The following is a 288,358-nucleotide window of genomic DNA, read 5'->3' on the forward strand; positions in this document are numbered from 1 at the left end:
TAACAACTTAATGAAATGTAATTTTAAGGTGGTAGTTGATGAACTAGCTAGCACAAATTCTCTAATCTCCAGCGTAATTATTTGAAGCCTGTACATTTCTGTATTTGTAGATGATGTTCTTCTTCTTCTTTCATTTTGGCCACAACATGGTTTTGAGAACCGTGATTTCGCGAATGTCACGTAAACAGCTTTGACAAAGTTACAGGGTTTATAAAATTTAAAAATTTATACATTTTAAGCCGTGTGGTGACGGCAGAGCAGAATACATTTGTCACCAACCCCTACTCTTCCCGCGGGTGTCGTAAGAGGCGACTTAGGGACTACACATTAAACAGAGAATGGGCAGCAGCGCTCTCTGAAAAACATCAATCTTTTAAACTGCAATCTCCAACCCGCCTGCCTAGCGTGGAGATTATGGCAAAACCCTCCACTATAGTGGAGGAGGCTCATAGTCCAGCAGTGGACTGTAAAGGGCTGTTGATGATGATACATTTTAAAACATTAAGCAAAATTATTTGTGTGAGTACCTAAAACAAAAATGACATCACAAATTAATGTTTTCCGTTGTGTTTCAGTTGACAGCATGTCTCGCAACAAAGATAAGCATGAGGGCGCTAGCGGGCGCACATACCACATTATGTCGGAGGCGGAACGAGCGTCTGGCCGGCGCGGAGGCTGGACCACGCTTGAGGTATGCATCTTCGGACCAATTTAGGCTTTAAATGTATATTCTCAGCTTTCATCGTTGTGCAGTAGATAAACAATGTTTATATCAGCCTTTAACACTCTCAAACTACCTATATTTTTCATCAATAATGTTATAACAACCTGTGTTCTCTCATCGGAAAAGAGTTTCTTATAATATACACTCGACAGCAAATAAATCGAACCACCCGCGATGCGAACTTTAAAGANAGTGAAGATTTGTGGCAACACGAGTAAAAGGACCGTCAACTGGAGTAGAATTTTTAGATTTTTTTTAAATCACTATTATTTTCAAAATATGCCACATAGATTTTTTTTTATATTTTTCTGATAACCAGCACAACTTGCCTCAACACCCAGTTTCGGCTTGACGTTACATTACGGGACACCCTGTATATCCCAACTATCCCAACTAATATTATAAATGCGAAAGTAACTCTGTCTGTCTGTCTGTCTGTCTGTCTGTCTGTCTGTTACGCTTTCCCGCTTAAACCTCGCAACCGATTTTGATGAAATTTGGCATAGAGATAGTTTGAGTCCCGGGAAAGAACATAGGATAGTTTTTATCCCGGTTTTTGAAACAGGGACGCGCGCGATAAAGTTTTTCTGTGACAGACAAAATTCCACGCGGGCGAAGCCGCGGGCGGAAAGCTAGTTTAGAATAAAACAGAAAGTTTATGTCATTTTTAAAAACGCCCACCATTTATGCCCTTGCCAGGCGCAAAAATATTATTGTCTATGGTCGCCACAACACAAGAGGAAAGTTCTAGAATTCGCCGCTAACGCAGATTGGCGCTGCAGTCGGTAAATGGACGTTTGATGTGGTGTTTGTCAAGATTGTGCTATAGTGTGTTTACAGTGATTTATTTCCCGTTACTATAATCATAATTTAAGTAAAACCATTTAAGGAGTAGATGAAGGTATATATTAAAAGAATTAGTATTGATTTTCAGTGTTTCTTACATGTAAGTAGCGATTGCGATTTGGCGCTTTGGATCTGTGCGTCGAGTCGACCCATCTTTTTGATGTCAGCTGTACACAAAGATGCTACGCATTTACCTTCTAATCGTTAAAACAATGAATTAAATCGCTCATTTTTCTTTGAAATAAGCCATTTATAGTTGTTGTACACATAAAATGACTGTAACTTGTCACTCTTCTGTAGGTTTACCTCCCTCTTGGCGGAGGTTATGGAACTCTCCTGTTGTACTTACTTTTCAAAAGAAGATAATAGTTTAACGAACCAAGCCTCTATATCTCCCCTAATGACCCCTCGCGGTGCTACCAAGGTACATCTTTTGCTTTCAATTGACGTAGAACCAGTAAAGTAGTTCTACAACAACAAATATCACTATCAATGTTTATATAGATAAAGTAAGAAATACTGATTAAATTGTTATAAGTATTATCAATTATTCAGTTGCAAACGCATTATAGCTTTATGTATTTGTTAGTTTTTGTTTCGATTGCCATCTATTTTATACATCGAAAGTAATGTATCTGTAACATTAAACATTAATTTTTTGTGGTTACTTTGTATTCCCAAGTTTCATCCTCATAGTTACTACGTAGGCACTATGAATAGATTTGTTATATTTACTTTATTACTTAATGTATACTTCAAAATCTATAAACAAGACAATAATACAAGAAGTAGACTAGTATACAATGCTAGTTTTAGTTGTTTTCCTACAGCGAAACTATTTCACTTTCTAAATTTATATTGAAAACCAACTAGTTTATATGTATAATTTAGGTTGGTATATTCTAAGACCTACATAAACCAGATTTTTGCAACTTATTCAGTGTGAGTAGAATAGAGAAGTTGACCTACTTACATAAAGTAGAATCAACATGTAAAACTGTAAATTAACTTGTTGGCTGTTACAAATTTATTCAGCATAAAACCTCAAATTATGTGAAATGTATTTGTTAAAGGCATATTGTAGATACAGTATTTTTAAATTAGAGTCTGCTAGATAAATGAGGTATTATCTAGTAATCTAAAAAATATTTATCTTGGGGTGATGTGTTGTTCTAAGCAAAGCACCTGCCTCTCATATAAATCGTAGTACCTAGTAGCTATTTAAATTATGTTCAACTAATCAATCTGAGTCTATTATCTAGGTATATCAATCAATAGCCATAAAGAAGTACGTAACAACTTAATGAAATGTAATTTTAAGGTAGTAGTTGATCATAATATTGGGACGTGTAAAAGCGCTTTTTTAAAGCCTATTTGCAAAAATAAATGAATTTTATGAATTTTATTTTATTTTTAATTTTAACTAGCTAGCACAAATTCTCTAATCTCCAGCGTAATTATTTGAAGACTGTACATTTCTGTATTTGTAGATGATGTTCTTCTTCTTCTTTCATTTTGGCCACGACTTGGTTTTGAGAACTGTGATTTCGCTAATGTCACGTAAACAGCTTTGACAAAGTTACAGGGTTTATAAAATTCAAAATATACATTTTTGTCAAATATTTCTATTATATAAAAGAAAGTCGTGTTAGTTACTCCACTTATAACTCAAGAACGGCTGAACCGATTTAGCTGTAAATTGTCAGGGAGATAGTTCAGAGCCTGGAGAAGGACATAGGATACTTTTTATCCCGTTATTTATTGCCATTAAAGTTCGCCGGGTCAGCTAGTTTTAAAATATTAAGCAAAATTATTTGTGTGAGTACCTAAAACAAAAATGACATCACAAATTAATATTTTCCGTTGTGTTTCAGTTGACAGCATGTCTCGCAACAAAGATAAGCATGAGGGCGCTAGCGGGCGCACATACCACATTATGTCGGAGGCGGAACGAGCGTCTGGCCGGCGCGGAGGCTGGACCACGCTTGAGGTATGCATCTTCGGAGCAATTTAGACTTTAAATGTAAATACTCAGCTTTCATCTTTCTGAAGACATAATCAATGTTCTTGCCAGCCGTTAACACTCTCGACCTATATTTTTAATTTTTCATCAATCTTCTTATTTCTGGTGTTATAACAATCTGTGTTCTCTCATCAGAAAGTGGGAAAAGTTTGTCAATTATTATAACTGTAACAATCCAATCATAATTTTGACGAATCATAGAATTTTTAATTCGGTTAACATTGTTTTGTTTTTATTTATTTTGCAATTTTTGATGAATCTCAGAATTTCATAACAACATCAAATGACCTTGTTCTACTACTTCTACTAGTGTTTTGATGCCTAGACAAAAAATGTAGCCAAACTGGAAATTTATACAATTTGTTTACCATGCTCAATCCTATTTGACCTACAGTCAAAAGTAGACTATCAACCAGACAAGAAAAGCAAAAAATACACAAAGGAGATGGTACACTTACCTACCTCTCTAGTTATTTCAAATTCTAATTCTTTACTCAAGTAACCAGGACTCGATTATTATCTAAGGGCCTTGCCATACTGGCGAATTCAAAGCGGCGCAGACGCCGCGGCTCCGAGTCGAAAACTCTAGGCGGAAAGGTTGCGCATCTGCGGCGTCTGCGGAGGGAAGTCGAACCTTAATTTCGAACTCCTATGTTCTTCTGATTAATTTCGTTGCGGGTCCAATGACAGTTTAACTTTCCCCCGGGACAAACTTGACCTTCATTGGTTGGGTTTTTGTGGCGGTCAAGCTGTAGGTCCTGGCTACACAGGAGTTGCAGTGGTGGAAACGAGAGGTGGGAATAGTCCCGTTTAACTGGTTAACAGAAGATCAAATGACGTTCTACTCCCATTTCCAGGTAACAGGAGGTGTGCGCGCCCTGGCGCCCCAGCTGTTCCAACTGACTCACCTGACCGCGCTGTATCTGAACGACAACTCCCTGCAACGAATCCCGTCTGACATCAGCCAGCTGGTCAACCTGCACACCTTGGATGTGTCCAACAACAAGCTGCGCTCTTTGCCGGCTGAGTTAGGGGACTTGATACAGCTCAGGTAAATTAACATTAATTTTATGATAATTATTAATATAAAGTCTGCTGGACAGACGATGGACGGACCACAATATAATCCTATAAGGGTTCCGTTTATTACCTTTTGAGGTACAGAATCTAAAAAAAAGTGAATTATGGCAAATAGCATGCTGACCATAGTAACAGGTGGAGGTATAACATAAATAAAAACATTAAAAACTATGTTGAGATGTTTAAAAGTGCCCTGAAAAGGGCAAGACTAATAAAAAAGAATTTTATTATTCACTTCATTTTATTATTTCTGAATCGAAAGAGCGACGTATTATTACTCTCAAAGAAATTGGTTTTAGCTGATATTTAGTAAGGCTAGTGACATTTCGTTGATTTAGAAACTTGGAGATAACAGAAGCTATTAATTAACAAATAAATGTCACTGCGTGCAGGACCTTCACTATCTGTCGCCATTTTCCTCTATTTTAGTTTTCCTCTAGTCAACCGAGGTTCTCTTAAAGTCTATGCTGTTATGTTGGTATTGACAAACATTTATCCAACCTGTTTTATTGTAGTACTTACTTACCTAAGCACTTAACGGAATAAATGGAGGCAGTAGACGCCATGTGTCGTAAAAACATGCCAGTGACCTTTTCGCCCGCGTTAATATTGCAAGTAGGTATTTGTCATAGGGGGTAGAGTCACCCGTACTGTATGAGCTAGTAATATGTCGATATTTGTGGTAATTGTGGTCTCCCAATTTATCAGTAAATCGATTCTGTAAACTCAAAAACATTGCCTTAGTTGAGAGTATGTCACTTTTCTGATGCCAATCTGGTAAAAACAGTCGCGATTATCGAAAATTATAGCCGATAGATAGGTAATTGATTCTTTGCTTTCAGAAATTGCAAACAGTTAAGGAATGACGTTTTTAATAAATATTTCTAGATATTTTGTTATTTATGCAGGCTAGCTAGTAGTAACTTCTACGCGTATGTCAGTCATGTCATTCTTTCTTGTTGTGTGAATAAATTATAAGAACCACTTGAGTAAACTAAAACAACACGATACGACCGTTTTCTGACTGACATGCTACGGTACACGAGTGTCAATAAACTTGCAGTGTGCCTGCAAATTACGTGAATAAAAAAATCAGCTCATACATTATCTGCATGCTACTTCAGACTGGGTTTTCCATGTAAGATAGTCTTATAGAGTCTATAAGTCTATAATATTATAGACTAGTAATTCACTTCAAGACTGTCAATATCTTTAGTAGGTACAACCTAAATGCACAGTACCTGAGGTGGATCTTCTGATTAATTTCGTTGCGGGTCCAATGACAGAACTTTCCTCCGCGGCCACGGGACAAACTTACCTTCACTTATTGGGTTTTATTGGCGGACAAGCGGTAGATCCTGGCTACACAAGAGTTGCAGCGGTGGGAACGACAGGTGGGATTAGTCCCGTAGTCGCTAAGGTTGATATTCCCAAGAGTGTATCAATAAAACATCTACAGGAGGTTTAGTACTACCCTAAGCCGATAACTATGGATGGTGCTACACTAGTACACTACGAAAGATGTTTAGTATGATCTACAGGACACATAGTGGAACTACTAAGTTTGTTCCTGTGGTGACAAATCACGATGTAGCACAGCCGCCACTTGTCACGTTACAAGTCTAAAGTTTCACGGCATTTAATGTATTAAACACCCCTCCCGCACCCCCCGCTACCGCGGAAATCTACTCAGTTTATACCTGTAGTCTATTTAATGCAATACATAGGCGCCTGCGGCACCAGATTAAACCCAATTTCTCCGTCAACGCTATCGTACGCTTTCCATTTCCAATGCTAATTACACTTCATTGGCATTGATCAATCTGAATACCAAGTTAGCGTATCTATTAAGAGCGCGTAAAACTAGTTGCACCAATTACAGTATTAAGAGCAAATTACTAGGCCACTGTGTCGTGTTACGTGTTCTTAATTGTCATTCTTCAGGCATTGTATTCAAAACGTTCAAACATTTGATTGCAATTAATTGAGCTAGTTACTTTGTATACTGTCAATGAATAGTTGGATAGATGAGTAGAAAAGTGAATTAAGTTTTATCGTCCGTACAGAGGTTTATTATGTCGACCGACGATGATAACACTAAGGCTGGGTTGCACCATCTTACTGTAACTTTGACAAACGTCAAAAATCTGTCAAACTCCATACAAAAAGCACCGGTTATCGTCATAATTACCGTTAAGTTAGGTGGTGCAACTCAGCCTAAGTAAGTTAACTATCAATAAAGCTGATAGTATACCCATATTCATCACATTTGAATTAAAAACTAAATGCATAGGTTTATAAGGTTATTCAACAAGATTCTTTCCATGCATAGGTTCAGACTGACTACATGCATAAATAAACATTATTTTGTCCTACAGTGGACCTTAGGTTGTAAATAGACGATTTAATTCTGATCGGCGCTCGGACCGACCTCGATTGTATCTTCAAACGTTAAAACTGTTTGCTCGTTTACTTGCAATCTGTCGACCTTCGCTATAAATTCAATTCAACATTGTTTATCGAACTGAAGGTGCCAAAGAGGTGTCGCCAACCATTGTGATTTAATGCCTCTGGTTTGCGTTACGCTTTTTGGGCGAATGGGCTGCGCCTACGCAACCCGATTTGACCTCTATAACTTTGACAGTATTAATGGATTTCGTGTGACACAGTTTTTCGGGTAAAGGTTGTATTTTGGGTAATTGGATCAATGTAAGTTCTTTTTTGTAAATCGGTTTTGCGGTACTGATTACTAACTTAAATATAAGCTACAGACTTTTGATTTATAATTCAAAGATAAACAAAATATTTTTAATGATAAATGTGTCTAATTTAAAATGCTTCTGCCAAAACCAAGGGAAAGTTACATGCAATGGTAATACAGATTTTAGAATAGAATAGAATAGAATATTGTTTATTTGGCACAATACACAGTACAACATTTCACAGTTTAGATGACGTCTCTACATATCGATAGCAAATGTTATATCGCATATTATTATAGTGACTTCTTTCAAAATAAAACCTTTAAAATATAATGCAAATATTTTGAAACACGCGTAGCATAAAAACGCGTTGATATTAGAATAACAATAAACCAGTCGTTTAGCATGCGAGGTCTTTGAACCGGGCTCACGTTATGATAACTATGTAAATTGATGGATATTTGTAAACAACGCGGTGAACTTGCTATGGAACTCGAGCCGATCATTATAGTTCACGGAATAAGTAAACTTAATTAACAAAACCTGTATCGTTGACAGCCATAAATAACTACAAGGCTGTTTTTTATCAAACATTAAAATGGTACATAATGCGATTATAGTAAACCTTTTTTGTGGACCATGATGTTACAGTTTTGTTCAATAAAGGATGTAATTATTTAAATTAACGGATTAATAACGAATAATAAGGATTACCAGGCCGACTACCCACTAACAAGACCTACATCAATGAAATTTGTAACCTGGGCGAACGTTTTATAGGTGTGGGAATAAGTTTCCATAAGAAACAAGAAGAACAAAAAAGTTTTCTTCTCAAGTTGACTCAGTCGTCTTCTAGTTTTAGAATGGTTGTGGTGATTCCACTCCTAACATAACGGTATTATAATTAGGTTAGCCGGGTGATTAGGGAAAATGTAATCTAACTGATAAGACAGGTGGATGTGCTACAAATTATTTAAGAGTTCCACCAACTGATCACTCATGGAGTCACAAGCATGAAGTCCTTAGCTAGGCTAGGACTAACGCGCGTATTTACAAACTATGAGGTCTCACGTGGATGCACAGGGTGACATACGATGATACGAATCAATCACAGAGCTCTATTCAACGCTGTGCGTTCGATTTGCTGCTTCACTTAAGCAAACATCGTTTGTGAATACGGGCGTGAGTCTGGTGAGAGCGTGGGGGGAGTACACTCCTATACTACAGGTCAAATTCACTATTTGTCTCTGGTGAACTAGATAGAATCAGGAAGAGCTGATGGCCGCTGGGGCAGGAAAGTTCTTGAGTGGCGACCACGAGCCGGAAGACGTAGCGTGGGCAGGCCTCCCACTGGGTGGACCGACGATCTGGTGAAGGTCGCGGGAGGTGCCTGGATGCGAGCGGCGCAGGACTGGTCTTTGTGGAAATCCTTGGGGGAGGCCTTTGTCCAGCAATGGACGTCTTTCGGCTGAAACGAACTAGATAGGGTGGTGCTTCTGCAATATCAACTAATAAATAAATATCATTGGACATTTTACACTGCGCTGCTAGCCCCAAACTAAGCAAAGTTTGTACTATGGGTACTTGACAACGGATATAAACTAAATGACCAACAATGAGTGTCTACTCACGGACATTGCCCGCGGGCGGCGTGACCGGAGGGAGCGGCGAGCGTTCGGCGAACGCACGAGCAATGTTCGGTTCGCGAGCGAACATAGAAGAAGACGATCCTGACGCACTCTCTTCAACGACTTTGCACTAAACAGTCTCAATATCATTGTAAATTTATACCGAATAGACAATTAATTTTATACAGTCCACTCTTTTCATTTAATAACTTCCACTACACTCACTATCGAAGTAACAATGAGTTTTATTGTTCCAGAGAACTCCACCTGCACAACAACTACCTGAGAGTCTTGCCCTACGAGTTGGGCAAGTTGTTTCACCTGCAAATGCTCGGCTTGCAGGGAAACCCGCTCAGCAAGGAGATGCTGTCCATTTATAACGACAACAACGGCACCGCGAAGCTGCTCACCTATATGCTAGACAATTTACAAGGTATGTGGAATAGGCTAGTTTCCTAAAAAAAATTTTTTAGTCCGTCAATGTTAATATAAAAAAAATATTGGACACGTATATTTTGAATTGTCAATCAAACATAATTACAAAGCTATAGTGCGTTGAAGTTCCGCGCGACGTCTCCAAGTGCTGCACTATTACGCACTTACTGACGTCACGGGCCTTTTCTTTAGAACTTTGGCACGCTTTATCTCTTTACATTTTCATTAGTTTTAAAAAGTTAAAAATACGTGTCCAATAGTTTTTGATAGGCTAACTGACGGACTAATTAAAACTCTTGCTTTTTTACCCAGGAAACATCCCTATTGGTTTTTGGTCTACCACTGGTACCGTGGTATACCACTTTGATCACCCTAGTGACTCCAAGTGACACTTTGGTGTCCTGTGATCACCCATGGATAAGAAGTCGACCTTGATCGCCTAGGCGATCTTATCCATGGATGATCAGAGCACACCAAAGTGTCGCTTGGAGTTCACTTTGATCACCTGGCTGATCAAATTCAGGTGATCAAAGTGGAATAGGCCGGTTTTTAATGCCTACGAACATTGGATAGCTTGTGGAAAGCCATTGGGCGGCTAAGCAGAAGACTGCTGTGGTTTTAGGCCATTAAATAGTGGAGTTCCACATAATGACTGAATGCCCGCAGTCTTAAAAAGGTGTTTTTTTTACCTTAGAAAAAAGTATAGCAACGACGACTTACGATTATGAATCTTCGCGGTTTTTGCTGGTATAACATAAAAAATAGAACAGTCATTTAAATAGACTTCCAAGGTATGGAAGATTTTAGTAATCATGTCAGTAATCAATCTCAATCCCAACTTTCCCAATGCACAAACTAGGACACGGTTTCAGATTTGATAACACCAACGCCATCTATCGCCTCCCGGTGCAAGTTTACTTTGATCCTTGAACCGGCAGATGTCGCTACGAGTTTCTTAGGCGACATTCAAAACTTTGGTAAAAACTTTAAACCTTACTCAATCATGAGCAAGAATTTTAGAATTGACCGAGTTGCTTACACGGGTTTGTCCCGTCTGTCACATCGTGACCCAACTGCACTCTTTGTTTCGATGCCCCCGCGAATGGTATCGGCCGCCATCGAAATTGTCACGCGAAATATTTGTGACCCAGTTCTAAAAACTTAATTTTGTGGAACGTCACTCTTTTTCGTGACGTTTGTGCGGTTGAGATGATGAGAAAGTATATTAAACCGAAAGTGGTTAAGTACAGATTCATGCAAAACTAGCTTCCGCCCGCGAGTTTATCTGCGTAGATTTATTATTATTTAGCTTTAAGATATTGTAAAATTCACAAAAATCGTTTATGACGTTACTTTACGTTCAAGGTAATCAACACGTAGTACTAATATGAATATATCTTATGAAAACTACAACCAACGAGCTTTTATTTAGAGAACTTTATTAGATTAGATTTAGCTAATGTCTTGCAAAAAACAACTTTTTTTTGTAATATTCGTTCCAGTCCGAGGAAGGGTCATAAGAAAACCATTAAAACACCATTCTTCTTTTTCCCATCCAACTGTCTGACTTGTCAGCTAGTCTTTTGTAATGTTGTAATGTTTAGAATGGGTTGCACCTAGGGTTGCCAGGCGTCCGGCTTTAGCCGGACATGTTTGGCTTTTTACGGTCTTGTCCGGCCTGTCCGGCTTTTGTTAGGCTTTTTATTTGGCCTGGGCGAAAGTCGAGTCACACAATGATATAAAGCACACGCATCAGGATGTTATGTTGGGCAACCGATAATACGATGAAGTACTCACTCGTGAGCTATGACACTTAATTTCACCCCCCCCCCGTCACATGTCCGGCTTTTAGGGTAAAATGTCCGGCCAAACGAAGCACAGAGTCCGGCTTTTGTGTTTTTGGACCTGGCAACCTAGTTGCACCATCTTACTTTAACTTTGACAAACATCAAAATCTGTCAAATTCCATACAAAAAACACCGGTTATCGTTATAGCGTTATAGTTACGGTCAAAGTTAGATGGTGCAACTGGAAAAAAGTAACATCTTGCTATCATTTGAAGCATTCCCTTTCATTTTACTCTGACTCTAATGAGATATGGCGGCACGTGGCGTTATGAAACCGAGTTAAAATTTGACATCTCAATCATTTTAAAGAGGAAACTGCACAGTAATAAAATTCATCGCATGCACAGCTCTGGTGAAAGTATAGTTCTGTCGGGACATTAACCTTACGTAACTTCTTGCCATCATTTCATGACGTCACTTCCTCCATTTAATCATAACGCCTATCCAGGCCAAAATTAAAACAAAGTTTGCTTGCGTAATCCTTAAGCGGTGTGCTTAATGAGTTACGTCACACATTTAGTTTTTTGTTAGTGGTAAAGAAATGCTAATTGGACAAAAATTAAATTCGTTGGGATTTTGAAAATTCTTTAAAAATCACGTTCATTACGTGTCTCAAAACAATATCCATCTTACATGCAATTTTCGGTTTTCGTTAGGCCGTCATCGTCATTGCTTAGTATTCAGCTTTAACCACGTAATGCATGCAAGGAAGTGGATGATTCATAATGGCTTTACTTTTCTTTGGAAACACTCGGCCTGAATTCGTTGCAACTAGTTTGAGAACGCATAACAATGTTACTTATTTCTTCGCTCCTTGGTGAGACTCGCTCCCTCATTCCGCCACCGAACCACGTAAATGCAACTTTGTCGTTCTTACTAGTGATGTCCCTATTATCGACTGTTAAGTTACCCCAACTCATACTTACCTATTTGGCTTTCTGACTCGGCTCTCTTTTGACTCAATAGAGAAAACGTATTTCATTTTACCACTAAGACAAAAGAACGAATGAGCAAGACAAGTTAAATAGGTAGCTACTTATTCTTTTATAATTAGAGGCGCGGAAGTAGCGCCCTTCATATTACTTGACCGGATATTATGTTAAAATTATCTTATAATAAAATCTTAGAGCACTAAATTGATTTGTGATATTTTGTTAGAATAGAATACGTAATAATGTTTTATTTGGGTCCAAATAAAACAAACACCAATTTAATATATGGGTAGGTAGGTAGGTACAGTTAAACTTAAATGTAAATAGAACAAAAATTATAAGAGTACTAAGCGGCCTGCCGCGATTTCGCCTTAGGGATGGAGTTTCGTAAAATCCGTTCTTAGCCTACCTGCCAAAGTTCAAGTTTGTAGGTGTTATAGTTTCTGAGATTTGGTGATGAGTCGGTGACCTTTCGCTTTTAGATTTGCTTATCGATAAAATACAATGCACCTGAGTGACGACACGACACGTCACTATACCAAAACTCAAGGAAGAAACTTGCGAGATGACGCGAATACACAAAAAGGCGAATAAACATTCGCCCGCATTGTGGCAGCGGGCGTAATGTCGCAATTTTCCCGGTATTCAATACATATCGCGTTATGCCGTTTAACGGCGGGTAAACATTCATGTATGCATATTCGCACGTTGAAAGTTTAAAACATATTTCGACTTTCTGCGAACGCGGTGGCTTATAAAGTATTCGGGATTGTGGCGATAGCGAAGCATATTGAAATCGCCCTAATGCGTAAAATACGCACAAGGGACAATAAATACTTGTATGAAAAGGACACTTGCGATTGTCACGCATGCGGGACAATGCCGCGTCCGTGATAAAATCCGCACGATATTAAAATACCCTAAATTATGATTTCGACCGCGTATCTGTCCCCTTATTGCTTATTTTCTCATGATGGATTAAGATGATTCTTTACAGTTAAAACTGTACATTTTACTTCTTTATTTTGATTAAAGTCAGCTTGATTATTCTGTGTACTCAGCGGGCAGCGAGAGTTGCTTTGCATATTGAATATTAACGTTGTATTTTTAATACTTTACTTTCAACATGATTGCCGTGGTTATGGTGAAGTCAAATAGTAAGTAAATTAAACTCCAGTCGAATAATAATGACTCGCCCTGATTTCTGCACGACTAAATTGCATTTTTATTGCTACTTGTTTATTACTTTAAATCTTATTATAAATTGATTTTATAAATGCTAAAATTAATACGAAGCCAAAGTCGTGCTTTCTGACTGAAAACGTAGATTGGTCGCTACAGAAAAATAAAAGTAGGCACAGTCTTCCTAGGTCCAGTAAATCCAGACAATACAAAACTATTGTTGTTTATCTCTAATTAGTTCAATTGGCCACCGACACATTAAATCCTATGGCTATGTGAGGGTCAACGAATGGTCACGGCGCATCAACTTCATTGCCTGACTGACCTTCGCGAAGGATGATCTGAATAAGGCCGTCACACTGTGTGGCGAGATCATCCCACCTACGTAGGGCCGTTGTTTTGATTACATATTAGTTAATATGTGAATAATATTAAATAGTTCCAACTAGAATACTGTTTACTTAACCAAACTAAGCAAAGCGTGTAATTTCATGACTAGATAATGCAATAATATAAATAATATGAATAGGTACTATACAATACATATGGCATAAAGGTCTGATTTGAATAAGAGAATAATAAATATACATAATTTATAATGTTCATTACATGTCAAATTTTCAATACATTTTCTTATTAATAATATTCAATTGCAGTATCAATAGGAAAGAAACTCCAATTTGCGTGTCCAACACTGGTCTCATTAATTTATAACATCTACATGATTGAGTATTGACTAATGAAAGGTACAGGCAGAGGTGTTAATGTTCATGTTAAACATGAATGTTTATTGTTACATTTGATTGACATTTGACCCCAACAAGATTCAAACTAGCGAACATGGCTCGTAGTATTGCGGTTTGCAAATCAAATCAGGCGGATGTATAGATTCTCACATAGAAAATTAAATAATTCCATATTCTTCGTACGCGGCACATTATAAAGGTGTTATTGTCGTGCTGTTGCATTAAGAATATAATGCATAGAATATTAAATTTATACGATACTAAACGGGGCCTGGGTTTTTTCATAATGGAAAGTTCCGATTACGTAATTTAATTTTGTACAACGACAATTTTAATTTTCTAAAACGTACTATCTTTTTTCTGCGGCTTCGTCTACGTTAGAAAAATATTATATTACAGTTGTGATGCAAGAATTTTCAGAATCGGTTCAGTAGTTGCTCTCTGCAACTAAACACTCAAACTTTACCTCTTTCTACTATTTGTGTAGATATTTTGGGAAAAATAACAATACATATTTGGATACATTAGACTGAGTAACATGACTGAGCATCAGAGAACGGAGATCTCTGTATGTGGATGCCTAACCGGCTGGAAAAAGGTTACGTTCTTACGTAACCTGTGAAAGTGAAAGTTGATTCCATCGTGTTACACAGACGACAGGAGCCAAAGTTTTCGAAAAAGGATGTCTACTTGACGAATTACAACGAATAAGATGTTAGAAACTTCGCCTATTTAGGAATTGACGAATTTTTTAACTCACTAGATGCGGAAACAGTCGGAACCGAACCGAAGATTCGCCACATGATTTTTGTTTCATCGTAAATCATAACTTCTTTACCTAAATTTAATCTACCTAATCAAAAATGTTCTTGAAGCAAGTTACAAATGCTAGTTTCTCTTTTTGATTTGATAACTGCATATTTGCAAATTACAATTTCGTGCAATAAAAGAAAGTCAAAATGGAAACGTTCCTATTTTTATTCAAAAACATCGTGATCTTTGTCGGGGCCTGTATGACAATAAATAGGAGATAATAATATGATTGTCTCACTCCAATACAATAGCGTTAGAAAGTGTGGGAAGACGGTCGTGCCGGTAAATTAATTGTTTTAGACGTTTCTTGGATCGAGACCGTTACCGTGGCCAATCGGTAGAGATATTTATGGAAATGTCATTTGCAAATACTTGATCGTGTTTATGGAAAATGTGCACGTTTAGTGACACATAAACGGTAAATAGGTGCGCACGAGTTATTATTTTCTATATTTTAATTCATTTTCATTTAAACTTAAGCGCAATTAGTTCCAGTAATGGTTGTTGGCATGATTTTGCACAGTATAATAAAACACAAACATTAAAAATATGCTTTTCCATGCAATCCAGATCCTGTTGGGAAAGGGAAATCCGTTTAATGTAATTACTTACAATGCCTTTATCTTCTTTATCTACCCTGACTAAAAATAACTTTTTGTTATATTAAAATTCCAAAAGAGTCACAGTCAGGTTTTGCCTCATCATTCATATAGTTAAAGGTAGTAGAATGCTGGAATGGCATCCGGGAAGCCCACTGAGAAAATTACGAATATGCTCCTGCCAAGATGACAAGGATGAATAAGCATTATCCAGCCCAACAGACACACGTACTTGATGCAAAATCGCACCTCTTATAACTAAATAAGATGTCACTATGTTTAGCTCTTGTCAAGTCCGAACAAAAGTGGTCCATTTTCCTTAAGTTAACTACTGATACTTCAGGTTTCGTTGGATCCGTACCTACAGTAACTCCTTTGTTATTTTAGCACGGTGACCGGAGGAGAAGATTAAAAACTAATTAAGGTCATAAGCACAGTAGCAACTAAAAATAGAGACATCGTACTTAGTCGGCGTAGGTCATGTAAGGTTGAATTTTTGAAGACATTACAAGTTACCCACTTTTCCCAGTATAGAGCTATCAGCTTTTTACGTCTGAGTAGATAAGAATCATTCAAACTAAGTACCCACTTGACTTTTGAACTATTGTTGTGTTTAGTAAAGAGATATTCTTTGTTTTCACAAAATGCAAAACAAGGAAAGTAAAAAGTCGATTACAATCATAACATGTGTTACAAAACTCGCGTGATCGGAGCATTTATGTTCGCTGCGCTACGCACCAATTTGGCTGCCATTAAATTACGTAAGCAACCTTTTATAATTACGGACGACGGCACGCGAACGTCCGGAGAAATTCGCGGTGCTTTCGCATTCCCGGCGAACTCCGTCTGACTGATAGTTCTCGGCTATTGTTCGGAGTCGTAATGAGAGCCGCGAAAACGGACAAAACGGCTGTGGTTTTCAAGTTGAACTAAAAGCACAATTTCTAGTCAGAAACTTAGAGATTTTATTGTTCGTCTCTGGCAGATGTAGGTAGGTCAGTTATCAGTATTTCACGTTTTGGTCACGATGGATTAGCATAGCTGTTACTGTATTAAGCTGAGACTATTGAAATTGTTATGATTCACCAAAATTAAAAAGTAGAGGTACCTAAATGGCATACAATACTTCTTGTAACCTCGGTTCTATGAGGCTATTCAAATATCTGAGAATTTACATTGCAACTTAGGTGATAGTATCTCCTTCGCAGAACTCATAGTCCACAAAAAGAATCTTTCGTCTTAATCTGGTTCAGTTTGTGGACTTTGTGGTAACATCCGCATGTCCGCAACACAATAGTGTTGTCCGAATAAATTATCGACTCGGTTTTAACTGGTTAGTAGATCTCGCGTTGAATGACAATCCCATCTATGATGACCACAAAGACTTTTTGGGTTATCGTTAGAAAACAAGCCTTATTATTGAGGGATTAGAGTGTGGATGGATCTGCGTGTGTTGGAGCGTGGTATCGGCGCGTCCCGTCGCCGGCCGGCGGCGCCCGCGCACTGGTCGAACGGGTGAAAGTGTTCGCGAAAGTGAAGCCGGAACCAAATGCGATGACGTCACAACGATTTGCGCAAGACCAACTCCTATACAGACGCGTTGCGAAATGTTATCTCGCTCTCTTGAGGATATAACTTGTGATGTTATTTTTAGATTGCGCTCAGACTGGCCACTAATTAGGGTGGATAAAAATCACGATTTTTTTATTTTAATCAAAAAATCAGATTTTTTTAAAAAAAATCACGATTGTTTTGATTAATTTGATTTTTTTTATTTTTATTAGGTTCTGCGATCATTTCTTTAGTTTTTCTTACGGAATAATTTTTTATTTACGTGGAATTGATGTATGGAGCATGCAACACTGCCAAAAAAAATTATTTTTGTGGTTATCTGAAAAATCGCAAATGTGATTGTATGGAAAAATTAAATTTTTCAGATTCTCCATACAAAACGACAATTTCATACATTAACACCTAATATTAACATTGTTTTCGAACATTACAGTTGATTAATATTAACTCCTAGCCTTTCATTAATTACATTTTAGGTCATTGATTTAAATCAATGATTTTTATTAAAAAAATCGTGATTTAAATCAACTTGATTTAAATCATGCAACCCTGCCACTAATTTTGCCTCTGGTTTCAATAGTATTATTTGCACATTATGACGCTTGTTCTGACTCGTAATGGCTACTTCTGATGGAATCCCCCTGTAGTAATGCGGTATGATTACGGTTAAGATATCACTTTTAGTAGAGTCGAAGGGATTACTCTGTAATTTTAAGTTTATTACAACGATAATCCGAAATGGTTCTACTAGATTCATTTTAGTCAGCAGTGAAACAAGTTTCTCAAAATATAAACTGGCACTCAAGAGTTTACAAAATAACTACTTAATTTTACAAGACTTTAAAACAAAGACAGTCTCGAGTATTCTGTAATTTTCGTTATAAATAAACTAAAATGCTTGAATCGATTTGAATACAGCTGAAATTCTTAAAATCTCGTAGTAAGTAAATAGATACAATGTCAAGTATTACTTTTATGCACGTAAAAAGACTTATTTCTAACATAAATATGAAAACAATCCAAAGCAGTTCGCCCCCAAACAAAGAGGACTAAAAAGTCAGCCGTGCACTTGCTCGGAGGGCCTGAAGGGCGGACGCTAGGCGGACGAGTGCAAGGGCAGCGGGCGCCCTTGTCCCGGGGGCGCAGTCTGGAGGTCGCGGATGTACCCTTACTTTGTCCCTAGAAATGCGAGGATACCGGTTTCATTTTCCAACCGGTTCAAACACTAATGCCCGTTTTCACCACCAATCCCTAAATTAAGTGATGGTAACACAACAAGAATTTTGTTTTCAAAGGGGTTACTTTAAAATTAGGGATTGATGGTGAAAACGGGCATAAGTATACCGGTTCCTAAATGACAGTTTCGATAGCTTTTTGAAAGAAAATGTCGTTAATACATGTAGGTTAAATAAAAGTTTTGGTTGTTACCGGGTAGAGAATCCGAATCTACCGATGCCACATTAATGTTTTTACCGGTTTGGAACTTTGGATGTTCACTTACCTACCAATTGAGCCACACAAATTTATTTTGACTAAAGAAGTCGCATGATTGATTTTCTTTTCTCAGGAAAATGGTACGCGAAATGTTTATTTAATTCAAACACATACCGATACATACCGGTAACAAATACCGATTCCCAGCGTAACCTTAGTTACAGCGTCTGTCATTGATGTTGACCGATAACTAGCGGTCTAATTTCAATGACTATCGAGGTAGATGCCGTAATTAACGCATAATGAAACCGTTCTGCCAACTTTTCCAAGGGCGTGCTCGCGAGTGCAAGGACGGTACGCCCTTGTCGGGGTCGAATATTGAAGGTCGCATTATCTTTTTCAGTCAACCTCTGTTGGTCTTTCGTTTCGCTGACTTTCATTTATTATTATTGTAGCCATTTTTCCAGTGGTAGCTTTAGTAGGACGAAGTTTTACTAGTATTTATTTACGTGTACTTTCTGTTGTCTATTTTTAACATTTCATTTTTATTGATCTTACTCAACATCAATTTAGCTTTATTACAGCTTTTTGTATCAATAAAGATACCTGCTTTAATCCCAGCTTTGGTGTTTTGTGCAAGAACTTTTCCAATGAGTCATTTGTCTTCAAGGTGAACAAGTATTTGTTCATTTGATATTGGTAAAACACTATCTATGTTGATACGGATTGCAAACAAAGAATTTGTTTCCGTTCGTACCAGGAAAATAATACGATAGCAAAAACGATAATCCATGTTAATATGTATGACCGTTACGATTAAGTACAAGATAACAGTTATCGCCTGTTATATCGGAATGTACAATTTGTCCTTTTCGTTCAATTACACGAATACCTCTACTTTTTGTGCGCGGGCAAAACTTTTTCATCCCTATTTGAAATGACTTTGAGTTGACATTTAAAGCGGTTTATTAATATTCATGAGGTGGTTCGGACTATGTTGATCGTATTCCACGATTTGCTTACTTAATTCCAACTCCGCCACAGATCTGTTTTTAATGACATCTCTAAAGGTGCTTTCGTATACAACAGTCTAGCGATTTATCGCTGAATGGAATACAAATGAGCGTGAGCCAAGTGGATAGCTCTTAATATTGCTAAGTCATAGAGGCCCGACACACTATGGTTTATTACCTCGTAAAATAAGCTCGTGCCGCGAAAACGCATAACTTTGTATTAAGTTACAATTTCTTTGTCGATAATATTTATTGCATATGAAACTTCAATACTCGATTACAAGTTAACAGGATTCCTGAAGGACATAAAGATTTTGACGCTGCTCATTTTCGGGGAGACGTTTGCCACTTTTGTTTGGCGCCGCTGGAGACTTAGCCATTTCCCGGTACGAGGTATTTACAATAAGCTAAACGGTCATCGTGAATCATGCTATTCATGCTGATGAGACAGGAAACTTGCAACGAGCTGTATGCTAAATTCAGTATTAAAATGGAAATTAGCTAGAGATGTCACTAACTCACAATACCTAGCTAGGTACTAAGGAATAGGACAATGTTATGTAAAGTGGAATGTAAAATTTTGACGAACAATAAATATTTGTGTTGATGACGGGGCTACTCCCACCTCTTGTTATCATCTCTGCAACTAGGTACATGTAGTTAGGACCAATAAAATAAGAACGGGCTTATGTTGATAGAGTCACACTTCTAGAACATTTTAGATTCAACGTAACGAATGTAAAATATAAGCAGCCCGTGCCTCGTTTCATGTTTGGAATAAATTATTCATGACCTATTTACTTAAATCAGTCAACTGGAAATCGTGGAAAATTGGTTTCCCACGTTTCAAATGCCATATTGCGACCTTTTGAAAACGCGCTGAGAGAAATCGATGCCCACGTCATGGTTTCTAATAAATCTTCCGAGCAATAAATAAGAGATCTGCGTTAAACGACGGAGGCGTGACAAACATCGTTTAGTGAACGTTGCAGACCAAAGAAACCATAACGCGAGCCGCGCGCTAGTGAAAGTGTAGGCTTGAGCGGCGCCAATCAAAACCGCATTAACCCGCGCGGCGCGGGCGCATCTCTTTAGTGATGTTTTTTGCACGTTGTTATCGATACTTTGCATAATTATGTTTGAGCTGTATTCTTCGAGACTTACATCATCGCCATCAACCTATTCTGGTTCCCATGCCACAATTTTCTCCCGAACAATCATCTCTTTTTTTCGACGTTCGAACATTTACGCCTTTTCTGTTTGTGTTTTATTCCGAATTCGCATTTTGCCACACATTTATGTAATAATGACCATTGTTCGCCCCGAGCAAATTGCTGGTAAATGTTTGTTTGATGTTTTTTGACTTTTTGTCCGTAACTCTCACTACCATTAGGGCGGCTTGTCATGTTTTTGGGTCGTTATGTGTGAGTGCTTGTTGCTTCCAAAACGCTCTCGGTTAGTTTCATGACTGTGTTTTTGGATTGGTTAATTGAATGTAGGCAATTTCATTAAGTAAACATAGCGCGTGTGTTACTAATTGCTCAATTCCGTTAACAGTTTAAATTGCTCCAAAAAGCTTGTTGAATTTAATTGTAAAGAAAAAGTACTTTTATGTAGATAGAGTAGGTATATGTTTGAGGTAAACAATCGATGAAACTACTATTAGGTTGCAAAAAAAGTATTACTTACACCAATTAAAGACACCTGATACAAAGTTAACTTAAATAAACACGGCGTGTTATCATGACTTTGAAAAACATTCACTAATCGATAGTTCTTTATCAATAAGTAGACAGTTACTATTAAGTTAACCACCTAACACCGCGCGGCGCCGCTCGCCAACGGAAACGCAGTTACGCGCCTGTTCACCGGAAGCTCACAGTAACAGTAAATGCAAATAAGGCAATTTTTATTAAAATGCTTGCATTTAGCTCTCGTATTCGCTGAGTTTTGCAAAATGAACCGCCATTGTTCACGTCTTAACCCTTGTCGACCCACTGACCGAACATCCACGACCTTCCCAGAATGTGTGTCACACACTCAGCACTATGGTTGTTTACACAAAAACGCGTTAGACAGTCGGGTTTATTGAAAAACGATGGAGAAATCGGGCCTTCGGGCTCTTAAAGAGGGCCGAGAAAATGAAATGCTTTGTTGCGCGGCACATAAAAAGAAAATCGTGGGCTTCAAATCGAGTTAAAATTCCACTGTTCATTTCATTGCTCACAACTGACAAATCATTTAATTAAAAGACAGAAAAGGGAAACATAAAAATCAATAACATTTACTGTTGGCGAAAAGTTTTACTTATTTGCATATAAAGCGTCGCGAATTAACGAAAGTGAAATTCAAGATAAGCAGATCAACAACGTTATAACTTACATATGAAATCATACATTTTAAATGCGAAATCGAATGGAAAAGGAAAGTGAAATGTCGCGTAAAATGTGATAATATGTTTTGCAAATAAATTTATTTGACCACTTTCGAATGTAATGGTAGGTAATGTTTTTGGCATATAAATGTGACAAACAACGCTTACTGGTTTCCGGGTGAAAATGATAGGCCTATCTGTAACTCGTCGAGTCAATATTTTCTATATCCATTCAGATACAAGGAGTATCTGCTATGCCTACTAGTTTTTATATGGCAATAAAATCTTTCCAATAGAATATGAGTAAAGCAGTCTACGATAAAGATTTGAACATCTTAAATCCAATCCTTTTAGAACCTCATCTTATAGTCATATTTCTTTATTGCTTCATGCTGCTTACATTATTGCACGGCTCCTAAGATTATTCTTATTGCAATTTTACTGGCTATACCTATGCAAAATAGAACAAAGAATAACTATTTTCAACGCACAAAACACGTTCTGAATTTTTTAAGAAGATTTCAAAGTAGGAAAACTTGCTTGTACCTTCTCGAGTTTATTTTTCTTCTTAACATTATAATTTAACAGGTAGCACAGTGTAAATTATTTTTCTACTAAGCGTAAAAATGCAAACACAATGTTTTTACACAAATAACGTCACTTGAATCTTATTCCAAGNATTCCAAGTGTTCAAATACCGCGCACGTTACATGCAAATTATCAGCCAGATCTTGGTACGGTTCAGCGCCACGTTAGCAAACATCTCGAACCTCTCATTAATAACTTTCCACATTTCGAAACTATAATGAGCCGACTGTCGTAATAACTGGCATAACTCGTAACAGGCGCAGAGACGGGTAACGCATCCATTCGAGAGCGAGAGTTGATAGAAAATTGATTTTGTCTTAGAATCTTAGCACGCGATTCGACGGGGTCAACGAATCGCCTGATCACTTTCTCTGCTCGCGAGCTGTACACAACACTGGCTTGACGCTTATTCTGTCTATCAAACGTGTCCGTATTATCTCATTCGACGCTGTGAACCCCGTGCCGAACAATGAGCTGAGTTATAACTCGTGTAATAGCGTCTTATCGCCCCCATCTGTGCCTACAAGATCTCCGCTTAATTGGTTTCTGATAACCTTTTGCTCGCAGACTAAATCCTATTGAGATTTAACTTGCTTAATAGTCAAGGTTGGCGGAGACTATCTTCATCTTTCACTTAACCTCTATTTACATTCCATTCAGGAATATTTTCTGCCTCTTCGAAAACATATTCATAATAGCTTTTATGTAAATGCTTACGACCTGTTAGGCTCTTTAGTATCAACATCTTTCTCCCTATCTTCACAACGCACTTCGTCTGCCGTTCAATTCTGAATGAATGAATTTACTATAATAAATAATAAACCTTATATTCATAATTTTGTGAAGCTGAATGCTGAGCATATTAAAAATCGCAATATTTAAGAGCACTTGTTGATGCAATAAATACGTCAAACACTGCAGTTTACATCTCGTTACTATTAGTAATGAGTTAATAGTGAAATATGTAATATGTAAATGTTTTCCAGACGAACGTTGCGTTTTGATAGCGTGTTTACAAACTCTTTAAATTTATACATGCGCAATAACAATAAAAAATTACGATGTCTACGAGTCATCGGCCCGGCAGTTTCGATGCTCCCGAGATGAAAGTTTCGCCATATTTCACTTTCTGGCGTGCATATGCTAAATGCGCATACGCTCATGTTTAATTGTTTAGTCAAATACGTTGGAACGCAGTGTATGGTCATAGCCATGTTTTATTTATTTGACTACGAATTGATCCAATTCAAATTGATTAAAGCGAAAGTTTCGTTCTGCCACCGTAATACAATGGTGAATGTAAATTGAAACAAATTCCCTTAGCAATTTAAAATCGAAAACTATAACAAAACCTAATAGAGAATTCAATGTTAAAGCTCTCAACTGAGACTAAAGTGTTTTCTTTATGATAGCTGTCATCATAATATCTCGCCAAGCTATTCTTAATATAAATACAAAGCTGTATTTCTTTGGATTTCTTCGAATGCTCGTAAAATATATCATTCGCGCACACATTCGTTGAAATCTGCTGGTCATAAATCCTTTACATGCAGATGTATAAAAAGTTTTCCAGAATTTTGCTAGCGCTGCGAAACATGTATAGATTATAAACAAAACGATAATGATATATCTATAGTAGCTTTNTGTAGCTTCGGCTCAGCATGTTAAGTATGTATTATTTGAGTGTCTTTTTGAGCCATTATTTGGGCTTATCCAGTGATTCCTTTTACGGAATTGGCTTATCGTAAGTATAGGATCAGTTGCGTCAAAGGTTGTTAATTTGAGAGCTGTTACGTAGGCTGTACAAGTAATCGCTGAGCTGGCGATTATCGAGAGAGCTGCCGTGAATCACAAGTTCACTTTCACCCGCCCCCAGTGGCGCGGGCCGCAGACAGAGGTCGCCAATACGTAACCATAATATACATGGGTTTAGGAGGCCCGCAAAAACATGCATGTTAAATAAACACTAACAAACGGATTCCCAACCCGTCTGACCAGCGCTGCAGCGTGGAGAGTGTAGGCCAAATCCTCCCTTAGCAGCGGCAATTCACCAGTGGGTGAATTAGGGAATTTCGTACTACTGCAGTGGATCCTAACAACACACGAATTAATATTTACAGCTCTACTAAGAAACTAGCAAGATCTGTGGTATTACCTGTAGTATCTGTCGCCCTATAGAGGTAGAGGTTTTTTAGGATACACGGATGTTGAGGTACAAAGGGCAACTAGAGAATGAGCGCCTTACCATAGTTTATAAATCGACTCTACATTAATTTGCATCGGTTTTGTAGCTTGGCGTCTTACGGGTTCCAGTGTAATACCACAGTAATACTACTGCATCAAAGTTTCACTACAGGGTGGGGGCTGAGATTACTGTTCTTTACTGGCGCTATAAAGAAACAACTTTTCTTAATGCCTAGACTTCATTCGTAAAGTTTATTACATTTGACGAGATAATATCAGATAAACACGAAGCGAAATGCCTAGCTCCGCTAATCTTGGATGAAAGTAGTAAACCACTCTATGTATACTGCAAAAATACGAACACTTTACCTCAAAGTTGGTTGGGCCCGCTTTAAATCAGTGGAGCAGAGCCCTAAGGGCTCCGTTTTACGGCCTGGCCACGATCTAGTACCTTCTATCTATCACTGGTTTGTGTGCTAGACTTTATTTACAATGCACAATACAAGATTAATTACGATTATATTCAGTGATTTTAATCGGAATTTCTGTTCTGAGAAGGTGTTGGGAATAAACATCTCTAAATTATCGGGGTTTGTTTATTTTCAAATTTCAAATGAAAACTGGGGGGTGTTTACATAAAGTTTCAGATTATTCGTCTGTTAACTAAAGTAGTAAGAGTAGAATGTACCCATGTTTGATGTCTTGAAAGGTTTCAAAATGATTCCGTTATGTTCCAATTATTTTCATAAAAGGAAAGCGTCCGAAATCAATGTTGATTTTGATTAATCTTTGACCTCCCACGCAAATAAAAAAGCTTCTATCAGCTTAACGGTTTATAAAATGAATTCATATTTTAAGCAGTATGCATTTATTAGATTATAGGCACCTTCATCTGTATTGCACAAAAGGAAATCATAAATAATGTAACGTACAATAGGCAATTTAGAGGATTTTACTCAATTAATTAAAAGCTCAGAGAAAGCTCTCACTATAATTCATTTTCACAGCTTTTCGCCAGGGTATTTTGTCAAAAAATTTGACTTTCGGCAACCCGACTTTTAAAGAGCTTACTAATAATGTCTTACTCGAAGAAAGCAATAAATTACTGTGATAAATGCACACTAAAGACTTGGCAAGCTTTTCACAGTATGGAAGTCTGTAGTAATTTTGTGATGATAAATGTTTTACTACCTACATTAACGGACGAATTTGGTGGAAATTACTCTCCCATAATTACGTAATGAAGACTTAAAATCAGTCAATTTGTTGTATAACATACGCGTGTTCGAATAAGTTGAGCAACAACTATGCTTTGAAAACAATTTACGACCCAATAAAAGTTTTATTAACACTGCTTCAAGGAATTGCGCTATAATTTAAGGGCGATAGGACTTTTAGATCGCATTTACATTTCCGTACTCGTTTAGATTCACGATATTTGTATTTAATGATCCCGATTTTATTGTTTCAGGTAAGTTTCACCATTTAACAAATCGTCGAATAAACTTGGTAAGTAAACTTTAACTTTTATGGGTCGTTTAATGACACTTAACTGAGAATACTTGTAGAAGAAATGTAAACAACTTTGATTACGATGCGATAAACTTTCATGTAGCTTATCTGTATAGCGGAACATAAGTAGAGACGGCAAGAAATGCGTCTGACATTGAATGTAGAGCACACAAAATATTTGCACTTCTTTTAACACCTCTAGGAAAGTAAACAACGACCGGTTTAATTGTAAAGCAATTAGGGCTGCAAAGCTTTCCGGTGCATCGACGCCGCGCCGGCGATAGTCGCGTGGCGGCGGAGGCACTCCCACTCGCCACTCGCGGAGCGGCCCGCGCTCATTCACTCAGTCCTCTGCCGACTGCTTCGGCGACTACACGCGCGCTCCGTCCGCCACGACTCAGATGTTAGTGTACGATTACGACATCGCGCCGCAACTCGCACTTTTACCGTGACAGTGAACTCAACATTTTCGAATATGGGTTAAACGGCCCTTTAGGCGTGATGAGTCCGGGCGAGCGTGCCGCCCTCGGGCGCCGCGAACCCGCTCGCCCTCAGTATGCCACCAACGCACCGGGATTCCCGCCGCCCTACTACCACCCGCCCTATGGTGTGCCGCACCCGAATGCATGGCTTGGCGCGCCCCTCATATCCATGGCAGGACGTGCACCGCAGAACCCGAGGAACACGCCTGTATCTAAGCTGGCCATGCACGCTCAAGGCGCGCCGCTCATCATCCAAAACCGGCACGATCGGCGAAAGTACACCACGGCACCGGAGCAGCGCAACCAACGACCTCATCCTGGACATTCCGAGCACGTCGCCAGGGACAGGTGCGAAGCTCCCGAGGGAAATAGGCCTCGTAACCAACAACAACAATCGCGCTCCACGCGAGGCGGACGTAACAACAACACGGATGCGGTCAGTGTCGCAAGCGACGAGAGTTCCGGCTCGACAAACTCAGAAACAATGTTGCCCAGGATTATCAAACCGCGAAAGCGCCGCAAAAAGGATAGAAAACCTAACAATATCGCACACGACTTATCAGCTGCGACTTTAGATGTTGGCGATGTCGATCATTGTAATGTTTCTGGGATTTCGGGAACACCGCATAATATGTACGAGGAGTCGTATGGTCGTGAAATTTCTTTGCCGTATCGATTGGATGTGAAAGTGATTGAATATCCAGAACCGGTACCAGAGACATATCGAGTATCCGCTCTCGGCGAAGCATTAGAGGCAACGCGTTTTGGCTTAGCGGAAGCCGTTTCCCCAGTGGAGTCTGCTGTTACGTCGTGCCAATGTCGCTATTGTGATCCTGTGGGACAAATATGGGATGCTGATTCGATTGCTGATCTTTTAGATGAGAACTCCAGTGTCGACTTTGCTCCTACAAAGCTTGAAGATTCTATGAAAGTGGTCGGGCCATTAGGGAGAAGAGGGGCTGATACTACTTTGCGACGTAGTTGGAGTGATCCTTCATCACGTGTGCCTGAGCGGCGTGAAGTGAGCGGCACGGATGCGTATTCCGCTCCAAACTTGTACTCTTTGTTCCCACCCGCAAGACGAGCCAGTTCCCCGGAGCCGCGTTCCCCACTTGCATTGGAAATTTCTTCAGAGATTGTCACCTCGATGAATGGTCATCGTGACCTGGAAATCAAGTTGTTTTCGACCTCGCCTTCGGCTACGAACTCCGACCGCCGCTCCTTCTTTGCAGATAAAAGTGAAAGTGCCGTGAACAGATGTATAACCGCGAGCTACGAAAATAAAGTGAACAGTGCGGTGAACAGTGACAAAGTTAAATCAGTTGCTAAAATGGATGAAAAAAAGAGTGATGAAGTGCCCGAATCGGGATGTTCTTCGGCATTTGTAGTCGGCGAGTCTTCACGCAACATTTGTGATTTAGCTTTAGTTACTGCCTGAGATCTTTGTGATTGAGTTACGCGAATAGAGCATTGAGTCATCAATCTGTCCAAGGGTCTCTGCGCTCGCCATTTGAGCTGGACTCAAATTGTCTCAGCGAGGCATTTATGGAGCGTCTCCCGACGGCCCATTTAAATTCAATAAAAGATCTCCGAATCGGTTTCCTGTAGATTCTATAATTAATTTATTGTTTAACAATAGCATAGGAAACTGACGGGGAGCTTTATCTGGAAACCTAGACATTCGCCATTTATCAAACTTGAGAAAATGCGAAAGCATTACGCTAGACGTGAATGTAGGTAGAAGTACGAGGCAAACTGAATAATAGTTGTAAACTTAGTTTCGAAGTTGGAAACTGAAATATTTATGTAGGAGTGGTGGAGAAGTTTCGAGACTTGAAGACTAGCGAGAATTCTTAGTTATCTGTAGATCTGGTATACAACTGGCTGTGCAATTAGCGTTTCACACTACTGACACGGTTCTCGCGGCTGCGGCGGCGCGCTCGCTGTTGCGGTTTCCCGCGGTTTTCTCCGCGCGCTCCGTTCCGGGTGGCGCCTCCTGCGCACGCGCTACTTTTTATAACATCATTAGTAATCACTTTAACAAAAGTAATTTTGCGACATCGAAATACGTCATTGTCTGACATCGATAAAAAACAGATTCAGATTATCTTTACATTTTCATGTTAATCTTGCCACACTCTAAATTAGTTTCATTGCATACGCATTATCATAATGTTTCAAAATGTTAAGCAGTTGAATAAAATACTTCGTTGTTAAAAGAACAAACATTGATTTATTTATGTACTTTCATAATTAGACGGTCGTAATCAATCAATTTCACTGGTTATAAATCATTGTTGTTATTTGCAGTTACATGAGCTAACCGTGTCGCAAGCGCCTGCATAGACAGCCGCTTATGCAACAGGCATTGTAGATAAAGAGTTACGATAAGTGTAATCGTCTACACTCCTTCCTATCTTGCTTATCAAATAAGCTAGAGATTCATCGGTCATTCACTCGTTAGTATACGAGTACAAAGAATTCATTTAAAGTAAGATATTCGGTTAGTTCTTTACCACATTCACGCAGCCAGTACGACTTTTAAATGGACTTAAAATTAAATCCAAGCATAGCTTTTAGTTTACAAACGAAACATCACACGAATATTAGGGTTGAACGGGGCGATACCGTTTTAAAAGTATCGTAAAATTCATTGATAAATGGCGAATTCTTTTCATGTTCTTTTCTCTTTCTTATTTTATGTTTTGTTTAAGCAAGGGTCCAACAGCTTAAGTGATACCAGATAAAGTTCCATAATGTAGATAATGTGAATATAACTAAGTTATTCATGGACCGTACAGTCGTACTGTCTCTATCGTTGGGTTTTACACTCTACGAGCTGTTTCGATATTTTCCTTTTTTATTTTTGTGTTGTTTGCTTATATTGCTCGGCGCGTGCGTGGGACGACATGATAAATTGTTTCTTGCTTCACTTTTTTTCTCTCTACGACAGGCTCAGCGTAGACGAGGAGTTATTACAGAGTCCTATCTAGTTTAACTTCAGATTTTAATGCATATCGATGGGACCCTGTCAAATGGTTTATTTATCGGTGTTGAAATTATTATGCTTTGATGGCTATTTGCAAGGAGCTGAGCCTTCTTCATTAAATGTTTACTTTTTAGATAAAAGTAAGGGGGCGGTAGCTTCTTCATTGCATCGATAAAGTAGTAACATTACGATAAGCCAAAGCATTTCTTGGATTACCTGTAAAAGCGATATGGGTGTTGGTATAAAATATCTAACTATTTATACATAAATATGAATATTCTCGACGGTGCTGAGCCTGAGTCGAGTTGGGATTGAAGGGCGTGGTGCCAGACGTTGTTGTAAAACTCAACGATAACCTCACTGTAATGTAAACAAAGTAGGCTATGTCTAACATACTGAGTGAATGCATTTTATACATAAAAATGTAGGTTTAATATTTGTTTGTGTATGTCGTGAGGCATGAGTTACACGCTCGCACACTATTTTTGTACAATAAATACCGTGTCCTGACATTGGTGTTGTTTTATTTTACTGTGCTCGTATTTTTTGCTCCATTCTAATGTGGGGAATGAGTCTTTATTTTAATATTCATAATCGTTGCGGTCACGTAGAGGATCGCGGTAAGAAGTGTATGACGTAGTAGCTGAAAATCCAGAAACGTGTTTTGTAAACACTCCCAAGGCGTTTACGTAAGAGTAAACGCGACTTTCTATTGTAGTCACCAGCTGTTGGTTAGTTACGCATATGCCATTGTGCTCTTGTTTGCGGCTGACCGCTGCAAGGCACCGGAGGAGAGCGGACGAATGTAAATCAACTGGTTTACGCAACAAATTGTTCTTGGTTAACCGAAGAGTTACGTATCAATTCTGCCTTTCATAAGTGCTCTCGTTTTCCGTTTTGCTATATAATTCTGGAAATGGTTATGTGCCATAATTAATAAAACGCGACTACTTAACTTTACATAACACAACAAGTACTCGAAATCATAAGATATTGAGGTATTTATGATTCACTAGCAGGTTGTTGGTAGTCATTTATAAATTGACAACTTCCTCAATTATGTATTTATGTTCTAGGTGTATGGTTAAAATTTAAAGGCTTTATTATCGCCAAGTTCTCAACAATTATGCCGCTTTGTTCGCACCAAGCGCGTCTATATAGACCGTTCAAGTGACTACGAGTTATTCTTTACATTGGCAAGGACGTCGTCTTGGTCAATGTCATGACTAATGTTTGCCAGCCATTTTATGGCTCTTTCATGAAACTGCGCAGCTATCCCTTTTTGTGTTTCACTAAACCATTTTACGAGCCTGTTTATGAATTTCAGTCAGCATTGCCAATCTCTAACTTTACGACCGTATCGAGTTTATCACCATCTAGTATCAAAAGTTCCTGAGGGTTAATTTAATAACCTTACATTATTTTTTCCTCATTTTAAACATCTCTTCGCTTGTTCTTTTAATATTCATAACTTGATAATTGCGAAAGTGTTGATGGTTGTACTATCAACTTAATAGTAGCAACTTCATCGTAGATGTAAATTAGTCTTGAGAATCCTGATCAATTTTTATTTCAGTAAATATTCCGAGTTCTGGTACACTTTGTGCACGGGCACACGTTTTATTTTTGCCTGCAATCGTGACACGTTACAATTCCTTCGGGTCGTTGTAACAATTTTATCGTTAGCGTTCATTGCACACACTGTAACACTAATGTATGTTGTTGCATAATAATCACATTAACATGACCAGGTTAAGTGCTGTGTAGCAACACGTTTTCTTATTTGACCACTTTTACGATGAGTTGTGATGAATTTCCGTTTCCAAATATTCGTTTTATAAATCTGACATAACCCTGATTTGTATAAATTATGTAAGCATTTTTATTATCAGATCTGAACTGCGGCATATAAACTCGTATAGGTAATATAGAAAGAAGTAACTAGCCCTTTAATAGTTTAGTGACCTGAAAAAGGAAATCTTGACTCAAAGGGATTTGAATCCCAGAATACTAAGCTTAGGTAGACACGAGGTTTTCACTTTGGGTAGAGATTAGAGAACTTTGGGCAAATTAACGAGTTCTTATTAGATAACTGCTTTTCTTTATGTACCTTACAGTTCACATGAGAACAGAGATCTTTTTGTAATTCCTTATATGAACCCTATTCAGTAGTCCCTCCTATAAAAGACACACATGTGATGCAAATGCATCAAAGCGGATAAAAGGCAGATGGACTAGCGTTGTATATTTGTCTTCGGCGCGCGCGCACGTGGCGAGTGACCTTTCATACGGCTGGCTATAGAAATCGTGTTATGTTCGGGCCACGGCGTAAATACATAACACCGCGAACAATGTTGTATCTAACTACCATGAAATACGGACACGCTGTAAACTGTTTTACGATATTTCCTTCCTAGTGAAGAATGAGGATTATCCTCCGTCTAATTTAAAGCGCTATTACTGTATTTACTTGCCCATGAATCTCGGTTTGATGTTGAAGGACCCGGCTCGCCTCGTGCAATAACATGATATAAAGTTTTAAATGCCAACGACATTGTCACGCAAGACTTTTATGTTTCGTAAGAAGTAAATTATTTATTGGATTTTACTATCTGAACTACGCATATGCATATGGCATGCTACGCACAGAATCGAACATAGACTATAATACTAAACATTTTACAGATCGTGTATTTGATATGGTATAAGTATCTATCGGAACAACGGAGGTTAGAGTAAAAAACGCAAATACATGTATCTTATTTCGTTATTGTTATTATTGATTCCGCTGCCCTATCAAAAAACCCAATTTTAACGTTAGTTAGTTATCTTCAAAGAGTTTACGATACCAAATGTTCTCCAAGCCTTTGTTCTTCTCTCGGGTCGTAAAGTTGCCGGACAGTTCAGAATTCCATTGCTGGCGGCCGGCGGTCGGCGGCAGGCCGCTCGCAGCCAGTATTTCTAAAAGCAGCCAGGGTTAGTTTTCTTCGCAAGGCGGGGTAGAAAGCCGGCTGGTTTCCGTTCGGAAGTTTCTCCCGGCTTTCTCTCGCCCGCACCCGAGATAGAACGCCGCCGATGCCGATTAATGTTATACAACCACTTCCAGCCCTCAATAGAGCGTTCAATTAAAACCACTTTCAAAACTGTTAAAATTTTCCCTCAAGACAATTATGTTGTGATTCATTTGACTGGCTTAACCTCCCCAATTTTGTAAGTCACAGCCAAAAATAAATGATCATGAAAAATGTACATCGCTCATGTTTCAAAAAACAATATGAGAAGATAATTTGTCACGCTGAAAGGCATATTTTTGTTTGCCTGAAGACAAACAGTCACTTAATATTCTAATTTAAAACAGTTTATCCTCTGAATGCAACACTTAGGTCATTGCACGGGAGATGAACATGCAAAACATCGTGTAGGTTCGGACGAAGAAAAAACTGATTCGTTATTTACATCGGGCAGTGTTAAATCTCTCGACTTAAAACGATTAATGTTTGATGTCTGAATGATTTATTTGGTAGTCTGACTTTTTACAACAAACATCCAAATCTCAAAATAAGGTCGAGTCAGGTTATGAAAGCTTTTTGTGAATTGACTCCATTTAACCGTTTTGCACTCGAGTCCATAAACTCTTCAGAGCATTTTACACGCTCTCCAAGAGCTGCTGTAGAACATAAACTCTCGCAGTGGTTATTATGGTTATCCCGATGATGTGCAAATTGCATTGTATGCGATTATTGCACTTCTTCGCCGTTTATTAACACTTCTGTCAAGTCATCTAATGAAGTATTCAGAGCTGTTCGTCGTGAGGACTCGTCGCATCCAATCTGATCCGGTCTTAATAAAATCATCGCCTTGTGCGGTAATTATAAATAATTATTTTCTTTATTGGTAGTCCTTTCATGGAGTAAGGCTGATGGCACACTGCCACGCGCTTGATCGTAAGTTAAGTGTATGTACTTTTGTTTATTAATAAAGTCTGCGCACTTGGCTTTATCTGATGCGGCGGCGAGAGAGATTCGCCTTATCCGTAACGAAGTACTTTTTATTTTACGTTTAACTGACTTCTTATTGTTCAAACTTAATAAGTAAGTTATTATTTTTTCTTACGACACTTTTTACTTACTATTGAATTAATTTACATCAGAGTCAAGTTAGCATATGGCCCGACACAAGGTCTTACATTCTCACAAATAAACCAGAGGCTCTACTTTTTATCTTAAATAATATCGAATATTGACATTGAATTACCCACGCGAAACATGCTAACCTATACATATGAAATGTAAATTGCATCACTTAAAGTTGTCGCGCTGTTTCTTTTTGCTTAGGGCAGATAAAAAAGTATGTTCAATCTAAGTATTTGATTAGTGCTACTTTTGTAGATCGATGTACTGTGTTTCCTTTTTTTAAATTTAAAAGTAATTATGAGAAAACATCAAAGCTAATCCTTCTAACCGATCGCGGCGTCTTATCTTGATTTCTATCGACGAACAAGATTTGTCGCTTCTCTCCTATTTCACGCTATCACTTCGGAATCATAATTTACGATGTCTCTATAAATATCATTAGCTTGACGTATTTGTGTTTGTGGTTGTAAATTAAACGGTACGCTTTGAGGTCGAACTTGTCTGTATTTCTCCAGCATCCTGTTTGATTTTGCTGGCATTATCATGTGTCTGTCCCAAAATTTGGGTTACTACGTTATTTTTCGACGAATATGTACTAACTCCGTATGTATATTCACTTATCTCTTCATGGACACGTTTTTATTAGGGTCAATAACTTGACACTTAGCCTATTTAACTAAAAATTGATGAAATTATCAAGAGGCCAAGAGAAATTGAAGGTTATATTTTAAATATCATTGAATGCATAATTAAATATAGCCGAATTTTAATTTTAGTTTTGCTGCATGTGCAAAAAGGATAAGATATCGTAAATGCTCGTGGAGAATTCCTGAAATTCCTATTAGAAAGTTTCTCGAGACTGGTGGTGGAGGGTGTTGCGATTTCATAATTTTCTTTTGCCGAGCGATTTTCTATAGACGCGAGCCGATAAAGCGAAGAGCAGGAGAAAGCCGATATAGTATTGCGTTTCCCGATGTTCTTGCACCTAGCTCGTGCTATGCCACAAGTCACGAGTATATGCGGGGCTTTACTACTTAGGCTGGGCTTTTCAATTGAGATTTTTCGCTTGAGTTTATTTCGACATAAGTATAAACTTGATATGAAAAGTTCATGCTTAATAGAAGATGAGCATGATTAATTCGGTGGTTGGCCTCCGTTGTCTAGTGGTTGGTAAGATGACTTGTCACTTGAAGGGCGTGGCGACGAAAAAAATAGTCAACAATAAAATCTAACAGATTCAAATGGATTTGATTATTCGATAAGAATCAGTAAGGTCTTTGACGGCTTATAAAGTTTAACTGCAGAATTCTGTAAGTAGTTAACGATTTTATTTCCCACTAAAACATTTTGGCTCGTGTTATCTTTTCTACACAGTTAAAGACTGCCCCGAAAACTGGCGTTGACTACTTTAGTATTACTAACATGAACGAAAACAGGAAATTGTTGCATTGTTTTTGTCGCTAAATATAGAATACCTACGTATAAAATTATGTAGATACAGTTACTTCAATGTTTTTAAAAATCTTTTATAAGCGGTTTAATCGATTTTTGTTTGAAAAAATTTTAAACAAAGTTCGTCGAACCACACATTCAAGATAAAAATCNTATTATAAAAATCAGTGAAACTATCATTTATTTTTTAATCATAATCGTTCTTCGGGCTTTACGATTGATCGATAATTATTTTATCATTAATGGATTTTTTATTAATGTCAATCAATGTGTTGATCATTTAGTTAATGGTTTATTCATCTTAAGAATGTCAATCAGTCATGTCTTAAGTCGCCTCTTGCTAAGGCAACGCAGCAGCATCACTGGTCAGGAACAAGAACTGAACGAGTAGTAATTTTATGCGACATGTAGGTGCAAAATAAATTTCCTTTATGTGTCATAATCAGAAAAAGCAATATTGAGTGTGTTAGATAATGATCGAGGGTTCGAGACCCAAGAAAAAAGAGAAGAAATTTATAGATTTTGCTAACCAAGATTTAACAAATCAAAACCGATCAAATGAAGTCGCGTGTATAAGAAAGATAGCTACTCTGCTACATCACTTTTAGGTACTTTCCAAAATTCGTTTCAAGGTACTTTCCAAAATTAATTTCAATGTAGGTAAGCTTATGGTAGGGCGCAAAAGACAATGAGACATAAAGAGTACTTTTTTGTCGTCCAAAAGTGCCAAATCTTGGCCAAAATTGAGTACAAACAATTAAATTAATTTCATATGATGTAATTTACTAGAGTGACTTCACCATACTTGAATATGCTTAGTAAATCTATCTTTATTGTACAAAGGATTTCAATTACTCGTCCAGTTAATATTTTACACCACCAGCCGCACTTGTACGCAGGCACACCGGTTGCGCCGATACGAGAGCGGTGGGAAAGTTGCTCGGCTGCTCTCTCGCGCGATTGATTCGGCTCCAGCTCCTGCGATGACACTTGGCTGGGTTAAAAGTTAATACGACACATGTGTTAAGCGTCAATTTACTATACAGTGTGGCCAGGCAGTCAGCTCCCTGGCCACCCTGTATACACGAACTGTGAAATTAATCTTATTTCACCAGGGGTGGTGGAGCTCTGATACTCTACTCGAAAATTAACAGTTTCAAGTATGCTGTGTCGTCGCGAGTGATTCAGGCCCAGCTCCTGCGATGACACTTGGCTGAGTTAAAAGTTAATACGTCACATGTCGTGTTAAGTAAGCTACATTAGCCACATGTTTCGGGCAGAACAAACTAGGAACATCCCCACTTTTCCCGTGTATATCGTAAGAAGTGACTGAGAGACAAATGTATCAGGCCTCCCCAACCCTTCTTTGTGGGAAGTATAGATCAAATCCTCCTATAGGGTCGTCCTGCAGTGGAGACAATGACCTTGATGACCGATGATGAAGATGTTAAGTTCCTAATTTAGAGAAATTATTTCATTAAAGCTATTGTGGAACTATTATGCTGTTATGGCAGCCTAGTCGCCTACAGAATGGTTTCAATAACGATTTTTCAAGTGAGTACGTATTTGAGTGTGAAAAAAATCTGTATTCTTAGTAAGTTCCTAACCCCGAGACGTCAATAGAGAAATCAACTAATCTATGCATATTTATTTTATTGTCAGCCAAAGTTGTCAAATTGACACTTGAAAAAAACAACCAACCAGAAACCAAAGTCTATCGATGACTGCAGTGCTGTAAAATGCAAAACTTATCGCATCGCCTATTTGAACTCGCCCTGGTTTTTAGCCAACTCTGATCGAGTATTTTTTATTGGTTTCAAACTAGATCTAAAACATTTTATTCATCATTTTTATGTCATTGTGAAATAAGACAATCACTATGTTCTCCTGCTTGAAATATATTAGGTACGTACATTTTTTAATATTAATAACTGAAAATTGTAACTTATTATCTGACGAAAAAAATAACAAGCAGTGAACTGAAAACCATTACTTTATCAAACGTTATTTTTGAAGTAATAAAAATAGTGAAGCCATTATTTTTTTCAGCGTAGTTTTTCAGTGAGCAAAATCGCGAGTTAAGGATATAACTGTACCACGATCTCGTCCATTAGTTGATTGCGCCCAGCTCTCTCTATGCCAAAATGTTCGCACTCCCACAAACATGTAGGCAACTAGGATTTATAATCTACGCAAAGTTAACACGCCATGCGATGTAATAATTCTCAGAGAGCACGAAAAAACAACCATTAAAACTTTCGTCTCTGATTTATAAACGTGGGCGATCAAAATCATCGGCTTACATTTTTTAGATCAATTCAATTTTGAAATTACTCAATGTCACCAAACAAGTCAGGTTTTTTATGTAGCAATAAAATATTCCTATTACTCGTTACTCACTTAATCAAAGAATAACTTAATCGCAGAAATGGCAAAGGTTATCCGTTATCAACTTCCTAATTTATTGTTTAAATTTTGGGCCTCCACGTTTCCGCGTAAATATTTTCTTAGTTTCAGCTGATAAGACGATATCAAAGTTGTGTGTTGTTTTCGTTCGCCTCCACACGACGGTTGGCTGTCAAAGGTCAAATGTGTAAGATGTGTACGAAATAGCTAACGATGAAGCATTTGGGGTCATTGAAATCAAGAAAATGATTAGTAATAATATTGTAGTATAAAAGGATCTAAAAGAACTCGCTAGAGTTATAACATGCGATTGTTGAGCTTGATGTGCTCCTTCGTGCAAGTTAGACACACATTACAGCCAGACAAACAGAAACATGAATAGAGACGTCACAATGTAAACGTATTTTTCGCCTCCAAAATAAGTCCGTGCACCGTGGGGGATGCTCGGAATTTATTTCGTGTTACATGTAGGCACATCATTCTGGAAGAGTGAGCTTGTAGTCCGGCGATGTGGAGCGTATAAGCGAAGGCACGCTGACAAGATACATGGTACGCGGTGTAATACACATTTTGTTAACGAACATAAAAAAACAAAAAACATAATAAGTTGTGTACGAGAAATTTGTGATTCGCGCTATAACATCGTATGAAATAGGAAAAAGTGTGCAATTTGTAAGACGTTTCGACGATTGTATTTTAGATTGTATACAGAAAAGACATAGTAGAGCATAGTGTTTTGATCAGAACAAAACGCGCGCGCGATATAAAGTCTTGCCATCACATATTAACGAATCGAATTAAAAAGAGTCACCTACTCGATAAAATTTTGTAAAACTGATTTCCTTATTATTTGCAGAAAAATAGATCTTATATCATACGAGTACATAGGTCTGCCTTGATTCTTTGTATTAACGTAGAACGTATCAGTACTGAAAAAGCTGCCGCGTGTATCCTAAACCCCTATAATATTTATCAGCATTACCTGGCTGTGCGCGGGAGATAGCTGCGTCATATGGCCCGCTGGCCGACCTGCCGGGAAGGAGGGTCAATTCAGAAATAAACGACGCGGGAGCTCGTGACCGCGTGCTTATTTGACGCGTGAGGGATCCGTATTCGACGCACGTGGAATCTTTTTTTGTCACAGCTTTATAAAGTTTTATAGGCTTCATCACGTTGGTTACAGTTTTTTTAATAGAACGCTCGGTCTCCCCGCGGACGTTTCGACATCCAGTCGCTTGCGAATGAAAGTTTTTGAGTTTCACCACTTTGGTAAAACACTTTTTATGGTATTCTTGCATTTTTTCTGGAAATAATGGACGCTTTTGAATTTCCACATCTTTGTTTCACTTCAGAACAAAATTTTGAGGAACACTTACAAAATATCAAGATGGTGAAAAATAATTGAAAAGTTTCTAACAAAAGTTTTTTCGGTATCGTTGCGAAAGTGCAAAATGGTTGTTTTAATAAGCTAATGTAATTTATAAGTAAGACTATCCGTAAGCAAACATGTCTGCTATAAACATAAGTAGTTTAGTTGCGGGAAAGACCGACCAAGCGTGTAGAAGGTCGGATCGTTTACCCCGTAACATGATATCGAATGTGTTATGTAACAGTTCAATGTCTACAGTTAGATAACGGAAATCCAGACCCTACCTCCAACGAAATGTGAATCAATTTCGGCTGTTGAAAGCCCTACAGCGAATGCACATACGATAGATTCAACCACGCGTTCGGATAACATGCGTAATGAAAGCTTTTCGTAGTACCAATAAAGTGTGTACACAATCTTATCGCTATCTGTCAATGACTGGAATATTAAATAGATAATCTTTTTACGGCACAGTTGTCATATACATAATAATAACGGAACTGTTGTCTGCAAATGTTGAGGATTTTTAGACGAGGAGTGTCTGAGTGAGGTCGTAAACGTCATCATTGCGAAGTTATGTGGTGATAAACGTCGCGAAGGCCGCCGCTTAGGGTTGACACGCCAGCTTCTGGATGTGTAAATCTGCCCAATTTGGTCTTTATTGTATTCTCCAGCTGTAAATTTACATTTCCGGTACGCCAGATTTGCGAGATATTTGGACAAAATACAGTTTTAAACTTTATTTCTTAATTTGTAAGCTTTATTGCTCATAAAAGTTCCGTCATTTGAATACAGAAATAACTCAACATTTTTCTCATGTATGTCATAATTAAGTCGTTATGTAAAATAGATTTGGCGAATACTTAATTAAAAAATATTACAAGTCACGTTAACATTTCAGCCTATCTGTAATTTAATTTAACTTTATTTAGCAGTTCGGGTAATCATTTCTTCCTGAAAGTCTATATTCACCTGAAAGATGGAATCTACGTTGTTTTTATGACATGAAATATCACGTAACGACTTTTCAGTTATAAGTAGGCTGAGATATTCAGGATGTGAACGCTGGACAACCCTAGACGTCTGAGCTGTGGTTCACGAGCCGGTAGCGATTCGGGCCTGATCGACCTCGCGCTAAAACTAGATTTATCGCTGCCAGTGTACGCGCTCGACTAATTGTTACATACGCCACACGTTCACTTTGCCCTTAAATTTGTACATTCCTTCGATTAATATACCAAATAACATTCGACATTGATCTATTTTTCGAATACACGAAAGAGAGGGATATCCGTTTTAAGATCACGGCTTTGATCGTGATTTGAGTTTCATGAACGGGCGTTCCATCCACGCATTTAAATTGATTTGAAGCAGGTGCACCAGAGGGCTTATCTTTTTTATAAAAAGTTATCCCACCAGGTAGACGGTTAAACTAATGATAATGTTGCTGCCCGCGAACAAGCTTACACGTCCACTCCCACTCTAAAAACAAACTTGACTTCTATCCTCTTTTTATTTTTGTAATATAATTTAATGATTTAGTGTTATCGTTATAACTCCAAACATGCACTATAAATTAATACTCGTATGCTATTGACCGAGTTAATGATGTTACGGTGGCCAAGCCGAATATTGATGTCCTACTGAGCTTAACATTAGGTTGACCAAGTTAATTAATACCTACTAATTATTATTTATAACACTAGCTTACGAAATTCTCAACTTCGTAAATCTTTCTTTGCGGTTAACGTGCGATTATTATTACTGGTATTTTATATTCGAATGTAACCCACGATTTCTTATCGGAAAAAATATTAATATTGGTAAAACCACATAGCCAATCGATTGGTTATGTTTTGTATTTTAGTAGTGTCATAAAGTTATATTAACTACAAATCTATCAATGTCATGTGATAAGGAATAATAGGATTTATAATTTCTTTTCCGTATTATAAGAAAATGTATAATATTTTATATCGCCATAAGCTAATATTTTGTACTACGTTCGTGACATTGCCTTCCAGCCATATTCGTAGATCATTAGCCAATTTTTTAATAAATTGAGTATCGCATTCTAGAAATAATTACCTTTTTAAAAAAATAAAACCGACTTCAAATGCGTGAACACAAAAAAAACTAAAAATTAAAAATATTGCGTATAAAAAAGTTCATCCCCAATTTTCCACCCTTAGGGGTGAAATATTTTCTTCAAATTCGCATGAAACCACCCTTTTGATAATACCTATTCAACAAAAAAATAATCGTTCAAATTGATTTATAATCGGCGGAGATATTGCGTATAAAAAAGTTCATCCCCAATTTTCCACCCTTGGGGGTTGTTTTTTCTATTATTAAATTTAAATGGGACCACCCTTGAGGTATTACCTATACGCCGAAAAAAGATTTGTTCAAATCGGTTCATAATTGGCGGAGTTATCGCGTAACAAACATAGAAAAAAAAACATACGGGTCGAATTGAGAACCTCCTCCTTTTTTGAAGTCGGTTGATAAATATACTCGAAATGTATATTGGCAGATTTACGCATCGGATTATGCTAATTTCACTACTTAATTAAAAGTAATGATACCAACTGTTGTATATCAATTTACAACATTTTTTTCTCTAGCTTCGAAAAAATATTCTCCAATGACAAATACGGACTGTTTTGAATAGAATGTGCCATTTATTTATGTAATCCAAGTTGTTCGTTCTCGTTTCAACCTAATGTCGTCCACTGCGGGACAAAGGCCTCCCTCATGGATTTCCACACTTTTCATCAAATTAATCCCAGTTGACTTTTACGCTATATGAAACTTTAAAGTAGATCGCCACACGTCATCCCCAAAATGACAGTGGGTGAATCGGTGGCGTGACTCACAGCAATTCCGCGCGCGAGGGACTTCGGCGATATCGCCACGCGCACACGCGCTCCGTGTCATGTAAGTGCTCCTCGCTCAATCCATTCCACAGCTTTATCGCCCTTTTTGTGTACCTACACTCCAATTCAACCTCAAATGAACCCTTAACCCCCTTGAAAATCCTGCATTTTATGCACTTTTTCGGATTCGGACTGCATATCTGCATGGTCAGAACGTAATAATAGTTGGCAACAAGTCCAAAAGAATACGTGAAACCGGACTTTGTGGTAGAGATACTTAGTGAACTACAATGATGGTGGCAATGAGGATATCTTATTGTGTTAGACGTATCAAGTTATAGAATCGTAAATTACATTAAGAATTTATTATTTATAAATCAATAAACATTCATCAAAATGAACTAGATCTCCTTCAGAGTGAAACCAACGTACAAAAACCACTTATTGCAGATATTAAATAGAAAGGTGCTATCTTTCTGAGTAAATCAACTGAACATCTTAATAATACCCCGAACAGTTACAAGTTTCCGGTGCGAATCTCCTGTAAACGTATCGAAGCTGTTGTCGCCGCGACCGTACTCTGAACTAGATCGAATAATTGCTGGAAAATTGACAATTTACATCAGCCTCGCCTGTCCAAGGGAAACTCATTTAATTTCTCTTTGAGCAAGCTGAAAGTAATCACAGCAATATAGCCATACGTTCGGAAAATTAGAAAAAATATACCGGCTAATACGTTTAATAGGAGTAGAAATTTATTCAAGCAGCTTTTCTTTTTCTATTACCTTTAATTGCTTTTAGCAAACTGGTGATTAGTGTTGTGCTTAATTGGACTTGATAGATTTAATAACATGTCTTAGTATCATATTTGTGTAAGTTTTTATTTGCCGCAGGAAATTCTAGGTTGCATTTCGTTTCAACGTTTGATACGAGTTTTTATGGGCTTACGATAGCGTACACGTGTAAAAGTAATATTGTAAAATTAATCATTGTTACTGCATTGACCCGTTTGTTACCTATACCTAGCATGTGCAAACAATAGTTTTTACCTGGATAGGTAAGCACGTAAGATTGTGGCAATACAAAAAAACTAAAATATGTCACCAGACAAAGTGCCTAAGCCTTACGTAATGTAGCGTCTTATAAAATTAACATAATAAACCGGTATAAAGTAATCGACATGATTTATTACAAAAAACGCCCTACAAAGCTCCGGATCTGAGACACCGTAACAAATAAAGAAGTCACATTACCCACTCCATCAGATAAAGCGGCTATAATGTGACCATCCGAAATCGACAGGTAATCCTTTGAATTCGGTAATGCGTGAGCGTCCGCCAAGGGACATTTTTTTCTCCGAAGATATTCAAGCCATGACATCGATTAAAATTCCACGTCGCGATCGTCCATTTTCGGCAAGCTAACAAACCACTTCTTATGCGTACGCGGAGTACATTTTTACAGTAAATACATGCAAGTACCTAAATTAAAATACATACACGGTATCGTGTCGCAATCGCAACTTCCCGTAAACCTCTATACGCAACGCGTGACCGCCGGACGCATGTAATGAACGCTTTGGGTTAATAACCGTCAGAGATATTTCTAACACAATAAAGTTAATATCAAGGTACCGTGTCCTCTTTACGCATCCGTTGACACCGTGTCCTTGATAGCTAGCGTCGAGCTAGGGTCCATTTTTCTTAGCTACAATATAGTGGGAAGTCGGTGTCCTGTCGAGGTTATCGATACGTCGTATCAGGGCCTGGAGGCGGCGAGAGGCGTGACGCGCGAAGCGACNATTATTTTTTTGTTGAATAGGTATTATCAAAAGGGTGGTTTCATACGAATTTGAAGAAAATATTTCACCCCCAAGGGTGGAAAATTGGGGATGAACTTTTTTATACGCAATATTTTCAATTTTTAGTTTTTTTTTATGTTCACGCATTTGAAGTCGGTTTTATTTTTTTTTAAAGTTAATTATTCTTAGCTACAATATAGTGGGAAGTCGGTGTCCTGTCGAGGTTATCGATACGTCGTATCAGGGCCTGGAGGCGGCGAGAGGCGTGACGCGCGAAGCGACACCGTCGGCGGCGTCGTTATCTCGGCGCATTGTGTGGCTTGCCCGGCAGCAGTGTTGCCAACAGCTACCAAAGGCTCGTAGCTAGGAATTTAACAGAAAGTAGCTAGATTGAGTATTTTTTTCTCCCTAAAAAGTAGCTAGAAGTAGCTGAATTCAGAAGTAAATAAAATACTAAAGAAATAAACACTGCAGTTAATAAATCAGCTATAAACTTTAATCAACTTAACTCTAATACTGTGACTACTTAATTAACAAATAAAAGAAGACAATATTTTGATTATCTACCGAATATTATAATTATCTAATATCCCATTTTGTCAACTAGGTACGGCTTTAGGAAAAACGTAATTGTGACAGCACTGGCCGCTTTTCCTGTGCGAATCTGTTATGCATAAAATAGAATTCAGAGTTATTAAACTCATTCTATTCCTCTGTTTATTTTTTATTAATTCATTTGGGAGAACAATCTTTCTACCTCAGCATTTGAATGCGGAAGTGAAAGACATGCTATAGCGAGTTACAAATACTTTGTAAAAATTTATCATAATCAATAGTTGCTAGAAAAAGTAGCTAAAAAATTTAGCTACAAGTAAAAAAAAATTGTAGCTGCCTGACATCAAAAAGTTGCTAAATCTAGCTATAAAGTAGCTAAGTTGGCAACACTGCCCGGCAGCAGACCGCGATCCCCCGCATTTTCCGCAAGAACTCGCGCTCTTTTCAATTGCCCGTACGTGTCCCGGCCGCGCGTGCCGCCGACCGCGGGCGTCGACGTAACCTCCGCCCACAATTTCGATAAAACACCGTCCTCATCCCATTGTCCCATCTAACCGTGACACAATAATTTCATTCCCGGTAAAGGTGAAAAGTCAAACGCGATACTAAACCCTGCATACGGCTCGTTTTCAATATAAACCGCTCCAAGTATTTTATTAGAGCCTATAACTTGAATAAAATAATAGCGTTATATTATCGCTCGCGATATTCCCCATGTTGACCGCAAGGGCCAATTTTAAAAGCAGCGTTTCCAAAGCCACCCACCGGAGTACACTTGATTGATTGCTAATGACTATTGTTACTCTGTTACGCAACCCCCGCGGCTGTCCGGCCGAACTGACACCGAACATGACGGCCGGCATTACTTCCATATTTCAGCGTTTCATAGATAAACTAACCCGNTGAGAAAATCATTGGTATTTGCCAATTATGTACTTTGAGCTTTGTAGCAGGTTCTGGCGCGTTTAAACGCTTTGTTTAAAGTCTCAATTAAAACCTTTATCTGATTCCGATATTACGATATTGGGTCGCTCAATATCGGAATTGTAATATCGGATCTCACCTTCCGAGATTCCGATATTACGAGATTCCGAGATTCCGATATTCATGCCCTAATTGTTACGCTGTTACGCAACCCCCGCGGCTGTCCGGCCCAACTGACACCGAACATGACGGCCGGCATTACTTCCATATTTCAGCGTTTCATAGATAAACTAACCCGTCTATTTGCGAACAATAAACGGATGTATACGGCCGCCGGGATACAATGTATCAATGATACCAGTCACACACGCCGCTGTCGTTGCAGGCGAGCCTATAATATTCATCGATACCACACGAGCTATTTCGAAATGACATCGACCCATGATTGCCCCATATTTTCAGCCCGCCCGTGTAATCTGCCGTAAAGGATGATTATAAAGCGAGGCGCGTCCTGTCATGGCATCTCTACGTGGATGATTGATTGTTAGCAAGTCTTACGTATCGGATATCTGATCAAATAAATTGATCCGTTTAATGCGTGCTTACTTTTTTCTTTCTTTTCATGCATATTTCTTCATTCAATTGATATTAAACATGATTAATTGACGAAGCATGTACCTATGTAACAATTTTGAATTACATACATTTTATTGAACACATTAAAAGCATCTTTTTATATCTATCACAAAAACCCTAAAACAAAACGAGCACTTAAAACTTTGCTAACTATACGACCTATTTTCTATTATATTAAACGTTCAGTTGTTAAGTTATTGCTAATGAAAAGCCCCAATACTTATTGTTATTGTGGGGCCTCGAGCGTTTCTATTTGATCCTACTTATTGAGTTATTTAAGTAATAACTTTGTGCGAAACGTAATCTTATTAAAGTAAACATTTGAGGTATGATTGAATTACACTTATATTAATAGCGGTGGACGACATTGCGTGTGGCGTATCGTAGTCTGATTCGCTAGCAATTCGTGACGCGCGATAATCGATCCGCGAGCATCGCAACCCGCTCCGCCTGCGACCCGGCAGACCTCGATCTGAATCAGCACGCGGCCGATTCAGCGAACGCTACAATCTGACCAAGTTTGAAACGCACAGCGCCAGCGGAGCCGGTGCAGCATCGACCGCGCGCTGCCCGCGCCCGCAGCCGATTACGATCACAACGCTGCATCGCCGCGTTCCCATTATGGCCTTTTACGTGGCGATTGTATCGATTGTGACGTCGATTATCCAAACCGCGCCGAGGTCAGATCTAACAAAAAGGCCTTTTGACTCCATTCATGTGTTAAAAGGGAATTTGGTTTTTTGTCTGCCGCTAATGCGATCAACGCAATAAATATTCAACGGGATATCATTTAAATTGTGTGTTATACAGTCGATTATCTGAAGGTGATCGCTAAAATATCATGATGGGTAAACAAAGGCGGTAGGGTCAGGACGAACGGCCGGGGGCGTTGTGCCGGTTGATTTATTGTCTCGATACCGGAGCTCTTCCGCGGTGTCCGTTGACGGTTGCCGCACGGATCTGGCAGACCCTTTAAACCACCGGTAAGGTCCTGCCTCGCTCCTGTTGCACCATAATTTGATATATGACCATAACTTTGTAAGACCCACCAAACGCTATATTAGATAACTTCATAATAAAATTTATTGATCGATTTATCCTTTGTTCGAAGAAGATACAGCTTAGAACACAAATATGTTTGATATCTTGTTTAATTTTAATCATGAAAATGTCTTAATAAAATTACAAATAGAAAACTTCGCTTTCAACCTCAATTTTTTGCGGTAGAAGTTGATGACAGGCTTGCATACAACAAACTAATGATACTACTGCTTGCAGCGATAAAGCAAGCGATGTTATTACACCCTTTACTTTCAAGCCATTAATACCGATCATATCTGTACTGCAGTACAGTGCGGTCTTAGAAAATAACAGACGGTGAAATTAGAGCAAAGTTAAACGACAGATACGAGTGCGACCGAACATGTTCTTTAACCACTACAGGGCGCTGCGGTTTCCTCTAGATCGGTAACGTAAGTAGCCCAGGACTGAATTAATTACCGGCGAGCCCGAGTGGAAGTATACAACGGTATCTTGTGTAAAACGAGACGAGACGCACGATGGGAAAAAGGTTAACTGCGCATAAAATATAGCATCTGTGTGCGAGTGACACAGTGAAACTCTCGAAAGCGTTCCACGTGGAAAAATTGTGCCTTACAGATTCAAACGCCTTTAGAAATGCAGCAAAATCGCTGCACGCGCTGATGAACTGGTGGTTTTTTCTCCCAAGACCAACAATGGCAATATTGTTATGACAAGAAAGTTAACTTAATTATTTTTTAATAAGGAACAAGTGTATTATTCTTTTTATATTAACTACACATAAAAATTCTACTCTACTGAAGTTGTATTTTATGAGGTCAAGAAATAGTTTGGAAAATAGTGCTGCAAAGCGCTGAATATCCCCATACCGGTGCTACGCTATTTGTTTCCTCGTTTATCCTGCAAACTCGAATGACCTTATTACTTTGTTAAGTTAATCTAGACGATGTGCATAATAAATACAACGAGACCAATTGTAAATCACGCCTCCCGGTGCGCATAAATTCAATAACAGACAGAGAAATAATAAAGATTCTGCAACATCATACAATGTAGTTGGCGTAATAGATTATTTTTATCGTAATATTTCATGGTGTGCTGTGATGTCTGTGATGCATTACGGTGTACCAGTCCAGTGCAGGGCATCGTAGTAATTGGATACACTTATATCGTGGCGGCCGCGGGCGGGCTGTCCCCGTCTGCCGGCTGGATTTATCGCCGCCGCAAATCATTGCACTCATCTCACTATTATTTGACTTCTCTCTACTCTCAGAAACTTACTTTGACCGCCCGTAAGAACCGGACAATCATGCCTGATTCACGTGTAACCATTTGTTCTGGACATCTAATCACACGTCTCCTTTTGATACAAATTGTAACCTTTTTGCTCAGCCACAAAACTGAGGATTAATTGAAAAAGTCCAGTTTTTACATCAGTGATTCCATTTTTGATTGCATCATGATTCCACGAACTCGTTGATTAACGAAGACAAGTTTATTTATATAGGTCCTGACTGATTGCAACGTCTGCTTTAAATATTCGCATTCACCGCAAAAAAAGAATTGAAAACGCTTCGGTTATCTTTATAAAAACGATATTCATTGTTAGCAATGAGATGACAGAGCTTTATTTCTTTCATCTTTATTTTTCAAATAAGATTTACCTACATTTATTTTGTTCAGTAAAATACTTTTGTGTATTTTCCAAAACTCTATCAAAGAATTCGTCAATGTCATTTCGATAAACGTTTGTCCCAAATCTACTATGCATTATCCTTTGTGTGACTTAGCCTCTAACTAAAACTCTTCGTGATAAATGAGACACGTCTAACGTGAGACAATAAATCAGCGTCTCCGCTGGGCTCGAGTTCTTACGATTTGTTTTCTGCCCGAAACGTCTAATACGGATTGATGGATTCCATCGATGCCAGTGCTATTATGACAGCTGTACCTAAAGGTATCCGACGAGCATGGAGACGTAACAAAAAGACGCAGTCTTCAGGGCCTTCACATTAGCGACGACTCCACGCTGCATTGATTTGATAGAGCGTCGCTAAGGTTGTGAAGGTTAACGTGTTTGAGACCATTAGTAAGCCGCTTGACCCCTGATAGACAATAGTCCTTTTCATTAGTAATTTCGTTGATGAATATCTGTCCGAACAAACGTACTTGTTGTTTTCGAAACTGGTTATGATGGATGTTCATACCTGCACCTTTCTATTTTGGTAATCGAACAAGGTTTTCAGGGTCGTTGAGGTCATGGTATTTGTTCATTGTATTTTTATTAGATGAAACAACATGTGTCATAAAAATGATTAAAGCAAAAGTTTATACTTCAGTATAATGTATCTACAAAATATCTGGTACGTTTACCTATTGTCTCATCTTCTATGCCTCTAGATGACAACAAGCAAAATAGTATGTTAAATCGCTTCAGTTTGATGCAATCCCTCATTCATTCGCCCCTCCTTTTCGTGCCTACGGTTACGTAATATCCTTTCATAGTATTTCAAAGCTTACCGAGGTGACCGCAAGTATAAGGCTTCGGACAGCGGTTCCTGCTGCATACTGGTCCGTGGCGTGTTCGTAACGTAGCACCTTGTTTCTCACGGATCGGGTTACGATAATACGATTTAGTACTAAGAAAGTACCGAGTGAGCAGTAATTGCATGCGGACAAATACTTTATGGTGACTCGATGATTTATCGAAGTAACCTCTGCATGTCCTACTGTTATAACCTTAATTAATTTTGTGATTAATGCTACTCACGAAAACGGTGAGTGTTATAAATTTTATATCGACTAATTGGGTGGTTGTGTAGTTTGGTAGGCAGGCCGATAGAAAAACTATTATTATGGTATCATATTTCATTTATAGAGCTGGGGAAATGTTCAGATGGACATAACTGCAATTAGCCGAATGCAGCAGAAACAAAAACAGATTTATTTCAGGTTATGTCGGGTAAGATCACGAGCTGTCTCTCCGCTCTATGCTCCGCTTATGTTATTGATGTGTTGTTTAAAGGCTATTCTCTTTTGTCTTCCCACCAATTTAAAATGGGACTTTTATTTATAAAAGTCCCATTTTAACTGCCTATAACTAAATTTAGATTAATTAAGTACAGCACTTACGTAGTTGCGTACTTAGCCTGGTCCCTCTACCGGACGCAGTCCCATATTTAAATGAGAGTTCTTGTTTGATTGGTCTTGATAATCATGTAAAATACAAATGAATTACAAACGACCTACTCAGGAAAACGATAGATATTAATAACGAAGGTACCTACACACATCATACGTGATAGGTACCATAAACGAATATTAGCACAGAGAATAATATTATACTTTTAATACCTGTGGCGGACAGCCGCTCGGGCGTGCGGAAATAGAAAAACCTTCGGTTAAAATGAAGATATATTTCAGCAAATATGTGCCCACAACGGCTATCAAAAACATAAACTTCAGAAGTTCAAAACTAAACAAAACGTATCAAAAATAATTAAAAAAAGTATAAAATACTCTTAAATTCTCTGTTTTGTTTAATTTTCTGGTTAGCTGGAAGAGAATGCCACATGTCATTAAGCTCGCCTGTTGTACCACTGTATTTTTATGTGTGCAATAAAGATTTTAAATAAATAAATAAATAAAAACATAGATAATATCAAAAAGAGGTTGGTCACCTATCGGTTCCCAACAATACATCTACCGTTTGTTTAGTCCCAGCTTAGCATCCAATAAGTATTTGCAACGGTCACGCGGGCCGTGACGAGAGCGCATCGTTTACGTGCACCGAACGCTCGCTTTTGTGTCAATGCGCAAATACGTGCACTGCAGCTCTTAATTGTCGTGCGGGTTGGGAATACTCTCCTGATCGACACGGTCATTGTCAATAATAATGTTGCTATGTTCTGTTCTGTTCTGTTTGGTTATGTATTAATTATTATTACATTTGTTTACTTTTGCATCTACTTAGGTATGTTCAGGAGACAGGATGTCAAGTTAAATATTGTTTCAAATAATGTAAAAAATGATACGCTGCACTGACGACTATACATACTCAATTATATTGCATGCAGTGTGCGACATTTAATACTTCCTCTAAATATTTTATCTGAAACTTAGTAAATCAATTACAATGGTATATTAACTGCTGGCGTATCAAATGAAATAGGTAATTAAATGTAGAGCGAAAGAAACACGACAGAAATGAGAAATGAAATGAAAATACTCAAATTTTCATATTTCTCCTGAAATGTCTTTATTTTTATTTAATTTTATGGTTTAGGTATAAATGTGTGTTTATAGAGATTTATAGAGATTAAGTTGTCACTCAGGTAAACTTGCTCCTACAGAAACTACACTACTTATTTACATAATATTTAGGTCAGATTATGATCAAGAATACAAGAATAAATATGACCATAAAATGCATTGAATATTTATAGCTTGGTCTTTAGATATTATACTTACACAAAATTGGTAACAATTGCTTAATTACGTAATATATTTGCCACATATGCGCTAAAGTTACGCTATATGACTTTAATATGCCTTGCTGCGCGTTGCTTAAGCCTTATAAACCTTTTATAAATTAAAGTTTTGATTCCAATAATTTCATGCATTACTTGGCCACATTTGCGCGAAATATCAAAAACATGATGCAATTTCTTACCTTATGGCGCCTATGCGACAGTCGTATGAAACAGATTTATGATCTAAACCCTCAAAGGGCCATACAGTAGTAGTGTAAGAGACAGCGGACAGTTGTTTCGCCCGAGCGTACTGTTTGCTCCATTTCTCTAATTTTACGACGATAGTTGGCGCTGTACCGTTTGCGCATTGCACATGCCCGCTTTTATGAGCATAAATCATACGTGCATCTGTGGTGGTACTAACTTCTATGCTCCAAGTATAAAAGCATCAGATGCGCTACATAAATTATACTCGCGAGCGTAACAAGAGATCGGCACCAGTGCTTTTGGCAAACTATCTGGATATAGTTGGAAACTATTTTACGGGTCTCCGACCAGATCTAGTTCTAAAGCGTCTGTATATTGGCTATCCCTCTTCATGATTTAAACAAGTCGTGTCGTGTGCAATTGAATCTATAGTTGAAGTCTATAGAGATAACGTTTTAGCTATGGCCAGGCCTGTTCATCTCCGCGAGTTTACATCGAAAACAAAACACGCACGATTGCCCCCTACAAGAGTACTATTCGACAAGGCCTCACATACGAGCGAACATTGACTCACGCACGCGTATTCTTGTGTATGATGGAAAAAAATAAAGAAAATGGTGTACTAAATACTGTGCAGTATTTAACTGCCTAAATAATAATAAAAACACAGAATGTACTTTTTTAAGTTGCCTCAAGACACTGAGAGGTAAATAAGTAGTTAATATTATTCATGATAATTCATGCTAAATCATGTATTTCCTTTGCTGTCATAAAATTGATTAAAGCAAAAGTTTATACTTCAGTATAATGTATCTACAAAATATCTGGTACGTTTACCTATTGTCTCATCTTCTATGCCTAGACGACGACAATCAAAATAGAATGTTAAATCGCTTCAGTTTGACGCAATCCCTCATTCATACGCCCCTCCTTTTCATGCCTACGGTTACGTAATATCCTTTCATAGTATTTCAAAGCTTACCGAGGTGACCGCAAGTGTAAGGCTTCGGACAGCGGTTCCTGCTGCATACTGGTCCGTGGCGTGTTCGTAACGTAGCACCTTGTTTCTCACGGATCGGGTTACGATAATACGATTTAGTACTAAGTAAGAAAGTACCGAGTGAGCAGTAATTGCATGCGGACAAATACTTTATGGTGACTCGATGATTTATCGAAGTAACCTCTGCGTGTCCTACTGTTATAACCTTAATTAATTTTGTGATTAATGCTACTCACGAAAACGGTGAGTGTTATAAATTTTATATCGAACAGACTAATTGGGTGGTTGTGTAGTTTGGTAGGCAGGCCGATAGAAAAACTATTATTATGGTATCATATTTCATTTATAGAGCTGGGAAAATGTTCAGATGGACATAACTGCAATTAGCCGAATGCAGCAGAAACAAAAACAGATTTGTTTCAGGTTATGTCGGGTAAGATCACGAGCTATCTCTCCGCTCTATGCTCCGCTTATGTTAGTGATGTGTTGTTTAAAAAGTATTCTCATTTCTTCCTACCCTCTGTTGGCTCTGTTATTTATAAAATTCCCATTAATAACGAAGGTACATACATCATACGTGATAGGTACCATAAACGAATATAAGCACAGAGAATAATATTATACTTTTAATACCTGTGGCGGACAGCCGCTCGGGCGTGCGGAAATAAGAAAAACCTTCGGTTAAAATGAAGATATATTTCAGCAAATATGTGCCCACAACGGCTATCAAAAACATAAACTTCAGAAGTTCAGAACTAAACAAAACGTATCAAAAATAATTAAAAAAAGTATAAAAACAGATAATATCAAAAAGAGGTTGGTCCACCTATCGGTTCCCAACAATACCTCTACCGTTTGTTTAGTCCCAGCTTAGCATCCAATAAGTATTTGCAACGGTCACGCTGGCCGTGACGAGAGCGCATCGTTTACGTGCACCGAACGCTCGCTTTTGTGTCAATGCGCAAATACGTGCAGTGCAGCTCTTAATTGTCGTGCGGGTTGGGAATACTCGCCTGATCGACACGGCTATTGTCAATAATAATGTTGCTATGTTCTGGTGTTTTTGTTTGCTTTTTTGTAAAAAGTTTATTAATTATTATTTATTTATTTTTGTATCTTACCTTTGCATCTGCTTAATATGTCCAGGATACAGGTGTCAAGCTAAATATTGTTTCAAATAATGTTAAAAGTGATATGCTGCACTGTCGACTGTAGATACTCAATTATACTGCATGCAGTGCGACATTTAATAATTACTTTATCTCTAAATATTTTATCTGAAACTTTATAAATCAATTACAATGGTATGTATATTAACTGCTGGCGTATCAAATGAAATAATTAAATGTAGAGCGAAAGAAACACGACAGAAATGAGAAATGAAATGAAAATACTGAAATTTTCATATTTCTCCTGAAATGTCTTTTATTTTAATGGTTTAGGTATAAAAGTGTGTTTATATAGATTAAGTTGTCATTCAGGAAAACTTGCTCCATCAGAAACTACACTACTTATTTACATATTTAGGTCAGATTATGATCAATCAAGAATAAATATGACCATAAAATGCATTGAATATTTATAGCTTGGTCTTTAGATATTATACTTACTTACACAAAATTGGTAACAATTGCTTAATTACGTAATATATTTGTCACATATGCGCTAAAGCTACGCTATATGACTTTAATATGCCTTTTATAAATTAAAGTTTTGATTCCAATAATTTCATGCATTACTTGGCCACATTTGCGCGAAATATCAAAAACATGATGCAATTTCTTACCTTATGGCGCCTATGCGACAGTCGTATGAAACAGATTTATGATATAAACCCTCAAAGGGCCATACAGTAGTAGTGTAAGAGACAGCGGACAGTTGTTTCGCCCGAGCGTACTGTTTGCTCCATTTCTCTAATTTTACGACGATAGTTGGCGCTGTACCGTTTGCGCATTGCACCGCTGGATGGAAATTGAATCTATGGTTGAAGTCTATAGAGATAACGTTTTAGCTATGGCTACGAGATTTAGCCCGATTTATGGATTGCTTTATGTCTTATGTTTTACATCTATACAATTTCTTTGAGAATGACGAAAATTTTTATTGAATCTATTCTACGAAATTACTTCTTGCTAAGAAGGCCTGCTTACAAGCTATTTCCCAAACGTGAATCATCATTATAAATAGAGCTTTCTAGAGCTGTCACGTGACCAGACCTGGGCGGTTTCGGGGTAACCAGCTCCTTCAGCTTCCTCGTGCGTCACCGCTCACGTGGCCCGCCGCAAAACGTGATACAGACCGCGATATTACACCACCCACCCCTGTGGGACGTGCTAAATGTGATATAGGATTAAATGCCTACTTTTTACGTTACACTTACGCAACACGTCCCACAAACTTAACTTTCCGAATTGAATCTACACTAAAAGATATCCCGTAAAAGTCTATCGCTACAAAATACATTACTTGCATTGATTAAGTATGTATAAAAGCTTACTCATTATCATTATAATAAAAAAAATTCTGTTTTCTCGTTCAATTTCAATAACAACTTTGAAAAATGATATGAGATCTACACCACCACACGACTACATACAATGAACCTTTTTTCCATGAACATGAAATGTTGTGTAGACACCTTGTTGCAATCAACGAACCGTGCAGCGACCCACTTTATCTCGGGATAAAAAACTGATTCCTTTTTTTTCCGCTACATTGAACAAAATAGCTATTTTCTGGATAAGTTTTATGTGAGGGCGATGGCACATCGAGCTGAAAACTGTATCTGATGTTATCTTGTGTAGTCGTAAAAGATGCGATTTTGCCACTAAAATGTTTCAGCCTGGTGTGGACGACTGTTTCTCGTCGGTCTAATGGATATAGCGAGGATATCGCCTTAGCCATCTATTAATTTGTTTTTTCTGCTTCGTTCCTTTGACCAATCTCATGGTAAGAATATCTAAGTTTATAGTGAATTAACTGCTACAGCTATTAAGGGATGATTTTTTCAGCTGAAACATACTTATCTTTTTATCAATCAGTTTATAAGTCTCTAAGTTTAATATTCGATTAGGTATTCGCAAAAGTTACTTCAAAATTAATTTAAAAAAAAAAACAATAAAATGGGGATTTTGTTTTGTTCTATGGCTGCGTTTCGTTCTGTTGAAAAGCACAGGTAATGTATAGTTTATTGAAGTTTCGTGTTTTCTTTGGTTGATAAACCGAAACATGAATCTGATGATACACATCATCAGATTCGTGTTCAAGTTTTTTCTTTGCAGTCCAAGCAAGGCTAGTGCTCTTGTACGATGTAATTAAGACTACTTCAAATATTCTCAATTACAAAACAGAATTGGTTCGGAGCTTATGTTACATGCGGCCCGAGGCGAAGCGGGCGAGTTGTGAAATTGAAAATATAATTAACAGAGACCGCCAACTACTTCATTATAAAATTGAACTGTCTTTTAAACGCCTACTGCGTGCATTTTATTAATACAACATGTATGTAGGTACTCGCTCTACAAGTTTTCGCTACTCCATAAGCAAATTATAATGTCGATCGTGATAATTTAGTTAGTTCTTATTCCATTTTCATAACAACCGTTGTAATGATGATCAATCGCAATTAGTCACACCGAAATGCAAATGTCACCGTTTAGACACGCGATGGGATCGTTTGCGATCCCCGAGAAATGCTGACGGTCGACTCGATTGCTGTAATTCAAGTTTTTGCACCAAGATCCTGCACAAATATTACCGCTAATCTTTGTATCGCTGATATTTATACAGATAAAAGACTACGACCGGACTAAAGAGGAGTAACAGTATAATGACAATGACCTTGTTCACGCGCATATTATGTATGTATTAACGCTAAATTGGAGTAACCTTCCATTGAAACCAAATGTTTGTAACATGTGTCGAAATATAAAAAGTTATTAAATTAAAACTTGCGAATTCTTATACTGTGCATTTTCTTTGTTTTGCGTTGGTTATTCTCTTAACGAATACTTAAATGATTTATGAATTCTTGACGTGCTTTGTTTGAAAATTATGAGCAAAACAAGCGTTACTAATTAAGGAAAATAAAAGAATTGCTGATAGGCGTGAAAGGCATTTTAAGACTTTAATAATATTTATGTAACAGCTGGTGATGATTAACAATTCATTTCGTTGTGGGCTTTCAGTTTAATATTCGTCAGAAATGTAACTCGTCGGCGGCAAGTGCGCTCGCAAGTCACTGTGTGATATAGTTTGTAACATTGCCTTCGGCGACACCCGTCCCGTATTTCACGCAGTTGATTCCGTTCACATTGTTTTCTTTTTGTATCAGCCGAGGTGCGTTAACAGCGCACTAACGACCTGCTCTTATAATAACGCCGCAACGGCAATTTGCGGCCGCCACTACATATCGTAAAAAATCTATTGGAGTCGTTTCTCATACTTCGATGGCATCTGAATTGACAACATCATTAAATTGCTTTTTTTCTCTTCATCCTAAACGTAATCGAGTTAATCGAATTAATTCGAAACATCGTGTATTAGTGACTGGCGAGGCACGCGAACTGCATTTTAATTAGCCAGCTAAACATTGTCATCGTTGCATCAAGCATTCGTCCGATGCAATGAGATCAATGCGCCAGCCATGGTAATGTCTATGTAGGTCAGGTATAATGGGCGACGGCGTAGCTCCATCAACGGGGTTGTTACCAGCCTTGTCCAAGATTGAACTAGTTTTTCTATCAATCGAGACGAGAGCGAGGTGATCGTTAAGATTTGCCTTGTCAAAACACAAGCCACGAGCGACTGCGTTCCAATGATGATTGTCTACTTTGTATTTAGCACAAAGATATCGTGACATTTTATATTTAATTTGCTTACTAAACTGCTTCACGGTTTACGTAATCGACTTAATTTGATTTTACCGATTATTACACAGCATTAATATTATTTAATTACACTCCCAAGCTTTTTCGTTGATTAAGTGATAAGAATTTAGTAACTTGCGTTCCGAAATGCAATCGTACCAAATCTGACTGGCTTAAATTAAAGCAACAAATTATGCAGGCACGCGGTCTGGAACAAATTGCCGGACTGTTATTAGCAATAATTTGTTTATTTTTAGCCCTTTATTTTTCTGGGTGTGAAAAAATAATGGGTTTCTTCTCTTGCAAGTTTTTTATTTACTTGCACCACAGTTGAATTAAAAGGTCACGCTGGGCGTATTCAAATCACTCCTTTTATTGAGGTAATGAACTTTATAGATGTGGCTTTGAACTAATAGAATTTTATAGACGTGCGACCGTTGTCGCTGGTATCGCCCGCCCAAGGCCGCAGCATTCCCACTTGTTCTAGCACTCCGCGGCGCGCCGGGTAGGGTGTCCTCAATTCACTCAACGAATCGATTCTCGCCACCAAATAAACCGACGCAAATCGATTTTAAATGTACGCGTGAGATGCATAAACCTGTTAACTTATTATTTTTCTTTAACTACACATTCAAGATTGTCTCCGCAGTAAGTTCATTGAGGTTATGAGGTTTACGATACTGCTGCGATATACCTCCAAATACTCGTTCGTGACTACCTTTTGTTGATTTTGGAAACAACTCCATGCGACCGTAAAATTTCACCGCCAATATTATCCAGTTTAGAATTTAAATTCAATGCATTGCCAATAACGAGTATTATCCCCGAGTGTCACTCGATTTACGATTAGTAAATATTTATCGGTAGTAAATATAGAATTACATTTCTCGAAAGATCTTTCCAATATCCTTAGAATATTAACAACGTCGTCGTCGCCCGAATAATCGTAACTAAAATGACCAGTCGAGTAAAAGTTATCTTACAAAACATGTATAAAATTATGCAAACAAGCTTTATTGCAGTGACAACGACGCTTAAAATTACTTTATCAGCAAGAAACTTTGTTGAATATTTTAAAAAACTTTATGCTTGAGTCGCTTTGAATAAACTATGTAGTCGGGTGTCTTCTCCCTGCACATATAGCGTCGCGAACTGTACAGTGATTGTCATTGGTTGATATTTAATAAGTCCATCGACATTGGTGCCAGACCTGACGGAGAATGGAAGGTTGTCGATCGCCACTCCTTGTCGGGCGCTGATCCGACGTGCAATTTGCACCGCCTCGGCATTCCAGCTCTTAACTATCGCGGCGTACGGCATAATTAGGCCTGCACTAGCCAAATGACGTAAACCAAGCACAAACCTGCCGTAATGGCTCAAATACAGCTGCAAACGTTTTGCATGCCGAACTATTTGATTACACCTGCCAATCGTTCGAGGAATTTTGGCAATTCCAAGTTCCACCTTTCAAAATGGCAAATGGCTCTAGGACATGTCTTGCATAAATTCGACTTCCTTTGGTTATTACAAAGTCGCCTTGACGAATTATTTAAAATAATTAGATATAATAAAATAATGACTCCTCAAGTCCTCATGTAGCAATGTCTAACAGCCATAATATGATTTGTTTTTATTAGTTTGTATTGTTTAAAATTATACGCGTAGATTTACGGTGAGGTGTTATTATAATTTATAACAATATAAAAAGTAGCCTCGCATTCTCGCCATCGCGCTACTCACGAAACTATTCAGATGTAATGTAAATCTTAAAGGGCAAAGGCGTGGCAGCATGTACTTTGAGATCGTAAATACATCTGTACGCGCAGCAGGTGACCTCTTAGGTGTTTTGTTCGTGAGCCGAGTTGCATATTTATTACATTAGAGCTCTATTGCACCTAGCGACTAATTTATCCCAATCTAAATCACGCGGTGCATTGGGAAACCGCCTGGTTATGGTTACCATATGTAACTGTTTAACGCCGACCACTGAGCATGTCGGCTGCTGCATGCTCTCGCTGCTGTAGTGTAACACAAAGGAGTTCTGTTGGCCAACATTCGCCTAGTATAATTGGCTTTGAACGGCACCTGTTTATACGAAATCCGCGTGGGAATCGCTAAGAGCCTGAGGCGGGTGTGTTGCGCAAGCGCCGCGGTGGCTGCAGGCGCACCGTTGCTTCGCGCCAACTGGAATTTCGAAAACTGTTGCGCGCCATGCTTGGCTGCCAGGCGCGCCGTTACAATACGGACATTCGCGAAAAATCGTATTCTAATTAATATGTAGAACGAATTCCTCGGCAAAAACTGCATTGAATAGAACTTGTTTTATTTGGCACAAAATACCATACGTTCATATTAGCGTCAGCAACATCCACACAAATTAATATTATGCCAATCCGTGTGTCATATCTAGACTAGAAAATTTATTAAACCTTTATTGCATTATAAGAATTAACAGCTCATTTAATAGGAAAACAGTTACGATATTGCAGTAATTTACATTATAATTTTATACACCGTGAACATGGGTTATTTATTTATATTGTCCACCTTGTATCAAGGTCATGCACTGAAATAATTTTCCTTGTGTTGTTAACGTATTTGTAATTAAATTTTTCTGCTTTAGAGATTAACTCAGTTAAAATATTTTTCCTTCCTTTTTTAATCAAAATGTTCTTCATGATTTCGTTAATTAATTTTATTTAGTTTTATAATGAGAATTCATGTTCAAATCAACTCTATGCTGAAATCTAATTAGGTTGGTATGCATGATCAATCAACAAATAACATAGCAAAAAGTACAACAATGAGAGTATCCAGCGACCGTATGAATTTCCAACCAATTTACAGGCTTACACTACGAATCATAACTATCGCCATGGGCACAAAATTCAGAATATATTGCAGTACTAGCTGACCCGGCGAACTTCGTACCGCCTTAGCGTAGAGATTTTCTTTATATTTTTTTCCGTAAAAACCTTGTACAGAGTATTAAAAAAACCTTGTACAGAGTATTTATTTTACATCAAACATTCCCTCACATGTGGCAGTGGGCGGGGCACATGCACATAGCTCGTAGAGACGATGGCCGTTGGGGCAGAAAAGTTCTCGACCACGGGCTGGAAGACGTAGCGTGGGCAGGCCTCCTACTAGGTGGACCGACGATCTGGCAAAGGTCGCGGGAAGAGCCTGGATGCGGGCAGCGCAGGACCGTGCATTGTGGAAAACCTTGGAGGAGGCCTTTGTCCAGCAGTGGACGTCATTTGGCTGAAACGAACGAACGAACGAACGATTCCCTCACATGTCGGCGCTAAACTCACTAAATTGGCGATACAATTTTAAACAAGTTGTTTCAAACAAATTATGCAGGCAATGTTAAGCCGCTGACTGTCGACAACTTTAGCTTCAATAGACATATACGATTTATATCAGTGATATCATATTCTACTTCTAAAGAACGGATTGGAGGACAACTTTTTTATATTTTAATATGATAGAGATTAACATAGAGTTCCAACGTGGAAAACAATACGGTGTCTACAATTAATGATATGTATTACATATTGAATTGTAGCTCTGATAGTTTATTGAAATGTTTTTCTAGCCGTGGGAAAATGTGGAAACGTTATTCTAATTGCTATCTAGGCATCGTACAGAAAATATAGCGTTGTATTTACTTTGAATTGTTCCGGGAACTGGTTTTAATCTTTGTACATTGTTAACATATGCAAGTGAGGATATATGCGTCTCAGTTGCACTATTGGCATAGTATGATAGTGCGAAAGAGACGGAGACTGTGTCAGTAGGTGCAGGTGAACGGCCGGCATACATTCTGTTATCAGCCGCCGAGCCGACCGGTAGTGACGTCCGACGGCACCTGTCGATTTCTATATCAATTTACTGCGTGGAAGCGAACGGCTTCCACGTGAAAGCTTAATTTATGCTAATGAACAAACATGTTAGAATACACATTATTCAAATATTCATGAGAACTACTTTGCTATGAGAACTATACTGCTCCGCGTTTACTCTAAATCAACGAACACCGCAAGAGTAATGGATACTGACGCACTGAATAATGGAAGTTTTGTCATCTCGAGGCGATTAAACGTAATTGAATCCACGGAGCTCAACGTTCGAGCCGATCCAACCTCTCACGAAGCCGAACACGATTCTGTGCCGCAACACCAACGAGTATCATTCCAGTTATGATTTTGCAACTATTATTACGATTTAGCGTCTCGATTATAAATCGATTGCCCAATTCGGTACTCGTCTTCGTGCATTCGAAACTTTGTCGCGTTAACTTTCAACTTTCTACAGAGCAACCCGCAAACCACACACCGATTAATATTCCGAAGCCATATTACACGATACTTCTTTTTGCTTCCTGTAATTGCCAAGTAATCGAGGCGTTCTAATTGCTACTATGGTCACTACTAGGAATTAATGATTATTAAACTGGTTCTTTTTCGTTTCAGGTATGTATCTTCTGGTGATTAATTACGGCTAGTCGGTAAGTGGCTGAACACTCAAGTAAGGAAATTTGACCTTCAGTTCTCCATCATCAATGCTGTTTATGAGAAAATTCCTTGATGTCGCTCAAAAGTCTGCCATGTATACTCGTTGGCAATGACGTGAATGGTTATTATATTTTCGTCAACCTTGAGCGGCCTTATTTATACAGGTGGCCGTCTTTTGTGCGATGTGTTTTGGAGTGTCTTTAAAGTACCCCATCTTGAATGGGAGCCGTTCGTACCTTAATTTGACGGGTATACAGACAATGATGCCCGCTGACGACTGGCTCCTTGCAATTCCTGCGTTATTTCCACAAGAGGAATCCTCCTCAAACTGGTTATGGACATCATTAAATCAGCGATCGATTATATTCACGCACGAGTTACGAGCATTTCGAAAAACAATTGTACTACTGCATTGCAATTGGCTTTTCCCTGCCAATTATCGATAGCTAAAAAACTGTTTATTGTATCTAACTAGCTCGAAGCGATCATAACGAGATGTGTCTGAGCAAGAGCTGCCAATATAAGAGTGAAATCACTCTAATATTACGAAACAATATGAGGCGCTATTTAGTTCCAAAGAGTAATAAAGATCAATATTGCTTGATGTTGAAAACCTCTTCAGTGCTCTTGTTTTCGCTGCTTCATACTTATAGTATCGTAATGCGACGCGAGCAGCAAGAATTCCTTTGAGTGCAAAAGTTCTAACGCTAGATTTATAACTTTGTGTCAGTAGCTGGTTCAGCTACGAGGGTGTCGTAATTCATATCGAAACTAGCCAAGGGCGCTTGTAGTGTTTGTTGACATTGTTTATTGTGCGGCTCGCTCGTTACCCAAGACATGTCGCGGGGTGTCGCAAAAAGCTTCTGGCTTGGGAACCCCGGGGTAATTGTCGATTGTCTCGCATCAATGAAACGTTGCCGGTACTAGAGTTCGATTATCTTTTCCACTGTTTGATATTGAATGGGATTATTATATTGCCTGTGAGCACGAAACACTAATAAAAGGATAAAACTATAAATTAGTCGCGATAAAACAGGAGATATCGAGCCGATATTTAAATCACCAGCATAAATAACAACGCCCAATCAACGAATCACGTGCTTACTAATAATGCTATATTTTCAATTTAATTTAATTCTTTTCGTGCTCCACTGGCATAATAAAACAATTCATTGCGGATTGCTTCACTTACGTTTATTAGCCGTAAATCGAATAAATATTACTTAGACTAATTATTCTACGACGAAGACGTGATAAATGTTGGCATTTTTAATAGCATTGGATCTCATACCAAAGGAAAACTTGTTGCTAATGGTTTCATATACGTCAGCAATTACCTATAGAATTTATTTCAAATTGAAATTGAACTGGATAAATTCAATTATGATTTGTATCCCTTTCATTTAAGAATTATGCGTTTGTGTATCGGGAGCGCGTTATAACTAAATTGAATTTAAATTGCACGGGCACATCCTAATTGAAATGGTTTAATAAATTAAAATGTCCAGTGTGAAAAAAATGCTGCATGCGGTGTGGTGAGTCAATAGGGGCAGGTGACCCGCTATTGGCTGGCCTATTTGTGTCCTGTAGGGCACGGAACTGACCCGTTTGTGTCATTGACCACTGCCATAATGCGGGCAGTTAGACAACTTAATTGTATGCCGGTTGCACACGACAAAGGGTTGCCATTTTATGTCCATTAAATTGATTCTATTAAGCTGGATATAAGTATAAATAGCTAACTATCCTTATCTGTTGTCAGTNCTTGTTCGATTTCTTCAAGTGGTATTTACTTATTTTTAATCGAATCGAAAGTCTTGCTCATTAGGTATGTCAGTATCGTAATTAGTAGATACTTTCGTCGTTTTTCGGAAAAGAAAATGCATTGTTTTCACTAAAAAAATCACTTGGAAAAATCTCATTCTATAGAAACCATTCAGTTGTCTCTCGGAAGTGAACACAATTGAAATTAATTGTCACATGGTCATAATAAGACTATGACAGCTTGTCTCATCAATAAACGATACATACATACANTTGTCAGTTTAGAAGATTTTGCCGATCTTATTTTTAATCGAATCGAAAGTCTTGCTCATTAGGTATGTCGGTATCGTAATTAGTAGATACTTTTCATAATGGAAAAGAAAATGCATTGTTTTCATTAAAAAATCACTTGGAAAAATCTCATTCTATAGAAACTATTCATTCTCTCGGAAGTGAACACAATTGAAATTAATTGTCACATGGTCATACATAATAAGACTATGACAGCTTGTCTCATCAATAAGCGATACATACACGAGTGATAAATACTCGTGTCTACACGAGCAACTATGTCCTAGCCGCTGGTGCCGGCCACCTGCTCTACATAAACGGCATTAAAACGTTTTTCCCTCATTAAACGTTACTTAGTGACCTGTCTCGCGCAGGTGACGTAAGTATTTTCACTGTTCGCCCCTCCGACTGCATAATGAACAGCTCAACAGCCAACAAAACGACTCCAATAAAATTCTACAACATTCTGTTGAAATGTATTTCAAAGACGACTAGAGAATCTGGTTTTGCGCAATGAATGACTGCGCAGCTCAATGCGTATTTTGATTTTCTACGCGAATAATGAGAGCAATGAAGCAAGTTTGTAGATTCCACAGTTATAATGGTTATTTCGAAGAGCGTGAGATTATGCGTGTGGTATGTTTTTTGTTGCTTATGGTGCAACGGATGGACTCTTTCGTTCAACTTTTTTAAAAATCAATATTGTTAAAAAAGCTAAAAACAATATAAAAACTTTTTTTGACATTAATTGGCATTTTCTTCTTTTTCCATTTAGTAATGGCTACCATTTTTGTTTCAAGATCGGTAACATCAAAGCACTAATTAACACCAATAACTCATCTTTTGTCGGTATATCATGCCTAATTGCCTATATGCAATGCACGCCCCTTCATGGTTCTCATTCTAACAAAGTAGCTCTAGTTTTAGCGACGTGACTGGCCCAGTCCCACCTTATTACTTCGATAAACGATAAGTAGCAACAATCTAACATTTGTTAAATGCCACTTATAAATACATATAAAACATACTTTGAGGAAAACATTGATAATACACCATAGCATTGTTTCCTCTTATAGTGCTCGTAATGTGCAGTGATGTTACTTATCATACGTTATTCAAACGACCTCACGTTGGGTTCTGCGAAATTAATACGTACCTGCCATCTACGTGATACGCGTGTACCGAAATTATACCTAGAAGTTTCGGTTCGTAGCTATTGTAGTCTACTCGTAGCTATTGTACGCTAACTACATCCATAGACCGCGCCGTTTGACCTGTCAAAGACAAAACTTTTTGTACCTATCTATGTGAAGTATCTGGCTTGTGGAACAAAAACATAATTTGAGTGTTTAAAAGGAAAAAAACATTGCGCACATAATCGATTTGCAATATAAGGATAGCGATATTTGAATTGTATTTAAACAGTTGAGGGAACATCTACCTCATTTTGCTCTTGCCTGTCACCTTAACACTTGGTGTTCGTTGATGCACATTTAATTTTATCAGCTTTTACTTTGAAGCTGATATAAATCATGCGGTCGGGGTTTTTTGTACCGGAAAATTAGCTAACGTCATTCGTGGAGGTAACAACAGCATAATAAAAAAGTAGCCAAATTACGTTGGCGCCTATTTTTTTAGTTATTGCTGAATGGGTTTAGCCGGTGATACGTGATTGAGTAACAGGCACATAATACCACTTATATTCATAGTTATGGTTCGAAATTAACGAATAATTATTTTTTTGTCCTCAAACATGCTGGTGGATTTTATAGCCGTTAATAGACTGAAATTATTATAATCAAAATCGTAAATTTAAAACTTGTATACAGGCTTAAATTAAAATACATTCTGCGGTGCATTTGGTACAATTCGGTATTTTGTTATTGCTTACCGGCGGGGAACAAGGATATCATTGTAAAGGTCAGCGGTTGAGGAGAGACCGGTCAACCTTGGAGGCGCAGGCGCAGCGCTTTCGAGCACCGTTCGGGCCCTTCGTGCCCCCATTTCCCAACACTCAACAGTGTTTGCTTTGTCTTACAACCTGCAAGATTTCGCATAAGGCCTCAATTTTGTTTTGCTTAGTTTTTTCTTAATCGAAACACTGATCATAAGAACAAGATATGATTTGATTATGACTAACATTGCATTTTGGTAACTAGTTTTGCCCATTGAGGAGAATAAATTCGTCTGTTAAAAGTATCAATTTTTAAGAACAAGCAAAAAGTTTCACCTCAACAAAAACGATGGAACGTCTTTATCAAATCAAATCAAATTATCACCTGCCAAGTATCGTAATTGTAAGCTTGTGTCCGTTCAAAAATAATTATTTGTTACCGATGACATTGTAATTATAATGCGATATACTTATTAAAATAAACTTTGTAAAATATTAAGCACGATATCGTTTTAATGATCTAATGCGCTATAACTTGTTCCTAAATAGAACGGCGCAGGAATGCGAACGGAATCTCAAGTTATTCAAAGCACAATTTAATTCCGAACCATGTTTACTTTATGCAACGCTTAATATATTATTTGCGTGTATTTATTTACATTTCACATTCCACAAGCATTATACAGTCGCCATCTCGACCTATCTGATCTCTTTGTGCCAAACAAGTCACGAGCACTGGACACAGTAGCTGCTGTTACTGAGCTTATTTGTTTGTGAATACGTTACGAACATTGTCAGTCTAAACTCAACCCCCGTTTGAAGTTCGCAATAAAATGTAAATACTGATAAATTGACATTGACATTTGAGTAGAAACGTGCTATAAGTTTGGCCCGAGGTAGAGACAGTAGGCAATTCTAGCTACTTTTCAACAATAAATCACCGTATACTTCGGTAAAGTAATTTGGTAAGACAAGCACTGCTTGATTGATTGCCTATCAAACACCGCATGCACATNAATCCGCATGCACATTTTATTGCACATGCACGGCGCACGTGTCAACAAAAATATCAACTCATATATCGTAGCGTAATTCAATTTTATTTAGCATATAAATTTTGCGTATCTGCCAATAATTATTTTATTTGACCGACCCAAACTAGAAACCTTTGCGTAAAAGCGCCCATAAAAGCTATAAACAGAATATCTTCAATCGTCTCCGGACATCAAATCACAGAGATTGCCTTGGGCACTCAAGCACAGACGTAATAAACCCATGAATTTTATATGTCTCCGGTGTGATGAAGGCGGACGAAAATTGATTCTCGGCGGAATCGATTCCTCTATTAAACTACTTCGATTTAAAATTACGATTACAAGGAACCATTGCTACACATTTAGCAATCCATTTATACGAGCGTTAAACTTTAACTTTTCCTGGTGCCAGGTTAATAGAAAGCATTAAATTCGCTATAGCTTTATAACTCTGGTTTCCATTGGCTCTGCGGAATCCTGTGCGGTATACGACTTATAAAACATTCTTCGAATCGGATGCAGAATCGATTCCATATCAAGGCCAGTCATTCTAGTTTTTATGTGAGTAAACACGGCTAGATAAATAATTATGATAATATAATACTATGTTATTATTGTGTCATAAATAAAGCATAATTTCTAGTTCTCTGCGATTAATAAGCCTGATTAATAAATGCAAATTACCACCTTTAATTTGGTATTTTATAATCTTAATAAGAGGATGAATATAAGTTCACAACAGACAGATGAGTGTAAAAATGTCAATCATCTAACAACCTATTAGATGAACACTGCGCTGGGATAAAAAGCACATATCATATCTTACGCGAACGGTCACCGTGATAATTGCTATAATTAAGTATCCGTAAGCTGCGCAGACGGATCACCAACATGATCCGTTATGTCACCTCACTATGTCTGGCATTCGTGGCCATTTAGCACGAGCCCGCCATGGTATTGCAATCTCTGCTAATCGGGAAGACAACCTTTTTGGCCTAAAGTGACGACGGAAGTTGACATAAATGGCCATTATACTATTTCTACTGCCATAAAAGTTGCACTGTTCTAGTTCTTTATTTTTCATACTCTTTGATAGGTATATTTTTTTTATTATTTCAAGCTTCTGCATACTCTTAATATATTTTTTTATTTAATACAGAACTACCAGTTTCATTTTAAAAATATTTTCGAGCAAGTCCATGAGTGTTATTCAAACTTTATCCAATAACAGCGGGCACGAGCACATATGCATTCGTAATAAGCTTCAAAATAGGAATTTTCAACGAGCCAAAATTTCAATTAGGTCTATAGATGTTTTATAATCCCCAATATAATATGATATGGAAACCTTGTAACTTGTCTGTTTTTAACTGCAATTGGAAAATTGCTACATGGCATTTGAAAATAGCGTTCGCTTTTGTTTTGCAACAAAATCTATTAATAACTTAGATTTACTAATTTTTTCCATTAAACTAATAATTTAACTTCATTTATTCATCATCTTCATCAGTTGACTATTTATATAGCAGTCCACTGCCAGAAGTACGCCAATTTGCATCACTTTGTCTTCGGCTTCATCATCATCATCTCAGCCATAGGACGTCCACTGCTGAACATAGGCCTCCCCCAATGTCTTCGGCTTATTGCATCTAGTTTTAATTTTTAAAACATGCAATTCATCTTATTTATTAATTTTTTTTTGTTTTTCGTATCATTGAATAAACATTTCATTCTTATGTCAAGTTTAAAACTTACTCTTGTATACCTGCATAAAGGCTGGTACGCATTCCACAGAAGCGCATAGGTTGTACCTAACCTACGCAGATTCACGGCCCGGGTCGCGCGGCCAAGGCGGCTAGGAGAAGGGACCCCGTTGAGCAACGCCATTAATATTTTCGTGGGTTTGGAATTACGCTTTACAATCAAATGCGAATGTTATTTTGAAATGGTTAAGCAAGCTTTTGTATTATTTCACCAACTCCCTTAGAAGCGCGAGTCGCGTAACTTTTGCTGTGTTATTTTTAGATAATTAACAAAATACGGATATTCTTGTTGTGGGTACCACTCCTAAGGTTCTTTTTTACGCAAGCGAATCTTATGTAACGAAACTCTTCTACATAGAGTTCTAAGACGAGTTTTGCTAAAACTCTATTTATGGGCATATAATATTCTCTTATGATAGAAAGTTTTGTAATATCTAATCGTTTCTAATAGCTTTCCTGCTATTGAGAGTTAAGAATATTAATAAAGCCCGAGTGTGTCGTAAAGGTCTAGTTTTAACGACCATTACGTAACGTTTTACTGAAGACATAAACTCTTTAACGCGCTAAGTGGTAATGTAAGATTCATGAGTAACAAGCTTTTTCTATGATTCTTTTTTTTTTCAGAATTAGCTCTCGTAAAATGAAATTATGTTTATTCAATTTTGACCAAGATATGATAACTTATAACTAAAATACCTATTGTTAAGCATTTGTCATGTTTTATGATATTATAGTCCAGTCATTTAAGCTTAAATTAGGTAAGAATCTCGGAATTAGAGATACCCAGCTGTAAGTCTGTAAATACTTGTATATTGACACCCTAAAAGTTGTCTCAANATTCCGAGGTGAACTTACTATAATGACTGGACTATTAAAAAATAATAATGTCAATTTTCCATTACTCGAAATTGTCGGAGTACACTTAGATTATCTCTATTTTATTCCAAATTTGGTTCACAAACCATAGTGTCAGCTGATGTATCACAGCACGGTCACGTTCTAAATAACCCACTTGTATTATATTTCATAGTGTTTGTGTCGCGATTCGTGACAGCGCTTCTGAGTCTGTATCATCTGCGTTGTGCAACTAGATGTGCTGAGCAGGCCGTGTGCCTGTTCACAGAGGATTACCCAACCAGTTTCAGACGCGGCCGATTTCCTAAGCACCCGATGCGCCATAACGTTTTTGCCTATCTGTTCAACTTGCTGGATTTATAAAGCCGAGTAGTGAAAGTGTTGGCGCTTGCGAAACGTCTTCCAGAACGCATGGGAAACACTGAATAAACTAACGCTGTAATCAAATGATTCACGATAGGATCGAGGCAATCATAGGATACCGACACACTCGCATGTTAAATACAGTGAAATTGTTGTCCGTTTGGATGCACTTTCAAAGGGGACATCTGATGTGCCGAACTCACCGGACCGCGATTCCTGTGACATGCCCTCGCTCGTCTACACGCATTCACGTTATGCTCTCCCCCTGTTTTACATTTAAGCTCTAAAGCGGAGGTGGTCTTTGATGAGCCGATCCTTTTGGCTTTATGGTAATTTATTTATCGCTCCTGTTTGCAACACATCTATGGCTACAGCGCCAGGGCCACCAAGTCTGGACGTATTTACAGTGTACGTATTCCGCCCGAATCGCAGATTGATTAATTTCCGCTCATGTTCCGGCGTCAGACAAATTTGCTCGCCGTCTCTACGTGTTTTCGACATCTAAATGAAAATCGTTTTCCATTACTGACGTAATCGTTCAATTGACATACTTTTTTCCGTAAACAGAATAAGGTCAACGGCAATGCTTTTATCAAACGTTTCAATTTGTATCTTTGTTACACCCCTTGATCGTGGCAATTTTCTTGGACGCTAATAATATTGTTGATGTTGCTAAATACATTATGATTGGGTCGATCCAGCAAGTCTTGCATAATATCGTTATAATTGCGCCCATTATACGCCCGGCTTCAACTCTCTTGGTGGTATGTCCATTTTCATGTTCAAATGTTTTATGATGAAATATTTCCCGACGTGGCTCCGTAGTCCGTGCTATTATCATCATCTCATTTATTGTTAACTTTATGATCCTTATGTATTATCTGCCGTGATTTATTAAAAGCATTTAGTGCAAAATGTTTTGGAGTGATTTCACGTCCCGCTGGCGGTTGAATAAAATGCATTTTTGGCCGAACTCATGTGCAATTATAATAAATTGCCAGTGACATACAGTTGCGTAGGGAAAGCTTAACGAGCCTTTGTGTAAGATAAAAATGCCTGCTTAAACTGGGCGAAATGCCAAATGTGAATGGTCACGGGAACTAATTACTGTCTTATTTGGTTTTTGTTTGTTTAGAAACACAGTTTCTTTAAAATGTTTTAACTTCATTGCAAAGCTTTCTTCATTTTCAAAACTTTTCAAAATTAAAAAAAAATACAAGCTTACTGTCCTGATCTGATAATTCACTACTATTCTAGCTAAGCCAATTGAACTCAGTTCGGCTATTTCCTATTTACATAATTCATACATTTTATATGCCCCACAGTCTGTCGATTTACTTCCCCTAGCATGTGTTAGGGCTGTTAAACAAGTATTTTACTTTATTTCTGGAATTGATATAAAATGTTATACTTATCATATTTTATTACTGTGTTATCTTATTTCTGTACGTAGCAAAGCTTACGTCTATTAAGAGGGAACACTTTTACATAACCGTATTTGACTGCAGGCTTTTAACGTGACGTTGTTGTGACAACCCTAGCAGTAGGCTTTATCCCGTTAATTGCAGAGCACTGTCTCCGCCTGTTATACTTGTGCCTATTGTCTCTAAACACGACACTTTCTAACGCAATCTTTGCCCCTATCTCCGTAATAATGACGTACGGAATGGTAGCTTTTAACGTCAGAATACTTGATAAGGTTTATAGGTCTGCATTCAATTGGAGAAAACTTCACAAGATATACCTAATTGTAATGTAAAAAATTGATTGTTATTTCTATCCTCATTTACTGGTTGGTTAGTCTCATGAATCTCTATGACTGACAGCTCTCTATGATGAATTTGGCACATGCATTGTTTTTGTTTTGTCTGCAGCCATTGCGACTATGGCTTTTTTAACTGATATGACTTTCAAGTAGTTACAACCAGGAAATCCAACGAGCGATGTTGATCTGTTGACTCTTTATATGTCATATAATTTTATTGCATCACAGGTCTAATGATGCTTTTCAAACTGAACGATATTATCACAACGATTACCACTTTACTATATGACGCTGTTTAGATCTCCACGATAGCATCATAGGCATGTAATTTTCATAACTTGAGCAGTTATCGCGTTTACGGCTGACGCAATTGCCAGTGGTACTCGAACATTGAGCTTTAAAGTTCATTCGTTATTGATACGCACAGTTATACGATAATGGAAACATCATGGATCTAAGCAACATACAGGAATAGGAAAACTAATATCTTTGACATGTACAATAATGTTTAGCATTATTATCGAAGATTAATGTGACGTAGTTACATTCGCGCTCTAGCCAGACATTTAAATTAGCGTGAAGAACATCAGCGTTGATGAAAGCAAATCTAGGAAATAGGGAATCTGGTCTCTTAANTGCCCTAGTAACTACTGCTAATTTAAAGAATGTAGTCACCGAGCTATAGTTTTCTGAGTGAGCTTCGCTAACTCTAGCACAATTTGTCACTGCCTGCGAAATAATCTGCTCACAAACGCTCGCACTACAACGAACGCTCGTAAACTAAAATTCCAATGCGAATGCTCCTTTACGCGAATTCGATCTTACATGGTTAACGCTCACCTATCGCGTAAATTTGGATTATTACTGTACACGGCCGTAATTTGAGCTGTAATTAAATTAGCAAGTTTTATAATGCGTTCAGTTCGTACCGCTGCTGCGTCTGGGCGAGTGGGTGCATGCGCACGAAATATCTCTCGTATAATTACGATCTCGACGAGCTCTAATTCGTGAGTCACGGCCGAGTGAAATGGCACGCGGTCCATGAACGCGCCGGTTCATTCAATTACCCCGCGTGATGTGAATCGTAAATTATTGTATACAACAAAAATTGTCATCGTCACAACCGTGCCTGCTTTCACCTTCGCAGTATCATATTCACATGGCTTTTCCAATATTGCCACTTTCGATCCCGAGTCACGACCGAGATAATCATTCCTATTACTGCCTTCATTACTCTGATGGATCGTCAGATAGCTTTTGACAGAAGACGCTGGCAGCGTAGTATGTGGCGTACCGATAAATACACAATCATTATATTGTCACAGCCCGACGGGTGTGGGTTGGTGTAACGGTCCGCCTCGAAACTGGGACGCATCGACATCGACGTACGTAATCCTATTATGAGCTCGTTAACGTAATCCTGCCGGGACCTCGATTCTGCATAGCTCTTTACGAAATTTTCAAGTGAACGTTCGTGACTTTGTTTCTCTATCTTTCGATTCAATCCCATTAGCCGGTAAAGTGACAGTCGCAAAGCTGTTTCAGCAGCAGAAGAGGTGTGGATATTGAAACCTAAATCATTTCTACAGTTAGTGACCCAGTATACAAACTTGACAATGATATTATGGCATGATTGATGTGTGTATGGAACCAATAAATTGTAATACATAGTATACGAAGGCCACGAGGAGTGGCACACGTTGGCCTTGGACTGGGTTAGATTGATCTGGGATACTGAAATAAAGAACAATAAGTCTACATGTTGTAGATTGTAGATTTTATTCAAGCACATCGATGTCAAAAATATTGATAAAAGCAATCTCAAATTAATGTCACATGTTGTAAACGAGTTCATTGATTAGCCAAAATATCACCACTGAAATAGTTCAAGCCGGTTGTTTTGTTCATGTTCTACTACTCTAGTTTGTTCAGTATCAGTAATAAAACAAAATTAAGCGCCGTTGTCCTAGAAATCTTTCTTTCCACGTTGATGACAAGAGACCTAATTAATGTAATAAATGATCGTAATAAATATTATAGGCCAGACCGGTCAAGAGCCATGTCCCTATTCTATGGGAAATTCGTCCTAGGGCTAAAAGTATAATGCTGTGTCAAGTCCCGCTGACTCATCAGCTCATCACCGATGACTGATCGACTCGGATTCGCTTCGATAAAATTCAATGTGTCATCAGCGCGTCCAAGCAATTCCTGCTGTTGCGAGGTAAACTCACGGCGCTAGAATAAATGATCTATCATTGTTCTGCTGACTCATAAATTATGATAAATCACCCGCGAAGCTCCCGCCCTTGATTGTTCGTCATAAAATAATAAGGACAAATTATCCCATTAAGAGCCAACGCCTCATTTGTACAAACAAATGACAGAAACGTGAGCTAATGATGCCCGTATTTTAAAACGACGCTGAAAATTCGATTCAAATTCCAGCATCAAATCAAGTCGATTGGTGGAATTCCAATATTTAGTCTAATGCATAAATGGTAGAGTCTAATTAGACTATGTGTTTTGGAATTAAAATTTTATAATTGTGTGTCGCACTGCCTCGCTAATCTGCATTCTTTGTTATCTAGAGCTTAGTGGGCTTGGCAACATTCTCCACATTCATTATTCATGGATTAGTATGAATGCTGTGTGGCGGAGATAAAGCCACTCAAATTGCTTCCAAGTAAAATACGTGGATGTTAAGGCCCAATTTCTTGCGCCCATTGTTGACAAGGCGACGACGCGATGGCATCGTGCGTGTAGGGTTACCAGATCAATCATATGGAAGTCCAGACTTAGCGACGCCCCGGCGATATTCTAGACTGCCATTAGGTATTATTTGTGTCTATTGGCTAAGGACGATAATAACAGTAATAGTTGTAGACTACCATTAATCAATCATTATAAATAGAGATTATTTTTTCTGTCGCCCAAGCTCTATCATCATTAAAAAGTTCCATCAAATACCTGAAATTACGAAATTAGTCAAAAATTCCTGAAGTTTGTCAACCCTATTTACGTGGGCGTAGCGTTGTCCCGATAAACTACATCACCTAGCTGATAAGGTTGTTTTTTCATCGTGCGTCTTACATTGCTTGTTTACATCGTGACTCCCACAAGTAATGGTGATTTGTACGTGTAATGAAGATCGTGCTCGTTGACAAATCATGCTCGAATCTGGGTGTGTCCTGTTGACAACCAAACATTTGTGGAACAATGTGGAAAAATCTCCAGGCGATATGTCTTACACTGTTATTTCTGCTGTACTATTTTCTTGTCTAGATCTTAACTCATACTTAAATTGACCTAATAATAAATAAATTATGATGATATCAAAATATCCTCTAGCTATGATCACGAGCAATGCGTTTTTTCAAGAATATAATGTTGCTTGATCGTTTTTTACGACACAATTTATAAGGCCAATATCATTATGTATGTATATCCAAAGAGTCACGAAGCAAAAATAACCGCAACCTCGTTTCTGTATAAGCTCACGACAGCCGTCCATATGCCGCGTCGCGCTAAAGGCGTAAACCTATCATCGTTGCCGTGTCCCGAGGACGCACTGTAGGGATGTATAGCAGACTTGCTGCAAACGTGAAAACAATTTACAGCTACTCTATTTAGTAAATACGCAGATAAAAGTTGTTAGTCGTTCAAGAATGACAGATACCGTTTTCAGAAACAGGTTCATTCACCTTGTGCTAAAATGTATGTTGCAAAAACACAATATGTTGCATAATCCCCATTTTCTAAGGGCTTGATGAATTCTAAACTTGTTCTTAACTTTTCTCTGTTCACAAATCATATTTAAGTGGCTTAAAAATGCAAGTAAAATATACCATTCTGTTCAATAGCACGTACTCCTGCCGTCTGGAGTATTTTTCAAGCTGTTAGAGCCATCTCTGTCTAACTAAAGTGTCTCGTCAACTTATTGTGGCGAGAGAGTCTACTCAATCTATATGCATTAGGGTGCCGAGTACTCCTGAGCCAGTCTGGAGCCGGATTAAAGCGTTCCGCACCAGGATCAGCGGCGTCCGATAGCGCTGGAAGTGGAGGCGGTTACCGCCTGTTGGATCGCACACGCATTCAATCGACTGTTAACTCCTCCTCCTTACAATGTTGAACGTATTGTATTGCGATTCGACACGTCATAAAAGCGTAAAGTAAACTTAGTACGAGAAATGGTAGAACGAATATAATTTTGACAATCGAGTTCATCACGTTATCGTTGAGTTTGAAGGCTGGGTATCGAATTTTGTAGAATATGCAAACGATTCGAAGACGAAAGTTATTCGAGCTTGAGGTAGGTACTGGTACTGAAGAATACCTTTCGGACTTTAGTATTTTGTATTTTGTAGCAATTTATTTTAACTAGATGTTATTAATATTATACACACTACTTGTGTCTTCGCTCGTATGTTTAGACTTAATATACGAGTAAACCATACGAAGGTGATCAATGACAGTAAAAACCTTATCAAAACACGTAGCTATGCGCATACAGATAATGTTTATGGGTAGTTTAGATTTCACAAGTGCTATAACAGCCCGCATGCTAGAAAATCTAATATAGATATTCCATCAATACAAACGAGCTGTAAACTCTTGATATAGATATCACACCCACTTAGTGCCTGCTTAAAGTTACAATAAGGTACCGTTGTTTTATGTGCATTACTTGCAGTAGTGCAGTCGAGGATACATCAAAATATTTTTTTTGTTGCAAAATAGTAACTATTTCAACTACATAAGATGCAAAGTGCGGAGCTTGATGTGCCGTGTGTACAAACTACATGCATGGTGCATGCTCACAACACCCACATTCGGCGCATCGCGCTCGTAAAGCCGGGCTATCAACCAGACTGAACCGTTTTTATCAACATTTTAGTGTTCATATAACGGAATAATTCCCTGTACAATGCGTTGTTATTGTTGCCACTTTGTACAAGGATATTTTTTGATGTAAGAGTTACCTTAAATCCTGTAAGTGCAAGCGTACCTGTCTTCATAATTTTTCTCAAAAATAACTCGATTAATTTTCAATTTGCGAATCTACTCAATTTATACCTTGTCATAATATATTAAAATGTGTTTGAACGCTAGTTTTCAATGCATTGATCGTTAACATTTTTCTATGAATACAACATTCACGAAAAAATTTACCATTCCAGAGCTATCTCAAAACATTTTTCTTCAAAAACTCTTCACGCCCACAGTCGTAACATAAGAGAATTTTGCTATATAAAACAATTTGCCGCCTGACTTTTATTTATCATTCTCTCCAACTACTTTTGCAGTACGTATTACACTGAAAAATAGTCGGATAGTAAGCCAATGCAATATACATTAGTTTACATTGCCATTTTAACTTATTTAATGAACTTCTTTGAACATAGCAATGCCGACAACAGCGCATTTGAATATTTAAATAGTTGTATAAATATTATTACTAAGCCAATGGCTCCGTTAAACCTCATTAAAGACTTAGTGGGACGAAGAAAATAGGTTTCCGTTACGTTTCTTGTTTATAATTAAAATATGTAATGCAATGCAATAAATAAATGATATGTAATGCGTTGAAAAATAAAAAAGTTGAAGTAAAACCTTGTTGAGAGGGGCTATGTGTGGTCGATTAAAGGCTGACTCCAAATTACAATGAACATTTATTTCAAAAACGGACGGTCTTTATATAGGAAAATATTTACAAAATGAGACAAGGACAAAACATATACCTATTTCACAGAGAATAATTACAAACATTTTAGGGTGAGACAATAAAACGATTACCTACACACATTATAATAAACGGTCAGAGCGAGACAGAAGGAGAACAGTATATGTATTTCACACTACACAAATATAAATAAGATGGAGGGTACACAAATTATTGATACTGAATTTAGAATGAGATAGCCTGAACTTACAAATACATCTGTTTCATACAACATGGAAATAACACTTAAAAGACGGTACACGAATATTAATTAATAAGCAAGATAGATAAGGACAGCAAGAAGTTAGTAAGGTTTGTTTCACACAACATAAATATTACACAAAAACAAGGGTACTTCAATAAATAAATAAAAACAGATTACCGACATATTAAAATAAAAAGTCTAGTGGTAGTCTAGGGCAAAGCAGCTCTCATCGTCCAGTGCGGCGGTGCTGCCGGTATGATGCGGACGTATGTCATGTGGTGTCGCCACACCTGATGTAGTATAGACATTACGAGGTTAACTTCTGGTGTATCGCGGTAGCAATTATGTCCCGCGGCTGAAATCCAAAGCAAACAGTTCAACATCGATGGGAACACGCCGTTAGAGCCCGCCCACCGCTCTGCCTCCTGATTCACGCCTTCTCGGTATTTCAGATGGCTCATCGAATATTTAATAGCGAGTATTTAATAACATACTAACACACTTCCTGTATAGCAACATACATATTCCTTCTTTCCCTCTTCTCTTGGAGAAGTCCAAGGGTATAAGGCCACCCAGAATCTCTTCTATGCAAGCTCTATGAAGATATGAAAAACAGGGTTTTGTTAACACTTTATTAAAAGGATCTAACTGACAAGTGGCGTGACGTCTGATTCCATATTCCAACCTCAGATTTTTAAGTCCATGAGGATTCCAGCCGTTTAGTATCTGTATATACTTTAAGGCATTGTTTCAAAACTCCCTTGACATTGGTGGGAAAGCCGCCGTCACCGTCACCACCAGCACGCTTGCTGATCCTGATTCACGCCACCGGCGCGGTCCAGCTCGCCGTATGCATGCTAAAATGGCAGATTACTCATGCGATGCACTCCTATGCCTCGTTCACACGCGTCCAGCCAGATCCACGCCTGATAACCACAATAGACGTTCCGACAACGACGTTCTCGCAACGTTTATCGATATACTAGTGTTTGCCCGCGACGTAGTGCTCTCATGCTGATAACGGCGATGTTCACCTAAGTGCTGCAGACAACTTATCAAACGTACCAGTATCTTGTGTCGGAACATACAGGAGTCCATTATAACCAGTAAATCAAGCTCTTTTTTGAGTTCATGCACATAGAATGCTAACGTAGCTAACATAAATATAAAATAAGAGCTGTGTCCCAAATTAATAAATTCGTAATACTAGTTTTATGTGCGAATTGAACCATAAACAATGTTTCGTAAGTTCTGAAATGAAAATGATAAAGGAAAGAAAGGAAAATACAATTAGATAACAATTAATTCTTCCTTTGTTGGCAGTAAATAACTTGTTAAAAGGATACATTGTTGTCCATTTTCCTTAGGTTAATGCATTGCCGGCCTTCCGTTCTCGTATAATATATTTAAACAACATTCAAACAAAGAATCGACTATTGATGGCTCACGGGAATTAATAGCTTCATAAATTATTCCATTTAGCGCCAAGAGTGTATTTAATGTATTCGCCGTAGAAGATAATGTCGTCCCGTTCAATTAACCTATCACTGTAACGTTTTATTTCTATCAATTACTCATGCAAATTCCTCGAGTTTCATGAATATATTCATGAAAACAAGTTTTTAATTGATTTTTGTTAGCAATCCCCGTTGTTGAATTCATGTTCCTACAGGCGCAGGTTTGTAGGACACGTTACCACCATGTGTGTCAATCTGCATAGTGATTAAATGGGGATGTTGCCTGGGTCAAAAAGCAAGAGTTTTAATTAGTCCGTCAGTTAACTTATCAAAAAATACTCTACACGTATTTTTCACTTTTTCAAACTAATGAAAATTTAAAGAGATAAAGCGCCCCAAAGTTCATAAGAAGAGGCCCGTGACGTCAACGCTTGCTTAAAAATGCCGCATGTTGTGACGTCGTGCGCAACTTCAACGCACCATAACTATGTAATTATTTGTTAGATTGACAAATAAAAATATATGTGTCCAATATTTTTTGATATTAAACATTACGGACTAAAAAAATTTTTTTAGGCAACTAGCCTATTGTAGCCCGTTGGAGTAATTTCACGTTTTATGCCTTTCATACTTCAGTGTTAAATAATCACCGCAACTCTTTTGTCTCGGGTACTCGAAACAGGTTTTGGAATATGTCGACCATTGTCTTCCTAAAACCGGGTTTATTGAATTGAATATTTCATCTCTTTGTCTTGCCGCGAAAGTTAATGATCGTTAATTATTCTTTGTAATAAGTAGGCGGTGATATTGTTTTTGTCTCTTCTTCGAATTTCAAGTTTCTAAAAAAGTGTCAGCTTCATTCATGGAGTATTTTAAAGGTCTGTGACTCGCTGCGTCGACAACATAATACCGGCTCAGGGACAATTCATTGAATAGGTACTGAGTGGAACATGAAGTATTTGTATGTAACAATTTGCGAATTATGCACGGTAATATTAATCCATTAGATATCAAGCATCACAACAATGTGTCATGCGTACACTAATTATAACAATTGTTCTCTGTTCTCGCGTGACGAATGATGATGACCGTCTCTTGCGCATGACTAAGATCAATAAAAACAAACGTACTTATTAATTATGAAAAATATGTAATGTAATCTAATATTTTCTTAGCAGGTAAATATGCCGTGTGTTGCAGCTTTCAGTAAGTTATTTATAACATATTACATGGGTTGATCGGACAAAAACTAGCTGACTTTATAATGACAGTTACGTGTTCTATAAAATCATTTCATTAATTAGTCAATGTGTCTTTTTTCTTGACGACTCTACAAGTAGTTAAAAAAAATTGTTCATTAATTTACGCTTAATCATTAAAAAATAAGATTTGATTGGGTTTCATTAATTTCATTATGCATCATTATCGCGACAAATGCCATATTATAGCATGTTATTAAAAAAACCAAATAGTCTCAGCGACCTTTCTAAGATACGCATGCCGCGAGAGCGCAGCCGCAGGCGAAATCCAATATTATTCATAAAATTGCTTTCAATAATTAATTTCTAATCAATGGAAATTGCAATGAACCCAGTTGGTTTCAATGCAATAGTACGCTTTCTAATTCTGCTATAGACGTAAGTTATTATTTTAACTTTCCAACAATTGTCTCTGACTGAGCGAAGCGAACAATTTTCGTTCGTTCTATGTAAATTACAACTCCGTGGCTGAGGCTCTTTTTTTTCTCATTATATCACACACAAACAACTCTTTGTTATTTACTTTTAACGTTTATTTAAATTATGTGTACAAATTAATACGAATTCAAGTTACTATTTATGGGGTCAACGAGCAATATAGTAAGTACTCCTCGAGGCACGAACTTGCTTCCTTATAGACATTTTATGGACCATTGAGTCGTCAATATGCAGACATAACATATCGACTGTAATATAATGAAGTGTCTATTGAACAAATAATCAACGGCTTTATGACAACAGCCCACACATAATTGATAGGTCAAATGAAGCGTTCAGAATACGAAGACAAAGAAGGCCGCTGGCTGGTGTGAATATTCATGTTATCAACAACGGCTTTGCTTTAAAAATAGTAAAGTATAAACCTTAAAACCGTTCAAATATTAGTAACCTCATTAGTGCTGGAGGTTGTTAGTTAAGTTGAACAATTTTGTTGCACTCCATAATGTCAAATCATACGTTCGTTATCCATAAACAGTTGCTGGTTACAGCCTATTAATGTTAAAAGTTTGCTGCCTCTAAAAGTTCTTACTAGCAGACATTTAAATGACCACCGGAATTTGCTGCATTTACAACGCAGACACTACTTACTGTTGCTATCTATTTTATGTGTGGATCATCTTCCTCTTCCGCGTGTGAATAGTACCTATATGTATTTCATGACCTCGATGTACAAAACCAATATACAAATCAGCGTTACTTCCACACCGAATGAATTCCGACGCTTTATTGCCATAAATAATGTGCTCGTTAACTTCAACCTACATCCGATTGTCGTCAGATTAATCGAGCACCTACCAATCAAGATCTAAACAATCGGCGCACGCACGAATGCTCTTGAAATCCTTTCTATCCTCCGTTAAAGTGATTTATCTCCATCGCATACCTGCTTCGTCTCAACAGCCATCGGATATTTACGATTTTCTGAAACATTAAACAGAACGGAATAAAGACAAAATCAAAGCGGTTTACCATAAAGTGCTGTCTTCGTGGAGTGTCCTTGAAACGCCTCTTTCACGTCTCGTTCGTTCACCAAAGGGGTCAAAGGATGGAAAAACCTCGTAAAGAACTTTCTCTTATGGGATCGTGGGAGGTGAAAGTCTGACGGTCTGTCCTTGAGACCTTGGCGCAAATGAAGACGGGAAGCGTAATATTTTTATCACTATGAGTTTTATGTCGTTGCCATACGGTCGTGAATCACCCTCTTGGCGGCAGCGATATAATCTAATTAAATGCGGAATTACAAAAACGTTCCGGAGGGTGGGCACTTGAGCCGGAATAATGAAAAGGACATCATCCATTTTGGTCCAAAATCAAAAGTGCCGGCCAAAAAATAAAAGTGCTGTAATCTGATAGAATACGTCCGCCTTAGCATTTATTACTATGGGACCAAAGCTGTAGCACCACTGTGCATCGTAGTATTTGAGTTCTAAAAATATATGAAACGACTGACTTTGATCTCAAATACTACGACGCACAGTGGTGCTACAGCTTTGGTGTCATAGTAACAAATGCTAAGGCGGACGTATTCTGTCAGAATACAGCACTTTTTTTTTATTGGCCGACATTTTTGATTTTAAACAAAAAATGTATGAATCGTCGATGAATTTTAGATCTCAAATACTCGACGCACAGTGGTGCTACAGCTTTGGTGCCATAGTAACAAATGCTAAGGCGGACGTATTCTGTCAGAAGACAGCACTTTTTTTTATTGGCCGACACTTTTGATTTTGTACAAAAAATGTATGAATCGTCGATGAATTTTAGATCTCAAATACTCGACGCATAGTAGTGCTACAGCTTTGGTGCCATAGTAACAAATGCTAAGGCGGACGTATTCTGTCTGAATACAGCACTTTTTTTTTTATTGGCCGACACTTTTGATTTTGAACAAAAAATGTATGAATAGTCGATGACTTTTAGATCTCAAATACTCGACGCACAGTGGAGCTACGGCTTTGGTGCCATAGTAACAAATGCTAAGGCAGACGTATTCTGTCAGAATACAGCACTTTTTTTTGTTGGCCGGCACTTTTGATTTTGGACCAAAAATATATGAAACGTGGATGATGTCCTTTATTTAATTGGACCTAAAACTATCAAAAGCAATCAAATTCATTGGAAAGAGTAAGGTAACGTGAAGACATATCTACCTAGTAACAAGAATAGGATTTGACTTGTACCACAACCATTCCATTACGGAGAGCGGAGATAAAAGAAATCTATCAATCAATGTGACGTCATCCGTTAACGTTCAGCTGAAGCCGCTTAGGGCCATTGTACAATGGAGTGATGCATTCCGTTGAACTCGATTTCAATCCTAAATTAATTCCGAGGCGATTAATAAATGAAACATTACTCTAAGGTTCGTTGACTGGACGTTATCAATTTAGAAACGGCTGGCCAGTCCGTTATCGGTGCATAATAACGCCCCTGGAGCGCACGCAAACAAACACATTGTTAAAACAGGACGACTCTGCTTAATATATCATATCGAATCGAACCATTATAAAACCAAAACAATGGTAATTAACCGCCATTCACGTCACGTACGGACCTAAAACCCTCCCCGGTGTGCTCTTTAAAGCTATATTATAGTATTTAATAACGGCAGAATAATACGTGACATTGCTACAACCATTACGCGTTATAGCTTAGACATGGCCATTAACTTAATTAAACGCTCTACCCTTACTGACATACATTTCTTTCATATTTGATTACCAGAGACTAGTTCACGTGTAGTCGTTAGCATTTTTATAGCATCAAAAATAATTTGCAACCGTTATTATTACCGATATCCGTCTGGCGTGTCATGTATTGCTGGTAAATGATTCCTAAAGTTGACACCGTTTCAAAGTTAGGTTTGTATTTATAGAGACAACAGAGGCGCGACTGCGGCGGCTACCTGAGGGTAAATGACCACCTGACCCATATACACGTCCCGACTTTCACCGGCGGACGTTCACCCGGGAACCGACGCGTAAACAGCCGTTCCAATTTCAAAATTGGAACTGCTCGGACAGAGCAGAGTCCATTAATTGAGGGCGCATTCCAATTAAGACCTCGTTGTGCTCGCTCTTACGCAATTAGCATCGTCCGGTCCAACTATGGTAACAACTGCTACCGCCTGCAAAACTTTAACTTGTGCTGTAGATGTAGTGAGCTTCTCACGTGATAATACCAATCACATCTGGTCTGGTCCTAAGATCCTGGCTTCATAGGAGTCCGTTGGAATTCGAACGACAGGTGTAATTGGACTTTGTAGTCTTTCAGGTGATCCAACCTCAATAAAGGAGACATACTGACTAAGTCATTTTAGTACGCATTACTGATGACAATTTTAGCATGATTGTCAATGGTTATTGATAGATAGACATTGACAGACACGCTTACACAATTGAATAAATAGTTAGTTATTCCATTAGTAATGTAATACAAACAAAGTAAATAATCATATAATTCATTCCGTAACCTACACTGTTATTGTAATTCACTAAGCTCGGCAAATTCTCGAGTTTCCCACAAGAACCGATTGATTTCAAAACAGTTTAGTTTGTGTGCTATGTTTTAACTGGATGTTGATACTAAATCCTCTTCCATCCGAAATCTGATCAAAGGAATGACTATAAATTCTGTCATTGGAACTATTGTGCGACTAATAGAGATCTATTTATTATTCATGCGGACTAGAACAGAGAAGTGTTATTGTATTCATTGTACAAAGAAATCCTTTGATGTGTTATCCGCTGGTGTGATCTGTATGAAACCAATTGAGAGTAGGACTATTGTTCCAGAATACATGGGACTGGACTACAAAGGAAATCTTATCGCAGATCATTCAATTACTAAAATTGGTTCAAGCTTTATTCTTACCTTTCAAGATTTATTTAAAGCTTACGGATTGAAATAAGTTTGCGTTATTGTTTTACAAATACTATAACACTGTTTCATAACAACATCGTTGATGCTTCATTTTATGGTGTTATGGTGACTAATAAATCTGATTGTATCCGTATGTCCAGAAGCGAAAGCTTAACAGCCTGATCGGCTGCCGTCAATTTACGTAGTAATTGAAAGTCGATTTCGTTTCGGGTGCAACGAAAGCGTTTACACCGCGTAACACGAGTTTAGATAATATAATACCCATTACACTTTCTAATTCATTTCGCGTTTTCAATAAAAAGTCCCCTTTGTGTTTGGATTAACTTCACGATCAATACTTTCATGGTCGCAGTCGTGCGGTGAATGTTTTCTAACGTATTGCCGTGTGCATAAAAGTTAGAGATTTCATTTAAATTTTAAATTAGCTTCGTATGAAACTACTTTGTAAAGTAAAGGTTTTGCCAACTTATTCTTCGAGCACATTAATATCCAAATTGTTTTTGGCATGTCTTCCAAAGAAAATGAAAGTAAAACCTCTAGATTTATCGATAAACTTATTTTATTTTGTTCTTCGTTTTTATCTGCTTTGAAACAAAGCTTTCCTTTTGTTGGCATAGCTCTTTCAATTCTGTTTATGAATTAATGAAAGTCGGCTGTAGCAAGACCACACATTAGCACGCGGATTGTAAATGCTCTTTCGCCATAAAGTTGGTTATTGATAACTTACCGTGTCAAGTATTTTATTCCCTTAATCAATATTCGAGGTAGCTACTGCTGTGCATGGTAAAACTGGCATGTATAAAGGTGAACCGGGTCCGTATTCAGAATTGAAGGGACAAGTGGGCCTTGAGGTGACGCTGCGTCGGTCGACCGCAGCGGGCGAGATGCGGTAAATACTTGCATCTAGGTACACAGCACAGCCTTCGAACAAACAAGGTTAGCGAACGCACACCGGGCCGCGGCGTGATTCGACGTTCGCTCCAAACATCAGCATTATCTTTTATATCTCCCTCCACCATATAAACCCACGCTTTTTGTTTGGATTTTTGTGATGATGACTTATATAAATGTCATTTTTAATTGGACCAAGATACGACCCTCTATAAAACATAATTACGCCACTCGCATACACAAGGATAATACTATTGTGATTCGTGACTGTTACGAGTCTGTTATCAACCTTCTCAATTTGCCCAATTACATCTCTCGTTTTATTTTTACCGTTGATTGGATGATGTTACCGTTCTCTAAAAACCCTATTGTCTAGTCACCGCTTATAACTTTTATCGTCATCGTTGTTTTTGAGAAATTTTCAATGATACCTATCTCGGTCATCACGAGCGTGTACTGTTATGAGCATGAGGCTTCCGGCGACTGGGACCGCAATTATCTGGGACCGCGGTCCCAGTCGCCGGATGCGTAAAAATTAAATAATTTTCTTCCGGCGACTGGGACCACTCATAGATAACTTTAAAGAAAATATTATTCAATCTAAAATCGGTACAGTACTAAAATCCATGAGTGGTCCCAGTCGCCGGAAGAAAATTATTTAATTTTTACGCATCCGACTGGGACCGCGGTCCCAGTTAATTGCGGTCCCAGTTGACGGAATCCTCATGAGCATCAACTCGCAACAATTCAGTTGCAATATTTAGCAACGATGCTCTGAAATAATCCAAGGAATTGCTTTGCGATTTTTGATATTGGACTACTTATTGGTTTATTTGTTTGATTCTGCTCATGACTCGGCTTCTAAATAACAGTTGGCCGGTTCGTTATTGAAATTGTTGTGTGGATTCTTAATTGGGCTGAGTTGAAATTGGGTTATTTATGAATCAATTTGATAGCAATTAATATTGCATCAATTGTAGTATGCGTTGAATAAATCAGTTTTGCAACGTCTGTTGTATTGTATTGTTGCAGCGGCGCGCGTGCGTCTCGCGGGGGCGTCGCCCCAGTGAAAGTATGAAAGTGAGGCGAATGCGCGAGCGCACCAACTAGGAATACTATCAATAAAACCTCCTCGTATAGTGCGTTTTACAGATTTATAGCGGCGATATTCATTTACTGGTGAACAAATTCATTTCAAGTAGTTCTTATAATCGACTACGCCGATCATATTGTTGTTATTTCGTAAGTTGTAAAATGCAATTTGTATTTTATGGCGTTCATCAAATTTAATTTTGTAACCCAAGTTTATGGTATGGCCTTACACAATTACACTTGACCGTGCCGTGAGGATTTCTACTTTATTTTAAGTGAAGATAATAAATAAACTTAACTTTATTGCATTTGCTGGAAAAGCGTGCATATTCACTATTCAAACAATGCTTCCTTTAGTAGATAAAACAGTCACGTCCAACATCACTAACAAGAGATGGTAAAAAATTAACGAGCTTCGCAAATAATGTATCTGGAGCGTGCTGGCTAACAGTCGGTTGTTTCCGCGTGTGCCCGGTGCCGTGTGGACTAGATGAGACGACGTGAAATATATTTCCTACGTGCACTGCATTTTTTAACAAATGAACTCTATATCTTTATACTACTAATCAGGAATAAAAATGGGACCGCTCGTTCATGTATGTCTCATTTCAGTTTGCGCAATTATCGGATCAGAATCGCAAACGGTTTCAAAGCAATATAAAATTCCTTTCATACTTCGTTTCCTACAATCATTAATTAATCGCAATTACCTATGCTTAGATTAAATTATAGCATAAAGATTAAACTGTTAAGCGTTTAAAACTTCCTACAATTAGTATTTATTCCCTTTGCATAGATATCAGATGTTTACAGATTAATGTGTTCAAACACAGGCCTTGCGAAATGCACATGCGACATAAATTTCTATGCGCGAGAATAATGATGGTAAATTATCACTACGCCGAGTCACGTAATTGTACCGCAATCGTTGTCGATGCATTCAGATGCGGCCTCTATAATAGTAAAACATCCTTCGTCACAATGGAGTGTGGCGAAAGATGACATAAATGTACACACAGTGATCAAAGCCACGACGCTAAACACCAATAGTTACGCAACTCGGCTCGAAACTTCCACGGGCCTTATGAGGTTTAACTAAAACGCTGTTCAATGAACCACAAACATCGTAACAATACATATGCGTCCAAGCGTAAACTGTAATGGCCCCGTATACCTAAATAAGTAACTTAACGATTGGATGCCACAAAATAAAACCTCCATACTACGTAACCATTTGAAAAAGTAACATTAAGTACATTACTGGCCCATATTTCAAAAAGCCTGAAATCACTACCTTTTACATCAAGATTTGCCGAACTCGTAATTTTGTAGCACATGCAATGTTTTAGTCTATTAAAGTTATTTACAGAAATGGAAACTTTGTTGTTGCCAAGAAAATGCTATTTTGTAAACAGTAACAATGTCGATGTCCTATTTTGTTGGGACTGCGAATTAATTTAGGTTTTCTGTGCTGATCTTGTTTTTGGTAACAATGTAGTTCAGCGTCCTATAAATATTCAAAATCCATTAGAAACTGCAACCTTATTGTTTACACGCATGCGTATGTTGTAAAATAGTTTCAGATCTTAGATTACCATAGAACTAATAGTCCAGTAGAATTAGCTTTTAAATCGGAAATAATTCCTACAAAAGATTTGATTATTTTAATGGCTTCATTGGTTGCCCATTAAGACTCTCCTAAGTTTTCGACTTCGACGGAGTTGTGCTTAAGTGGTGGGGGCCCCCGAAAGAGGCATTTTTTCGGTTTTCCAGTTATACCGCGTAAAGGACTTACCCTATCAAAAAGTGGTCTTCATGACGGTTGAAGGGCACTTAATTTTGCATTTAATAAGACTTAATAATGCAGGATTAAGTGCCCTTTAACCGTCATGAAGACCACTTTTCGATAGGGTAAGTCCTTTACGCGGTATNATTAACTTTTTACCAGTTTAGCAAATACGGTTCGTGTACCGTTGCTGTTGCCATGCTATAGGAGACCCCCGGGCGTCTACTGATTTCGCTCGGATCCATGTCTCGTTGCGTGCCTACATCCAAAAAAACAATAGACACTAGTTTTTTACACGGCTTTGTTGATACACTTGTGTAGGTAAATTGAATACGAGGTCTATACAAACAGATAATTTACGCATAAACGAGTAACTCATCGTTTCTCTGGTTTTTACTGCGAACTCAATTAAGATCAACACATACGAGTAATAAGTGGGTACTAGAAAGTATAGTAAGGGTAGACCGCATGCTCGATAGAGAGATTAAGGTTACAAAAAGACATTGGATGCAGGCTGCCCTTGTATGAACCGCTCTTTGAAATCTAATGCTGCGGGTTTGTCTGTTCTGATTTGGTCGACTATACTGTGATGAAGACATTAGTTGCCATTCAATACAACCTCGCCTATCATTTTCTGAAAACTCGGTGACGTCTTGTAGAAGGGTAGCGGTTTATAACACCTGACGTCAACGGTCCTGTAGACGTTATACAGTGTGTCCGGGCATGTAGTGATCAAACTTTAAGGGCGTAATCTATGGACAATTTTATCGGTGAAAATACTTTAAATTTGGGGCTTGACCCATTTCTCGCATATTTACAAGGATTTAANTTACAATGCCAAAATAACTCATTCCATGTCTTTTCGGAAGACTTGAAGATCCTAAATCTCTAAAACGATCTGTTACAGATAGCCCTCGCACCCTATATTGCCTACTCGACATTTAGCCTTTTGCTGACTCATCCTTTTCGATCCATAGCCTGCGATCCCTCACATCTCCACGCCAGTCTCATTCCACCATCCGAACTAGACGGCTGTCTTATCCTNTAGGAATTATTTCCGATTTAATCAATTTTTGTGTTTAATTCTACTGGCCTATAAGTACTGCCACGATTAGTAATGCATGATGCTCACGCTTCGTATCGCTCTCTCTATTGTGCATTTGTGCACCGTATGACATTTCACAACCTTTTGTGCTACCGCAGAACTCATCGTTCTTTCATTGTGGACCGCGGCTGAACTTTTTGTATAGCACGTCTTATCTGTCCGCTTTGTGGTGCTTCGCGAGCATTAACTAATGTCCCCTGTCTGTCAGATGATATCGGGCCCTCGTTAGTGGCATTGTAGCGCCCACGCACAGTCCAGCGCCGAGTTCTAATGGACCCTTGACAGGATTACCTATAAACTGCCAGATCGCGTCCTCTGAATCCATTTCGCTTTTATGCGAAATCTACTTTTACTTATATTTCTTGAATAATAATATGATCAGTGATCACAAATGACAGCAGTCTCAAATTTTCGTAGGCGTCTACTTTATAGGTGTGACAAATACATATTCCCAAGAGCGTGTGAACAGAAGCGCTATGAATGTATAAAATACATATCAGTCCTACGCACCGCAGATCCTATCTGTCGCCACTTTTCGACCTCGTTAATCACTCGATCTCTACGTGTCGAAAAACACAACAAATATTGTAGAGCTTACAATACGGTTCGGTATAGTTTTAGAGATCATCAAACCGCTCTCACTTTAAACGCAAATGCAAAATGGTTGTCATTGTTTTGTATGCGCTCTCGCGAGCACGTTATCTAATACACTTCCCACAAAGGTTCTGCTCGCGAAGCGCTCGAACACAATGCTTCCGTCGGCATCGGTTCCGCTCTCTTGAATTGGGTAAGTAGTGCATTTTGTCGAAACTTCACTTTTCGCCGGCCCACTTTACCCCTCGCTCGAGTTTACGAATCGACGATCGTTTGTTTGCCGTCGATTATCAACGCGTTCAGCCATAAAAGTAAATTTTCACGCTGTCTCGGAGGTATTAAAGAGTCGACAACAGCTCTGGGGACTCTCGCGGTCTTTTCACACGACAATCGGGAGCGAAACGCTGCAACTGGAGCGAATAATATTCAAATGGACCGTTTTTAGACCGTCAGAGATTAAGACCTAAGACATTTTTTCTGCACGTACTTAATTTCCTAGTTGCTGTCGAAGGCAACCTTGACGTGTTTGTTTCCATGCTAATATTGAATAAGTTATGAGTAATTTGCATAATTATGCATTACAATTACATTTCAGATTTCCCTAGTAACAGTACATAAATGGTTCGAATAAGTTAACTACCTAGGCTACAATAATGTCTGATGCGTCTTGCGATGTGGGCCGAAGTAAGTTGCAGTTACACTTTCGTTGCCGTATGCAAATCAGAGCGTGAGCTACCGGCGCCTGGTCTGCTGTAAAATTGTTTGAAAACGTACATCAATGGCCCAATTTTTCGAATGGCTGCAGATTTATAGCTGCGTCATTATTGACGTTATTACAAGTACTATTATCCAGTAATTGTCTCATCCACCGCAGGCGCTTTCACCTCGATTCGAACAATTTCCCTCGTCTTGACTGAATCGAGTCCTGAGCCCCGATTACGGTAACTTTTAACGTCAACAATCCAGACACGCTTCTCGATTCTGCGATACGATTGGTCAAAACAGCTGACGTACGCTGTTGAACGACCAATCGTATCGCAGAATCGAGAAGCGTGTCTGGATTGTTGACGTTAAAAGTTACCGTAATCGGGGCTCTGCTGTATGTACAATATTAAGTACTTATATTGCAATACAGTCGCAACGTTCACCCAGTAATGTGTGGGAAACGGGCGTTCCAACTCTTTTAATTGCGTTGTGTCGGTTGTATGGTGTGTTATTATTGCGGGGCGTAATGCAACGCGGGCCACAGAAGTAAGGCGTCTAGCTGTCTCCGGCCAATTTCGTTGTTAATTATCTTCCATCGGGTGGCTGCCTACTCGACGGCACGTCTGGCCCGGTAACTTTAGCTCGAAAGTAGGCAGTGCGTGTGCCAGAGCTGATGCACGCCGCCTATTCTTGGATGGTATTTTCGATGCACAGCTGTTGAGGGTTAACGAACTCCCAACGTTAGCGATCTATTTTCGTTGGCGTTCATTAGAAATTAACTAGTACACTTTTTTAATATTTGATCTTTCAACGTTGACACAGAAGTTAACCATGGCCGTGATCTCTTCATCAGCCTCATTTACTCAACTGTAGTTCGCTTGCGCATCGAATCCGGTATCATCGCATTTGACACAGTCACTAATTACCTCCTCGAGGTCACCTGAACGAACTCGTTTTCGTGCAATTCTTTTCCTTATTAAACGGAGAGAGGTCGCGGTCGGCATAAAAAGTTTTGTAACCACCAAAAGTGGAATTCAATGTTAATTCGCTAAACATGTTCGGGGCATATTAAAACTGTGAAATTCTTAATGAAAGATAGTTACTTGGTTGTTCACGGCTACGTTAGTGCATTAGAGCGGCATTAATTTGAGCGTATTAACAAATTCAGCACTTCAACCGTTACGCGAGGCCTAGATGGTAATGCGGTTGGAAAAGTTTATATTACATTACATTCACTGACATATCGCTCAGCATAATGTATAAAACAAATTAAATGAACACTTATACAATTATACTTAGTATTTAGCGCTCTAGAGAATCAGTGAATCATACAAAGCAACACGGACCAGTTAGCGTTTACACTAACACAGTATTAATTGCAATTAAAATCGCGTACAAGTTTCAACGAACCCAATGAAAGGTACATACTAGATAATTTCATAATGGTATATTTATGTATATTATGTGTCTATCTCCCATTGCTGTACCAGCGCGGTGAGTCATTGTTAATAACGAGGCAATCTTGACATGCAACGTGTAATTTCGCCAAAAGATTTATTAGATAGATTCCGGCGGTAAATGATTACAGTAATTTTGTGCGTGTTGCCAAATGAAGAGGTTATAGTGCGAAGTGATAAGTATATTCCGAGTTAAGATGTATTATGAGGTGAGGTGAGTGACCGATTGGCGTATTTGGGGTTACGTCTTAATTCTCAATACCACCCGCAAATCCGCAAGCTGCTCGCTTTGGCAGCGATAACTTTTGAAGTTAGTTGCGTTCGAGTCGATCAAACAACATCTTCCACAAAACTGTGTATAATATCTATTTGCGTATTCCTCTATATGTATACCAACTATTACTTCAAAGGCGGCCTCATGTAAAGTTTGCTCAAACAGTTGTAATATTTAGTCAGCTCAGTTTTTTGTTCTAATGTTGACGGAACCGCGTCGCTCTTGGCAAGTGTGAATATCGCCCAATTTTTTATCGCCTTTGTGGATTGAAGCCGTCCGATTTTTTGCTCTACACCGTGTAATAATAAAAACACACACCGTTCACGAGCACTCGCTTCGAAATTATTTAATGATAAGCTTTCAAATCGCCTTTCAATCTGAATTGCCAACGATTTGAATGTTTAATTTTTTGCCAAGAACTATTATCGTCGGTTTTCTTTCAGTCACGAACTGCAGCGGGAGGAACTTAATGTTTTTTGAAGCGATTGACGTCTCCGTAAAAGGCATTATGTCCCTGCTACACCTTGCGCCGCGGCCGTTCTTCACCGGCAGGCATTATTGCAAGGTCGGCAAAAAATATACAGAGCTTCCGCTGTTGTACATTTTTTGTCAGATTTTATTGCTAATCTCCTCATATTTATTTGATTTATGAACAAACAAGTCAGCAAAAAGCAAACTAATAAATTCCCAATCCCGTCTAAAATAAATACAATAGTTTTTATAAAACTAAATGATCTATGACCTCTACTTTCATCATCATAATAATATAATGCCAAGGCATTTTTTTTTTACAAAGTAAAACATTTTATTGTAATCCCTTCATGACACGAGGACTTTCACCCGAGCGCTCACAAATAAATGTTATCTCTATCCACCTCATTCGATCAGCTCATTCATGACACAGGTATTATGTCACATACGTCGCAAGTTTGCAACCAATCCCCGAAATTACCTCGAAAAATATTTGAATTCGAGCAAAAACGCATTGAACGCTAAAAGAAATGGAGCCATTTACGTCGAATAACTTTGGCGGTGTTTCAAAGCGGAGTCCCTATTTGAGGCGAGACAATGTAACAAGAATGGCAAGAAGTACAAGCAGCCAGTCAACGCACTGCGATATTTTGCCCTGATGTCAGCGTGGCTATCGACTGCCAACGACCCTCGTCACATCTCGATGGCGGCAATACCGACGTCTTTACTACCAGGCGACATTCGCAGACATTTTCGTACTCATTACTAACGTGGTGTTTCCATTAGTTGACGAGTGCAAGCAGGGCTGAGTGCGATACTTTAATCGTTTAGATTACTTGATTCGATTGCGCTAAAGGTGAGCATGTTCGATTAAGCTCACTAGAACTAGGTTTCCTTAGTAATTTCAGTTTACTACCTACATAGACATTCACGTTTCTATGAAATGTCTAAGTACCCAGGTTTCTTGTACTAAAAGTACATGTAATTAAGCTCCATTGTTTAACTGTTGTATCTGCGTCGTGAACAGCTATTAGGTTAACTGACTTTGAGAACTAATCCTGTAAGACAAAATCGTTAGATCAAACGTAATTTCCGTATTCACACTAAGTTTAACTGCAATTCAATTTAATAAACATACTTAACCTAAGGTGTGATTGCAGCCACATTATTAACTGCATTAAAAGGTTTGGTTAATATGATCGTAAATGTATGGTAGAAGCCTAATACGATTTAGAAACTGAACTATCGCATTCTACGTATCTGCTTGGATCACATTTTCATCTGTACCTACTTATATTTTAAAATTCAGACTACTGTGCTGAATTTAAAACCGTGTTTATGTAAAGCGAATGTATGTACTCGTATCACGAAAGGAATGTTCCATTGACGCTGATAAAAGGCTATAAAACAGGATAGATGTTTATAACGCTGGCACAATAATGATGTCACACGTCTAATATACAGTGTCTACTCACGAAGATAACGACGCCAGGTTATTCACCCCCCACTGGTCTGTAGGTATAGCATGACAGAACACAATGTGACTAGCTGTGCCTATTTTGAAGCCAAAGTACACAGTGGCTTCATGAAGAGCGCGCGCGGGTTCACGGCCTTCCGTTTTGTAGTCTTGCGACGGATTTATGTGGCACCGTGATAGGTCGGCTCTAAACCGATCGGCGAATGTTTACGCATAGGTCGGACTAGGTAAATATTTATTTTACAGTAACTAGATGCTAATTGACCCTGCTCCCGCAGGCAGAAGAAAAACATAGGCTTCTGATTCCCTTATTTNCCTTATTTAAATATGCAAGGCTTATCTCTCTCATGATTAAAATTACGTTAATATATTTTTATTAATTCAACTTTATTGCTCAATATCTATTTAATTCTGTAAGCGTACTTTTCATAGATTGTTATTTCTTATTCAAAAAATACCTATCCTGAAAACATGTGCAGTTTAGAAACCGCGTAGAGTCGGTCGACGTCATTTCGTTTAGCGCAGATAGAGACTGTCCACTCTTCACAGCTTTCTCACGCAGATTGGATATAGGAGGATGTTTTCTAAAATCTTAAGTCGGCGCCGCGTCGGTGTAATTAATGATTGATAATTAACGAGTGTTTGAGGCCGAGAGTTGGAAATGTAAACTTGAAATATCATCGCGTACACGAGTGTGACCTTCTTATGGCGCGCGCTATGAATCACCCTCTCGCATACGAGAACTACGGGAACGTTTCAACCGACAAGGATTATCGTTGGCAGAAATCTGTTTTTACCAAGAAATTTCGTTGCTAAATTTATAGACTCTGAAACCTAGTTTGCGGAAAATTAGTATGAAATTATCGTTTCGAAGTTGCATGGCATGCATGCATAATAATTTACTTCAATCACATGTTTCAACATTAAAATGCAGCTTACGTACTGCACCGAAAAGAGCAGTGTTTTTGCAATAGAAAACTTGCAATTTAAAAAATCGTAGGTAAGCTTTCTAAAGTTCGTCGACTTTGGTCGCTGTGTTTTCAGTAAAGCATTTATACGCTCTGCGCAAGCAGATGCCTTCACATTGCAGCTAGCGGCGCTGCACAGTGAATGTTTCCTTGGCCTAGTGGTTTGGAAGTTGGATTTTCTCATTCCCTGCTTCGATCCTCAGGTGAAGTAGTGGAAAAATATCACTATTTTCTTTTTGAAATATGTACTGTGCATTGATTTAATCGCATCTTGCATAAAAACAAGGAATCTACGTACAGTTTCAATGTATCCTAGAGGATCTTGTTTAACGCCTCTACCCCTTGCAACTGCGACCCTTTTCGAAAATATGGACGTTGCGCGTACGCAGCCGCTCGATGTTCACTTTCACTCGTGGCTGATCAATCTTACCTGTCACGCTTTAGAAAAACTGCATTATGATACTATTACAATATACAATCTTTGCTGCAACAACGTTTCTCTCTGTTACATAACTTGCAAAGCTTAATGGCTCTCAATTACCTACTAAAAGTAGGTAGGTATTCTTTCTTTCTTTTGATTAATAGGATATCACGTCATTATTATTATTTAACTTCATCTACCACAACAATATAAGAAAGTGAAATATTCGTAGTACGTTTCCGCTTAAGATCCCCATCTACAACCCGGCTTAACGTTTATGGCGAGAACTTCAGGCTACACAATCTTCGTTCCATTAAATTATAGTGTAATATTGTAGATTAATTGTTGGCATTAAAAGGCTCTTTGCATGTCATCTATTATCCAGACTATCGGCCGATCTCGCCGGCGTTAATTGAATTCAGCGTAGGCGATCTGGCGTAGGTATGGGCGATACAACACGTGTGTTGGACAGGGCCGGGGCGCTACCAGCGAGGTTATTATGGCCCCGTGACCTGGGGCCCGTGAGCGTAATGACATTAAATGTATGATACATGTCACAAAGTAACAGTTAGCATAATGGTTCCCCTCTAGTAATAATTTAATGCACGGCGTGGTAATAGAAAAAATAATCTAGTTTACATCTAATAACTTCAAATAAAGTCGCTCAATGTTTAAGGGTTTTATTTTATTTAACAACTAGCAACAAAACATAATATTTAATTTGCCGTGTGGTGTTGAGAGCCAGAGCAGAACATAATCCTTGTTCTATCCGGACTCCGGACCCCAAAATAAAACCACTAACTACGGCCCTGTTTTTAACACGCTGTTTACCTTTGCCTCTTAAACTTTTTCTTAGTTTAATTAATTAACAATTAAAAAACATTGCTAGCCTAGAATGTTTATTTACCGTCACTCGTCAATGTTCAGTTAACGAGATTGGACGCTCATTTATTAAAATTACCGCACAGGCTGAGTTAAACAAAAAACCCCATATAAAAACCTTTTTAAAATAGGAGCGTGCAGAGCAGCACTTAACACAGAATATCTTAATTTATAAGCAGGCACAAAAAGTACAGAACGATATTACGAGTCAAGTTATTAAACATGCAAGCGATACCTTTCCATTGGATCGTGCACAAAAGTAACCCGTTAAGTCTTACTTTATACGGACTCAAAAAAAAATCTACTTCCCCTCGTGTAAATATTTATTAAACATTAATAGTAATTGTAGTTTAGAGCGAGTTGACACTTCGATATCGGGTCGTGGAGTTAATAGCGTCCTTCGCGTCGCATTTCGCTGAACCACGTGCCTGATTGGAAACTTGTAAGTTTTCGATTAACAGTCTCAATAAGATCGTAAACTAACCTATGTTTATGCATATTACGGCCTTATAAGCCTCCCTTGTCGCCGATACTTTCAATATTTATATTAACGGCAAATGGGCACCAATTTGGCATCTATATTCCATAGTTTGACATCTACAACCGGTTACTTCGGGCCTTTCTTTTCTATTAATTAAAGCATTTTTCTAACTACCGGAAAAATCAACTCTCTCTGTACATGATGATTTATAGAAGGATTGATTACTTCATACAAGATGTCTAAGCAATCACATTTTACATCGCTTTCTTCCAATACATTCCATATTACGCACCATAAAATCTGATTTCACTACGTACCTATTTACGTTAAGTGACTGTAATTTCGATGTTTCAAACGATTTCACGATTCAGACTACGATTGTTCACTGTGCTTTCTATTCATTCATCATTATAATTCATGTCATCATTACTAGTGCGCACCTTTTTATCTTAATGCACCGACATAATATATCTTGTAAAGTCAGTTTTGGTAAAGTAAAAGTTGCAAATGCATGTTAATGTTCTATTGTTATTATAATGTGGAATGATTCTAATGTGTCGACATTAAATGCGTTTAGAGGCCGTATGCGGCGAGTGGAAAATGACTCTGATTGTTCTGCTGTTTACTTTCAATGTGCGATTTACTTTATTGTACTTAGAAAGTGAACATATTGTATTATAACATTTATGAGTATAATGATTAGACTTCCTACAGAATATAAGAATTTTCGTCACAGATAGCTGGAGCAGGTTCCATTGTAGAGCATATTTCCTTGAATCACAAGCTTTTCCACGTAGATCGCAATAACTCGTTGCTGGTGAGGACTAATGCAGTGACGAGTCACCAGTTTGTTCTGCTACCACCCAATCATCATTTGTGTCGCACCGAATAAATGTAGCATCAATAAAGCACGTGATCAGTTTGACCTGGACATATTGGTGGGTCGGTGTCACGTGAGGTACGCTCGGTGATGCCGCCCGCTGCCATAGCGTGCCCGATTGCGATCTGAGCCCGAGCAATTGCCTTGTTTGTCTTGCCCGACGCGCGCACCACACGATCCCACCTGCTAATTGGAGGAGGCATATTGTCAATTATGTCAACAAACACTCGCTAAAAAACCAAAAGGCAGAAAGAAAATAAGGGTATTTAGTGAGCCCTTAACGGACTGTTTATTTTTTGTACCAAGTGCCGTCGCAAACTCTACCATTTTACCTCGGCAAATAATTTTTTTCTTAGCGGGCTTTGCTCATGATCCAAAATAGGCTAGAGAATGCAAGAAGCCAGCCGTCAGCCATAAGTATGGTTCAACTTTATATCTCTACTATTTTTATGAAAAAATTGAACTTTCAGCATAGTCTGAAAAGAATTTAATATAAACAAATATGTACATAGGTACTACAATACATAGAAAACATTTCAGACACACGGTATTGGGTAATAATAAATAAGTGAAAAATATCATCACTTCCCAATTTTATTTACTTAAGTACAACAAAATAATGCGCATGATTTTCGTAGCTCCATACCACATCGGTAGGTGTGCGAGCGTACAGATCGTAATGCATAGGCGGGTGTACCATTGCGTTTGGAGCGACATGACTGAGCCGTTTCGAGCTACCCTGCGCCGGACATACCGACATCGCCATTTGTGACGTTTGATGGAAGATTGCGCCTTTGCATGCGTTCTCTTTGGCCCTTCTCGTAACCTGCCCGTATTTATGCGTCTTATCCCCTGCGTACATCTCCACGAGTACCCAGTTTAGCTTCATGATTCAATGTTGTTGTTTCTGCAAAAAGAAGTTTGGATCTCTTGAGTGAGAAAAAAATCAGCGTTTTGCTCAATCAAAAGGCAGATGAACACTTGACTATTAGCAACATCACCTCTCACTTCGTGGAGATCGTTAGCCGTTGAATCGGGTAATCAATCAGCGGCGAAGTGTTTACCTACCGTCGGTTCGTTCACCCCGCCATTCAAGGTTCTGCGGCATTATTTTCGCCTCCGAGGCGACCCACACATGCACCATGATGCACGTTTCCAAGAACGATGCACTAGCTTGGTGGAATCAGAACGCGTGATACGAATACGAAAGCCTACACAGAGTGTAGATTTTATCTGAACGTAAAAACCTTCATAAATTCCAGCCACTCCCTAGAGAAACGGAGCGGACAAATTGAATTCTCTCATAACATGGCAGTGTAATCATTTTTGTAACAAGTATCAACTTCAAGCCGAATTACTGTAATAAGGAGATGATTTTAGGTCGGGGACTTAAAATTATCGGAAGTATTAACTTCATCAGAAAATCGAACGGTAATGTAGGTATTACCTAACAAGACTACAACTTGAGTTCAATTGTTCACTGATCAGCTTATTTTAATCTTCATCGGTTTGTACATTTAGAACTTTGCTATGTAGNCCATGTAGGTGAAACCCGAAATGTTTTCCTATGAAGTTTTCTTTTTCTCCGCACTTACTTTAACTAAAACTAGTCATGTCTAGTTGACGAAGTCCATTAGCGACAAAGAGGTATCGCGCAGAGCGGTGATTTACGACGGGCATCGCTCCGTCTGATGGCGTCTTGTACCATTTAATGAAACATCGGACAGAAGCTGCTCGCCTCTTACGACCAGCATTTATCTGATGGCTGTGTGAATACGCAAACAGATGACATACTCGTTTGAACAATTCGCTCGTTCTTTTATCACGATCGACCCTACAAAGTACGAGCATTGGAGTCACGCGATAGGTTTGTTGGTAGCTCTGTAATTTTCCGAATCATTAAATCCTGTCAGAGGATCATAAAGACTCCCCACGTGGGTATGCGCGCGCGCTTGTTTTTTGCTCGATAGCACATCGTTCATCATTACGCGTTTATTTATCTTTGTGGCCTTGGCCGTGAACGGTCGCGCTGAGGACACACTAGCGCGTGGGCAAAGGCTCCAGCTACGTGGACCGTGATATGAATTTCGGATCGAAACTACAAAAAACTGCATTGTACTCGACGTATCCAAAATATTTTAACTGCACAAAAAGTGATGCAAAAAATGTAATTTTGAATGCTTACTAATAATTTTGCTTCAACGCTATCTACCTTGGTTTGCTCATGGAATTGGAAGCGTGATCATGACGTTTGAAATCAAATAGGGCCTTGATCAATGTCTCGAGAGAGCAGTAGGTACGTGCGTAGAGAATCTAACACTGCAGAATATGCAAAAACGGCCCCCCGCTGCGACCAGCGGAGCGAGGCGAGTGGACACCATCAAAACTCACAATACTGGCGGCTTAACAATGATGTCATCCTGCCAGTGTTTATAGTAAAAGTTCGTGACTGTCGTACACTTCCTTAAGCAATGTACGGCTTGGAATACAGAAATTACCGCCCACAGTTAACAGTTCTCAAAATACATTTTGTTTGGCATATTGAACGCGCTTGAATATCACTACATTTTAGAGCAGCATGTCGCAATTTATTGGATGGTCTTATCCTAGTCCATTTAGGTCAATTGTATCAATCGGCAAGTCGTTATTTGCGCCTGCCGCCGGCCAGCGTCCACGTGTACGGATGACAAACATCCATCCGCCCGACAAAAAACGCGCCGTTACTACGCAATTACGCAAGAAATAGTAGTGTTTTCGGCGTATAAATGTATTTAGTGACTACAAGACCTGGTTTTGGCGAAATAACGACTCAAAGACGTGTAGTCAAATCGTCAACATTGTAGAGAGAATATAAAGTCTTATCTAAAAATAGCACTTGTCAAATGCAAGTCGGAGAGAACATAAATTCTTTGATGTCTTATTAAAAGATTATAGCACTGTCATGATATCTTCATTAAATGTAATTTCACGAGGTACGACGCTAAAACGATTTTAATATTACGTTACGCGTCTTGCGAAAATACGAATTTTATGATGTCGTCCACTTAAAGATATAATCGCCGCTGGAGGTCATCGCACTGATCTCCGAAAGATATAGCATTCCCGGGAGAATTTATTGCGTGCTGTGTGTTTCAGGTAGTTGCTCATAATCCTTAGCAATAGCATCTTCTGTCAGCGGGCATACATTCCTAGAACGCATTTAATATTACTGGTATACCAGATGAATATCGCTCGCTACGGCAAAGGTGGAAAAATTTTGCCCACAATTTAATTCACTTAGTCTTGATAAAAAATGTATTGTCATTTACTGCGACATGTTATTTGGTTTGTTATTCTTGGATCACACGGGACCTTAAAATAAACGAAATATTTGTATCAAGAATACTTGATTCACTCTGTTCTCACGAATTTAGAATTAATAAGACAATAAATAACATTTATTGCCACATTCTTGTTTCGTAAAAATGGGTATTTACTGAATGAATGGCCACATTATGTTTACAATCGAGTATCACTGCATTTTCAATACCCAGCTCACGCAGATGAAATGACAACATCGTATATTCACTTATAAACATATAAGAATAAAGCCGATGAGTTGTAAACGCGGCCGATCACGTACGTGCACCCGGGATCATGTATTCGATGCACGGAAAAATATAGACATCAACGAGAAACTAACAAAAATACTCGTGAGACATTCCTTTGGAACACTACTCTCTATTTCACCGGCTTCAACTGCGTCCAGCAATATTTCACAATTAGTGTTAACGTAGATTTGTTGAGGCATCAAAATCATTTATTTTACTTTAGGGAGAGCTCGGATTCGAAGTTCTTGATTTATAATAAACACTTTTCTTAATCTACTCAACCATATTTAGCTGTCTTATAAAGAAATGAGATGCTGGCATAGGCAAATGGCTGTGCTCTAGAAGTGTAGTGATGCAACAGGCTCGATACCGGTTTGGCCGCGGCTCCCCACTGTCTGGCGACTGCGGATGCTAGTCAATGGACTGAAAATGTTTGCATGGAATTGATTAACCTTATGACCTAAGATTTGGGTCCAATTGCAATCACACCTATTAATCATGCACCGACTTATTGCTCTACATTTTCTTCGTTGACCTTTGTTGATGAATAAGTCTTGTGTTCACTATTATCTATGTCTATCGTTCACAATCTTTGTGTCATAAAGCATTTAATCATTTACATGCAATCATCACGTCATTCATCTTTCAGTCAAATATGAATTTTAACATAACATTTTATATTCCAGTGATGTTCTGGATTCGCGTTAGTAAAGGATTCTTGACTGACGGCACTCGTGTCCTCAAAATATTAAAGAGAATTCTTATGTCGATGGTATCTTAGATAAAAGTAGCTCCTGTTTTGCAAATGTCAACTCGCACACACAAGGGGGCGTTCTCACGGTAGCTCTCCGAGATGAGCGGAGAAAGCCTTATCTCATGTATCGGAGCGCTAACAATGAAGAGCGTGTCGATGCTTATCACCTGCTCCAGTGTGCACCGCTTCCAGTGCTTGGACTTTCACTCACCGCCTGTTGTTTCTAACACCACCATGTTTGCGCTCGTCGCGTCTTGTTAGCGGTGACGGAAGTTGGGGCAAACAAGTGATTTGTGAAAGTTACTGCTTCTCGCCAAATGAACCACCAAAGCACTATCCTCGTTTGCATGTTGCACCGCTGTGGCTACATTCGAGTCAATCAACGAAACAAGATTTAAAGGTCAAATCCTTTGTTGTACTCGTAGTTTGAATGAAGAGAGAGTATAGTAATGTCTATGAACAATCGAGTGAATGACCTCAAGGTTTTTTCGATGTTTACTTCAAATGTATGTAAAGGAAGTCGCTCCCAAAGACACGGAGTGGCGTTTTTCGTTTAATATTCAAAATAACAGATGTTTAACGTTTTGTTAGGCTATTCGAGGAGTCGGGCCCAAGGATGTGCGACATTTGACTCAGAATTAAGGATGTTTAATGCACTAACTAAATATTCCTGTCTTGTACTGCTTGAATACAACATAATTACGTAGTAAAGTAGTTCGGTTTGGTTGATGGTAGGGCTTGTTCTAAGTCCGCCTGGCTAGCTACCACCATCTTACCTAAAGTCTGTCGCCATAACAACAATGTTAACAGCATTGTTGTTTTCCGGCAGTTAGGGGTAAGATAGCCAGTTCCTCTGTGGTTGAGGATTCCGGGTGAAGCTCGCTTCCACTTTTGGCGTGATCATCACTTACCATCAGGTGAGATACAGGCCAAAGAGCTTCCTCGTTGTGGATAAAAAAAAAACATACAATTTTCTATACTGCTTCCCGCGCCACATGTGTCTACGTTCCATCTTTCAGAATGACTATCGGGTTTTTGACATTGGTGATCGTCATATTTTCAATTAATTGCTGTTGAAACTTACAAGTAGTTTATCGTTATGACAGTTTAAAAGGCAAGGGTGATCCATTATTCTTATCTCGATACAAAATTGATATATTCGTTCGGGTATCAATGTAGCCCTACGGCGCGTATGCTAAGCCAGGCGTCGTGATTTAGTGCAGGGCCGCAGCGCGCGCGCAGCCCACGGCCCTAATTACAAAGTGTAATGAGGTGACGGCTCGACGCCCGCGCCTTAGATTCTACTCGGCAAAACGATCTCGATACTTTCGGCTCTATCTGTTTCTCTCACGCGCCTTGAGTTCGCGAGAGATACATAGAGTCGATAAACCAAAATCGATCTGCAGAGTATACCCGCGGCACTCACCTCACGCCTCTGCTCCGCGACGGGTCACTATAATATCACTCAGCACACCATACACTGCTATCGAATTTCTTGCATGTATAAAAAATGGTTACATCACTTGAGCTATGAGGTCGTTCCACTCTAATCTTTCTTTCGTCAGGGCTTAATTGATATTGAGTAATCTATCGCTATTATTATTTAATAGTTTTTGTTATATTTGGCAATAAAGCCTATTTTTACCAAATTTTCACAATTTGATAGAGGTGACACCAATATGACGCATATCGAAATGAATTCCAACCAAATGAGTTACAACCTAACTGGACTGTTTGTCCCAGGTATACATAATTGTCAACAACTTCGAGCAGGAAATTTCTCGAGTGGCGACACGGGCTGGAAGACGTAGCGTGGGCAGGCCTCCTACTAGGTGGACCGACGATCTGGTAAAGGTCGCGGGAAGAGCCTGGATGCGGGCAGCGCAGGACCGTTCATTGTGGAAAACCTTGGGGGAGGCCTTTGTCCAGCAGTGGACGTCATTTGGCTGAAAAGAAAGAAAGAAGAAAGAGTTACAACCGTTACAAAGCTGATCTTGTAAATCATTAATTATTTAAAATTAAAACATAACAGTCATTTAAACATCACCCAGATTGATAAGATACTGATCCTAATATCTAAGATCTGTAATGTTCAAGTTGAAATTTTTATTTCACAGTCATAATTGTAGATCATCTATAGGTAGGTATCTGTCTGATATCTAATCTTAGCCGCGGTTTATTAAATCACAATCTATTGAAATTAATTTTTTGCTGCCTGTCTCTCGATAGATTCGCATCTCTACCCTAATAGACACTATTGAATATCAGCACGCATACAGTGATGTGCACTTTGTGATTACTAATTGTGGTTTATATCTTAGTTGATGCTTTGGTTGGTTCTACTGTGGAATTTTCTTTCAATAAATTACTTATTTTTCGACAAACTTATAACTATACACTCGAAAGCGAATCAGACTACATTTTCATTGCAAAATAGCACCAATCATAACCACAGAAGAAGTCACAGTGTTGATTTTGAGCTGCTGCTGTTTGTACTGTACTTGAAATTCTAATATGAACCTTATGTACTCCTATGGTAAATAACATTATCTTTTTGATCTTCATGATCAATTTCACGATGACATTTTGAAAGATTAAATAAATAAATATCCTCGGACATTTTACACTGCGCTTCTAGTCCCAAACTAAGCAAAGCTTGTACTATGGGTACTAGAGAACGGATATAAACATACTTAAATACTTTTTTTGTAAATACATACTTATTATACATAGATAACACCCAGTCCAATACAAACAAATACAGGGTGTCCCAAAAACAATGGATAACCCTGTAACCATCGATAGGCCTCGCCATGGTCTCCCTAACATCCAATTTTGACCCCAGTAAAAATATCACCGTTTTCAAGATTTTCAAGTTTTTGTGCATTTTTAGAAAATTGCCACCTGCAATTACTTTTTCTCATGCCATTTCTACAAATGAGGATACTTTTCAATCTAGTTTTTTTCCTTATCACAAGGGATAGTTGGGCTATCAAAAGAAAAGATTAAAGTTCAACAAACTAGTTTAAAAGTATGAAAATTTTAAGAAATTGCAGAGAAGAAGGAAAAATTAATTCATTGTCTTGCACTTTTGATCAGCCATCGTGTAAAAAAAATGTAGGAAGACCATCGTGCCCATTACCTTAAAAACTTCCTCGGTTAATTGAGATTCTAAAAAGGTATCACAAGCCTATGTATTCTGTATTATTTTTATCTTATGGCTACTTGAATAGCAACTGGTATGAAAACTGCAAAAGTGAGTTTTTCTCGTAATAGTTAAAGTAGGACTGCATAGTGGCATTAAATACAAATGGATAATTTTTAGCGTAGGAATTTTAATAAAGCAACATTTAATCATCATCATCATCATCATTTCAGCCATAGAACGTCCACTGCTGAACATAGGCCTGTACCCCAATGATTTTCATAATGACCGCTTGGTAGCGGCCTGCATCCAGCACCTTCCTGCTTACCTTTATGATGTCGTCGGTCCACTTTGTAGGTGGACGTCCTACGATGCGCTTTCGGGTACGTAGCCTCCACTTTAACCCTGCTGCCTCAGTTCTGCAAACTACTGTGCCCTGCCCATTGCCACTTCAGCTTGCTGATCCGTCGAGGTATGTCAGCGACTTTAGATCGTTTACGGATCTCCTAATTTCTGATACGATTTCGTAAAGAAATCCGAGCATAGCCCCTTCCATAGCACGCNAAGCAAATATTTTATATCATGCGATAGCCAATAAAATTATCTACTAGTAAAAGTAGAAAACAGACACAAGTTTCATACATTTTAAGGGAGTAAGAATGGATTTAATTAGAAATAAACATGATTTTTTTCACATCTTTTTCAGTTATTTCCCAACACAAGAAAAATCAGGTCGTTAAGGTATGTTTTATTTGCATTGTATTATTAGTATTTGAGCTATTCTACAAAACGAATGTAAATTTATTAGTCTACGTTTATTAGTTTCGACGTAATTGTTGAACAGAGATACCCATTCCCAGCGGTTTCCATAGTAATCGGAATAGGTTGTGTGATTCTTTCAGGCAGTGCATTTTCGCATGTCGCGTGCGCTATGGAAACCGCTGGGAAGGGGTATCTTTGTTCAACAATTACGTCGAAACTAATAGACGTAGACTAATAAAGGATGATGGGCACAAATGTATGGAAAGTGGTACCCGCTCCAATAGCCATAACCAATATATATTTTAAAAGGCCTTTAGATGTAGGAAAATGTCTGCTATGGGGCCAGTTCTAGTTCACGTTTTGAAAGCAGTAATTCCACTAAGTATTATAATGAAAGTATAACACAATCATCCATGTATACGAGTATGTATTATGACTACAATCTATTAATATAACTAAAAGAAGCATTGAAAAGGAAAGGATTATACCTACGATGAACTACCCAAACTATTAGCCCTTTATTCGCTTTCATCATCATCGTCATGATCATTTTAGCCATAGGACGTCCAGTTGAACATAGGCCTCCCCCAATGATTTCCACAATGGCCGGTTGGTGGCGGCCTGCATCCAGCGCCTTCCCNACCTTTTTAGAATCTCAATTAACAAAGGAAGTTTTTAAGGTAATGGGCACGATAGTCTTCCTACATTTTTTTCACACGATGGTTGATCAAAAGTGCAAGACAATGAATTAATTTTTCCTTCTTCTCTGCAATTTCTTAAAATTTTCATACTTTTAAACTAGTTTGTTGAACTTTAATCTTTTATTTTGATAGCCCAACTATCCCTTGTGATAAGGAAAAAAACTAGATTGAAAAGTATCCTCATTTGTAGAAATGGCATGAGAAAAAGTAATCGCAGGTGGCAATTTTCTAAAAATGCACAAAAACTTAAAAATCTTGAAAACGGTGATATTTTTACTGGGGTCAAAATTGGACGTTAGGGAGACCATGGCGAGGCCTATCGATGGTTACAGGGTTATCCATTGTTTTTGGGACACCCTGTATGTTCATGCACACAAATGTTTGTACTGTGCGGAAATCGAACCCGCAACCTCCGGAATAGTAGTCCGTTTCGAACCACTACACCAAACGGCCGATTGATTATAACAACGCAGATATTTTTTCTTTAGGAGCAATATTAAGTAACGAGGGTCAAAGTCATCACCATGATAACAATCTCACCTGATGGGTCCACGTGGAAGGATTGACACTGCTTTATGATTTATTTATTGACTGATGTACATTGAAACGAATATCCAGTTTCTTAATTGCAAATAAATGGTCGTTTTAATTATTGGCCATTTGGCAACTTCAACCGTAATTCCACTTGCCTAAGGCAGTTCTCTCTCATAGTAAAGAGAAGCAAAACTTGCCATTTTTACCTTAAGTATATGCAACTAGATTTTATCAATCGCGATTATATTGGAGACTATTATTAAGCCTTCATTTCAAGAGTTTTTGCCGTCACAGTTAAGCTAAGTATATAAATAACCTCAGGGTATTTGTAAATGCAATGATTATTTGATGTAGGTAATCAGCATATTCTATCCTAAGTCAATCTCCACGGTTTTTGGGTCAATTTCTTGACTAAAACATGCTCCGCGATCTGGTCCGCTGGACGCTCAAAATTACAAAATTCAAACGAGCATTTTATTGATTACTTCACGTGCCATGAAAGCTATTACGTATTTCTAACAAAAGAAGAAATATCAGTTTCTTCACAAAATATTGCCGTAACACTAATTTCCTTCTCTTTTAAACCTTGATGTCATCAGGTTTGTTCAACGTGGTGTTTTTTGTTCGCACATCATTAACTTTTTACCAGTTTAGCAAATACGGTTCGTGTACCGTTGCTGTTGCCATGCTANCTAGGCTATGGGAGACCCCCGGGCGTCTACTGATTTCGCTCGGATCCATGTCTCGTTGCGTGCCTACATCCAAAAGAACAATAGACACTAGTTTTTTACACGGCTTTGTTGATACACCAGTGTAGGTAAATTGAATACGAGGTCTATACAAACATAATTTACGCATAAACGAGTAGCTCATAGTTTCTCTGGTTTTTACTTCGAACACAATTAAAATCAACACATACGAGTAGTAAGTGGGTACTAGAAAGTATAGTAAGGGTAGACCACATGCTCGATAGACAGATTAAGGTTACAAAAAGACATTGGATGCAGGCTGCCCTTGTATGAACCGCTCTTTGAAATGTAACGTGCGGGTTTGTCTGTTCTGATTTGATCGACTATACATACTGTGATGAAGTCATTATTAGTTGCCATTCAATACAACCTCGCCTAGTATTTTCTGAAAACTCGGTGACAGTACTCTTTCTTTAAGCCGAAATTTACGATACGATACAAATGTGGTTAGAACTTGTAAATAAGTAAACATGCACGAGTCGCGATTAGGTTTAGTTAACGGTAACGCTTTGCAACTGTGCGGAAACTGATGAATTTTTTGTCGCTCTATATCAGTTGTTTCGCTATTTGCAATAGTAGTAAACAGTTAACCTCTATTGAAAAAAAAAGCCAAGCCTACTTTTTACTGACGACGTATTGTTTTTTGTTTGTTTCAGTTACTGCCACTCTACCACCACAGAGGCCTTGGATACCTTTGACACGACCAAACAGGACTCGTCCAACATGTAAGTGAAATATTAACCAGTAACCAGCTCGAATTTGCATTTATGAATGCTGTCATATAAAATTTAATAACAAATGCCCTTGCTGCGCGAGTCGGTCACCTTGCACCGACCAAAACGTATCTAATAACTCATGTTTGCGTTCAAATTAAAAGGCTGTTAAGATAATCGGTGCAGCTCTGGGCGTGTAACTCGATCATCCGTAACGTGTTATCCAATATTGATAACAAAAAGCTGGCAAAGAGTCGATCATTAATAAAGTGTCGTAGAGGCGCGTATGGGCGCGGCGCACGCGGTCCGTCTCATAAATAACGAAGCGGAGACCGCCCTACCATCGTAACGGTAACGCCGCGGACACATCGGATTCGAATTTGCATCCACAATTAAATTGGCGGTTGCGAATGCACCAGGCCATTGCACTGGCAATGTTCCCATAGCTCGCTTGCCTGTCATGCTCGAATAATTAATCTTGTCTCAATTATCAATATTGTTAAAAACGACATCCTAACATAATGTAACTCAATGCATGCTAATAATATGCCAAAACAACTCTAGGTTTGTCCCAAAGTTTTGGTATAGAGGAAGTCCAAAAGGCCTGCCCTACGGCCCTACGTCTAGGACTTTTTAGACGCGAAAATAAATCTTAGTACTTAGTCCATCATTATTAAGCTTGCAAATCGTAAAATGTAAGAGATCAGCAAATTCACACTCCCGTGACAAATCGAACCCTCATAGCTGAAATCGAACCGTACACAGTCCCCCACTGTAAATGCTGATTATCGGCGTATATCCATCGGCTATTGCAAAAACATATTTGGTGTAATGCGGTGTATTTGTGTGAGCGCAGCGTAATGTTTTCATTCGTGGGAGACCTGGTGTTTAATACCATAAAGAAATAAAAAAGAAGAAAATGTCATGTCATCAACAGTGTCACGGGAGAATTGTTTTTTTGTGAAACTAAATCAAAATAAAGGATATTTTATCATCAAATACATTGTTGGACTTTATTCATGGTCCTATTCGAGCCGAAAACATGAAGAAACTAGTAAGAAGTCAAAACGAAATCTTCAACCGAATTAACAAATCCAAAATAAATTTTGCCAAGTCTCCAAGTGTCAGAATAACAACTAGTTACATCGAAACAAAATTAGAAAATTTATCGGAATTGTGGCAAAATTTCAACAAAACTCACGATACAATTATTTGCGAAGTAAGCGATGCAGAGTACCAAGAATCGGAATATTTCACTGAAGACTTTTTCAGCAAGACCGAGGAATTATACACCGAATATAAGACCGAACTAAAAGAAAAGTTGAAAAGGTGCATTCAGGTAGAGGTCAGATCTCAAGAAACATCACAAAGTGAGGGGGAGCAAGTCAGAGTGCAGTTGCCCAAGATCTCCATACCCTGCTTTTCTGGAAAATATGCCGAATGGATCACATTTCGAGATCTTTTTTTGTCACTTGTCCACAACAACAACTCGTTACAAAAGGTACAGAAACTTCATTACCTGAAAAGCTACCTAACTGGTGAAGCGGAGCAGTTGGTGCGTCATCTACCAATTACAAGTGATAATTATTCGGTGTGTTGGAGCCTTTTGGAAAGTAGATTTAACAATAAGAAGTATGTAACTAATTGTATTTTAAAAAGGTTTTTCAGTCAAAAGAATATTGCTCATGAAAATTCAACTGCGCTTAAAGATCTGTTTGATACTACAAATGAATGTCTAAATGCATTAGCTAACACAGGTGTAAAATCTGAAAATTGGGACATCATTCTTATTTATATTTTGTCTTCAAAATTAGATAATGAATCTCGCAAACTGTGGGAAGCAAAAATTTGTGACCTTACTAATGATTTGCCAACATTAAAGCAATTTTTAGATTTCATAGAACATCGCTTTAGGTCTCTCGAATTTTTGGATCCCAAAGTTATGAAAAGTACCCAGTCCCATCATGTAGTAGAGAACAGCCCTAGCAAAATATCGGTTTCTTGTTCTTATTGTTTTGACAACAACCATAAACTTGGCAATTGTAAGAAATTCGCAAATGAAACACTATCAGCTCGCCGTAACTTTGTCCAAACCAACAATTTTTGTTTTAACTGCTTAGGCGCGAATCATTCGGTTATGACTTGTCGTTTGCCTACTAGATGTAGAATCTGCAATAAGAAGCATCACTCTTTATTGCATTCAACCAATAACNCTAATACCAACGTACCATCCAACAATGTTCAAACAACACAATCAATTAACCCATCAAGAACCAATCATGTCGTTGCGACAACAGCAACAACATCTGATGACATTGACCAGCAAACCAACATTACCACTTGTTTCTCTAACAACAAGAGTCAAGTTCTTTTAGCAACCGCGTTGGTAAAAGCTGAAACAAACAATGGATCGTTCGTAACACTTAGGTCTTTATTGGACCAGGGATCACAGGCCTCGTTCGTGACGGAGTCTGCAGTCCAATTACTTGGGCTGAAGAAAGTAGCAAATAAAAGTGTTATAACCGGGGTAGGGAGTGATTGTAGCTCATCAGTCAACTCTAAACATGTGGTTAACATCAAACTGCAATCTATCTACGATCCGAACTTCACAATTAGGGTGAAAGCTCACGTTCTTACCAAACTTACCACATTTCTTCCTGAACGACAGGTTGATTTGAAACTTTGGTCACACATGCCTGAAATGAAGTTGGCTGATCCAAAGTTTAATGTTCCAAACAAAATAGACTTGCTGTTAGGTGCAGAGGTGTATTGTCAGATATTATCTGAGGGACTAGTTAAGGGTCCAATAGGGTGTCCTATAGCTCAAAACACCAAACTCGGCTGGATATTATCTGGTCAAGTATCTGAAGACAGGAAAACTGAACCAAGCTGTAGAAACATCATAACAACATTACACACTCAAGTTGTTGACGAAGAGTTCGAACTTAAACGCTTTTGGGAAATAGAATCTGATGAGACCCTTCTGGACGGTGCATCGTGAAACTGCCATTTAAAGAAGAAAACCCGAACTGTAAATCAGGCAACTCGCAAGAAATAGCTGTAAGCAGATTTTTAATGCAAGAAAGACGTCTATCAAAATCACCAAATCTCAAGGATCTCTATTCCGATGTTATTGCAGAGTCTGGAGCTGGGTCACATGGAAAAGGTACCAAACGACGAGATCGACAAATCAGAAAGTGTGCTCTTACCTCATCACGCAGTAGTGAAGCTCAACAGAACAACGACCAAACTAAGAGTGGTTTTTGACGCTTCACGTCGAGACAAGAATGGTGTATCGCTCAACAGCGAATTGTTGGTAGGCCCAAGGCTTCAATCGGATCTTCGTCATTTGGCGATGAGGTGGAGACTGCATCCTAGTTGCTTGGTGGCTGATATAGTCAAAATGTATCACCAAATAATATCAACGCTGTTATACCAAATTGAAGCGTGTCTCAACTCAAGGCCGTTATCACAGATCAGTACCAATTCACAAGATCCAACACCTCTCACACCAGGTCATTTTATCATCGGTGAACCTTTAGTACTTGTGCCCGATAACAATTATGAAACGTCAACAATATCATCTTTGAAACGCTGGCAGCTAACCCAACAAATGCTCCAGGTCTTTTGGCGTAGGTGGTCAAACGAATATTTAACTCAGTTTTTGCAGCGGTACAAATGGGCAAATAAAACACCAGAGCCTAGAATTGGGGATGTAGTCTTAGTTAAGGAAGACGATCTTCCTCCTGCGAAGTGGTTAATGGGCATAATTACCGAAAAGCACAAAGGTTTGGACAACCTTACGAGAGTTGTTAGTATAAAATGTAGAGATACCATTATTAAAAGGCCTGTTGTAAAATTGTGTGTTTTGCCAGTGGCTGAATAGAGCTATTTTATTTTTTATATCATGTTTAAGTGATGAGTTTTGTGGTTTTCGTTTTGGTTAACCACTTTGTGAACAAGTAAGTTAAGTTGTGAAATTATCTTTGAATAATATTATTGTATATCTATCTATACCTACATTTATGAGGTTAAACTCTAACTATTGTTTTGTTATCTAGTCACCATGATTTAACCAATTTAAATTTCTTATAATGTTTTGTTTTTTTTACCTAACTATACAGTCCACTCTTTCGTTGGTGGTTAATCATGGTGGGCGGAATTATGACCATTCCGGTCATGGTGGGCGGAATGTTTAATACCATAAAGAAATAAAAAAGAAGAAAATGTCATGTCATCAACAGTGTCACGGGAGAATTGTTTTTTGTGAAACTAAATCAAAATAAAGGATATTTTATCATCAAATACATTGTTGGACTTTATTCACCTGGGATGCGATGCCAGTTCGTTCCCGGCCCGGCCAACCTGCAATGTTTCACGCAGTCCCGTTATGCACTTAACAGGCTATGACATTTGAATAATTTGATAAGGTGGAGCTTCCTCATAGCTGAACTACGCATGTTTAATAATACAGCCGCTTTAAATTGCTGCATCTAACTAGAGATATTGACCCTATAACTTGTGCACCGTTTGCTTTTTTTGAGAACGATATCATATATCTTTTACTATCCCAATAGGAAGGTATTAATTAAAAGTTTAACACCTGCAAGAATCATTAAACATTAATCATTCCGGATTCCGTTCATATTTTATTGGAATCCGATGTCCAGTTTCTGTTCCCGTCACGCTTTTCCAGCTAGAATTATACCGCAGCTGGACCCACGATGCGACCAATTTACATAAATCAAACCAGACGCTCGGTACGGGACCTTGCACTTATAGCTTAATAATTAATTCTGATTCTAAATGTAGTACATGATACGCTGCAACAACAGGTTAAAATGTAAGCGTACCTCGTAACTAATCGATTGAACCGTTCAAGTGTAGGTACTCTTAGAATTTCATTACGCACACTCAATATTCAATGTAGCTAAAAGTTGTATAACTTTATTCATCGTATTAGTATTTTATTTAGATTTTGATCAGACTTTCAGATTGCTATCTATTTGTTCTATTCCAAGGCAATATAATTTAAACTTGTATGACTCTAACTAATGAAAATTGAGCCCTAAAAAGATTGAACAGCTTGCCCTGAGCCAATAAGGAAGCATTTGTATGGTTGCGACCGATCCAGCCGATCGCACTTATCCGTGCTCAGGGTCGCGACACAGGAAGAGAGGAAATGCCCTTCGTCTGCGCGCGGCCGCACAATGCACAATGAAAGACATTGGCGGCGACCTCTTGTATCCGTGAACTAAAGGCGCCGAAACTGTACTTTTTTATACCGATTTTCGGTTGTACTAATGAGATTAGTGCGAGGTTAAAAGAAAAAGTATACTGTGCAACAATTAATTTGAAACTTTGTTACAAATAATGAGATACAAAGGCGAACTTAATTCCATAATCATCTCCCATGGCATTCTCCCCCAGTCAACCTTTGGGTCAAACAAAAAATAAAGTAGGTGATTCCTGAAAGTATATTCAGGTAGGTCTCACTAATCTCTCCCTTCAACTTTGAGAAGTTTTTACCTACTTAGTATTTCATCATCCAACAGAAAGGGCTGAAATATTAGGACATGCCGCATGAATTTTGAAATAATAAATCACACCAAAAGTTGATACTCTAGGTGGAAAAGGACTTAAGCCAAGTTACGTGCTGTGTGTTGTGGGACGACACAAAACATTAATCGTTCCGCGCCGCAGTCGCGCTGGTTCCCTATTGTCGACCCGGTGAGTTATGAACGCGTGGAGTTTGAGGTTTCGAGACTTATGTGAGTTTGGAAATTCTCTTTGGTACGTATCATACGCGGTTAGTAAGTCTTGCAGTGGTGGTTTTAAAGACAAACTTTAAAATCTAAATTGTTCTCACGATGCAATGAAATAGCGATTTTTAGTCACTTGGTATACAAGGTGGAATTTTGTAATGCCACCTAAAGGGAAATTACTCTTAATACTGTAGATAGAAAATTTTACTCAAAGAAAACATTCCTTTATTTTTGAAAAGAAATAAAACTGCATTCAAAGATTTCCAAAAATTTGCTTGCTACACACGGGAATCGAACCAACTAAAATATGTTAAAAATTACACCCTGTATTTTTATTGCATCGATCGTTAGGGTTAAGTATAAGGATAAAATCTCTCAAACAAACTTGATAAATGAAATGAAAGGATAACCATGAAATCTTAAATTATTGTAATTATTTACAGAAAATTTTATGGTATGGTGGTAAAATTTCATTTCTTTTCGAAAATCTTTGAATGCAGTTCTCTTTAAAAAAATAAAGGAATGTTTTCTTTAAGTTAAACTGTCTATCTACAGTATTAAGGATACTTTCTCTCCAGGTGGCATTAGAAAATTCCACCCTGTATAGACCTACATAAAGCAATAAAAGGACTATTCCTACCTCTGCAACTCCTGTGTAGCCAGCCAGGATCCACAGTTTGACTGCCAAAAACCCAGCCAGTGAAGGCCAAGTCTGACCAAAGCCAATAAAATAATGCTAAACATAAAGCGCAAGCACAGTTTAAGTCCTTAAGATATTATCAAATAACTAGTTGAAACACAATCTTTTAATCTTTCCCCGTATGAGTAATCTGAGCAAACACTTTACGCCAACAGAAATGTCAAGGTGCAACAGTGTTCCATAGGTCGTGGACGCGAATTATGTGTAACAACACATAAATTGACGGCAAATAACACTAAGTGGCTGAAATTGTTTCATGACTTGAAGTATTTTGATGTTGGTTAATTCAAATTGCATTAAGTTTACTTAATTTACTTGCTTCGATATGTAGAACGAAAAAACCTGATAAGTGACCAATATTAATTCGGTTAAGAACTAATACAAGGTAAAAATGTGAGTTAAGTAGGTCCTCAGAATGTTGTATCGGAATCCAAAATTTACTGCAACATTGCTCTCATCTGATTTTAGTGATAACATAATGACAATCTTGCCTTATGCTTGCATTTTTCTCGATCAAAAATTGCAAAAATATTCATAGAAAGGTATAAACGTACTGGACAATGTAATGTCTCGATGATGATGCTTTTGACAAAACACGCGAAATGACTTGAACATTCATGCTCTCAGTAATGCAAACCCGTGTAAGGACCTAATGCATGTTAAACAGGGTTCATCCCCTCATTTCCTTATTAAATCACACAAACTGCGTATTAGCATGCGAAAGACAGTGATTTGTCTGCACGTGTCACATTTGTGACTAGGGGTGAGGTAAAACTAGATCAGAAATGCTTAGTTATTGCTTTGTGCTTAAGCACTATTCTCACGAATTTATCTGACCGTAGTAGTGACTCATTCTTCTAATGTTCTTGAAGTAGGTAGCTTCATTCATTTTATTTTATCATAACGTGATTAACTATTCATAAAAAAATCCCAATTTACTGCTGTAATAATGCATGAACTTAATACGAATCAAACTACATATTGTTATGGATCTTGTTGCTTGGAATCTTGATGTTGATTGTTATCTAAGTACGTATTTGATGCGGGTTCGTCATGGTTTCGTTGTAAACAATTCTAACCGCAAACATACAAGTATACTAATTCCAAAACAACAATACACGTATAAGTACTAGGCGACCACAGGTGTGTGATCGGATATCTTATTTTTATGCGATGTAGAATAGAATGTAGCGAGCACTAAAGCCGAGTCGATCTCTAGTCGTAACGAACGCGGGCCCACGTAATGGCACCGCCAATAAACACCGCAGCGCCTCCCCCCATTATATTCAGATGAGACACGATACCCACTGTTGTGCTCTTTTTGTCCACACAAAACCTGCCACGAGAGTGAGATGTTCTAATATACGCGCACGTTTTGCAACTTTGCTAAAGATAACTACTGAATATTTATCAGATATGGACGTAAAATGTTCAGACAAAATGTCTGTTTTATGCCTTTAGTTGTAGTCAGTTCTTTTATTTACTTTGTACTAAAGCAGCATTACACGACTTTTATGTAAATCACTTCATCCATGATATTTCAACGTGCGTGTAAGCAGACATAATAGAAAATCAATTGTCTGGGGCAACTCGCGCGACCGTCAGGTATTATTACAAACCCATGTACGGCTATTGATTATTACCCCTTTTGCTGGCATGTTATTAGTTTGTACAGTAAATAAATGACAATCATTGTTAGCAAACGTCATCATTTATTATATTTACGAGTAATTGACACCACATTAGGTATTCAGTACAATACGGAATGACAATACTGTCGTTCAATACAGTATAATAGATTAATTACAATACCTAAAGCTAAACAATGAATCATTTTGTTTACAGCACTCTATTGTCTTCTTTATTGGGGTTAAAATATGTATTTGGTGATTTATGTTGCAAGATACTGTACTTCGATAATGTGCCGTTAAGCTCAAGTTACGAATATGCAGCAGACCACGTTTCCATAAAAGTCCGGGAGAACAGATGCGTGCTCTCACACGGCTGACGCCATGTGCGAGGCTCTTGTACCACGTAATGACTCCATTCACTGCAATTATAGACTTTCCTATGCAAATTATTGTGAACTCAACTGCCTGCTTTCTAGGGCCTTACATTATAGCCGCGGACGTTGATGGCTGCCAGGCTAACCTTCCCGTTTCTAGAAATCTGACGAACTGCCGCGCGGTGCTCAGGTGTTGCTTACATAACGTGAATAAAAACTATAAACTTGCAAAAAATTGTGATATGTAAGACGCCAGATCTCATATCAGTTACACTTGAAGATAAGATCTCATGTGATTTGGTTTCTTAATTTGCCGAAAAGTAACACGCTCTATAATTGTTAGATCAAATTAGTGCGCACTTAAATGACCTTACAGTCTGCATCTGCGCTAACAAAAATGCATGCAACAATTCTATTTAACTGAAGGTGAAATCTATATTGAGCTGTCTCCAGGCAGGCTGATATTACGTTTCAACTACCTCTAACAACATCTTGTTAGCACCTATTGAGACTTCTTACGTCATATTGTCGATTAAACCCCACCGGTCTCTGACCGAGCATGATCTAATGAGCTCTTTACGACGCCAATCCCGATGAAATCTTCATACATTTAAATAGATTTGAATGAGTTAAGATTCGCTCGCAAAAACACCTGTCCGTGGCGATCACGAACTGTATTGATACTAGAAATCATTACGAAAACGTGACCGAGAACCACCCTAACGGGATCGCTATTAATTGCCTGTTTCAAAGAACCCATGGCTATTTCTGTGCAGCGAATTCGTTTTTTGATCTAAGGCTCACGTGTCGTCAGCGGGAAGTTATAATGCTAGGACATTACGTAGGATAGGACGCGGCGAACGCAGATAAAAACCAGTGCGTTGCGGTGCCGCCCGATCGCAGCAGATACATGCAGCCGTCGTGACATGCCTCGCTGCCCAACATCCGTCGACACGCCTTTTCCGATTGCTCCTTTTTGCCGCCACGCAACGTCAGCCTTTTAACCGTACATTGTGCGAGCGACGTATCTGATGCACCCACGTACATTTGTTCTTTAAAGTGCATAACATTCAAAACAATGCTCATGTCTATCAAATAAAATGTAAGTGTCACCTTCACCATTGTTCGCGACTCGGACACGTACAATTTCATCATCGCCATAGAATTATTTGTAACGAAGACACGCGCCCGCAGCCCACATGTTGAACAACATTACCTATAGTTTGTTATTATGTCGCAGCGCAGCTTTCGTTTAACTTCGTAGTTCCTTAAACAACAGCCGATTATCGATGCGCGTATTGTTTCACGTCGCTTGGCATGTACGCCGCGTCGCGGTGCGTCGTATCGGGCATACAATAGACGTATTTGAAGCACGTGCTGCGGTCGCATTGATGCCGCGAGCCCGCCGCTGTCGCCAGGTGAGCGCTCGCGGAGAGATTAGCGTGAGCGCCCGCGCATCCGCGATCGCTATCAATTTGTCTGCAGGACAGCGCCGCGTCCGAGCTCACAGCATTGTCTTGTCCTTTCAGACGTCATTCGCCCGTCAACGTTACTTTGTCTCAACCTCCACTATGCCTCTTTGTCTGTTGATAGGTTGAGATTCAGGCCGATTAAATCTAGATAATTGCATCGCCAAGGTCTTCCACGAAGTCGACATTTAGACAACCAGCTCTCATCCTTAGGCGTACCTTTTGATCAGCATAATGAGACTGGTACGCGTTCGCATAAATTCAAGATAATGGTTATACAGCGTGAGAGAGCACAGTCGTGCCACGTTAGTTTACGTAATAAGTGGATACGTGGAAGTGACTGCGTCGCGATTCTAACTCGGCACCCTGGAAACGCCCAATTTCCCCACTTAAGCCTTCTGAACGAGAACTAGTACGCCTATACCCATTATTTCAATTGCATATTTGACCCGGCTGTTGTATGACTTTATTTAGGTGCACGCTCGGCAATGAGCCCGAGCTGTCGATGCGTTATCGTAAACGCTTGCGCGGTTCACGTGTCGACAACGATTCTAAACCCTAATACACACATCACGACCAGCTCGAGGGGTGACTTGACTGGCGCAGAGGTTGCCAAACGGATAATTTTCGACTCGATACAAAAGAATATATGTGGAAAGCCGGCTCGACGTCACTGCAGTGTAGAAACGAGACTGGCTACATCCGTGCTGAACAGATATGATTAGAAAAACAAAAGCTATTGTGTCGCGTGCCCGACGCATGTGGAGCGTAATACGAGTCTCATTTTAATTGGAACATTTTTTATCTGACACGAGACGGGTCCCGAGCGGCTGTAACAAAACGTTAGCGTCAACTAATTGGCGTATACTCACGCTTGACATGGCGCTGTGAGATAAATTAGACAATCGTATAGAAACTTGGTTTAATCCGAGCATCGTATTGACGGGAGGTTTCTCTTTCAGGTATCTTCACGGTTATGTGCTACAACGTCCTCTGCGACAAATACGCCACGCGACAGATGTACGGCTACTGCCCCAGCTGGGCGCTGGAATGGGACTACCGAAAGAAGGGTATATTGGACGAAATTAGACATTACTCTGCAGACATCATTAGTTTACAGGCTAGTATTCCTATAGTATTTATTTATACATGCTTTGTAACTACAATTTCTAATGCTTCAAGTATTTGATTTAATAGATGTTCTCGCATTTGCATTTTCTCATAATTTTTATTCACTGTATGTTTTATTATGTTACGTAGTCCTTGAGTTCCAGTAGATGAAAATCTGATATTTAAATGAGATTTTCGAAAGATGTATAAAATTTTATCTTCTTATTTCAGGAAGTAGAGACGGATCAATTTTACAATTTCTTCCTGCCAGAGCTTAAAGGGGACGGCTACGACGGCATATTCTCGCCAAAATCTCGCGCCAAGACCATGTCGGAGTCGGAGAGGAAATACGTCGATGGATGCGCAATATTTTTCAGATCTGCCAAGTAAGTGAATACAGTAGAATCTCGATTATCCGGATATCCGATTATCCGGACTCATCCTTCATGGTTTCTAATTAGCGATTTAGGATCTGGACCCATAAAAACGGAAGGCACCGCCACCGTAACATGGTACGGACGTCATCTTAGTTCATTGTTAAACGAAATGGATGACCAATGGTCTAAAATTTAGATTTTTAGACTCTAAAATGATGTATTGAAAACCTTTTCTATTGTAAAAAGTTAATTATTGTTTGATTTTACTTTGAAATCGATTATCCGGATTTTCGATTATCCGGAACACCTCTGGTTTTAATTGATCCGGATAATCGGGATTCTACTGTATAAGTTTTACAAGCTTCGTAACTTAGCACGAGTCTGGCTGCTACGCCGTAGCACTCGACTACGAGAAAAAATCAGAGTACATTTGCTTGTAAAAATCCGGTGTCCTTAGTTCAACCAAACATTGTACATAATCGTTTAAGGACAAAAAGCGTTGGATGTAGTTATTGTATAATTATTATGATTTATATTTTCAAGACTATTTTGACATTATTGTTGTATTATTAAAAAGACATCAACGAGCTCGTAAACACTTAAGTTTATATTTTTTCTTTCATACATTTTAATTTAAAACATTGAGAATTTATTTCATAACATATTTATTTAAATCTTTACAGGTTCGCGCTTGTAAAAGAGCACCTTATAGAGTTCAACCAATTAGCCATGGCCAACAGTGAAGGGTCCGACAACATGTTAAATCGTGTTATGCCGAAGGACAATATAGGTTTAGCCGCTCTGCTGAAAACGAAAGAAGCTGCATGGGAGAACGGTTAGTTCAATTCCAACAGTTTATTAACCCTATTAATTACATTTAACCTCTATGGCAGCTAATATTAAACTAAACTATTTAATAATACACACCTCGATGATAGATTTTTTTTTCACTAATAACTAAGTATACTTTTCTATTAATTTGACTTAGGGCTAGAATGCGCTAATATTATTAACTTGTGACTAATACGAACCCACTAATATAAATTCATGTCTAATAGAAAAACCGGCCAAGTGCGAGTCGGGCTCGCGCACAAAGGGTTCCGTAGCAGCAAATATAATAAACTTATTATGTCAATTTAATCAACCTATCTCAAAAACTATAAGAGATACTTTGATCAAACCAAAAATCGTTGAAAGAGTTAATTAGCATGCATCACCTCTATTTTTTTTAGAATTTTATNCCCCGTTCGCATCAAAAAAAAAAAGGAGAACAACCAAAAAAATAAAGAGTTGTACATTGGTAGGTTTTTGATATATTATATTACGCATAAATAGGAATATTATAATGTATAAAATGAGAAACGAAACTAGCAGGATAAGTCTTAAATAGTGATTAAAAATAATAATAAATAAATCGATGATACCGTAAAAGAAACGCTAAAAGTGATTTTTTTCAAATTGTTTTAATTAAATAAGGTTTACATTTTATTTAAAAAATTGAATTTATCAATAATTCGTATAAAAGTTGTCCAAAACTGAGCCATCCCAGCTATGGCATTGTCAGGAAGGCGCTACTATCAATACTGAACTATTAGTTCCCATTTTTGCCTCGTTGGACAGCCATATAATTATGAAATTTACAGGAAGGTGCTACTAACAACTGGGTTATTAATCCAATTTTTGCGACTTGACGTTTTAGGAATTGTTTGACTTTATTTTGAATTTTTCATCCATCACTGTAATGTCACTTTCGATCGGTTCTTTTTTTCAAAACAATATTGAATTGTCAGTATATCTACAAATAATATTTAAAAATATACTTAAAATTAAAAATAATTATAATGACATAGCTGATTTAACATGCCAATAATTTGACCTACATGAATAATAAAAAAAAGTTCTAGAATAGAGTATCGATAAGAGAAAAAATGATTTTTCATACATTAAACAAATCTATTTTTCTCGACAATCCTGCTAGATGTAAGCATCTTATAAGTACAATAATTTATGCCACTAATAAGGTTTTAAATGGCATAAGTTTTGTAGCTGTACAAAGAACTTAGTACCTGTACCAACCCTTCATACAAAGTGGTTGTTCAACAATGAAAGTGATTTTTTTTTTATTGTCCTGCATATTATAAATTATATAAAATAAGTAAACGATATGTTTCAATTAATAAACCGTTATTATCTTGCTAAAAAGTTGATAAATTTGCAAAAATGCATTGTATAATTACCATTTTTCATTGCGCTACCGTTATCCACATTTTTTTTTCTAAGTCCGAGCTTTACCTGAGAACCAAGTGACGTACACTAATCTTGGGAGCCGCGCGGGTCAGCTTATGTGAGAATTATTGAAGAAATGCTGTCCATCGGCTCAATACCGAGGTTTAAACATAGGTCTGACTCGCGGTCATCATTGTCCGACGCGGCCCGAACGGAAAGTTAAAGTGTCGCCCATCATTGTCCCCCATGGCCCGAACGGAACAGTGCCATTTTTAGGCTGGCAGCGAAGGTGTTAAATGAGATTTTCGAAAGATGTATAAAATGTTATCTCCTTATTTCAGGAAGTAGAGACGGATCAATTTTACAATTTCTTCCTGCCAGAGCTTAAAGGGGACGGCTACGACGGCATATTCTCGCCAAAATCTCGCGCCAAGACCATGTCGGAGTCGGAGAGGAAATACGTCGATGGATGCGCAATATTCTTCAGATCTGCCAAGTAAGTGAATATAAGTTTTTACAAGCTTCGTAACTTAGCACGAGTCTGGCTGCTACGGCGTAGCACTCGACTACGAGAAAAAATCAGAGTACATTTGCTTGTAAAAATCCGGTGTCCTTAGTTCAACCAAACATTGTACATAATCGTTTAAGGACAAAAAGCGTTATTTGGATGTAGTTATTGTATAATTATTATGATTTATATTTTCGAGACTATTTTGACATTATTGTTGTATTATTAAAAAGACATCAGAGAGCTCGTAAACACTAAGTTTATATTTTTCTTTGATACATTTTAATTTAACATAAATATTGAGAATTTATTTCATGACATATTTATTTAAATCTTTCCAGGTTCGCGCTTGTAAAAGAGCACCTTATAGAGTTCAACCAATTAGCCATGGCCAACAGTGAAGGGTCCGACAACATGTTAAATCGTGTTATGCCGAAGGACAATATAGGTTTAGCCGCTCTGCTGAAAACGAAAGAAGCTGCATGGGAGAACGGTTAGTTCAATTCCATCAGTTTATTAACCCTATTAATTACATTTAACCTCTTATCTATACTGCTGTGGTAGCTAATATTAAACTAAATTTAAAGATCCACACCTCGGTAATATAATGATTCTAATCTTTTCACTTATAATAAGTACTTACATACTACTTACTTTTCTATTAATTTGTCTTAGGGTTACACTATGCCAGAATTATTAATTTGTGACTAATACGAGCCCACTAATATAATTCATGTATAATAGAAAAAAGATAGCATATCTAGACCAAGGCCTGATTACCTCCTACGCTGACATCTGTCGCGTACGTTAGTCGAGTATACGAAAAAGTCTACGTTATATGAGGCGCCGCATTGTGATGCCGACGCGCTTTTGCTGCGTAGGTATTCATATAGATATCAGGCAAGCCTCTAGCAAGTTTTCGTTCAAAAAATCTGTCCATAACCACTTTCTCCAAATGTTATCATCTTCATGAATGGTTTCTGTTTTAAATTATCGTCATCCATCATTATATCTATCATCTTAGTATGTATTTATTTATTATATTATTTTATATATTATTTATGTATGTGTATATGTAGCTTATTTGTTTTGCCGTCGCTNTGCGCTGGTTCCGATTTTAGCCATGTTGAAAACTACATAGTTGAGCGATGGTGGCCCCCCTGTCAATGAGTTTGGTGGAACAGTTTAGTGTATGTAGGTCATCTATATGTATTGAGAAAATATTGTGCAACTTGACTCTTCATTAACTGCAGTAGTGATCACACTGACTTTTGAGGAGTTTAAAAATCAGATTGTATTTCTTTTGGCTCATTCGGAAGGCAGATATGAATCAGCATGGCACTTTCTTAGTATTTTTTTAATGTATTTTCTTTTAATTTCTGGAATAATATAAATCTGGAAATCATTTTAATCTGCAAGAGGGATATGAAAATCTGTCTGTTTTATCTTGAGATTATCTTAAAGGAGAGAACTTCGAGTCTTTTTTTTATTAACAACATTTTTTTTATCTATAACATTTTAGTAAGGCCCAGAACACACGGTGAAAACGGTTCTGAGTCTAAGGATTAGCTTACCCTAAAACTTATTGCGCGGTTCCACTTCAATATCAATATGACTCCTGTTAGAGGCAGCTTCACCTGCCTCTACTTGCGCGCGACCCTTGTTACGCTTTTTCTGACGTCACTCATGTTGTTTCCACAACACACGCTGGTAGGGTAAAAAGATTATGAGACATGTCGAGGCTCCTTAAGAGCAAAATGACGATTTGTAAGAACTATTTATTAGTCTAAACAAATAAAGAAATTTTGACTTTGACTTTGACACGCCGTCACTGGTATACTTTTCTGACGTCACTCCAACCATTTCCAGACCACTTCCCGCTGCTGGTCGAGCTGGAGATGTGTCCGGGCGCGAGCGGCAGCTCCAACGGTCTCATCGGGCGCAGGTAGCACGCGNTTAATAATTTAAAATAAGAATACAATTTACGAATTTATTTAAAGTATTTATTATTAAATTAAAAAAAATTACACTTCTAATATTATGTGTCTGGCATACATTTAGTATGGAAGCTGGAAACATTGAATTTTCAGATAGATCCAGTTTATTCTGTAACTTATTATTGGTACCGACAGCTCATTAAGCACTTTCAGGATCAGTAACCAGTTTTTTAATATCTTGTATAGTTAAGAAATAATCGAGTGAGATCACTTAACGTTTCCACCCTGTATGTACACGATAGACGTCAGCGTAAAGCGCAATACACACTGAGCCCGCCGGGCCGCCGACAAAGCCCGGCGACACAACCCGGCGGCCTGTATGAAAAGACTCATGCCGGCAACATGCGCCCGCGCGTGTTACCCGCCGACATGTTGGCGGCTTGGGTACGCCTGCGCTCAATTGCCCATTCAATTGCTCAGTGCTTGTATACTGACTGCCAAATAAATTTCTCATCTCAAGCCGCCGACCAAATTTTCCGACTTGTAATAATAAGTGAATCCGCCAACTAGACCGCCGACAAGTTGCCAACATATGTCGGCGGCCCGGTGGGCTCAATGTGTATTGCGCTTAAGAGTAAATTAAGATCAAAAATAACGATATTAACAAAAATTATAAACAAGTATTAACCAATTGAATGTGTATATTTACGTAATAAAAGATATTTCAGGTCTACCGACCGACACGGCGATGCTCGGTCAGCCTATCCTCGTGTGCACCGCACACATACACTGGGACCCCGAGTTCTGCGACGTCAAGCTCATCCAGACCATGATGCTCAGCAACGAGCTCCGGTCCATCCACGAGGACTCTGCGAGAACGCTGCGTCTGGCGGGGCAGAGGGACAACGTCCAACTGCTGCTATGCGGGGACTTCAACTCCTTACCTGACAGTGGTGAGTATGGGTGTATTTTTTTTTATCCACTACTGAGGAAGCTCTTGGCCTGTATCTCACCTGATGGTAAGTGATGATCAGGCCGAAGGTGGAAGCGAGCTTCGCCCTTAATCCTCAACCACAGAGGAACGGACGTCTGACGTCACTCGTCAGACCATGATGCTCAACGAGCTTCGGTCCATCCACGAAGACTGCGAGAACGCTGCGTCTGGCGGGGCAGAGGGACAACGTCCAACTGCTGCTATGCGGGGACTTCAACTCCTTACCTGACAGTGGTGAGTATGGGTGTAGTATGTGACGTTACACTCATCTTTGTGCTCCCGTCCATCCACGAGTGCTGAGAGAACGCTGCGCAAAAGCCGTTTAAAAAAACGTTCGAAACGTTGTTTGAGCGTCAACAATCTTCAGCAATCTTAAATTCGGACAATGTTAAGAAGGTGTATCGCCCTAACATTGTCCAAAGCTTTAGATCTCACTCATTTGAATGTTGGGTAATTGTTCCTTTTGATTCGTTACTAATTACAATCTTCACAATGTCCCCAGGCGTGGTAGAGTTCCTGTCTTCAGGCCGCGTGTCGTCCGAGCACCGCGACTTCAAGGAGCTGGGCTACGCGACCACGCTGCGCCGCATGCCCGGCTCCGAGCACGAGTTCACGCACAACTTCAAGCTCGCCTCCGCCTACAGCGAGGACATCATGCCCTACACCAACTACACGTGAGTCCAAGAGTCCCGTCTCAGGCACGTGTCGTCCGAGCACCGCGACTTCAAGGAGCTGGGCTACGCGACCACGCTGCGCCGCATGCCCGGCTCCGAGCACGAGTTCACGCACAACTTCAAGCTGGCCTCCGCCTACAGCTCGACATCATGCCCTACACCAACTACACGTGAGTCCAAGAGTCCCGTCTCCGGCACGTGTCGTCCGAGCACCGCGACTTCAAGGAGCTGGGCTACGCGACCACGCTGCGCCGCATGCCCGGCTCCGAGCACGAGTTCACGCACAACTTCAAGCTGGCCTCCGCCTACAGCGAGGACATCATGCCCTACACCAACTACACGTGAGTCCAAGAGTCCCGTCTCAGGCACGTGTCGTCCGAGCACCGCGACTTCAAGGAGCTGGGCTACGCGACCACGCTGCGCCGCATGCCCGGCTCCGAGCACGAGTTCACGCACAACTTCAAGCTGGCCTCCGCCTTTAGCGAGGACATCATGCCCTACACTAACTACACGTGAGTGCAAGATTAATGTCCCCCCATTAAATCGGTACCTCGTGACTGGGGGGCGTTCCCTTATCTGCAACCCGGGGACGCAGAAGCAGAACTGCACAAAGAGAGGACATCATGCCCTGCACAAACTACACGTGAGTGCAAGAGTCCTTTCCTCCTGGCCCACACAATAGTGGGTTACAGGTTGCCCGACAGGCTCAAATTGACGAGATCTATCGCGAGCTGGGTTTTTGTCAGTGTCGCTAAACTAATACCCACTATGGCTGAGGGACGTTCCACTATCCTCAACCTGGGGACGTGTCCGATGGCAGGCCCAAAACTGCACACAGAAAGGATGTGAAACACATGCCCAATCAATAACTACACGTGAGTTTAAAGGCTTCTTTACAACTGACATAATGATGTGACTGGCTGACTGACATAATTATGCTCTACTAAGACGAGAACTATCGTAGTTCAACTACGTATAGATCAGGAATGGGAAGAATCGTTTGTAAATCTACTTTCACTATGGGAAGGTAAAACTGAGCTTTGAAAGTAGTGAAGATTCTTTTACCTTCAGAGACTTTAGCAAGTAATTTGAAGTATCGTATGTCATTTCTGAAAAAGGGTATTAGTCACCTACGGCATAAGGCTTAATTGTCGTTGACAGGCAAATAAGATGTATTCGCATGCTGACCTGAAGCTATCCTCCAATGTTCATTTATCTCAACCGTTACCAACATTCTAGACTAGACCTTATAGTTCTGTCTCAAATAATTCCAAACCCAACTTTATCATTCCAGATTTGACTTCAAGGGCATCATAGACTACATATTCTACAGCAAGCAGACGATGACGCCGCTCGGGCTGCTGGGCCCGCTCTCACAGGAGTGGTTCCGCGAGCACAAGGTCGTCGGCTGTCCGCATCCTCACATACCTTCAGGTACATAACCTCTCAAAAAACATATACAGTAGAATTTCGATTATCCGGACTTCGATTATCCGGACTCATTCTTCACGGTTTCTAATTACCGATTTAGGGTCTGGACCTATAAAAACGGAAGGCGCCGCCACCGTAATACGGTACAGACTTCGTCTTAGTTCATTGTTAAAAGAAATGATCCATCCAATGGTCTAAAATTTAGATTTTAACCCCCTTACTAATAAAAAGTTACACAGTTGTTGATCACTGTTTTAAAATGACATTTCCATACTAAACGTCACTTTAAAACACTGATCACCGAGCGTGTAAGTTTTATTAGTAAGGGGGTTAGAGTCTAAATGATGAATTGAAAACCCTTTCTATTGTAAAAAGTTAATTATTGTTTGATTTTACTTTGAAATCGATTATCCGGATTTTCGATTATCCGGAATACCCCTGGTTTTAATTGATCCGGATAATCGGGATTCTACTGTAAACCCAATATACTGAACTGTCCCACCCGTAACATTGACAGGGAGGCGACACCGTCAACACCGGATCGCTGCACACAGGTGAAATTTGCTCAAAAGTTGGCCAAAATTGCGTTAAGTGTGTTTATGCCTATACAGGGTGTTAGGTAAATGGGTATATGAGCCGAGACCAGCCCATGTTAACATACTCATATAAATACTATAGTGGTGTCAGAAAGTCTGGGAAAGGTACCATTATTGAGTAATCAGCTNACGAGTATGTGACGTCACATTCATTAGATCATGATGTTGAACGAGCTCCGATCCATCCACGAGGACGCTGCGTCTGGTGGGGCAGAGGGACAACGTCCAACTGCTGCTATGCGGGGACTTCAACTCCCTACCTTATAGTGGTGAGTATGAGTCTAGTATGTGACGTCACACTCATCAGACCATTGTGCTCCGGTCCATCCACGAGTGCTGAGAGGACGCTGGGCAAAAGCCTTTTAAAAACACGTTCGAAACGTTGTTTGAGCGTCAACAATCTTCAGCAATCTTAAATTCGGACAACGTTAATAAGAAGGTGTGTCGCCCTAACATTGTCCGAAGATTTCGATATCACTCATTTGAATTTTGCATTGTCCCTTTTGATACGTTACTAATCACAATCTTCACAATGTCCCCAGGCGTGGTAGAGTTCCTGTCTTCGGGCCGCGTGTCGTCCGAGCACCGCGACTTCAAGGAGCTGGGCTACGCGACCACGCTGCGCCGCATGCCCGGCTCCGAGCACGAGTTCACGCACAACTTCAAGCTCGCCTCCGCCTACAGCGAGGACATCATGCCCTACACCAACTACACGTGAGTCCAAGAGTCCCGTCTCAGGCACGTGTCGTCCGAGCACCGCGACTTCAAGGAGCTGGGCTACGCGACCACGCTGCGCCGCATGCCCGGCTCCGAGCACGAGTTCACGCACAACTTCAAGCTGTCCTCCGCCTACAGCGAGGACATCATGCCCTACACCAACTACACGTGAGTGCAAGATTAATGTCCCCCCATTAAATCGGTACCTCCATCATGAGTGAGGGGCGTTCCCTTATCCGCAACCCGCGGACGCAGAAGCAGAACTGCACAAAGAGAGGACATCATGCCCTGCACAAACTACACGTGAGTCCAAGAGTCCTGGCCGAGGGGCCCCACTCGAATGTGGGTTACGGGTTGCTTGATAGGCTCGCCGAGTTGACGAGACCTGTCGAGCGCTGGGTTTTTGTTCGTGTTGCTAAACTGATACCCACCATGAATGGGGGGCATTCTCTTATCCGCAACGTGGGGAGACGTCTGATTGCAGACAAAACTGAACACGCGAATTCTAAGGCTTCTCTGTAAAATAATATGACGTATGTTCTTAGACACTAGTTCTGAAATGTAAATATCGAAGGTTACCGAGAAAGCGATTTACTGAGCGTGGTGCCTACTTAAGCTGACTACACTATTAGCCAGAGCAATTTTACACGAATAAAGAGCCGCCTTTGAGTGCTCATGCGCATAAATTCCAAGCAAATGATAATTTCAAATGCAACTTTATTTTTCCAGATTTGACTTCAAGGGCATCATAGACTACATATTCTACAGCAAGCAGACGATGACGCCGCTCGGGCTGCTGGGCCCGCTCTCACAGGAATGGTTCCGCGAGCACAAGGTCGTCGGCTGTCCGCATCCTCACATACCTTCAGGTACATAATCTGTCAAAATACATGTTGCTGGCAGTTTGGCCAGCAATCCTCTTTTGGTAATTGTTTATGGTTTTTTACTTTTTTTTATTATTGTTTTTAGGTTTTTGAAGTTGTTTTTTGTACGCTCTGGTGTTCTAATGTTTTGAGCAATATACCTACTGTTTTGGCCCTTTTTTGGAGTTTCCTTGCTTCTTGCATATTAATATCACCACCGGCAGGCCTATCTATCTATACAGTCCACTCCATCGTTTTTAACAATACATATAAACCCAATATACTGAACTGTCCCACCCGTGACATTGACAGGGAGGCGACACCGTCAATACCGGATCGCTGGTTCCGATTTTAGCCAAGTTGAAAACTACATAGTTGAACGATGGTGGCGCCCTCTTGTCAATGAGTTTGGTGGGACAGTTCAGTGTAGGTCATCTATATGTGTTGAGAATATATCGTGCAACTTGACTCTTCATTAACTGCAGTAGTGATCACACTGACTTTTGAGGAGTTTGAAAATCAGGTTGCATTTCTTTTGGTTCATTTGGAATTGGAAGGTAGATATGAATCAGCATGGCACATCCTTAGTATTTTTTTTATTGTATTTTCTTTTAATTTCTGGAATAATACAAATCTGGAAATCATTTTAATCTGCAAGAGGGTTATGAAAATCTGTTTGTTTTCTCTGGAGATTATCTTCAAGGAGAGAACTTCGAGTCTTTTTTATCAACAACAAACATTTTTCTTGTATCTATAACATTTTAGTAAGGCCCAGAACACACGGTGAAAACGGTTCTGGGTCTAAGGATTAGCTTACCCTAAAACTTATTGCGCGGTTCCACTTCAATATCAATATATGACTCCTGTTAGAGGCAGCTTCGCCTGCTTCTACTTGCGCGCGACCCTTGTTACGCTTTTTCTGACGTCACTCATGTTGTTTCCACAACACACGCCGCCACTGTTATTCCTTTCTGACGTCACTCTAACCATTTCCAGACCACTTCCCGCTGCTGGTCGAGCTGGAGATGTGTCCGGGCGCGAGCGGCAGCTCCAACGGTCTCATCGGGCGCAGGTAGCACGCGTCCCCGCGCGCCCGCCGCCGCCCCGCGCGCCGCGCCGCCTCGCCCCGCACGCCCGGGGGGGCCGCTGCTACCGCGCGCACGTGACGCCTGCGCCGGCGCCGCGACACGCCGCCGAGACTGACGGAACACGACGCACCCGTCTAAAGGTCTGTGAGCACGTACGATTGCGGCCAATGACCCCGAGATACCCATCCTTATGCCGGTTGCAGACCAAGAGCTAAGCTAAGTTAGTTTCGTTTAGTTCGCATAGCTGACGCAGTTTCCCATAGAATTGGCATAGTTTTCAGTCTACACACGACTATGGGAAACTGCGTCAACTATGCGAGCTAAACGAAACTAACTTAACTTAGCTCTTGGTCTGCAACCGGTATTAGGCAGGGTACTCGCCTGCCATGTAGCGTGTATCGTAACTAACCTTCAAGTGAGTCAACCTTCATCGCGTATCTGGCTGCGAGCTTCTGAATCCTACTGCGAGCCGCCTCTGTGCTCGCAGTGATACCGCCACTCGGCGGGTCGCTGCGATCTCCCTGCAAACCACGCGCGTGCCTATGTACTCACTTGATACAGTATCTGATACATTACATGCATACATTACACGGCTAGATGAGTACCCTGCTTTATCGCTGTTAATCATGTTGCTGTCGCGCTCGCACACTCACTGCGGGCGTCGCACAGTTGCGACAGCAATATAATTACGCGCGAGCGATGAGGATGTGTTTGGGGTCATTAGACGAAATTCTACGTGCTCAGCGACCAGACTATAGTCCCGGTCGTCGTTCGTTATCGATTCACTGCGGCGAATAGGGATGTCATGCGATTGGAAATTGGAAGTCTGATGCTACAAGTTGTTTGGGTATGTTGTTTTGGATTTTGAAGTAGTCAGATTTTTAATTTAATACTTAAGTTACGCTTACGTAGTAAATAATTTGAGTTTTGATTGAAAATTTTGTTTCCGATTGTATGACATCAATATTCCGGTTTTCGTAATCAGAAAACGCTGCCGAAATCAGTTTACCGATTCGAATGAAAATGTGACTCGATGGACGGGTGCTCGCGGCTCAAAGTGATACCCACTGATCTTCGCGGGAGCGCGGACCGCGGCACCAGCGGACCCTCCGACGCCTATCATGTTACGAGTGAATGCTTGTGTGACTTGTGTCTGCTTGACGATTAGAATATTCAATTAACGAAACAATAGTGTCAGTAAAGTGAACCCACGAACGATACAAGATTAGCGGTGTACAACATGCCTAGCAATAATAGAGATGATAAAGCTAACTGGAATAAGTGTAATAGGAGTCCAGTCTTCTTCGTTGTTATAGTAAATTGTGAAATATTAAATGTATATGTGCAAACAACACTCAAGATTAAAATACATCGATATGTTTACGCATATCAAAGTTTTTTGCCGATAATACATTTCTCATAACGGTTACTCTCAATAATGTAACGTTACCGACGTTGTATATCCGCATAACAGTTTGTTTAGTGTACCTAATCTAATGTCTATTTCTTTTTACGCTCTTTTTACTAGCTTGCGTCGTCTATTAAATTGTCCAACACCTGTTTAGGAAAATTTTTATGAAGCGAATAGTCAATTTTATAGGAGATGTTATCGAGTATCAACGTGATAGGTTGAAGGAAACGGTCGTGACTTTGGTTATGTCGCAGGGGCTGTGATAGGGTTCACTTCAGGCATGCACAATGACTGCGTTCCTTATAAGTTTCGAAAGTTACATACCGCGGAAGATCAAAAGTACCAGTCGACATTATGCCTGTGCCTCTGATCAGTGCTGCTACGTAGTGAGCATATCACTTGCGAAAGTGTGTGGGTTTCCATCAGAGGGCGTGGTCTCGTCGTGTGCGAGCGAGAAGGCGAGCGAATGTTCCGAACGTCGTTGTCTCTTCACTGGATGTTAGTACGGTAGTAGTGCGTGTGCTGTTTATTGTTGACTTGTTACACCCGGACTTTTGTTTTGCTCAACTGTAGTCTTTAGGGACGCGAAGTTCGCGCTTCGAACCATGCTATGTTCGTTTACAGCAGGCGCTGTAAAGTTTGACTCGTTTTATCGCATGACACGGTTGTCCAGTGAACAGAGAACGGTTTATTGGCGATCGAGTGGAACGTAGAGTAAGTTCAAGATTCAATTCGGGTTAGATAGAGTGGTTTCAACGATGATACGTGTACTTGTTAGTATAGATGTGATGTATGTCTGTGCAATCATAGTTTTCATTCACACTATTCGTAGTGTTTTAAAGTGAATCTTTATATAAAATAAGTAATTGACGATCGATTCTACAAATTAATGTGAATAAATAAAGTATATTTGGACTTACGCTTATTGTGTCAATAAATTATAAATCGGAGATATAAATATTTTTTCAGTCTAGTTTGTCGGCAGATTTACGCTTAGTTTCAATGTATACTATACAGTTGAGGAATACTTCGAAAATCTTTGAAGTCCGACGGTGAATTTAAAATTGACTCAGTGGTTCCGTAGTTCTTATCTATTTATTATAGCAATAGAAGTAGCTTATTACACGTGCCTACGGATTCCGCTGGCAACTTTTATACTTCCCCGTCGGCAGCGTGTTTCGTACAGTTGTGGTTGAGAAAATATCGTTAACGTCCTAGCGTGATGAAGTGAAAGTATGTCAAACGTCCATTTACCAATTTAGTGTTAAAATTCCTCCACTGTATATTATTTAGGTGATAATTTGTCTGGGATTATGATGCAATGTGGATTGCCGCGAGCCGGCCAGCCGCCACGCTGTTAGAGCCGACTGGCTCGGTCGCTCGCTGTGTGCAGGGATCAGTGAGACGATCACTGTACCTACAATTTTAATATATTATGACTAACGACCCTCCCATTGACCTTTCGATTACAATTTTAATTTTCGCGTTACTTTCTTGACTCCTAAACTAATAGTTTTCAATACTGTGCCAAGTCTTTTTAACTACTCGTTACTCAAAGTTTTTCTGCCGATTTAACACGTTTTATCTTTGCACTTCGATTGAGATCTATCATCTTTTATTTTATTATTCTTGAAATCCATGTTTTCTTCTATTCGCACCGTTTGAGCAATATTGTATTATTTCTCAATATCGATATATCCGAGGCGCAATTTATAGGTACTACTCGGGGCCGGGTATGTAAGATATAGCTGTCGAAAACATTATATATAGATATTGGAGTTATTTTTGATACTTAATTAACTATTTAAAGTTTATAGAAGTACCAACACTGCCTAGGAAGTGACATCACTTGCGTGCAATATCCCAAGTGATATGTTAGATGTTAATATCTTTAGAGCATTGTTACATTTTAGTAAATACTCGTGCGATCGTCTGTTATTGTACACAGGAGCACAAGGTGGTGTGTAGTTTAATATTCACTTGTTTCTTCGTTCAGTCGTCGTTGTGATGGTTGTTCTGTGTCAGGAGGCGAGCGACCGCGGGTTGTAGGCAGGATCGCGCTCACTGGTCGGCGGTAGGGTAGTGGCCATGTTCCGTGGTGTAGTAGACTCGATGACGTTCGGTTCGATTCGATTGCGCGTTCTACCGCGTATAGAACAAATGTACGGCGGGCGGACGGTTTTAGGTTAATATCGCATCGTGTGTCCAACAAACTTCTCAGCGAGACATGATTTCACTGATTAACAATCTACCCCCTTCCAATTCTTCCTTGTTAGTGAACGTCTGCGTACGTAAGTGGAGAGTTAGTTTAGTGTAAGTCTTGATTTTTTTTACAAACGGTACCCTTCGGCGGCCGTCGCGGCCGGGCATCACCTCTAGTTGTAAGTAGGATTATAATGTGACGGTCGAGACCCTCCCATTCGCTAAAACCATTTCGGATTCACAAATTTATCATTAGCTAGTTAGAGTTCGTAAAAGTCAGTATTCGCCTCCTATCGTGTCGTCCGATCAAAAATTACGATACGACGTTAGTTGCATTTTATTTTTAGTTTTAGTAAGTTTTTTATTGATGTTTCGGTGGTGCCCGACCGCGAGCCGTCTTCCCTTAGAAATAGCGGGTAGCATACTGGCGTAGTACAAATGAAAGTGTGAGTGTCGGTATTATACTAGTGCGCTCCGGCGTCGGCCAATGTCAGCGGCGCCGTCGCTCCAGGGGCGCCCGGGTGGACCGTGGCGTTTCACGTTCTTATGAAATTTGTGTAGACTAACAATAATAGCTTTTATAGTATGTATGTGTTGTTATGAAAATAGTAAAATGAATTATATATGAATAGTTCCCGTTTTAATAAATATATTAGGAATTTATTAAGTGTAACTTTATAAATATTATCTCACATTGTCGTTGTCACTTTTTGCTGTCATGGAAAGCGACCCGTCACGGTCCACCATCGGTCGCGCCCGCGCGGCGCCCAGCGTTAGACTAGTCGGGCCGAGTGAGCCCTCGTTGTGAAGCGTTAGTTGTCTCATCGGAATCTAGTGATATTTACGAAAAGCATATAACTATATTATTCTTACAAAATATTTGGACCATTGCATAGTTGTATCTACGCTTATTTTGTCTATTTTGTCCTCTCCATTGGAATTCCTTATATCGAATAATTTTGAATATTTTTTATTCCGTGTATTATATTATTATTATGTATATCAAACGATAGGTGCTGTTGTATTTAATTTTTAATGTTACTAACGCGATTGTGATAGGGATACGTCTCTCTTGTAATCTATCAGATGAATTGTGAAAAAATTAAGCCAAATCATGAAAAAGGGTATATTGAATTATTACTTTTAGGATAAATGGAGTTAAAATGAAGTTTTATACTAATCAAATTTTACTACTGACGCTGTATAATTTTTCTAAGTACAGATAGATTTTAAAGTCATATCATGATGGTCTTGTTCTAGTAATTGTGTAAATTAATGTAGGTTTTTAAGACTGTTGCGAGCTCCGCGGCTGAAGCGCGTCCGCGGCGAAGCAAAGCACAAACTAGCACGCGTAGGGTTGACACTGTTTCCACGCGTGGACACGTTTCAGCTGCGGTTTTCCAATTTGCCTTCATTGTGCTCTACGATTTATTGTTAAATTATAATTTGGTACGTCTTTTTAATAAAACATTGTCTTCGAACTCTTAAGCACTTACATAGTGATTTATTGCATTTACGATATGAAAGCATAATAATGTTTAAGGCTCCTACAGCTGCCTCAGAACAACCGCAATAGCAATGCTATAGAAGAGAAACAATTAAGTGGTAAGATTTGGCTTCACCGGACCTGATTACATTCTGAGTTATACTTACGCTTTAATTCAGTTGACAGACGGACAAGTACACACCGGTGTTATATAGTTGACTAGAATCAGCAGTATTGAGTAACCAATAGAACACAGTACGATGCGTAAGTATCGCTTATGAATAATGAGAGCTTTATTGTAACAAGTTTATCTTATTTGTAGTAGAACATATATGATCTCTTTATTTTTAATAGAATTTTGATGGACATTTTTACTTAATAGTTATAGCTGTGTGTAGTTTTGAAATAGGATTTTATATTATCGCACATTACGTTTGTTATACGCTCGTTGACAAAGGAACTACAGACAAACATCTGTGTCTCAAATTATAAAAAGCACTGAACATTTCAACCTTAAGTGCAATTATTAACGTAAAAAAATATCTGTGTAGTTTCTTTCGTCGCGGGTTTTCACTTAACAGTTTAATTATATCAGTTAATTCACGTGTAAAACTGATGCCATCCAAAATTGTTAAATTTCACTTTCATTCTGCATAGTTGAAACTTCTCTCGAGCACAATTTTAAGGTCCACTTCAGTACATCCACTTGTTATTCCGCTTGCGATTTCTTTTATTATTGTACATAATGTATTATATTTCATTTCCACATGTAAATATGTGACTATCGAAAAAATAATTCGTTTCATTTCCAATGTTTGGCAGTCACGCGAGAAGTTTCATCCATGCCCGTGTGCGTTATTTCGGATAGTGATTTGATGAATTTACCACGAGAAGCCTTCATGTTGTCTGTACATTTAATTTGTAAATATGTAATTTCGATAACAATTAATGCTAAACAACGAGCGAGCCGTCGCATTCTGTCAGCCATTTGGACTTCTGCGCACACTTAACATCGATAGCAATGGAACCGCTTCGCGTAAGGTGTATCACAACAGACATTCCACAGGCCCAATCGAATTAGCTCAATGCAAAAGACTGTTTGAGACTTTAAAAAAATAATAATGATATCATGATATTTTCTGAAGCACCTTAACGACTTTACAAAATGTGTTTTATGGTGATTTATTGATAAGATCCAATGTATAACTCACTAGTATGTAAGGACAAATGCTTTACGTCACTGTGATAGACAATACAAATTTACCTGAGAGACACCATAGGCATTTATGAGAAATTTAGAAAAACGTCTATTAAATGGGAATGATACAAACTCTCAGCAGGAGGGTGCGGCGGTTGATTATGTTGCGATTCAAAACATCCTAAACCGCCAGGAGGCACAATTTTTTTATTAAATAAATGTTTTATCAAACATTTATTCATTTATAAGTAATTTTCCAAACAGGGATCAATACAATTTAAATAAAATCAAGAATTTAGATTATCTTTATAAAACTTTAACTATAAGAAAAAATATACATTTAGCAAAATTTCATACAACCATTTCATTACGAGGCTAAATCTTTAATGCTAGGAATTTTAAAATTAAACTGTATGCAGCTCATTTTCGTACTTGTTACTGGAAATTATTCAGGACATAAGTAAATTAAATTATTGTATAAATAAACTTTTGTTGTTTTTTGTTTCTCATGGAGGTTTTATGAGAATATTTGAGTCGCAACAAAATCGATCGTCGCACAGTTGAAATATGTTTCAAAGTACAAAGCGTATGTGCAGAAGTTCGGTGTCGGCTCGCAAGTCGAGCGCGCGTGTGTGCGTGAGGGGCGGCAGTTGTAGTGCGGCCGCGGCCCGCGTCTCGCTGTTCTGTTTGTTGACACATTATGTATAATTGAATGAATCAAATTATAAAAGAATATGAATTTTAACCTGAGTTTTATTCGTAACACAACTTTCTAATGAGGGTTTCCTTTTGCGCTCACCAGTTAGCGGCCCTAGCGCATCATAGGACCTTACTTCACAGTGGCGCCAACCTGGTGATAGATTGCAAATGCGGTAGTGCTACCACTTGAACGGCTCACCAATGAGGGTTTTCGCGAATGAAAGATCCGCTAGCTGGCGGGACGTGGATGTGGGGTCTGACTGCTGCGTGATTGGTGGATTTTGACATACCTGTCAATATGTCAAAAATAACCAATCATGCAGCATTTGGACCTCGCGTCTACGTATTGCCATCTGGCGGATTTTTCATTCGCGAAAACCCTCAATTCACCACAAGCGAGAACCAAGACCTTATTTGCCAGTGGCGCCAACTGGCGAGTGCAATAAGGAATTCAAAGTTTCAGCCAAAATAAAAAACAGTTGAAGATAATATTTACAACAATTTATTCTAAACAATCCTAAACTCTACAATCTATTACTAAATTAGATATATTTGAACACAACATCTTGGAAGCTGTCTACAGTCTGCAACTCCAGGGTGACTGGGCATTGCAGCCAGTTGGCCAGGAGTTCCTCGGTGTAGCCCAGAAGGAAGTACATTTTGGTGGGGGACACTACCCTCCTCACAATGGCTGCTACTCTGATGTGGTTGAACTGGCGTTTTATTATTACCTGGGGACAATTGACATTGCCATTTTATTTGTAATAAGTATTGCAGTTTTAAATTTTATTTTTATGTACAAAGGAATGGTTCTCAAAAGAATGAAGCAAAATATTGAAGAAGTAACAGACTGCAAACACCACTGTATTTTTTGCTGGCTACAGCTTAAATCTCCAATATCCTTCTAGTGATGGTTGGGTCCGCAACAAAATAATTTGTAAACCAACTAAAAGTGAATTTAAAAGTTTGAAGACATTATTTTATTTAACATACCTCACTACACATGAGTCCGTGCCATGTACCAGTCATGAATCTGCGGATGAACTCATCCTCCACAGCTGTCTCAGATCGACGGAGGCCATCCTTAAGGTTTGCTGTAACAAATAATGTAAATAAGTCTCGAGTATGTAGACTAGAATGGAAAATTGTTTGTTCTGTTTCATTTTAATTAGTAGCAAGTTAAAATAATGCATACATGTGTTCCAAGAGTTCCAGGTTTTTCTGTGAGCGATGTAATGAGGTGGGTTGGCCATTTCATAAGTCAGAGGTCGATCGCGCTTCTTCGTAATGCGGTATTTGCCAGAAACCACTCGGCATAGAGCAGCCGACGTATGGATTTGAGAAGACACTGCAGACCATGATGCTAACTGTCCTTTAGCACTTAGAAGTGGCTGGAACACAGGTAATAAACAAAAGTAATATTCGTAGAGGTTAGAGACGAATACCTAGAATAAGTGGTATCTCAGGATACATTTTACATTTACCTGTGCAATTTTTATTACAGAACTATTCATTTTTATGTGAAGTACAATAATAAATCACTGCTAACAAATTGTACTCAACTTTACTAAAAATAAATATCACTTTTTAGGTTATGTTATTTTTGACATTGACAGTTGCGTTCAGAAATTACTGACGGCCGATTGACAGTGGTAATGTTTTAAACGTTCGAAAATTCGAAAACAGTTTTTATGTTAGTCCGATTCTGAAAATATTTAAAGGCACTGGGTCTCTATCAGAAGGAACTCTAGGGGTGGAATCTCCATAGGCGTGGGTTAACGGGCAAGGAGATAATATCTTGGATGATGGTCGACAATCACTTTTCCTACAATTTAACGTTCCACCAAACTCAACACGCTTTCAAAGATAATCTCGCAGCCGCCTGCTCACACTTGACATGACACAACTGATTGACAGTTATCTTTTTCTGCGCATTAGTCAGGTGTTACGTTTAGGAATCACAAACCTTCTGCTCTACAGATTTCTACAGATAACATAATATTCAGATTGGTANAAATACTCAGATACGTCTTAATAATCAGATATAATATTCTAGTTTGACTTGATAGCTTTACGTAACTTTGGTTGATAATATTATTTGTATGTATTTCTTTTCAAAATATCAAGCCGACAACATGATCATTTTATGGTTTTGTTATGAATAGGTATATACCTACATCAATGTTAGGGGAGACGAGGTGAGTTGTAACAGAGGATAATTGTGACATTGTCGACTGCCGACCTGCCGAGCTCATAACAGTGCGTGTTTTTAGTTCAAGTCGCGAGTTAAATTTATACGCGCTGTTGTGAGCTCGCTGATTGTTTATAGTTTACCAAAAATCGAAAATGTAACAACTCTCCTCGGTCTCCCCTAAGTAGCTACAAAGTTTATAGAACTCACGGTCTGTGTGTGTATAGTCTACGTAGCTACATTGCAAGGTAATTAGATTCCCACCTAACAATACAAAAAAAAATTACCAAATTAATCTACCATTTTATTGTGTTTTTATTAGCCATTTGAATTCTATCGATTCTACGTAGCCTACGCACAAACTTCACGTCGAGATTAATATGAAGAAAAACAAAACATACACTATGTCGATATGCGACGTAAAAAATGTTTTATTCATTTTCATTTTAATACCGTTATGTAAAGGTAAGTTTCATATTAGTAATTAAAATAATATTTATCAACATAATTAATTTATGACAACACTTTTAAGCTCAACTTATCAATAAAAAGGAAAAGAGCATGGCTGTTAATGAAATCATCCAGAAAATTTATAATTTAACATCGACATCTTTACAAACTGGTACCCCTAATGAAAAGAATGAAATTCTAAAAAGCATTGAAACCAAACTGAAAAAATCGTCAGAAGCATTAGGTTCTAAAGCTAGCAAATATGTGGCACTAATTATGAAAGGTTTACAAGTAATGTCGTCCAACAATACAACTTCTAGTCCAAAACCAAATGGCGAAGTTATTGCTAATCTAAGAAACGACCATAAAAGTGAACCGATAGAACAAGCTACAAACAGTGACCTTGTGAAGAAAATTGCTTCAAAAATATTTAAACTGGCAGAGAAACATTTCAGACGTGCCAAAACAGATGAAGATAAACAAAAAATCATAGAAAATATCAGGCAAAAAGTTATGGAAACCGCAAAACAAAAACATAACTTAATTCATACTAAACATGATGAAATTAAAACATACACCGACCTTATCACGCGTGGCATGGAGCTAATGATGGATAAAATCAATCAGAAGAAAAGGAGGATGATCATGGAGTTTGTCAATAGTAAAGTGCCTACTGATCAAGACAATGAAAAAAATATTGAGCGAGAATATAATCAATTGGATGATCCCTCCAATAATATTGATTATGGACCCTTAGAAAATGAAAAACTCGATTTAAGCAAGAATAATGGTTTTAAACCCACTGCAGTGCCGTACTTGATTAACCCGGCATTAACGACTACGTTTTCATGTGAACATATCTTCAGTCAAACTTGTATAGAAATTAAATCACTAAATGGATTTACGTGTGCTGATAATGGCATAACGCTTCCTCTAGATAAATTATGTAATGGAGTCTCTGACTGTTCTGATGGATCCGATGAACGAAATTGCGTTAATGAAGGTGGCGAATATTTTCGTTACTTAGTTTAATTTCTTTAAATGTATCTTGGCGATAACAATATATTTCAATTTCAGCTATCGACCGTGTACACCGTGCCAGCACAATCATGTCGCACATTGAGAATTATCTTTCACGGAAGTGTGTAATGGACGAGGATAATGCATTACTAATGAAACAAAACGGAGTTTTATACGAAGTTCTACAAAGAGAAGTCGGTTTCATAAAGAAATATAAAGACATGAATCACCAGGATAACGTTTCTGGAGATGTGTTTACTTTCAAAAAAACTTTAAATGAAGTCGCTATTGTTATTAAAACATTAGCTGTTGCTCTCGATACGTCTATATGTGAACGGTATTCAAATAGAAGAAGAGTCGGAATCATGGGCAATATTTATAGTCCTGATACAGCAGGTTTAGATGAATCCTCTCATAAACCTAAAATTTATCTGAAGAGCTGCAAATGTCGCGGCTCTTTTTGTGCCAACGTAACCTGTCCTGAAGTGTGCAAACGCGTCTGCTGGCATAAGCATACATTGGGTAAATGGAGTTGCCATGCAGTGGACGAGTCCACTGCCATACCATTAGATATGGTTTGCGACGGTAAACTTGACTGTTACGATGAATCTGATGAAAGTGGTTGCAACCCCGGTATGTAATGCGACTTAACTTGCTCTATAATGTTTTCAGAAAGTGTCTCCTTACTAAAGCTATCGAACATGTTGCATTCTAGGTATCGGTCCAGCCAAATTTGAAGCTAATCAGTTATTCCAAAAGGTTCTAAAATTAGTGGAAGCGAAGACTAATGCAAAAGAGTATTTGGATGTTAAAAACAAATTGCTATCATTACGAAATTCCATAAAAAAATTGCAGATGGAGGCGGTTAAACCTAAACTCGATTTGATTAATGTTAAAAATGCAAGGGACATTTGTTTTGCTTCGTTATCTTCCATTTACGATCATATGGTGGAGAAAGCGTATGGTATTGAGGATTTGGAAGACACACACTTGTTTTTCCTAACTGTGAATGAAGACTTGATGTCAGCTTTGAAACTATTGCACACCGGCAATGAGAAAATTATAACACCTAGTGGGTGTTACTGTAGAAACGGGACCTGTGCCCAGACTAAGTGCACAAAAGCCTGCATTCGATCGTGTTCGGTAGAGCATAAGCTTACCAGATACAAATGTAAAGGGAATGTTAACAATAACATATCCGTATCTATTGATAAACTTTGCAATGGAAAGGCTGAGTGCCCTCTTGAAGATGATGAAGCTGAGTGCAGTTCTGGTGAGATAATGGTTGCAATTTAAAATTATCTGTTGTAGGTTGTTTTCAAAACCGATTTTATTCGATTACAGAGGTATGTAGAAAACACCATTTAGTGCTGCTGCGACATAGCATTCGCGATGTGGGGGAAGCTCACAAAGGGACCTCTTTAGGAGAAGCACTTCGCACTTGGAAAACTAAGGTATGTAAATAAGTTGGTTATGTTCATCAAACTCTACATAGTAGGTATTACTTACGAAGAACCTAATAAGTTAATAGTTGCAATAATTAAAGTTAGGAAGCGACATCTGAAATATAAAAGACGCTTATTCTGATCTGATTATGTCATTTATTTTTTATCAGGTACTTTCAACATTGAAGATAGCAGAAAACAATTATCGACCTACGAGAATTATCTTGCGGGACATCATTAATGACGTTCTTCGTGATCTGGCTCTAACCTACGCCACTGTTGAGGAGACTCGGAGGAACCAAGGATACTTGTTCAAGGAGTTCTTCAAAGTATCTCAACTCGTTATGGGAGCAGTAAAATCTTGTGGGCAATAATATTAATTTATCATAATCATTTCACTACCGGTATCTGTATTTCTACAGCTGAAACCTATTTAGTAGGTTAAAACGAGGAATCAAATTCAAGAAAACTAATATCGCTTTTCATCCGGAATAGCATATCAGTATTCAGTACATCTATGTGCAAATTATTTTCATGTCCTTGCTTTCAAATCTTTAGTCCTTGATACTTATGAGGCTACTCTACATTGTCCAAGAAATACTTAGTACCAGAATCATAATCACACATAAGGTATTTTACAAACCTATTTAAATTGTACATTACAAAGAAATAAATACTATATTTGGGTGAATTTCAACAAGTGCATATTTTTGCCTANGTTCTGTTTTGATCTTCAGCTAAAAAAATACATATTGTAAGAAATCAAGGATGTGGACACTGCACCAAAATTAGAAACGCTTAGTTCAATTATTTTTTGTCGAATTTGTAAAAGAAAATACTCATTAATAATGTTGTCCTCAAAATGGAACCTCTGTGTATTTTCGTGTAAAAAAAAATCAAAGTTCTATGTCATAAAAAACATATGATTTTCAGCTACGCCGCTCAAAAAATGTGTTTGGGAAATTGACCCATTTACAAAAACTGTTTAAAATTTTATTTCACTAGATTTTCCGTCATAATGTTAATTCCAGAGCAAATAATCATTATTTTACATAGTGATCAACTAGGAAAGGTGTGACAAAATTTACCAAAAACTTCTTCAGCAATTGATAATGAGTTCCAATTAGCTTGAGTCATTTGGTACTAACGTAATGCTGATTATTAACTCTTGATTTCTTTCGTTTAACAAATTAAAGTAGACACTTGGAGGATGGCGCCACTTCCATATAAAATTCAACGTTTACAGTCAAAATGTATTAACATTATCGTAGCTCCAAACTTCACCGAGTGTCAAGTCACGTTTGCGAATGGCTAACATAAAATTGTAGTGAGGTGTGTCTGTGTGTCAGTTTGTTTGCAGATCACAGCGAGACAACATGGCAGGTGAGTTGATAACGTTGATAAGAGTGCATGATAACCTGAAAGTGCTAGAAAATGTACGTGGCCACAGCGACGTGTGATGTAGTTTCGCAAGAATGTTAATTGTTTCAGTATTTGCATGATTTCAGTAACTTATTTATAATGAAAACACTGAATTTCCATCTTTCGACGTGTCTTGCTCATTAATTAACCAAATTCTTTGTTTTACGTAGCAGAATAAATGCATGCACCATACCGCTGTACTAACTAATTAATCGTTGTTTAAAATAGTAGGAATCATAAAAGTTTTTAATTGATATTGTGTGTGCTTAAAACCTTTGAATCTGTTGGCTTCTTTTCTAAACTACTTTTCTACTTACAGTGTTTTTGTAGGTACTTAGTAGTTCTCAAAAGATAGGATTTTTCTCTCTACACAAGACAGATGTAGAGCATTTTCATGTAAATTATTAGACACGAGCAACTAAGTAGTTAGGTAGGTACTTACATGAATTCTGCATTAGTAATATATTGCCTTGGTCTACTCCTTTTCAATTCTCACAATAACCAAGTAGAATAACAGAGATTTTCAATCTTGAAATCGTAAAATCATGATTTTTTAAAATTTGTTTTGGCCACTCTATTTAACGTAGTGTTTTGCCTAGAAAATCAATTTCTTACCCCGAACAATATACAAATACAGAGCATTTATTTCGCATTTTAGAAACAATTAAAATTGGAAATAATATGCCTAAAACTTAATTATGTTAGATTTTTTAGATATCAAGTGATGTTTATCAATTTTCAGGATATCTATTTTAGTCTGAAATTCGATAGTGTAATCAATCGTAGGAACCATTTCACGACAAAATGTTTTCCACTTTTTCGACTCTATCTGTACGATTACGACTATCGTCTTGTGCATATCAAATTATATGAGCGAGGTAATCATCGCAATGATAATGTTTACCTATCTATTTTTACACACCTAATAAGTAGATACGTTTATCCAATCGCCATGAAAAATTCGTGGAAAACAAAATCAACTAATCGCATTTTTGTAGATAGGTACGAGTATGTTTATCAGCTAAGTAACAAATACCTAAACTGTGACAAATGACAGCAGTTAATAATGATTAATCCATAAAGATTACTGTAACACATTATGAAGGTGAATAAAATGTTATAGTTAATATGTTATAATAAGCGTGAAAAGTTCGAATACCTTTTTAATCTTGCTCAATCGCATTCTTACAATTTTAGATGTCTACATCTATTTTATAGTCTATGAAACCAGGCTATTTGTTTACGTTTTAAAAGAACACTACCTTAATTATTAGCCTTGCTATAACATCTGAAGACCTGAATGCTGAAGCCTTGTTACTTTACCTACTTTATGTGCATTTTGTATCTTGGTGAGTATCTCTACATTAACGTGCTAGGCAGCTTTAACTCTTAAGAGGACAATCGTCGCAATAAACAATGAGCTGTTAAACAAACATTCAAGCCAAGTATTGTCACAAGTGCAACGAACGTCATTAAGTACTTATTACAGGTAGGACTTCTATTTACAGAGACACTCAAGTCTTAATTTACCCCAGTCACCGAATTTTAACTGAGTGCCTGGTTAATACGCGATTTATCAGACTTTTTAATTCCTTATAGAAGGTACGAAAGGAATTTATTATTTTTAACGGAAAAAAGTGGTCTAAAACTCAAGTAGAAAAAGAAACATCATATTTTACTGTCTTGAATCAAATAAGTATACTTTCTGTACTCAGCCACTGCTCTCAGTTTTTAATGTTTCTCCTTAAACTCCCTGCATATTATGAATATTCTAAAACTGTATAAAATACACAGGACGTCCGTATTATGGGTTTGGGCAGCCTCCGCCGCCAGGCTACCCCGGTGGACCGCCCGGCCCGCCAGGTCACCCCCCACACATGTATCCGGCCCCTGGGGTCGTATTCTACCCCATGCACCCGGCCTACTTCTACCCCTACCCTGTCCCTCCCCCCTCCGACGTCCAAGTCGTGGAGCAACCCACCGAGGTGGTCCCAGAATTGCCAGGGGAAACTGTCGAGCTGCCATATAGTAAGTCTGGATGGTGAATAAGAGATAACACCTTCTAGAGACGCATATGTGTTCATTCAGTCATCTATTGGTTCTATAAATTATGGAATACCCATACATTATTTAAAAAATATATATTTTAGGGTATAAAACAACATTTCAGGACACCTTCTTCGTAAAGTTTCATTCTTATGAAACTCGTTTTTTCTATATTTGTCTTGATTACAATTATTTTGTATTTATTTGCGATACAGCTTAGGGCAGGCCCTGATAAAATTAATCAATTTTAAAATGCCATTAGTTTGACCCGGATAATACGAAAATTAATCACTTTTCGATAAAATGTTTTGTGTGTGGCAAATAGTGGAAAAATAGTTTATAAGTTTTACAAGTTTTGTGTAATAACTAAGTAGGTTTACATAAAGTCTCTATTCTTTGTTCATCGCTTTTAGAAAGGTGTTATCTCTAACATGTAGCTTCCCTAACATCGTTTGCCAAAGTTGAGCCAAATCTCTTTAAGGTTAGCTATCCAGACTTACTTTTAGGCAATAAGATCTTAACTTAATCTTAAGTCATCAATAAATAACTTTAAAATAAAATTTTCAGGACTGTAACCTCTGAATTAAATTAAACGAAGAGCTCTACAATTTCTACCGGTTTTAAAATAATATTAACTGACTAATAAATAGCTATGGAATTTATTTGTGTAAGTTATAGCAAACTAACACCCTAAAGAGTTTTGGCCAAAGCTTGTTGTGTTGTCTTATAAAAGTTAAGTTACAACTTAAAGTCTAGGCCGCATTGTAGGAATCTTAATCAAATTCAAAAATTTAAATTACCCTTTTACTCCCCCTACATTTATTAGCTCCCATTTTCATAAGTTTATTAACTCATTTCATTATGAGTATTCTTTATTTAACCCTGCAAACGGTCATACAGAGTGTCCCAAAAAGTGTCAAGCTGAAGCCCAAGGTAGAGCCTTGGGCTTCAGCTTGACACCCTGTATATCGCGAGGTAGTGATGAAAGAGAAGAAAAGAAAAAGCATTTTTTAATAAAAACAAAGCCGTCCCAGAAATTTTCATAAACTTCTTTTTCGTTCATATTGCTCGTTATTGTTTACAGACAAAAAGACCAATTTACTAATTTAAAATCCTAATTTCCAGGTACATACAAGTGGGTCCCGGCTTGCTTGAGCCAGAACAGCATCCCTCCAGGTGCGCTGCGCGTGGGCACCGACGTCGATGGAGACGCCATCTTTGCTGGGCGTGCGCACCACGAGGGCTGGGTGATGCCAGCTAAGGTCATCCCCAGCAAGAACGCGTGCTACATCGGCCACGCTGGTGAAGAGATTCTGGTTGACCAGTTCGAGGTGAGAGGCACAAGAAATTTTGACATACAGGAAAACTGGGCTTGGGGATTTATTTTTTTATAACATAGGTAGTTAATGAAAATAATAATCCAGTCAAGGCACATTATTTAAAAAAAAAGAGTCGTATTGCTTTTTAACGGCCGGTTCACACATGTCTCCGTTTTAGTGTTCCATTTTATCGTGTACGTTTTTTGTCATCGATGGCGTATGTAGTTGTATGAGCGACTTCACACATGACATAGTATTCTGTATAATGGAGTAAACACGTACACGATAAAACGGAACAGTAAAACGGAGACATGGTGTGAGTCGGCTGTTGAATGCAGTTTCTTTTTATCCGTACTTTTGTCAATCGATCAATTATGATGCCAGACAGGTCGGATTTAGGTACGGTCTAAGTACATACTTATTTTCCACATAAATAACAATGATTTTCTCACGTGATAAGAGCACATAATTTATTAATAAGCAATGATAGAATAAGTAATCACTTTAGGAAATTTAGGGAATTATATTTTGGGAACCTGAGTCCCGTTTTCACCATCAATCCCTAATTTTTAAGTGACCCCTTTGAAATCAAAATTCCTGTTATTTGTTACCACCAGGGGTGACTTAAAAATTGGAGATTGATGGTGAAAACGGGCATGAAACTCGTAGCATTCACCTTAAGGAAACTTCAGTCTTTGGTTAGCAGGTCCCGCACTTCTAGCAGTGAAAAGCCCCTATAAAAGAACTCAGAATTAGTTTACTATCTCTTAGCCGCATAACTGTGAAACTCGTAGCATTCACCTCAAGAACACTTCAAACTTTAGCAAGAAGATCTTGTGCTTCTGGAGGGAGAGCCTCGGAAATCCCACATCAACCAATAAATGTTATGTTCAGGAGCTGGTCAGTGGTCATATATCGGGAGAAAGTCTCTAAGATCTCATCGATCCCTCTTTAACCCAATTGTCCGTGTCCAGGTGCTGGTCCCGTCGATGTTCTCGTGGCAGTTCAGCACCAACGGCGAGGTGCCGCCCGGCGCCGTGCCCGCCGGCTCCACCGACTCCGGAGAGAAGCTCTACTACGGCAGGGTCACCCACGACGGGTGCACCACTCCCGGAAAGGTATACCACTTCAAATATAGAGAATAATTTCCATCACTCCATTTAACCACTGCGAGACTGTGACTCTCTGTGATTAGATGCAGAAGAGGTATTTAAAGCATTCGAATTCTAAATCAGATAGCACCCATAACACAAGCATATTAATTGCTTACTTTGGGGCTAGTTAGCACTGCGTGAAATTGTCTAAAGATATTTATTTATTTAACTATAGGCATACGAATCTGCGCCAATTTTAGGATTAGTGCTTAGTGATTATGCTATTTTTGAAACGGGATGTGCGATCTAACTTCGATAGGTTACATTGTTACGATTTTGTCAGTCAATTTGTACCATGAATAGGTGATCAGTTAATTAAACAGATAATACGTTTACTAAATGATGACATTCAATTTAATTTATGATGTCATATTGCTCTCTATTTATTTGTACAGAGTTGTAGCAAGACAGTAGGTAACTTTGATTAGTGATCCAAAAAAATTGTAGAGTCTATCTTAATTCCATATTTCGTCTTTCCAGATCCACCCCAGCCACGGCGTCTGCTACTACCCCTTCGACGGCGAAGACAGAAGCTCCGCGGAATACGAGGCCCTTGTTCTTTTGTAATTTAAGTTATTTTTACCCCACAATTACTACAATGTCGTGATCAAATTACTACATACTTGACTTTAACTTCTAGAGCATAATCGCCATGGCTAGGTTAGCTATTTCGTTATTTTGCAGATATTGACATTATAAATGATTGATATTTCGCAAATATTAAAGCTATAACCAAAAATGTATTTATTTAGATATATTTTACTAGCATAGAAAGGTTTGATTGCAGTTTGGAAGCAAAAAAAGATATTTCATACTAAATTGTGTGTTTATTTATATTTTTACCAGCTTACTCAGTTTTGATTTAACGCTCTAATTAACTTTATCGCATTGTAATCCATAACAAATGTTAGGCTATTGTCATCACATAGCCATTAAAACCATATTATAATCTAATACTGATAATACAATATTATAGAATCACCGTGAAAATCGGCTCTAAATCATCTTTTTTATTTTATTTTCCAATTATAATTTACATTTATTAATTAATATTACAATATTTCTAATTATCGCTTCGCTTTCGATCATTCTACGAAAGTTCAACGTGATGTCATAACATAAACAAAAACAAACAACAGAAATAATCATTAGTACGCAAGCAAGGTGCGCGTACGCCTTAAGATTTTAACCGTGGCCATTCAGGTGCGAACAGTGGTAGCTAGCGCACGGCTGATAAAACAAACCCCGTGTTTTAAAACATTTAATTTAATTTAAAACCCTCGGTTAAACAGTGCGGTGAAGTGTCAGTTAGAATTCGGATGGACAGTGTTCAAACCCGTTCAACCATGAAGGCTGTGGTCTATTTTGTGGCGCTAAGTAAGTTTTTTGAACGGAAATGCATTTTAGTTTAGGAAAACTTAGTTTTTCACAGCTTAAGCTTTTTACGTGGATTGATGCACTAATGAAGGTTTACAGGCACAATAGATAGTTAACTTTAAATAACTACACATTGAAGATACAAGTTCGCAAAAAGGCTGTCATTATTTTACATTATTATCTATAGCAAAGAGTTGTACAAGCGGAAACTTATTAACAACCAGTTGAACTGCTGAGTATGCCCTATTAATTGCCCTATTTATTTATAGGTACCTTTAACATGATTACATGACTGTAACTTTCCCCCAAGTACCTGTTCCTTATCTTACCCACTAAAAAGGCCTACTAATTGTCAGCAAAAGGTTTAAAAGACAATAAATTAATACGAATAGGTATGCAACTAGACTAAAAGTAGACCATGACCAAGTATGACAACACAATAGGTAGGTCTACATCGATAAGCTCTATTTTACGGTTCAGTTTGAGTGTCTAAACATACAACTTAGCTAAGTTTAAGTAGCTACTTACCAAGTTAAACTGAGTAGAAAACTAACGTCCGTATTCACAAACATTACTATGAGGTCTCACAGTGCGCGTGGACGCACAGGGTGATACACGAACCAGAGCAGACAGAAGCTCTATAACAAGCTAGCAGAGCTTTATTCAACGCTGTGCGTTCGATTTGCTGCTTCACTTAAGCAAGCATCGTTTGTGAATACGGGCGTTAAAGAAATTGAGCGTAATTTTATCAATTAGAGAAAATTAATGGATCTTTTTTCAGTGAAAATAAAAGCTCTTTATAACAGCTTTATGTATAATATCTAAATAAACATTCCCCTTAATCATATTTACATTGAAACTTAAATAAAGCCTGCAGTTATAACACAAGACTTACCACAATGATGTTGACACGCATTGTTTGATTTCAACACTGCCTGTGGTTTTGATTACAGTACTTAATTTATAGATATGAGTTGGTGAAGTAGGTAGTGAGCAAGACGTTAATATATACCACTACTTTTGATTCACCGAAAAAAAATGCCCGATTATGGAATCTTCTATTCCAAGATTTAAGAAATCTTAGATCCTATCCTACTGTAGTTTCGTCTTCTATCTGCTTCCCAATACTGTGTCTCAAAAGCCGAAATCGTTTTTCTGCTCGGGTAGACCAGCACAACACTCGTGATAATGATTTATCTGCAACCATGTGCAAGACATAGATACCTATTTTACAAGAGGTTTGTCTCATAACTTCATTTATCAAGATCAAGTGCCTAACTACTACTCTACTAATCTTAAGAATATCTGTACCTATCTACAGATAGATAAGAGTACTGATTCTTCTGACTCAATATATTTATTGAGTTGCATTTATATAATTTAGTTTTACAAGAAATAAAGGTACTTAGCTCTACCTACTGTAAGTATTACTAACCATGCTAACCTATCGTAAAGCTCTACCTACTGTAATTCACCATGCTAACCTATCGTAAGTAAGATCGTAGGTATAGATAGTGTAGCTAGGTTATGTAAGAAGTATTCTACAACATACGCTAGCTAGAAGTTCAAATGAGATTTTCTCATTTCGGATAAAAAGTTGTTATCGTACTCGTATCAAGGTGCATTGACTGTTATTATCTACGCTAGTTCATAATCGAGTTCTAGGTCAATCAAAGAAAATTATACTATGGTAACATATCGCATGCAAATTATGAGACCTTTGAAATGTTCTTGAACACTTCTAGCAAACAGGAAACGATAGGTAGATCTAGTTTATATGAAAATCTTTCTACCTACCATATCAATAGGTAGATCAAGTATACTTTCTTGATTTATGAATACAAATATGTGTTTTAATACTAAAATTGCTATACAGGTAGGTGTGGTATCTATAAAAGCAATTACTTACCCGTCCTCGAAAAACCTTCGTGGTTGGCGTCATTCATGTATCTTGGGTGAAACTAAGGTTATCTTGTAATTTTACGCAAGTCAGCCCGCATGCAATTTTGTTAAAAAATAACGTTTTAGAAATACGGACGGAAATAAAATATATAGGTAGCTACCAAATATAACCTCTTAGCGCATGCATATGTATTAAGCAAGACTACCTATTTATTGAGTACCTTCATAGTTATTATACAGCCAGCTAGGTGGCTAAAAGCCATTTCTTTTGCCAACTTCTGAAAATTGGATGCGACAAGCGAAAGGCAGGATAAAATAGAGCGTAAAAGGCCTATCTATGTAGAGCATTGGCCCGCTATAGGTTAATGATGATGATTCTTATAAAGAGAGTCGTGAAAGAGTTGCGTTAGAGACGAAACAAATCACAATGAAATCAATAGGGATTTTTCATTTTTTTAACAGTCACTTGACCCATAAAAATGTGTAAAATTAGTATGAATGTTCTCACACACATATAAAATACTAACGGCCGCACGCTTGGATCCCGTTTTACCCCCTTAGGGGTGGAGAGTTCTAAAAGGAACCCCCATGCAAAATTTGAGACTCCTAGCACATGCAGTTTCAGAGATTTCGTGATGAGTGAGTAAGTCAATCAGTGACCTTTCGCTTTTATAGATTGTTTATTTTTATTTATTTATTGTTCCAGCGTTAGGCAGCGCGTGGAGTGACATGGCCGGCGAGTGTGACATGGCGGGCTTCTACATGGAGTTGGGCTGCACCCCGCTGCCGCGACCTGACAACTCCACCGCGTGCCCTGACGCCTTCCAGTGCCCTGACCTACATCCTGACCCCTCCATGTGCTATTACAGGTAAAGTAGCTTAAAATAATAAGCCACAATAATTTCCAGTCCCATACTGGAAAGCTTACTGGTAAATCCACCACTGAACAAATCAAAACTTATAGGACCTTCTGGGAAGTAAAACAATTGGTCCTACTCTATACATTGATTGGTATTAAAGTCCTAGTTCTTCTTTGCTAGATGCATGCCTTTACCTTTTTGCTTAAAAGTCTAAGAAGCTTTAAATAATTAAGCTGACAATAAATTATTATGAAGAAGATTTAGCTTATGTTAGTTATAGGTTGGTGTACGTATATCCTTGCTACACCTTTAATCAAGTAACCCAAGCTTAATTTGGTCATGTAGGTAGGTATAGGTGTTAATACAGTAACAAAGTTTGTTCATTAAAGTGTGAAGGATTAATTAAGTTCTCTCCAAACAACTTTGGAAAGTTAGATTCAATATTGGTTCTCGCGCTTTCGTCTCTACAAAGATTTATGTAACTTTGTTTAGATTTATGAAAACTTTCTACTCAGCCAATAACTCATTAATTACAAAATCCAGACTTGTCGTCTAACTTGTGACCCCGCCCAGCTTAGCACGGTTGATTTCTCTACTTTTTGAATAATGTGACATTTATAAAAATATGTCCGGAGGTCTCTCTGAATAAAATGCATTTTTTTTTCAAAGTTACTAAGCATTATTGGCATTATGTGCAAACCATAAACTATTCATATCTGTTTATAAAATCAAAGTTTATTTACGCAACTCCACCAGACTGACCGGTTAGCGATTTCTAGGTATTTTTGTTGCCAAATAATAAGGTAATATGTGTCATCTCAAGTACCTGAAGGTCGTGGCATTTGGTCATGGCTGGAGGTCGCCTCTTTTTGTGAACTGTTCGCGTTCCGGTGCAAAATCTCGGACATTTCTCGGAACACGAGGTCAGGGTCAGCACACAGACAGACGACTTTGGGAAAAGGAAGTTTTTGTTATTAAAGATGTTTTACTCAATAGTAACGAAAACATATTATACACACTAACACACACCCACTCACACATGCACACACACATACACACACACACACACACACACACACACACACACACACACACACACACACACACACACACACACACACACACACACACACACACACACACACACACACACACACACACACACACACACACACACACACACACACACACACACACACACACACACACACACACACACACACACACACACACACACACACACACACACACACACACACACACACACACACACACACACACACACACACACACACACACACACACACACACACACACACACACACACACACACACACACACACACACACACACACACACACACACACACACACACACACACACACACACACACACACACACACACACACACACACACACACACACACACACACACACACACACACACACACACACACACACACACACACACACACACACACACACACACACACACACACACACACACACACACACACACACACACACACACACACACACACACACACACACACACACACACACACACACACACACACACACACACACACACACACACACACACACACACACACACACACACACACACACACACACACACACACACACACACACACACACACACAAAAAATAGGATAATAGACCTGTTAGCTGATGTGTTAATTCTTTAAATTTATAATTTAGCTTCTTTTTATATTAGAGTAACTGCTTATGATTCTTATAGTGTAACTTTAAAATTAAACTTAAAAAAACTTAAAAAAAAACAAGTTAATATGTTCAGAATAATATTATTTTATAACTGTACATCCTCTACTATAGTATGAATAAATTAATGGAAGAGCGTTTGCTCCCTGATACAGGCTCATTAGCTTAAAAGGGAGCTACGGTCACTAACATTGTAATGTACCCATTGTTATGAAATAAATTGTTTATTATTGTTTATTATTATTATTACTACGATTTTTAACGTATGTCTAATAGGTAGTGTCTTTATATTCTACCTGACGATATTGTAATTCGGACACCTTTTGCAACTGAGTTAAATTATATTGTAACTGTATGTTTTCCAAAAATAAATAACAGTAGCATTAAACTCATGGAAATGAGATTCTTTTTTCTTTTTTTCAGTGTCACCTGGCCCGCATATAAAATGTATGACGCTATCATTCAAGCTACTCAAAAAACTAAACTATCACGTGGTTTATTCCTGAAGTAACTTCGTAATTTCACTACAAAACCGTTATGATACAAAATCTGCTTACAATACAAGGCTGAGTAGGAAGGATCACAAATTGGATCCTCATTGACCGTTGAACTATTATGGCACCCTCTCCTAATACAAGTAAAATTCAGCCTTGCTGGAATGAGGTTATCGGGTAGTAATTTGTGCACTTCAAACTACTATAAGTTCTTATAGCTCTCCCTCTGTTGCGTCACGTTTCACTTAATTTTACCGTCTGATTCCAGGGGCGTTCCCTACGGCGACCGGTCGACCATCCCCCAGGCGCTGATCAATAACCCCTGCTCCCAGGCCTGCCGCTGCACAGTGGCCGGGGAGCCTCGCTTCGAGTGCGCGGCGCTGGACTGCGTGGAAGTCTTCAACGGGGACCTGCAGCAGTGCGTCAGGACATACGAGCTGGAGTCTTGCTGCAGCACCGGCAATGTTTGTGGTAAGACTGACCGAGGTGTGTCCCATGATCTCAAGCCTGCTGGTGCACCGTGGCCGCGATTCTCGTTTTGAGTGCGCAGGGCTGCACTGCGTTGAGGCGTTCTATAGAGACCTGCAGCAGTGCATCAGCACATACGAGCTGGAGTCTTGCTGCAGCACCGGCAATGTTTGTGGTAAGACTGAGGTGTTCGTCTAGAGAAAGTTTAGTGCACTGGTACTGACTATAACTATAAGGTGTTATTTGGTTGCACCAGATAATGTTCAGTGGGTTGTGAGCAGGTAAATGTTATAGAGTTTATATTGCTACAAAGGAGGCATCTGTAATATGCAAATTAATACATATATTGGGAAGGAGACTTCGAATATAATGTAATCCAGGACATGTAAAGAAGTTGTAACCGTAGAGGTCTTATTTTACTAGGTCTTAGGTTTACAGCAACCTTTAAAACTGAGAGTAAAGGGTCTCAAACGCAACATTTTATTACTTACGCATGGACCTATAAAAAAAGTCGGACGGATTCTCATCAACAAAATACTGTGACATTAGGATACACCAGCTTGCCTGTACGTACAGGCCGGCACGCACACATTCACACCCTGTTACACCACTTCGAGTGAAAACTTCACACAGTTGACACATTTATGCAGCGAAAAAACAACACGAATACGACATGTCTTGTGTGATGAAATTGTGTAAAAACCGTTCTGTTCGAACAAACAAAAATTAAGGAATCACATTTCACAGGCAAAATAATAATCCAATCACTTATTTCCCGACATTAAAATATTGAAATTAATTGAAATCAAACGTCATTCACTCGAAAAAATAATACGTCAAAGACCAGTGTTCTCAGTTATTTACGTGGGAAAATTACCCGAAATATGGGAAATTAATAATGATTTTAGGACTTTTTAGTTATGTATTACGCATACTATAGCAATAAAATAATTTATCATAATAATTGTGTTTTGATGGGATATATTTTCATGGGTAAATTTGATCCTTCCCAAAAATGTGGAACTGCGAAATTCAAATTTTCTTACATTGATTGCAAGTCAGTGTCAGGTTGTATGTTAAAAAAAATCTATCAGAGATAATAATAATATATTGATGATGCATAAGATTATGATTATAATGTACACAAGATTCGTAATTTGTAACTGCGTGAATCATTTTTGATCAACATTATGTACATACCCTGACACACTGACTTGCAAACAATGTAAGAAAATTTGAACATTGAAAATTTCGCGCCTACCTCAACGCATACACCTTTCATCCTTTTAAAATGGCACGGAATAATTCTGTCTACATTTCCAAGTAACATCTGCCGATCTATGTTTTTCTTAAAATAAATGGGTAAAATGTTTTGGCTAACATGGCATCCCTAAATTCACTCACACAATAGACAAACGCCAAAATTTTGCGTCACAGTTTTGTTGTAGCTCGAGTTCCGTCCGCCTTTTTTTATAGGTCCATGCTTACGTAGTAAATGAGAACTTACAGCTTGACGTTTCAGCTGTGTAGAATTTAGGTTGTAGGTATTTTAGAATCGCGAAAGTTTGAAACCTTTAACAGCTTTTCGTCATTTCATTATATTGTCTTAGAAGATACCTACTCATGATTTATTATATGTGATGAGTAAGTTTGATCTGATATTGACTAGACTAATAATCGCTGTTTGATTCCTTTTACGCCAGATGCGGCAGTAACCGTTTTATTGCAGGATACTCCAATGATCTATTGTCTCATTGTGCTCGTTAATGTCATCATAAAAATATATATCAAGCTATTAATCATTGTTTTTCTAATCGAATAACACGTAGGTGGTTTGACATCATTTTGTAGACATCGGTAGTCCTAGATAGATAAGTGATATAACAAAATCTTAACATCATTTATTATCCTGTACTATACGCCCACAGGGGCTTACAATTAATTAATTAAAACCTGCCTGACACAGAGATGTGTTCCCAATAGATGTAGAGACATGTAAGTAAATTATGTGGGCTAGTTAGATTGATTGTTCCAAGTTGCGAACATAAGAATGAAAATGAATTATGTGAAACGCTACGCTGTCTACACGATCATATTAATCACGACCTTAATACTGGGTGACTCAGAAGCCTTTAGTAAAAGAAATTTCCTGAAATGTCTTATTATGAATCTACACTTAAGATTTGATTCATGGACAGGACCATGTGTTGATAAGTGCCCTGAAAACTGAAAAAGAATTTGTATTTGTCTGTAACTGTTTGCTACTTATTGAAATTTAATCAATTTCAAGAATAAAATAATAGATAGTACGAGCAGGATACACACTACATGAAGTCATCCTTAGGTATTAGAATAAAAAAACCAAATCTAAGTTCTACTAACTAAGCCCTATCTATCATATTCTAGGCAAAGACGCAATAGCCAGCCTGAAGACTTGCGAAGTGGATGGCAAGACGTACATGGAGGGAGAGTCTTTCGAGCCCAAGAACAGTCACAAGACCTGCATCTGCACAGGCGAGTGGAACGGCACCACCGACAATGCTGCCTACTGCCGGGATATCAACTGCGGGATCGAGATCCACTACCAGGAGAAGCTCTTGGATAACTGTGCTCCAGTATTCGTTGGGGACAGGAGAAGGTGCCCCATTGGTTTCACCTGCCGTAAGTTTGAGTTTTGGTCTCTTTAAACTTCGTTTAACTAGCAGGTGTGTCAGCAAACTTTCTACTCGATAAATATTACGTTTCTGTCAGGGATTCTTGTAAATACCGACCGATTGACTCTCAAAAGAAGCCGACGTGTCGTCGTAGACATTGACATACCTACGAGTAAGATACCCGTAATTGGGTAATGACAATTGACAAAGGTCCTTTATTATGAGCTGTCAAGACGTCCTGATTCCTCATAGATTTATTAAAGAAATCGGTGACGTCACTGTTTGCACACATATCATTGACTGAACTTATTGATTTCAGAAATAAAATATTTTACATTTAGCTGAAATGCTACAGGGCCGGAATGAAATGTCTTTTTCAGTATCCCTTGTCAATTTTGCGGGCATTTTTGCAATATTTTCTGCAGGCAGGGTAGAACTGTTTGTTGTAGAAATTTTTGGGGAGGTAATTCAGCAGTGGCTGAAACATGACGATCTAATATGCTCTCTTCTTTGTTTTTAGCATCGGCCACCACCCGCGTGGTCCGTGGTCTCAACGTGCGCGGAGTAAACTCGGAGTGCGTGTTCGGCAACCGGACCCTAAGCGTGGGAGACGAGGTCACCGCCGACGCGTGCACGACCTGCGCCTGCGACGTGCCGCCCTTCGTCTCTTGCATGATGAAGAACCCTTGTCCGAACTCCACGTAAACTGTTAATTTGTATTTGTATACCTTTGGAACCTTTGTGAACTCCGTCAGCTTAAAACGCATGAAAATTAATTAAGTACCAGGTTCAACCCAATAGAGCTAACTGCGCACCTCGCTGGAATGCAACTCTCCCTCTCACTCACCCCCACACTTCCCCGCGTCCGCCCCGTCCGCACCAGAGCGTTGATGTGACGTCACGGCTGCCCGGTGCGCAGTTAACTGGACCGCGTTGTAAGGCAAAGCCTATACTTTGAATTTGGGAAGTTTCTCTTCTAAAGAATATCCTAAGTTACTTGTTGATTTCGTTTTGAATTCGTTGCTGAATGCTAGTCTATAAGTAAAACTGGATTGCGCTCTTATTTAATTTTCGTTTTGGTTAAAAAGTGTGATTGTTGCCAAAGTTGAAAGGTCTTGGCTATTTATTGGGCGTATTTGGAAGCGGCATTGATGATTCTTTTTGTAGCCATGTGACATTGTATTTTATTACTTGGAGTAGCTACATTAAATATCACCATGTCGATTAATCGGATAAAGCCGAATCAAAATCGACGTTGAATTAAACACAAAAAACGTCGACAAATAGTTAAATTGTGATACTTTTGACATACAATTCGTAGCTAAATTGTAGTTTGGTGAGTTATTCTGATCTTATTTGTGTTTCAAGTGATTGTCGTTGTAATTTATGTGATTTTATGTGAAATCATTTAGGTAATATTTAATTACGTACTTACTTATTCATAGAGCTTAAAATTTTTACTGTTTTGAACTTAATAGTGTTTTTAAATAAAAATAAAAAATGCTATTACAATACTATCAATTTTATTATAATATTTCTTAAATCAATATTACTGTATATTTATCATTATAATTTAGGTACTTAATCTTACACATTACGCAGGTAAATTACAATATAAATAAGGAAAGCTATTTACATTACTTATGTACAGTGCCAACACAGCCTTAATGGACCCTTGTAACTTATGTACTAATTAATACTAAAATGTTGCGACGACTTCTTACAGCTAAGAGTAAATTAAGTAAATTGGTTAAAATTAATGCTTTACAATTTGTTAAAAAGTAAGTTTAAGTAACAATATTATTTTCCTTAATTAAACTTTATCACATTACGTAGGAATAATTACTTAAGTTTTTTTAATTATAAGTCCTTAAATCAACGAGACCTACAGCTACTACGTAATTTTTAAGATAATATTGATATGCATACACATTTGTAACAAATCCTAGTACTTAATTAAATGTTAATTAAACAATATAAAATCTTAAGAATACTTAGTTTTTTTATTTAGTTAAAATATAAATGCATTTTTATGGCAAATAAGTTTTATGAAGTAAAGGTTAAAGTCGTATTAAATCATTTCGTACATTCATTATCCGAATGTAGACTAATACGTATTGTAAAAAAAATCTTTGGTAGAGTTAAACTAACGAAATAATATACGTCATTCATTGGTATTGATTAAAGCAAAAAAATACGTTGATATGGAAAACTTAATAATAACTCTGGCACCTTAAAAGAATTTAAACGCAGATCTTGATAGAATTCGTTTCGTTTTATTTTCGCCCCTATGTACGACTATAAGGTCTCAAGTTACTAATTAATTAAGTTACTAATTGAGTAACTCAACATTTATCACGACCACTTTTAACAAACATAATAAAAATGTTTTTTGAAACAGCTGAAAAAACTAGTAGCAGTGATTCACTCATGGGTTTATCTCAGTAATACATGAACAACATCATACTGAAATTAAACAACTGCGAATAGCGATAGATGCTAAGTTACACGATTAGGAAATTAATATCGCAATTATCACGATCTCCGTTCATTGGAACACCCGCAATCCGCATGTTAAGATTATTTTATCACACACAATGTGAGGTAAACTCGAGGTAGATCTATTTGTGTCATTTACTACCTCGACTCTCTGTTGAGTTTATTATGTGTCGACGTGATAATCCTGTCGTGGGTGATCTCCTTTGGTCCTAGCTGAAGCAAGCAAGGCCCAGCTCCACGCGGAACTCCTGGTTAGCTCTTCCCAAGTCCCTGACTCCCACATCCAGGAGTGGCAGCCGTCCTGACTTGTCCGTATCGAAGTGCACTACTGTCTTCGCCCAGGTGTTTTTCTTGAACTGGTAAGACATCAAAATTAAGTAAGTAAATAGTAGTTTAGTTATTATACTTATTATTATTCTGTGGTAGAACTAAAGACTGGAGACTGGGGATGAAATGCTAAACATAGTCAATTTCAGCAATTTTGGCTATGTTATTAAATAAATGTCAGCAATATTTTTATGCTTTTACTCGTATAGTATAGCAGTTTTTAAGGATGGGCGATTAAAATGGAAAGAGGCAGTAAACCAACATTTACGATTCGTGTACAGAATAAGAAAACTAAGTAAACCCGTAAAATCCCCTTCCCAATAAATTATTTATAAAAGCTGACTTACTTGGCATTCATCCAGTAGCGCCTTGTACCTCAACCTGTTGTTGGCCTTAGGCAAGATCTCAGCGTCGTTATAAGCCAACAACTTGATTCCGTGGCGGTGGTTCCTTGTGGCGGGGTCATAGAATCCCACAGTGTTGCGGCAGTGGAAGGTCACATTCTGAGTGGCGTGAGCTGACATCAGCTGCAGGTATGTCAGTTGGGAGTGGTCCGCTTTGTATGTGATCTGATAAAGAGACATAAAATATGTTATTATTACACCAAGAAACCTAAGTGGTGTTAATGGTTTGCTCAAGAAGCTACTCGCTAGAACTTACCGTGAACCCTTCTTCCATCTCGCTTAGCCAGACTTCTTTATCTTTGCCCTTATAAGTAATGTCCTTAGACTGCATGGGTTTGGGATAAACGCAGCTGCTGCCAGTGTCCATGTCGCAGTGCACCATGATAGCATCGTTCAGGTCCCCACCATTCGGGTCGATCCAGTATTGCCCTGAAATAAAAGAAAATCTCTTGAAATACTTATCTCTACCACGTACTTATAATTTACTTCCGCAAACCATAGGAAAGAAAGATGAAGCTATGAGAGTTTTTTTCTTACATACCACTTTCAAATCCTGGATGGTGATACTTGATGTCCGCGCATGTTTTAGCTGGTGCTTCCTTTGATCCATCAGGTTTCAGGAACTTATTGAGGGACACCTTTAGTCGTTCATACGCCTTCATCACGATTTCTTTCCTCTCAGCAGCTGACATGTCTTCGCTGAAGAATCGAGGTGGCATCGAGTTAGGATCATCGCCCAGTGGGTCTGGCCCCTTGACTGAGCCCTGTTGAAGCATAGCAGCAATAGCAGCAGCGTCGTAAGCCAAGCCTTCTCCAGGAGGGCCAGGGGGGCCGGGAGGACCAGCCGGTCCAGGTGGTCCGTGCCGCCCTGCGTCTCCCGGGGCCCCGCGACCTCCGGCAGGGCCAGCTGGTCCTTGAAGTCCAGGATTGCCATCACGACCAGCGGGTCCTATAAAAATGCAACAAAGATTTAATGCACCTGAAATGTGTACTTTGCCCAAGTGACTCTTCTATGAACAAAGATTGCGTTATAATCATTTACCTCTATGTCCTGGTTCGCCATCTTTTCCGGGCGGTCCACCCGGCCCAGGCAACCCTCGTTCACCTTGCCTCCCGGGAGCTCCAACCATACCAGGTAGACCTGGCAAGCCCGCATGTCCTTTAGCGCCATTTAATCCCGCTTCACCGCGTTCGCCCTTTGTGCCGTCTAAACCAGGTGCTCCTTGTTTGCCCGCTGGACCTTGTGGTCCATCGACACCAGGAGGACCAGATTCACCACGCGGCCCACGTTCGCCGGCAGGCCCTGACTGTCCAGTTGGGCCTGGTGGACCCTGAGTAAAGTAATAATAATGATTAAAAATGTATGCGAAATATTTCACTCCAATTCTTCGTTCTTCACAAGAAGAATAGTAGATCAAACTTCCGAAAACAATTTTTGAAATAGAAATATTATTTAGTGTGCGTAGTCTAAAAAACTAATGTTAATTACCTGCAGACCAGGTGGTCCCTGGGGTCCAGAAGGACCTGGCTGTCCAATCGGTCCCTTATCTCCTGGTCGTCCCGATATTCCAGGTTGTCCTTGTTTGCCTGGTCGTCCTTCAGGTCCTGGTTCTCCCATTTGCCCGGGCGGGCCTTGTAAGCCTGGTGGTCCAACGGGTCCTGGAGCTCCATCTGCACCGGGTTTTCCAGGGATTCCGCTTTCACCCTAAAATTATGGAATGGTAACAGGTGTTAACAAAATTATATTAATTACAAAAAACATGATTTAAATATTCCTCAGTATACCTGTGACCCACGAAGCCCTGGTGACCCTGGAGGTCCTAACATTCCTGGAAGCCCAGCCGGTCCTCTCTCTCCTGCAGGACCCGGAGGTCCAGTTAATCCTTGGGGTCCCGATTCGCCTTCGCTACCTCTTTCGCCTTTAGGTCCCTCAAGACCTGCGGGTCCTGTTAATCCTTGAGGTCCCGAAGGGCCTGGTCTTCCAGAATCTCCAGTTGCTCCTTTAGCGCCGGGTATGCCTGGTGTTCCCGCAGGGCCAGTGCTGCCTTGAGGACCCTGTAACAGAAAAAAGACGCTTTTATATGTTATCACTTTTCATATTACGACTCTGAGTAGCTGTTGCATGTCGTCTCATTAGATATGCATGCAAATTGCGTAAGTTTCAATATCTAATCAGTTCTAGTATAAAATCTTACTGGAGGTCCTAGATCTCCAGGCCTGCCGGGCAGACCCGCGTGTCCTGCCTCTCCTTTATGTCCCTGTTCACCACGAGCTCCCTTCGCGCCGGCTTGCCCTGGGAGCCCACGAAGCCCAGGTTCTCCAGGTACACCTGATTGAAACAGTTTTATTAGATTTCAATTCACATGTTGCAATTTATTTAAAAAAACACAATATTCTTTACGTTATTCAGCTATTGACCCATCACTGATGCATTAGTCTCAACATAAAGTTAATTTTCATTGCAAAGAGTGAAAATGTGTGGCCACTGGCCATTCTTACTTTCTCGCTTAAATGCATTTATCTTTTATCATTGCGACTTACCTGGGCTACCCGGTGACCCTTGTTGTCCTTTCGCTCCAGAGTATCCGCGGTCACCCTTTAGCCCTGGCATGCCAGTGAGACCCGGAGGTCCTGAGAGGCCAGGAGCGCCCTGCATTCCCGGCTGGCCCCTTTCACCAGGAGAGCCAGGGGCGCCAGATTCACCGGGGACGCCAGCCACACCAGGTTCACCCCGCTCTGCTGGTTCACCCGGAGGACCGGCTGGGCCAGTAGGTCCTTGTGGTCCTTGTTCACCTTGACGACCTACACATAAAAACGAAGAGTTAATAGAAGCCGTACACATTGATCAAGTGAATAATTTATAATTTTCTTTATTAAATAAGAATTTACCTGGTGGCCCATCATTGCCTGGGGGTCCAGCCGATCCTCGTTCGCCCTTCTCTCCCGGTGAGCCAGTCATACCTCGCAATCCCGGCATTCCCATCGCGCCTACTGGACCTGGGTGTCCCTTGCTGCCTCTTGGACCTTCTGGGCCCTAAAAGGTCAAAATAAGAATAATCCGTCCGAAATAATTTCGCACCATAAACAAAAAAGTGTGGAAAGAGATGGTTGGATGTAAGATAGGTGAAAGATAGTATGAGCTACTTAAAAATGTAGTTATCAAGATAAATATAAGGCGTACCGGTGGTCCATCAGGGCCCTGGGCTCCTGACTCTCCCTTTTCTCCCGTCGCTCCAGCTTGTCCCGGCAATCCACGTTCCCCTGGGAACCCTCTTTCTCCCCGTGGACCCGAAGGTCCTGGAGGCCCTGCTGGTCCTGCTACACCCATTTCACCTTCTTTACCCGGTGACCCTGGTAACCCAGCTGATCCAGGCATACCCTACAAAAATAGGAGGTAAGTAAGTAGGTCTTAAAACTCAAAATTAAATTCTAAGAATGGCTTTTATAGATAAAGAAATCATAAGGAATACCGGAAAACCAGTCTGTCCAGCTGGCCCAGGTGGACCTCTCTCGCCAGAAGGACCAGAAGCTCCTTGCGGTCCCTGTATTCCAGGATTTCCATCTCGTCCAGCATCGCCTTTAGGTCCTTGTGGTCCTGCCTGACCGGGTTCACCATCTTTCCCTGGTTCTCCCTTAAAAATCATACATAATTTTTAAAATTATTCATAAAACGACTCAAAAATTCAATTAATTATTTGATTTTCAAAATCGAAGATACCTGCAAGCCTCTTTCTCCAGGGCTGCCCATAAGTCCAGGTGGTCCTTGTAATCCTTGGGATCCTTGTTCACCAGGACGACCATCAGCACCAGGAATACCCCTTTCTCCTTGCGGGCCAGTCTTGCCTGTAATACCGGGTCTGCCAACAGGTCCTCTAGCACCTTGTATTCCCTGTGGTCCAGGTCTTCCAGGATCACCAGAGCTACCTTTTGTTCCAGGTAGACCAACTCCTCCACGTTCCCCTGGCTGACCTTTTGGACCCATTTGACCATCAGGACCAGGCAAACCTCTTAATCCATTCAAACCTCTCTCTCCTGGAGGGCCTACATTGCCAGCAGGGCCTCTCAAGCCTCGTTTGCCTCTTTTGCCTTCAGGACCGATAATGCCGGGTAATCCCCTAGGACCAGGAGATCCTGATTCACCTCGAGGACCCGAATCTCCTTTGATACCTCTTTCCCCTGGTTGTCCCTGAAATTTTAAATAAATATACGAGTTAGATTGATTGATTTGATCAAAATGTGAACTCAGATTTGATTACTGTTGTTACTTACCGGCATGCCTTTTGATCCAGGGATTCCTGGGTCTCCAGCTACTCCAGGTGTACCACGTGGTCCAGGGAACCCTTGAGGGCCAGTGGCTCCAGGTTGTCCTTGTACACCCTTTTCGCCAGGTATTCCATCACGTCCAGCAATCCCAGGGGGTCCAGCGTCACCTGATTGTCCTGGTCGGCCAGATTCACCACGTAGGCCCTGTAAGCCCTGACTTCCTTTGGGTCCGAAAGCTCCTTGTTCGCCTTTCATTCCCGGAGTTCCAGGGAAGCCAGGAGCACCAGGTTTTCCGATGTTACCCTGAATTTTACAAGCAATACCATAAATTACATAATTTCTATCCAGTACGAAAATAATATTATTACATTAGTAAAGAATTAACATTACCATTGGTCCAGGTGCTCCAATAGCACCGTCAGCTCCACGCATTCCTGGTGGCCCGGGAGGACCTTCTCGGCCACGTTCACCCCTTGGTCCTACAGGACCCTGTTTAAATAAATTACAGATTATTATTATTCAATAAATACTCGCAATTTTAGAGGCAGTATTTTTTAAGGATTTTACAATCTTATGACCATTTTGACTAATTGACTAACTATCTATAGATGAAAAACCAAAAGGTGTTAACACTCACAAGTGGTCCAGCCGGTCCCATTTGACCCGGTAGCCCAGTAGGTCCCTTTTCTCCAGGCAGTCCCTGTTCACCTTTAGCGCCATCCTTGCCGTCAAACCCGCGGTGACCCTTAAGACCTTGAATACCGGGCACTCCAGGGGCGCCACGGGGTCCCGTCTGTCCTGCTGTTCCGGCTGGCCCGGGTTCTCCATCCTCTCCGGGTGATCCCTGAGCAACAAAAATGTTTTATATTTGCGATTACCTACACCAGTCATGCGATAAATACTCGTATTTATTCACTTGAAGAAAAAAATGAAAATTGCTTCATTGCTTGAACCCTTGAGAAAGTATAAAAATTTAGTTACATCTTTTCCAGGTGGTCCTTGAGGTCCCCTTTCTCCGGGTGTTCCTTGTAATCCAGGTAAACCCGGTTCACCGGGTTCTCCTCTCGGACCTTGAAAGCCTTGCGGGCCGGGCGGGCCTTGTGGTCCTGGGAAAATGTACAAAATATATTTTTTTATTGTTCCTTACCAGATTTAATTCCATTACTATAGTTACAATAGTTTTACCTGGTATTCCTCTAATGCCGGGTTGTCCAACAGAAGCTTGCATGTACGCATATGGGTCGAAGGCAGGCCCTTTATCGCCTCCTGATGCCGCCGCCAGTTGCGCTAGGTACGCGTTCACCTGGTAAAAGACAAATTAGAGATAGAAAACGAAGCTTTAAAGTTTGACTCACCAGCATTGTTCATTGCCTAGGAGTCCTACATTATAGTGCTTATTTTTTAAGTTATTCATTTACACATTTAACGATCTCATTTCTAATTGAGATACATTCTACTTGATAATTCACGGGGTCCCGGCCTGGATTGTTTATTTTTTTAAATATACGAGTGAAATCTTGCAACTCACATCAGGCATTGGTCCGATAGGCCCCGGCATGCCCGGAGACCCAGGGACTCCGTTGACACCTGGTGCTCCTGGAGGTCCTGACGGGCCCTCTTCACCAGGGAGTCCGGCCACGCCTCTTACTGGTACTAAAGGCCTTTCTGGTCTGCTTGAGGGTACTGGATCTGATAAAAGGACATTTTTTATGAAGAAATCAAGTTGTTTCTAGTACCTAGTCAACAATAGTCGATAACGCTACTATTGTATAAATTGGTAGGCTAATATCAATAATATAAATATTGAAGAAAAGATACGCAAACATAAACATAACAATTATCTTTAACTAATTTGCGACAGCTCTATAATTTAGGAGGATGCGACGATATTTATTTTACTCCGTAGCTCTTAGTGCCTGTATTATTAGCGTTGAGGTAAGTAAGAACTAGTTGTTCATTCTTACTGGTGAGACAAGCGGCAAGCTGAGTGCAGTTGATGCGGCCACCGAAGCACTGGCAGAGGGTGCAGTTGTCTCGCTTCCAGTGCTCGCCCTCGGCCCAGGCGCGCCCGATGTCGATGCAACGCTGCGCTGGTGGTGGAGCTGGTAATATGAATTTTACAAGTTGATTTTCCATTTATTTTTTTGCAACTAAAACTGATATAACAGTACATTTTCATAAATTACTCTGCTCTATCAAAAGCTCTATCAAAAGTTCAATTATGTTTCTCTCAGATATGGAAAATGTAGCCAGAAGATCTCTGGAAAAGTGGGATGCTTTGCCTATGTATGCTCAAAATGCTTTTTTCGGAATGATTTGAAATACAGATTCCAAATTACTATAAAAATCTACTTACTTCGTGTAGAAGGGCGAATTGGGGGAAGGTCTGAAAAACAAAAAGAAAATTATTATCTCAGTAACTAACTACCTACTATTATTGATATGGAGTTAATGGTTGGTGATATTCTGTGATATTCAACTTACTTGTCGACATTCTGAAGTCTCGTTCAGCGAGGATAGCTGTAAAATATTAAATCATGTCAATAAAACATCTTCAATGCAAAAGTATGATGAAGGAAAGGATCAGTAAAATGCTTTCTCTACAACCATTAGAACCACTAAAATCACCATACATAATGTAGATTATAGTAGATCTTCGCTGGACAGGAGTGGAGCTGTGATAACGAGAGGTGGGAATAGTCCAGTTTAATTACACAATCAACATAATAGGCTGGTACTGAGAAGGTACTAAAGAGTGAAGGTACCGTTGTCGTCTTCGTCGAGAGGCGAGTACTCGTCATAGCTTTCGAGGTCGGCCTCCTGCGCCTGCGACTCCACGGCATCAAGAACTCCTTGTGCCAGCTATAGAGATCCTAAAGGTAAGCCAGCATGCCCAAGTGTACTAGCAAAGTCGCACGTACCGTTGTCGTCTTCGTCGAGAGGCGAGTACTCGTCGTAGCTCTCGAGGTCGGGCTCCTGCACCTGCGGCTCCACGGCGTCGTGAGCTCCTTGTGCCAGCTATGAGATGCTAAAGGTAAGCCAGCATGCCCAAGTGTACTAGCAAAGTCGCTCGTACCGTTGTCGTCTTCGTCGAGAAGCGAGTACTCGTCTTAGCTCTCGAGGTCGGGCTCCTGCGCTACGGCTCCACGGCATTATGAGCTCCTTGTGCCAGTTATAGAGATGCTAAAGACAAGCAATAAATCATGCACTAGTGTACTAGCAAAGTCGCTCGTACCGTTGTCGTCTTCGTCGAGAGGCGAGTACTCGTCGTAGCTCTCGAGGTCGGGCTCCTGCGCCTGCGGCTCCACGGCGTCGTGCGCCAGCTCCTTGCACGCCGCCGGCAGCGCCAGCGCCGCTAGCACCAGCCAACTCCACCACATGCTGACTACAAGAGGTGCGAATGAGTCAGAACCACCATATTATGCTGACTAACAAAGGTGGAAAAAGTGTTCTATTATGTATTAATTTATTCTTTTAAACAATCGCCTTTTACACAATTAACCCCTCCAAGTAAGCTACGAGATAGGGTTGTGTTAGGATTGCGTTTTCATCTCAATAGTCCAGCGGCCGACAGGGCAAACCCTGAACTAGCATCAGGCTTGTATTCTGGAACGAACGCTTAACTCTTTACATAGAGTAAAAAAAGCGTATATTAAATGGTGCATTTAGCCGATTTCCACGATAGCCGAACGGTGAAGGGGTCGGACTGGCCGACTCGTGGTCCGGGGAACGCGGGTTCGGTCCCTGCCGCCGCTCGACTATTGTGGTGAGCTCACTCGTGACACAAGCATATTTAGCTTAGTACGAGGGGCTAACGGGAGTATTAGTAATTTGTAAAATAACAAATTACTAATAATCTTTAAAAAAAAAAATGTAACACGAATGCATTTGCTTTTTGTTTTGTTTTACCTTAATTTCAATCCTAAACTACATCCAGATCGACAAAAATGAATGGCATGTGGTGTGGCGCGTGCGCCGATGCGTAATCAAATAAATGACTATGCCTCGCGCATGCGTGATGCGTGATGCGCTTTCAGGATGACTCCACATTTTCACATGTATGTTTTCTTAGTTTATTACTGAGACTTTTCAAACTCCTTAAATGTTGGATATCGCGTATTAATGACTTTCTTGTGATTAATAAAAACGTTTTGTTGATTTTTCAGAAAATGATAGCCAAGAAGAAATAATTACTTACAATAATATTACGTCAGTCAAAAGGAGCAAAAACTGTAGGTATCTATGTACAGTCACGGAATGAAAAGGTTCGTCAGTTTTCAAATTGATTCCTTCAACGAATCGCGAGCACATATTACCTTTTGAAACTATGTTACAGAATAATCTCGAGTTAGAGAAAATAATCTTTAACTGTTCGTCAGTAAAGTTTAAAATTATTCAGATCAAAGTTGTTTGACGATTTATCTTGTCAAGAAGATTAATATGATTTATAAACTAAAACCTTCTTGTTGCCTAAAACCTGCCATTATTATTTCTTTTAAATAAAAAAAACTATTGTCAATTGGTCAATGTCATCATTGCATTGCACTGATGGGATAGAAAAATAAACAAGCAAAACCTTATTCGTTAGCAAACGTCATATTTATTTAAATGTTAGCAGCACTGTTTCTTGCACTGTTATGTTGGCAGGTTTGACTCTTACAGTACCTAGTGCAAGCGAAAACCGACACTAAGGTGACGAACCTTTTCATTCCGCGACTGTACATACATAAAACAATTAACTAAATCTAGTTGACAGTTATAATTAATCCTGTCGTTACTCCTCTTTTTCTCTCATTAATAGTGACTTGTGTGAGCTCAATATCACGATCGTAACTTTTATCCTAGGCACGGTATACTGTTGTCGCATCCTTACTACACTTTTCTTCAAGTTTATACGAAAAGTAAGATCATTACCTAACACCAACCATTTGTGTTCAAATGGTTTCTGTACGATTGATTTGATCTAACGACGTAATCCTCTTTGAGCACCCGCCCAAATAGCACCTGGCCTATTCCACTTAGAGCACCTATCGATATAAAAATTCCACGAAAAGCACCTGCCCATAATATTGATAGGTGGTCTGAGTGGAATAGGCAAGGTGCTACTCGTGCGAGTGCTATTTGGGCGGGTGCTCAAAGTGGAATACGTCGCTCTAACATATCACTGAAGTTCGTGAAAGCCCTATAACTTCGAACTACTAACCTCCCATTTTCGATGTGCTCCGACATCTATCTGCGTATAGTTGACAGAATCAATTGGTGCTATAATAATTAATTTTAGCAACCGATGCAATGCTGAATGAACCAATTTGCTTATTGGACAATTGCGTCTATGAGGCCGGTGCCCACTTTCGATGGGACGTAGCGCAAATGAAACAGCAACCTCATACACGGATTTAACAGCTGACTTTCCATTAACGTTTCATTAATAAACGCTACAGTATTTATTTCGATCTTTGTACGAGTTTCCCTAAACAATACGCTAAATACAAAACAATAATTATTATCACACAGCAATAAAATAGTAGAACAATGTATTCTCCAATATTTTAGGAAATCATAGCGCAAAAATTAGTGAAAAGCTTGAAAATTGAAAAAAATGCGAATATTGACAGGCGGGAAAAATATGAGATCCTTTGCTATGATTCCCATAAATCACCGTTCTTTGCTTAGGAAATAAGCTGTTTGTTCTTGCGTATGCTGTGGTTAAGATTTAGGCAATAATGTCCGTTCGAAATTGGGTTGTTATGAGCCGCTGGAATGCCACTATATTGATAATTATTATGGCGCTTGGCGACAACGGTTGTCGAGCAATCGTTTGACGAATTTCATTCTGATTGTGCCCGACTTAAAACAGAGCAACGACGAATACCTACAGCAATACACTTTAGGTTATTGTACTCTAGTTAATTGGGGAATTGAAAACGATAAGCAAAACGTTTTCAATTTGTCTTTAAAATTAATTATCGCAATTGTTTGTTCAGCTGGGAGGATTAAAAAATGCAAAAGAAGAAGGATTGTTGGAAGAATCAGGTGCGATTGTGGTCAAATACCTGCCTTGTTATGCATAAAAAAAAATAAAAAAAAAAATAAAAAAAAAATAAAAAAAAAGTATTTTTTAATGTAAAAAGTTATTACTGAAGATTTTTTGTTTGAGTAATAATTCGGGGGAACGCTAACTAAATTGTAGCCCAACAGATTTTAGCTTTACATTTTTTAAACTCTATCAAACAAGCATTTACAATTCTAAAACCTAAAACAGACACAACCTAAATTATTTTTCACGGTAAGTCTATTTTAAAACCTTTACCACATAGGTAAAAGTCGAGATTTTTTTATTCGCATGTTTTCAAATATATTTGACGTGTGAAAGTGATGAAAACATACGGTGTGCATTCGTAGATAAGCGCTCACATTGAGCTTTTCGCACCCCATTTGGCAGGACATTCCACTATCGTTACACTGAGAAACCGATGCTATTCGATTGAAAAAGCTTCCGTAAGCTTTCGAATCGGCGCGGAAATCGGAAATGGGCGGATGGAATCACAAATAATACTTAGTTGCCCACTAGCTTGGAAAAATCTCTGAGACAATCAATCGTAGATATGTAATTATATGAATGGGTTTGTTTGTTAGGGTTCCGTACCTCATAAGGAAAAAACGGAACCCTTATAGGATCACTTTGTTGTCCGTCCGTCCGTCTGTCAAGACCCTTTATCTCAAGAACGCGTGAACGTATCAAGCTGAAATTCACATGAAACACTCAGGTCTATTGTCCCTTTAAGCTGTGAAAATATCAAACTTCTAAGCCAAGCCAATCAAAAGATACAGCCGATTATGTCGATATTTTCAACAAATTTTCGACACTCGCAAAGGAATCAAAACCTACAGGATACTTCCCGTAAACTCAGAATCTTGAAATTTGGCATAAAGCATTGTCATATAATGCAAATATAGGAAAAATTGCGAAAATTTCATTTTTTTTTTGTTATACAGGGTGTTTGGCGCATCGTGTGCCAAAATGATTTGGCGGATAGAATGGGTCATTTCCTATATTTTCAGCCCCCATAACATGTTCCATGTCAGGCGGCTACTTTTATATTAAGTTTTTTAGTAATTTCACCAAAATACCCAAATCGCATCATTTAATTTCGATTTAAAAAAAAACTACTAAGCGTAGCCTCAAAGTAAATATTTTGTTTTAACGTGCATTGACATAGGGTTGNTTTTCTGCTAACATCTCTCGTACACTGTATAGATACTTGTTTGTATTATGCTTTAGAGTTAGTCAGTCATAAAAATATTAATTGTTCTTCTTCGTGCAGTTTTTTCGTCTAGCCTTCTTTCCTATAGGCACTAACACTGACTACAAGCACAAGCATTCTAAATAATTATAATTAAAAACATTTAAAAAATAGGTAGGTACGTGATAACGATTATAATTTTATGAAACGTTGACACTTTGCTTATTTTTTTTTATTCAAACCACATTTAAAATCACAATAAGCTCTTCCTAATTTGTATTTATATTTCACATTATTTTTATAGAAAATGATTCACCACAAAATAGTTGAACTCACCTGCGGTCTATGCGTCGGATAGGGGTTGCGCGGCCCGCCCACGCCGCGACAATGCGCAGCCTCCCGCGCCGGAACCAATAAATATGCGCGCGCGGCGCCCGAGCGCTGCGCCGCCCGCCAGGGGCGCCCAACTGGGATCTAGGAGCTCCTAGATAACATCCCAGTCTGGTAAATAATATTTATTCATCATCATCATCATCATCTCAGCCATAGGACGTCCACTGCTGAACATAGGCTTCCCCCAATGCTTTCCATGTTGATCGATTGGAATCTTTATTATTACGAGGAAATCATCAGAGGAAGCATCGCTGATGGTAAGAGTTGAAATGTGTTATTGTCGATTTGACACAAAGTTGATTCGCCACACTTTATACAAAATTCCTGATAATATTGAAAATAATAAAGACGATATAAATGTGTGCAGCAAATCGACAATAACCGGTTGAGATCAACGAATAATTTATTACGAATGCCAAGTTCTTTGCGATTCATAAAGCTAATTCTGAATTAATTCCGTAATGATATGAAGCGGTACTTAAATCTACAACTGTAAGAGCTTTTTAGTTCTTTTTACTTCAGAAGAGTTCCATTATAAAAATAAATCGGATATCCAGTACTCAGTATTCTATCCTACTCGTCTAAGCAACGACTCTATAAAACACAGCCTCTACGATCTTTGATGCGCAGCATTTGCTACTTACTTAATGTCTTCATGTGAGAACTCAGTCGGTCTCATCAGCCATATTTTCTTAGCGCTACGTGACTAACCTAACTAAGTACTTCCAAATCCAATTCTGTTCCATAATTCTTGAGCTAAGTCAAAAAACTTTTTCACTACAAAAATATTTTTTTCAGGTGGGATACGAAATACAAGTACTTTTTAACTATCTAGCGTAGGTTATATCAAGTTTATAACTTTATTCCAATCATCTCTATCAACATGAACCTAATTAGAAAAAAAGTCACGCAGCCCATACTCATAAAAGGTTGAGCGTCCCTTTTTCAGCCAATATCTAGGCCGATCTAATGTGTGTTTAGTGCGGTATAGCGATCGCGATCACAGCGCACCAATTCTTAAAGTAAACGGGCAATTTTTAATGGCCGCCGCGGGTCAAACGGCGCGTGCGCCTATTTTGACGCTCATTGGTAACAATTTCACGTTTCAAAATTAGATGTGACAAGTCAAGTGGATTGTTTGACAAGATACCGTTGCAGTTGGTCGGTTTTGAAATAGGTATTTTTTTTTTCCAAAAGAAACACTTGGTGACTCTACATTTTACCAAATTAAATGTTCATATTATTCTACTCGTAATTGATCGTGTATCTGAAAGTGTTAGTTAACATTATTTCAATAGAATTTAGAGATCATGCTTATTACGTAGCAGGTGTAATCAAACTAAGCAGAAAAATCGGTGATAAATCAAGCAAATGGAAATTCAAGTTCATTTATTTTGCAAGTAGGCGTTTAAAAAGCTCTTTTACACGTCCCAGTAACCACGATGAAGTAACTTATGTCTATCTATTACATAAGGCCATACAATGTCTCAAACAGAACTCAGAACAAGCAAGAATTCCTATCCACTTGAAAGAATAAGAAAAGTAATGCGGACCTACATAAGTCTGTGTTATGAGATCTCTAGGGTCGCATATTTCTAGTAGAGTGTTCGCAAAATTTCCATTCTGTGCGTATAATTATATAAAGAACGTGTTCTTATCCCATAACTTTAACCCTTTGGGGCAATAATGTGGGCCAGTGCTAAGAAGAAACATTGTATAGTTTGTACTGCGTTGTACTTGTAGAGGTCAATAATGTATGGCAGTAATCTGAGCCCGGTGTCCCAATTGTGTGATGGCGTGCATTGTCATTGGCGCCTAAGGTAAACGGCTACTAGTTCGTGATAGTACGTAAGTTCGTAAGTTTTTTTTCTAGCTCAAATAATAAGCAAATGGAATATTATTTATAAAAATTCTTTATTACTACAAAAACTCTATTATTTAAGCTATCTAAAAAACCAAGTACCAACATTGTGGCGCCAAAAATGAGAGCAATACGAAGCTTCAAACTCTCAGAGAGCCAAAAACAGCCGTGCGGCGTGAAAATGTTGCTCTCACCGTAAGGTTAGCGCTCCAACTTCTTAAGCTTATAGAAAGGCGAAGAAACGTCCATTTGCATAAAACTTGTAATAGTGGTTTCATGTGTTCCTTGACAATTGATTTGGCTTAGAAAAAAGTTATATGAAAACGTAGAATTCCTTTAAAATTGCGATTAATTGACTCACGAAATAGCGTACATATTATTTTTCGGGTGTCCCCTGTTTCGTGATACTACCGAATCAAGGATATTATGGATAATATTTTGATGCTTGGTTTTTAAATAATTATTTATGATAATTGAAATGTAAGTTATGAAACAAATAATACATTTATTTAAGTTTCTCATGATCTAAATTCGTTATATGTTTCGTTCACTAGAATTTATATGACACGAGTTTGAAGTTCACATAAATGACCAATTTTAAGATAAATTAGCATAAGTACTACCAGCGTAATTTTGGTTTTAATTCGATTCGTCTTATTTATCTTGGTTTATTTGTATTTTATATGGGATAGATAATAGTTAATTGACACAATTTGACAATAATCCATGAATTTTACTTGGGGAATTTGGAATAATCAGTATCACGAAACAAGGAACCGTAATTATTGTTACTTTTTCCCAAGTTCGTGATATATAAATGTATAGTGTTAGGTACTTGTATGACACATAACATCAAAGAAATCGACATATTTTTTAGTTTTTAATACTTACCTACCTAAGTAATAAATTAATTAATTTTTATTATGAGTCATTGGCGTATATGGGGTTATTTTCAGGGGGGGCTACCCTCACTTGAAGCAGCTCCAGGGGTGGGGGGTAATAATACCCCCCCCCCCTCATTTTTTAAACTTAGACTTGTATGAATATTTTCACATAAATCGTTAGAAATAAAAAATCTAAATCTTATGGGTACGAAGGGGGGGGGGGTTAAAGGCCCCCTACATTTCTGATGGTTATATAAATATTTTCACATATTGTTAGAATAATAAATCAAAACTTTATACGAAGGTACGTACCTACCTAGCTAGACAGACTCACATTATTTCTCATGAATATTTCAGGTAAGTAATATCGTCAATTTCATAGAATTATTTTATTCTAAAATTATACTATCGTTTTTAAATTTATTAAACCCTTAATCATTATTAAAATATCCTAACTCGATGCGTAAAACTTTATCCCGAAATAGGGGACATGAGTTCACGAACTTAGAAACAGAGCAAAATTTTATCACGAAACAGGATCCAAACAAGAGGTCCGCAGAACAATTAATATTAAAAAAAGTTCAAACAATATAACTATAATTTATGTATTAAGTTACTGTCAAAAGACCAAAGTTTAGCATACAAAAGCTTTCATACCGATATCATGCTTGGTTATTTTTAAATAAATTGTTAAAGTCGTAAGAGCCTTAATATACCGAAGTAGGGGGCACTTACCTTATATGCAACATTTAAATGAGAGGACCCGTTGCTAGTAACAGTCTAAAAATAACCATCTTGGTAATGAAAAGGCAGCTAAACTCTTCAATAAAAGACTATAAAAGTAGCCAGTTTTTTCTTGTCTAGTTAAACCCATTGTCACTGTTTAACTAATTAAATTACTTCAAACTTACGTTATTTATTTTAAAAGCATACCGACAGCAACAAATTACATAATCAGAAAAGTTTTAGGAGACTGTTTTTATCCTGTTCTCTTATTCAAAATCAAAATCAAAATCAAAATTATCTTTATTTGTTTAGACTAATTAAATTAGTTCTTGCAAATCGTCAAATGCTCTTAAGGAGCCTATACATGTCTCATTCTTTTTTTGCCCTACCAGCGCTTCGAGACAAACATTTGGCAAGTGCTGAGAAGAAGCGCCGCAACAAACTCAGTCACCACTGTCTGCCGGTTTAAAAATATAAAAAAGTAGGAAGTTACATACATTCAGAAGCAAGTTACTTACCACGCGCTCCCGTTGATAGAAGGTGGCCTTTAAGACGCCCATCTAGCACGAGACCGCGTGGCAGTTTTGAATATATTTCTTTAGTGCCGTGCTAATTTCTAGGTTAATTGTTGCGTTTTGATACATATATTTTATGTCAGGTATATCTTTCCTTGACCAGTCCCCGAAGGCAGCGCCTGTTCACAGACATGACGTGTGAACCAGCCATCGCTTCACTCGACCATATTATATGTTAGCAACGAAAGGATTAACGCTGATTTGGCTATCAAATTACACCTGAGGAACGCGGGGAGTCGTACGGGATAACAAAAAGATATTCCTTGTGGCATTCGAACGTGGGCCGCGAGCGAGTAAAGCCGAGAGCTTTCGGAAGTGTGTTGTGTACCTATGATTGATGGCTTGATTTAGCAAATTATGGTATTGGTGAATAAGTTGGTTTCAGACTATTTGTATTTAATATCCAATTTGTGAGTGAGTATGTGTACGAATCTAACAAAATGATAATAATTGTACTTAAAGTGTACCTTCGGCCTGATCATCACTTACCGTCAGGTGAGATATAGGCCAAGAGCTTCCTCGTTCTGGATAAAAAAAATCTGTTACAGGAAATGTATGAATTGTATACAATTCCTAAGCTATTTAGTAAATGTATAAAATATGCTATTCCTTAAGCTATACAACAGGGTGGAATTTTGTAATGCCACCTGGAGGGAAAGTACCCTTAATAATGGAGATAGAAAATGTTACTCAAAGAAAACATTCTTTTAGTTTTGAAAAGAAAGAGAACTGCATTCAAAGATTTTTGAAAATTTTTCGAAAATTTACCACCATCCATACCCTACAATTTTCTGTAAATAATTACAATAATTTAAGATTTCATAGTTTTCCTTTCATTTGATTTATCAAGTTTGCTTGAGAGATTTCATCCTTATACTTAACCCTAACGATCGATTAAATAAAAATACAGGGTGTAATTTTTAACATACTTTAGTCGGTTCGATTCCCGGGTGTAGCAAGCAAATTTTTGGAAATCTTTGAATGCAGTTCTATTTCTTTTCAAAAATAAAGGAATGTTTTGTTTGAGTAAAATTTTCTATCTACAGTATTAAGAGTACTTTTCCTTCAGGTGGCATTACGAAATTCCGCCCTGTATAGGAAACTAGCTTTATTTTCGTGGATAACGGTGCTGGTGGTGCATTTATTTAAGATATATCTGTAAGATTTTTTGTAAAACCGTTTGTACAATTGTTTGTTATCCCTAATAAAATAAATTAAAATAAAATAAAATAGCTTTCCGCCCGCGGCTTCGCCCGCGTGGAAATTTGTCTGTGACAGAAAAACTTTATGGCGCGCGTCCCTGTTTCAAAAACCAGGATAAAAACTATCCTATGTCCTTTCTCGGGACTGTAGCTATTCCTATGCCAAATTTCATCAAAATCGATTCCAGTGGTTTAGGCGTGAAAGCAAGACAGACAGAGTTGTGTTGTGAATATAGATGTCACATTTCCTAGGAATTTTATAGAATTCCAATATCGTATTAGGAAATGTATAATACGAATGCAGTGTGTAAATAAAATAAATAAAACAAATGAAAAATCACAGTTTTTATTGACGGTCTCATTGAGTCAATAATTATGCAATAATCATACTTAGTATGATAATCTTTACTTCTTACTAATTCAAGGATCAGAATTTTTATTAAGAGCGTTGTCACATTTTTCATGCAGAAATCGAGAATTTGGCAGATTTCGAAATGATTTTAGTCATATAATTTATTGTTATAGCTTCTTTTNAGGTCGTACGCCAGTCCAAGAGAAGCACACAGCCTGATGAGGCTGGCGGTGGGGTTGAGCGGCATCCCGATCTCGGCCGCCTTGTAGTCCCAGGGGTACGCGTGGTGGTAGTTGTGCCAGCCCTCGCCCAGGCTCAGTAGAGATACGAACCAGGTCTCGACCGGTTGGATTGTTCTGGAAGATGATGGAAAGAAGCATTCAAACGACCAAGTGTCAAAAGATTAGATTTAATTTTCAAGAAAAAAAATATTGATGAATATTCATTAGATGTCAAGATGGTTGTCAATAATGCTAATATTGACAACCATCTTGACATCTAATGAATATGCATCAATATTTTTTTTCTTGAAAATTAACTAAAGTGTTAATAAAATTATGAAATAGAAACAAGCCCGTCAATAATATTTGCGTAAAGTACGGCCAACTAGCAGCTATACAAAAGGTCGATTCGACTGTCGAACTGACAATCTATTCTGTCTCTTCCTAGTGTATAGTTCCAAAATAACGTAGGTCATCTTTAAGTATTTGTCGTAAATGTCGTAATGTCTCGTTCTTCCGCCAAAATATGTCAAAGCCAAACCCCTGCTATTCCAAATGACCATGACATTGGGTTTGTTTACATTTGGTATCGCTTCTCGTTGGCCGTACTTTACGTAGTTAAATGATTTTAATGCTAAAATTTTTTTATGCTGTTAAGTACATTATTCGGTACAAATCTATCAATATTTTAACCCGACTGCGCCAGACTGAAGGAGGGTTATGTTTTTCGAGTGTATGTATGTGGGTATGTTGAAGGGATGTTATGGATATCTGTAACCGTAACCGATTCAAAATTTTCGGATAGTTTCGGATGTAGGCAGCTTAAATTGTTTTTTTGTAAGTTAGCATTATTATGTAAAGGCATAACAGCCTGATTTACCTTTAGAATGCCATCTAGTATCAATTTTTATTTCTTCATTACTTTTTAGGGTTCCGTACCTCAAAAGGAAAAAACGGAACCCTTATAGGATCACTTTGTTGTCCGTCCGTCCGTCTGTCAAGACCCTTTATCTCAAGAACGCGTGAACGTATCAAGCTGAAATTCACATGAAATACTCAAGTCTATTGTCCCTTTAAGCTGTGAAAATATCAAACTTCTAAGCCAAGCCAATCAAAAGATACAGCCGGTTATGTCGATATTTTCAACAAATTTTCGACACTCGCAAAGGAATCAAAACCTACAGGATACTTCCCGTAAACTCAGAATCTTGAAATTAGGCATAAAGCATTGTCATATAATGCAAATATAGGAAAAATTGCGAAAATTAAAAATATTTTTTTAATAATTATAAACTTACTACCTACCCTTTATCACATGAACGCGTAGAGACATTAAAGTTGAAATTCATATCAAACAATTCTTAAATCTAATTGCCTCTAAACTGTGAGAAATTCTAAATCAACGCAAAAATTCAAAACGCTGAGGTAGGTACCTACCTATAATGCAAATATAGGAAAAATAAATAAATAAAAAATAATCATACCGCATATTTTGAAATTCGCCACTACTCGCAACGGAATCAAGTAAGTAATTTGATTTAATACGTCATAAATTGTAAACCGCTACGTTTGTACGGCGGAACCCTCGGTGTGCGAGCCCGACTCGCACTTGGCCGGTTTTTTATTCGATGTAAAGTGTTCGGCCATGAATGAACCGTGTTGAACAACTATTGCAAATTGCATTCTAAAGCACAGATTATATCCGTAACCGTAATCAAAACTTTCGGATATCCGAAATAAAAAAATATCCGTAACCGTAACCGAAACCGGTATAATATTATTCCTGTATCCGTAACCGTATCCATAACCGAAACTACATACCCAATTAGGTACCCATAACATCCCTAGTATGTGGGTATGTAAATATGTATGTAGGTATGTATATTTCTTTTTATTATGTGACGTTAGATTCGTCTTAATCGTGAGAGTTACACTGGCTATATTAAAATTGAAAAAAAAAAATGGCGGATTTAAGGCGCCATAATGTCGTCAAATAAAATTTTTTTTTCGAAACCTATCGAGTGGGGTATCAAAATAAAGGGCTTTTTAAGTAAGTTTACAAAAAATGAATGATACTTAACTAAAAAGATTAAAATCAAATTATTATCGAACAACCCAACTGCGTAAAAATTAACTAAAAATCTGCATTTTATGTATATGCATCAAATACATATCACCAACAAAAGAATTAGACATGCCTCCGACTGCATTTGTGAACACTAAGGCTTGTTTTTATCTTTTTACTTTTTAGTTCATTTTTTTACGTTATTTCGATCATTTTTTTACGATATAGGATCTGTATTCCATGTTTTCCATGCGCCTATGCGCACTTGCCCCGTTCCAGGGGATTCACATATGAAACCATCTAGCTCAATATTAGGTACAGAGTAACACGGGACTATTCCCACGGCACCTCTCGTTCCCACCACTGCAACTCCTGTGTAGCCAGGATGTACAGCTTGACCGCCATAAAAACCCAACCAATGAAGGTCAAGTTTGTCCCGGGGAAAAGTTAAACTGTAATTGGACCCGCAACGAAATTAATCAGAAGAACATAGGAGGAGTTCGAAATTAAGGTTCGACTTCCCTCCATTGCAAAGCGGATGACAGGTGACAAACAGGTAGGTACATAGTAAGTAGGTAGGTATACTTACTTATCATAGGGCCTAATACCAAACTTGTGAGCCAAGCTATTGATACAGGCCGTAACGTGCATTGTGTACACGTAGCGCAGGAAGAAACACACAAACACTGCATTCGTTAACGTCTCTTGAAAAAAATGCATCGGCAGCCAGACGGGTAGGAGAAAACCCAAGAAAAAGTATAGCGGTCGGAAGTGTCTGAAAAAAAAAGACATACATATTTTGACTTAAAATACAAATCCTTCTGGCGCAGTCGGGTAAAAGGGAGAAGATTCTCCATTAGCTTTTTTTCCATTCTGTATTGGTCCCATATAAATTGTTAGCAACGAAAGGATTAACGCTGATTTGGCTATCAAATTACACCTGAGGAACGCGGGGAGTCGTACGGGATAACAAAAAGATATTCCTTGTGGCATTCGAACGTGGGCCGCGAGCGAGTAAAGCCGAGAGCTTTCGGAAGTGTGTTGTGTACCTATGATTGATGGCTTGATTTAGCAAATTATGGTATTGGTGAATAAGTTGGTTTCAGACTATTTGTATTTAATATCCAATTTGTGAGTGAGTATGTGTACGAATCTAACATATCAGAAGTGAGTCCGACGCCCATTGGTATGTAAATTATTTTTATTATTATTGATGCAGTTGCATGAAACAACAAGTGAGTTTTCTGGAAGTGACCGCTCAATCAATAGTTGACTGGCAGAAAATAACATTGAGTCCTTATTTTATGCGCTTTTATTTTGCGCGATAAAGTTCACGACAAAAGAATGGAAAATACAGTGAGAAAAAGGAAACTGATATTGTTTTGGATACTGTTACTTACGTTATTATTTGAGAAGATCTGCTTCGATGGTTTAAAATTTTAATTTAATTAAAATAAAAAATAAAAACGCGAAGTGAGTAATTTTTGGTATGAGGATGTNTGCCTTCGCGAGTTACCTGGAAATCGGGCTTTCGAAATTCGCTGTTTTCGTAGGCAAAAATCCAATTTGAACGAGATTTTGTCAATAGACATTCCGGAAAAACGTATGATAATTACGATGATATAAGTCAAAAGAAGCTATAACAATAAATTATATGACTAAAATCATTTCGAAATCTGCCAAATTCTCGATTTCTGCATGAAAAATGTGACAACGCTCTTAAGGCTCTCATTGAGACAATCAAGTAACAATAATACTTAATATGGTTTATCTTCATAGGTACTTCTTGTAATTTAAGAAATAAGAGTTTTTATTTTGGTTCTCATTGAGACTAACAAGTTACAATCATAAGTATAATAATAAATACTGACAGTTTGTAATAAATCAAAACGCAAGCGCGGTCGCGTGAGCGGGTGTCCTTCGGTATGTACCTAAAATTGTTGTCAGTAGATACCTACTATTTAAGCACTAGAACGGTTTGTCCAAAACATATGAATTTAGTCTTATTCAATGAACACCACTTTTCGATAGGGTCAGTCCTTTACGTGGTATAACCGGAAAACCGAAAAAACGCCCCCACCACTTAAGCACAACTCCGTCGAAGTCGAAAACCTAGGAGAGTTTTAATGGGCAACCAATGAAGACATTAAACCAATAAAATAGATAGATAGATAGACAAAATCTTTTGTAGGAATTATTTTCGATTTAAAATCTAATTCTACTGGCCTAATTAACGCTCAATTATTGTTTAACCTAGCAGTTGTATTCGCTGCGTTTTCCGGTACGCGGCCTCCACTCCAAAACCTTACTGCCTTGCTTTCTATTAAAACAGTACAAATAGTTTCCCTCACTCTATACTGGAACATCACCAATTGATCCTGCTGCAAGTCCCTCATGTCGATGGTATTCCTCAGCTTCTTACAGAGCGGGTGTCTGCTGGTCATCAACCAGCCGAAGTGGGAATAGAACATGCCTCTTTTTGAGTTGTGAGGGTCTCCGTCGGTGTCTGAGTACCGGTGGTGCAAGCGGTGGTCCCGGCACCAGATGTACATTGAGTGCTAGAATATAAATAAAATAAAACGAAACAGATGTCAATTTATGAACTCCGTATCGTGTGAGATTATAAACTAACAATGGTTCCAATGGTTTAGGTTAGATGTTAATCTAACTACGTCAGATGGTAATTTGACGGAATTCACAATTTTATGATGACAGACAAGGCTCAGAAGTGAGAGGAGTTACTTAAACGGCGCTTAGCGCGTTTAACCAAGCAAACTTTTCAGCTTTATAATATTAAAATCTAACTATACTAAGACTAGGCGCAGACCACCGATTTTTAGTTGGCCGATAGTTGCGCCCGATTTATATTTGTATGAAGAATCAGCCAAATCAAATCGGTGTAATGTGCGCACTTCCATACATGCCCATACTGAGCCCCGATTACGGTAATGTTTAACGTCTACAATCCAGACGCGTTTCTGATTCTGCAATACGATTGGTCAAAAGAGCTGACGTACGCTGTTGAACGACCAATCGTATCGCAGAATCGAGAAGCGTGTCTGGATTGGAAACGTTAAAAGTTACCGTAATCGGGGCTCTGATCAACTGCCCGACTAAACTATCGGCCGACAAAAATCGATGGTCTGCGCCTAGGCTAAACCTAAGTAAGTAGATTGCTTGTGCGCATTTTGCTTAGTAGGTAGGTAGTTACTTGTGTTGTGACGCAAATATTTTGAACAGCTTGTCTAGGCAGTAGTTTATCAATATAACTGAGGTAGGTAGGTACCTGTCCTGAAATGGTTTGCATGATCAGCAATATGACTATCAGCAACGGCTTTGCTTTGAAGGCTCTGTGGCTGAAGCAACGGTGGGCCCCCCCATGTGCGCCCCTTCAGTCGCCACCCAAGACAAGAAAACAGCTGAAAATAATACACTAATTATTAATCCGTCATAAAGATAGCAGCAAGCAGCAGCAGCAGGAAGGCACTGGATGTAGGCCGCTACCAACCGACTAGGGCAATTAAAAAAATGAGGCCCCACTGCAATCTAAACTGGTAGGGAATTTAGTGCTAGAACCCCTCCACTTTGGTATAGAAGGCTCATTTTTGGAACAGTGATTCTTTGGGTGCTCCTAAATGGATTTCCGTCGGTAGACATCGAAAGCCCCCCTTGTGGTGGTAAAACGCATATTGATGAATGATCATCATCATCATCAACAGCCCTTAACTGATGAATGATAAAACGCACATATCCCAATCCGTCACAACCTCAGATCATAGAAGGGAATAGATGTGAAACGGGGGCGTGGCGCGTGTCTCCGCGATATGCCCAGAAACGAACATCGCCCGCGACGCCAGGTTAGTCGCGATTCAGTCGTGCTGAGGAAATGTTCTCCGATATTNTTTTATCTTTCTTCTCTCTAATTGCTTTTTTCAAAGTGTGCGTCACGTCACGCGGCCATTGATTGGCCATAAGGCACGCCTTCTGGCCAATCACAGCACTTTTAAGCCGGTTGCACATGTTGTCGTAGACTCTCAGTCGCTTTGTTTTTACACAGTTGAATGTGTGTGTGGGAGCTGTGGTGGGGGAAATGTGGGGACACTGGTTCTCGTTGTAGTTACGCGCAACTTCATATCTATTCTCTTTCTATGATCTGAGGTCACAACACTGCGAACCCACATAAAGAATTTATCTCTATTTAATTTAATTTCTGTCGGCCGTTTGGTGTAGTGGTTCAGAACGGACTACTATGCCGAGAGGTCCCGGGTTCGATTCCCGGCCGGGCAGAAATTGAAATTTTGAATTTTAATTTCTGTGACGGGTCTGGGTGTTTTCTATGTATAATATGTATGTATTTACAAAAAAAAAAGTATTTAAGTATGTTTATATCCGTTGTCTAGCTCCCATAGTACAAGCTTTGCTTAGTTTGGGGCTAGTGGCGGAGTGTAAAATGTCCAAGGATATTTATTTGTTATTATTATTTATTTTCAAAATCTGAGATTTTTTTCTAAAGTTCAGTTAAATTAAGATTGTCTGGTAAGGATTCGGGGGCCCCCTAAGCTTGGGGCACTGCCCCGCCTTGCCCCTTAGTAGTTACGCCCCTGTGTGAAAATAATTGGGGGAGGCCTATGCTCAGCAGTGGATGTCCTATGGCTGAAATGATGATGATGATGACTTGCTTCTGGCCGCAGCTTCGCTCTTATAGGTTTTACCCATATATGCCAGAGGCCAGGGCCGGATTAACCATCTCGGGGCCCCTAGGCACAGCTCGTTTCGGGCCCCCCTTTTTTTGTCGCGGAGGAAATGCTTTGCGCACCGTCACCACTGCCGGGAACAGGGTGGAGTGTGGGTCTCCCGGCGCCCTATAAAAGGGCGCTGCTCCGTCCTGAAAAGGACGGGGTATACCCACTAAAACCTCCGCGGCGGTCCGTCATAGCCCAAGTGGGGGTGTCGCGAGTATCCGGCCGTAGCCTTAGACTTCCGCGACACCACCGGCGACAGCTCGCCTACACGGCGGACCCTACACGCCCTCCTTGTAAGGGGCCGACGTCAATGGCCCGAAACGCCAAGCCGTTCCCGTCAGACGGAGGTGACAAGGATGCCCCCGCACCCCCGGCCTGCTGGCCGCCACCTGGGGCCTGAGTACAACCGCCTTCTCCACCCCCTTCTCCGCCTGCGGAGCGATGGGGCGAGAGGATCGTCCTCTCGCTCGCGCTCCGCTGACTCCTTCTGAAGGATGACCTCTTCGCAAAAGAAGGCGACCGCCATCCAGCATCCTTCACTTCCCAGCATGGCGTTGACAAGGCTAGGAAGCGAAAGATTCCGGCCCACGACCGCAGTGAGGACACGGCGCTGCTCCTCCCAGCCTGTGCAGAGCGCGAGGATGTGCTGCACCGTGTCATCCGCCGCGCCGCATTTGTGGTACAGCGGGGATTCCTCTCGCCCAATCCTATGCAGGTACGAACCGAAGCAGCCATGCCCGGACAGCACCTGCACCAGACGGAACGTGAGGAACCCGTGCGGTCGTTCCAACCAGTGGTCCAGAACAGGACCAATGGCGTCCAGAGTGCGGCGGCCAAACTGCGCGCGAGTCATGTCTTCCTTCCAGCAGTCGATCATGATCTCGCGCTCTTCCTGCCTGACGGCACCGCGCCGTTCCGAGGCCGGGCGTTTTCCACGCGCCTTCTGGTCTGCCATCCAGTGATAGTGACAGACAAGACCCCAGTTTCTAGCTCCCAAGGAGGAGTACCAGCGAGGACGCACGCCACAGCGTGCCCTACCGTGCGGTAGGTCCTTGCGACTTTCTGCGCTATGGCCCGCTGGGGCCTGCGCAAAAGGACAGCATTATCTCTCTTGTTGAGTGCGTCCGCCCAGATTGGGGCGCCATACAGCACCATGCTCCTCAGAACGCCGGCATAAAGTCGACGAAACCTCGTTTGTGGCCCTCCCAAATTCGGGAGGGGCCAACTCAGTGCGCAGCTGCCTTGAGGAGGCGTGGTGCTAGCCCGTTGAAGTGCGGGCTAAAATGCCACCTCCCGTCAAGGGTGAGGCCCAGATATTTTATCTAGCCTTTGACGTTAATCCTAACGTCCTCAACCACAATGTGGGCGTCGGGAGGGGCGCGCTGCCCCGGAAAGAAGAGGGCCTCAGTCTTCTCTAGCGCGACTTTCAGGCCGAGGCGTCGTATTCTGCGACCGACTAATGTGCCGCCCGCCGACGCCAGCCGTGCCGCGGCCCCAAATGTTTTCCCCCGGGCAATGACCAGAGTGTCATCCGCATAGCATAATTATGACACTCATGCCCGCGAGAAGGAGCTGGCCGTCTTTGTTAACATACAGGACTTCGCGGTCCCTTAAGTAATCGGCCAGCAGCGCTCGGAGGTATTGAGGCACTCTATGATGTTTAAGTGCCTAGCGTATGGTGGAATGAGGGATGGTATTCAAAGCGATAGCTATATCGAATGATACAGCCAACACACCCTCTCCCCTCTCCCTAGCCTCCGCAGTGAGGCTTTTTAGCCTCTGAAGGGCGTCCTTACGGTCGACCTGTCATGTAAACCAAAGCAGTAATGCCAAAGTTACGAAAATGAATTAGGTTCCACAATATCGAAATATGACGATTGAATGTGTAAACAAACCAAAATAAGGCGAAGTTTTGAGGTGGTTTGAGTTTTGTTGCATAAAAAATAATCTTTAACTTTTTTTTTTCATTTTTTAATCGGGAGTGCTGGGCCCCTGTTCATGGTGGGCCCCTAGGCACTGGCCTAAAGTGCCTTATGGATAATACGGCACTGCCAGAGGCACGAAAACGACCAAATGTTTAAATAATTATGGGTTAAGTTATCCGTAATTTTCTTTTTGAAACTAAAGTAGACAATTTGATTTAATTCCTATAGTAGACAAGCTATAGATGACCCACGCTGAACTGTCCCACCAAACTCAATGACAGGGGGGCGCTACCATCGTTCAACTATATGGTTTCCAACATGGCAAAAATCTGAACCAGCGATCCGGTATTGACGGTGGCGCCCCACTGTCAATGTCATCGACAGGACAGTCCAGTATTTTGGAACTATATCAAATGAAAGTAACACGTTGTTTTTTTTTGGAAATAGGTATTACGCTGTTCTTCAAGGTCATAAAACCTCCTTTTTGACTTCAAAAATGGACTCATTTTACTAATTTATCTTAATATTAATAATATTAATTAATATTTATTTAAGATAAACACTTACCCCATAGTATCGAAGCGACCTTCACATGTCCTCCAAGGACCAGCCCTAACCCAGTAATCGCTCCGATGTGTAACACAGCCATGGATGGCTAGCACAATCGGCCATATTATCCTGTGGGTGTACGTGTAGTCCGTTCCTATAATTTTCAACTCTCCATCTAAATCTTCCTTGTCGATTTCGGATTTGTCTTGAAGAACATAATATGGGTCTATGTCTATGTCTGCCATGGTGTCGATTAAGTTTTAAAAATAATGACGGAGGTACACGTCCAATGATGCCTTTGTACCTACTACCCGTTTACGCTAAGTTTGCCGGTCCGTGGAATGCGCGTCCCCTCCCTCAACCGCGATTAAACGCAATTAGTTAGTGATTAAGGGCAATTAATGTGTCTTATTTTACGCAAATACACAATTTTTATCAATAATAATAAATAAAAAATATTTTTAATTATAGTTTGAAGTTATGCTTCCCTTGGTGACGTCATATCGCCAGCGGCAAACTTAAAGCGAACGGATAGTAGGTACCTACATAAATGTGGTACACATACGTACCTCATTACAAATAAGTAGATTAGGTACCTAATTTTTTTTTCACTAGACAGCAACCCTAACAGCGTAAGAAGAGTTCAGAGGCACGCGATAGAAAGAGACAAAACTTGTAGCTAAATATAACGTATGTAGTGCTGTGCGAACTGAATGAAGGGCTATCGTTTTTATACTTAACAGTTGGCACCCCTGGCGATTTACAGGACCTTACTCTACAGTGGCGCCTTCTTGATGAGTGCAAATGCGATAGTCCTCCTACCACTTTAGCACTCACAAGTTGGCGCCACTGTCTTCGCGACTAGCAAGTGACAGGACCTTACTCTACAGTGGCGCCAACTGGTGAACGCTAAAACGATAGCCCTCATTCCACTTCGCGTCGTAATTCTTCTGTACCTTGGTACTATTACTTATTCTGTGGCCAGACTGCAAGATAACCTAATGCTGGATGGGTCAACTCTAAGCCTAGAAATAAAACACTCAAATACAACGTCTTATTTATTATTTAGCCCTGCTTCTGCGCAATTTCCCGCGCCTTTGCCTTCTCAAGCTTGGCGATACGCGCGTTACTCTTGTTTCCGAGTACACCACCGCCCCAGTGTTTCCTCAGCTCTTCGTATCTCTCATTGAAGTTGGTGCGGATGGCTTCCACAACCTTCGTGAAGGCAGCACGGTCGCCAGACTCCACCTGGTGGATAAACGAAGATTTAGAAGTGGTCGGGGTGTGTGGAGTTGATACGTGCGGTGTGGACACTCAGATAAGTTCTATTGGTGGTAGATGAGTTGTCAGCACAGCTCTTCTGATAGCAAATAAATCATCATTGACATGGGAGGACCTAACTGCAGATTTTCTGCTGTATTCCTAAATTTTTCTTGGATCTGATGTCAATTTTTGATAGAGAAATCACATGATTTGTAAAAAATCTCACTGATATTGAGAATTAGCAAAATTACAATCTTTCGTTAGGTCTGGTTTCCACCAAAGTGGAAAGCAGAGGAGATGCGAGATTTGAGTAACCAATCAGATATCGGATCCAAGGGGCTACTCCGAAAGGCTGTTTACGTAGTTTCGGGTCTATCTGTCACCGTCGCTCATGGTAGCATCTCGCTTTGTGCAAAAGAGATGGCAACATCTGAAACTTTGAATGACGTTTTTCGGAGTAACCCCGCAAAGCCGAGCAGAGACAAAACCAAATCTCTCGTCTTGAAAACCGGGCCTTATTCTAATTTTAGAAAATCAAATTCAACTGGACTATCAACTATTCAACACTATGCAAGTACTTACATGAGTGAGCGCTAAGCACGAGCAGGTCTTGCGGTGGACCAGCGCTCCGAGGCGGGACTTGCCCTTGACGATGCAGTAGGGCACACCCATCTTACGGCACAGGGCGGGCAGGAAGAGTACCAGCTGAAATAAGAGAATAGGTTTGTTATTAAGTAATCTATCCCAAAATATTTTAATTATAGTTATTATGGCTATAAATAAGTCTCATGCAAACAGATTGGGAGTGGAATTCACCTTTAAGCCTTGATCACACGTACCGAGTAAACAGGCGAGACAGTAAAATGTTTACTCGGTCGAGACAGTTGGGTGAGCAAGTCACATACTCGAGCGCTCGGCGTAGTGTACGTTACTCCAGCTGGAAAGTAGCTCCTAGAGTGATATGAGTAGAACGTATAATTAGTTCCCAACGTGGTGTAANTACACCTCGGCGTAATGTTCATACACACCGAGTACTCGGCCGAGAGCACTGTCTCGCCCGTTTGCTCGGTACGTGTGATCAAGGCTTTAGGGCAGAAACTGCGTTAAGCGGGCACCGCGCGATTTCATACAAAGTGCTCCGTCGCGGGCACCCGCGCGGCGGACTTTCGTATGAAACCGCGAGGGCGTCCGCTTAACGCAGTTTCGGGCCTTAGATATCTTTCCTAAACATTGATTTGGGGAAAAATCTTGATTTCCAAAGGCTCAGAGTCATATCTCTTCATGCAGCGTGCTTGTAACATGTTACATGCAGCCTCAGGTGAAGAAATTCTTTACATCACTGCCAATGATCAAGATTTGATGCAATAAGTTACAAATTATTTGCGAAATTAATAGTGTCACAGTTATGGTATATGGTTATGTAATATACGCGTTTTATTCATAGAGATATGCAGGGCATTGAAAATGTAGAATCAGTTCTGATTGTTCATAACAAAATTAGACTATTTAAATGGAGTAGTTGACAATATTATTCTATTAAAAAAACAAAATGTGCTATTGCAATGGAAATGTCACATTTCAGTATATTTTTAGCGTTAAAATATCAAATTGACTAGTGATGTCACCTATTTGAAGTACAGTAGAATCTCGATTATCCGGACCTCGATTATCCGGATATCCGATTATCCGGACTCATTCTTCACGGTTTCTAATTACCGATTCAGGTTCTGGACCCATATAAACCGAAGGCGTTGCCACCCTAACATGGTACGGACGTCTTCTTAGTTCATTGTTAAAAGAAATGGATGACCAATAACTAAAATTTAGATTTTTAGACTCTAAAATGATGTATTGAAAACCCTTTCTATTGTAAAAAGTTAATTAATGAATTCTTTCTTTGAAATCGATTATCCGGATTTTCGATTATCCGGAACACCCCTGGTTTTAATTGATCCGGATAATCGGGATTCTACTGTAAAATTATAACACTAGAACACAAAAATCAATACATACCTCAATGGGGTCAACATCGTGAGCGATGACGACCAGCTGAGCCTTCTTCTTCTCAACCAGCTTGGTCACCGTGTTGGTGCCAGCACGGATTGTGTTGGGCCTCTTCGCTGGGGGTTCTTCCTTCTTGGCGACCTGTAATAAAGGTTAATTGTAGAATTGTTCTGGAAATTTTGGTTGGTGGGTATGTGGCAGGATGATCAGAGATCTTGGTGGTCGAGTGTCCTCATGGCAATTGGTTAAATGATTGTTATGCATCATGTTCTGGGGCAGATTAAGGATTTGCAAATAAACTGTTGTTGTTTGTAAAATTGTATCAGTTTATTCAAGTGTGACAGACTGCTAGTTGTTATAAGAATAAATTTAAATAAAATTGGAATTTCGTGGGTTGTGTGTATGAACCACATTGCTCATAAAGAGAGAATCATATAAAATAAACAAATCCAGTCAATGATAATTTGATAAAATTAACCCACTTGTTACTAGCGTTCTTTTAAAAGAACGCTAGTTTTTACATAAATATTTTCACTAATGTGGGTAGTGTAAACTATTTTTATGTGCAACATTTGAAAGATGAGGTGTGTGTGTCGCAGTACTGTCCAAGTCTTATAAGTAAACTGACGTAAATAACTATAAAGTTTTGAAGCAATTGTTTTGAGATAAATTTATCATTAAGTGATAGAAAAAGTGAATTCCGTAACAAGTGGGTTAACTTGGTATTACACTTACTTTAGCTTCGGCAGCTTTCTTTAGACGTTCCTTCCTGACGGCTTCAGTCTCTGGCCTGTATTTCTCAAGGATTTTGAACAGACCCTTGGCTGCAATGCAATAATAAATCTAGCATTAGAAATAAATACTTATTGCAAAGAAATTATTTTGAAAATAGAATGCATCAGAGTTAAAAAGCTCGTATATTTTTTTGATAATCATAGTGATTCATAGTTGCATTTGGAAAATCATCATGTAAAGTAGTAACAGGTTTGTGGTCTGAGAACAGGTTTTTTTTCATACATAATTAATAAACAAGAAATAAGACTATTCTTCATAACAAATTGTGTAAATTCAATCAATACATCAAGGAAAGGTATTTGCAAAATACTGAAACAGTTCTAACAGAAACAAATGACTTTTATATCAAATACAAGATTTCTGATGAAGTTCTCTCAGGGCATAATTTTTAAGCTGCACTTAACATTTAAAAAAATGGCATCAGTCTGAAGACTTAATTTGATAATAATTTATTATGATAAGTCCGAGTTAACATTCACTACAAATTGAGGTAATTCTATTATTTCTCAGACCACAATTTAGTCTCATTTATACAATCAACCTCGCAACATTAATAATAACAAAACAAACCTGTAGTCTTGTCGAGTGTCTGCGTGAACTGGTTGATTGGCGGGGGCACCTTCAACCTGCGCTGTAGCACGGCCTTCTGCCGCTGAATGCGGATGTACTTCGGCCATCGCACAAAGCGGGACAGGTCACGAGTGGGCTGAATGTTCTGGCCTAAGCAAAAGAGACCCTATTAACACACTTTTATAAATTAAATTGCATTTGGAAGTTAAGGTGCGTAATCAGTGTTAAAAAGCTCGTATATTTGTGATACCACATGGTTTCTTCGGATTATTGTTTTACATCATTTTGATAACCTACTTGTTTAAATACTGTTCCTACATGTGCTCAATGTATGTAGTGGTAGTTGAAAGAAATTCCTTTGAAGTTTGCAAAAATTGGACAAATTAAACACAAAATAAAGAAAATTTAAACACTAGGCTACTGACTAAATCACTGCAAACCACGATTCTAACCTAAAAATACAATTTTCTTCAAATCAAAACTTGTTTGTATCAGTCACTGAACTTAATTTTAACGCAAAAAGATACAAATAACTCACCAATAGCAAAGTTTTTCATACGCTTCTCGAATAGGGGGTTGACAACCTTTTTGGGTTCAACCTTCTTCACGACCAGAGGGGCGGCCGCTACTTTCTTCCCTACCTTCTTCTTCGGCTGAAAACAAACACGAATTTACTATCGATTCTCCTACAGAATTCGGTGATAACTTGAGAAACTTGAACATCAGAGATCTTGGAGATAATATAGCGGTAATCACGGCATTCATAAGTTTTTTAGCATCATGTTGATTTGAGGTTAGGTCTATTGATTTCAGAGTTTAGTTTGTCCACAACATTTAATTTACACAGTTTAACTGAAAACACCACATAAACACACGCGGCTTTCTAAATAACAAATGCAATTACTGAGGCAAAACACTAAACAAGAAAACAGGAGGTCGTCACCTAAACATGTTACCATGAAGTTCACGGTATCGACATAATTTTCACTATTTCGCACAAAAATACCGTAACTAACACAATCCACATTGCTTTTACCTTCTTTTGAACCATCTTGAATAGTTTTTAGATCAGTGATCTAAAGGCCACGAAAGGATACGTGACCTAAACCGAACACCAAACTTTCGGCGAATATGGCCGAAAATAAAAAGATGGAATTTTTCAACAATGTCAGTGACACTGACGTTTCAATATTAAAAAAGCAACTGTCATAGTCTATGGTCACCTAGCGCCCTCTGTGAAACAGTTGAGCAAAAATAGTGAAATGCTTATTGTTGCGATTTTCATTAACGTTATTTAGGTTTGTGCCTTCGAGCAAATATTTTTATGGAGATACCTGAACGAAACGATGACCATAATAGTAATTTAAAAGAAATTAGGTTTTATCATAATCTGCTTTAATTTTAGTAAAAATGCAAAATAATATTATTATTTATTTGTTTATTAGGTAAGGTTATGAGTCGTAACAAAATATTTCTTACAAATAAAAAGAATTAGTTGTGCGACATTACAAAGTACGTTAACTGAATTTTTATGGTTTTTTAAGTTTAGTGCTTGATAGGTACTTGGTATTTTATTACAGAAGTGGAATATTTTATACTCACAACTTTATTTCAGTTTTATGGATTGCGCGTTAGGGAAACAAATACATTTTTACAGTTTTACTATGTTTTACAAAAGTTATTTATTTTTTGTTTTAGGTGAGATAAAATATAATTTCTTATATATCTCAAAATCAGTTAATGAGTCCGTTAATTTAAACATTGTTAAAAGTAATTTTTACTTCCATAATGAATGACTAAGGTACTTATCCGTTACCTTATCGCTGTAGTAAGATTCTAATGATTATCGTATTTTCAGCGACTGCATCTTTTACATGCGCCGTCAAAGTGAACATGCAGGGTTCGCTAAGTCTTGGCAAAGACGTAATGGATACCTTATCCTACTATTTATTTAGCGGTTACAACATGATGAGTGGCAGGCGGGCCATGAATGGCAATCTAGACCCTATACCTGACGAGGTAAAGTCCGCTTCTCTTTGCAAGAAACTGGATTTCTGCAAGGGTAAACTAGAAAAGTTTGTGAACGAATACGTCACTTCGTTAGCTCAAGGTATCGAGGCTGTTTTTGACGGAATCTTCAATGAAAAAGCTGAAGCTAACTTGGAGATGACGACACCAATCTTTGGAAAGCTCAAAGGCTCTCTGAGTGAAGTAAGAAAGATACTGAAGGTGGCAAATGATAAGGTAACGGAGGCTAAGGAAGCCTTCCTATGGACGGCAGCCATGAAGAAAATCAGCTCAGTGTTCCAGATGAAATCAATCACGTATATAGTCGATAGATTGGACAAAGATGCTGATGAAATCAAAAAGAAACTGACACAGAAACTGGTCATCAATATAGCTGCTGCCGAAGGGAGGGCAGAGAGGAAACTCTGTTACGAGTACCACATCTGTTTGAGGGGTATAGAATGTACTAGAGCTCTGAATAGTATGCTAGAGAAATTAATCACATTGCCTGATGACAAGATTAAGACTTTCATGAAGGCATTCTACGAGGCTCTGCCTGAAACTACCTTTTATTCCCGCCTAAGTGAAGTAACAGCCAATGAGCTTCAAATAATACTGAACGATATGGCGTATTTCGACAATGTACCGACTAGGGAAATCCTTACGTCGATTCAAACTACGGTCGAGAACAGAATTAATGTTTTAGACTCTAATGCAGCTGCAAAGAAAGGCCAGGATATCCAATTAGTCCATATTATTCTGTCAGATATGGATCATATTTATAGTAGACAGAAGAAAGCACCTTTTCACCGTTTCCTGAACGATTTCGCGGAATGGACACGAGCTGGTGGTCGGATTTCTACACACGTGGTTGACGTGGTCAAAGATATTGAAGACCATTTGACATCTACGTCAGAGGATCTAGTGACGAAATTAACAAATGAAGTCAGAGTTTTTCTAGAAATTACTGTAGACCCGTAGGACTTGAACGAATAGAAGTTGAAAGTAGAAGTTTTTGGATGAGAACACAAGTGTAGGTATTAATAGATTAAGGCCGCCTAAACTGCACTCGTATCTTTTCAACTTGCGTTTACTGTGATTGGATCTGTGAGGTGCACTTACAATAAAATATTTTTTCTGTGTTCAATTATTTTAGAGATTTAGTTTAAAATTACAATACTACAACAAAGCAAGTAATGTCGTAATAATGTTATTTTTTGTCTTTAGATGTTAAATCCATTAAAAACCATTTAAAATTGATACCCATTTGGTACCAAAGCTCTTAGATTGCGCCATATTCTCTTACAATAGCAATAAAAACGGTATTATTTCTTCCATTTGCAACAAACTAGTTTAACTATTTTCTGAACGGAAAGAAAATCGCATTAAAATAGATTACGCAATAAGTTTCGCCGTGAACGCAAAGTTTTATGTTCAAAGTGTAAGCGTAAAATATGTTTATGAAAGTGTCACATCTATTATATTCTTTATCGGCCTATTAAGCTAGAGGAGACGGGGCAACCTTGGTCTTGCAGAAAGTTATCTATCTGTACAAGATTAAGTACTTGTACTATAGTCTGGTCCGGGAGCACGTAGAATTTTGTCCAATGACCCCAAGCTACCCATCCTTATCGCTCGCGCGTAGTTATGTTGCTGTCGCGCTCGCACACTCACTGCGGGCGCCCGTCAAACAGTCGCNGACCCCAAGCTACCCATCCTTATCGCTCGCGCGTAGTTATGTTGCTGTCGCGCTCGCACACTCACTGCGGGCGCCCGTCAAACAGTCGCGACAGCAATATAATTACGCGCGAGCGATAAGGATGGGTAGCTTGGGGTCATTGGACAAAATTCTACGTGCTCCCGGACCAGACTATAGATGTGACATTGCGAGTCTACGAGCTCATCTTAAAAAGCTTTTTGGTTGAAAATTACTTTTGGAAGAAAATTATAATATGATGAAATGAAAATTAATCATCAATTAATAAATCCTGAAATATTGAAACAAGGTAACTACACAAGTTTTATTTATTTAATCTTCACATAAACAAAGGTATTTAATTAAACATGCTCGTGCCGTAAAATAAAGTAATTTGTCTCACTCACACACAAATGTCATTTTATAAAAAAACGGGTCCCCAATTTCCTCTCGGAAAATAAATTTAAAAACTCATTATCCTTTTCCATTGAGATTTAAACCGCCCCATGACAACCAAACCATCAGTAACGAACAATCAATGGGTTTTTCCTTTAACTTCCCCTTTGAAGGCATAACAAACAGATATGCATTGAGGACTTCTATTTTTTTTTTTGCAATATTTCACAAAAAGGGCTTCCATCCACTTGGCTGGTTTTAATGAAAAATTGTAAAGATTTGTCTCGATCTATCACAAAAAGTCTTCATCGTCGCTCGTGACACATTTTTCTTGCAAATTCTTCAAAGTCCACTATAAATTATAAATTATAATCTAGCTGTGCGCCTGTGCCTGCGACTTCGTTACGCGTGAATTACAGTTTGAATATTTTTTCCCGTTCTCGCAACATTTTTCATTCATGTCTCCTTCCTCGATATAAAAAATACATAGTTGTTAATTTACAGTACTTACCTAACTTAGTTCCTGAGAATTAACGTGTTCACCAAACAAACAAACGAAAACGTAAAGTAATAGTTAAGTAGATGCCTATGATGTATAAGTAATTATTATTACCTATGTACCTACACTAGATCTCCTCACGAACCACAGCTGTGTAGTACTGAAGTGTAGTTTTCAAAGAGCTCAGTGCGTCCCTGTATCATATAACCCTTTGGGAATATTATATCGGGAATCGACCGCGTTCTTAGAAACGTTGTTAACTGCACGCTGCACATTCGCATGTCCTACTTGTTTTAATAACTCAGAGATACTTGTGCTGCAAGTTTTGTAACCACAATAGGGAAGAAAAAAGAGAGTTTCACTTGAAATCCTCAATCAACAATAGAATAAACGTCATGCTCCTCAGCAACCCCTATGACTGTTATAACATTTTTTTTCTCAATTAGTACACCTTTAAAGAAAAATGTACCTTTGTAGATTACAACGTACAGTTATTTCTATTTGGGGCTGCTGTAGAGCATCTTCCCAGCAACCCCATATTGAAATTTCAGGTAATTCGTTGGTTATAACAGTCAGGGGTTGCTGAGGAGCATGACGGTAAAATAATTGACTAACTTCCTTTCAAGCGCTGAAATACATAGGTACACAAAGTCTAGACAGGTGAACTTAAAACGGACTGAAAATTTTGCTTCCTCTGGGAATCGAACCCAGAATCTCTGGGTGAGAGACAGGAGGTCTTACTAAAGCGGATATCGACAAAAGTAAAACTACAACCTACACTCCTCGCGCCCCTCGATAGATTCATATTCACGAATGTATTTCAGCCACTTTTATTTTATTGAGTTTAACGGCAATATTTTGCGCAATATTTCTTTTTCACGCAACTGACAAATGCGATAAAAATAAGTCGCAATCACTGAAAAAGTTTTATTCCACTCTGACCTATGATTTCCAATGTTTTTTATTATTTTCAGACATTTAATCAAAATCACAAAACCAGTTTCAGGGACGTATCACATCACATTCTACTACATTTACATTACTATCTACATTCTATTGAAAATTGGAAAAATAAATCGACTACTTTTTCACTTTGCATGTCGTCCTAGTATTTTTCTATCAGTACGCGATCAAGCTAGTACTATTGTCTTTGAAATTTTAACTCATCAGCATAGAATGCATAAAAGACGTTTGTCGCAAGATGTTACAGTAATAATTAATCTCTCATTTGACTAAATCCAAGTGAACAAAGCGGAACAAACATGCGAATTGCGGTGTGAAAAATCGCCAAGTGGATATCACAGTCGATTTGGCGACATCAGAAATATGGAATTATCGGAATTGTTAAAAGCAAGGCGGTTCTCGTGGTCGAGGGACCATGAAATACGGGAGGTGTGTGAGTGTGATAGAGTTATTGGATGACGGTTTGCAAAGCGAAGCTATTTTATAAAGGAAATATTGTTTTGAAAACCGCCTCAGTATGTAATTCCAGTGATCATTATTTCATACGGATAAACTTACGAACTAAATAACTTTACCTGTTTAATGATTAATTATAACAGAATCACCCCTTTAACTTCAGTTTTACAAAAGAAAAAAGAACTGTCAAAAATTACACTTCACTTTCCCGCCAAAAAGTAAGAAAATACTCCGTTTACGTGGCTACATGCCGAAAATGCCATGAAAGATAAAAAAGAATTCGTTATTTTTCGTCTCAGAGTGACATTAAAAATCCCAACCCCTTTATTGTCCTGTACGTTTTGTAACAGTACTTCCCTGTGGAATCCAATTTGTGTCCTTTTAAAACTTCTGCTTCCAGAAGAAGAACAGATAAAACAATCTGACAATAAATACAAAACAATGTGGAAAATTATAAATACAAAAACAGGAAAAGCTAATTTCAAAATTTATAAAAATATTAAATTAAGATTTGAAGATAAACTTACCGATTGTCCAAAAACGGTGTGTGAAATATTTAATAAAACTTTCTCTGAAATAAGTAAAAAAAATACAAAATTAAAATCCAATGTCTGCCAAGTCATAAACTCACCAGCATGTTCCATGTATCTGCAACCCGTAGATCAAAAAGAAATTAAAAAAATCATAGCGTCTCTAAAAAATAAACAAAGTAGTGGTATAGATGAGGTCCCACCAACATTAATAAAACAATGTAGCGAGGAGCTGTCTGAGCCTTTAACACACCTCATAAATCAAAGTTTCCAAGAAGGCATCTTCCCAGATTTATTAAAGATTTCATTAATTAAACCGATACATAAAAAAGACGATACTACCATAGCCAACAACTATAGACCTATAGCTCTCCTNATAAAGCTATAATAAAAAAAATAATAAAAATGGATTTGGTCTATTTTGCTTGAAGGTATCAGTATTCGTATCTACGAGTAGCTGTGATTAAATAAATCTGTTCAGTCATTTAAAGATACATTTTCTAATTAATAAAGTTAAGAGAACAGCTGCACATAAGTTGTCATGAACTCATGAGACGTCATCTGGTAAAAATTGGCGGGAAAATCTCAAAATTTGTCAAGATAGGAATAATTGAATTTAAGACCAGACAAGACCATAATAAAGCATTTTAAATGCACCTCCACGGCAAAAAGACCGCAAAATAAAATTACCACAATATCATTCTGAACACGTCGAAAATATGGGGCTCGTTTCCTCAACAGATTTTTAGGGTTCTTTTTGAAAGAAAGAAAGAATTGCATTAAAATTTACCTGTAGTAAAAATTTATATTAGCATGGAAGTGTTTGATAATTTTTGCGAGTCTACTCAAAAGCCCGCAATCACTCAGCAAAAAAATATGGAAAACTTGCAAAAAATGGGTTTACCCCGTGTACCAGGCTGTAGAAAGTGTTGAATAATATGACAGATTAAAAACAAATCATATTTCTTCAGTAATTTTGTTTTTGCTAATATGGATCTCAGAGTGCAATTTTGGTCCAAAAAATTTACAACTTTTTTATCTGTTTATAATGTTTTATCCCAAATAGTTATATAAAGAAATTTTGATTATAAAAGAACTTTAATAAACACTTTTATCATTTACATAGTAATTTTATTCATAAATTGCTTACAAACTGATTTACAGTGATTTTAAATTGGCTTACCAGAGTAGGCCACGCGTGTATTGGTGTAAAAAAAGGGGCGCGTGTACTGTAGTGTTAACAGTGAGATGGAGCGTACCATGTGTTTTAAAAAAAGTCCTTGTCAAAATTTAAAATTTAGCGTTTACCTAGTTAAAAGTTGTGTAAACAAAAATTTACTCTTGATAGAGAGTTATAAAAACCAACTTTTTTATGTTTTAGCATAGCTCACAAGGATAGCTACTGAAGTGAATGATAGACACACTTAACTACCCTTTTCCTAAGACTTTAATAAGCTGGACGCTTGTGGACACTAAAGTGAAATGCTACAATGCGCAAAAAAGTACTCGCGGAACCACAAAATCTCTACCAAGTCACCATCTTGACATTTTTACATTTTAATTTCCGACTTCCCAGCGCTTTCGGCGTCCGGCCCCAAATGAAAATTCTCTTCTCCTATACTGAGATTTTAGTTTTAAGTTACGATCACGTTGAACCCTGTGGTTGAACTTACATTTTTCTGTTTTTAAAAATAAATACACGTGGGTAATCTTTTGTAAATCGTACCTATTGAACTTGTCATTTACCTACAGAATCGATGCCATTTTTAAATTGACATTCAGCCCTTTTTGCGCGGAAAAGTGTCAGCATTGTCTATGAAAATCACAGATTACAAAATGAAAAATTAAAGAAAATTCATCTGATATGAAAATATTTTGCTTTCATTGTAGGCATTTAGTACAAATAGTACAATAGATAGACAGCAGATTTTAATCAAAAACACTCCAGTATCACGAAAGCACACACTGGTGTTGCTACATTTTCCGGAATTATCCTTTAATCCGGGATACTCTTTAATGATATCACCGTAAAAAGTATTTAAGCTCATCTTTGCCATTAACCACAATTCAGCGAAGTTTTAATATTAAAACCAGGGTCGCTGTACATTATTTATTATTTTATGAACCCACTAACGAGCGGCCCTCTAAATGATCTAGGGTAAGGTCAGCAACATAAGCTCTCGTTTTTTATCAACCGACTTCAAAAAAGGAGGAGGTTCTCAATTCGACCCGTATGTTTTTTTTTTCTATGTTTGTTACGCGATAACTCCGCCATTTATGAACCGATTTGAACAAATCTTTTTTCAGCGTATAGGTAATACCTCAAGGGTGGTCCCATTTAAATTGAATAATAAAAAAAACAACCCCCAAGGGTGGAAAATTGGGGATGAACTTTTTTATACGCAATATCTCCGCCGATTATAAACCAATTAGAACGATTACTTTTTTGTTGAATAGGTAAAAACAAACAAAACAAACTTTACATGTTTCATAATCTTGGCACCGACTCCAGAAGTATCAATCATGGTATACCTACATAAATATTAATAATTCGTCCTAATAAATAAGTAGGTAACTAGTAATTATTTTTCTACTTTTTAGTGTTGGTTTTTTGGAGTCGGTTTTTACTTAATGAAAGTTGTCAACCGAGTAAATGAATATAAAGGTGCATTATGTAGCATGTTTAATGATTTCATAAAGACACATTTTGTTTTGTGCTAGTATTTAGCTTTATTTAGCTCTTGTAGAGATAATGGTACAATCAAAGTACCTGTAGTTGAAACAGAAGGGCTTTTGCAGAAAAAATGTAGTTTGATTAGGTTTCGTTTGTAAGTACATCAGAAGAAGTTAAGTAGGTACTTACTTGTGACTCCGAATCCCGTCTTTATAATATTAGGGACAAAGTAAGTTTAGTAGATATGTGGCATTATAACGATAAGGTAGGCATATAGGTACTTGAGAGAAGGATAGAAGAGTACCTAATAAAGTTATACTTTGCTTTAAGTATGTACCTACACAAGGCTATGGCTATCACAACAATATTGTCCAACCAAAGAAAACTATAATACCAACCTATACTTATCGTCACAAGTTGTCTTCAGCAGCCCAATAACTGCTTATCACAAATTACAGGAAGAAAAACAAAATCCTCCGATTCCATCAAATCCGAACCACTTACCCACCTGCAGAAGTAGGGTCATGTTACTATGTCCAATGAGGTTTTCTATAAACCAAACACGTTTCAGTAATACAGTAGCCTGGGGGAAAAAGGGCAAATACGTCCCAAACCCATTCTGGACATTTGCTTAATAGATAATATCCATTACGTATATCGAACTATTCACTTTTATTTTTCGTATTTTATTCGGCCTTTTGTGTAGCCATTACATGGTTTTTCCACTTAGAAAGGCAATATGGTTTGTATTGGAAAGTAACTTAAATTATTGTAAGTAGGTATATTCATTAATTCGAATCTCATTTGCTCGTGTCGGATAACAATAACCAAATCTTCGATAGTTAGAACCCCGTACCCACTATTATGGTGAACATATTCTTTTAACACTTAGGAGTGACTTGAACTAGACCCTTATAAAAGCATCTATTTTATTAGCTGGAGGGGTTAACGGGACTTTTTTTTTAAAAAGTTGGTCATAGCCAAGCTTACAAAAATGTAGTTTCTACGCGTAGTGGTGCTTTTGACTACTCACGTCCAATACAAACTCTATATTCAAAAAGAAATGATCATATTAATAAGCATTAAAATAAACTTGAAATAAAAATGCAACATTCTGTGCAAAATAAACTAATTTATTTTTAAGCTTAATTAGTAACATTACACCTCTTCTCAGGACTTTAAAATTAACGGCTACTCGAGTTTCTCACTTCAAGATTGTTGTAAGCTAACGTCTAACTTGGAAACTACAAGAAACTTAGTGAATGTACTCAAGTACTTTACAGAATGTAGCATGTTAGAAATTTGGATGGCAACATTTCGAACTAGATACAAACTAAGAAGTAACAAGTCTGATTAATTGTCACGGTAAATTTTCTAAGAGACTCCTTGATGATATAGACCAGTGTTGGTGTGATTAAAACACTTTCAATGAAAACAGTGTTTTCATTTAGGACTATAATCATCATCGTCATCATTTCTGCCACAGGACGTCAACTGCTGAACAAAGGCCTCTCCCCCAATGGTGTAGTGATTGGGGGAGGCCTATTTGACATAAATAATTTGAGTAGACGAAGATAATTCTTTAGAATCTATTGATTTGTCAGATTAAGCCATGTCAAACGCCTACAGCTTAGAAAACCGATTACCTGGCTGGGTTTGACTTTAGTTAGGTAAGTACCTACACAATTGGAAAATAGCATTGAAAACTACCTGTACTGTTTAAGGGCACCTAGAACGTGTTCATCAATGCCAAACTGACAAAGTTTCAGTGAAAATTCCCCGTGGCTTTAACTTCTGGTAAAACTAAGAATTGGCGCACACCGTTGATTTTTTTTTAGTTGGCCGATAGTTGTGCCCGATTTTAATTTGTATGAAGAATCGGCCAAATCGAATCGGCGTAGTGTGCGCACTCCATGCCCACACTGATCAACTGCCCGACTAAACTATCGGCCAACTAAAAATCAACGGTGTGCGCCTACTCTTACACTTTGCTTTTTTCACTTTACAGTAAATTGTCAAACGCGGTAAAAATCAACGAGAGTCATTAAAAATTCTATTTAGTTACCTAAAATATTCCTATGAAATTACTAAACTAAACGCTCCTACCCGCAAAATTGTGAACGTGACCAACATGTACAATTGTAGAACTTTTACAGCCGAAAATACGTAGCGGGGCTTTCAATGGGGCTTACATAACGCGAATGCGAGAACCGGGATGTGTGCCACATTCGGTGGGACGTCCCATTCAGTCTAAATGGGAGCTATTGGATGTTGACGTGACTATTTCAAACCTTTTTCGAGACCAAAACAAACGCTGTGTTGAAATAAAATTGGATTGCAAATTGAATTATTTTCTCTATTTTTCATTGTAATTATTTACGATTGGCTTGTGTGATGTTTAATGTTACTGTTTAAGTAAATAATTTACTTTATCATATTTAATGATACTGTCAGTGTCAGCTATGTACTTTTATTACATTTTGATATTTTTAATGTAGTTTATATTTATAATTTTACCAAATAAAGATTTTCTCTCGCCAGTCAGATAGATAATAATTATCTCACGTAAAATGAACAACAAAGAAAATACTGAAAACACAATTTCTTTCGTTACTTTATTGGAGAGTCATAGAATGTATGGAATTAAAAAAAGTGCCAATATTTTAAGAAAGTTTGTTTTTTAAACTTACATTTTAATTTGTCCCACAATAACTAATATCCATTTAAAAACGTCCCTATTTTATTAATCAGCACTACTTGTAAGTCACTTGGCATGGACTCTATTCAAATAGCGTGGTAACAAGCAAGCGTATGGTTTGAATGCTAAATTTTAAATGTTAATTTGTGGCTTTGAAGTTCAACTTCTTCAATTAAAACGAGTGGGAATATCAAATTACAGCTAGATTTAGTAGACGAAGACTTTCATAATTAAAATATGCTTTTAAAGCAATTTAGCAGCAGTATAATGTTAATGTGCCCGCGATTTTATACGCGTGAAAATAGTTTGAATAAACTTCCCGTTTTTGCAACATTTTTGTTTACTGCTCCGCCCCTATTGGCTGTAAGGTGATGTTATACAACCTAAAGCCTTCCTCGATAAATGGGCTATCCAAGACAAAATTATTTTTTCCTGAGATTTACCTATAAGCAAACAAACAAACTCTTCAGCTTTATAATATTAGTAATAGAATTATAGATAAGATACTATTAGTAGAGCTATTTGAGTATTTTGATGGCATTTACACACTGTCTAAATATATTGAAGTAATCAACAACTTTAATGGAAGTTAGGTGCCTATATCAAAATAGTTTCGTGACCTTTAGATATTAATCTAACTTTAGAATATCTACTTTAATAATACCTAATATTGGACTTGACAATATTTGCTATATCTATTTACAAGCATAGTGTTCTCTACAAGTCTATTCGGCCTTTGAGCAAAAGCTTCATCTTTATTAAATTGTTCGACATAGCGCTTGAAGCATACCTACTTTAATTTGGTTCCATGAGAGGTACGCTAACGTTCATTTATATGGCTTATGGTATGTTATACCTACGTAACAAACATAGTAATCTAATCTCAGCTAATCTCAGGAACTACTGGTCCGATTTGAAAATCTTTTTGTGTTGGATTGCCAATTTATTGAGGAAGGCTTTAGGCTATATAACATCATCCTACAGCCAATAGGGGCGGAGCAATAAAGATAAATGTTGCAAAAACGGGAATATTATTCAAACTATTTTCACGCGTACGAAGTCTGCTACTTCGCATAGCAAGTTCTTAATGAATTTAAGAAACGGTTTGACGTGTCTCTACATTATGCCACACGTGAAAGTGTTTTTCATACACATTGGCAAGCTTTGAGAGGCTTTTCCGGCCGATATGGCCTCTTCATAAATATTTGAAGCTTTTGCATCCAATCTCATAAAGGAAGTTTCTCTGCTGTTGTCACTACGCAACAAAGGCTGCCCATCGAGGCTTTCCAACTTCGTTCAGGGCTGCCATAAATATACAAGTCCCTTTTATATCTTTCTTGCCACTCTTCCACGTAATTAGAAAACATTATCTTTACTTTCATTGTCCATCGGAAATTGTTGTGAGTATCGATTCCCCATACTATTTAATAAGAGAATAGTAAAGTGTGTCAAAAAAAGTCGTTTAAACCAAAACGTCCAAAGGCCTCGCCCATGGATTTTCACACTAGTCTTGTGTACCCACAGGCGCTTCACATGACTTTCACCAGATCGTTGGTTTTCCGATATGGAGGCATCTGCCGGCACTACGTCTTCTACGTCTTCTTCTAATTTCAGCTTGGCTTAACGTTAACTAGGAGGGAATTTAATTATCAAATCATTTCAGTGCCAACCCTAGACGTCAACCACCACAAGTCTATTTTACATTCTCTACAGCTCCGACGCTTTTATACTATTTTCCACTTTTCACATTTTACGTTTTGAATTTAGTTTTGAATTTAAAAGCTTTTACCTATATTAAGGTCTTTTGGTTGCTTGTACCTTTGCACGTGCCAAAATTGTTATTAATGTAAGTAGGAACTGAAATTACTGGAAATGGTGCTAGCTAAAAGATAAAACTTCTTCCTTTTACATTTTACTCAAAATGGTGACGTTTGAACTAGAATTCAAACGTCACTATCCAAAACCGATAGTGTAGTAGTACCGAAAAGACCAAGTATTATGCGAAAAAAAGGTTTTCCTATTGTAAACTTTGATAAAACAAAGCTTAAAAACAAAACTCTACCCTTCGTTCCCACCGCTGCAACTCCTGTGTAGCCAGGATCTACAGCTTGACCGTCAATAAAAACCCAACCAGTGTAGGTCACGTTTGTCCCGGGGAATTTAAACTCTCATTTTACTGACTACGAAATTAATCAGATGAATAATAAGACGAGTATAGGTCTGTACTGTATAATTTGAAGATAAGGATAGACTAACGCTCAAGTGCTAACTTGACTTGATACTTCATGTAACAAAATAGTTCCATTCCATTCTGCCAGCGTATTATGCTAACAATTCCAAGTATTCCCCTACCTCCCACAGTCTGACCTCATGTATAATTCCAGTTTCCATTCCGTCACAAATTAAAACAGCCGTGGTCGTGTTTGCCTCAATTTTTCACAGTTTCATCTCGTGTCAAGAGTTGCAGACTCATTGCAAAATGGGGGCAGCTATCAAGTTTATAATTGGAAAAAATATTGCTGTTTATTTCAGCGGGAGTTCTGTAAGTTATGAAAGAAAACTTCTCCAAAAGCAATGTAATAGGTACCAATACTTAGCAAATAGGATAATAAATGTGATCGAAAATTTTCATTAAATTATCGAACTGGGGCTTGGCTGCAGATAAAAAACGGTTTTCACCTATGAAAGAAAAGAGCATTTCTATTTACTTACTAGCAATTTTTATCCCGATTCCTATTAAAGAAATCTATATACATTTGTGAGGTTTCCTTTCGCCAAAATATTATCCAATTAATTGAAAATGTAAATGTAATTTACATAAATTCACAACAAAATTCGGCCGTTCCAATTACTTTTCCACAACAAAAATGGATGATTTTAATATCATTATCATCCATCATCCAAGACCTAAATATTTTATCTTCGGGAATAATTAAACGCTCTCATCTACCTAGCTCCGTTCAGGTGGCAAGTAATTACGACCGCGGAATTTTAGACGTTTCGAATTAAATTCATTTTCCTGATGGGATAGGAACCGTGGACAAATCGAGTAAAAGAATCGATAAAAAATCTCTTCTCATTAGAACATTGAAGAATCGATGTTTGATAAAATAAACACCTGAAAAGATTTAAAAATATCGATTGAGGCAGGAGTAGATTCGTTTAAAAAAAGCTTTACAACAACAAGCTACTACTCTTTAATTTTGGATCAAACAAAATTTTGTTAATAATTTATTTTGCAATCAGTAAAATTTTTTTCTGTCTGTCTGTCTGTCTGTATGTTCCTTATAGTAGAAACAAAAACTACTAGACGGATTTTAACGAAACTTGGTACAATTATTCTTCATACTCCTGGGCAGGTTATAGGATACTTAGGAATTCCCATGGGACCGGGAATTACCGGGAAAAAACATTTGTATGAAAAAATCTAAACTGCGTAAGATAGACGCTTAAAATTTGGCATGCAGGTACCTTAGTAAACTTAAAGCTTAGTTACAACAGCATATTGCAAAATTCCCACGGGAACGGGAGTTAGCGGGAAAAAACATTTGTATGAAAAAATCTTAACCGTGTAAGATAGATGAAGGGGGTAAACCGGGATCCACGCGTACGAAGTCGCGGGCGGCCGCTAGTCAGAAATAAAGTAGGACTCTAAATGGTGAACTTTTCTTACCAGTCCAGTACACCTAGTTTTGATTGAAGCCTACTCAATACAAACAAACAATCAATCATAATTATCTTACCTCAATAAATAATATTCCTGTAAATGATTTCAGAGGTAAGTATTTGAAAAGGATAAAAAATATAGATTTTTATTAAACCCAATAAAATAATCGATAAATATTAAACGCCACATCTCTACGGGTTTTCTTGCGGCATTCGAGCATTCTTATGAATTCACAATAAAGAGTTCATCCTTTAACATGATATTTTTATTTATATTAGGTACACACAGTTTTTGATGAAATGTGCTTTTTGCAAAATGAAATAAAACTTAAGATATTGATGTAAGTCCACCTCCCCTCTTCCCTAATAAAAAGTTACACGTGAGTGTTAAACGGTAGTTTAAAATGATATTTCCATATTAAACGTCACTTTTAACCCACTTTTAAAATAGTGTTCATCGAGAGTGTTAGTTTTAAGTATTAGTAAAAGGGATAAACTTTATATGCAGGTACTATAGCTCTAGTGCTAAACTAAGTCGGTGCCTGAGGTTTGCGAGGGTTTTTTTGAAATGTCAAATATTGTGATTTGTATGCCCTGTCACGACATAATATGTCAGCTAATGTACCGTTCCCATCTTATACCACATGCACTGACTGAGTTTTAAGCGTTAGACTCTAAGTAAAGTTCTTTCTACCGCGTGAGAAGTAATATTAAAGCCGTCACTGTCAAATATGAACTGCCAAGCGCGTTCGAAAACTAGTTAATTTCGATCGGAACTTAGACAGTTAAGTAACCAACAAAGGGTCAAACTTTACCTAAAGTAAGCTAAATTGATTTAGAGCAAACTCTCAACTCCAATTTTCGTAACTTCGTAAACAAATTGATGTCAGATCACTAACTAGCAAACGTCGATAGTTTATAAGTCCATCAATATCTTATAGGTTTCTGTATAGCCTACAGCACATCAGCCTAACATTCTCGTAGTTTTCTCGTAGAAAATTGCAAAAAAATATTCCAGTCTCTCAAAAAACAAATTAAGTATCTCCGAAAGTCAATAACCAGTTACCTACTGGTAACAAACTACCATACTAATACATTCTCGTTGAAAAATAGCACTTCATCATTTCAGCTATAGGACGTCCACTGCTGAACATAGGCCTCCTCTAATGCTTTCCACGTTGATCGATTGGTAGCGGCCTGCATCCAGCGCCTTCCTGCTACCTGTATCAGGTCGTCAGTCCACCTTGTGGGTGGAAGTCCCACGCTGCGTTACAGTGTTACATTAACGCAAATAAATAAAAACATTATAGACTATTTATAGTTAGTCATCATTATTATTATTTTGTACTTACCTTGTGTGAATCCTCTTTTCGCCGCCAATACTTTTCCATTGAACTGCGAAAACAAATTTACATTAGAGGCAAATTCCGAAAATAAAAGTTTTCTTTTCTATGAGCTAACAAGATTTTTTTCGAAGGGAGAGTATTTGTTCGCGAGATTTGCTCAATCTTTGTTTAATCGTCAAAGTTTGCAGCAAAAAGTACGATAATATCGGTTGTTTTTGTGATGATAATCATACTACGTAGCTAGAATAAAATCTAGCACAGCTTGTGTTTTGTTTTACTTTTTCTAGATATAAACGGTAAACAGACAATAAAGTTTTTCAAGTATCAATTGAAGAGTTGAGTGGACAAAGGTCTTCACTAACAAAAAGTTCAAAATGAGTTATGAGTGTTTGAAAATGTTAATCTGCTCATACTACATTTGAATCCTGAAATGTATGAATGCTTGTCAGATAACACCTTTGTTAAGGTTTGACACGTAACTAAATTTGCGTGTTTTGAGCTCATTAGTCGATTTTATCATCACTTAAAACCTATGTTCATGTTTCTTCAGTTTTGTCAGATAACACCTTTGTCCACTTTCCCCTTCAATTACGTCGGGAAATTTATAAATAACATTTGCACTCACCACTCGAACCCACAACTGTAGCTAATATTATAATAACCACTAAACAACGCAACCAATTCTAATTTTATTTATTTCACCCAGTTACCAATGGAAGTAAAAAAGGGTTTTCTATTACCCTTTTACCTAGCTAAATCAAAGTCAATAAGCCGTTATAAAAACCCCGGAAACGTGGTAGAGAAAACAAAAGGGGATTTGGAAATGCCCATTTGTAGCAACCCTTTTTAAATCTGTGAGGAAATTGGATCAAAGATTAAGACTTAGCGCAGAAGAGACACTTCAAAAAGCGAATACTTATGTTTTGTACCTATGAAAGAGAATTACCACATTTTCCAATCATGTTGCTTTTATTATTAACACACAACGCATTTCCGCAAACCACTTACGCATTCAACTCCAAATTGCCCGTGACCCGAACCCCCTGCAGGGGAATTGAAACTCTAAGATCCGTCTTCGTTCCGGAGTGACCCGGTGCCAGCGGTGGTCGAGCTGGCTGAAGGGGACGCGAGATTGGCTCAGAGGTTAGTGGGACCAGCTATTCTCCTCTGCAGGCAAAATTATAGATCCTGCCTGGTCTGGTTACACGCCAGTCCATAGTTTATTAACATCATCATTATTCAACCCCTGGATGACAGGTAATCCACAGATCTTCAGATTCGCCGGTTGATAGCGGCATGCATCCAGCGACTTCCTGCTTTATGTGGTCATCTGTCCATCTTGTAAATGGACAATTGGACATCCTACGCTGTGCTTGCTGTACCTACGTGGCCTTCATTATTGTTTATACACTATGTTACTTTATAAATGGAATAATGAGATAATTCTGAAAGAAATCGTATTACTTTTTTGATTAGACGAGTCTTAAAATAGATCCCTCGCTATTTCAGTCCCGTCAACAATAAGGAAGAAAACAAAACCTTGAAACTTCGTAGGACGTGTAAAAAATGAGCAGCAAACTTTTGGCACTTCTGACAATTACTTAATTAAATTGGATCTTGACCACAATTTTGTTTTCGTTCTCTCGCATCTTCGTGGTATTATTCGGTTTTAATTTGAATTTGAATATAAAACCTACCCAAGTTTTAGACGTCTGGTAAAAGATCAACCCGGGTCTTAAACCAATGCTTAGGAAGGTTTGTACACGAAATGCACCTTCCTAATCATCAATTATTATTCTTTTAACCTACTAGGCCTTTAGATATATCGGTACTCACTAAGGTCTGAGTGGACACATTTCACTTTTACCTAAGTAGGTATAGTTGGCAGTAAATAAAATACCGGGAATAAGCCATTCATTCAAATACTTGATTAACTTACCCAAGGAAAACGCAAACGTGGTAGCTGGAGCGAGATCAAACGCGAAGCTCAAGACCGAACGCGATGGAGGAACTGTTGTGGACGCCCTCTGCCCCATCTAGGGGACACATGTCGGGAAAGGCCTCACTACACCGGCTTCCAGCTATGCTCAGCGAGACGGAGATGGTGGATTTTTAGTGGGTAGGCCCCTCCCTTCTGGAGGGGAGAGCCCCACATAACCCGCCGCCTGACCACAGTGGCGAGTATGCAACTCAATGCATTTTTAGCATCGAAAAAAGGGGGGACATACCGGACATAGAACCTTAAATTCAAGTAAGTCATTATAATAGGTTTGTAATAAAATTGCAGAACCCTATTATCGCAAAGTGCTTTATTTGTTTCTAAGCAATTTGTTACAAATTACCTTCTAATTTGATAACCTACTTTCCTTGCTACCACAATTAGTTAAAGTATCCCTTGACCCTCCTTGCCCTTAACTATTTACCCTTAAGTAGAAAATTAGTACTGTTGTCTTTCGGGGCCCTTGTTTGGGTAGCCATTCGTTAACCCTTAGCAAACCAATTTATAGGCCAAGAGCTTGCATTCGAAGTGTTTATTATTCAGCCTACAAAAGATTAGGGATACCATGTTAAAGTCAGGATATTTAGGACAATATTTAATCAGTGTAAGGCAGTAAATTTTGTATGGTTTTGAAAGAGTAGAAAAATACATAGATAGAGTCGTGTTTCTTCAATGAAAACTAAATAAATTACCATGACGATGCTATGATATTAGTCATGTAGGTACTTATTTTAGTTGAGAAAAAGTTCATAAAACTATTCTCAGTCTCAATGCCTGTCAGGATAGATAATAAACTGATGAAAATTTTGATTCATCAGTATATGACTGTCAATTACGGTGGCAGATATGGTGTACTGTTATAAGCACTCTACAAACCGTAGCCGACAGCTTACAGATACTTTTTAAAGAGTTCGCCTCTAGTGCGTGATACACTAGAAGGTGATGCCAAAAATATTCGATGTGAAATATCTCTTGCACCAGAATCTTGAAGGACATCCACAAATTGGGAACACTCTACACTACACGAATTTAGGGGTATAATGACCCAAGGTTGCTGAGTACTAGGGCGCCCAATTTACGATAAACTGAAGGGACAGCTTGAAATCTGCGATAATGTTTCACAAAGTTAATGAGGAGCTAGCCTTGTTCACAATTTTGAATAATAGACCTTATGTCGCTAGATTTGAGGCTGAACTAAATGGTAATGGTTTTCTTTAGCTTTTAATCAGACTTAAATCCATAATGTTTTTAAATCCATAATGCTTGTGGTGACAGAATAGTATAGATTCTACAAAGTTATATTTATTTTGGCGCAGGCACGTCAAAGACTTTAATCATCATCATCATTTCAGCCACAGGACGTCCACTCCTGCACATAGGCCTCCCCCAATGACTTCCACATCGCACGGTTGGTAGCGGCCTGCATCCAGCGCCTTCCTGCTACCTTTATCAGGTCGTCGGTCCACTTTGTGGGAGACTTTATGTGACAAAATAATATCCATGCAGTCAAAGCTACGAGCAGTAACTAGTATAATTAATATGTTATAATCGTAATAATGGGTCGTCTTCTATCATTGTGGGACTATGAACCGCCTCGCTGCAACACATTACGCGGGTACTTTAAAAAGTAATATTGTTCACTCATAACTTCAATTTATGGTTATTGTAAAGTGCTAGGACCTTAGCTCAAGGACTATAAAATACCTATTGACTTTTTATAGTCATTAAGATTTATGAACACTAAAGAGTTTAATAGAAAATAAACATGACAATATTTTTGCGATAAACTGGCGTCGTTTTAACTCTCATGGTCTTTTTTCATTAGTTTAATTTTTATTATTATAAAATAACTAGCGGCCGCCCGCTACTTCGTACGCGTGGATCCCGTTTTACCCCCTTAGGGGTGGAGTTTCGAAAAATCCTTTCTTAGCGGATGCCTACGTCAAACATCTACCTGTATGCCAAATTTCAGCCCGATCCGTCCAGTGGTTTGAGCTGTGCGTTGATAGATCACTATGTCAGTCAGTCAACCTTTGAGTTACCTATTTAGATTTCATCATGATCATCATTCCAGCCACAGGACGTCCACTGCTGAACTTAGGCCTCCCCCAATGATGATTTCCAGATTGACCCGTTGTTAACGATCTAAATTAATCAGTTTAAAAGTATAAAAATAAATACGTACACATAGTGCGCAGAACTGACGGCCTAAATATGCAGCAAGGTTCTGGAGTGGTGGAGGCCCGTAGTGGAAAGCGCAGCGAGGGACGTCCACCCACAAGGTAGACAGACGAAGACGTGTTATCACCACCAATCAATTGACGTACTTTTTAAAACTGTCAAAACGAAACTCCCATAGATTTTGTATGGCACTACAAGTGACGTCACTATTTTTTGAACTCAAATAAACTACTTTTTTCATTTACAATGCAACTAAAAATCGTAATTTGCAGGTAATTTAAAATTATTTAAGTTTTTAAGACCAGAATAAAGTGTATTTTTAGAAAAGTTGTGATTTCGAATTATTGGGGAATGGTGTCAAATAGGCTAGTTTCTTAAAAAATTTTTTTTGTCCGTCATATTTAATATCAAAAAATATTGGACACATATATTTTTATTTGTCAATCTAACAAATAATAATAATTACATAGTTATGGTGCGTTGAAGTTCCGCGCGACGTCACAAAGTGCGGCACTTTTATGCACTCTTTGACGTCACGGGCCTCTTTTTATGAAATTTGGCACGCTTTATCTCTTTAAATTTTCATTAGTTTGAAAAAGTGAAAAATACGTGTAGAGTATTTTTTGATATGTTAATTGACGGACTAATTAAAACTCTTGCTTTTTGACCCAGGAAACATCCCTATTGTCTATTAGGTTCCAAAGTACCTATTTATAAAATTTATAAATTATCAGATTTAATCTCCTGGATAATATTTTCAAGTATATTTACGATAAAATGCGCCGAAGAGGAGCTCGCCTCTCCAGCTGTAGAACATCAGCGGAATATGAACCTGAATGTCTCCAACTTCCTCATTGGCCCTAGAGCAATTCCAAGTATACCATCAATAAAAGCCTAATTAGAGTCATCAAACCTCTCAGTCATTCAATTAGAGCCATTAGAACTTCATAACTATAAGTTGTTTTCTATGTGTAAGCTGAGGACACGTGTCTCCAGCTGACACATCTGTATCTTCGTAAATATTTATGCTACGATAATGTATTATACCTCAGAAATTACAGTCGAATCCAAATAGTAGGCTTTCCACTTTTCAAGACTTTAGCTCAAATACTGTTAAAACCACGATCAAAAAACTATGTGCGAGCTGGAGTACCGTGTCTCCAGCTTACACATCTGTATCTTCGTAAATATTTAAGCTACATCAATGTTTTATATCTCATAAATTAAAGTCGAATAAAAAAACCCGACTTCAATTCTTTCAAAGCTTTATTTCGAACCGTTTTCGAACTACGAACCGATACGTATGTGTAAGTTGGTGACACGTAACACACGGTGGATTATTAAAACCGTATAAGTTAGAGTTGCGTTTTAAAGATCAAATAATTCGTTATAATTAAAGTACACACGAGACATAATTTCAAATCTCTAGGCCTCTTAGTTTCAGAATTAAAAGCCAAAAACTATTTTCCCGCCAAATAATTCAAATAATATGGGTCGACTGCGACGTTGCCGTTCCGTGCGNCATTCAGGTGAATATGAGCCGTCTTCATAAAGGAACATCTCGACAACTCACTGATACACACGGGTGTTAAGTTTGTCGAACTCAATTACATTACGTCACATGCCATGCCAAACCTACCAGTATGGAATCATATTTTTCATACTGGTAGGTTTAGGTTTCATAAGTCCTTTTTCACCATCATTCCAAAATTTTTAAGTGACCCCTATGAAAACAAAATTCCTGTCATGTGTTGCCATAGGGGTCACTTAAAAACGTTTAGTAGCATAACGTCAAAAGCGCAAAATGACAAACGATTGCAAATTGTCAAAAGAGCGGAATGTCAAAAGAGCAGATTGTCTAAAGCGCAGAAAGTCAAAGGCGCACAATGACAAAAATCCTACATATACTGATTGGCTTTGTTAAATACTTAAAAACGTCGTTATTTTTGGTTAGTCAGACTCTCAATAGGAAATTAAATACTAATTGATATTTTTAGGTCAAATTTTCATACAAAATAAATTTTATAAAATCCGATTTGTATTGCTGATTATTAAAAATGACAACTAAATTTTTGTTTATTTACTATAATTAATTACTAGCGGCCGCCCGCGACTTCGTACGCGTGAATCCCGTTTTTCCCGCTAATTCCCGTTCCCGTGGGAATTTCGGGAATTCCTTTCTTAGTGCACCTCTACGGTACCTAAGCTACGTCCCTTCTAAATTTCAAGTGCCTACGTTTAGCCGTTTAGGCTGTGCGTTGATCTGTCAGTCAGTCAGTCAGTTTCTCCTTTTATATATTTAGATTCTGAACATTTGTCTGTAATTATTTAGAATGTGTCAGTAGAAGATATAAATGTTGACTATTGCTTTGTTGATTTATATTTAGTTTACATAGAAATAAATAAGTTTCCTCTAAAAATATCAATTAGTATATTTCATTTTCTAATACCTATTTCATTTCCTAATGAGAGTCTGACTAACCAAAAATAAAGACGTTTAAGTATTTAACAAAGCCAAACAGTTTATGTAGGATTTTTGACATTGTACGCCTTTGACTTTTCGCGCTTTTGACTTTGTGCGTTTTTGACATTCTGCGCTTTTGACTATGTGCGTTTTTGACATTCCGCTCTTTTGACAATTTGCAATCGTTTTTCATTTTGGCTTTTGACGTTATGCTACTAAACGACTTAAAAACTAGGCATTATGTCCTAAACAAAGTAGAAATAAACACGTTTCAAGTAATTTTACACAATTTAAGAAGTTACCATAGTAAAAACTTACAAATTAGATTTTTTTTTAATCTTACGATTATTTATCATAACTACTTTTGTTACATTTGCTATACTACAAATTAAACTTGACAGATAAACAATAATTTTAATCAATTCAATTCACTCTGCTTTTCTGCAGGTAGAACACCTAACGGTAACTGCTATTAGGCTACAGTGCTGTCACTTAACTCAATTAGTGCCTTTTAGCTCGACTCAGTATACAATCTAATATTCTACGCCACGATTTAATCTAATAAGAGGCTGCTACACCGCGTCTTTCCAATCTATACATAGCCAGAACGCAAGGGTGTGAAACTAATCGAGTATAGTTTGGAATATACTTTTTTTACTAAGCTCCTCCAAACTATACACTGCCAGTACGCAAAAACCCGTGTATAGTTTGTAGTGACGTAGGTAAATGATCGTATTCCGTAATATACATAGCCAGTACGCATACGGACTGATCATGCGTGACGTAAAATGTTGGAATGAGTGTGCTATTACAATATGTGAGTATGTAGTTGTATTATTCGACATTTTGATTTATTGACCTCTCTTTCTATTACATGGTAATTAATATCCGCGTATCTTCTTTAAACACTGAATCATCTTTCGGCACGTGCCGTTATTTTGATAGAGGGTTTTTAGTTAAAAATGCCGAAAGGCATTAAGTCCGCCTTATGTACACTGTTTTATGTGCATACAAGTTTAAAATAAATATAAGTAGGTAGTAATAAAATAAAATAAATGTAAAAAATAAATGAACATAAAATTTATATTAAAACTTAATTTAAACTATCGATATATGTATTTCACATCCCTAGAATACCCACCAGACTTCCCTACTTCAGTGCGGCACAGGGTGCATAAGCCTTGTATTTTGAATATAGCTATAATTTTTATACTAAACAAGTTATTCACGAACGCCTTCAGGTGTATGTCAAAAAATGCATTATTATTAATATTCCAAGAAAAAAAACACAATATATATTAACATGAAGCCAAAAATCAAATTAATATATCTTAAATATTACAAGGTCTTTAAACCTTGTGCCGCCACAATGTAAGTTTTAATACCAGGTTTATTGACCTTGTACCGAAGGAATGGAAAGTATTAGAAAGTTACTGCCGCAGCAAAGGTGTTAAAGCCCTCAAAAAATTGATAAATAAAAAATAATAAATAATAAAAAAAGTTACATAAAAAGTACAAAGGTCAAAAAAATTTTTAAACATTACCTGCCTAGAAATTGTCAGACACTAAAAATCTAGACGTTCCATGTTTCCCCACTTTTTCTGCAGTAGGTAAACCTATTCATTGACTTGGTATGAAAGCACCGGCCTGCTATTGTTTGAAATTCCAATTGGAAAATGAAAAATTCTGCGGACCAGTTACCAGTGAACTAAAAAAATGTTTGCCGTTCTTTCCAGCCGTGTGTATTGTGGAAATTAAACTTATAAATATAGAGTGTCAAGGTGATATTGTTGTCAGGTTTATATTCCAAGTTATTAAATCCTTGAGGATGTTTATTCGAGGGAAATATTTTACTGAAATGTGCTTATATTTTATTATTAAGAGAAGACAGTTCGTTGTACAAATGTACATCAGTCTATACAATGAAATAAGCACATAATTTATTACATACTAGCAACCCGCCCCTGCTTCGCACAGGTACAATGTATTGGTTATATATAAAAACCGACCTCTTGAATCACTCTATCTATTAAAAAAAAAACGCATCAAACCCGTTGCGTTGTTTTAATGATCTAAGCATCAAGAGTTCATATCTTTTTGAAGTTCAGAAAGTGTTTGACTTTGAGATTAATGAAAATTGTGTACTTGCATATTATATGGCAGAGTCCTGTATACAGGGTGAAAACGATAAGTGATCTCATTTGATTATTTCTAAACTATACAAGATATCGAAAATGGTTACCGATCCAGTGGTGGAATTGTGTAAAGCAATCGTTATCATTTGACAGTTCATAACGTACGATTATTCTGTCAAACGCTTTGTTTAACTGACTTTATCGTACGTTATGAACTGTCAAATGATTACAATTGCTAACAATTCCATCGCTGAAAGTGATTCACGAGCTAAATTAAAATTAAATGTTCCACTCACGATTCGATTACGTACCCTTTCTTACTATAATTGGGATATAAGTAAACAAAGTTTTTCTTTTTGTTTAAGCAATTCTACTATTGTGGCGATGAATGGATCCAAGTGTATTTTTATCTTACTATTTACTTAATTGCTGAATTAGCCCAAAGCAGATTTAAGTAATTAACAAAGTTTCTTAATCAAAGGATACATTTTAAACAATTTAATTACATTTGTACCGCTTATTTGGAGAGCGAGGCACATTTCCAAGGTACGAATATATCGTTAATTACATTTTCCACTAATAAACCTCGCTCTGGAGTCAGGTTCAGATTAATAAACGTAGGTACAAAATTATATTCGTCTTCCAAATTACAGATAAACCTTTATGTTATAACAATTTAACTAGCGGCCGCCCGCGACTTCGTACGCGTGGATCCCGTTTTACCCCCTTAGGGGTGGAGTTTCGTAAAATCCTTTCTTAGCGAATGCCTACGTTATAACATCTACCTGCATGCCAAATTTTAGCCCGATCCGTCCAGTGGTTTGGGCTGTGCGTTGATAGATCACTATGTCAGTCAGTCAGACCAGAGAACCAATGAATAGCATGCATACCTACCTAAGTTTTATTTCTCAATAATACCTAAATAACTAAGTGCATCATTGTGTTACGAAATGTTAGTAAAACTACAAACCAGGTAAGTACCTACTTAAATAGGCTAGCATTGACCTATATGTATGTATACCATCATCTCATCATTTCAGCCACTGGACGTCCACTGCTGAACATATGCCTCCCCCAATGACTTCCACATCGCACGGTTGGTAGCGTCCAGCGCCTTCCTGCTACCTTTATCAGGTCACCTGTCCACCTTGTGGGTGGACGACCCACACTAGAACGTGGCCTCCACTCCAGAACCTTGCTGCCCCATCAACTTATATCAAATTCAGGAATTTGTAATTAATTTTCTATAAGCTACAATATCTATTACGGAGTAGATACTGCCAAAGATGAATCAGTTCTAATTACACACCTTTGGCTCTATTCAAACCTCGGAGCCTAATCTAAACCTAGCCATAGTGGGTGAGCCTGTACCTACAGTACAATACACAGTTACACAATGATAGTAAAGTAACTTTCAGAAGGGTCACATCATTGATATCCAAATTAAACTTTCTTATTCTACCATTACGTTCATTCGTTCGTTTCAGCCAAATGCACGTCCACTGCTGGACAGAGGCCTCCCCCAAGGTTTTCCACAATGAACGGTCCTTGTGTCACGAGTGGGCTAACCACACAGCTCACCACAATAGACATGTTGACACCACCAATCAATTGACGTACTTTTTAAAACTGTCGAAACGAAACTCTCCCATAGATTTTGTATGGCACTACAAGCAAGTGACGTCACTATTTTTTCAAGTCAATTAAACTACTTTTTTCAATTACAATGCGAACAAAAATCGTAATTTACAGGTAATTTAAAATTAATTAAGTTTTTAAGACCAGAATGAAGGGTATTTTTGAAAAAGTAATGGTTTTGAATTATTGGGGTATGGTGTCAAACTGTTTATAGTCGAGCGGCGAGATTCGAACCGGCGCCGCGGCGTTCCCCGGATCACGAGTCGGCAAATCCGACCCCTTCACCGTTCGGCTATCGTGGCTTCAAAATAGAAGGATCTCTCTCTGTGCCCACCTGTTACATGCCATGACAAATAATGCAGGAGTGCAAGTGAAATGTAATATGCCATACGTTACTCCTGTACACCTGCGTTTTGGGCAATTTATACCTGCACAGTTGTTTGTAAGTGACACGTTATTTATGGATACCCATTTCTTTGATGCATATTTTATACCTGCCAACACTTGAATGCGAAGATTATGAATGTAATGTTATTATAATAGATAAAGGTAGCGGGAAGGCGCTGGATGCAGGCCGCTACCAACCGTGCGATGTGGAAGTCATTGGGGGAGGCCTATGTTCAGCATCGGACGTCCTGTGGCTGAAATGATGATGATGATGATTATTATTATAAATTGTAGAATGCCAACAAAAAGATGAAATCGTATGAAAAGCCAATCCTACGTACACAGCTTCGCGACCAATTAAGAAGAACTACCGTAAATCCGTGGATTCACTTTAATCCTGTCAATGGTGGCTTAAACCCTCAATTAGTAGCGGTTAATAAACGACGGCACATATCGCCTGGGGCCTTGTAAGCCGATTTCGTAATAATAAAATATTGCAGTCCAGTCCGTAGGTGGATTGTCGAAGTCTTACATCGTTAATTGGCATGCCCATGTCCTTTAAATGCGAATATATCACTGTGACTTTCTCACACTGAAAATTTTCATCAAAATTTGGCAGAACCAAGGAGTAGGACGCAGAAATGTCATAAAGAGAGTACAGGATATGAAAAACAATATTTTCTCATGTTACCCCTTTCGACCATACAAAAAATTCCGCGCCCCCCCTCCTCCAGTCAAGATTATTTATTGGTGGTATCGTCTGGGCAGTCTGAGGTGGAATTGTGTAAAGCAATCGTAACCATTTGACAGTTCATAACGTACGATAAAGTCAGTTAAACAAAGCGTTTGACAGAATAATCGTACGTTATGAACTGTCAAATGATTATGATTACACAATTCCACCTCTGGAATGCATTCTCTCAGCGGTCGCAGGTTTCTTACAGATGGCCTGCGCCCCCCTTAAAGGACTTTGCGCCCCACCTGGGGGGTGGGGGGGCGCCCCCCACTTTGGAAACCAATGCCCTATATTATACATATGTTAAGATGACTCTACTAAAAATTAAGATACATCAGGTTTTTTTAATAAACCTCTCCTGTGAAATATCCACACAGTCAGAGCCGCGATCAAAATCTAGTCCCAATTTCATTAACAAATGTCTAATTTACGATTTTTTTTAAGTTATTTTTGATGTCATCTGTACAAACAATACAAGCCCATTTTGCATCACTGAAACTAATTGTACAGCATAATTAGAAGTCTCTACCACTTTCGGGCCAGTTCACACACCGCGGGACACAAAATGGCTCTCATTTCGTCAAATGCCTAATTGGTATTTCCAAATGAGCCAACCCTTTGATACAAATGACCACAAGCTTGACACAGTAGCGTCCTATCTCGTTATGATACGGGCTAGTTTGCAATGAAAATTTATAAACCTGATGTGTTGTCAGCTGTACCTACATACACGAAACCACAAACATTGTTGCTAATGTTAATTAGGTATGCTCTTTTAACCTTAAAAGTTCAGTTAAATTCCATCTAAAACTAATACTCGTATGTATGTTGTATTTTAAAGCTCAGTATTTATATTCAATCAATAAAATCAATAGAACGAAGCTCCAAACTCTATTTTTCACGGATGTAGATTGAGGTTTTTGATTGGTTGATTTGATTATCAATATTTATCTGGACCTATTAAAATTTAGCTGGACTACAAACTTTTTGCAGGTGTCGATAGTTTAATCAGGCTTTCAAAAACCGATCCCTCATACAAAGTAGAGACTTCTAGCCAGGAAACAGTACCTATAGTCTGTAGGAATTCTGAGATTAAATTGAGTTTTGAATGCTATGTAATTCGGACCCAAGCTTATGATCACTTAAGTTTAAATATTTGGTGCAATAACGGTTTAGCTAGACCCTATTGAGAGTGTAAAATTTTGTACTATACTATCTACTTTTTTCCTCCAAAAATAATACAGTTAACTTTCATAAGATATTTAATACTAGCAATACACTCCTTGGAACAAAGGGATCGTATTACCTACGTTCTCAATCGAGTCCTATTATTGTCTATGCTTAATGAGGAAGTGCCTAGCTTCATGTTACACAGTGACGTGAAATTATTTTCAATTCAATTAATGCTGTACTTATCAAAAATATTATTTTAGAATCCACCTTATACAAAAGTATAAGGGGGTATTTACAGTAGGGCTTTTACAGTAGGGCTTGTTGTAAGTCCACCTGGCTCTACCACAATCTTACCTAAGTCTGTCGCTATAACAACAATGTTAACAGCATTGTTGTGTTCCGGCAGTTAGAAGTAAGGTAGCCAGTTCCTCCGTGGTTGAGGATTTCGGGTGAAGCTCGCTTCCACCTTCGGCCTTATCATCACTTACCATCAGGTGAGAAACAGCTTCCTCGTTGTGGATAAAAAAAAACATAATTTGAAATAATTATGTGTGTGCTTGACAAAGATAGTGACTGCCTTAACAACAAATAATTATCATTTGTTTTTATTACAACAAAAATACTAATCTCACTTTAAACAATTTATTTATCTAGTATCAAAACAAGTGCTATAGTAAAAGGGGTTCATTTCAAGCGCTGTCAATGGATACTCCACCTCCGGGAAGTATACGAACGCCTTCTTAGTTGCGCAGTCGCAGTTCAGGTTCAGATTGGCCAAGCAATTAGAAAAGTCGGACGGTTTGGGCGCGCAAACTGCGCACACGTCGGTTGTGTCTTTTATACAGCCACAGGTGGCGCCACAGCTGCACAGGGGACTGGTACCTGTGCTCGAGCACAGGTTCGGACAGGAGACTGGACAGGTGACGACGCCAGTGGACAAGTCGTAATTCGGGCAGCCAGGGAGCTGTTGGTAGATTAGCGGGTCCCGAACGCAGGCTGCGTTGATCCCCTGGATAGAAGGGTTTATTATTATTATAATGTGATTCATGATCAGTTTTTTGGCATCATCATCAGGTCAAATTAGTCTCCACTGCAGGAGTACGACACTATCTCATTAATTACGTTCACAAAATGGAAATCATGGATTAATTTAACAATATTACTTAGTACCATAAAAGAAAAAATAACCATAGAGAGAGAGAGATTGAGCTGGAAACATAGAATTTTCGGATAAGTAGATTCAGTTCATTCAGTAGGTAACCTGTTATTGATACAGTTTCGTTTAATAGAGCTCATGACACACTTTCAGGATGAGTAACCGGTTTTTCGATGTCTTGTATAGTTTAGAAATAATCGAGTGATATCACCTTATCGTTTCCACCCTGTATACCCCAGTGTATGTGTAACACAAAGTGATTATTTCAGTTATTGTAGAGCGCAAAAGTTTAGCAGGACATAGTGAGGTCACACAATATGGTAAAAAGATAAATGAAAAGATACACATTACATTTTCTTCTTTAATAAAGAATTTTAACTATTCGACATTTACGAGTATTGTGGGGAAAAAACAAGACACGCTCACTTTTCGTTGAATTAAACTCTGAAAACATACTCCATCATTAAAATATTATTGTGTTGTGTGGTGAGTTCAGTGCTTCCAATAATAATTTTACAAAGTCGCAACATGTTGCGGATCCAATATTGAATTCGTTAATAAATATCGACGTTCCATACAAATTAATAATTGTGGTAATGTACGGTCTCGTTTCCATTAATCATATTCATTGGAACATTCGAAATTAATATTGCTTTATTGGAATCAATACCGCATAATTATTTAATTGATGTTATGGCAATAACTAGCAAGCTTGTATCTAATTTATATTATAGCAATACCTACATAGCAACTTTTTAAAACACAAATAATAAGCTTAATGACATAAGGACCCTAAAATAGAGGTTCGTAAGTATGTGGTGGTTTCACAATCTATCGTTTCATCCACGAAGACGCGCCCCACCACTTTTTGATCGATGGATAATTACACAGTAAGCTCATATATATACTGTGATAATTATTTTATCCATGATTACACACGCACACTACAATAATGACGCTCGGATTGGTCGGATCAAACTCCCCGCACCCTGCGCTTCCCTCGACCGAAAAGTGGTGGGGCGCATCTTGGTGGATGAAACGATCTGTTTATGTTGTGTGATGTTATGCGCATATGAAAAAAGAGATGTTTTTGTTAAAGCATTTAGGGCTTTTTTCGCCACAAGTTTGTTTTTTAACTCGAGTTTTATCACCAAAGCGAATATAATACAACTTCGGCTGTGTCGATATTTTTTCTTAATAGGTAGAAAAATATTTTTATAAGCTAGGTGTTTAGCAGTAAATGCCGTTTTACGAGACATTCATTGAGGGGACTTGATTAAAAAGTTATAGCTCATAAAGTTTATCACAAATGACGCGATGGTTCAGTTGTGCGGTAAGTCGTCTTGGACATAAGGGTTCGGGGTTCATATTCATTAATTTATCCACTACTAGCGGCCACCCGCGACTTTGTACGCGTGGACCCCGTTTTACCCCTTTAGGGGTGGAGTTTCATAAAACCCGTTCTTCATCCGCTAAGAACATCTTTAAGGAACCAACCTGCCAAATTTCAAGTTTGTAGGTGTTAAAGTTTCTGAGATTTCGTGATTAATTAAAGGTGAACTGGTCGAGAATGCTTTCATGCATTAAGTTCGCTTTAAGTTCAAATTTATTTGGCTTTAAAGTTTTAAATGAATTAATAATTAATCAGTGAGAGGTATTTCGCTCCCAAAACTTCTTCTAGCCGCTGTTAAAATAGAGACGGGGCGCGGTCCTGTAGTACTAAATGAACTGATGACGATGATGATGACATGAAAAAAACACACATATAGCCGAACATATAACCTAATCCTTTTTTTAATTCGGTTAAAAAGCAAATAACACAGCTTACCGCTAATACAGAGACAGCAATGACCACTAATAGTGTCTTCATTTTTGTTTTCCTTCCTTCACAATTTGTATACAAATGAACCCAATGAGATGTTTCTTTTATTTATAACTAGAGTTTCAGATAAACTAGGTCAAACGAATAAAATGATTTTGTATTGTGAAAGGATTTCACAAGTAATGCCAGGTGTTATGATAATGCCGAAAATAATAGAAAGCACGTACATGTGGATCTTATTCGATTGGTGATTCAGAGGCCTTATCGGTGCACATGCGTGTTTATATTTATTGAATAGCTTCTGCCCGCGGCTTGGTCTGCGAAAGTTAAACCATCTCTCACGCGTAACTGTACTTTTCTTATCACTCCTCCTTGACCAGAACTCTGTAGGTGTGAGAAATATGAAGTCCCCATATAAACGTTTATATTAATTTAACCGCGTCATATAATTTAAATATGTTAAAAAACAGGAACTACTGGTCTGATTTGAAGAATTACACACGGGCACAGGTACGGGACTATTCCCACCTCTCGTTCCCACCGCTGAAACTCCTGTGTAGCCAGGATCTACAGCTTGACCGCCATAAAGACCCAACCAGTGAAGGTCAAGTTTGTCCCGGGGGAAAGTTAAACTGTCGTCACAACTGGCACAGGTAGTGTAACTAGTGTACCTACTTATAATCCTCAATATTACTTTGTTAGAAGAATGCTGACATTCCTGTTGACATGAACTAAGAAAGCAAGATGATAACAATGTGACGGCGAGACATCATTTTGCAATAAAAATGGTTCTTTCTATTTAGGAGTGAAAATGTAACACACAAAGTTACATTCGCATTTATTATTAGCCATAGTTAATCACCTGTAACATGTTTCTGAGAAATGTTACTGCTAAAAGGTATCGCTCCTACAGTAAATGTACAAGCAAAGTTTAGGAGAAGATTATTTACAATTTTTTACTGGCAGTATGAAGACTTATAAATGGCTGCTCAGCGCCAATTTTGTTCGCCAAATGCACAAATAATGTTGCTGTTGCATAGACAGACCGCTGTAGAGCTATTTTAATAGCAGAAAAATTGCGAATTTCTTCTGAAAATGCAGTGTTAATAAGCATTTTTTTTTTAAGTAAAAGGAATAGAAGTAGAATACAATTCCATTCTTTTGCGCCATGGGCTAGGGTTGCCAGGATGTGTTTGGCTTTTTACGGTCTTGTCCGGCAAAATATTGTCTTGTCCGGCCTGTCCGGCTTTTGTTAGGCTTTTTGCCAGGCGAAAGTCGAGTCACAGAATAATATGAAGTCCGGCTTTTGTGTTTTTGGACCTGGCAACCCTAGCCATGGCATAATTTGAGTTAACTCAAGTTGTCGTCTTCCAAAGGAAATGAGTCCCACGTACACCCGAAACTTGGCCCCATTAATTTTCCTGCTTTTTCGCGCCAGATGTGGCTTTAGGCTGGGCAACTCCTAGAGACCATTATCTAAATGGCGGACGCCGGATAAAAACGTCAAAAAACTGTACATTTCATTTATTTAATTATTATTTTATGCCATTAAGTTGATACATAAGGCAAACTTATTGCCATTGGTCATTATATGCGAGTTAATGTTTGGGCTTTTAGTTAAAAATTGACGTCGGACATTTAAGTGACGTTGAGTTTTTTAACACTACGAGTATATACGCTTTTAAGCTATGCCGATTGCTGAATAGGCTAGAGAAGTCCTATTATAGAACAGTACCTCTAGTAGGAAAAACTTTCGAGTTCGTTTCGTTGCGTATTCAAAGTGTCATCGAAAAATTTTGTATGAAAAATTAAACAGCGCCCCCTATATTATAGCCGCCCTAGGGGGCGCTGTTTAATTTTTCATACAAAATTTTTCGATGACACTTTGAATACGCAACGAAACGAACTCGAAAGTTTTTCCTACTAGAGGTACAGGGTTTCTGAAAGTGGGGTACCGCCATTCGACGACAGGGAGTTCGCGACACGGTTCGTTCGTTCGGTTTACGTAATGGTGGCTTGATGACTAGCAAGCACGTGCGGCACACATGGTGGCCTTATAAAAACCTTATTTTCTTCAACAATCAATTTTATTACTTTCTTTAGGGGGGTGGGGATTTAGTTATTTAAGGGGTTCGCTGTCACCTAGAAAAACAGGGGTTCGTGGAGCCGAAAGTTTGAGAAACCCTGCTATAGGGTAACCCTCATAGTGTAATGAAAATCGATCCTATGACCGCTATAGACTGACTGAACTACTCCAAGTAATTGTTGTCAGAAGTTGGGAATATGACCTGAATACGTTTCGACAATCAAAGGCAGGCGCTCTAGCTAGAGAGCTACCGCGTGGGGAAACTCAATCAATATGTCAGCACCTATCTAATGATAATAGACACCTAGCTAAGCACTCCTTGATCAAGCATATACAGGGTGTCCCAAAAATAGTGTCAAGCCGAAGCCTAGAGGTAGAGCATCACTAGGGCTATCCGAATCACCGCGACTTGATAGTTTTTCAGTTATATTTTTTTTACATCATACATGATTTTTAACGGTTTTAGTTTACATTCGTGTTATGGATGTAAATACTTCTAAAATCAGCTGTCTAATATTCATCGAATAATTTAAAAAATCAGTCATGTAGTTAGCATAACTATTCGCGCCACGGTGACCAAAAAAGTACATAAGCAGAGAAATAAAAACATGACTCGATAACTAGGGGTGATTCAGGTACCCATAGGGATATCATCTCTATAGAGTGATGCTCTAGCGCTGGGCTTGGGCTTGACACTATTTTATGGGACGCCCTGTATAGACACCTAGCTAAAGTACTTGATCAACCATATTATATTAGTAATATGTTAGGTAAGTACATCAAGCTTTTCCATCTGGGAGTAGTTAAGAAGGATATTACAGAGAGATATAAACTCTGCATTAGAATAAAAGATATAAAGTTTTGATGATCTTAAAAAATATTACCTGCCTGCTTATTTTTCTTTTCTTTTTATTATCTTGTGTGTTTTTCTCATGATTTCTACAGCTTACCAGTGGCCATAACCTCCTCCTTGTGTCTTTACGTCCTCATGCAGAGCAAAGACTTTTGTTTTTTATTTTCTTTTTACTACAAAAACCTTTTTCTTTCTTTCTTGCCTTATTTCAATTGACTAGAACAAGGCTTGAAGAGTCGGACCAAACAGTGGATTCAGTCGTTAACGACGGGCCACTTACTTTTCCTATTTCAGTTACTCTCAGGACAAACGCAATAAAAACTTTTTTGAATTAAGTAGGTGCGTATTTTCAAACTATACTTCCGAGGGCCACTTAAAATTATTTCGCGGGCGACACGGTTTGGCAGCCTTGGACTAGAACAGGGATGTCCAAACTACGGCCCGCGGGCCAATTCCGGCCCACCCCTGCCATCAATCCGGCCCGCGACAGCTTAAGATTAAGCCTATGTTTGCATAGGTGGGCAGAAAAATTAAAATTGTTATGGCCCTTGCAACATACTGAAAAAAATATTATGGCCCCAAGGCTTCAAAGTTTGGAGACCCCTGGACTGGAATGTAGTGACACCACATCCTCACTAGGGGCAGGCTTTGCTCGGCTTACCACAACCAACGGCGACCGTGCAAAGTACCTACTACCATAGAGCCACAAGAGACAAGACATACTAAAGTGGTTTCTGATGTTCAGACAATAACTCTATGTAATAAACAATAATACTCTTGTCGGATTATCATCGACATTGTCTGCGAATTGTTTGATTCGTAATTTAACACGTTTCAGGCGGGCACAGTGGAACTAATTTAATTTTGTATTAAGAGCGTTTACGCCGTTTGGCGCAAAAACAGTACTTTTTTAACTCGTTACAATCATTAACCAGTAATACTACAAATATGTTATAGGCATAAATAGTTAGGCAATTTCGTCGTCTAAATAGTTAATTGAGAAAATATTGCAATTAGTTTAGTATTTAAGAATTCTATCAAGATAAGTCCACACAGGTTTTGTAAATTTCCACTTTACCGTGAGTTTACAAGCTGAAATTTTTATAAAAATACTGTGAAAACGATTTAACAAACATTTATATCCTATTGCATAGATCCTTGGGCAAATAATTATCAGAGAAAATTTTTAGATTTAAGCATTTTACAATAAGAAATCACAAATTAAAAGAACGTGAAATACCCAAAAATTAAAGTGATTTTTTCACCAATATTCTTCCTTTGTTCAACATAAAAATAGCTTAATATAATAAAACAACATCTTCTTTTAAATATTTACTTTAAAACGATATTTAATTCATTGTTATTGTTTTACTATAAACATTTGAAAACTATTAAAAAACGCCGCGCGCGAATCATTTCCAATGATTCCCCTTGAAACGCCGCGCTTCGCGTAAACGCTCTTAATATAATTACCCGTCTGTATTTTGATTCACATACGTAAAACTATTAATTAATAAATTAACGAATGTGTAGTACTTAGTATCTTTACTAGCTTTTAATATGACTTGTTCATTTAAAAAAGTATTTTCTGTGCCCCACCTTATACTCGAATTGACGCCTATATCCTATACAGGGTGGAAACGATAAGTGATCTCACTCGATTATTTCTAAACTATGCAAGATATCGAAAAACTGGTTACTGATTCTGAAAGTGCTTCACGATCTCTATCTAACGGTACCAATAATAAGTTACAAAATAAACTGGATCTATCCGAAAATTCAATGTTTCCAGCTTCCATACATTTAGTAAAACCACTTAATATTAAAAACTATACAAGCTATCCAAAAACTGGTTACTGATCCTGAAAGTGCTTCTCGAGCTCTATCCAACGGTACCAAAAATAAGTTACAAAATAAACTGGATCTATCCGAAAATTCAATGTTTCCAACTTCCATACATTTAGTACTGCCACAGTCATGGCACTCATGTCTTGATAATATTATAGCAACTAAAGCCTAGAACCAATGTTTTCCATGAATTATTTTAAATAAGAATTTGCAATTTACGAGTTCATTTCAAGTGTTTATTATTTAATAAAAAAAATACACTTTTCATATTGTGTGGCTGGCATACATTTAGTATGGAGGCTGAAAACATTGAATTTTCGGATATATCCAGTTAATTCTGTAACCTATTACTGATACCGTTAGAAAGAGCTCGTAAAGCTCTTTCAGGATCAGTAACCAGTTTTTCAATATGTTGTGTAGTTTAGAAATAATCGAGTGAGATCACTTATCGTTTCCACCCTGTATTCACAAACGATACTTGCTTAAGTGAAGCAGCAAATCGAACGCACAGCGTTGAATAGAGCTCTGTGATTGGTTCGTGTGACACTGTGCGGTTCAGAAATCTCGTAAGTACATACATAGAAAAAAAATACCAACCGAATTGAGAACCTCCGTTTCTCAGAATTTAGATTCCATCACTCCTAAAGAATTGTAAAGAGGGGTGCCTATTGTCCTCCCCGCCACAAACCCCCCATTCGTTTCAATTTGTATACCCAATCGTTTTATGTTAATTCTCTTCATTACAAACTTAGTAATGGATGAACGAATTTCGAGGTAACTTCATTAAATTAATTAGGAAATGACAATTGTCAACATTTAAATTGGTCCCTATTAACAAAAAACAAAAGAATGCTCTAGATTTTCATACAGATTTTACATACAAATAAATGTGTTCTTTTGAACTGAAGAAAATTTTCTTCTCATTTTTACTTACATGAACGTTTCAGCCAAATTTTACATGAAGCTTACATGAACAACTTATTTAAATCACTTATTTAATCGTGGGTGTTAAACCAAACGGATACGAGCGATTTTTAAGGAAATACGCTAACACCCGTATTCACAAACATTACTATGAGGTCTCACAGTGCGCGTGGACGCACAGGGTGAAACACGAACCAACCACAGAGCTCTATTCAACGCTGAGCGTCCGATTTGTTGCTTCACTTAAGCAAGTATCGTTTGTGAACACGGACGTAAGTCTATTTCTTAGTGCCACATAGCCTGGCACAGTAGGTACTTGAAAAAATTGTGGGTGTAGGTACAAACCCCTGGAGTATTACAGAATGTTAATATAATTTTCTATTACAGTTAAAAATAGCTATGAAAAACTCTGCAGGTGGAATTTCGTCGCGTGACATATTTAATGGATTACATCAGGGTCCACTTAACATTTTCTTACAAAATGCGCGTTTCTAAAAATATGGCGGCATTTTTCGTGCGAGATGTTGGAAAAAACACAATGGAAATATCCCTAATTCTTCCTCTTAGTACCTTTTGTTTTATATTTAGTTAATTAAAGTAACATTACTGAAAGATCGATATATCATTACTATATTGGACTCAGTTTATCAATTCTCACATGAAATTGGCAAACAAGACAAGAAAAAAGTTTAAGAAAAAAAAATTTATTAGCGCAAACAAGGCAGAAAGAAAGAAAGAAGAAGAAAATAAAGTTTAAGTATCCTCACGGCTACTCTGTCTATGTTTTTTTATTAAAGTTTTTTTATTTTATCGAATTCAATTCTTATCTTACCTACAGAAACAGTTGTTAATCAGTTATTTAAAGTTGGTGCTTTAAAGTTTTGAAAAAAAATCAATTCAAAACATTAATACAGAATCAATAGTGCAGCAATATTTTGCCATTATCAAACACAATCTTCCCATATTCGTGCTAGACCAAAACCAGGAACGACGCACGCGCATGCAAGCACTGTCAAAACGAATCGATAGCGAAGGAATTGCGCCAATTAGCCTCCGTCCCGGGTCCCACGGGAACTAACGGGATCGCTAACCTGTTCCTGGCTGAGCTAGCTTTAGGATCATACCACATTGAGCTAGTTTTTACGAGTAAATGAAAAATGTTGCTATATGGATGGAAATAACATATTTTATGGCAAAACAGTATGTGAAGGGTTAGAGTTAGAGTAAGGTTTTTTTTTATTTAATACGTTTACAAAGCACAATTAAAAGGCCACCCGTTTCGGGCTAGGATGCGCGCCGTGATATACTTTATCGACGTTAAAATGTATGGACTAAATCGATAAAATGGCGTGATAACCGCTTATCGCGGCGCGTTTATAAATCTCGACAATTTTTTTTTTAATTTTGTAGTTATTAAAAAAGTTTTCTAGGCTCTTGTAGGATATTTTGCTTGTAATTTAATTTTTGTAAAAGGTAAATAACTTATTTTCGCAATTTTTTTTTCCTTAATACCGAGCTCGTAGTAGGCGCCAGACCCGTGTGAAAAGCGCCTTAGATTTTGCGATGGTAATAATCATCTTGTAAGGGGGCGTCCATAAATTACGTGAGACAATTTTGGCTATTTTTCGACCCCCCCGCCCCCCTTGGTGAGATTTGGTGAGATTTTGCCTGACCCCCTCCCCCACCCCCTAATCTCACGTGATATTTTTAAAAAATCCGAAATTTAATAGTTTTTTTGGAGTAATTTAACTGGATGGAGCGTGCTATGCTCGGAGTTTCCCTGCGTGATCGAATCAGAAATGAGGAGATCCGTAGGAGAACCAGAGTGACTGACATAGCCCGCAGAATCGCTAAAATCAAGTGGCAGTGGGCGGGGCACATAGCTCGAAGAGATGATGGCCGCTGGGGCAGAAAAGTTCTTGAGTGGCGACCACGAGCTGGAAGACGTAGCGTGGGCAGGCCTCCCACTAGGTGGACCGACGATCTGGTGAAGGTCGCGGGAAGTACCTGAAGCACCTGATGACCGGTCTTTGTGGAAATCCTTGGGGGAGGCCTTTGTCCAGCAGTGGACGTCTTTCGGCTGAAACGAACGAACGAACGAATTTAACTGAGAAAGGTTTTTTTGTGTGCTTAGTGCGAGTTTGCATTTACCGTTGTCGCTAACGAGTGCATCAAAAAGATCTATAAAGTTCAAGATTTTAGTTCTTGAAAGTATCTGCTAGGGACGCTGTACAATCATCATACATTTTAATTCATGTCATTTTTTACGCAGTCGCTAGCGGATGACGATCGATATAAAGTCGCACTAAGCCCACTGACCACGAATAGATCCAGAAAAACACGTGTAGTGACAGCGGTTAGTAGTCTACTTACTAGGGTCTCATTGTTTTATTTTACAGAAGTACCTAGTCTAATTATTGTTCCTTTCTACATAATCTAGCAAAATCGATTTTGATAAAAAAAAAACTTGTTTTATAATTTTCTTAATTTCGTCATTTATTCTGCATTTTAGTATTCACACATGCAGACGGAAGCATTTTTAGTTTTATATGTTTAGACGGTATAGAATAAAATGTCATTATCATCAAAGAAAATATATTTTTTTAGGGTCCTAGGCACTAGAGAGCTGTAATTTTGTGGAGGTATGTATATTAATCACGCCGATAAAACGGTAGAATAAAATTTTGAAAAAACCTTTTTTAGGGAAGCTCCCCTACATGTAAAGTGGGGATGATATTTTTTCATCTTCTACACCATCGTGTAGGATATCGTTGGATGACTTGGGGGTTTCAAAGACTATTTTTCGATTTAGGGATCCGTTTGCAAACTATTAAAGTTTAAAGTGCCAATTTTTGTTCGAGCAGGGCGTCCCCCCCTCTAAAAACTAGACTGTTGGCTTGAAAAATCAGGAAAAATTCATAATAATACTGCTTTTTATGAACTTTCAAGAAAACTATAACGGTTAGGGTAGGTCAGTTAGTTTAAGAGTACCTAATAGTCATTTAACTCATGTATTATAAAATTTCATATCTAATAAAAATTCCTTAGAAGAAAATATTAAAAGCGACTTTAGATGAAGTAATTGCTTGCTTCTGAAACATATTTTGTTAACGACGGACAACTACGGAACCCTACACTGCGCGTGGCACGACACGCAGTTGGCCAATTTTTTAACTTATGATTTAATCCCAGTTTTCTGGCAAATTCTATTTCTCTATTTCTTGCGGAAAAAATTACGTGATATTTCCTGAGACCCCCCCTCTCCCCCACGTGAGATTTAGTGAGGTTTTTGTTGACCCCCTCCCCCCCCTAAAAGTCTCACGTAATTTATGGACGCCCCCTAATATTTTACAACAAGAATTTAACAGCTGACACTGATTGTCATTTTTATAACCCAAGAAATTGAATGGTAGTAATTATGTCATTAATGCGAATGTAACTTATGTTTTCACATACGATACTGAAGTAAGTAATTTTAACATATTTTTAGTCAGATTGATACCTAAATTTAATAAACAAACAAAATATCTTACAATGTAAATTGTGTTTAGGCGACTTGATAAACAGTTATTCTTTACTTTAGAACTTTACTTACAATAAATACCAAAATACCTACATTTTCATATCGCTGAACCCACTACAGTTCGAGTAATAAAATTGAGTCTCCAAAATAGAACACAAATTGGAATTCATACGGTTATAAAAATGTCTACTTCCATACGCTACGGAATGGAACTCTGGAGAAATTTAATATTAAAACGCTATACAATGTCGCCGAAGAATCCAATTGTTTGGAATTATTCCCAAAATAGTCGTAGCAGGCGACGGGTTAAGTGCCGTATTATTTTTGCCTTGCAAGTAGGGTTACCAGGTCCAAAAATACATAAGCCGGACTCGGTGCTTAATTTTGGCGGGACATTTTATCCTGAAAGCCGGATGTTATAGCTATCATTGCTTGTAAAAGCTCTAAATATGTTTTAAAAGCCGAAAAATATTGCATAATATAAAAATCGCATTATGGCTTCACTTGTGCACTCGACTTTCGATTGGCGCAGCAGCCACATAAAAAGCTTAACAAATGACGGACAGGCCGGACGAGAAAATATTTGGCCGGATACGTCCGAAAAAAGCCGGACACTTGGCAACCCTACTGCGAAAATTGGATGCTTGGAAAAAATTAAATGCTCTTTCATTACAATGATTGAAACATACACATTGTTATAACAAATTAAAATAAATATGATCTTGTAGTTTCGTGTTATTTGATTATTTAAAACCAGTTTTAAAGTTTGTTTAATTTGAAAATGGAAAAATATTTATTGGAAGCAGAATAAATTATTATTATAATTAACTAATGATGCAAACTTTACATATAACTGATTAGACGTAGTTTTAATCTAAGTAATTTAGATGTAAAAACAACCTTTCAGTCATTATTTTAGGTTTATTTAGTGAAGTTTTTCCACGAAATGTAAGAGTTGTAGTTGTGGTGAATGTCTTATATTTTATTCACATCTTTTTCCCCATTTCAATGTGGATTTAGTTAGAACTATATAATTTTCAAATAAGGTTTAAAAAATTGCCTCGTTCCAAAGAAAGTTGGTGCTTTGTCATAAGGTCCCAAAAGATAGAAAAGAAACAAGTTTTATTAATTAACTTCTTATAAATAAGTCTTGTTTTTCGTGGACATTGACTCTTGAAACTCAAAAGCAAAAAGTAATCTTTATAAGACTTCAAAGAGATTTTCCATCAAATAATTATGATAAATTCATTCGTTCTTAACAATGGTGGACGAATTAGAAATGAAATAATGTTTTTTTGTGTACAGACGACGGCATATCAAGTAACAATTATGATATCTTATGAGGCTGGAATAAGTGCGGTTTTGCAATAAAACTGAGTGAACGTGCACTGTAGGTACTTAGTAATTTCAAAGATACGTTTCTTCTCAAATCTACAAAGAAGCTTAACAAAAAACGTGTTTATTAAACTGCCTCGGGCACAGTAACCTCGGATCATTTTATTGGAGGACTTATAAATGTCTGATATGCTTCAAGTATGTATTCTTTCCATTGTCAAAAGATTTAATATATTACCAGTTGTCAAAGCTTAGGTTATACCTAAATTATCTACTATGAACATAATTCGAAAACTAAAGTATTTTTCCATGCAGGTACTTACATATATCTTCATCAGTGCTGGAAGATGGACTGCCAATGCACGCTACTAAGATCCTCAGCTATTCTCTTTCAACCGCTTTGAGCCACTTTGGGTATGTCATCGCTCCATTTTGCTGGAGAGAGAGCTACACTGCTAGGGCTGTCAGGTGTCCGGCTTTAACCGGACAGCAACACACTGCACTTGTCTCCATTCGAACTCGTTGCTCCATCAAAATTGTTTGACCACCGATGCGCGATCGAATCGATTTATTAAATCACTACACTTTATAACACTAAATAACTTTACAATTGTGTATTTACATTTGTGTTTGGTCGATCAGTTAGAATGCTTTTAATTATTTTTTAGTAGACTTGACCTACTAAAAAATAATTAAAAGCATTCTAACTGATCGACCAAATATGCTATCTGTTCAACTACCCTCCTCGGAATCCTACAGATCCTACTTCACTAGTATTATGTTATTATCTGTTCTACTACTAGTTAATATTATTTTTTATCTTCAAATTTTTGTCGGATCTATCGCGAACGAATCAGATAGTCCTAATAATCAATAACACAATTTAACTATTGAGTCATTAATTTTCTTTGAAAAATTGATTATGTAGTTTTTGTTCAGTGAGCGTTTTGGTAGCTGTCCACTTATGTATTTTATTTATAGTCATAAATAAGTTAGGCCTAAATGTTGGCACGACCCAATTCGAAAAGATTTCGAAACTGACCAAACGGAAATTAAACCCTTGTGCTCAAGGCAGTGCGGCAACGAATTGATTTTAAACATTCAGCCAATCCTGACGGCAACACCCTATATAATTCTATAATAATATTTTAAGAAGAGTTTGTTGGGTTGAACTTGTTAATATCAGGAACTACTGGTCCGATTAGAAAAAATATTTTTGTATTGGATATCCCATTTATCAAGGAAGTTTTATGCAATACAGGGTGGAAACGATAAGTGATCTCACTCGATTATTTCTAAACTATACACGATATCGAAAAACTGGTTACTGATCCTGAAAGTGCTTCACAAGCTCTTTCAACCGTACCAATAATATGTTACAGAGTAAACTGGAACTATCCGAAAATGAATGTGTATGAAAAACCAATAAGAGCAGAGCATCAACGAATAATCTTGCGAAAACGGGGAAAAATATTCAAACTATTTTCACGCGTACGAAGTCGCGGGCACAGACATTATTTTAAATGGCAAGTAACGTAGCAGTGATTTTTCATAAACTATAAATGGCAAGTAAGGAACACAAGCGATTTTTCATAAAATATTCGAGGATTTTTTTCTTGGGCTTCTCGCAATTTTCCTCGGCTTAATATTGAGAGAGTTTAATAGGCTGCTCACTCAATATAAGTGGAAATCGCAATTTTTGGAATATTAAGTACGGTGTTGTTTATTTTATACGAGTATATTTTAATTTTTAAACTAACTCCTGACGGCGGCTTTGCTCGCTTTATTTGATAAAGTTAAAATTTTTGATATTGTGCGACTTTTTTGTAAAAAGTTGAGTAAGGAATTAGCAATTATGTTTTTCCAAAGTTTAAATGTATGATGTTTAAATTAACCAAAGAATTAATAAAACACAAACACATGTTTGCATGAAAATAAGTATTAGGTAGGTAATGTTACCAACTTTTCTATAAAAGGCAGCCTAAATTAATGTGAACTGTATCCAAACAAAGTTACTTTAGAGTTTAAAATAAGTTTAAGTATTATTAAATTATTATTTTAAACACAATACATTTCATAAGCTTTGATATTCCTAAATTCAATAGTTTGGGTCGCGTTCTTATAGAGAACCAATTTTTATTTATTTATTTAAAAATATTACTGATGTCAAGGAGGTAAGAAGCACAATAAAACGGCTATGTTATTTACTTATCTTTTTATTTTCAATTATCGGTGTATTTGACTATTATTAGGAATGAACAACAATTATAGGTTTTATGTAGTAAAATATAGTTCGTCAAGCCTTTCTCTGATATACAGCTGAAATGATATGTATAACTAATTTTATAGGACGTTGTTATAACATATTTGATATTTTTTATAATACAAAAATGATTCTTACAAAATTAATTATACAAAAATACTTTGATACGAAAAAACAATGTCAATAAGAATTTAGAAAAGTGACATTTGTTTAAAAATATAATTAGAAATTCACTGGGTACAATTTTGATATTTTTAATATTATATTCACAGTAAACATAATAATATAACAACAAGAACAACGTCTTATAAAATTAGACAAATTCTACTTACAAGAATATATTAATTGAAAAAATATTACTTCAATAAATTGGCACTGAGATACTTTTTAATGTAATAAATATACTTTTAACTAGACAATCATATATTTGTGAACATTTTTAAAATATATATTACTTATTGGTATTTTTACAAACCTACCTAGAAATGCGAAAAAACGAAAATATCTTTTGAAAATCACAGAATAACACTTTTTTTTTCAATTCCGACGTTAAAGCGACCTAATTTTCGGATATTTTTATTTTTTTAATACAATAATTGAAATTACGTAAAATCAGTCGTGCGCAAAATTAGTACAATCAAAGCAACTTCGCAGTTTTCTATTAATTTGACTATGCATAATTATTAATAGTTACCACTAGTATTCATTTACTTATTAATAACTCTCAAAATGCAAAAATTCAACTAGTGAACATACATGTGGTTTTTGAAAGGTGCCAAGAGTATAATCAACTTTTTGAAAGCTTAAAGGTGTATCCACAATACTACGAGTGTATGACATAATATTGTGAATATACCCTAATAATTTCAACAATACTACGTGTGGTGACTACATCTACACTACCGAATTTTTCAATTGAAACAATTCATGAAGCTAATTTTTAAAGCGTCCGTTGGATTCAATGTTACTTAATACTACGAAACGATTTTTAGCTCTGGCAACACCAGATTTATAAGACAGGAGTAAACTTTCACATTTTTCGTCTCCCTGAAAAATATATGTCATACTTATTACAATACAATCCCACTCGAATACGTTTTTGGAAAACCAATTACTTTTTACAGGTTTCCCCTGAGCAAATACTTATGTCCCAGAAATATCTATTTGGCACGTTATCAAAGAGAAAAGAAGAAATTAGAAATGAAATTTTACATGAATTCACACTTCCATTTAATACCTACTGTTTAATCGTTATTCATACGGTAACATCAAACATAAATAACTATCTATTGATACCGATTCTCACAATGTGAAATAGTTCGCGATTATTTGTATTCATAACGCTAGAAGCAAATCAATAGAAAACTGTGAAGACAATAGGTCATTAATAACTTACCCTAGTTTCCTCGCAATACGCATTATCAATGCTTAGAAAGACTATTTACAATAGCTCAAGTATCAAGAATAGAGTATCAATAAAGATCTGCTTTCTCGTAAAGCTGTTAGGTACAACCCTATTTCAATTTAATGTTATAACAACGATTTTTAACGCGTGATTTCTTGTGATGTAACGCATTACACGAGCCGACATCCAATTTGGGAATGTACATTCTTCCAAATTACTTCGCGGCTCATAAACGTGGCATTTCACGCGAGAACTAAATTAAAAGGAACTTCGACTGACGTTCAGGCGTAACTCTGAGCATGCTCGAGCGGTATGCTCGACAATTTACTGCCTTTCTCCACCCAGTTCTTTAACCTACCCCGCAATTCTTCTAAGCTTTTAGATTTCGCCTTATTTATCCTCTTATACTTAACGTCTTTAGGTTTGGTCACATTCCTGTGGTTGGACATCACTCGGTTGTAGGTCACGACGTGGTTGGGTCTCGGCTCGGGGTCGCCCTCGTCGCTCTCGGGGTTGGAAGTCACCTCCTCATCAGAGTCGTTGGCAGGCATCATCCTTTTTGGCACGTAACTGTACGACCACACCTCCTTACCGCCTTTGGGCTTGAGATCCTTGTCGTTGTCAATGCTTTTCACCTCAGCGGTCAGCACGACGCTCCTCATCCTAAAATTATCACGCCTCTGAGCTAGAAGACTGGTCTCTTTGAATTTCTCCTCGTCAGTTTTGTTTGCGTCTTTCAGCTCCTTTTCTGTGCTGTTTTGAGCGCTGAGACCTTTGGTGGAATCACCGTCGACCTCTTCCTCGACGCTGTAGACAGTTTCTAGTATTTCTGGACGTCGAAGGAATCCATTCGACCGCCTCACAACATTGTACTTCAAGTTAGGGTCTATGGCGTCAGATATTGACCTGACTATCGTCACGCTGTCAGGATTAGCTGATCTGAAACGCGGTATGTGAGGGAGATTGCTGCAGTCCGAGTCAACATCCTCCATAATCACAGCGGAGTCCGAATCATTCAGAGAATCGAAATCTCCTGTAATGTGTGTGTCTTGCAGCATGTCCCTGAAGTCTGGTATGGTTTGGGAGGTGTCGATGCCGTTGTCGAGTAGTTTGGATTGGAGCGATTCGATGACCTTTTGCTGCTTCATGATGATTGTTTCGCGGAGAGCTAGCATGTTGGTGATCTCCTTCTGCTTGCGGACGAGTCGTGACTCGAAGAGGAGGAGTTGGCTGGAGAGGGTCTTGAGCTGCTCCGCCTTTTCCCGCTGCAGGCGGGTCAGCAGTTCCTCTTGCGTGCGGTTCGCGCGCCGCCATGTTAGCAGCTGGTGCGCTTGCGCGCGGTACTTCATCCGGAGGTCCCTGCAAATAAATAATTTAATATTTGTAAAAATAATACAAGCTTTTTGGTTTGGTTATTTCACTTATTGACACTCGATCATGAGTGGAAGTAAAAAAAGTGTGCCTAATGCCAATACTAATAGGTACATGTATCACGTGTGGTGATGATAATAGTACCAATAGTACCACCAATCGAGTCGAGGTCAAATATTGATAGTCATTAATATTTATAGGGCAAGCGAGAGGTTACAGGTTGGATCCAAATCCCATCCGAAGGAGTCAGATTTTTAAGTTCAAAATTATGTTCTGCAACACTGCATTTATCGTCAATTCATAAAACTTTGTATAGATAACTATCTAAGCAGAAGCAGCGACCCAAAGTGAGTTGTGGCCTACGAAGAGTCTCCACTCCAGTCTGTTCTGCGCCAATACGGATAGATGGATGGATGTATTGAATCAGTGGGTATGTACCTGATGGTTCTCCTGGCCTCCTCCAAGGTATGGGCCTCCAGCGGGTCCGTAAGGGAGGCCGCGAGCGATACATCCGGCTCCGTTGGGCTGTTCAGAGCCGACTCGCTCCGGCTGGGGACAAACACAATAATTTAATTAAAGGTTTCATCCGACCACATCATAAAGATACCAGGAAAGCGCTGAATGCAGGCCACTACCAACCGGTCAACATCAACATGGAATCATAAAGGTAGCAGGAAGGCGCTGGACGCAGGACGCTACCAACCGGTCAACATCAACATGGAAATCATTGGGGGAGGCTTATGTTCAGCAGTGGACGTCCTATGGCTGAAATGATGATGATAATGAATGTCAAATTTTTTCGTTCGTTCGTTTCAGCCAAATGACGTCCACTGCTGGACAGAGGCCTCCCCCAAGAATTTCCATAACAATCAGTCTCGCGTTGCCCACATCCAGGGACAAGTCAGCGTCAAATACTCGTAGTTCGTGACACCCAAAGTGGGCAAAAAGTTGACAACACAACCTTATTCCAATGAGGGCTATCGTTTTTGCGCTCACCAGTTAGCGCCACTGTAGAGTAAGGTCCTGTCACTTGCTAGTAGCGAAGACAGTGGCACCAATTGGTGAGCGCGAATGTGGTAGCAGGACTATCGCATTTGCACTCATCAAGATGGCGCCACTGTAGAGTAAGGTCCTGTCAATCGCCAGGGGTGCCAACTGTTAAGTATAAAAAGGATAGCCCTCATTGTAACAAAGACGTGTTGCGTGCGACACTCTACGCACAGTTAATTATTAATTTAGTTTCATGCTTTTGAAGGCTGGAAAACTGGAAATAATAATATGTTACTTAAATCCCTAAAATGCCAATTACTCTGAACCTGACCCGAAAACCTACTCACCTAAACGTTTATATTATTATTTCTGTCCGTATAACAATAAATATACAATTTCCGAACGTATCTCACAGGCCTTCATCTCGTCCCAAATGTTGCGATGTATTATTAACACCATACAATACTCCCTGGTGCGAGAACTTGGCAGAACGCGAATTAGTTTTGACCTCACTTTTGTGGGTACACCTGATATGCTATTAACCGGCTTCAGGGTACGGTATAACCGCACACTTTAGACTAAATTGTAAGCTTTGTGGGTGGGTACCAAAGGCTACAGAATTTTACTGAAATAGGGTGAGGTGAGATTATTTTAGATAGGTACTTGAGTCGATTCAATTTCTGCCAAAAGCCTGAGATTGCATGTTCGGATACTGCCCGGGGCAATAATTTGTCTATCGTATTTTTCCAAGGAATCAACAAGGAACCAAAGGGAAAAGGGCATGTCATTGTACATGAATGGGTTAAATTGTATTAATTTAATCCATTTGTCTGCAATAACACGCTCATTGAATTAATTGGAGAAATTTCTCGAACCTTGTTTACACTATTGTTTAGCGCTGTATTTCTTCTATGAAACTTATTCTATGTAGTTAATTGTTCACCTATGTATTAAGAAAACGATAAGTATCTAGTTTGAAACATGATATTTTAAAAACCAGGCCACTGGCTATCACCACAATAATTTGAAATAGTTATTCAACATGTTTTAAAAGTTCATGCCTAAAATATTTTTTTAAAGAGAACAAAAATAAATTTTGCGGTCAATCGACGAACTAAAGGTCAGTTGCTTTAATTACAATAACACCAATTGACTTTACTTCAACTTTGGCATTTCTAAAGTGTTTTTGACGAAAACTTAATTGGCTCCGTGCACGATTACAGCGCCAACTAGCGTCCACAACTTGTGGGCTCTGTCACATTGACATTTAGGTCGTATATTTGTGAAAAAATATCGAAATGAAAAAATAACAAATATTTTCAACTAATAAATTGTTGTGATACCACGATTTGGGTGGAAAAAAGGTTTTGAAATCATTTTGGTCATTCAAATCAAATGAGGTAAGTCCAAAAAGTGTGTTTAATTTTGATTGTGTCAGGGTTTGTTTACTTCATTTATAGTTGTAGTTTTACAGTAAAACAAAAAGAAAAAGCTACTTTAACGGTTTCATTATATAACAGTAAATATATTTAAATGTTTCTGTATCGCTAGTAATAAATTAAATATCGTTTTCAGATCGAAATGAGTATCGTTTTGAAGACCGGGTTTGTGAGAGTTACAATATCAAATTCCAACCACAAACCGTATTTAAAGGAAAGTTGTTGGTATTGGCTGGACAAGTCCGAGATGTAGAAGAATTAAGAACAAAACAAGGGCAGAGTTCAATAATTCACGCTCTCATCATAAGGCAAACATCTGTGCACAACAACTACTGTGACTCATTTTTGTACTACCACGTTGTATAGTTTAGTTATTTCCAAATTGTAAACGGCTATTAAAACAGCCCTATCGAAATACAGTCCACTCTTTTATTTAAGTTCCCAGTAGGACCCTTTTCATGCGATTAATTAATGATATTAAAATGTATTATGTAGAATCGCTTTGCCATTGACAGATACATCTGATGACAGAGCTAACATTATTTCTACTTTTGACCACCATGAGCGCTGCGATAGATTATGTCCCCCCCACCTAGTACTTCGCACCCAGCGAATAGTCTTAACACAATTTGGTTTTCATTTGTAAATCTAAAAGAGTCTGCATCGGCAACAAGACTTAATGGAAATTTTACATTTCACTAGGGATTGAGAGTAATCTTAAGTTGTATTATTTAGGTATAAAAAGGTCATAGCAGAACGGAACAGTCGACTACACATTAACGATACATTTTTTTGTTGTAAAATTGCAACTATTACAACTACGTCCTGTACCTACGTAAATTAATGAGGTATAGTCAGCTAGCATGCAGTTCCTCTGTGGTTGAGGAATCCTTGTGAAGCTCACTACCATCATTGATCTGATTATCACTTTCCATCAGGTGAGATTCAGGCTAATTTTTAACCAATAACGGCTAAAGTGTTATGTTACGTATACCGTATACCGCATACTTCACGCATACGGTATGCGTGAAGTTCTAATCATTATGATTACGAGATATGTGCGATTTAGTCGCAAGTGTATGTTACGCTGTTAGTCAGTTAATTTGTTTGACTTTTGTTGACGTTCCTCGGAAAGTTAGGATTGGGTTGTTGCTTTCATTGACGGCATCGATTGAATTACTGATGATTCTACACTCAGCTACTACGAAGCGGGTAATCTTTGCTAAATATAGATAGCATTTACATCGTCATCATTATTTATTTCTTTTCCACTGTAGGATCCATCCACTTTACAAGAGGCAAATGTAATTACATAGGCATGGGCAGGGCACATCTACGCAGAACTGACGGCCGATGGGGCAGCAAGATTCTGGAGTGGAAGCCACGTACCGGAAAGCGCAGCGTAGAATGTCCACCCACAAGGTGGGCTGATCACCTCATAAAGGTAGCATGAAGGCGCTGGATGTAGGCCGCTACCAACCGGTCATTATGAAAATTGTTGGGGGAGGATTATGTACAGCAGTGCAATGGACGTCCTATGGCTCTTATGATGACGATGTGTTTTTGTTACGTCAAATGTCAGCGAAACTTCAGATTTGTATGCTCTGTCACGTTTTATGTCAAAAAAACCCCTCCCGTGCCGCTTCCATACCTCAGGCACTGTCTTAAGAGCGTTTACGCGAAGCGCGGCGTTTCAAGGGGCATCATTGGAAATGATTCGCGCGCGGCGTTTTTTAATCGTTTTCAAATGTTTATAGCAAAACAATAACAATGAATTATATATCGTTTCAAAGTAAATATTTTAAAGAAGATGTTGTTTTATTATAATAAGCTATTTTTATGTTGAATTAAAGAAGAATAATGGCGTAAAAATCACTTTGATTTTTGGGTATTTCACGTTCTTTGAATTTGTGATTTCTTATTGTAAAATGCTTAAATCTAAGATTTTTCTCAACTAACTATTTGCCTTAGGACCTATGCTATAGGATATAAATGTTTGTTATATCGTTTCCACAGTATTTTTTATAAAAAATTCAGCTTGTAAACTGACGCTAAAGTGGAAATTTGAAAACCTGTGTGGACTTATCTTGATAGAATTCTTAAATACTATACTAATCGAAATATTTTCTCAACTAACTAATTAGACGACGAAATTGCCTAATTATTTATGCCTATAACATTTTTGTAATGTAACTGGTTAATGATTGTAACGGGTTGAAAAAGTACTGTTTTTGTGCCAAACGGCGTAAACGCTCTTAAGCGCTAGATCTATAACTTCACATCCCACGCCTGTCAATCCCTCTTTTCCAAGGGGATATTAATAAGCCTCCCGGTTTCCTTACAGGGCAATCATGCCATCTGGATGATCGCTTGACGGCAAAAACCCCTTGTCTGGCTTGTTACGTCTAAAATTCTAGCCATAAGTGGTGTTTAGCCATTGGAACGATACGGTAAGTGTGTTGTGTGGTTTAAGTTATGAGAGAAGTCAAATGATGTAGCAGAGAAAATTAATACACAGCCAGCCATACATGTCAGCGACTTCGTCCGCATAGATTTAAATAAAAAAATGAATTTATTACATAATTATTGTATTACTTACTACTAGTTTATATGCTGTTTCAAGTAGGATATTATAGTAATATTGTTGTAAAGTTTCATCAAAATCCATCTAGTGCTTTTAGTATCAAGGAATAACGTACCTACATACAGCTAACATCACACTCTTTTTAATTGACGTTTATTAACAGTTAACACTGCTTTAGAGTGCTAAATCTACATTTTAAGCAAGCAATTTGTACAACATAATTATTTCCATGCTGTGTAGAGACTAGAGGTACACGTAGAGAAGTATGTAAATTACATGAAAAAAAGACACAGAGCAGCGATCACAAAATTGAACCTGTCACATTGTTTCCAGCCTGGAAATCAAATCAAATGCTTTGAAGCGTTTAATTCTACCCGCTCTCCGACTTTATCTCACACGTATGTAGCGCGCCCGTTACTCCATACCACGGGCTATAATTTGAGCTCAACTGAGCTGCGTCCCGGAGCCGAGCCGAAGGTTATCATGATTATGTAATAGTGATGCGCGGTTATCTTGAAAATCGCGTGTACAGCATGTAACTACGATAGCGCTTATACAGCCGCTATAACTCCACTTTATGGCTTAAAGCTGTATAGGAGTTTGTTTTAAGTGCCGCCGAAGACGGGTTAAGCACTTGATAATAGATACTTAGAAGTAACATGGCAGTTTTAGAGGAATATACTTTGGACGATGGAACATTAAGGTACATTACACTGTGGGTTCTTATTCATTTGTTATAAATGACTATTATGTAATTTCTATGTAGGTATAATGTGATACGCAACTGTTGTTATGGCAAAAGATGAAACATGAAAACTGCTTTCTTTGATAGAACAAAATCATAGCCGTGTGAAGCCACAGTAGAAGGTAGTTATAAACAAAAGTTTATTTATCACAAACTAGCGGCTCGCCCCGGTTTCGCACGGGTAGATATAGTTTAAGATATTAGGATTCAAATGGTGAAATATTTTTTCTAATCGGTCCAGAAATTTCGGAAGCCATTCAACAAATCTTTTCTCATAATATTAGTATTGATTCTTATCAAGGAATTGTGAAACAGATTTTATAAAATATTCAAAACCAAAACTTGACCCGAATGACACTTAATTACGGTTGAAAATGTTTAATTATGTTAATTTAACTTTAACAATTTACATTTTAGATGACGTTGCGTCAGAGGTCGTGGATTCGATGATCACAAAGATTTTTTGCAACAATATGATTTTAAATGGCAACATTTTATGTAAGAAACGTTTATCTTAGTAAACAAATCGTTAAACGATTAGTTTTTTGGGTTACACGCGTTATTTATAACATTTACGTACTCTAATCTGCACAAATCGGATACAAACACATTATATCATTTTGCGCAGTCGGCGAAAGGCGGAATCAAGAAATGGGCATGTGAATTTGGTTTCCTATAGGAATTTTATTGCGTTTTCTCGCAAAAATTAGATTGGTGCTTTTAGAGTTCCTTAGGGGTGTCAAAGCAACTTAATGGTATGCAACTTTTACAGAATGTGCATAAATATTACCGTTAATTAACTGAAAAAAAAATCAGAATTAAATTGCAAAAGTTTTTTTCTTTTTTTTGTACAGTTCAGCGTCAAATAGTTCGTGACACCCAAAGAGTCATTTGATGCTGACTATTATTTAAAAACGCACATTTTTTGTAAAATAATAATAATAAACCTTTCTTATTGCAAGAACATAAGGTGTCTTTACCTTACTCTGACAAATCCAACTCGCACTTGTCTGTTTTGCAATTTTATTTCATAGCCTTTGGCGGCATGTGCTGTAATACTTCATATTTTATCGTTGGTACAACATGTTGGACTCCAATAAATTGTGGAATCAATAAATGTGTAGGTGTCAAAACGTTGGTTCAAATCCAAACCATTTATATTCGCTTGGTAATTTCAAATAGTGATGTTGTGATAGTCCTATTTAAACTATCGATACGAATATTTTTAGGTAATTAAAACAGTAACTACAATCGACAGCATCTATGTTCTTTATACACAGTGGAATATTATTAATTTTACTAGGCGCGACCCAACAAAAAAGTAAGTATTTCATAATGTTGGTGACTCTACATAAGTAAATAAGTAAGTAGGGTAAAGTTATAATAAGCACCCTAAGGCTGAGTTGCACCACCTTATTTTAACCGTGACTATCACCATAACCGGTGTATCGTTCCTAGAGGTGTTGTTAGTAAGGAGTTTGACAGACTTTTTTTGCGTCAGGAAAATGTATTGAAATGCATACCCACCGGTCCGGGGGTTCCGGTAGGTTATGTGGGGCTCTCCCTGCCAGAAGGGCAGGGCCTAGGTACCCAATAAAAACCTGACGGGTCCCTCGGGTGGCGCTTAGCACGTAAGGCGCCGTTAAGTCGTTCACATGCGTACCCCCACGCTTTGGCCGCAGCCTCACTCAAACTGTCGCCCTTACGTGCCGGCTCGCTGCGCCGGCTTCGGCTTTTGCGCCGGCTGAGGGCAATCTTTTGCCCCCAGCATGTGTTCCTCGGCCTTACCAGCTGCTGCACACAACAAGCAGCGGAAGGAGTTTGACAGACTTGGTGCAACCCAGCCTAAGGTCCTTTTCACACGTCCCGGCCTAACAGTTTGACTGTAGACATTTCTGCAGTAGTGTCCGACCGAATGTTCGGTTTCGGTTTCGTTTTCGGTTGAGTTTCGGTAAAAACACCAGTTTCGGTTTAGTTTCGTTTTCGGCGGCAAACTTGCCGAAACTACGACCGAAACCGAATGTGCTAAATGCACGATCATAGTTTATACTTAATTTATAGTATTATACAATGTGTCCGGGCATGTAGTGATCAAACTTTAAGGGCGTGATCTATGGACAATTTTATCGATGAAAATACTTCAAATTTGGGGCTTGACCCATTTCTCAAAAAATTACAAGGCTTTGTTTTTAATTTTTAGAATTCACCTCTTCCTTCAAAAACAAGTGACTGCGTGGGCACCTTAACACTAATGAGCAAATATTTTATGTCATGCGATAGCTGATAAAATGATCTATTAGTAAAGTAGAAAACAGACACAAGTTTCACACATTTTAAGGGAGTAGGAATGGATTTAAGTAGAAAAAAACATGACTTTTTTCACTTATTTTTCAGTTATTTTCCAACACAAGAAAAACCAGGTCGTTAAAGTATGTTTTATTTGCATTGTATTATTAGTATTTGAGCTATTCTACAAAACGAATGTAAATTTATTAGTTTACGTCTATTACTTTCGAAGCTATTGTTGAACAAAGATACCCCTTCCTAGCCGGTTCCATAGCGCGGCTAGTCATGTAGTTGGAGTAGGTTGTGCGATTCTTTCAGGCAGTGCATTTTCGCATTTCTTTATTTTTCCCTCAAAATATGAGCCTTGTAAGGAAGTTTCGGTTTCGGTTTCGGTTTCGGCCGAAATAGACACCGTTGCCGAAATTCGTTTTCGGTTTCGGTTTCGGTCGTAAAACTAGTTTCGGTCGGACACTATTCTGCAGCTCTAATATCAAATCTCATCAAAGTTAATAACCTAAGGTGTTTATAACCCGACTCACGAATCTAAATTAGCTATTCTATAACCTAAATTAGCTATACCAAGCATCTATAGTATTATAATATTAGTATTTAATAATATTATAAATGCGAAAGTAACTCTGTCTGTCTCTCTTTCACGCCTAAACCACTGAACCGATATTGATGAAATTTGGCATAGAGATAGTTTGAGTCCCGGGAAAGGACATAGGATAGTTTTTATCCCGGTTTTTGAAACAGGAACGCGCGTGTTAAAGTTTTTCTGTGACAGACAAAATTCCACGCAGGCGAAGCCGCGGGCGAAAAGCTAGTATTCTTTAACCTAGCTCCAAATATCTACTAGAACTAATTAGATAGACGTATTAACATAGAAATATTGAATTCGGTTATTGCTTATTAGAGCTTGAAGTTGTATGCAGATTAACTAGGATTGGAGCTGAAGCCTGTCCAATGTGGGCGGACATGTGACATGTATAATCACATTGGCGTTATTATTTTGGAACTTGTTGATGCACGTGACTTTGTCTATAATCGTTTGTTCGTTCGTTTCAGCCGAAAGACGTCCACTGCTGGACAAAGGCCTCTCCCTAGGATTTCCACAAAGACCGGTCCTGCGCCGCTCGCATCCAGACACCTCCCGCGATCTTTACCAGATCGTCGGTCCACCTAGTGGGAGGCCTGCCCACGCTACGTCTTCGTCTATAATATCACTCTACAACGACAGACGACATCATAAAGGTAGCAGGGAAGCGCTGGACGCAGGCCGCTACCAATCGATCAAAATGGAAAGCATTGGGGAGGCCTATGTTCAGCAGTGGACGTCCTATGGCTGAAATGATGATGATGATGAACTCTACAAGTAGTTGCTTGGTTGTACCAGCTACGGTCAGTGTAATCTGTAGGAAAATATCGTTTCTAGAGCTATTCGTACCACAGTGTAAATCACAAAAGAATCATACCTAATTAATAATTATGGGGATAGTTATTGATTTATTGGAATGATATTATTATACTCATTGATATTTTAAGACTAGCGGCCGTCCGCGACTTCGTACGGTTGGACCCCGTTTTACCCCCTTAGGCGTGGAGTTTCGTAAAATCCATTCTTAGCGGATGTTTACACCCTTTATGGACCTACCCCTACCTACCTGCCAAATTTCAAGTTTGTAGGTGTTTAATGCCCGTTTTCACCATCAATCCCTAAGTTTTAAGTGACCCCTATGAAAACAAAATTCCTATTAAGTGTGTTACCATAGGGGCCACTTAAAATTAAGGATTGATGGTGAAAACGGGCATTAGTCTCTGAAATTTCGTGTGAGTGGTATTTCGGGTTTATATTTAAAGATATAAGAACATTAAATACTAGCATAAATAGCTGTTTATAACAGACACCTTAATTTTATTTTCTTGTATTTGTGTTAGTCAGTAACTAACTAAGCCTGAACGTAATACCTATATTGGGCTCTGATTAAATCTATCAGCACGTTCAATTATCTATAATTGACTATCACGTGCTGATACTGATATAATAATAACCTATTTAATTGCTTTATTATTCTCACTCACCGTTCTGACAGTTCCATTATCCTCAGTAATATAATTTCACCAAATCACCGAGTTTTAGATGAAAACTAAGCCACACATTTGTCACTGTTTGTCACCATTTCTTCCAATAATGTTACTTGTTGATTCGGATCAATAGTAGAGACATTAATTCGTCATTTAACCACACAATTTTTGACCACAATGCACTATTTCAAGTGTAATTTAGAATCCATTTGAGTAATCCACAAACTCAAGTAATCAACACTCAACAAGTAAGTTTATCAACGAGTAGTAAAAGCTATGTTTTAGATTAATTTAGACACTTTTTATCCACTTTTAACCACTTTTTTCCACTTTTTTGCCACTGAACTAACTTTTATTGTAAGCCAAAAACTGTTAAACTATTTTATTAGCCAGTACTCCGCTGGGCAAGCGTCCAGTCCTTCACACACTGACTTTACGTCCCACCGAACGTGACGTATTCAATGCCTTATTAATAAGGCAATCTCGATTCTGTATCTAAGCCGGGTTTATTTTTAATGGAAAATATTTTATTTACACATTGACTAGCTAGGTTTAGATTTAGACAGGTTAGAGACTAGAAAATACGTGTGTCCAGAATAAAAAACGTGAACATAATGAAATTTTTAACAAAGTTAACACAACCCAATTAAAAATATTTAACACTTTATTTTGAAGTAACACTAATTTTTAATTTGAGTGAGAACAACAATTTATAAATACTTAATAAACAACTAGAATACCGTGTTAAAGTCGGCGTAATCGAAGACAATGAAAATTATAAAGTATTTCGAATTTTGAATTGAAGCGAATATCAAATAACTTAGAAATAACACAGTAAAATCATTGTTAATGTTCTTACAAAATCTTTATTCCTAACGTAAACTAATTTCTCGACGACAGCTGAACCACCGTATCTAATTAAATTTTCTATTGTGTCCGACTCCGTTTACTCAAATATGATTTGCCTAAACCCACTTAGTTTTGTTTACGAACATTGTGTTCGTTTTAAGGAATGTTTATTACTTTCCCACAAAAGATATTTTCTCTTTTCCAATCGCCAACTACTTGTCAATTGATGTTAAATTAATATGGAGAGCGGAGATATTTTACCACAAGTATTTATTTACTTAAAAGAATTCCTCGATCGCAATATAGAAATTTAAAAACACCTCGTTATGAATAAAGAAATTTGAATTTGAACTATCAATTATCATCATTATTTCAATTCATTATTAAATCCTCAACGAACACAGCCTATTCTTATTAAATTATGTCTCTTTACACAAATATAATTATTCACCTAACTGTTCTTAGTTTTACTTAACATTGTTTACAAACGCAATGTTCGTTAATAAAATTAAGTAATGTTAATTCGACAAAACATTACAAAAATATAATCAAAAACGTTCTTTCTTCTTCCGATTCCCGAGCGACCCTAAAAGCGGGATCGGTGTATGCTCAAGGGCCTACAGTGCAGGACACGGAAACCGCTCCTTGCGCGCAGTTCCGGACGCGGTTCACTGCACGCAGGTGGCGCGTTTCCGTTGGCAGATGGGCCCAAATAACTGGCAGGCACTTAAAAAGCCAAAATTCCGGACACAGCCAAGACCCGCCAATATTGTGGCGCGTAATTCAGAATTAATTTCTTTAGGTACCTAATCAATTTTGGGGACGGTTCTAAAACAATGATATAAAATTTGCTTTTGCCCGCGGCTTCACCCGCGTGAAATTTAGTTTGTCACAGATAGTCATAAATTATAGCCTATATGTTATTCTGGGTTATAAACAATAATACTGTAGTTTCATGAAAATCCGTTCAGTAGTTTTTGCGTGAAAGAGTAACAAACATCCAGACATCCAAACTTTCGCATTTATAATATTAGACGGATACTAACTTGCGCCCGCGGCTTTGCCCGTGTACCCCCTGAAATGAGTGTGAATAGGTATCGGTCAACAGAAAGGTTTTATCACGCGCTTTCCCCCTTTCGTAAACTGGGATAAAAACAATCGTATGTTTTTTTCCTTGCCTGATAAGCCGTCTTCAAGAATCACTCTTACGTATTGGTGAAAACTGAAAACCGCATGAAAATCCATTCAGTAGTGTTTAATTTTAGAGTAAGAAGATACAGCAGACTACGAGTATGTAGCGCTTTTATTGTATGCCTTTTTTTATGATCGGTTAGGTTAGGTTGTTGGAGGTATACATAACTATTATATTTACTTTATGTTCGTGTCTATATTTTAAATATAAGTTTTATAATTTCACGTGAAAAACATTTGTTTATTGTATTTTATCCGGCATCATATATCAATGTGCAATTAAAAATACACTAATTAACAAGCTCCAAGCAAATGCTACAAATTGAGCTATAAATTAATAATGTTCTTCGATTCGTAATTATCTGTGAACGAATATAATTTATTTTAACAACATTGACATATTTTTTCCAATTTATATCCGTTCTCTTTAATACTATTAAAATAATAGAAAACCAATTTATTTTATTGCTCGCTTTGTTGTTTTGCTTTATTGTTTTTTCTTCTTTACGATGTTCAATTGTTTTTCGAATTGTCATTTGTTTCTGATTTCGGTCTGGCGTTTTTACAAAATGTTATTTAACAAGAAATGACAAACCACTTTCATTTATTAATTTGTCTGTGTGTTAAAACCCTTATAGCTAAAGAAAAATATTATCTAGGGTAAGACCTTCTTTTATTTACAAATACTTACTATTTATCAACAATTTCAACTCAAAAGAACACCTCGGGCCAGCCCTGTAAACCTAATTAGTTTTCAATTAACTACATTATTTTGTTTTCGATCTGAATCAATAATCAAATTATAGCAGGTCTATTATAGTCTTTTTATTAAAAATGTAGTTCGATCGGAAATACTTATAAAAGTATGTCAAAAGATTTGTACCTGAAGAGCTCTCTGACATTGATTCCCAAGACACAACCACATAACCATAATATTTAGAGAATGACACATTCAGACTTTAGTACACAAAAACGTATTTACAATAAAACACCTTCACAACTATAATCACAAAAACTCGTAGCGCGCAAATTGACCAATCCGAAAAGAAAAATACTTGCAGCATCTCAACTGTAACAATTTCAAATGACGTCCTTATTTCGTGGGAAATAAGGGTGAGTTCAAGATCAACAAGTTACCTCTGTGTACGGCTTGGAAGGTTCGTGTTATATGACTCGGGTTCATCCCAAACGGGCACTTTTCCATTTGGGCACCTATAAAGTTCACTCGTACAAAAGTAACGATTGCCAACTTTTTCTATTGTCACTAAAAATTTATTTTTGTACGGGAACGCGTCGATACCTTTTATTTCGGCAACCGTTAACATGTTCACGTCAGGAGAGCATTACAAAGTAACTATACTCTTGAAAACAGCATAGGATATAGTAGGTAAATAAATAAAGGTGAATTAAAAATTCGAAACCTGTCTTTTCTAAATAAATAAATCGAGAGAGTTCAATTTCAAAGCCTTTATTGCTCCACGTTGGACGTATACAAAGGTTCTTACTAGACCCATAGCAGTTCAACTTAGATAACAAGTTGAACTAAGTTTTTCTATATAATGTCAGCCTTCACTTGTCGTTACATGTTATGTTAGGTGGCTTAGGTTATGAGCACCGGTCAAGAGCAGAAAAGGGCCCTCAAACCCAAAAAATCCACACCAATGGTATGGTACTTATCTAGGTTAGTAAGCCAACGCCTCCCTAATATAACAAGAAACTCATTATTTTCATGTCAGACATATTTACGAGTCCCAAATCTCCCAAACGGGAAAATGCCAGCTCGGGAAGAGCCCTAGGGACGCTCGTGCTAGAACCCCAATGCATACAGAAGAGGCGTGGGTATGCAATATGAATGCAGATTGCACTAATTTTTCAACAACACATCAAGTGCGAGCGTAACGAAAACGAAAGCTTATTATTTTGAAAATAAGGAGCTTTTGTAGCATTCTTATTTCATTTCAAATCCTGAATTTTGTTGACTACGAAAAGGTTCGTTCGTTCGTTCGTTTCAGCCGAAAGACGTCCACTGCTGGACAAAGGCCTCCCCCAAGGATTTCCACGAAAAGGTTAATATAACTAAATTCATAGACTTTCAAATTTGACTCGACTAAACAAAAAAATAGGCTTTAGACATGTATTTTGCCAAATGAAAGGGTTTTATATTACGGTTTAAATTGATTATTTCAAACAAAAGGGTAATTCTAGACATAGAAATTAGGAAAATTTTAAAAATTTTGTAAGTCTTTTTCATATAGGTATGGATGGATTTATGGATTGGAAGGTGGATTATGGTCAACCTTTTTCGTTTGGGAGTCCCAGTTTTAAAAACATCAATTGGATCTGGCTTTTTCACATTATTATTACGGTTTTATATATTTTTTATAATTTGTAACTGAGTCTTTTAATCTAAATATAGTAAGTTAATGAGATTCAAGATAAAGACGCTAGCTCAGTAAATATGTACTCACTCGAGTATTAAAGGGATTACTAATGTTTGGCCAAAAAACGTTTCCCAAATTATCACATCGCAAACAACGTTTCGCAAATTTTCATTTAGCAAATTTTCATTTGGCAAAACAACTTATTGCAAATGTTTAATTGGCAAATGTCGTTTTTGGCATATTATTGTTTACCAAATTATTGTTTGGCAAAGTATGTTTTGCCAAATGTTTCATTTGGCAAAAATATTTCACAATAAACAATTTACAAAATAATTTGATTGATGCATAGAATGGAATACAAATAAGCTTGTGGTTATTATTTTGTATCGTGGGTAGTTAATATAAATTTTTTTCTATACTAATTTTCATATTTCATTCTTTTTATCGAAATTTCCAAATGATTCATCAACAATAAAGGTGATTCTAGCGCTCGGCGGCCGCTGCCGCGGCACGCTTCGCTCGCCTTCGCGCGTTAATGGTCACTGTTCTAACCTAACCTAACCTAACCACTATTTTCTGTAATACCTACTTTCTGCAACCATACTGTTTTCTGCAATCTCTTTGTTTTACATAAAATTCTTGTGAAAACCATGATGTGCCTATGCTTTGATTTGTGGGTAACGGTGGGTAAGTATGTGAAGTGTCAATTTGACGAAACAAATTATTTGGAATATAATATTTGGCAAAATAAAACATTTGCTATATAAACATTGACCAAATGAATTAGTTGCGAAAAGAGCAGTTGCTAAAAGTTCATTTGGGAAATGAAACTTTGGCGATAAGTTGTTTGGGAAGTGAAATTTGGCGAAAAGTAATTTGGCCAAACGGAAGGATACCGTATTAAAGACACGTGGGTTATATTAACTTTTTGTTGATTCTAAGAATAGTTAGCTATTCTGGGATTTGTTTCAACACAACAAGATTAATTATTCTTCATATTTAGAGCTATATTAGGCGACAATATAGTCTAAAGGTCTCGGCATCGGACTCCTGACCTCTCGGGTCGCTAAGGGGTCAAACTAGCGACCTCTCGACGACTATTGTGGTGCAGCCACTCCTAACACAAACATAATAATATAGGCTGTCCCAAAAATACCGCACGATATCAATTTGCCCTCATTTTTGCAGCAAATTGCGGGATGTAAAAAGAAAAATGACAGCTGAAAGTTACTAAAAATGGAGCGTATGGCCCGATTTTCACCAAGGTGGAACTGAGCAGAGAAGTGTTTTGACCAATCATATTTCATTATTTCCACTTCTCTTCTCCGCTTCGCTCCGCCTGGTGGAAATCGGGCCTTATACGATAATAACGTGATTGAATTATTTTTCACTTTAGGGACACCCTATATTCAGCTTAGCTAAGAGTGGTTAACGGGAACGGGAATAGTTGATTCCAACTGCATTATTTCCAGTAAATTGAAAAGTGGACGCTTATCGCCACAACTGGGGCAGTCTGTATCAGATGGAACACAGGAACACGACTGCCGGCGAAGCGACCGCAATCTAGCAGTTGTCCTGCTTACTGGAACAAAGCGGTATCTCTTGTAGAGATGGGTTATACTAGGTAAATTTGATACTAGGTGCACCTATTCCTAGTATTTATTAATACTCGATCCAAATACCTATTTAATTCCACCTAGTACGCAGTAACTTAGCATACTTGACGCGACTAATGCGGACTAATCCACGTAATATGACTTTAAAATACAATTTTTTTTTTAAAGATACAACCGTAGTATGAATAATGCAATTTGAAATTGAATAATAATTCCTCCCTTCATACTTCAACAGGCTTAGGACTGTCAACTTAAAAGTTGGCGTATTTAAAAGATATCAATTTCATAAAAATATTTACATATTTTTTTCTTATTTACATGAATATGGTTTGACTACGTTTGTGTGCGTTTGCTTCGTCGCGCTCAAAATTGTTTGGTCAGATAGAGACGGAGTGAATCTCTACGTTCGCACATAAGCTTAGCGAGAAATACTAGGTGCGCGTAATACACGACTACGGATTACGCAATAATAACCTCTATTACTTTGATGATAGGGTCGGAAATCGTGTAATTTATAAAATACTAGGTGGATTAAGTATTTAAAAAATTGGAATAGGTGCCGCCTAGTACTGTAAAATACCTAGTGTGTAGATCTGTTCTAGTAAATACGTCTCATCTCTAATCTCTTGTATGTACTAGCAAACAAAGGTTGATACCTGGACTGTTTATTACTGCACAGTTAGCGTCAAATAGTTCGTGACACCACAGAATAATAATAAGTAGGTACTACGTACAGAAGGTTAACTTCGCGAAGGTATTTAAAAAAATATACTATAACTACTATATAATTTAGCTTGTCTCAAGAGTCGAGCACCATTTTGTTGACAAACGTCAGTGATCGGTACTGCGCCGAAGAAACTCGCGGAGATGAACAGGCCTAGCGATACCCAGAGTAGCCAATAAGCCCGCAACACGTCTTTGTGTTAATTGGAATAAGGTTCTATTGTCAACTTTTTGGCCACTTTGTGTGTCATGAACAATTTGATGCTGACTGTACACAATTTGTTTACCAGACGATAGTGGTACATAAGTACCCACACAAATCTAGAACTTAACCTTCACTGGTTGGGTTTTTATTGGCGGTCCAGCTGTACCTGGCTACACAGGAGTTGCAGCGGTGGGAACGAGAGGTGGGAATAGTCCCGTTTAAGTCTAGCTCTATTAAATAAATTATATCTAACCCAGCAATCAGACTTACCGGAACTCTTCGATCGTAAAGTTAACCTTGCACTTACACGTACTTAAGCTATGGTTTTATTATGATTAGAGCGGCAGAAGATTAACAACCAAAGAACTTCATCATGGCGCAGTTATAATTGTGGGAAAATGGCGTAATCACCATATAAGTAACTGTACTTAAGTATGATGCTTTGCGAGTCTAGGCAGGTCAGAAGGACAAAGCCTGGAGCAAATTTAACTCAACAGTAAGGGCAGTAAGGTCAATCCAGCTCTGCGGGTTTTAGTAATGCAGGATCCCGCAAACTGGACTGTCCCGCAAAATTCGAATCATAACTTAATGCGAACAGTAAGCGGTAAGCAACCACGAGTTTACGTTAGGTGTGCTTGCTAGCGACTGCGTAAAAAAACAACATTAAATGTATGACATATTGTGCAGCGCCCCTAGCGGTTACTTTCAAGAAATAAAATCTTCATAGATTTTTTGACGTACATAGGGTTGCCAGGTGTATATATTGTGTTGTCCGGTCTGATTGTTAGGCTGAACATAGGCCTCCCCCAATCCCAAGCTAAAGTATACCGCCAGTAAAAATCCAACCAGTGAAGGCCTAGTTTGTCCCGAAGGAACAATAACTGTCATTGAAGCCGAACTATAACAGAAGAAAATAGGAATCCGAAGGGAAATAATATACAAGGTAGACGTCTGAAATTCTGAATCAATCAATTTAAGATTGGGAAACTTACTCAAGTAAGTAAATTATTAATAGAAAACTTTGCAGACTGAAAACTGTGAGTTAACGTTTGACAAACATTTTCCAGAGTTCATAAATTCTGATTTATACTTTGCTAAATTGAATAAATGAGTCAAGAGACGAATGCCATCTGTACTAAATGTATGGAAGCTGGAATTGAGAATTTTCGGATAGATCCAGTTTATTCTGTAACTTATTATTGATACCGTTTGATAGAGCTCGTGAAGCACTTTTAGGATCAGTAATCAGTTTTTCGAAGATCAGTAATCAGTTTTTCGATAACATTGTATCATCATCATCAACAACAGCCTTTTACAGTCCACTGCTGGAGTATGAGCCTCCAGGGTTTTGTCATAATCCCTACACTTGGCAGGCGGGCTGGAGATCGCAGTTTAAAAGATGTTTTTCGGATAGCGCTGCTGCCCGTTCTCTGTTTGATGTGTATTTGTAGTCCCTAAGTCACCTCTTACGATAATAATGTATAGTTTAGAAATAATCAAGTGGGATCACTTATCGTTTCCACTCTGTATTTCTTTGCCAATTTTGGCGTTACAAAGTATATCTGCATGGAATTGGAAATAGCTGTGTACCATTATAAAACCTTCGCGAACTGAGCTGACAGGCGTCGAGAAATATGTCCGTTAAGAGGCCTTTAAATCGCTAAATAGTTCCGTATGTTTTCGTTTGTCGACGCGACTGTACTCAGGCCTAGTTACCAATCTAAAGTGCACTGTAAGCCTTTAGGATAAAGCAGCAAATCGCTTTACACTTGAATTTTTAAGCTAGGCACAGTTTGCAAAGGAAATTGCACTCAAAAACCGATGGGATAGGGTTGGGAGTCGCTTTTGGGGTATCGTTACAATATTCTAGATGCGTAGGGCCTTAAAAGCTGACGCGCGCACTTTCGCCGCATGTGAATTATGTATTGCGTCGATAAAGCAGGCCCGGGTCCGATTCTGGTGCACTTCGCTTTTATATCACGATTTCATTTGTTTGTAAATAAATTAAAAACACAAAGTTATTATAATTTTCTGGCGTTAAGAATCGCCTCTTGATTTAAATATTTTTAAAATAACTTGAAAAAATCGAACTGCCTAAGGTCTAACAACGAACACAAACTAGTCGAAATCAATAACCCTGGGCCCCGATTACGCAAATTTTTAACGTCTCCAATACAGACGCGCTTCTTCGATTCTGCGATACGGATTGGTCAGCTGAAAACAGCTGACGTCAGCTGTTTCGAAGAAGCGCGTCTGTATTAGAGACGTTAAAAATTAGCGTAATCGGGGCACTGACCTTTAAAAAAGGACCCTTAAAGAAAAAAAATACTGACAGAAAAAGAAAAAGAGAGAAAGTTTTGTGAAGTGTACGTGTGCCTTAAAATGGGTGCGCTACAAGAAATTATACTTGCCTACCTCGTAATGATAAAAATCCCCATTTGAAAGTTATTTATTATAAGTTACCCAATAACTAACTGTAAGATTTGATGAAAATAAAAAAATAATTGTACTAGAGTTATTAATTAATTAATATTGAGCCAATATTACGTCTACAGATACACTTCAACTCGCCTGAACCGTTATCTATATATATAAAAGAAAGTCGTGTTAGTTACACCACTTATAACTCAAGAACGGCTGAACCGATTTAGCTGAAAATTGTCAGGGAGGTAGTTTAGAGCCAGGAGAAGGACATAGGATACTTTTTATCCCGTTCGAAATTTAAAAAAAAGTCTGCTTATTTATTGCCATTAAGGCGGAACAAAGTTCGCCGGGTCAGCTAGTAAGTACTAAAACCAAATTAAGCAAAAACGTAGATTAACATAATCTTAGCGTGAATATTCAGAACTCCAAGTTAAGGAAGATTGTAGGGTATAATTAAATATAAACTTATTAATAACGTGAGCTAACTTGTACAATAATAAGATTATAAGATTTGATATAATTACCAGAAGCTCTACAAACGATTTAGGTTATTCTACGAGAAGATTATGGATCTAATTTGATTATTACAGCTTTTTATGGTAAAGAGGCAGGAATATATCTTAATCCTAAATTATTTTCATTAATTTTGAAATTATTCCTAGAAGAACATGGGCTCTGCCTTTGCAAAATTAATCTTAAAGTAATAAAAAAAGATAACATCGCAAGTCTGAACAAAAAGGAAAATATAATGCAGCCGTATTTTTGAGAAAACTTAGTCTGGCTGAAGATCACAATAATATTTTCAGCTATTCAACAGTCAAATTGCTGAAGCCTGTTCTGAATCAACAAGTGGAGTTATTGCCATCTTAGAAAAGAATTATCATTTAAATTTTAAACAGATTTACTTAAGCGCTCGAGCAGCTTTAAGATAACATTTATTTAGACTTTAGAAGTGAGCGAAAGTGAAGGGAAAATGAGTTATCGACTGTCGATAATATGGGAAAACCATCGATATCGACTTTATTTCAATGCCATTTTAATTTTTAATAAAATTGTATTATTTATGTATAACCTTTCTTATGGGTATATTTCAAATTGAATGGTTTTCTACACAAGAGTTTTTGATTTAATTATACCTACTTACTTGGTTAGTAGTTTAAATTGAAAAATATTACCAATATGTATAGCATACGTTTATATTAACACTAATTTATGTGTACTTACTTCAGTAGCAAGCGAGTAGTAGCCCTTCAAATCACACGGTACAAAAATATCGAGCGATGCTAAGATAAATCATCTTTTTATTTTACCTCAAATATGTACTTTATGGTCATTTACGTTTAAATACGTGATTTTTTAACAATTACGACTAAGTGGAAAACTATAGTTATCGACAAACTCTAACTTTAGAAGACTAGTAAGTAGGCAATACAACAGCAAACTGAAATTATCGGACTTTTCCCTGAATTCACCCAACAAAAGTTTTTGTCTGTTTCCTGGAAAATCTACCGGATCAAAAGGTATCACCAACTTAAATTCTAAGTCGGAACTAAACTTCGCGGAGGATTTTCTTTCATGTTTATTTTATGAAATGGAAATGAAAGCGAGCGATTTAACCGGGCAGCTGTTTCGAACGTTCCCAGAATCGACACCTTTTCCTGAACTACGTTTTACATAGCACTTTTTACTTAAACAGTATTCGTTTTATTCTTAGTTGAATCAGAAATGTAAAATGAAATGGCTAACGGTTATAAAGTTTTATATTAATGTACCTAGTTTGTATTCCAGCCAGACAAACAAGTAACGACCATTATATGTAGGTAATTAATTACATTTGAATATGAATTGCATTGCATTATTTGATTAATAATAATAATTAATTGATTGATTTATTTGAAATAATGTGCTACTTAATTCTTACATGTGTAAAATGATGTATATTTAATTTGTTTTTGTTACTTTTTTTTGTTTTTTTTTACTAGTTTTGTTACTAGTGTTTTGTCACCATGCATCATCATTATTATGTCTTACTTTTAATGTAAATAGATAAAATTTTAGTTTCCTTCTTTTCCAATTTTTTTCGATTTATGGTCCTTTTCTATCTTAATTTAACCGCTTGAGTCGGCGGCATTAATTAATGTCATAACAATTGATTATCTATTGTGTCTAGATTCGCGGGCCTTGAAGGTTTAAAACTCACTTTACGCAGTTTTTTCAACTTATTTTAGTACTTTGACAGTTGGTATTTTAGTTCCGAGGTCTTAGCCGACTGACATTGTCCGCCACAAATGGCCGGACAGTGAACAACAATGACACAATTGCATTCCGGACGCGACGTGCGCAGGCGCCAGTGGACGCAGTAAGTTGCGTCATTTCGAGGGTGACCAAGTTTGAAACATTTTTGAGGACAGGTAATAATTTTATCTGCTCTGGCAACTTCTACTGGAATTATTTTTGAAGCATAGCCAAGTACTTTCTCAACTCTTCACGTCACACCATTGAGGACACCATTCGCGTTTATTAAATAAAATTAATAAGACATTGTATAAACCTTTAATAATCCTTAGTGATTGTGTTAAAAAATGGTCTTAATTCAGAAGTAGAACAGCTAGATTTAAAAAAAAACTTAGTGGCCGCTTGGTCTTTATAACAACCTCTTTCAGGTTTAAATCCAATTTTATAATAGAGCCAATCTCTCCAGAAGATGTCAACGCACTACTGATTTATATGTTAGGTAAATTATTGTTGTATGAGCTTGAGAACGCAGTATTATCAACATAATTACTTACTTAGGCACTATTTCTTATGCATCTGTCAGTTCTTTATAACACTATATTTTTATCCCTCAAACTCATGGTCACCCTACCAACGCGTCCATCAGTAGCACTCGCGCGCACGCCGATAAATACGTCGCGCGCGCACCTAACGCAGCGAAAGTGATTATCGTACCATTACCGCTTGCTAGGGATGTCGAAATACTGTCTGAAGAAAATCGAATCGAATGTCCATTTAATAGGGCATAACGAGTAATTGATTCAAAAATATTTTTTTAACTATTAAGACTACCGTCTAGTCTAGCTAGTATAAAGAGCTTTTTTTTTGGTTGCTGGTATGCAGCGTATTAAAATTTTATTGATAAACTCCTGTCACATAAAAAAAGGATGCTTTTATCGATAAAAACCTTTCGGGTGAAGCTCGCTTCCACCTTCGGCCTGATCATCACTTACCATCAGGTGAGATACAGGCCAAGAGGCCAAGTTGTGCGTAAAAAAAACTATAAAAGACCCAATGTCCACTTTTGAAAAATAACAAAAACAGTCCTTTAAAACTCAAATCTGTCACAGCAATGTTTTTTGTGTTTATAATTGTTTAGTTAGGTTATGTAAAGACGACAGCACATCAAACTAAACACAGTGGCATTTTATGTAGTTATTTGTCTATTGTGCAACATAGATAAATGTTTGATTTGCTATTATAACAAGTTTATTGTTGGCCAGTCACAATATAAATGTTAAACCAATTATATCAAATCGATTCGACTGCTCTTAACAAATCGATTACAGCCGACAACCCTACCACTTACGCAACGTGAATTATTAATTTTATTGTTTATTAATGGAGTGCTATAATTAAATTTTACATCGGTTCGTTATTGCATGACAGTGCGTTTCAGACTTATATGCAATTAAAGTCTGTTCTTTCGCTTGACTTTTATAAGACTAGATAATTTTTGATTACGTAGTGTAGGTATTTCACGTGCATTTAAATTACGTATTACAATTTCTAGAAGTCATTATCGTATTGTACTCATAAGTCACATTGATTAATTTACGCTAGACATCAGGCTGACATTTTCGTTGCAAAATAGCAACTATTTCAAACTACATAGATGTCAACACAACGTTTACTTTTATATGATGTTGTTGTACTTTCATAATATTATTGCATAGCAGTCAATTTGATAATGTGTAGATTTTTAAAAGACTGATTTATCGATGTACTAGCTTTTTGCCCGCGGCTTCGCCCACGTGGATTTTTTTTGTCACAGAAATACTTTATATGGCGTGAAAGCGAGACAGACAGACGTGGACAGACAGAGTTACTTTCGCATTTATAACATTAGTATAGATAATCAGATAAGAATCCACTTTAACAGTTTAATTTAACGAAAATAAAGTAAAATTTTCATTATTTTCTCAACGATTTTAAAAAGATAACGCGACCTTTTTTTATCAAAATTATTGTCACCCTAATTCGGTAAGAGTGGGCACGTGTGATTAGTTTGGCCTCGATGTCTGCGGATTTAAACCTGCAAAGTTCAAGGCGATACAGTTTCTATATCAGTGACATAAGAACAGCAGTGAAGAATAACACGTGGATAAAATCTAGGTAATAGACAGATAAAAGAACAAATATTTTATTTATCTAGGAATTTAGAACCTCCCGCGACCTTCACCAGATCGTCGGTCCACCTAGTGGGAGGCCTGCCCACGCTACGTTACCGGGATGCAAGCGGCGCAGGACCGGTCTTTGTGGAAATCCTTGGGGGAGGCCTTTGTCCAGTAATGGACGTCTTTCGGCTGAAACGAACGAACGAGGAATTTAGAAAAAATAACGAGGTTCAAAATTTAGTTGTATTCTTTTGTATGTTTGTTACATTCAGAACTTCGTCATTTATAAGCCAATTGGCTTGTTTTTACTAAATCGGTTCAGTGTTTAAATAAAAAAAAAATGGATAAATAAGATTTTAATCTAACACGTTCCATTTCAACTAAGACAAATAAAAATGTCGTAACTATGAAATAAAGGCACTCAAAAGCTATGACAAATAGAACCTTTTATTATAATAATAATAAAATGTCATCCAAGTAAACAAAATTGTGTATTTAACTTTGGCAAAAGTTGGTAATATTTAAAATGCACTGCATAATGCAACGAACAAACAACTTTATTAAATAGTGCACAAAATAACCTTGAAGCTAAGATTTATCCAACTGTTTACCTTGCAGAAGCACAAGGAGTTATGTCAGAAAGTACGGCGAAGTTCGCGGCATCTAGAATTCTCCGAGCTTAGGTAAACCGATATAATTTATCTCTTGCGGATTTTCTGCCACGGTCTTGGTGCTCAATATTTTATGCCCTGTTTGATATACAGTTTTATTCAATACTAGCTTTTCGCCCGCGGCTTCGCCCGCGTGGAATTTTGTCACAGAAAAACTGGGGCGATGCCCCCGTCCCTGTTTCAAAAACCGGGATAAAAACTATCCTATGTCCTTTCCCGGGACTCTAACTATCTCTATGCCAAATTTTATCAAAATCGGGTCAGTGGTTTAAGCGTGAAAGCAAGACAGACATACAGAGTTACTTTCGCATAATAATATTAGTGTATAGATTTAAGGTGGCATTTCCCAGTTGATGCTTAGCAAACATATTTTTTTGGAAAATAACTTAGGAAGCTGTTATTACACGCTGTTATTACAAAGTATAACGCCCGTATTCACAAACATTACTATGAGGTCTCACAGAGTGCGTGGACGCACAGGGTCACACACGAACCAATCACTGAGCTCTATTCAACGCTGTGCGTTTTATTTGCTGCTTCACTTAAGCAAGCATCGTTTGTGAATACGGGAGTAAGTAATAGGTAGATAACTTCAAATGTTGATATTTTGTAGACCACAATTTTGTAACAAATAAATACTGCTAGGTTAGAAATGGATGGACTATTTCAAGCGCAATCCATTATTCTGGTCATGGTCGCGGTAGTTCGGCACAGATTGTGGACTCAATTGGATTGTAACGAGGACTTCAGTCCGACCGAGGTTCTAGCTCGATTTTAGGGTTCATTTTTAAAATTCCTTTACAGCTAAGTTAAATCTTTTCTTAAAGGTTTTAAACCTTTGTTTGTCACCTGTCATCCGCTTTGCAATGGAGGGAAGTCGAACTTTAATTTCGAACTCCTCCTATGTTCTTCTGATTAATTTCGTTGCGGGTCCAATGACAGTTTAACTTTCCCCAGGGACAAACTTGACCTTCATTGGTTGGGTTTTTATGGCGGTCAAGCTGTAGATCCTGGCTACACAGGAGTTGCAGTGGTGGGAACGAGAGGTGGGAATAGTCCCGTTACAGCTAAGCTAAAGCTAAGTACTTTGAATCAATGGTCGCTGATATCTAAACCGTTGCTGGGCTGTTGTCGCGTTCTCTACCTATTATTGAATCACTTTGTTGTCCGTCGTGAATTTCGTGAATTTCGTTTCACCCGAATGACGTCCACTGCTGGACAAAGGCCTCCCCCAAGGATTTCCACAAAGACCGGTCCTGCGCCGCCCGCATCCAGGCACCTCCCGCGACATTCACCAGATCGTCGGTCTACCTAGTGGGCACGGGAGGGGTGATATTGACGTGACAGGGCACACAAATCGGAAGTCTCGCTGACGTTTGGCCGTCACAAAACCTTTTTTTTTTTTTAACCTAACCTAACCTAACCTAACCCTCCCGTGCCTCTCCCATACCTCAGGCACGGACTGAGTTAAGCGCTAAACCTAAAAGTTTGTGATTCATAAAAGTTTTACAATTTACATCAATAGGTTCAATGTTTTGCAAATCCATTTTCATTTACAGATGTAAGTAAGCAAGGAAATAAGCTAACGCCCGCATTCACAAACATACTATGAGGTCTGACAGTGCGCGTGGACGCACAAGGTGACACACGAACTAATCGCTCTATTCAACGCTGTGCGTTCGATTTGCTGCTTCACTTAAGCAAGCATCGTTTGTGAATACGGGCGTAAGATATTACGGAACCCTTGGCCTTGGTGCACAGTTCTGCTCGCACTTGGCTGGTGTTTTTGCCATGGATCATGTTTGAAAAATGTTCACTGGATTTACCGCTTGGAAGTCCTTGGTCGGGTCATTATTTACGAAAGAAAATGCGCGAGGAAATGTACGTACTTAGTTGGTACTTGTGCTCCATTACCCAGGGCTGTGGCTAAGAGTGGAATGAAACACACAACTGCTATTTTCAACTATTTTTTTTAAAGATTATTAGCAATTTGTATTGCACAAATTACTAATAGTCCCGTTAGCCCCTCGTGTTAAGCTAAATAAGCTTGTGTTACGAGTGGGCTCACCACAATAGTCGAGCGGCAGTGGGATTCGAACCCGCGTTCCTCGGATCTCGAGTCGGCCACTCCGACCCCTTCACCGTTCGGCTACCGTGGCTAGCTATTACTACTATGGGCATTATTTTCATATTGAAATAGACCATAGGTACATAGTAAGTTCGCACTGGCTGGTTCTCACGGCAATCCAGTTTTACGGATCCCAGTAATGCAGGATCCCCAAAAACAGAACTGCCATGTGAAAAAAATACATATTATGTGTGTTTGTAATTCAAATTACAAACGGATCGGCTTTTTGCGGGACACTGCAAACGGGGCGTACGTATGAACGTTAATAACAAAGCACTACTAAAAAATGGGATGCTGCAAAAAACAGTTCCTGAAAAAAGGGATGTCCCGTGGGAAGAAGCCCTTAACAGCATATAATACACTTTTTTTAACCATCATGTCAAACTCCGGTCAAACAACACTGGTTATCGTTAAAGTTACGGTCAAAGTTAGTTGGTGCAACTCAACCTTAGTCGACAAGTTTATCATTGTCTGCTATTAATATCGTACCTCACATACTCGTGACATGTACCTATATGCTATGTACGTAAACTATGTATTCAGTACTATGTACCTTTCCCCCTCTGGACAATTTCCGGGCCAAGGCAATCTCACATCGAGATGCAATCAGTGTCCACATACGCACTGATATACTACATATACATATAATATGTTATTTTAGGTAGTATGAGATCTGTATGCATAGGATTTACGATATTTGTTTTGTATCAAGAGGGTTTGCTGGCATTGCGAGAATATTTCACTAATTGGCTTTGCAATGGGTGTCAGAACGTTAGAACTAAAGACTTTTCTGGGAACAAAAAACAAGTAAAAAAGCTAATAAAACACGTGAAAATGAGAAAAATAATAGTATACAGAGTGTCTTTTTAAGTATGGATCAAACAAAAAGGATTGATTCTACTGCTTAAATGCAAAAATTTTCCCCAAGGGAAGGAAGTTCAAATCTTTAAAAAAAAATCCATACAAATTATATCATCACTAATCAGCCAATTTATGGGGCGTCATATCCTTTTTTGAGAATTTTGATATTGTTACTGTAGGAAAGTTGTTGTTCGCGCAGTGCGCTTACAACCTTTTTCACCCCTCGCCGGACGTCACTATGGCTAATGCCTCCAAACAGGAAGTAAAGAACATCACTAGCGGCGACGTCCGGCCATCTTTACCTTTGGATCGAATCCTCGAGCGCGTAGCTTGTATTTTTTCTCCATTTTACCAATGTAAACGCAGAATATGAAGAATAGACAACTCCTCAAGTAAAAAAGGGACTCTTTTATTTTAATTCCTGAACAGTTGCTGCAAAAAAACAATAGTCCAGTCAATGAATGCCTTAACGACGGTGTAGAGAGAAATCCGTGGAACACAATTTCTGACCTCGGGACTTTATTTAGACTAGTTAGGAGGTGAACATAGCAAAAGTCCCCGCCCTTAGCCCTTGAGCCGGCGGGGAGAGGGGGGTTTAAAGGTACCACTTTTCGGTTTTTCGCTTAATCCTCGGAAACTATGCGTCCTAGTGACATGGCTACTAGGAACCAAAAAAAGCTTATTCAATTTGCTACAGGTGAGATAGTCAAGTTTTTCTATATCTTGTATAGTTTTCGCGGCATCTGCTCTAGAAGGTCTGTAATATTGGAAATTTTAATTTTGTCTTACATGTTCCCATAAGGAGAAAATCGACTAAATCAACATTGAACAAACATTATAGACATGCGGGAGCATGTTAAGCCTAGTTGCAGGGAGAAGACTGCATCGTGCGTATATTTAGACGAACTTATTGGAGCCACTTTTGACTCCTCATCACTCAAAAAGCACTGTGCATTAACACTTCAAATTAGGCTCATGTGTTGAGACTTGCAAGATAAATATCAGATTCAAATTTCATAAATATACCTCAAACGGTTATTTAGGTATTGACGTTCAAAAATCGACATTTAGGACACTAAAATCTATCTATCACCTGTGAAATGTTAAAATTTACGGGTTTTTTATTTGTTCCTTTGTATTTACACATCTACCTATCTGGATGCCAAATTTGAACCTTCTAGGTCATCTGGAAGTGGTTAGAATTTGGTCTTATAGGTCAGCCATGTAGATTTTTGGACGTCAATACCTAAAGAACCGTTTGAGGTATATTTATGAAATTTGAAGCTGATGTTTATCTTGCAAGTCTCAACACATGAGCCAAATTTGAAGTATTAATGCACAGTACTTTTTGAGTGATGAGGAGTCAAAAGTGGCTCCAATTGGTTCGTCTAAATATACGCACGGTGCAGTCCCCTCCCTGGAACTAGGCTTAACATGCTCCGGCACGTCTAGAATATTAGCTCAATGTTGATTTAGTCGATTTTCTCCTGATGGAAACATGTAAGACAAATATAAAATTTCCAATATTACAGACCTTTTAGAGCAGATGCCGCGAAAACTATACAAGTTATAGAAAAACTTGAGTATCTCACCTGTAGCAAATTGAATAAGCTTTTTTTGGTTCATAGTAGTCATGTCACTAGGACGCATAGTTTCCGAGGATTAAGCGAAAAACCGGAAAGTGGTACCTTTAAACCCCCCTCTCCCCGCCGGCTTAAGGGCTAAGGGCGGGGACTTTTGCTATGTTCACCTCCTAACTAGTCTAAATAAAGTCCCGAAGTCAAAAATTGTGTTCCACGGATTTCCATCTATAATGCTTTATTGACTGGACTAAACCTGTATAACATTGATTTAATTTCACTGATTAACATGAGCGTAATAACGTTTCTTCTAAAACTCGGGATCTCATTAACAAAATAATTCCATCTACTTCAACAAATCCAGCCATTTCTTTCTTTTCTTACATCATTACTTATCATCATGACTATTGTCACTGTTATACTGGAGACAAAATTCCATGATGATGATTCATGAATCATGAGGTCATAATAGTCAACCCTCTCTTTACCAGAGGCATAAAGGATTTGGCTAAAGATCAGACGGGTTTCGGATTTCAACAAGCCCGTATCAAATACCTCAACACCCGACACCAGAACTTGAATATAGCCTTAAATTTTATAGGCATCTCACTTAGCGGGGTATCCCAAGGGAGCCCACGTAACCCTAAAGGTCTTTAGGTCATCGTAGGCCCTTAAATAGTTGAGCTTTGCCTTGTGGTGGAGCTTGAACTTCATAAATTGACCCGAATATCGTTGTTTGATAGAGGTCAGGCTTAGAGTTAAGTTCAGTGTTAGTTTGAACAAATAAATAGGGTGTGAACACATAATTTATCAAGTTAGTAACAACCTTCATAGTAAAAAAAATGGGTATACTAAGACCTAAACGATTCACAAAAAAGCATTGAAAATGGAGTGGAAATAAAAATAAAGTAAGTAAGCGTCAAAACTGAAAACAAATTAATAAACAAAGTATAAATCTGTTCATGAACAAATTTTTATAGCGTGCGGGGGGTCAAACCCACGACTGCCTGAATTATAGTCGAATTCTCAACCACTGCACTAATCGGTCGTCAAAACTTACCACTCTAGATCAACCAACACAAAAGGTATAGCCACAGGTAATCGCTTGTAAACATTGCCAGCATTTTACTCCGCCATAAAACCTTCAAAGGCCCTCATCCCATAAACTAAGCTCCAGCAACTTCCCCTAAATTATAATTATAATTACCCTGGATTCTCACTCTCGCCATTCCAGGGTTGTTTACAACTTATGACAAAGCGGGTCATCAGGAACCCATCAGGCGACCTCAGACAATGGCGTATAAAATGGCTGACAATGGCTAAGGTAGACATAGGGGAAGCCGGTTTCAGTAGGGAAAATCTATGCTTTTAAACCATGGATTTTGAAATTGAAACGGCTAAATCCCAAAGGTAGACTTTTGGGAACTTTATGTTTTCAAAGAATGTAAGTTCATACTTTGATTCCCAACGGGTACGCGAGTTTCACGATATTAAAATTAAAAATAATTTTCTTAGTGTATTTTAAAATTACAAGGATCCGATGGGAAAAGAAGAACAATAGAGTCGAGGACGACTAAGTACGTGTCAAGAGTCGGTCGAAAGAAAATTACCTATATACCAAGTAATTCCATAGGCACACCTCACTTCCAATGTTATGTGAGTTCTATAACAGCCACAGGCCTTGACTTACTGAATCTTGCCGCATTAGGCATTGTGTGTTTAAAAATTTTTTGAAGAATTTTGATATTAGTACATACTTTTACGCTTCTGGCACTTTGTTCCGCATAGTTTTATCAAGTAGAAATTATCTTAATGAATCAGCTATAAATCGAAATTATGAAAGGACAAATCTGTTGTCTTTCTCACATTTCAGAATGTGTGAAAGAGTCAGATACAGTATTGCCCAAATAAATCCAGGGTCTCAGCGCACCATCTAAAGTAATTTCTTTAAAAGGTAATCAATAGATAATTGAGGCAATTTGAAAGAGCAACACGAGCTGTAGACGTCACCCATTTATCTCCTGCCATACTGCCATTTGCGGATTGATAATAGGAAGCAATTGATATAGGTTTGGTCTGGCATCCATTTTGAATCGTTTGCTGACGGTTAAGGGACATAATGGACAATTTACGGTTATACTAAGAGTAACTACTTCTGATTTGAACTTTCAAACTAAGCTTTTGTCCTTAACTTCGAACTCCTCATATTCTTCTGATTAATCTCGTTGCGGATCCAATGACAGTTTAACTTTACCCCGGGACAAACTTGACCTTCACTGGTTGGGTTTTTATTGACGGTCAAGCTGTAGATTCTGGCTACACAGGAGTTGCAGCGGTGGGAACAAGAGGCGGGAATTTTAGCTTTTTCTGTACATTGGTCTGTCACAGAAAGACTTTCTGACTCCCTTTCAAAAACCGAGATAAAACCTATCCTTTTTCTGCTTGACAAGACATGTCTTAACCTTTCTCATATTCTTTTTTCTATCACAAGACAGCGAGCTGTATACATACACTAGCTTTCCGCCCGCGGCTTCGCGCGCGTGGACCCCTGAACTCTATTTTTTCCAAAATAAAATTTAGCCTATGTTACTCGTGGATAATGTAGCTTTCGAATGGTGAAAGAATTTTTAAAAACGGTCCAGTAGTTTTTGAGCCTATTCATTACAACCAAACAAACAAACAAAGTTTTCCTCTTTATAATATTATTATTATATATATTATATTATAGTATAGATATACTTCGTCATAAAGTTTAGTTTAGGCCATCTTGTCTAGAGGTACGTAAAGCCTTTGGATGGTCTACGAGAATCTGTAAATCTATCACACCATAAACACCTCCAGTAAAGAATAATACTCATATTATTCAGTTTATTAAAATAAAAGGTATNCTTTCTTTCTAAAATTTAATTATACGAATTTCGAGGAATTGACTCGACTTCAACGGCTGATCAAATTAAATATCGAGTTTCCAATAAATAAATATTATTAAAGTAAGCCAAATATTTTAACTGAATTTATTGGCGTTTCACGGAAAAGGGTTTTCACGTTATTGAAATAACAACACCTTTTCAGTAATCGAATATACGGTGTCTAAAATATATTTTTGTAACTAGATATAACCGGCAGACAGTGGTGATCGAGTTTGTTGCGACGCTTCTTCTCAGCACTTGCCAAATGTTGGTCTTGAAGCGCTGGTAAGACAATAAGATTATGACACACCATAGTCTATACCAGCGGTTCCCGAATTGTGGTCCGCGGAACCCTGGGGTTCCGTGGAAAGGCCGCAAGGGTTCCGTAAAAAATATTATCCCACGTTTCGTGACAGACGTTGTTCGCTCGCACCGACTTGTTTACGCACAAGGGAGGGGCAGGGCGTGCGGGCGGAGTAGTACGGGGGTTCCGCTAGGAAAAGTATAATCAACTAGCTGACCCGGCGAACTTTGTTTCGCCTTAATGGCAATAAATAAGCAGACTTTTTTTTATTTCGAACGGGATAAAAAGTATCCTATGTCCTTCTCCTGGCTCTAAACTACCTCCCTGACAATTTTCAGCTAAATCGGTTCAGCCGTTCTTGAGTTATAAGTGGTGTAACTAACACGACTTTCTTTTATATATATATAGATTAGGGTTCCTTGGCAAAAAAAAAAGGAAACCCTGGTCTATACCCAAGGCTGACCAACCCCGCAAGTATGGTTTGATCTTAATAATTGACTTTTTATTGCGCTTGTCCTGAGTCACTAAAATAGGAAATATAAGTGGCCCGTCGTTAACGACTGAATCCACCATTTGGCCCCACTCTTCAAAAGGTTGAGTAGCCTTGGTCTATACAAACAAAGACATTTTTGACTTTTGCCTTTTTTACTTTATTACAACTGTATAAGATTTATTATTAGCTTGGTATACCGTTAAATAAAGGATACCACTTTTCAATTAGTATTGTTTACAAGAAAAGGATTAAAGTTTAAAGCGAGTTGCTCTCCTGCAACCTTTAATTACAACTGACACTTGACACGGGCTCTGGGCGAGTTACTTCTTATTAGTTGGGAAGGCAGTAGAAAATGGTTAAGAAATGAAATTACAAAGAAAACACGGAAGAGTTGAAAGGCGAGGACGCAAGGTGATAAGAAAATGGAGATTCTTAAAGCAACAGCTTTGTGGGCAGGATATTTATTTTGATTATTACGGAGTTAAAGTATTTTGTGTTAAGTCAGTTAATTTACTAATCAGTCGGCAATAGAGTAGAATAGGAGCATTCTTCCCGTGAATGTCGTTCATCATCATCATCATCTCAGCCATACCATAGGACGTCCACTGCTGAACATAGGCCTCCCCCAATGCTTTCCATGTTGCCCGGTTGGTAGCGGCCTGCGTCCAGCGCTTTCCTGCAACCTTTATGATGTCGTTCGTTAAGAGGCAACTAAGACGTCCCACCAACCAGTCTGGCCACGTTAGGGAATGCAGGCTAAATCCTCCATTTGTCTCTGGCAATTTGAGGGTCGTGCTCCAGCAGTGGAGACTAAATGACCATGATGACCTAAATGACTAAAAGACTAAATGATGATGATGATGAAAAAATTGTTTGAACATGGTTGACTCACCTCTCTGAATCCATAGCGGCTCACAGGGAAGCCAGTTTTGCTGGTAACTGCAACAAAAGAAAATAAATTATTTTAGTTGTTACGTTTTACGGCTTCCTGGTCAAATTGATTGCAATAATTTTCAATTTAATTATCTTAAAGATACTTAAAAATAGTTATTGTGTGTTTTACATAGTATTATACTATCAATTTCAATAAATTACACTTTAATGACAATTATTCTAGCAAGATAACGGCTATCTGCAAAATAAATAATCATTTTGGCATGTTTTCTAAAGTTTAAACGCTGTTTTATTAGATAAATAACGCCATATTTCAATTCGCCTTTTCACTATAACCAATTTTATTTAGGCCACGTAGTTCAAACTCGTGACTGTACAGATAACCTATGTCTTTAGACTCCACACAAAACATTGAAAATGAGGTCGATTTCAAGAATATGTAGAGGTAAAGTGTAAGTACAGTCAACACCACATCACTCTATAGTTTCATTGGAAAATTGCTCTAATTACCAAAGCATAAGTTACCAGTGTTTAGCTTGTTGTACTGTCGTCTGTCTGTACACATAATCTATGAAAAAAGCTCGTGATGTCATAATATGACGTAGGAAATTTTTAAATGCTATGGGCTATGATCGGTGTTTCTTTACGAGATCGAATCAGAAATGAGGAGATCTGTAAACGAACTAAAGTCACAGACATAGCCCGACAAGGCACATAGCACGAAGAACTGGCGGCCGATGGGGCAGCAAGGGTCTGGCGTGGAGTCCACGTACCGGAAAACGCAGCGTAACTAGGACGTCCACCCACAAGGTGGACTGACGACCTCATAAAGGTGACAGGAAGGCGCTGGCTTCAGGCCGCAAACCATGCGATATGGAAATCATTGGGGAAGGCCTATGTTCAACAGTAAACGTCCTGTGGCTGAAATGATGATGATGATGAAATTTTAGACCGGGCTCAAAGACAACAGAATGAACATTGTCAATAACCCTCCTTCTGGCGCAGTCGGGTAAAAATTTAAATGACACTTAGGTAAATGTATTCGTGGGTACATACATAAACACTAGGGTACTAGATAAGTGGTCTATAACCGGTACACACGATAAAAACGTCGTAGTAAGAACCTTTACACTTATCAGGGACATAAACGTAAAGGGGCGGAAATTGGAAATGCCTTAGTTGTAAATACTAACGTTCAGCTTCCTTTCAGCTGGAGTCGACACATAAAACATTATTACCGTTAGGCCTCAGCCTCGAATTTAGCGGGCAGCGGGGCGGCGGCGGTAGCGGCGCGGGAGCGGCAGGATCTTATGCGTAAAATCAAATAGACCGGTTCTCGAAAACAGCGGCGCGGGAGCGGGCAACGAGCGGGCAGCGGCGCGGGAGCGGGCAACGAAGCGGGCAGCGCACTCCTTCTTTTGCCCACAATAAATCGAGCGTTAGGAATAAATTTGAATCGAAATAAAATTGTCGCCGTTGTTCAGACATTTCGTTTGTGAATAAAAACAAATACCTCGACAACACAACCCCGAACACAACACTTCGCCGCTAAAGCGCCACGCGAGCTGCCCGCTTGTTTCGAGAACGGGTCTGCGTTGCCCGCCCCGCTCCCGCGCCGCCGCCGCTCCCGCGCCGCTGTCCGCTAAATTCGAGGCTGAGGCCTTAAAGTTAGGTAGGAGAAAATTGATCGATTTTTTTTTTAATTTTATAGACACTTTTTGCGGCATATAATAGGTGCGTAGGTTTGACAGGTCTTAAAATCATAACAGCTAAGTCGTAAGTCATTATCAATGATAAAAATCAGAAATCTAAATGGAAAAGAAATAAAGACCTGATTTCTCTGTTTAATAACTACTCTGGCTGGATTAAAAGCAAACGCCACAAGAACAAGAACATACAGATGCAAATATTAGGTAGAATCCTTCAAAGAACAAAATGCACATTTGAAACCAATTTCTGCACGAAATGCAATTTTGAAACTTGTTATTCTTCGTATGGTCTATTTGGCGATCAGTCACGTTCGTGCACTCGCGGATCTAGATGCGGAGCTCAAGGCAATATCAAAAGGTGATTTTGAAAACTGGCTTACTAAGAAATGTCGAAAGATGACGATCATTTTCATGGAACCCAGAGCGAACTCTTTCGTGAAAGCCCAAAGATTTGCTTAGAAGTAAATGAGTGTCCATGAAAACTCCAAACATTTTCACAGTTTAAATTTTACTTCCCACGCCCTGCTTCACTTCCGCGCTAATTTCCGCACGAAAACTTATCCCGTTATGAAATATCCACTCTGTTTGATTCAAACTCAAGTGATATAGGTAATTTATAATTATCAACGCTAATCAAATGCCTAAAAACATTCCTTGAGTGTAATTTACCTATATCGTTCCATAAAACGAGTCTAAAAGAGACTAAAACTGAGCACGAGTTCTAAAAGTAGCTGAAATAGGAAAATAATTGCATTCCAGCTCCGCATTGGGAGGTTCTGCTTTGTCGAGGAACTCGTTTCACGAAATAACTCGGGTTTTTCTATTGCTGCACATTCTTCAACTTAAACTCAAATCATGTAAGGTAAGCTTTGTTGTTTACAAGCATTTATTAAAGTTTTATTCAAGACTCAAGTACTCAAATAGCATAAATAAATATAAATTGCAAAGTTGTTAAACCTTATAAAAATCAAAAGACCTACCTATTCCAGGTACTGTACAATATGATCGTGATATTTTGCAAAATTCAATCCAGCTTACATCTATTTCTGCTTTTTATTTTACTGATCTTGTTTGTTGAGACATGGAAGAACTTCCTTGCATTTACGAGAAATATTAACAAAAAGAGATTTAAAAGTATCGTCTTAGGAAACTTCGAAATAAAACCAAAACTAGCCATTCACCTAACTACACAGGAATTGCAGTAATAAGAGTAAATTCCTGCAACACATGACTGGCTTAACTCTGTATAATATTTTAAACCTTATTGCCTTTCATTAAAGTAAAAATTAAACCTTCCACATCTGCGACTGACCACCAATAAAATCGTCCTTAAATCATAAACCTCAGTTATTTAGAGCGCACGCTCGTGTGAGCCCGTCCGGACTCCGCACCGCAAACTGGCAAATGTCCACTTGAAATCGCTCGAGTCATAACTCAACGCACGAGGGTGCTTGACTCGAGCTTTTCCGTGAAAGTGTGAAACTGAACGACCTTATTGTCTATTTAAAGTGATGATTACGTTGAAAAAGTTATGGATTCATTAATTTATTAACAACGCCTTATTTTAAGCTCTTCTCCTTGGGTTGTCATGAAGAGATCGCTTCCTAGCGATAAGTAGGCCTTAATTGTGCTGTTTCGAGCTTATATTTCTTTTAATACGTCAGTTTTGTGAAGTGTTTAATGAAATACATCTATGAATTGTCAAATTATCTAGTTGATCTACTATCGATATGGTTATCATCGAGCCGTGTAGTTCCAGCAGAAAAGGACTATTTACACTCTTCCCGTGGAATCTACGGTGTGAATGTTGTAAAGGCTACTTAGGGACAACGGGACTATTCCCACCTCTCGTTCCCACCGCTACAACTCCTGTGTAGCCAGTATCTACAGGTTGACCGCCAATAAAAACCCAACCAGTGAAGGTCAAGTTTGTCCCGGGGGAAAGTTAACTGTCATTTGTTATCAAAACTATTAGACTGCGACAACGTTCGACAAATGTGCGACATCAGGTTTTCCCTAAGCCGTCTGGTCAGCGTGTTGAGTGGAGGGCAAGTCCTTCATTTGCCTCTCGTAGTTCCACCATACACCGTAGAAATCAAATAAATAGTGATCAAAATTCCGAATATAATGAAAGTGTTATAAAACCTACTCGTACATTAAAACAAAGGATTTTCATTTTATTCCCTTTCCAAGAAAGCGACAACCATTTACATCGATTTCTTATAAACACCCATAAGAAACCATAGCGTTTATTAACCTACATTCCTAACTGACACTTAAACTAACTAGTGCACTAGTTAATCAATACACAATGGAGTAGCTGAGAATGAACCCATTTCGATCTGATCTTCACACTTACCGCAACACCTATAAAAACCTATGGGAAACTAATCTAAGGAAATATGGTATTGGTATTGTTCTGGCGATTTCTAATAGTTTTTTGTAGAAAGCCGTTATTATGTTATTATTATTAGTGTACAATTGCTAGCATATCAGTCTATACAATTTTGTTGAAATATCGCACCTATTAGAAGTGCATAAGTTTCTACAGTGCTTATCTTGATGTGCTATTGTCTGTAAAATTGCCAGTACATCAAAACTACACAGTTTTTGTTGAAATGTAATGTCTATTGTAACTCCATAAGTTTTCATACTGTTTAGCTCAATATGATACACTTATTTTGTCTCCTTCATTTATAAAATTGCTTTACCTACCTAAGCATACGCAAAATTAGCAGTGGGTGGGAGGCTTGTAGAGCTGATGGCCGTTGGGCAGGGTACTCACCTGCCATGTAGCACGTAACGTAGCATGTAACGGAACCAACCTTCAAGTGAGTACGGCTCGTCCACGGTCATCGCGTATCTGGCTGTGAGCTCCTGAATCCTACTGCGAGCCGCCTTTGTGCTCGAAGTGATACCGCCACTCGGCGGGTCGCTACGATCTCCCTGCTAACCACGCGCGAGCAGTTCGCAGCGGGCTCGTGCCTATGTACTCACTTGATACAGTATCTGATACATTACATGCTACACGGCTAGATGAGTACCCTGCTTTGGGGCAGAAAAGTTCTCGAGTGACGGACGACCACGGAACGTAGAAGACGTAGTGTTAGGCAAGCCCCTCACTAGGTCCGACGATCTGGTGAAGGTTGCGGGATGTACCTGAATGCGGGCAGCGCAGGTGAACCGACGATCTGGTGAAGGTATACGTATCGTATGTCATATCGTATGTATGTATATGTCGTTATGGAAATCCTTAGGGGAAGCCATTGTCCAGCAGTGGACGTTATTTGGCTGACACTAACGAACGGACGCAAAAAGTGTTCGTACCTACATTCACCTATAAGTAAGTAGGTACACTAATAGCTTGATTGGCAAGGCCAGATCGTAAAATTCCCTGACCTTTCAGACCCAAACACTCGACTGCACAAAATCTTAAAACAGTCAAACTCAATATCCTATAAATTTCAACCTTTGAAATGACGCGTTGCAGCAAGTTTAATGTATAGTCTATTATCTACTGTGCTATTAACGTCGGTAAAGGTTAAGGTAGATTGATGTTAGTACATTGTTAGGAGCTGTTGTAAGACTGAGTTGCGAGTTTCGGCAACTAGGAACGTGCAACTAACTACTACTTGGTTAGAGCGCTGATCTAGCTGTATTTAAAACGAACTTTAACTTTAGTTAGTCAAAGAAAAATACCTATTTACACTACACTACCATTTCGTGGCTTGCTTCAGTAGGCTATCCTACATGATAGCGAGCAATAGTAGCATAAAGTAGTTCGATGGTGCCGCAGTATAAACGTATTGCAGTATTGTGAGCCACAGTACGGTTGATGTCACACGGAAAATATTCGCTAAAAATTCCACTTTTGTTTGTAATTTTTTTTGGTGAATGCCATCATCTTGACTCTACACGGGATTTGCAGCTTTGGGAACAAAATGTATAATGGCATCTACTCGTTCATTCATTGCAGTCAAATGAAGTCCACTGCTGGACAAAGGCCTCGCTCAAGATTTTCACAACGACCGGTCTTGTGCTGCCCGCATATAGGTGCTTCTCGCGATGGTTAAAGAGCATTGGTACGTCTACTACGTCTTCTGGCCTGTGAAAGCCACTCGAGAACTGTTCTGCCCCAACGGCCTTCACTTCTGCGAGCTATTCTTGAGTCATAAATGTATACTATGAATGGCAGTAATTCGTGACTTATTTTTTACTGCAACTTCTAGAGTTGATTTAACTAACTAAAATTGCCTCGTGTTCATTTTCTAACATCTTATGTTAGTCACGTGCCTAGTAAACATGTCGCATAGTTGCGAAAGGGACTAAAGTTTAGTTTGCGGCTTATTACAAAACATTAATGAGGTAATTATAACTTAAGGTAAACAAGCCATCCAGTAGCTAACGTTAAGATGTAGTTAATAAATAAGTTTGTTAGTAGGTAAATGTCTTTGTTACCTCGACGAGGACTCACATAAATTAATTACGCTGTGGAGCAGACTAGTAGAAAAACATTAATGAGTTACAACACCGCTTTAACAAAAACATTTTTTTTCAGCAAAATATAGTAATGGCGGTGAGAATTTTGGTTACAATTTGTTTCAAAGTCAGGTACTATGGCGACTGAAATATTGTAACAGAAGAAAATAATACAATACTTTAATGGTGATAATTTGGATGATGATAGATGATAGAGGCGTGTAATATTAACGAGTGGCAAGCAAGGACAGAAGTTTCTATAATTATGAAGAATTAAGATAATAATATTATTATTTCAGTTACTAACAAAATCTTTCAGAGACTGAGAAAGAATTACAAATTAATAATTCATTAAAAATTAATCAATTCAGGACTCCAATAGCCTAAAATACTGAAAAACAATCGGTTCGGCTTTTCCAAGTGTTTTATTCCAACAACTTTGTTTCAATATTGAATTTTGTAGAAACCTTTTAGCATTTTGTTAGAATATTCAAGCGCCATTATTGTAATTGAGCACGGTCGAGCTGCTTGTTCGATCAATGGCGTCTACACCTCATTGCACAAGTAAACAAGCTGGATATTCTGTGACTGTTTGATCTTTGTCGCTGAAATTAATGTAAAACATACTATCACCCGTATTCACAAACGATGCTTGCTTAAGTGAAGCAGCAAATATAATAGAACTCTGTTGCCCGTATTCACAAACATTACTATGAGGTCTCACAGTGCGCGTGGACGCACAGGGTGACATACTAACCAATCACAGAGCTCTATTCAACGCTGTGCGTTCGATTTGCTGCTTTACTTACGCAAGCATCGTTAGTGAATACGGGCGTTAGGCCTATGGGGGTTATTTGCNCCACAGGCCTTTTCCAGGGCGCTTATAGGCTGGTTTTAGTGTCACGCGGACTGTCAGTGCGGAGTGATCCGCGATGAACTGCTAGGGAGCGGAGCGGTTCCTCCGGACCACATTACTCTAAAACGCTCCCTAGAAGTTCATACAGATTGGCCGTACGGAGCGGGTCCGCACCGGACGGTCCGCGTGACACTAAAACCAGCCATACACTTCCCAAATAGCTTGCCCTACCACCATTTCGGGACAACATATGGGCTGGTACTGAGAATTGCTACACAAAAATATCGTTTTCTTTTATGTTGTTCTATTTACATAACAAAACAACCCTTGTAGAACGAAAGCACAACTAAACACAATGCAGCCATCTTATGGAATAAGCAAACATGTTTTTCTCAGTTCAAAACCTTTTACTTACGCACTGCGCACCTGTATACATCACACAATTCATGAGCATCTCAAAACATTTAAAAAAATATTTCCACAATAAATACATTCAACAATAAGATCGCAGAACATCCCGTTTTTGCAGGAACTGTTTTAGCAGGAGTAGGACCCCATTTAGTAGTAGGTACACGCGTGTTTTAATACTACATTCACACAAACATCACAGCAAACATCCCATTTGGAGTGTCCTGCAAAAAAACGAATTCGTTCGAATTTGAAATTCGCGACATCATCATCATCATTTCAGCCACAGGACGTCCACTGCTGAACATAGGCCTCCCCCAATGCTTTCCATGTTTATCGATTGGTAGCGGCCTGCGTCCAGCGCTTCCCTGCTACCGTACCGGAAAACGCAAAGGGACGACATCGTAAAGTATTTCTTTTATAGACATTTAAATCAGCGTTTGGCGTGGTGTGCAATAAAGAACATCTACTTATCTATCTATCTATATATCTATAGAGATAATAGAGGAGGACATAAACAATGAAACATATTGTCATCGCAATAAATATTCATGTTTCTAAAAAACGTCGTTAGATAACATGCATTGTTAATTGTCACGGACGAACACGCAAACTTTTGCAAAGTTACTGTAAAACATAATAGAAATAGTTAAAGTAGTTTCTCATAGCCGCCACTCTAGTTACGGGACTATTCCACCTCTAGTTCCCACCGCTGCAACTCCTGTGTAGCTAGGATCTACAGCTTGACCGCTAATAAAAACCCAACCAGTGAAGGTCAAGTTTGTCCCGGAGGAAAGTTAAATTGCCATTGGACCCGCAACGAAATTGATTAGAAGAACATAAGAGTTCGAAGTTAGGGTTTGATATACCCCACGCTGACCAGACGGGTTGGGGAGCACCAATGTTTTCTTATAACTCCCTTTTCCATCAGTTAAAACATCTACGGGAAGAATGAGGAAACGAGGCTTAGGCCTTGACTTGATTTCGGAATATCAGATCACCTAAAAGTATTTTTTGCAAGAAAATGTAGTTCACGTCTTTCTCTGCATCCAAATTGAATTCGCAGGATAGGTGAGAGAAGTTAACAGACATTACTTACTTACCCATTTTGTATAGATTCTAAGACAACTTCGTCAAGTCCTCGGAAAAAATAAAACCGACAGAATATTGTCGCAAAACCATTACTTCTTCTGATGAGCCTACTGTATACGAATTTATTGTATTAGCGGATTGTCTTACATATGTATGGCGGAAGTCTCAGACTAACGTAATATTAATACTCATGAATATTATAATTCAATATTCATAGTAAGTGTAACGGAGCGGCCATTTTGAAATTAACTGAATAATTTGTAGCTGTATCTAATGGAATAATATCTGTGTGCGTAACCAATTATTAATTGAAACGTAGGGGGTCTACTTTGGAATGCAGATTTCAATATATTGGTTTTAGAGTGGAAACACACGATGCGTAGCGCCGACGGTGCGATTCCGGAGCGGTGTCGCTGCATCGTCTAAAGGTCGTCGCACATTTCTGTACCCCCAGNATGATTTATGTCCCATTACATCACTTTACACGAATGTAAAGTTGCCGTGCATGGCGATATAACTGGGTTTTTATTTAATAACGAAAAAACTACATGCTATATTTCCCAAACTGGCACACTGCCTAATTATATCTAACATTACTTTTCACCTAAAAAATATTTCACCAAGTTATCTCTAATAGCGACGAAGCAGGATTTTTTTTAACTTCAAATGCGATTTCCCAAAAATCACCATTTTCGACTTAACTCCGTTTTCACTGGGGGTACAGATTTATCAACCCGGAAAGGGATCGTAACCGTATCAACTCGAGGCGGTCTGTATTCTTTGTATGAAACTCCATACTGCAACGCACACTTATCCGCACTGTAACGTAAACGCCTCGCCTCGCAATTGGGTATTTGACACCATTTCCCAATAATTCTAAAGCACAACTTTTTTAAAAAGACACTTCTTTCTGGTCTTAAAAACTCAAATAATTTTTAATTACCTGTAAATTACGATTTTTGGTTGCATTATAATTGAAAAAAGTAGTTTCATTGAGTTGATAAAATTGTGACGTCACATGCTAGTATTGCCGTACAAAATCTATGGGAGAGTGTCGTTTTGACAGTTTTAAAAAGTACGTCAATTGATTGGTGGTGTCAAATACCCTATTGACAACGCGCGAAAAGCGATGACGCAAAAGGTGTTGATCTTCTTTGTCTGCTATGAGGTTACAATCCGATCCCATCGACTTACCCGCACCTCCCTTCGTTCGCCCAGTCCATACCAGAGCGTCGTTGTGACGTCACGGCTGCCAGGTGCGCAGTTAACTGGACCATAGAAATCTGTGGCGGCGCTGAGCATCCCGATTACTGCGAAATCTTTGCGATGCGCCGCAATGATATCGGCTCTTTCGAAAACTTTGGCTCTTACGAGTACATAAAATATAAGGTTTTATTCCCTGCCAGCCTGTTCCTGAATCCATACTATCCTCAGGTCTTCAGGCACGAGTGAACAGGCATCATCTGGGAAAGCTTTCTCTTAAGTCTACAGTATAAATAAATAGAAACGAATCATAACATTGACTTACACCTCAGATCATAGAAAGGGAATATGATGATGAACTCATGGTAGTGTTTTTAGTTTTGCTGTGGTTCAGCTACTAACCGCTAGAGGCGCTGTACAATTTGCCATACATTTTTTTACGCCCTCGATAGCGAGATGCTCGGTAGGTAAACTCATGGTAGAGGCACTGAGCTTGACACCGAATTATGTACTGTCTGCATCTCTTTAGTTACACTTTTTGTAAACCTTTGATTGCAAGCAAAGTGAAAAAATTGAATGAAACATTTGAGTTGGTTGTTGACTTACTTTATTTTCAAATTGCTTACCTTCTTGTGGCAGATCTGTTGGTTGAATTATAGCCGTTATTAGAGCTCAAAGTCAAAGGAAGCTATATAAGCAGACGCAAGAAGAGCTGACATCGCTTCAGCTACATTTTGATTACTTGTTTTTCAACTTAACGAGCTTAGCTCAGCATAGATTCTCTTTGAACACTTAATACTTGAACTACGGCAAATGGAAAATGCTAACTTTATTAGTTTAAACTGACATAGAAAACGGAGTCAAGACTTAAATATTAATGCACTACATGTATATAGGTAGATTGTAGAATGTCACTTTAGAAACATAATGTCGGCCGTTTGGTGTAGTGGTTCGAAACGGACTTCTATTCCGGAGGTAGCGGGTTCGATTCCCGCACAGTACAAACATTTGTGTGCATGAACATATCTGTTTGTATTGGACTGGGTGTTTTCTATGTATAATAAGTATGTATTTACAAAAAAAAGTATTTAAGTATGTTTATATCCGTTATCTAGTACCCATATTACAAGCTTTGCTTAGTTTGGGACTAGAAGCGCAGTGTAAAATGTCCAAGGATATTTATTTATTTATTTATAAGACATAAGTAGGTAAATTATGAACTACTACACTCCCTACGCTGCCCAAACGGGTTGGGGAGACCCGATGTTCGCATATTTCTTTCTGCCTTACGCCTCTTATGACATCCATGGGAGAAGTACTTGAAAACACACGGCTATTTAAAATTAATTTTCAGTCAGAGGATGTCCACTGCTGAAAATAGGCCTTCCCCAATGATTTCTATGTCGCCCGGTTGGTAGCGGCCTGCATCCAGCGCCTTCCTGCTACCTTTATGATATCGTCGGTCCATGTCGGGTGGACGTCTCACGCTGCGTTTTTCCGTACGTGGCCTCCACTCCAGAACCTTACTAAAATAGTACTCACTGCTTATTGAAAACACAATATTTCTAAGGAAGTTCCCTCGTCCTTCAAGCCAGGAAAACCACAGGCCATCGATCCTTCGATATTTTTAGCTCTATCAATACTATATCGATTGTGATAAACAGGAAGAACTAATTGAAAGCCAGTTTCATGGTGAGTACCAATTAAACAGTAGTAAACACGGCTTGTTGGTTGGATACCGGTCCGTCTGGAAGTCCTGATTCGATTCCGGGGTTGGAGCAGTAAAAACTTTTTTCAACTATAATAAATCGTATGTACGAGTATTATTGTCTCACAAAACTGGACCTGTGTGTTCACACGGCAGCGTCCCGTTTTGCAAATTTTTTTTTTTATTTATTAATTTATTTTATTTGGTACACAAAACAGAGCTACAACCTTATCATATGGAATTATGCAGGAACTTGATAATTATTAATAACTTTTGACTGCAGAATAAGTTTGACATACTGAATACATATTTACTGAGTAAATTACGTACGTCATTTAGCCAAGAACAAATAACATGCACAGATGCGCCACTCGATATATTTTCCACGCCCTGTCTCAGGGCTGTCACTTGTCATGTCAAATAAATAAACAGAATGACAGACACCACACACAAATTAGTGAGGGTGCTGAGACAGTTGGTTCCTTATCTTATCGGCTGAAGATAATGGTGGATGTGAACAAAACACATGCATCGTTAACAACTTGCTTGTTGAAAGGGGGGAATCCTTCAAACTAGTGTGAATTTTATTTAACAACAGAAGAAGACAAATTTAAATATTATTAAACTATAATTATAGGGTCATATTGTACCGTCTTTGGGTTATTACTGAGTAAAATAGTCAAGAACATATTTTGAAATGTGACGTGTGAAAAAATGAAAAATAGTCATTTATCAAAATCTCAGAAACTATAACACCTACTAACTTGAGATTTTGCAGGTAGGTTCCTTATAGGGTGTAGCCATCCGCTAAGAACGGATTTTACGAAACTCCACCCCTAAGAGGATAAAAGGGGTCCACGCGTACAACGCGTATAACGCATACAACAGTCACGGCACTTCACGGGCA

General features: G+C 38.3%; 10 protein-coding genes, 1 non-coding gene and 1 pseudogene across 14 annotated transcripts; 6 read left to right on the plus strand and 6 right to left on the minus strand.

Moving 5' to 3' along the window:
* Positions 1–1,493: 1,493 nt before the first annotated feature.
* twin (CCR4-NOT transcription complex subunit 6-like twin) lies at positions 1,494–132,115 on the plus strand. The gene is given in 12 exon segments (XM_028312423.1): positions 1,494–1,625; positions 3,445–3,560; positions 4,451–4,644; positions 9,261–9,436; positions 109,096–109,164; positions 120,054–120,211; positions 120,433–120,587; positions 121,262–121,431; positions 125,969–126,202; positions 126,746–126,917; positions 128,212–128,351; positions 131,521–132,115. Coding segments are annotated over 11 exon segments (1,656 nt in total). The 5' UTR covers positions 1,494–1,625; positions 3,445–3,452; the 3' UTR covers positions 131,601–132,115.
* On the plus strand, positions 26,557–30,217 carry LOC114358451 (uncharacterized). The gene has a single exon (XM_028312422.1). The coding sequence runs from the start codon at positions 26,736–26,738 to the stop codon at positions 28,152–28,154; it is 1,419 nt and encodes a 472-aa protein (XP_028168223.1). The 5' UTR covers positions 26,557–26,735; the 3' UTR covers positions 28,155–30,217.
* A 6,992-nt stretch (positions 132,116–139,107) lies between the features above and the next one.
* mRpS24 (mitochondrial ribosomal protein S24) lies at positions 139,108–140,417 on the minus strand. The gene is made up of 4 exons (XM_028312417.1): positions 140,093–140,417; positions 139,804–139,999; positions 139,602–139,702; positions 139,108–139,339 (listed from the first exon to the last, which is right to left on the minus strand). Exons 1-4 carry the CDS (start codon positions 140,120–140,122, stop codon positions 139,151–139,153), a joined length of 516 nt encoding a protein of 171 aa, XP_028168218.1. The 5' UTR covers positions 140,123–140,417; the 3' UTR covers positions 139,108–139,150.
* Positions 140,418–141,360: 943 nt separating this feature from the next.
* On the plus strand, positions 141,361–144,376 carry LOC114358438 (uncharacterized). The gene is made up of 5 exons (XM_028312407.1): positions 141,361–142,252; positions 142,327–142,902; positions 142,985–143,542; positions 143,614–143,723; positions 143,885–144,376. Exons 1-5 carry the CDS (start codon positions 141,361–141,363, stop codon positions 144,086–144,088), a joined length of 2,340 nt encoding a protein of 779 aa, XP_028168208.1. The 3' UTR covers positions 144,089–144,376.
* A 620-nt stretch (positions 144,377–144,996) lies between these two features.
* On the plus strand, positions 144,997–150,474 carry LOC114358442 (uncharacterized). 2 transcript variants are annotated; one of them, XM_028312412.1, is made up of 5 exons: positions 145,007–145,097; positions 146,931–147,164; positions 148,308–148,513; positions 149,476–149,619; positions 150,136–150,474. In XM_028312412.1, the coding sequence occupies exons 1-5, from the start codon at positions 145,091–145,093 to the stop codon at positions 150,220–150,222; spliced, it is 678 nt and encodes a 225-aa protein (XP_028168213.1). In that variant the 5' UTR covers positions 145,007–145,090; the 3' UTR covers positions 150,223–150,474. The 2 variants fall into 2 exon arrangements, with proteins under 2 accessions (XP_028168214.1, XP_028168213.1); XM_028312413.1 differs by lacking the exon at positions 146,931–147,164 and having other exon boundaries at positions 144,997–145,097.
* A 320-nt stretch (positions 150,475–150,794) lies between these two features.
* LOC114358441 (uncharacterized) lies at positions 150,795–160,877 on the plus strand. 2 transcript variants are annotated; one of them, XM_028312410.1, is made up of 6 exons: positions 150,800–151,032; positions 153,641–153,803; positions 156,300–156,461; positions 156,634–156,674; positions 158,906–159,160; positions 159,674–160,877. In XM_028312410.1, the coding sequence occupies exons 1-6, from the start codon at positions 150,975–150,977 to the stop codon at positions 159,856–159,858; spliced, it is 864 nt and encodes a 287-aa protein (XP_028168211.1). In that variant the 5' UTR covers positions 150,800–150,974; the 3' UTR covers positions 159,859–160,877. The 2 variants fall into 2 exon arrangements, with proteins under 2 accessions (XP_028168212.1, XP_028168211.1); XM_028312411.1 differs by lacking the exon at positions 156,634–156,674 and having other exon boundaries at positions 150,795–151,032; positions 156,300–156,502.
* Positions 160,878–161,231: 354 nt separating this feature from the next.
* Positions 161,232–174,273, minus strand: LOC114358457 (collagen alpha-1(I) chain). 2 transcript variants are annotated; one of them, XM_028312429.1, is made up of 24 exons: positions 174,227–174,273; positions 169,882–170,031; positions 169,131–169,166; positions 169,003–169,032; positions 168,611–168,748; positions 168,175–168,335; positions 167,832–167,949; positions 167,628–167,752; positions 167,284–167,490; positions 167,037–167,135; positions 166,653–166,949; positions 166,102–166,569; positions 165,854–166,015; positions 165,565–165,762; positions 165,273–165,417; positions 164,925–165,185; positions 164,579–164,712; positions 164,169–164,438; positions 163,873–164,088; positions 163,426–163,714; positions 162,925–163,332; positions 162,640–162,812; positions 162,327–162,548; positions 161,232–162,008 (listed from the first exon to the last, which is right to left on the minus strand). In XM_028312429.1, exons 2-24 carry the CDS (start codon positions 170,024–170,026, stop codon positions 161,862–161,864), a joined length of 4,449 nt encoding a protein of 1,482 aa, XP_028168230.1. In that variant the 5' UTR covers positions 170,027–170,031; positions 174,227–174,273; the 3' UTR covers positions 161,232–161,861. The 2 variants fall into 2 exon arrangements, with proteins under 2 accessions (XP_028168230.1, XP_028168231.1); XM_028312430.1 differs by lacking the exons at positions 169,882–170,031; positions 174,227–174,273 and adding an exon at positions 169,568–169,646 and having other exon boundaries at positions 161,862–162,008.
* On the minus strand, positions 170,194–189,630 carry LOC114358439 (acyl-CoA desaturase-like; annotated as a pseudogene).
* Positions 189,631–190,430: 800 nt separating this feature from the next.
* On the minus strand, positions 190,431–195,203 carry RpL7A (ribosomal protein L7A). The gene is made up of 7 exons (XM_028312421.1): positions 195,054–195,203; positions 194,556–194,670; positions 194,018–194,167; positions 193,388–193,476; positions 192,662–192,793; positions 191,231–191,353; positions 190,431–190,633 (listed from the first exon to the last, which is right to left on the minus strand). Exons 1-7 carry the CDS (start codon positions 195,066–195,068, stop codon positions 190,451–190,453), a joined length of 807 nt encoding a protein of 268 aa, XP_028168222.1. The 5' UTR covers positions 195,069–195,203; the 3' UTR covers positions 190,431–190,450.
* LOC114358458 (small nucleolar RNA SNORD36) lies at positions 194,231–194,306 on the minus strand. The gene has a single exon (XR_003656374.1). It is a non-coding gene; the product is annotated as a small nucleolar RNA SNORD36 (small nucleolar RNA).
* A 725-nt stretch (positions 195,204–195,928) lies between the features above and the next one.
* LOC114358436 (uncharacterized) lies at positions 195,929–197,153 on the plus strand. Its single transcript, XM_028312406.1, has one exon. It carries the CDS (start codon positions 195,944–195,946, stop codon positions 197,003–197,005), a length of 1,062 nt encoding a protein of 353 aa, XP_028168207.1. The 5' UTR covers positions 195,929–195,943; the 3' UTR covers positions 197,006–197,153.
* Positions 197,154–239,594: 42,441 nt separating this feature from the next.
* On the minus strand, positions 239,595–276,044 carry LOC114358455 (uncharacterized). Its single transcript, XM_028312428.1, has 3 exons — positions 275,995–276,044; positions 242,686–242,796; positions 239,595–242,235 (listed from the first exon to the last, which is right to left on the minus strand). Exons 1-3 carry the CDS (start codon positions 276,006–276,008, stop codon positions 241,158–241,160), a joined length of 1,203 nt encoding a protein of 400 aa, XP_028168229.1. The 5' UTR covers positions 276,009–276,044; the 3' UTR covers positions 239,595–241,157.
* Between the last annotated feature and the right edge of the window lie 12,314 nt (positions 276,045–288,358).

The sequence above is a fragment of the Ostrinia furnacalis genome, unplaced genomic scaffold (assembly GCF_004193835.3).
Source record: "Ostrinia furnacalis isolate ACB-3 unplaced genomic scaffold, ASM419383v2 OfSCF3952, whole genome shotgun sequence".
NCBI classification, from domain to species: Eukaryota; Metazoa; Arthropoda; class Insecta; order Lepidoptera; family Crambidae; genus Ostrinia; species Ostrinia furnacalis.

Coding starts and splice junctions, on each gene's coding strand:
- LOC114358438 (XM_028312407.1), top strand. CDS start 141,361: ATGGCTGTTAATGAAATCATCCAGAAAATTTATAATTTAACATCGACA. Junction 142,253..142,326: donor ACGAAATTGCGTTAATGAAG/GTGGCGAATATT, acceptor TTTCAATTTCAG/CTATCGACCGTGTACACCGT. Junction 142,903..142,984: donor TGAAAGTGGTTGCAACCCCG/GTATGTAATGCG, acceptor GTTGCATTCTAG/GTATCGGTCCAGCCAAATTT.
- LOC114358436 (XM_028312406.1), top strand. CDS start 195,944: ATGGATACCTTATCCTACTATTTATTTAGCGGTTACAACATGATGAGT.
- LOC114358455 (XM_028312428.1), bottom strand. Junction 242,236..242,685: donor GAGGCCAGGAGAACCATCAG/GTACATACCCAC, acceptor ATTTATTTGCAG/GGACCTCCGGATGAAGTACC.
- LOC114358451 (XM_028312422.1), top strand. CDS start 26,736: ATGAGTCCGGGCGAGCGTGCCGCCCTCGGGCGCCGCGAACCCGCTCGC.
- LOC114358441 (XM_028312411.1), top strand. CDS start 150,975: ATGGACAGTGTTCAAACCCGTTCAACCATGAAGGCTGTGGTCTATTTT. Junction 153,804..156,299: donor CCCTCCATGTGCTATTACAG/GTAAAGTAGCTT, acceptor GTCTGATTCCAG/GGGCGTTCCCTACGGCGACC. Junction 159,161..159,673: donor CCCCATTGGTTTCACCTGCC/GTAAGTTTGAGT, acceptor CTTTGTTTTTAG/CATCGGCCACCACCCGCGTG.
- LOC114358457 (XM_028312429.1), bottom strand. CDS start 170,026: ATGTGGTGGAGTTGGCTGGTGCTAGCGGCGCTGGCGCTGCCGGCGGCG. Junction 167,136..167,283: donor TGGGACCGGCTGGACCACTT/GTGAGTGTTAAC, acceptor TTATTTAAACAG/GGTCCTGTAGGACCAAGGGG. Junction 162,813..162,924: donor CCATCCAGGATTTGAAAGTG/GTATGTAAGAAA, acceptor CTTTTATTTCAG/GGCAATACTGGATCGACCCG.
- RpL7A (XM_028312421.1), bottom strand. Junction 194,168..194,555: donor TATGAAAAACTTTGCTATTG/GTGAGTTATTTG, acceptor TCTTTTGCTTAG/GCCAGAACATTCAGCCCACT. Junction 193,477..194,017: donor GACACTCGACAAGACTACAG/GTTTGTTTTGTT, acceptor ATTGCATTGCAG/CCAAGGGTCTGTTCAAAATC.
- LOC114358442 (XM_028312412.1), top strand. Junction 147,165..148,307: donor AACTGTCGAGCTGCCATATA/GTAAGTCTGGAT, acceptor CCTAATTTCCAG/GTACATACAAGTGGGTCCCG. Junction 149,620..150,135: donor GGTGCACCACTCCCGGAAAG/GTATACCACTTC, acceptor TCGTCTTTCCAG/ATCCACCCCAGCCACGGCGT.
- mRpS24 (XM_028312417.1), bottom strand. CDS start 140,122: ATGAATAGTTCTGTAATAAAAATTGCACAG. Junction 140,000..140,092: donor CTGTAATAAAAATTGCACAG/GTAAATGTAAAA, acceptor CCTGTGTTCCAG/CCACTTCTAAGTGCTAAAGG. Junction 139,340..139,601: donor ACGGACTCATGTGTAGTGAG/GTATGTTAAATA, acceptor AATTGTCCCCAG/GTAATAATAAAACGCCAGTT.